Source organism: Epinephelus lanceolatus, chromosome 10, assembly GCF_041903045.1.
Source record: "Epinephelus lanceolatus isolate andai-2023 chromosome 10, ASM4190304v1, whole genome shotgun sequence".
NCBI lineage: Eukaryota > Metazoa > Chordata > Actinopteri > Perciformes > Serranidae > Epinephelus > Epinephelus lanceolatus.
The window spans coordinates 26,638,845-26,927,202 of record NC_135743.1 but is presented as its reverse complement, the minus strand read 5'-3'; the positions used below and the strand labels follow the sequence as shown (position 1 = coordinate 26,927,202).

At 40.4% G+C, this 288,358-nt stretch overlaps 9 protein-coding genes across 14 annotated transcripts in view; 5 read left to right on the top strand and 4 right to left on the bottom strand.

The window, feature by feature from the left end:
• Positions 1-3,322, bottom strand: part of mal2 (mal, T cell differentiation protein 2) — a 9,346-nt gene extending 6,024 nt beyond the window's left edge. Inside the window, exons 1-2 of the mRNA XM_033640085.2 lie at positions 2,939-3,322; positions 595-765 (exon numbers count right to left, since the gene is read on the bottom strand). Coding sequence (XP_033495976.1) covers positions 595-765; positions 2,939-3,055 — 288 coding nt within the window. The 5' untranslated portion in view covers positions 3,056-3,322. The remainder of the gene's footprint in view (positions 1-594; positions 766-2,938) is intronic.
• A 2,472-nt stretch (positions 3,323-5,794) lies between these two features.
• Positions 5,795-10,329, bottom strand: LOC117266282 (CD209 antigen-like protein C). Its single transcript, XM_033641387.2, has 4 exons — positions 10,174-10,329; positions 9,901-9,972; positions 9,516-9,761; positions 5,795-6,559 (listed from the first exon to the last, which is right to left on the bottom strand). Exons 1-4 carry the CDS (start codon positions 10,277-10,279, stop codon positions 6,183-6,185), a joined length of 801 nt encoding a protein of 266 aa, XP_033497278.1. The 5' UTR covers positions 10,280-10,329; the 3' UTR covers positions 5,795-6,182.
• A 5,479-nt stretch (positions 10,330-15,808) lies between these two features.
• Positions 15,809-28,245, bottom strand: colec10 (collectin sub-family member 10 (C-type lectin)). The gene is made up of 7 exons (XM_033640214.2): positions 27,966-28,245; positions 25,813-25,884; positions 20,509-20,580; positions 18,668-18,721; positions 17,706-17,801; positions 16,419-16,630; positions 15,809-16,185 (listed from the first exon to the last, which is right to left on the bottom strand). The coding sequence occupies exons 1-7, from the start codon at positions 28,063-28,065 to the stop codon at positions 15,919-15,921; spliced, it is 873 nt and encodes a 290-aa protein (XP_033496105.1). The 5' UTR covers positions 28,066-28,245; the 3' UTR covers positions 15,809-15,918.
• A 74,584-nt stretch (positions 28,246-102,829) lies between these two features.
• Positions 102,830-128,267, top strand: LOC117265620 (tumor necrosis factor receptor superfamily member 11B-like). Its single transcript, XM_033640207.2, has 6 exons — positions 102,830-103,005; positions 112,875-113,102; positions 113,684-113,828; positions 121,196-121,411; positions 126,580-126,804; positions 126,896-128,267. Exons 1-6 carry the CDS (start codon positions 102,958-102,960, stop codon positions 127,288-127,290), a joined length of 1,257 nt encoding a protein of 418 aa, XP_033496098.2. The 5' UTR covers positions 102,830-102,957; the 3' UTR covers positions 127,291-128,267.
• A 6,545-nt stretch (positions 128,268-134,812) lies between these two features.
• On the top strand, positions 134,813-137,416 carry LOC117266354 (tumor necrosis factor receptor superfamily member 6B-like). Its single transcript, XM_033641503.2, has 5 exons — positions 134,813-134,957; positions 135,613-135,991; positions 136,296-136,475; positions 136,588-136,669; positions 136,765-137,416. The coding sequence occupies exons 1-5, from the start codon at positions 134,940-134,942 to the stop codon at positions 136,982-136,984; spliced, it is 879 nt and encodes a 292-aa protein (XP_033497394.1). The 5' UTR covers positions 134,813-134,939; the 3' UTR covers positions 136,985-137,416.
• Positions 137,417-142,935: 5,519 nt separating this feature from the next.
• Positions 142,936-240,354, top strand: LOC117265848 (F-actin-uncapping protein LRRC16A-like). 6 transcript variants are annotated; one of them, XR_013492220.1, is made up of 41 exons: positions 142,936-143,392; positions 149,407-149,504; positions 182,672-182,722; positions 192,851-192,910; positions 195,173-195,294; positions 196,840-196,937; positions 197,217-197,287; positions 197,625-197,698; positions 197,968-198,043; positions 205,154-205,242; positions 206,999-207,093; positions 207,648-207,734; positions 209,168-209,271; positions 210,694-210,771; positions 211,447-211,523; positions 212,456-212,560; positions 212,895-212,964; positions 214,616-214,697; positions 215,223-215,322; positions 216,185-216,239; positions 221,417-221,589; positions 222,103-222,171; positions 225,520-225,613; positions 225,760-225,858; positions 226,903-227,031; positions 227,159-227,290; positions 227,731-227,906; positions 228,023-228,110; positions 228,400-228,540; positions 228,966-228,980; positions 229,977-230,043; positions 230,575-230,801; positions 230,962-231,071; positions 231,182-231,433; positions 231,540-231,750; positions 234,082-234,118; positions 234,220-234,492; positions 234,601-234,738; positions 235,984-236,162; positions 236,259-236,341; positions 236,540-240,354. XR_013492220.1 is itself a non-coding variant. In XM_078171897.1 (40 exons), the coding sequence occupies exons 1-39, from the start codon at positions 143,353-143,355 to the stop codon at positions 236,160-236,162; spliced, it is 4,242 nt and encodes a 1,413-aa protein (XP_078028023.1). In that variant the 5' UTR covers positions 142,936-143,352; the 3' UTR covers positions 236,259-240,354. The 6 variants fall into 6 exon arrangements, 4 of the variants coding, with proteins under 4 accessions (XP_078028023.1, XP_078028024.1, XP_033496489.1 ...); XR_013492219.1 differs by having other exon boundaries at positions 235,984-236,341; XM_078171897.1 differs by having other exon boundaries at positions 236,259-240,354.
• Positions 240,355-240,543: 189 nt separating this feature from the next.
• Positions 240,544-255,693, top strand: LOC117265387 (secretagogin-like). The gene is made up of 11 exons (XM_033639851.2): positions 240,544-240,727; positions 241,103-241,173; positions 244,094-244,186; positions 247,410-247,499; positions 249,524-249,580; positions 249,874-249,951; positions 250,761-250,816; positions 251,334-251,379; positions 252,436-252,495; positions 253,618-253,686; positions 254,870-255,693. Exons 1-11 carry the CDS (start codon positions 240,658-240,660, stop codon positions 254,999-255,001), a joined length of 822 nt encoding a protein of 273 aa, XP_033495742.1. The 5' UTR covers positions 240,544-240,657; the 3' UTR covers positions 255,002-255,693.
• A 15,272-nt stretch (positions 255,694-270,965) lies between these two features.
• Positions 270,966-274,404, top strand: LOC117265557 (CCN family member 3-like). The gene is made up of 5 exons (XM_033640106.1): positions 270,966-271,158; positions 271,471-271,699; positions 271,843-272,097; positions 272,475-272,704; positions 272,916-274,404. The coding sequence occupies exons 1-5, from the start codon at positions 271,111-271,113 to the stop codon at positions 273,207-273,209; spliced, it is 1,056 nt and encodes a 351-aa protein (XP_033495997.1). The 5' UTR covers positions 270,966-271,110; the 3' UTR covers positions 273,210-274,404.
• A 5,874-nt stretch (positions 274,405-280,278) lies between these two features.
• LOC117265712 (zinc-binding protein A33-like) lies at positions 280,279-282,310 on the bottom strand. The gene is made up of 2 exons (XM_033640355.2): positions 282,244-282,310; positions 280,279-281,892 (listed from the first exon to the last, which is right to left on the bottom strand). The coding sequence occupies exon 2, from the start codon at positions 281,888-281,890 to the stop codon at positions 280,634-280,636; it is 1,257 nt and encodes a 418-aa protein (XP_033496246.2). The 5' UTR covers positions 281,891-281,892; positions 282,244-282,310; the 3' UTR covers positions 280,279-280,633.
• Between the last annotated feature and the right edge of the window lie 6,048 nt (positions 282,311-288,358).

The window sequence follows — 288,358 nt, the reverse complement described above, 5'->3', positions numbered from 1 at the left end:
CTTACATAATATCAGCCATGAAAATTATATGTGAAAACATCATGCAATCTATAAGCAATCACAACGACATGAAAATAACTTTCTTTTCATACATTAAGAATGTACAATAGATCGTTGTATATTAGACTACTGTTTAACATTAATGTGCTTTGGGACAGTTAACTGAGGTCCAATTTTGTAGCACAGTCACCGTTTGATATGCTGACACTTCATAATATGAGTTGAACTAAAATAATGTCACTGCCATAACACTGACTTGCAGTTTTGCCATTAAACTGGATCTCTGACTTTCACGCCCAGAAACAACAGTTGCTGCCATGGCAACATTCTCAAATGCTGACAGACATCTTAAAGGTTCCCCGTGGAGTTTTAGACATTTAGCACTATGGAGCTATTCTGCGTGATGCAATACAGAGTCCTATCAATGGTGTCACACTAATCCACTGATCTACAGGCGGTGTAACAGACAGACAGACAGCTGTGAATGGATAGCTAGATAGACATACAGACAGAAGGATGAATCAACGACTGGGAAGACAGATGGACACAGACAGGTTAGCTGAATAATTGACAGCTCATTGATCTACAGCTCACCAAGGAATTCCAGTCAGTGTTGATGCGGTCAGCCAGGCCGGTGAGGAGGAGCATGAGGTAGGCGGTGGAGAGACAGAAGGTGGTGAGGGAGACAAACATCACCCAGCCCTGCAGCAGAGGCACGGGCACATTGGAGGAAGCCACCAGGATCCATACTAGACCACCAAATAACTGGGGATAGACACAAGCACAGAAGCAGTTAATTTCATTCTGTGAAATTCAGCACTTTGACAGAGAGAGCTTGGACTCAATTAATCATTGATTATGTTTCAGTGGACACATTTGTACAGTTACAGGTTTGTTAACTATTTATGACACACCAGGGAGACACCAGGTATAATACAGATACTACTGGTATGGTGTATTATAGTGTTGTCACAATACTGGAATTTTTAACTTCCACACGATACCTTGAAAAATATTAATATTCGATACAATGGAGAAAAATAGAGGGCATAAAACGTATTCATTTTTATTAAAAGTCAAACAAAGATTTTTCTTTTCTTGGTTAGTAGCAGAGGACAGCAGAATGACTGTAGCAAACATTAACAATAAGACAAAGTGAAAAAGCACAGCTGGTACCGGTGTATCAATACTGAGTTTTGAAACCATTTCAAATATTCAAAATCGATGTAGCAATAAATCATTATTTTTGACAACACTAGTGTAGTGTACTTTGACGATACCTCAACTTACACGGCCTCAATTCCTGATCTGCCATATTTAAATTTTTAAATTATTTAAATACCTTGCTGAGTGGAACTCATTTGATTTATGTTAGGTGACCAGAAACAGCTGAGGTGTACCAGCCCGCTGTGACTAAATGAACACCAAATTTTATGATATGATTTGAAGCTGTATTAAATGTGGATAAGTAACATCTAATTAGTGCATCTATAATTGTGAGGTATATTTATCTTAAAATATTGCTTATAATACACTCTGCTTTTCACATCAATGTTGTCTCATGCTAAAAGCACCATGTGTGGTGCAAGGGAGACTATACATTATGTTCTCCAGTTTGTTTTGGACAATGGGTTAAACATGAAGTTAACAAAATTGATTAAAACACTAAAGAAAATTCACTGCATGTCAGTGTTATGGCAGTCTGGGGTGGCAAACCAAACCAAAAAGCCATAACTGAATTTCAGAAATTTGAAATTAGAATATAGGGTAGTTAAAAACTATGTCGATAAGGAAAGTTAAGGAATTGCATACTGAAATACTTTCTTATTTTACAGTTGATATGGCTAAATATCTGATATGCATAGACTAACACCAGTACAGTTAACATGTTGAGTTCCACAACTATCCTTTATTAATGTGTTATGTATCTGCGCATTAGGCAATTTATTGCTCTTCAAATAGGCTCACTGTCCTTCTCCTAAAAAATTTTTAATTTAAGGCAGTATATTGGTTGTAAGGAACAAAATATTGACTGGTAGCTGGGTGAGCCTTCTCACGTTTGGGGAAGACTTGTGGGTAACCATAGAACCCATTTTTTTTGGATATCTTGAGCATGATTGTGAGTGTTCAAAGGACCCCTTTAAAAATACCCATGTCAGCTGTTCCCAAAATTTCGCTTAAATCTGGAGCATTATTTAGCCCCCTTACTGATAAGCTATACTGAGACAGGTGGTACTGTCTAGTTTCACAAGATACTACTACATAAGCATGCCACAGCCTCTTAAATACAGTAATATTAGCCTCCATTATTTTTGCTAAGGGGGTCCAGTGCAGAGGTGAGCAATTGTATCAAGGGGCCGTGCCCCCCTTAGCCTCCCTTTGGAGGCACCACTGTGGCAAAGGCTTTAGCATTGGGTACAGGCTGATAACAGCCTCAACTCTGCATTTAAATGACTCTGTTTCCACCTGAAGGCCTATCTGTACAGGCCTGCAACTGCAAACAGGCCTACAGATAAGTAGTCAAATCATCATAAGCTCACAGCTTGCATATAAAGAGGCTTTTTCAATATTGTTAGAGGAGGTGATGCACATTGCAAGTTTAATATTTTACAGGCCCACACTGGACTATAAAAACAGCTCGAGGCGGTATTTAACCTTGCTTTGACTGTCAAACATAAGCAACTACAGCCAGCCTCAGGCAATCACAGTGACGATCAGAGTGTTAGCAACACTTAAAGACTGAGTACACCGCACATCACAGAGGATAGACCGTGTTTCAGCCTACTGAAAGTCTAACTGGACTTGAGCAACATAAGGTTATTAATTATTAATAAAGAAATAGTGACTGCATGTTCTCTCCACAACACCACAGAGGTCACTGGTAGATTGAAGAATACAACATACATCATTATTAAACTCTTTATAAAAACACACTTACTATTTCTACACAGACAAGAGCTCCAGAGTAAGTTCTCAGTACTTCCAGTCCCAAAGGTAGAGAAATAGTTGGCGCAGGGAACGAGGTGGCAGCGGGGTTAGTGGCTGGTTCCGACATCTCTATATCTCCCTCTGTCTTCTCTCTATCTCCCCCTCTCCTCTGGCTCTCACCCTCTGTCTCCCACTAAACAGACTCCGCTCAACAAAGGACGGGAGCAGCGGAGGAAATTCCTTCGGAGTCATGTGTCCCCCAAACAGGTCGGACAGGTGCAGGGGCCACTCCCTGGAAACCGACGCTGCATTCAAGGACCTCACGGAAGCTCCTACACCCAGGTGCCCGGTTTGTAAACCTAATACAGTGCGTCTGTGTGAGAAATAAACACAACTGGGACTCCAAATTTGAATTGGTTGTGAACATGACTATAAATGCAGTAGATTAAATTGAACACACACACACACACACACACACACACACACACACACACACACACAAGATTTTATGCAGTGGTGGAATATACATTTACATTACATACTTTCGCGGCACTTCCATCCATCTTATGCAAAATTATAATACTATTCCACATCTCAGAGGCTAATATTGTGCTTTACACTCCACTACATTTATCTGACAGCCTTAGTTACATTTAATATTGGAATTTTTCATAACCTTCCTATACACTACAAACTCTGTACCTCAATGTGATGCTTATAATAGTGGGTTTTTTTTTTGATAATACTAATTGATAATGATTCTCCTTATATGTATTCTCAAAGAACAGTGATGCTACAAACATGATGATCTTAAAGAATCTGATGCATTGCTTCAAATTAAACTACCCAGCAGTAAAATGCAGTACGTAATAGTTAGAATAAATACAACCTAAAAAGCAGAAAAATGCAACATATAGTTAAGACAAGTCAAATTCTGTTATCAAATAACTACCATATATATTCATGTGCATTAAAGGTCCAGTGTGTAGGATTTAGGGACATCTATTGGCAGAAAAAAAAAGTATATAATATTGATAACTATGTTTCAATTATAGTTTATAATCACATGAAATTAAAAATCATTGTGTTTTTGTTACCTCAGAATGAGCCATTTATCTACACACAGAGCCTGTCCTCTCCCATGGAGTCAGCCATGTTGTTTCAACAGTAGCCCAGAAGGGACAAATTAAAACACTGGCTATAGACAGGGCAATTTGTGTTTTTGCGACGGCCACCATTCTCCTGCACGCTTGGCACACGGGAGTAACCTCACTGCTAGATGCCACTAAATCCAACACACAGAAACGTAAATGCAATATTATTGTTTATATTGATACACATGAATGCACCAGAAATAATAATCCAGAAGCATCATATATAATAGCACAGCACAGATGGAGACATTTTTTCAGCAGAGTGAGGTTTGCTGGTACTTACATACTTTTACTAGTAACAGAGTATATGCATAGAGTAGTATTGGTACTTTAACTTAAGAACTGATACACTTCTTACACCACTTCTTATATGTGCAACATGGGCTGGATGAGGCCATTAAAATGTGGACAAGTCATATAACTACGCTTTTAATTTATTAGGTAGAAGTTGCTTATTACAACAGAAAGGGACACTAGAAAATACATTACCCATAATGAATGACAACCAAATGCATTTTCCTCATGTCAGTCAAGACAACCCATGTATTGATGGTTATAACATGCCAATGAATTTGGTTTCAGCAGAGTAAATCTACTGTCTGCATCAAATGTTGGTAGTATAGGTAGTATATCAAGTATGTAATAAAAGGCACCAGGATGTGTTTACAATGACGAAACACCTGAACAATGATCCTCCACCTGTTTGCATGGCTTTTACACTCTCCACACCCTAAATGTCAATTCTTGATAACTGTGCAATCGTTCACATTGTAAAGGTATGTGCTCATCCAGCACTTCTGGTAATTCCAACACCGACTGAAGGCAGCAACTTTACTCTGGCTTTGTCAGTTTGTTGGAGAGCTTGGCTCCTCTCTGTGTGAGCTGCTGCCAACAGACAACACAGCTCAGAAACAATAGTGAGAGGAAAAAAAATCTGAAACTATTGGTGACATTGATTTCTTTAACTCTGTTTGAAAAGAAATGAAGGCTAAGGAACAATAGTGTGTGTGCTGGTTAACCTACCCAGTGCAGGAGCAAAGAAGTTTGTAAAGTAAATATTAGCTTAAAGGTTAGAGTCGCAGCTGAAGAGAGGAAAGAACTGATTTCCAAACAGACTCTGTCACATTTACCATGTTTGCGTTAAAACATGGAGCTGAAATATCAAGTGCTGGAGGGAGGTTTTCTGACAGCACAGTTTTTTCTTTTGATCAAATTGTGAAGCAAAATAGTTTTGTTGTTACTTCACTTGGTGAGAGCAGTTTCTTATGGTAAGCCACAGTTAATGTTTAACCAGGGCTTGGGTGATGTGAACCAATGTTGATATAACCTCTTAAAGGGCAATGAGCTTAGTTCAATTCAGTGTAACTGGCAATTAGAATGACTTCGACCCGTATAAGACCCTGTATCCTATCATGTGATGTAAGACAACTGTTGCACTGCTAGGTCGGAAATATTTTTCAAGGCAGATGTTTTTTTTGCAAGCATAAAGGAAACACATAGGCCTATTTGACCCTGTTATCTGTACATGGAAAGACGTTCAACTCGATGGGTCTCTGGAGTCCTCACTGTCATCTATGGAGCAGCAGGAAGCCAGAGATAAATCTCCTCCTGGACTAAACTGCTGATTCTTCAGCTTTACTCAATGCAGCAACCTCTGATACTGCAAGATTTAAATAAGGAAATTGCGAAATATAAAATGAGTCAATCCATTATTCTATTTTCCATGTTTTTATTGTTTATTTTAGAAGCAGTCGAAGAAAACATCCAGAAGATACAACTTTGTGCTTACACTTGTATTTTTTTTGCTTTTAATTACAAATTATTGATACAAGTAGGAACAAAATATTAATAAGTAAGATAATGAAAACTAAAGGAAGCTCATTCAATGGATATATCACATTTATATTTATTTAGTGCTTTTATTTCATAAAAGAAATTAAAAAAATAATAAAGTAACAGTATATTTGAAGGGCTGTCTATTATTGTATGGAAGAGTAATAACAATCAGATCATGAGGCAGTGGGTTAGCCTACTGTACAATGGCTGATAGGGCTTGAATTACATGAAGTGAAAGACAAATGAATGGCTAGCCACAGGGATTCAAGCCTCACATGCCCATGAAAATTTTCTGCTACAAGGCACATCATTAAATTTCTTTGCCGAACGTGAGACCTCAGCACAATCCTCACCTCCATCACTATTATTGGGCTCCCCGGCTTGCCAGAATTCGCCTACTAGATCAGTCCCATCCACCCACTTCCACATGTTCTCCTGCTCTCTGTCAGTCAAACCGATCCAGGTGACTGCATACATTTTGCTGACAAATATCAGCTCTTCCTGTGTGGTTATAATCACCAGGTCTGCTCCTCTTTCTTTACAGTCTTTCCTGCTGGCGTCCCAGGTTTTAGTCACTCCGCTGGGAGAGAAATAGTAGCACTTGTTCCTGAATGTTTTCCATCCTTGGATGCAAGGTTGACCTAGAGACAGAACAAGTGAATTTTAGTTATAGTGATCCTGAAACCATTGGTAAGATTTGGAGACCATTAGGGAACAAGTTGGGAACTTCTCGAGACTAGTTTCCACCATTAAGTGATGTTGTTTATAGCAAGTTAGAATGACCAATCCTCAAGCACTTGCCCGCTGTAAACATCAAGATCACATGACAGACAAAAGAGAAACTGCGATAATGAACAAGATACAGAGGCAATACTCAGTCACTGTAGTGGAAATGACAACTGTTGCTAGCAGATTTCATCAGCTGTAGCTAGGTAGCTACTTAAGCTAATATTAGCATTGTGACTTGATTAAAAACGCTGTCTCCAGCTGACATTTGATGTGTCCACCTGAGTCATCTTATCTTGTTTTAAAAAGGTGTTAAAGGTCCAGTGTGTAGGATTTAGAAGGCTTTATTGGCAAAAATGGAATATAACATTGGAAGTATGTTTTCTTTAGTATATAATCACCTAAAAATAAGAATTGTTGTGTTTTTGTTACCTTCAGATGAGCTGTTTATATCTAAATAGGAAACAGGTCCTTGTTCATGGAGTTTGGCACCTTCACCACCATGGTTCTACAGTAGCCCAAAGCAGACAAACCAAACAATAGCTCTATAGGCGCCAAACCACCATAGTTAGCAGCACTTATGCAACTAGAATGCCAGAAAAACAGATTCTTTTAAGATGAAACTGCTTTATTTAGTGTTTTTAACAGTTTAAATAACTGGATCTGTTTGTTCTGGAGAAGAAAAGATGGATGCAGATGATCCTAAAAGGTGAGCGGCCTGCCTGCGACATGCCAAACAGCATTGGAAAAACACTGATTTGTAATGTGAAAGTGCTTTATTCAGTGATTCACTGGTTTTAATCATTGGGACAGTTTGTTTTGTGAAAAAAAGAGACCCCTGTGGATAATTCGTCTCCCAGTAAAAAACCTCCTGAACAGTAAACGTTGAAGGAATTCTAACCGGGAGAAGTTTCAGCTGGTTGCAGTCTGCAGTCTTCACCACTAGATGCCACTAAAACCCCTTAATCTTACACACTGCTCCTTTAAATGTGTACTTGATGACTGACGCTAAGGCTTCACACACAAGGCAAAAAGTCAGCATGATGGACACATGGAAATAAAGAAACAGGAGTGTTCTTGTATTGCAAGAGTAAAGCTAGTCATATTATGGTAGGAAAAAATGTAAGCTCAGCCATCACTAAGCTTTTAAATCCATCTCTTACACTGGCCCTGTCCAAATACCCGCACTTGCGCCCTTGTGCCCCTTCATTGCGCGCTCCCGCTAAGGGGCGCAAGTGCGTAGGGTGTCCAAATTGTCTTCTGTTGTTATCAAGGGGTGCAAACCTGCGCCCTTAATGCACCCCTTCCGAAAGTGCGCATCAGACCTCACTTCGCTGAAGGATTTTACCCAGAATCCTCCGTAGTGTCGTGACGCCGTGACACTGCACAGCTGGCCGGTACAACTCACCATCTTCAAACGGTATCTGAGGTATCCGCGAGCCGTTAACTCCGACTGACAACAACCGTTAGAGGAACATAACGTCTAACAACACGCTGTGTGGACTTAATAATACATGACAGGGCATTAATAATGAAATAATATACAGTTTACAGTTGACTGGAGGTTTGTATGACAGTCCACATCACTTTACAGTTTTGATTGTGTCTTTAATTATTATTATTTTATTACCGTATGTCTTTATAGTTTATTTTATATCACAATTTATCCAAGCAAAAAACGTTTTAATAATAACTGTAATCTAGGCTACGTTAACGGTAGAGTAAAAAAAGATGTTACAGCTAATATACACATTATTAACAGGTAAATTCAAGAGTAAAATTTAATTTAATTTACCTGTTGGTTGGGCATCACCATCAATACTTGGATCTGATGTAGATGCCGCCTTCTCCTGCGGCTCCTAATCCTCCTCATCATTCGCTGATTGTATCTATTTATCATTTGCAGCAGCAGTGCTGCGAACAACGTTATTTCCTCTAACGCCATGTTTCGTCTCCTAGGAGACGGACCACCTGGACCCAAACAGAAGTGACGTGTACGCAACTGTCCCAATTCTCCTTTTTAAACAGCACCAATCCCTTGCGCACTTACGCCCCTAACTGCAATTTTGGCAAGTGCACTTCAGGAAAGACCTCAGGGCGCAAGTGCGGGTATTTGGACAGGGCCACTCTTTCCTGTCTTTGTGTTGTTGCTTTTGGAAATTATTTAAAAAAAGACAAGAACATGTTCCATATACATAACAAAATTTAAATTAGAGTTTGGACGTATTGTTCCAGTTTTACAATACTATTCTATGTGTCTGTAGTTTGCTGCGATCTGCACTCTGCTTAGTGCACCTTTCTAGGTCTCTGTACAGTAACAAAAATATCAAGCTTCACTGAGTTGTAAAGACTCATAGCTCCAGTGTCATGCAGTGAGTCTTCAGTCGGTTTAATTATTCCTATAACTATGCAGAATATTGTAGGTAGTTGTTACACAGATTAAACTTTCACTTTTGGTGCAAAACGCCTACTGTTTACACAACTGTGACTCTGAGAGTTGCTATTTTGAATACAAGGATTTTGTGTTTTCTGTTTAAAGTTATACAGAGGTATTCAGCATTTCTGTTTAACATTAAACAGAGAGTACAGGGTTATTGAGACCTGGTGGATTCATCAGTAACCAAACCTTGTACTGATTAGAAAGACTAGCAGATAATTTAACAGGTTGTCTGATATGACGCTGTATTAGTTTTGACACATTATCTTATTATCTTGACCCTCATAGAGTATACTAGTATGCATTTCATGATTCACCCAGGTATCTTGGGGGTTGACAATGTACCTTTATTTTCTCCCTCAATTTGCTTTGTACAACAATGAATCCAAATCAAAGAACACTCCATTCAAGTTTTAATTTCTAGCATTTCTTACCTGTTCTGTTTGAGTCTTTGCTTCTGGTTCTGAGTGTCTCGTTTAACCTTATGACCTCCTCTTGTAGTTTATCTCGACTCGCCGCCATGGTGTTGTATTGGCTCTGAAGTACCTCCATATCTCTCGTCAGGTTGCTGGATTGAATCTTCAGTTGGTCCAGCTCATTTCTCAGATTGTCTCTGTCGACAGTCAGGCTGTAGATCAGGTTTTCACACTTCACGTCCCAGTGACTGATGGCACCGGAATCTGCAACAAGTTTTAGAATCAATGGAAAACCGTGAAAATGATCAACTGACAACTCCTAGTGGTAGTATTGATTGATTTCGAGTGTTCAGTGGGAGTTTTTTGTTGTGTATTTATGCTCATTGTTGAGACTTGTACTTACTGTGGGCCACCACACCTAAGATCAGAATCAGCAGAAGAAGCCCCAGACACACTCCAGCAGCTCCAATCCACACTGCAGAACACATCATCACAATAAGGCAATGAAACCAAAAACAAGCAATGTGTAATTTGTTAAATGGTTTAATTAGCAGCACTTTGTCCTTATCTACATTTCATCATAGACAAAATAGCCTTTTTATAATTACTACTATTTCGGCTACAGTGAATGTTGCGCTGTATACTGACAGGAATGTGGTTACATGTGTATTCTTACCTGACATTTGAGATCGGCATCCATACTTTGATCTGCCATCATAAGCCATCAGGTTCACACTGTCTTCCCCAGCCTCCAGTGACTTGCAGTTCAGTGCCACTGACATCTGTGAAATTTGTGGTCAGTGTCTGCGTCTGTTTTTTTTATGAAGGTTCAATGACTTGCTGACACTGCAAATGGGAACCTGTGGGTAAGACGTGTTTGGTTTAGGAAAGACAACCCCTTGGGTTGAGGTTTTATGTAAAGCAGAACTCTGAGATCTTTTTTTACATTAGTTGTGAGTTGTAGTGGATATATGAAGCACTTAATTACATTTTTATATATAATGTATATACTGTATTTCTTCATCATAGGCATTTGTTAAGATTGCTTTGCAGATTTATTTATATTTACCATCTTAACATTACAGCTGTTTGCTTAGAATTGTGTGTCAGTGTACAGTAGCAGTGTATTTAAGCCTGTGATTAAGTTTTGTTTTTTATTTGCCTCAGGATTGCGGACTGAGCCTTTAAGGGTGGCACAGTTACAGGACAGTCAGCAAAACCCTTTGAATTACTTCCTGTTTCAAATAACAGGATGTCAGCCCGTGTTCATGTGCTCAAGTGTGAGAACTTGTTGTTGTCAGAAATAACATTGCGTAACTGACCTAACTCATAATAACCTCTTCAGGCCTAAATATAAAGGCATAGTTACAGCTGTAGGCTTTAAGTGATAATAGTCTTGATAGCCTTGATAGGTTGCCATGTGACCCTGTAGGTTATAGAAGCCCAAAGAGTGGGGCAGCAATCAGCAAGTCACTGCAAATATTGACGGTCACCATAAAGACAGCAGTTTTTGTTCTCTTAAATCCACTTGCTCATGTTCAACAGTATAACAAACAATGGAAAATGCATGATAAAGGTAAACTCAAATTAATTTGACAGTTTTTTTCCCGAGCATTTAGCCACATCTCCCTCACACAGCTTCGTTCAGCAAATAAGGCTGGCTCAGGCATCATTACGTGACCAAAGGTGGAGATCCTGACAACTGGCTCAGTTCAAGGACGGTCTTAACATTGAATTTGGGTGGCAAGAGTTATAAGGTCTTCCCATTCAATTCAATTCAATTCAATTCAATTCAGTTCAATTCAATTCAATAGTTTATTGTCATTGTTATAGTAAACAACGAGATAGTGTTGGAGCATTCCTGTCACTGCATAGTCATAGTGATACCAATAATAATCCCAAATAGATAGTGAATCCAATCCACAGAATAAATAAAAATAAAGTGCATTATGACAGCATTTTAATAGATACAATGTAATATTCAGTGTGTGAGTGTTCACAATTATTAGCACAGTTATATTCAGTTAAAAACAACCATGTATTAATTGATGCCACACAACCATCAACTATCTCACAGCTGCAAGATCATTCAGTATGTTTGTCAGTAATGCAGCCAGATCACACACACAAAAAAAAACAAGACAAAAAAACATACACATAGTGTGTGTGCTTGTATGTTTAACATGTTATTGATACTGCAGTAGATTGTATGGAGACAAAATTGTTTTACTTAGGGGGCATTTTCTTTTCAATATGTTCCAATGCAAACCATCAGTGTGTCTCCCTCTAGTGGCCTAAAGGTGCACAATACTCAAAAACCTAAAGAACTTTTAAGTTAATGATTAATTCAGAGAGAGATTATGTGAGAAATTAATAAATAAATTCACCTTTTTTTAGCATCTTTCATGCACAGAAAGCAGCACAAAGGCTTAACACACACATACACACAGAGGAAGGGAGAAAACAAGTGTTATTGAGTGCTGTTATCTACAAATTAAAGCAAATATTAAAGATTATAATTAATTCATTTTTACTTTGCTAACTGGAGACCGCTGTGCAACTGAATGTCCCCAAACCCTGAAGTCTGAGCAGGTTACCATACAACCACACCCCTTCCCCTGCAGACTTCCTTGATCCTCGGCATACTGTTTTCAAGTCTAGCTTTACCTCAGGCTGAACCAGGGGCCCAGCGGTCCCTCTCTACTGCTGGGCTTTGAATGGAAGCACAAGTACAGTTAATCACATATGGACACACAATGCAGTTATTGCCCATTTACAGTGAAAACCTCAGACCATAATTAATCTCAAGTATTTCCATTGCATTCCAGTCACTGTATGTGCTGTCCAAATGTCCACAGTATACTTTTGCTTTAAAGCTGTAACTGATTTGTTCGCCACTTGGGGTACAGTGCACACAGTCTGACACACATATGACCTTATAAAGTTGCTGTGGCTGACATGTTAGCCAACAATTGCAGGTTTAAACATCCAGCAGACACAGAGCAACATTAACATTCATGTAGAGCTGTTTTACCTGTGCTTTTGCTGCTATGATAAGTCAAAATGTTTTCCATTAAAAAGTGTATCTATTTTTTATATAGTAAGATAAACTCCCTGAATTCTTTGCATCCTTCAACACCCTGTCTCTAGCTTTAGCTTGATCAGGTAGCCTAGAGTACAGGGTTTATCGGAGTTTCTCCAAACACCACTAACGTAGTTGAACTTCTGAGGGGGGCTGAACAATTACATTTACATGTTATAAAGATTAAAAAATAAAATTATTATAAAATTATAAAATAAAAGTAGGCTACCTTAACTTGAATGAGTCCAGAAAGGATGTGCAAAGGATATGGTTTGTAGTTGTCAGCATCTTTTTGTGGTGTTGTGTTTCTACGTGATAATGTGTTCTTTTGGTTGTCATGTGTTTGTAATTGTTCTGTGTCTCCTTGTGTCTGTTATGGGGTGTATTTGCGTTTTTTTTTTTTTTTTTGGTTGTTTAGTTTCTCTGTGTAGTCATTTTGTGTCTCTTTTTAATGCCTTTGCATCTCTTTGTAGTTGTTTTGTGTCTCCTTCAAGTCATTTTGTGTCACTTTGGGGTATATCTGTGGGATTTTTTTAAGTCGTTTGTTGTCTCTTTGTAGTTCTTTGGTCCATCTTTGAAGTCATTTTGTTTCTCTTTGAGGTGTGTTTGTTTCTTTTTTGGTTGTTTTGTTTCTCTTTGTAGTCATTACATCTCTTTGTAGTTCCTTTGCATGTCTTTGTTGTCATTTTGTGCTCCTTCGAAGGTCAATTTGTGTCTCTCAGTTGAGTCCATTTTACTTGTTTTGTTTCTGTTTGTAGTTCATTTACCTCTCTTTGTAGTTATTTTGAGACTCTTCCTTGTTGATACATGTTGACTTGTATGACATTTTACAGGTGAAGGCCACTTTAGGTCCCTGGGTCTGTGTCCGGTAGGCCCTTTCAGCAATCCTGCCATGTGTTTAAGACAGAAGCTGCTGGCAACCTAAATGTTTATACAGAGTAACTTTGCCACTCTCAATCATTCACCTACCCAAAATGACACCTGAGGACCCCATAGGAGATGTACCTGAAGGTGCCATCATATGGGTCAATGATGTTCATTGTTATAACTTTGTCCAAATACCTTTGCTTGACCACCATAGCAGGCACAGGTAACACAGCGTGATCCCCACAGAATGTTGCCCTTGTCCCAAAATTTTAACATGATGTGACATCAACTTCTCATTTTATATCAAGACTACATAGGTCAGCAAAATGGCAATTCTTTAAAAATGATTATTTATTAAAATTAGATATTGGCTAATTGGCACTGCGCTGGTAATTTAGAGCAATTTCTTGTCCGCTGCTCTTCAAAGGTGATGTCCGGGGTGAAGCAGCAATCATATTTGGAGATGTTCAGTTTAAAACAGTTTAAAATCCAACCATAACAGTCTAAAATTAATATGATAAAAAAAATCACCATTACAGTAAAAAGCAAAAACAGATCACTGACACAAATTCATGATTTCGATTGTCCCAATTTTATCTTTAATTTCACACGTGTAGGTTACAATTTGCCATCATATTTTTTTAGGTATAATTGTCATTATGGGTCATTCTTGTTTGCAGAAAAATTATCACATTTTTTCATTTCCATACATGAAGAAGAAAACTTTTTTGCTGATTTTCATTTGTGTAATACCAAAGTCAGATTACACGCACAAAGATGGCATATCAGCCGGGATTTCTTTTGTCTTCTGCTTCTCATTTGAAAATAACATTTATAAAAGTATACATTCATTTGAAAAAACAAAACAGAAATTCTACTTTATCTGTTTTCCATAACAGTTAAAATGTGTTATTTTACAGACACATGTACCACAGTAAAACTTTTTTCCCATGAGGTCATATTTGCCATTCAGACCCCCATCTTCGTCCCAGACCTCAATCAGGATGTGGCTTTGGGCATTCTCAAAGGTAAACCACTGTTGAAACACTGTGGTCTGTTTGTTGATAATGACTGCAGTTGTCCTCGTCACTTTGCCAATGGTCACCTACATTGAATTTTAAAGTAGATACAAGATGGACACACATATGCATGTGAAACAAACTATTTCACATTCAGTGCTGCACTCATTTCCCCATATTTCAAGGTCATTTCTCAAGTTTTTGTTGCAAGAAACTGATCATTTTGAATTGTCAAATCACTTTTTAGACCTTGTAAAATATTAAATATGATTGCTTTCACTTGGCCATTGTCACCTTTAATTATTACCTGCAATTACAGTACATCTACATACACACTTTCTCACTTATGTAAAGAAATGGTGATGACCTACCTAAATATATGTGTCTGGAGGAGAGAACGTATCCCCACCATGTAGAAAGGAGTGGCTGGGATACACATTCACTGATTTCCCTTTGCATCCACTGAATCTATCGGTGGCTTCAGGGTGAGACAGTACCATCAACAGCAACAAAGGAACAAGAGCTGCGCACTTCATCCTCACTCTTCACTTCACCTGTGTGTGGGAGACAGTGAGCAGTAGAGCTGTGCAGACAGGCAGAAGCTCCTGCATGAGATGTGTTACAGACTCCAAATGTCATCTGCCAAAGAGATGGAGGGTTGGAGTACCGGGTTGGACTCGCTTTTTCATTCAGTACTGCCGTAATTCTTCATGGCATAGATTCAAGAGGTTATTGAAAACATTCTTAAGAGATTTTGGTCCATATTGACATAGTAGTGTCAAAAAGTTGTTGCAGATATGTCGGCTGCACATGGAGGCCATTAGACTACAGTGAACTCAATGTTATGTTCAAGAAACCAGTTTGAGAGGATTTGAGCTTTGTGACATGGTGCGTTATCCTGCTGGAAGCAGCCATCAGAAGATGGGTACACTGTGGTCATAGAAAACTGTTGCCTTTCTATCATCTTGAACCAGTCTGGCCATTAACCTCTGACCTCTGGCATCAACTAGGCATTTTCACCCAGAGAACTGCCGCTCACTGGATATTTTCTCTTTTTCAGACCATCCTCTGTAAAAACTAGAGATGGTTGTGGGTGAAAATCCCAGTAGATCATCAGTTTCTGAAACACTCAGACCATGCCGAGTTCAAAGCCCTTTAATTCACCTTCTTCCCCATTCTGATGCTCAGTTTGAACTTCAGCAGGTCGTCTTGACCATGTCTACATGACTAAATGCATTGAATTGCTGCCATGTGATTGAATGATTAGCTATTTGCGTTAATGAGCAGTTGGTCATTACTTCATCCTTCAATAAAAAGCAGCCTTATCTGATGATGCAGGCACATTTCTTTTTCATGTCAGTTATTTTTATTATATAAATTGCCAATTCTACAAAACAAAATCTCTATGTCTACTAACATCTTTTTGGCATGCAAGTCTGAACATCTGATCGACTCATGATGATGCTGGGGCAGGGGTCCCTCTTGCTCCTGCTCCTCCTCCTCCTCCTCCTCCTCCTCCTCTTCTCCTGCTCTTCGGGAACTCACAGATGAAAAACATGGTGGCTTCACACTCCACATGACTCCATGTCCCAGTGCTGAGCAGCTCCACGCAGCTTGAGTTTGTGGTGGGAGATACACTGGAACTGAGATCATCTTGACTCCAGGCTGCAAACCCCTGCAGAGGGCTGGAGTCTGCATAAACATGACTGCTCGTTCCATCCTGATGACAAAAACATAGAGGAGATAAAATGAGAAAGACAGTAACAACAGGGAGCACTCTCGAAACATAGTTACTCATTATTTAACCAGCAGGAGAACTTAGCCCCAGACACTCATCCTCCAGTTGCCAGTACAGATACTCATCCTCCTTTAGAAAACAGATGCAAACATGGATAAACAGACCAAAAATTGAAACTCCACCTGCTGCAGTGTGTGTGTGTCAGGACCACTTACTGTGTCCTTGCTCTGAACCTGCACTCCGATATAAACTCTTGTCAGTCCTGCCTGACTGACATAGTCTGCCATTAGACGGTTGGTGTTGCTGGTTTTTGGCATGGCCAGTGTGCCTCCTCTCAGCTTGCAGTTCATTGAAGCCTCTCTGAACCTCTTGGGCTCCTTCACCAGCAGGTAGTACCTCTCTTCTGTTTCCTTCAGCCCTAAGATGACTGCACAGGACAGGGTTTAGAGTTAATTTCATTGACTGTGAGCAGGTCTCAGTGACTTTGGGCTGCCTCTAACTCTGCATTCATGTGGTATTGGAACAATTGGAAAAACAATTGACTGGGAAAATTCACATGAATACAACAACTCAGAAATGCAGTAAAAAAGGTCCTAGGAGGTTAGGTTGCTTTCCATGACGCTCTTCATATAACATAACATAAAACATACATATTTTTGCATCATGTTCAACCACATGACGGTTAGGGCACTGACATGGCATTATCAATAAAAAATAAGGCTGTCTTTTATGGCAACCCCACTATGGATATTAGATCAAAGGTCACAGGAAAAGAGACAAAAAAATGGAGAGAGCAAAAGCTTGTGTGTCTTCATCGAAGTTAATCAAATTTCATGCCACGAGTAAGCAAAGCCACGAAGAACCTCAATACTCAAGTCATTTTTATAAATGACCAAAATGCATTTTACATTGAAAATAACATCAACGTCGTAAGGGAGGGTAATATAAAAAACAGGAATTAAGTGACAAAACAAAATAAAGACAAATTTTTAACCAAACCATGGCTTATTAATTCATAAATTCAATATTAACTCCATATATTTTCTCACTCTATATTTTATCTTTAGAGATGCATGCCGTGATTTTCACACTTGTGAGGATGTTCAGCTGGCTTACTGTCACTTCACTTACTGTAGTGTATGCTAAACCAGTGGTTCCCAACTGGTAGGTAGTGGTCCAAAAGTGGGTCATGGGTCCATTCTGAATGGACTGCAAGCGACTTGCAAACATGCCATTTGTAAAAAAAAAAAAAAAAGTGCAGTGGATTTCAAACGCGCAACCTCTATTCTGAAGAGCTGGTTCCTGCTGTAGAGCGAGGGACTAACAGACAGCTACCTAACAGAGACAGCAAACTAGCTCAAAGACTTGGCCAAACTGAAGTATTAAACTGTGTGGACCCTGAACTAAGGACTGAGGAGAACACAGGGAGGACCCTGTGGCTGGACCAGTTGGGAACCAATGTGCTAAACCATAAGTATCATACAGTACTATTCAGCACTCACCATTCTTCACAAACTTGACAGCATTCCTCAGCTTGCCCACATTGATGTCCAGCTGTCCAACCACCTTCCTGTACCTGCCGCAGTCACATGTCGTGCCTGATGGATTAAACAAAGGCAAGCACATGATTTGAGTGTGTACGGGATTTAATAGCACAGAATCACCATCCTGCACTGTGACTGTGACAAACTGTATCACAGTATATGACTGTAAGACCTTACAGTAGAACACCACTGTGCTTTCTTGTTGTGTGATATGAACGCTATTTAAGAGCCTCAGTCACTAGATGAAGACAAATCCTGCTGCATGGCAAACAACTGTTCCACCCTAGCCTTGGGGTATTTAAATTGATATCCAAGAAATTCAATATTTGCAATGCCACTCCAGTGTGCAGGCGTACACACCCAATAAAAACACTGTCCTGATATTATCTGACAGCTGAGTTGTATTTAACGCTGCCCTGCTGTATTCCTGCAGTAGAAACATCTTCAAGAATGTTCAGAGTCATTTTATAGGGACCAGCCACAAATAAATGTTTGTTTTATTTAATGAACTGAGTGACACCAATATAGTTTGCCCAACTCTATGTTTACCAATTCAAACCCACTTACAAAACTGACTGTTGAAATGTCAGTAGATGCGGTTACATGGATATAACTCACCTGTTTATGAGGCTCATCCTGGTTATGATCATATTTGGGATATGGTGTTCACATTAGCACAGAGAAATCATTCATATTCCTAGCACACATCCCGATTTCTTCCCAGCTCGGGTTTCTCATGAACAGAATATGGTGTTTACGTGCTCAAACACATCGACCAGATACTCCAAAAATTTGATCATAAATGGGATATTTATGTCCACGTAACCACACTCACTAGGCTGTTTATTAGTAAATGAAAATAGCTGTAACATCACGTTGGTCTGAGAGGAGCAGAATGATGGGTATCTTCACATACTCACCTGGTTTCCCTTTTAATCCAGAGGGACCATCCAAACCTGTATCACCTTTGTTACCTGCAGAGGGGTAGAAATTTAATGTGAGACATGTCTTACAATTCCGACATCTGTGATCCTGGCTGTTCACTTTTTAATGTTTTCAATAGCTTCAAATATGAATAAATAATACAGTACTATGACTGACTATCTACAGATAATTCAATATGCTGACAGCTTCTTGTGTTATTTCATTGCATTGTGATGTAGTTGCAACATTTCACCACCAGATGGCTGTATCATACATGAAACATTTTGAATATGGCCACACACAGATGCAGATATACAAAGGTCAAATTCTGACCTTTGTAGCCCAGATTTAATTGTTTCTAATATATGTATACATAACATGACAAGACAAACATTTCTGAAATATAGAGATGTGGGTAAATAGTAAGCTTGTGCGCAAATGTAATCCAGAACATATTCACTTGTATGTGAGCTTCACTGAGGTAACTGACAGTTGCACATTTTGGGGAAGTGGGCTGCAGTACAAACAGCACAACAGGCTGTTTTTGTGTGAGGACATATTGTACCCGTACAATCTGATCAGCCTGAGTAAGTCCTGTGATGAAATACAGTTACAGTTTGAGCACCCTGACGAAATGAAAAGTCAGCATTTCCGACTTAAAACTTGTTGTCTTGTTGCCAATATAGAAGCTCTGTGAGTTATGAGGATAAAAATGCGACTAGATGTGCAGTGGGAGCATATAGTTCAATTCACCCCAAACAGTCCGGCTGTTTTATAGTTTTATAGCTTTAGATAGTTGTTCTTTTGCCCGAGCTAAATGTAAGTCCTGTAAACACTCTAATAATAAGCCGACATATGCACTGAATTATAGCAGAAACAAGGAATACGTTCTCATGTATCGTAATCTTATCTTGAATGAACTCCAATTTTGTAAACGTAGATATGCAGCTATTTTCTGTGAGTGAGCCTGTAACAGGATCAAACTTCTGTAAAAGAGTAGCTGAATTTTTGCAGATTCCGCTAAAGCCGACACTGCTCTGAAAATGCGTTTTCTTTCCAGGTGTTTTATGAGCTGCAGGCGGTCAGGATCAAGGAAAATCCAAACCTGTGACCTCACTCCTTTTGCCCCAAGATGGCTGATGCACAGCCACTTTCCTGTAAGTGTATTAAACCTAATGAATACTGAGAAAAAAAGAATGGATGCCTAGAAAGGCACGGGAACATGAATGCTCATAAAAATAAAGATAGAAATTGTTTCAGCCACCCTGGCAAAGCGGCCACATGACATCAGACTGTAGGATTATGTTTTTTTCTATCTTTGGTTGTGATAATTTAAAACATAAAAGAAATAGGAAAAATTTCTCCCTGTGTGTATTAGTCTTGGGACTAATTTAGTTTGCTGATTTGTGTAGAAATGTCCGTTCTACTTATTTTAATGTTTTGAGTCTATGACTATGGAGCTGCAGTCCAAGCCGAGGAGGAGTCCAGGAAACTGTATTTCTTCTTTTAGGCAATTATAAAGTCATTAAAATCATGTAGAAACCTCACAGCTATATTTTTGGCATTTTTGCAGTGTGCTCTGGGCAGGTTCAAAAAGTGGAAGCAAGACAAATTCACACAGAGTTGAGGGTTATAAAGTCCATAATTCTTCCTCTCATTTTTTTGGTGCTCTCTCTTGTTTGATTTATTGTGTACAGCCAGTTTGATTTCCTAATGGTAATGAATCCTCTAGGTATATCTAGTTTGGGGTTAACGATAAAGAAAAAGAGAAAATGATAGAGAAGGAAAAAGAAAAGATAAGGTTTACGTTCGATGAGAAATGACTTATTTGTTGTACCATTATCTCCAATAGGCCCCATCTTCCCTGTGTGTCCCGCCTTTCCCTCAAGCCCCGTCTCTCCTGTCAGTCCTGGGGATGAAAAGAAAGAAAGATGGAGGATGAGAGGAAGGGAGAAAGGAGGAGTTGTTCATGGAGACAATGTAGGGCCTTTGAGACACAGCAAAAGAGCCTCATCATCTCGGCCTGAGATTCTGACTTTCCAGCACAAAATGCACAACACACAGAAAAAGCTAGCATACACAAGCCGCAGCAGAACCCCACATTTGATCTCAAAGTATTACTGCTAACTCGCTTCATCATATTTTTTTCAAAGATCCTTTATTCTGTCGTTCAGGCTTGTCATATTCTTACAATTAAGACTTGGCGTTTCGTGGCTTTCATCATTTTTCTTTTGTTTTTTGATTATTTTGTTGTTCTCGAGCCTAATCAATATAATTGCGTTCTCCCAGAGATTGCCTGCCCTGAGGCTTTTTTCCAACAATCGCTGCATAGCTCGGTTCCTAAATTGATGCTGTTATTGCTATTATTATTTTGCCAGTAAATAAATTAGAGGCGGAAAATGCTGATTTATTTCGGGCACTAACTGGAGGCTGTTTGTGGAGCGAAGTCTGTGAGAAAGTGGCGTGAGGTTGTTTCAGCGGGCCCCGGTGCATGCTATATGATAGACTTGAGCACACGCTATTGTGCACGTATTGTCTTGTCACATGATCAAACAGGGACTTGACACTGGACATTAACACATACAGTACCCAGCAATCATCATTAGATATCTGTATATGACAGAAAATTATGAAATGAATTTGATTTAATATTTTTTATTGTTTATTTATAATTTAAGGAGAAGTAGTTTTGTCGAGGGCATATATGGCAAATCACAACATTTTTAATTTAATGAAAGTTCTTCTTTGAACACAGGCATATTTCCAATCGACCATAAGGGCCCATTCTCCCCCCAACACGTTGTTGGAAGGCCTACTCTCTATATGGGCCCCCCACCAGTACACTGCACTCTCTATATTTACGCCCCTGCAAAGTATGCATTGTCGCCGGTTTAGCTGATTTAGTCAAAATGGAAGTTCACCTTTAAAATGTAATAAACAAATAAAGTAAATAATAAAGTAAATGCATGTACTTACTATTTATTTGTGTAATTGTATTACCTTCAGAGTGTGTAAAGTTCTGTTATACACAAGTTCATTTAAACATTCATAGAGATTATCTGTTGTTACCATTGATCTGATTGTTGTCACCACAATGCCTGTAACAGATACAGTCCTTCTGTAATCTGATTACGTCAACTGTCACTTCACAATCATATTAAGGCTGTTACAGTTCGGTGTCAAAGAGATACTGAGAGGGGTGCATGGTTTTGGATGTTACAGTGAAAGTGTAGAACAGAGAATATCAGAGTGTGTGTGTGTGAGAGAGATCATGTGCATGTGTGTGTGTCCGTGTCTGTCCGTGTGTGTGTGTGTGTGTGTGTGTATGGGAAAACTACAGAGCAGACTGGAGGCTTTCTGCCAGCATTTGAACGAGTATTTCCTCAGGAAACTATTCAGCTGGAAATTGATGGCGTTTGAAATACTAAGTGACACATTAGAGAGGCCTACTGCTTTTAGAGGGATTCGCCACACACACATACATATGCACAAGCGCACACATACACACACACGCACACACACATACAGCCAGCTATTCACTACTATTTCCCATTTCCCACTTCCTCATGTTGATTTTCTACTTGATGATTTGTGAGAAGTGTTGGCGGAGGGTGTGAGGTCTTATGGATTGTGTGAGGTCTGGTAGACATCGAAAAGCTGTGGCTTATGGGAAACTGCAGTATTTCACCATGATCTGTGTGCTATTTTTGCGTAATTTTCACTATGCATGCCTGAGGGAATACTTTAACGATGCTGTCCCGAGAAGCGATTGTGACCCATGATTATAGGTGTTTGTTTTTCGCTATACGAAGATATTTAATCTGCTGGTCTCTTGTTATTCCTTCTGTGTCTATAAAAGCTGATTAATGTTGTTTTCCCAGTGCTTATGCTTGCCAGTTAAACCGTCTATCTAAATTTCCAGATAACAGTCCTCCCTATCACTGCAGTCGCTCTTTATAATGGCCAACCCCTCCAACTGGTTTAACGTCTGGATTCTCCAGCTGCTGGAGGATAAATGAGGTGAAGGCCACATTTTTCATTCTAATCACAGAGCCTGAGACAACTTTAAGCTATTTCAGAAGGGCTTAACGGACTAGACATTTTTGAGGCTTGATATAACAAAAATACAAGAGATTAAAATGCTAAGCAGGCCTCAGATCAGATCGTTCACTGCACACTGTTTGCTCACATATAATGAGCAAATATGAATACTGGTATTTCTGCTTTTCAGAGTTCAGTCGACAGAGAAAAGAGAGCTGCGTCACATGAAACAAAGGCCTTCAGCCAGGTTTTCCATTTGCGGTACATATGGTTCATGCAAGCTGTCCCAACAGGTTCTTCCCAAAAATTAAAAACCTTATGTAACACCTAACTCTGCAGTCTGTACCACTGACATTTCCCACCTAAACTCCACCAGCAGCTTTACAGTAAATGTCGCACAATTAACAAACGCAGAAATCCAGCACAAGGGTTTGTTGACATTAATAAGCTTGGAGCAACAAATTGTTTTTGTTGCCCTCCGGAGCATTCACAGTCATGTATTCCCTTTTAACATTCCAAAATTAAGCAACTGCTTCCTGTAAAACGGCCTAACTTAAGACAGGGAATACATGCGTCATCTGTTGAGCTGCTGACATACTGCAGTCACAGATTCATCATAGGTACCTGCGTTCATTCCTACAGCGAGCGTACGCACAGTAAAAACCATAATGATTGGGTTTGCTATTCTGTTGAAAAATATGTGCAAAGTTGAAAAAGGGTTCACATGTATAGATATATATGTATGCTTTGTTTCTCTTAACAGTTTTGGAAAACACTCGGTCAGTCCTGGCATGTGTCCTTCACACGGTCTGATGAGTGAAGTGTGTCTGGTGTTGTGGAGTGTGTGCATGTATGTGCTTGTGTGTGAGGACGTCTGGGTGAATAAAACAAACATCTGTGGAGAGCAAGAGGGCAGCCAGGAAGCAGTGCTTTTATACTGTTTGTGTGTATATACAATTATGTATTGTGTGTTTGTACATCTACCTCCTTGTGTCTATATGCTTGCATGCCTTGTGTGCATATAGTATATTGTGTCTGAGTGTGTGTGTGTGTGTGTGTGTGTGTGTGTGTGTATGGGGAGACATCTGTATATATCATATGGCTGGTTTGTTGGCCAGCTAGTCTACCAGCCCAGTTGGAACACATGGTGAAGCAGGACGCCGCTGCTTTCCTCAGCAGCAATTAACACGTCTGCTTCCGCCACAGAAACACAGTAGTTTTGGTCTGTCTGTCCATATGTCTGTCTGTCTGTCTGTCACAGAGCAAAGGAAAGCAGGCTGTACAGAGCAGGAAAAAGCAAAACCTGCTGCCAGGGTGAACTCACACAGGCTGTCTGGAAACTCACTGTACAGAAACTAAGACATGATAGTTTGTCCATATCACAGCAGCAATGTAAATGATTTGTGATATAGACGGGTGAAGTCAGACTTTAAGCTTCTGTGCAAACATAAGAGAGACGTGAGGCATTCCCGCCCATTACTTTCGCTGTTTTTATTCCACTTTCAATTGTCTGTACACATGTACATATGTTGCAACCCTGCCAATGAAGACAGAAGAGCAGGATTTTTCAGCAACACCAGGAAAAGCACAGGTGTAAATGATAAAATGCACCACACACTACTACCGCACACTGTCATGGCTTACTGGGACACTGGAATTACACAGAGCCATCGTTAATCTCACGTGCATAGGCTGTATAATGGAATGGACATAATAAAAATGGGCGACATGACAGCTCCCCAAAAGTAAAGCCAAAACATCTTGATCGCCCCCTGGTGAGTGGTGTTAGAGGGGTGGGATTATTCCACCACATTTCAATACTAATGATTTTTTTCAGGATTTTTCATTATAAAAAAAAGAGTTTAATTTTCTAAATAGAAATGTGGCAACCATTGTTCTAGTCTTCCAAACTTTGCAAAGTATAGTTCAATCATCACCAAGCAATACACAGTGACCTACAACTGGCCTATGTCACTGTTAGTCAACCACATGTTTTCAGGTTCCAGGTTTCTTCTGCTCGAGGGATTTTCAAGTTGATTCTACTGTGACTCATGGAGTAATTTAGCCAGTGTGGGTGCCATTTAAACAGACCAGGAGTCACTGTGATTATGGTAATACTTGTCCACTGCATCATCTTCAACCACAGTCTGATAACAAACCAAAATGTTATTTTATTTGGACTGTAATGCTGGCTTTAAAGGGGAATTTTACAGATCAAAGTCTGTGTAGGGGTCTTGGGGAGTATTACTACATAATATAAAAAGCATTTAGTGGCTCTCTCTGGAGTGATGTCAAGTGTAGCTGCTCATCTCTGCTTGAGGCTAGTGGCTCAAGGCTACATTAGCCGCCACTAGCATACACACACAGTCCTCCACCTGAGCTGTCTGCAGTTAAGATGCGTTATGGGTAATGTATGCATCAGGTTTTAACAAGGAGAAAGAATGCATGGAATCAACAGGACTAATTGGGCTGTATTCAAAACCTCTTCTCTACTCACAGCATGTACTGATCTGGCCAAAATGTAGGACGTAGTATGCAAACAAAAGCAAATTCTGCAGTATGGCAAAAACACCTGGATGTTGAGTATGCATTGGACCAATCTACCTTATCTACTGTGTCACATAATGCAAAGCACTGGAATGGTCACAACAGCCGGTCATGGTTAAAATGGCAGTCATTCGCCTTCTGCTATCTTCATTATGTCACATTATGGCCATATAACCATGTGCAGATTATGGGACAATGGCCCCCTGGGCACAGATGTGCAAAAGGCCCCACTGGCTCTTCAACATAGCGACAGTTCACACTGACCTTTTGGTTGTGCCTCTTTTTTGCTGTTGTTTTGCATCTCTTTGTAGATGTTTTGTGTCTCTTTGGGGTCTTTTCGAGTCTCTTCCTGGTTGGTATGTGTTCATTTAAGTGACATTTTGCAAATGAAGTATGTCGTAGGAGGTTCTACTGCATTGATTTTATTCTTGGTGCAGTAATAATTTATCAGGGATGTGCCTTGTATTGTTTTGTTCCCATTTCTTCTTTACAATAGCCAGTTATAACAAAATAAATACGCTCTCCCCCTCAATATACAGCATATGCTCCATACCTGGAAGTCCTGGTGGTCCATTCTTTCCCAGTTTTCCCTGATCTCCCTCCTCTCCAATCTCACCTTGGTCCCCTGGATTATAAAGGAAAGACAGTAAAGAGGAGTTCAAAAGTATAAGGAGAACTTGTTTCCTGTTATGTTTCATGCACAGTTCAGGTCAGAAGGGGCCTCTCAGAGGTAGTTTCCAAGGTAGCTTACTTTCCTGTTGAGGCAGGGATTAAATCTGTATATTCCCACTCACTGCTGGCATGGATGAAATATTGAAGCCATCACAGGATGATGATACATTATCAAAACTCAAGGCTGGCCAAGAACTACTACAGCACAGCGCCCGGGACAGTGAGTGTTTGCGTACGAGATTCTGAGCAGGCCCACTTGTGGGTTCGGGTGCAAGTCCTACTGTAAGGTTAAGTTTGAATCAACTTTGGATGTTTATAAAAGTCTTTTGACTCTTCATATTCCATTTTAATCTACACTCATCTGAGCCAATATCATTTTCAAAAGCACTTACTTGTTTTAAGTATTAGTGACACCACATAGTTTGCAGAGTTGAAAGCACAAACGAGATGTAGGAGAAATATCTCTGGTGGGTCCGCTGTTCAAAGAGCTCTTGGCAAGAAATCTTGAGAGGTTTCATCTGAGTGTCTATTAAAGCTGTAATTCTGCCCCAGTTGTTGATGCCAACAGCTCTTTATATCTTGTTAAGTGCTGGGCTTTTGAAATGAAAGACTGTAACAAACCCCCTCCATTAGACTGGAGGAGTACTTAGGAAAATTGATTATTCAGTTTTGCAGGCTGTGTAGACATTTTCAAGTAACCTAAATCACTGTAATTTATAAATGTTTCTGCCTGCGTGAAATGATTTCCTTTTGTGGACTACTGAACTGAAACCACGTACAATTACATTACTAACACGCCTCACTTGTGTGATTAAGATGTCAAATCAAAGAGAGGTTTTCTGTGTCAAAAATATTCTGGCATTGATTGAAGCAGCGGGATCCCTTTATGTGACATAAGTGAGTAAATTCAAAGTTTGTCAGCAAACTTTTCTCAAAGAAACCAAAGTGTTTTGACATACTTGTGTCTCAATGACAAAATAATATGCCAGTAAATCTACAGCTGAGGTCAAAGTACCCGTAAACGCAATAAAAGCATGTTTGTTGGAAAAAGTTAAAATAAATAAGAACAGTTGTGTGGACATTTTTTCGGGGTATGTAACGTAGAAAAATGCACGTCCGGCACCCACTCAAATACGCAGCTGTGAGAATACACACTCCCAGAGACCGCCTGTGGTCAGCAGTATCTGAGATGAGTCTTATCCAAATAATCAGTTCAGTTTATTGGCAGCTGTATAAATACACGCTGCCACAATGGGACTTTTTTACCAGTACAGAAGATTCAGTGGAAAGCTGACAAAATGTGCACTCACTTCCAAGTGAAAGTGTACGTGATGTTACTGTTCCCTTTTCACTTTCCTGATAAACACCACTTCATAGTTCAGTAACTACTTTTATAAAATATTTGTCCACAAGAATGAAGCTAGTTAACAATTTTCTGTGTTCCAGAACTTAAAGCCAATTTTTTGCAGTAGCCTGAATGGAGCTGAAAAACAGTTGCTTTGCTTAAGTGTGTATTTTATTGGGTCTGTCTGTCTGAATCAGCGGGGGAACAAGCTACTGGATGTCGTAAAATAGAAAGCACACACAGGGAGGCATTCCCTCCAAAAGACTATGGGGTAACAGACTACTGGCTATAAACTGCAGGACATTACATGCTTGCTACCTTCATCACCAGCTCTATAAACCCTGAAGCACATTAGGGGTGTTTCCCTCAGAATTTTCCATTTGACACCTATAGGTACTGACATTTACATTGTAAGGACATTCAACTAACTCTCCTATACATTTATTGTAAGGTCATAAACTTGTATAGTTTCACCTCCAACAGTGTGAAGAGACAATAAGACTGCAAGCACCCAAGAACCCAAACAGTCTATTAGAGATTTGTTAGTGTTGTTGTTGAATTACTGCATCACACAGATTTGTGCATTCAATAAGACATTTGACTAAAATGTTTAGGTACCATATAGTCAGGTTTAAAAACAAACACACCTACACAGGCAAGCTCAAAGCGAATTCTGGGACTTGCATTACCTTTAGCTCCAGGTAGAAGGGTGTTGGTGCAGACTTCTGTCGAGGCAGAGATGTAGTTCAACACGGCTGCAAACACACAGAGCACCAACACTCCCATCATATCCCAGTCATCACTGACCACTGAAGAAGATCCTGATTTTCAGTAAAGTATCTCATGCGCCAGTGTGCACCGAATGATAGTTTTAACCACAAGACCAGAGGATCAGTGCAGCGCTAATGAGCAAACACGCTGCAGAGAGGGTCAGAACAGAGCTGTGCTGTTTAGAGAGCACACAGACACAGACACACACACACATACACACACGCACATATACTTGTTTATAGAGTCTTATCAGTCACTTGTCATAATATCAAACAACACTTAACAGATCACTGCATTCCTGTACATCTTGCCCCTTGGAACTGACCCTTTGCTAAGTCCCGCCCCTGGACGCAGACTGGCCAATCATAACATAGCATCAGGCCGGCTCAGACCAGTGTCTGACATCAACACAGCTGTGCTCCATTGACTCTGATGCAATCGTTTCAGATTTTCTTCATTTTCGGGCTGGTTTTGTGGATTTGGAGCTAAATGTTGTGCCTGGGGCACGTTGTGTATTAATGATACTCGTTACCTGGAGAGGGTGGAAAAAGATTTCTTCCCTGTTCCAAAACCAAAATCAAACCCTGAAAAGTGTAGGGTTAGCTAGCTAGCTACTGAAGATATAGCCTACTGAATGTATACACATGGTGCTTTTGCTCTGTAATGATTATAACAGTGAATAAAGACCAACCCTGCTGTACAGGAACCAGTAAAGGGAAGCAGGGAACCTTTGCTGATATTCAACCAGCTGTGTGTCATCGCAGTGTGCCCAGATGAATGTTGTTTGACTTCTCCCAGAGATCTCTGCCCATCCGGGTGCTGGTGTTCATCTGCACACACTGCAATGCCACACAGCTGGTTCAATATCAGCAAAGTTTCCATTTATATTCATTGTCTTCTGTGGTGATCAGCAGTGATGTGGTGGTTCACTTTTACACTGTGATCTGTAGCCTATAGTTCGGCTTTAGCTTCTAACTATCTTTGTCTTTTTAACCTGTTGTTGCTGCTGAGTCAGTTTGACATCCTGGATATATCCTTCAAACACAGACTGTAGACCCCTCTGTCTGCTTCTCTCTGAAATCACTGTTTCATGTTCCCCCCCAAAAAATGATAATATTTCTTCAGGGAGTGCAGTTAGTTACAGTGTGGACTCCATGCTTACTCTGACAGCTTGTTGGACCACCACAAAGGGGCGGGGCTTAGCGAACGGTCAGTTTGAAATTGTATTATTACAAATGCAGTTTATAACATAATTTAACACTGAGAGATCAATAGATGAACAACAGTAGCATTAGGTATAATACGATGTGGTGCAATTATTTCTATATGTTCACCAACTTTCAAGGTAAACCGTACTTTGACTTAAATGATATTACGAATCACAGAGGCTGGGTCTGAAACCACTTTCTATTTGCTACCTAGAGCACTTTTTACACCTGTCGCCATTTCATTTAAGTGTGTTAAATACATAAACTATATAGTGCCCTTTAATATTCCCGTGAAAGAGAAATTGTCCCCATAGTGTTCACATTGTAAAATTGCACAGTGCAATGTTGCATCTGATGGATGTTAAATTGACAGTTATGTAACAACACACAGATAACCGACTGTTCCATAGATACATTACAGTAGTTTTTAAAATATAAGGCAACAATATAATGTAATTTATCAAAGTGAAAATAAGTAAACAGTGTCAGTTGACAATGAATTAACTGTGACATGCTGGAAATTTTTGATGAATCATCTGAAATATAATGTAAACATTTAGGCTCCATGGAGAGTGCACAGTGTGTAATGTTAAACATGCCTGAGTCAGAAGCGACTGGAATGTTTTCTTATCAACAACAAGGGAGTAGCACCTCTGGGCCTGCACATTTTTTCTTCTCTTCTCTTCTTCTTTTTACTCTTCCTCCCACCCTTCAGACCACAAACCATTTAGTGGGAGAGGTTTTACGCTTACACACGCATGCACACACACACATAGAAACAAACACACAGATGTATATTACGAACGTGCACACATATACACGCCCACGAACACAAAGACAAGACAAAAAAAGTGTCCGTGCACAAAAAAAAAAATTAAAAAAATGCATGCACACACACAGATTATTGCATAATTGCATCCTCTGGTTTGTCACTATGTGAAGAAAACATACAGGGATTAGAGGGTTTGGAGGCCTCAGCGGGGCAAAGGAAGGGAGGGGGGGTGGTTGACATAAACTGAGAAAAGAGACAGAGAAGAAATAATGAGAACAAATGAGACATAATTAGAGAAGAGCACACAGAGAGACAAGAGACAGAGCAAAGAACAAAGTAAAGAAGAGAGTGTGGTCAGAGCCACATGTCTTGGCACAAAGCGCAATTTCCTTATTCCAGAGCTATGCTTCCTGGGATGTCTTAAGCTCTCCATCACTGAGGCAAGTCATCAGGGGCGTTAGTGCGCTCAGTCCTTTGAAGTTCAGGGAGGGGTTGATCTTATCGAGACTATTAATTGGAAGGAGAAGAAAACAAGCAGATTCATCTTAATCAGACACGGGCTGTTGCTCCCTGAGGGACCGAGCTGGCTTGTGATCACTTTGAAAAGCAGCCGAAGAATTGAATGGTTCGCTGCCTGTATCGTTGTTGGCGTCTTATCATGTTATTTGTATTTACATCCTTAGAATACACCCAGTATTGGCTGGGAAATGGCAACACATTTTTCTGCTTACTGTCAAGTTACAACTTATTTCAACTGTTGCTAATGCTGCGCTCTTCAAACAAAATAATATAGACCTGTTACACAATTGGGCAAGTTGCAGTCATTAATCAGATCTTGCTGCTGATTGTAATGTTTGTTTTGGGTTTTCTTTGAAAAACATTTTGAACACACACACACACACACACACACACACACACACACACACACACACACACACACACACAGAGGCTTGAAAATATTTCAGGCCTTACACACTTGATATCAGGGAGTCTGACAAGAGTTTCTTTTGGCTTCTACCACTGTTTGCTCCAAGCTTCAAAGTCTATATCATTTCTGCTGAGGAATTTGTCGATGTTGAGAGCTGTGTATTTTGGTACGAGGGCTCTTTAATGGCTCTGGCATTTGGTGTCGCTGACAAAAACTGGCGAGCTGGTGCGGCTTTTTTAATGACAGTTCAAAAGAAACAACCAATGCCAACAGCACGCATTTGTGTGGCCAACGTCATAAAATAAAAGTCATACGTGGCGGCTAACAGTCACAAACAAAGCCATTAACACTGACATGGGAACAGTTACTGTTTGATTGACCCTTAATGAAATAAAAAGGGTGAGAATGCTGAAGGCATTCCTCTCAGAGCACTGGATTCTAAACCAAAATCAAAATATCAGCCCAGTTGCTGGAAAAAAATGTTGGCATGTATGTTTCTGCAAACCACAAATATGTGGCACTTTCATATGTGACATATCAACGTTTCTAAAGTGATGACATTGTCATCTGAAATTGGAAGGGGTGGTGGATGGCATGGCATCCAGACGAGATACCTGCCAAGCTGCAGATCACTGTTCGAGACCAAAAAAAACCCCAACAACAACGGTGCTTTTTTGGCAGCCCTTTGTAGCATTTCCACTGGTGTATCTTGCACCAAACCTAGTGTCTTTAGTGGCACATTGCAATGTTGCACAGCGTCATTTGTGGCACTGTGTTTACTACTGAACCTGGGTGTATTTTAACGGACACATCACAGCATTTCCCAGCAGTGTTTGAGCCACAATACATGGGTGTTTTACATAGACACAACATAGTTATACAGCTGGCGAGTGTGGTTTGGTAGAAAGAAAATAGTTCCTACGTAAAACTGCAAGTGTATCACTGCGCAGAGACAAACATGCATCCACTCATGGATGAAAGGCTCGTGCTTGTGACAGCATGAGATGAAAACATCAATGACATCCTCCTTGGCTGAACTGTAATTTTAGCAAGCTCAGTGGTGCGCTAGTAGCAGAAGCATGCTTCCTTGCACGCGATGATCAAGTTGGTGGGTGTAGTTTGGCAGAAAGAAAATAGTTCCTACCTGAAGCAGGTCACAACAAGTTATCTTATGTAACCGGGTCACGATTTCTGGAAAAAGACATCCCTGTTGAGTTTTTCAAATGTTATTTTGTGGCGCTTTGAGCACCACAAGCTGAGTGCCATTTAATTCCATTATATTTAAGGGAAGGCAGACTCCCAGCAACTTATATCAAAACAGGGGCGTCGGTGGCTTGGTGGTGGAGCGGGCGCCCCATGTGCGGGGCTGTTGCCGCAGCGGCCCGGGTTCGGGTCCGGCCTGTGGCCCTTTGCTGCGTGTCATCCCCTCTCTCTCCCCCTTTCACACTTGGCTGTCCTGTCCATTGGAGGCAAAAAATGCCCAAAAAATTATCTCTGTAACTTCAACATACTCATTAGTTGTACTCTACCTACTTGTGACTATTTTCACTGAGTCTGTATTGTTTGTTGTCTGATATCTTTTTTTTAACGCGTGTCCATTTTTGTAATTTCATTTAACTAGATAATAAAAAACAGCTTATGTGTAGAGTCGTAGATGGTGCACTGTGTGTGTGTGTGTGTGTGTGTGTGTGTGTGTGTGTGTACCATCAGTTATCAATCATTCTTTCAATCTGTGGGGACTTTCTCTGTTACAGTGTTTCAGGAGAGGTCTGGGAAAGTGCAGCATTCCTACACACACGCACACATACATAGGAACAACCCTACTATCCTGAAGGCTAATTGTTTACATGTGGTTTAGATTGTGTTCTCTAATTAAGAATGTGATTCACACTCCTGGATTGAGGGTTGACTCTGTCGTGGTAACCACACCACAAAACAGCCCTGTTTTCTCTGCTGCTTAAAAACCCATTTACAACACTGGAAGAACCATTCATAGCATAAACTGCTCACATGTGTGTCAGTGACAAATCAGACAACAGCAACTTAAGCATATAAAATGTTTACCTAACCTCGGCTCTGAACCACATTAATTTACTGGTAGAGCGCGAATTTCATTGTTGGCCCAGTTACAGCTGTGGAAGTGACTGCGCTGCCTGTGTTTCCTGGTAATTATGGGGGAATCGGGCACAGACAAAGACTTTTCTCTGTAAAAGCAGCAAGACGTGCGGCACAGTGTGGTGACAGGCAAAGTCACTCACTGAGTGATCTCTCTTTGTTTTTATGATTTCACTTTTCGGAGGAAGTGAGTCAGATGATTTTCACCATCATTGAATACTCCTCACCAGGAATCAATTAAAGTCATGTTTCAGTCATGTTTGCTTCAGCGCTTAATCTTCTGTGTGCCCTGACGAGTTCCCGAGCAGTCAACCATGAACACTGGTGGTCTCTGTAATCAGTAGTGCTGACTCTAAAAAACCTCAAATGAGATGTTTAATTGATCTCAAAACTTTGAAAACACTGACAAGTATATTGACAGCAAAATACTAGGATAATACCAAAAATTAAATTGAGGTTGAAGGGATACTTTGCTGATTTTCAACCAGCTTTGTATCATTACAATGTGGGCAGTATGTGTAAATGAACTGTAGTAAACTTCCCTCCATCTAACCAGCGGCCAGATCTCCCTGCTCATCTCCCAGCTCAAATCTGGCAAATGAAATGTTCTGTCATCCAGCGGATTAGGTTGGCTCTGGGGCTGTTTCTCAAACTACAGATTGTGTTTCTGCATTTTCATATGTCCGCCACCAAGGACTTAGAGAGCACAGAAGTGTATTGAGGAGAGATCTGACCCTGTCTTTCTCTCTCTATCAAACTCAGACCTAACTCTGGTCAAACAGTAGCACTAGGCCCTTGGCCCTCGAAAGGAAGCAGCGAGGGGTAGGGGTTGAAACCTTTCCCTAGGAATTGGGACACCACTCACTATGTCACCGCGATGGTTACATTCACGCATACAGAACTATTTTAAACAGGAAGCCACGAGCCATCTACATTTCCAACCGGCATCTACAACGTAACAGTAACGTTAGCTACTATTATGCTTGCTACTAACGTACCATTAGAGTAATAAGATATGTTCGACAGGAGACTTATGCTAGTTAGCTAGCTAGCTAGCTAGCTAACTAACCAGCTGACATTACGAGGCAGCATAGTTATACTAGCTGGCGTGTTATCGCAATGTGAAAAATCCGACAATTTTGCAGAACAGGACAGATGACAGACGCCAGATAGTGCGAGCTAGCTAGCTAGCAACTTGACAACGGTAATGTTAGCTAGCTGGCTAGCTGTCTGTCAACTCCAATCTAGACATCGTGAATAGCAATAAAAACTTTTTTCCCCATCTCTTGCTCGGTGGTAGCCATGGCGACGTCTACCCCTCGCTGGCGAGTCAGCATCTGAAATCCCTTACTCCGAAGGGCTAGTTTCATACCCACTACCCCTCGTTATGCCCCCTACCCCTACAAGCAAAAAGGAATCGAGACACCCCTACCCCTCGCAGGAACCCGCAAATCTAGGGGTAGGGCCAAGGGGTAGGGCTAAGGGGGGGTATTGGGACAAGCCCTAAGATGATGTTACTGTGTTGCTTATTTCTCACTTAAAATGTTTCCAGAAACATATTTTAGTGCACTGTTTAAGGTATTGCAGCTTGGAGCCTGTACAACACACCCTACAAACTGAGCCCATCATCAGTGCAAGACAAACCCACTAACGCAATGGCCCACTAACGGAATGGTTATTTGAACCCTGCAACAACGCAATGTTCTAGCGAATAAATATGAGGCCAAACAGAAATAAGCCACTTCATTATAATTATTCATAATACATTAAGATATACATGATTCACCTCATAAGTAACGAGATGTAACCTTTACCATTACCATTACCCTAACACTTCATAGCTAGCTAAATGCTGACTTAGCATTTTCTACGGGGCTTTCGTGTCTGGACCAAGGAACGAACAAGCTGATTGTGGACTGACGTGTAGGTATGTGGTGGGTGAGTCATGTAGCTGATGGGTAGGCCACATAGCTGCTGCAGCCACAGCTACACCATTTGCACTGTTTGGCTGTAATGTGAGAGTTTGTGAAAAGGAAGTGGCTGCCAAAGAGATCAAATGGTAAAACTGGGCAGTGCTGATCATATATGAACCAAGATTCTGTTACTGCATTGCTTATTTCTTGCCTAAAATGTTCTCGAAAAACATTTTTAGCCTACAGTTAAACTGTTACCAGCCGACACCATAACACCAATACAGACAAGCTCACATTATGTCACTCACCAGAGTGTTTATTGGTCCAGGGTGACGTAGTCAGTGCTGGGTAAGGGTTACTTTAAAAGTAATCAAAGTACGTTACTGTGTTACTTTTTAAAAGAGTAACCAGTTACTTTACTGCGTTACTCCCTGAGTAAAGTAACTCAATTACTTTAAAAGTACTTCCAATGTTACTCCCTGAGAAAAGTAACTCAAGCACTTTTAAAGTACTTTTGAGTATTCTACATTTCCTACTGGGCAATGGACCACAGGGCGCTAAGCCTACATTTTTTTGTCTCCAAAATTAAAGTTATGGACCACTTGCCCTTCACTGAGATCCAATTCTCCCATCACAGCCGTCACTTTGACCAGTAGAAACACAGAACGATCTGCTGCCGTAGACAACTGCATGACAACAACACCCAGCATTTTTAATATTTCCTCTAGGGATGTTACCACACAGAGTAAAAGGGGGAAATGATGGTGTGAAACAGCAGAGGCACTTTGTCAACCCGCTGAGTTAACGTTACTGTCATTAGCATCAAGCTAGCAAACAATGGTACATCCTCACGGTCGGACATAAAGTAATAACATTAACAAATAGTGGCGGGGCTTTTACTCACCACAACTGCAGAGGCTCCCAGCTTCATTTGAAACAAACTACATTATAGACGGTCCGTTATTTATTAATCCCTCTGTGTGTTTATATATTTACTTTTATCCGCTCCGTTGTCTTTATAAAGTTAACATATCGCACCGTCATTTCAAACTCAACAATTGTTTTAAATTAAAAGTCCCTTATAACCTCAGCTGAGAGAATCCCTCCATTTTCTAAACAGTCTTTTATTCTGAAACATTTGTCAGAACTTCCTGTGGAAGATACAGTAGCTTGACAGTTTACTTATGGCGCTTCAAATGTAGCTCCTGCCATCTGCTGACACTTGTAGGTGACTACAACAACATGTCGGCTGGCACATGAACAGAGAGACAGTTCTGGCAGTGACTCAAATAATAGTGAAAGTAATAAAAATAGGACAAGAATAACCCGATGACACCTCACACGCCGTGAAAGATGACCGAGGATAATTGGTGAGTACCAGCGTGTAGCGTGTACCAGGCATAATGCAAGTCCAGAGTCTGAAATATGTCTGTTAGCGAGTCCTATTCCACCGGGGTAGTCCACCTATTTAGACTCCACTGTAGACAACGGCAGCATTTCTCCGACCACGTAGCGAGCCACAAGCTCCGTGGCTTCTTTCAGACTGATAGGTTTAACGTTATCTCCGTTATTAGAACCAAACGACAGCCGTTGCTGTTTCGGAGCTGAAGGACCAGCTCCGAAACGGAAGTAACAGAAGTAACTGATGTCTTGTTTGAAAATGTACTTAAGTAGCCTATTTGATTACTCAAACAGCAAATTAACGCGTTAGGTTACTCATTACTGCAAAAAGTAATCAAAGTACTCTAATGTGTTATACTCAACTCTGGACGTAGTGGATACTGGAAGTTGTAGGTTTTCTATCTCTTAAGCAAAGGCAAATGCTGCAGCTCCTTGTCTCTGTTTTCTCTGGTCATGTAACTTCTTTAACTACAGTTGGAAGTCAAATGAATGCATTTTTCTTAGGGTTTTCCTTGACTCTGAAAATGGCAATTTGTTTCCTAACGAGCTGAGGGCGTGCAGGATTTAAAAAGGTGTTGCTACCCTATTATGTTTCTCAGCAGTTTGAAGTTCATCCAGAAATCAACAAGGACCCAGTTTAGCTTGAATCTAGAAAAAGGAAAGTAAGCTAATCTTAGGTTTTGACAGTTGTACAACCGCATTTACAAGAACAGAATCTGTTTCAGTGTATTGACTGATGTAATCTAAGAAGCATTTTTCTCCAAATTGGAGTTTTACTGTGACATTCTGCTGTTTTCTGCCAAATTTGAGAGGCTTTTGCTTCTACGCATCTGAAATAATCACATTCAGAAACTCAGATGTATTGATTCAAATTGAACACAATGGTTAAAGTGTTTAAAGATATCTGCATTCCCATATCGAGGCCTTGAGCCAGCCTGATGCACTTCACTCCTCTATTTCACTAACCAATTGTGGAAAGACCCTCTCAGTGTGGTCAGAACAACATATCAGCTTCCCACCTTCCATCTGAAAACTCATCTCTTTGTCTTTTCCCATAAAACACCCCTCCCACCGGATGATTTCCCCTTTTTACTCACTGTGATCACTCTGAAAAACATATTAAAAAAGCCATACTCAAGCATGAAAGTTTGTAATGAAACTCACAGCGTATTTGTTATTGCCGACACTAGCACAATGACATCATGTCTGGCCCGGGTGTAAACCGCATCACTGGATTTGGGTCATTTAGCATGCTTGCTGGGTGGTGCATTAAATCAATGATTAATTAAGGTTTCTTCAGAAGTATAAAAATGCTTACCTTAAGCATAATCCATAATACCATATTTCTTTCATTTTATTGCATTGTTGTACACAACTGCTTATGAGGCCAGTATGGGCCTCCCTAGATCTCGGGTCAGTGCGGCCAAGCTCCTCACAGCCCCTGACTCTCCTCTAGTGGTTAGTGACATAATAGGCAGATGAAGCCTATCCTCGCACACACAGGGCAAGAGGCAGAGTTTACCCTGGAGATTGCTGACTACACAGCCAGAAGAAAAGATAAAGGAGTTCTCTGACGTTCTGGTGACAAAAAGCAGCTGGTTATGCCTCTCAAACTGAAAGCACATGTCTTAAATAACTACTCACGTCAAGCAGAAACATCTAAACGTTCCTCAGAGAGCACCAGTGGGTAACAGTAAGATCAGTCCCACCTTTAAAGTGCAGAAGTCTCAGCTGATTACGTGCACATGGAGCAAAGCAAAGGTGGTCATAAGTATATGCTTGTGGTGGCTCACGTCACATGTTTTGCGCAATCTTAGCCACCAAAAATAAATCTGGGCAGACTGTTGCAGACATGATCTTCGCACACACACACATTCCACACTTTTCCACACTATTTTCTGGAAAAAAAAGAAAAAAAAATCATCATGATCAGGACTGGGATTGGAGTCTCTACAACAACTCATTCGCTGACAACTCCATACCACCCACAATGCAACTGTGTAGAGAAAGAGTGTTCTTGATTACAAGAAAGCAGACTGGAAAAAAACTGTCCATGTAATACATGCTTATAATTGCACTCGGCGAGTTGTCACATGTTTGCCATTTTTGCAACCCAATTGCCAGAATAAATGTTCATATTGTACATTTCTGCAAACCACAGTATGTTACATTTATGTATTTCATATGTTACAATGTAGTGGATATTTTGAAATGTTTTTTTCTTTGTGCTTATATTTTTGATTTTATGTTGACAGTGCTGAGGTTAACGTGTGGTTCAGTTTAAGCACAAAAACCACTTGGTTAGGGTTAGAAAAACATCATATTTTGGCTTAAAATACCCGGTTTTGTAGCAGCAAACACGAACAGAAATATCCTTTGTGCCATTAAAAATACCCACTTTCGTTGGTTGTCGGTTTCGAACAGTGGCCTGCTGCTATCTGCTGCTTGGCAGCCATCTCACCATGGTGTCACACCAGCCACCATCCTCTCCCATCATCCTCTCCTTCCCCAATGAGAAACTCAGCTCATGTACATGTAATCAGAATTGCGACACTTTAGAAATGTTTAGATGATACGTACGTATGAAAGGTACAAACATATGATATTATGGGTGGCATACATGTACAGTGCCAACGTTTTATTCTGGTGACTGTGCTGCATTTTTCCTCTTGTATGAACAACACCCAGTTGGTAGATCTGTTGTTTAGAGCAGATGCAGATGTATCAACAGCCACCCTTCAATCTAGAGACGGTGTTGTAGAGAGAAACGCCTTGGAAACTTAGTCTCTACTGTTAGAGGGTTGTTTATTGTGCAGTTAAGATAACTGCAGATGGACCTGTGTACAAGATTCAACCATAAACTAGAAAACAAGTCAGTATATGACAATAGAAAATCTCTTGAAGTGCTTCATTATCCCCATTTCACCAAGAACAGAAAAACCTGCCACAGAACAGTAGCTCAAAGACAACTCACAGAGCAAAAAGAAGAGGCCCGAGAAGAACTTAGCTCTATAAGGTCAACAATAAAACCAAAGGAACCGCTGACCTACTGTATGACAGTGTTGGTGTATCCAGTGGTGTAGTGGTAGTTGATGAGGTGAATGTACTCTTAGGTAGATGGGTAGGTTACTGAGGAGAAAGTGGGTATACTCTCATATATATTCCAGTGACTTTTATACTATATAGGTGGCTATACTATAGATGGCAGAAAAAAAGAGGTGGTTGTACCCTGTATACCTGCGTAAATGGTTTAGATATTTGCCAACCTCATGTTAAATATTGAGCTACAGTTGAATTGCAGATTGAACTCTCAAAGATTGAGTTCTTAAAAAATATTTTACTGCTTGAAAAATGGTCTTTTCATAAACAGAAAAAAGAAAGATGAAAATACTTAGGAATTGGTGGTATATGACCAGAGTAAACCAACACATTCTCACTCCGACCTCGTCACATTGACGTTTGGTCATGGACTTTCCACATCCACATACGATGTGAAAGGTACCCTGGGTGCGTTGGTTGTTGACGTTCTGGGACGCCATGTCAAATTCTGCCTGTTACATGCAATGTCTTCTTTCAAAATACACTTATGTTTTTACAGGAAATTTACTGTATACATACAGTCTCTTTCAAAATAAATGCACTACGTTGGTACAACACTGCAAATTGATGTTTTTTTTTCTACAACAGCTAACGCACGTGGTTAGGGTTAGGAAAAAAGAACAGGATTTGGCTTTATAATCTTATGGGACGTGAACACTGCTCTCCTGGGTGAAAGTTGGTATTTCCCACCCACCCTACTCAGACTTTCGCCACCTTAACTTTTGATCATGTCCCGCCACATTTCCCCTTGTTAAATTATAAGAGCAACCACAAAGGGCAGCTTTTTTCGTCAGTGTCTGACACTGCAAGTCACTGCCCACGTGCCGGATTTTGACGACTGCGGAGTAAGATTGGGCTGGAGGAAACAGAGAAACGGGCTGTAGCATTCACTCTTGATAAGGAGGTAGAAAACCTACAACTACAAGAATGCACACACTGAATCAGTGAATCACACAAGGTGAGCTTGGCTGTTTTGACACAGGATACAATATGGAGGTCAGTTGGTTACAAATGATCTCGAATTACAGTGCTATGCTACATGCTATGCTAAAATATGTTTCTAAAAACATTTTAGGTGAGAAAGATGCAGTGCAGTAACAGAATCTTGGTTCATATTCAATCAGCACTGCTTAGTTCAACTGTTTGATCGTAGTTTTTTCAGCCTCTATTTTTACAGTTCACTAAACAGTATGGCACCCACTTCCTGTTTACAAATTCTTATATTACAGCCAAACAGTGCACTGAAATATGTAGCTGAAGATATTTTAAGCGAGAAATAGACAATACAGTAACTGAATATTGGTTTATATTAGATCAGCATTGCCTAGCATTACAGTTTGATCTGAGTTTGGTCTGAGTTTCAGAGAAAGTGAGAGGAGCAGGTCTCTCGCATGATCCACTTCTATACTCTTTGTATAAAATATAATACATATGATATAATCTGTAGTTGGAGCAACAGCCCCAAAGCCAACAAAAACCCTGCGAGATAAGCAAGGAGCTCTGGCCTCTGGTAAGATGGAGGTGAGTTGCCAACAGTTCATTCACACATACTGCACACATTGCTATGATACAAGGCTGGATGAAAATCAGCAAAATATCCCTTTAATTGTGGCCTTGTTGAAATAAGTGCATAAAAAAATGCCAGAATAAGCTGCATTCAGTTCTTCTCATTGTTGAGACCAGTTTCACACACAAAAATCCTAGAATTTGATGATTGAGGTTGCGCAGGCAGGCGGCCAAGTTCAACACTTTCAGAGGAAAAAAAGTGATATCAAAAACAAATTAAGGTTTTGATTCCGCTAATATATACAGGTAACAACTTTACCGCAGCTGTCTAAAATTTCACTTTGACACCATATTGACACAGGTTTTTGACCGACAGTATGTTGCTCCAGGCTCTCGAATCACACATGCAGCATTGATACAGATGAGCCTGGTCCTCGGAAATTTGGAGAAATGATATCTTAGAAAGCAAGTATGTGGTACTGTACCTGCATGAAAGCTGAGAGGCACATTTCTCCACCCCATGAAAAGATGATGTTGCTTCAACAAAATCAGCCATTTGTTTGACATGGAAACAGTATGATGGAAAGTAATGGTGTTGTGGTTGGGGTGATGGATGGGTGTTTACATCTGCCTTAAACTCTGCTGACTTGGATTTAATATCCAGCTCTTCCAGGAAGTATCTTACTGAGAGAAGTTTAACTTTTAGGCAAAAGTTGGTCTTTCTGAACCATGACCAATGGCTTTCCCCAACCTAAAATAAGCTGTTTTGTTGCTAAACCTCAACTTGGATGTCATTGCTTTAACCTAATCCTTACCCTTCACCAAAGTTGTTTTAACTGGTTATTTCACCTGCGTGTGACATCATTACATCATGTTCACAGCTCTCCGAGTTCCACTTTGTGCTCGTGCCATGAAATTTAATGGGACTGTGATGAACAGACCAACTTCACTGTATCAAATGTCAGTTTTGTTGTTACAGTAGTAAAATGTTAACCAGCTATTCAAATGACAGCAGAGGAAAAAAAAGCCAGGAGCTTGTTTTCGCTTACAATATAAAGCACTTATGCCTCTATATGAACCGTTAATGTTCTTTTTTTCAACAACTTGTCCAGTCGTTTAAAGCAAAATTTGCCGCAGCCGCAAAACATGCCTTGTTTGCTTAACAAAATGTTTATATTCATCTCGCTGTCTGCATTTCTCTTCAGTATTGCAGCCTGTGGCACTTGATCAAACCAAGTTTCTGGACTCAGTTTTATCCTCTGGACAAAACATTTACCCTCGAGGAAAATTATAAACAGCAGCACTACCATATTTGTGCCTTGTGATGTGCACAGAAATTTTTGTTTGTTTTTGTTTAATCCTATATGAGTCATATGCTTCTTATTCCTTCACCCAACACTATAATGTATATGATTTCCAGATGTACAACTGCAGTAGTTTTGTCACCTTGAATGCTGCCTGGAGATTTTGACCCTTTATATTGTTTGGATGCTTGAAACTGATACTTCTAAGTGCCAGAAACAGTAAAAGTTAAATATACACCTCTCTGTGCGTGCCTGTGTGTGAATGTCTTGTTAAAATCACTGTAGCATGCGGTACTGATGCAAGGCCTGATCTGCTGTCATTTGCATCGTTTGAGCCGCAGCTTCCCGGAGAAAGTCCCCATGGGGAAGTTTGATCAGCTTCCCTGAACCCTATAAATGGACACTAAGTAATTTTGTTTTCAGAGCTAAAAGACACCACCCAATTTTAAAAGGGAGTGGGAACGCACCACTCTGCATGTAGGAGTTTTTTCTTTATCTGTAAAGAGAAGAGGTTATTATAAGACAGATTAACAATGCATTTTTATGGTAGATAGCGTAGAGTGTATAAAATAATGGATGTAGCCACCATGACGTCATCCATTGGTTCGTATATTCGAGTTCTGCATTTTGGCCTTCACTATCTGAGGTTTTTGTAGCCAGAAGTGACCATATTTGGATGGGGGGCAGAGTTGTGGAGGAATGAGGGGTAGATCTGACTCATAGACTGCTGATGCCTTGCAACATGTCATTCAAATCATCCCCATCCTTAATTATGCTTTAATATAATATAAAAGGTTGAGTTATATTAAAATTGACCCCCGTGCCATTGTCATGAAACCAAAACTGTTTTTTGCACCAGGCTGTAAGCATGTTTATTTCTGCTGTAAAGTTTGGCATTTTAACATGGGGGTCTGGTGCTTGGTAGAAAGCAGTGGTGAAAGAAGTGTTCCCCTCAGACTTAAAAATATAATTCAAGGTCCTGCACCATATCCACTTTAGTAAGGCAAGACATGCAGAGATCTACCCAAGTGTTGACAACAGATGTGACCGCTGCAATAACAGCCCTGCAGATCTGGCTCATATGTTCTATCTTTGTCCCAAACTAAAGAGCTTCTGGGCCTACATTTTTGGAACCTTGTCTGAAATTCTGAAAAGGATTTGCAGCCCTGCACTCTCATAGCGCTGTTTGGGGTCCCAGAGGACCTTACTACTTTGACCGCAGCACAAGCCAATATAGTGGTGTCTCTGTTAGCTTGTTACAGAATTTTGCTAGAATGGAAGTCCCCTAACCCCACATCATCCTCTGTCTGGCTTAAAGATCTGGTATTTTGTCTTAAACTTGAGAAGATAAAAATCACTCTCAGGGACCCTGAAGACAGTTTCAATAAGAAATGGCAATGCTTGATAGTTTATTTTAATTGCCTTCAAACACTCCCTCCCAAGCAGGAGAGAACTATTATGTAGGGGTGAGAGGGGATGGGTAAAGGGAAAATATTGTTTCAATTGCAGTTCTGTATGATTTGCAATTATCCTTAAATAAAGATGTCATTAAAACAAGAAGAAGAAGAAGAAGAAGAAGAAGTACTCCAATCTTTTACTCAAAGGGCTCTATGCGAAACTCAGAGTTGTTTGGGCACAGCTCTCAACAGGGAGGTAGCTAAGCCGGCGGCTAGCAGCTAACAGCGCTAACTCCACAGTCAGTGCTAACAATGGCAAATGTGCTGACAGAACGTGTTAACCTGACAGGGGAACCTGAGGGTGGGTGCTATGCTTCTGTGATGATACCTTAGTTGTAGAGGCAGTTGGATTGAACCACCAACCCAATATGTCGGTATTTGACAACCTGGAAATAAGACTCAACAGTCAACTATCTTTTTCCAGAATTACATACAGCACCTTTAAGTAAAAGTGCAAAAGTACTAGTATGAAAATAGTACCAAAAGTTAAAGTATGTACTGTGCAGAAGAGCCAGAATAATGTTATATTATTGTATTATGATCATTGATAGACTAATGTTAACATGTTGGTAAAGGTGGAGCTAATTTCAAATACTTAACACACTGTCAGATAGCTTCATCTATAATAATAATGATAGTTATAGTAATTATAATTATTATAATAGTAATAATATATCATATTTCTTGGTTGAATGACATTTTGTAGTCTGCAAAGTAATCTCTACAAAAAGATTTTGCATATGTATGTATGCAGAATCTGTGAGTGACAAGACAAGAATTTGGTATCAGAAGTGTTCTGGTATATGCTTGTAGTCCATGTAGTATTGACCAATCATGTTTGGATGATCGTAAACAGCGCGTGTGAAGATGTGAAGCGAGCAGGCCAAAATGCAATCTCAGAACCCATCGGCTATTGTCTGATGATGAGTTAAGCCAAAAAGACCAGCGCACAGGACAGAAAGTCTTGGTCTGGATATCTGCTGGCTACACCAGATCAGCCCAAATTATTGGCCCTTGCTGCCAGAGGCTTTATCATTGTCAGACATAGGTTTTCAGACAAAGGCTGGTGTGTTCTAAAATTGCCTGCAAAGTAACTAGTAACTAATATTGTCTGATAAATGTGATGAATAAAAAGGTTTTGTTACTGAATTGTGGTGAAGTATATGTTTATAACATACATACACAAATTACATTCCAGCACTGGTAGATAGACAGACTGGAAAGCAGGCAGACGTTCAGGCAGACAGACGAGTATAAGTCAGAGCACGTGCGGTACTGAGTGACAAACCAAACCACCATCATTATCACCTTTGAGCTATCAGACGTGGCACTGAAATCTTTGTTTTCATTGGCCTTATTACAACTAAGTTAAAACAGTCTTTTGGTGAATATGACTGTGATTTAACATCCTCAGAGTGCTGTGTTTTTGTTGAGAAAAGTCGGCTAGACTGCCTCTAAAACTAGAAATAGCTGTATAATACAAACTATTCCGTAATTGGTTTGAGGAAAATTAATTTTAAAGCCACAGTGAATGAAGACACTGCCAACATAAGACCCTATTCCAGTAACAAATCAAACATATCAGATAATTTTCTCCTCCTTGACAACAAACAGTGTGGCAATGCTGTCTAATAGCACACACAGACACCACTCCATTTATCCTCATAAGAAATGCAGAAATCTTTTAATCAAATTCTGATCTCACTGAGATTACAAACCTCCTCGTAATGTAACCTCTCAGGAATTAAGACACTACTTGGAGTGATCGATTGCGCAAACGCCTTTATCTCACTCTCGATGAAACATTGGATTAGATAGGGAGCTGTAAGCCTCAAATTGTCGTGTGCAAGTAGCTGGCGATATTAAATAATATGAGTCAGATGGGTGTTGAGAAAACCACCTCTAGAGCCCTCACCGTTTCTCACGACTCCACCTTAAGCTTTGGATGTCGCGCTGTTTTCATAGTATAGCTCATCCAGACCTGTGGTTGCACTTAAATATTAAAAATCCTTCCTGTTCTCCATGATTGACTTCAGCTTAAATTCCTCCTGTGTCTGTGTCTGAACTACACCTACAAGTTTGGAAATAACCTCTGCAAAAGAGCAGGTAATAACTGGGGCATCAACTAAAGTTAAACACGCATCCTATTGTGCTAAACTGTTTCCTCTAAGTTATCAACACATAGTGTTCAACAGGGCAAATTAAAGCAATTACATCCAGGATTTTATTTATTCATTACTTATCTCATAATACAAAAGAACTTCCCTGAATTATTTGAGTTTTCTTAGAAGATTAGTGCAAAAATCTTGTCATTTATTGAACAAAAAAATGAATGCAACACTTTTGTTTTTGCTCCCTTTTTTTAATAAATCAAAATAAAAGATCTAATACTTTTTCTATGTTTCTCTGAAGGGATTATGGATTATGGTATTCACTAAGACGACTTTAAACAAACTTATGGACAAAATCTGAGAGAACTAAGCCTTTCGTATGCTTGGAAAAAGTATTAGATATTTTATTCCAACTGAAAAATGGGAGCAAAAACAAAAGTGTTGTGTTTATATTCTCGTTTAGTGCTTATATCAACAACATCTGCTTTGCAACCTGTAGAGTTAATGTTGTTTCTTTAAAAATCATACTTTTTTTTAACTTTTATAATTGAGTTAAAAATGTGGCTCAGTGTGGGAAAGGAAAATCTGAATTGCGAATGTTTTTGTAGACTCGTAAACCTCTGTGTGCACGAATGTGGACATGGTCTCACTTTTAGGATATTGCTAACCACTGATGTTTACTTAACATTTTGTACTTAAGTATGCGCACCAGACAAAGCAGGCTGCCAGAGACACAGACAGATTTGGTGCTAATCGCCTTGTCAGCTGTTGGATAAGGCGATTAAAAGAGCAAACTGTGTCTCTCTTCCTTGTCAGATTGTCTTGTGTGAGCATGTGCTGATTGTCTTTAGGCCCAGTTACTATAGCAACACATTATAAATTTATATCTTATATATTTATAAAAACATATAATGAAAGCAAGATCATTTTGCAATATTTGTTTCCACTCCCTAAATCCAATTATTGTTTAGCACATGGAATATCTAATGGTTCTTTTGGTTACTTGATTCAGCCAATTAGTCACATTGCTAATTTTAACAGTCCATTACGCTCAGCCCACGTACAGTTTGATGGAATAAACAGAAAATAAGATGATGGAAAACCTTGAATGGTACTTTCATGCCACTGTGGACAAGTTAGTCTTTCGGAGAATTCCCCCTCGCTCCCTTGAACGCGTTGTGAAAGTGGTTTGGTTGCAGTTTAAAGCTTCCCGGTCTTCTACATCAGTGTCTTGGCAGCACAACCTGTTTGTCTCACGCTGAGTCTTTGGAGGGTGACTGAATGACTGATTTCAACATCAGTGTCTGACACACACACATTGGAGCAACACATTCACAAACACATATGTGTAACCACTTCTCACGTTCTAACTGCGAGATGACCTCAGCTCACCTTTGAGTTTACCTCTCGAGTCTGTCTCGTCTTGTAAATAGCAGCAGTGAAGGAGGAATTAAGGTCTTTTACTTAAGTAGTGATATCACCCTCTACAGCACTGTAAGTCCTGCCCTCATAGTTTTAATTCAGCAAAAGTACAACAAAATATACTTCTAGCATCAAAAGTTAAAGTTTGATTATTAGAATTCATACATTACTATAAAAGCAACAATCTAATATGCAGGTAATTTAACTCTTTCATATACTTTTAAGTCATCTAATGTGTAACAATTCATCATATTTTATACCTTGAACATCTGTTTTCTAGACTTGTATGTTAAATATGAATCAGAAAGTAACTGGTAACTATAGCTGTCAAATAAATGTTGCAAAGCAAATAAGTACAAAGCAGCAGAAAATGGAAATACTAAAGTAAAGTGGATCAAAATTGTACATAAGTACTCAAGTAAATACTTTCCCCACTGAATTGGAGTGGATGATGTAAGACACATATCTATGTTTCGTAGATATGGCAGTGGATCTTATAGTTATTGTCATTTTACTTTTAATTTTAACTACTAAACAGTATCATAATTTTCAAATTAAAGCCACACAAAATGTAAAATGCACCTGCTGTGTGAGCCTAAATTACAAGTGGTTGCAGCAGAGAAAAAGTGTCCTCTCCCCTGTAATTAATTATAGTAATATCGAAGAACCAAATTGTAAAAAAAAAACATGCCTTTAAATAGTTTTACTACCAAAATACAAGGCTTTAAAATGACACGATTCTACACCTCTGGATGTTCAGTGACTTATGCTGTTCTGCGATTTCTCAGAATAAGAAAATAGAAGTTTTAGAGGAGGCTACTAGACGTCCTTGGACTCAAACAGTGATCTTTATTTTTATGGCTTTTTCTTCACGGCATAAATCACTGACACAGAAAATTTAATTTGTGGTGGATGACTTATGGAATGACAACAGAAGGCTGGAGCGACTTTTGAAGGCTGAGGTTGGAGCCACTAGTGTTGCTTTAGGCACGGCTCGTCCTGTATGCGTGTGTGTTGAAGTGTGTGTGGGTGTGTGTGTCTTTAACATGGATTTGATATCCTGGATTCAAAGTTATGACAGCGGCCATATTCGTTTTTTCATGTATGCAGCACAATTTGGTTCACCTTACAGCAGTGTATTTAACACAAACAGTGTTTTACCCTCACACTGACGGCTTCAGTTTGCTGAAAATGAACTCCAGAATATCTGGGGCAAGCTGCAGACTGTATTACAGCTTGTACAGTACCATGATGTGTGGGCTGAGCTCATGATATGTGGGTTGAATCTGTGATGTGTGGTTTTAAGCGCTGCTTGAATTATGGGTCCACATTGGTGACAGTTTGCGAAAAAGACCTACTCTGCCCTTTGTGCTCACATTCACCCTATAAATTTTACCAAAGGCTGAATTGTTAAACTGTGACAAGAGAAAGGGTGGAGAGGCAAATTCTTGATGGTGTGTAGCTGAAATGCATCGATTCCAACAGAGGATTGTTAAAAAGAGGCACATTAAAACGGTTCATGTTACCAACCTGACTCCTTTAAAAAGAGTAGAGACCAGAGAGGCATTAATTCTTACTGTCATATTGTGACATATTTAGTCACATATGACACAGAAGTGTTCATATGCACCAGGCAGTGCCGGCCTGTGGCATAGGCAGTATAGGCAGATGCTACTATTACTACTATCATTTTGAAATATTACATGCCACGACAACATAACAACATAGCAAAGCCTACGAAATAATAGAGAAGCCTTTTTTTCTGGGCTCCCGCCACCCTAACGTTCTCATGATGTGTTCAATGTCATCTTGTAAAATGTATCTTTTAGGAGAGAAACTTAAGGCTCGCCTAGAGCACCAAATGTGCGAGGGCCACCACTAACACCAGGCTTTCATTTGGCAAATACTGTGGCTCCACAAGATCTATTTCAGCATTACTTAATTCTCACCTGACATCGGTCCTTGTCGGCTTCTCTGTAAAACAAGGTCACCTCAAGTATTCAGTCAATAGAAAAAAAATGGCTTGCAGGGAGTATATTTTAGTGTGTGCCTGCATGCATTTGTTTATGGTCATGATGTAAAGGTTCAGTGTGTAAGATTTAGGAGGATAAATTACCAGATATGGAACATAACATAATAAGTATGTTTCTTTAGTGTACAGTCACAAAAAAATGAAGAATCACTTTGTTTTTGTTGCCTTAGAATGAGCCACTTATGTCTATATAGGTAGCCAGTTCTTGTCCATGGAGTCCGCCATGTTGCATTGCTATGTTTCTACAGTAGCCCAGAATGGACAAACCAAACACTGGCTCTGAATAGGGCCATTCTCATTTTCTGTGGGTTTTGTTTTGGCCACCGTAGTTAGCAGACTCCCCCACAACAAGCCAAATAGCACCTGAAAAACACTGATTTGTAATGTAAAACTGCTTTTTTGTGTGTGATTTTACAAGTATAAATTACCAGGCCTGTTTGTTTTGGAGAGGAGGAGACTTCTGCGGATAATTTGGCTCCCCATAAAAACCTCCTGCATAATGAAAATGAAGGAATCCTAACTGGGAGAAACTTGGCACCAGTAGCGTTAGGTAATTACGATGGGCCCCAGTGCAGGTTATTATGGCAGGCTCTAAGGCTGTAAGGTTACTTGTTATAATCTTATTGTCACATGAGCAAATTGAATAGTTTTTATACCTTATTTATAATTTGTGGAGCTAAGTGGAGTAAGCATGCTTTATTTTAGAACATATTTTGTTATGGATTGCTACTGGCTATTTTACACACAAAAAAAACCAAGACAGAAAGAAAAGAAAACCATGATAGAGATGGGTTTGCCTTTTTGAAGGCATATAAAGCACATGGCACCATTTTGGAAGGCCCACTCTGTATGGGCCCTCTTACCCCATGGGCCCAGCGCAAGTGCCCTGCCTGCATGGTCTATATTTACGCCCCTGCTTTAGTTTTGGCTGGTTGCACTTTGCAATCCTCACAGCTAGATGCCGCTAAATCCTACACACTGCTCCTATAAAAGCTGTTTTAGAGGCTTTTAGCAGAAATATTAGCATTTGTTGTAAACACTGATGTAAATACATACATACATGTAAATGTAGAAATACTTTTAAATATCAATTAAATATGCCGAATGGCGAGATAAGATTGATGAACATCAAGGTGGACATATTATGGAAAAGTGGATGTTTGCTTTACCCAAACTCACTTTAAACTTTGAGTAGTCATAAAGCCTTTTAAAAGAGGGGATTTGTAAAAGTACATTTCTCTACAAGAAAGTGAATTTGTCTTAAACTCACCTGTCAAAAAAGAACCACTTATTGTGTTTTCTTTTGGTTTGCAGGATTTCCTGTGTGTCATGTCTGAGGCTCAGTGAATTTGGTCTGCACTGTGTCCGCTTTTATTCCTGACAACAGAAAGCTGTTACATACACCATCTTTTTTTTAAGATCAGATAACACTAATCTTATTTTACTTATAGCCCCTTTCAGCCGTTGTTCCAAATAATATTTTTTCCTTTGCTTAATACATCTTTAGTTATGTTTTTACTTATTTTCTCTCTCCCTTGTTCCCTCTCTGATTGAGGTGGGAAAACTTTCTCTTGAATGCGGAGAGAAGAAAAGGCATAAATCAGCATTAAGTTGTCCCATGTGTCAGAAAAGAAATCCACCCTCATATGCAGATGCTCATATATGTGAATATGCACACCGAGCTTGTATGTGTGAATGCAAAAAAGCAGGAATCAACTATAGTTGAGTTAAAGGGTACTTGTATTGTTTTATTTTCCCAAATAAATGGGACTATACTGGCAATGTATTCACATTTATGAGATCTACCATCAAAAAACCTTTCCAAAAATGAAACATTTAAACAAGGCTTGCTTTGAAGGAGAGTATGCACTAAAGGAAGTTGACAGAACCAATCAAAGGTAAGACTGTCTACAGACATCATATGATGAGCATCCACTAATTCATCATGTTTTTCCCCCGTCTCTTTCCTCCTCTGTTTCCATGTCTTGATTCCCACTATATGTTTCCTATTACTGGTCTCCTGAAATTTCATTAAATGACTAAAAATTAAGGATTATGTGCAGCCGGCACAACTAACAGCTGTAGTTTGACACTGAAATAGTGCCATGGAAAGTTTAAGTGTGTGCATATAAAGTTGTTTTGAGCTGGGTTCAGTGCTAAACTAATTCTAAGAAGTTCCACTTTACTGTGAATAGATGTTTACTTTTCGTTTCTCATTTAATCATGACCAAAACCTTCCCCAACCTCAAGGAAAATGTTTTAATTTTGTTAACCTTTTCACATGACAAACAGGTAGAAAACAAGCATGTTTCATATTTCTAGGCAGTGACTGTTTTTTATTAAATTTGTTTGCTGAAATGACAACTGTATGGCCTTTTCTTATCAGCTGTTATTAACAAGCCAATTAAGCTAATTAGCCTGCTAATTGTTGTTAGGCTTATTTATCTGTAAATAAAAAAGGTATTGAAGTTTCCCCCCTGCACTGATTGTTTCAATGAGGACTTTATTGCCACTGGTTTCCTGATGACTGACACTCTAAACCATCTACAAGAGAAATCCTGTTTGTTCTGATCTTCAGGTAACTGTTAGTCAGTCTTTTAGTTTTAAGCCAGGTACTGTCACAGAGGTGCACAAAGTCCTAAACTTTTAGACACCTGAAAACCAGAAGGTCCAGATAACCTAAAACAATATTTTTTAAAGTTAGTTGCTCATGCGCTACCATTAACAAATCTTTTAAATCTCAACTTTTGTACACATGCTACAACCACAGCAGCATTAAGGGTAGTGAATGATTTAACTGAATCTTTGGACAACAAGCAACACTGTGCAACTCTTTTTATTGACTTGTCTAAGACTTTTAAAGCTTTCGATCATGCAATAATGAAGCATAGAGTTCTCAGTATTGGACTGTTAGAACAATCTGTCTGTTGGTTTACAAAAATTTTATCAAATAGATCAGAGTGTATCCAGGCTGAAGGCATTGCCTCTTGCTCTCTTAATGTAATAAATGGTGTACCCCAAGGTTTGGTCTTAGAACCACTCTTACATCAACAGTATCTGTGCAAACAAACAAAATGTGTCTAATGCAAAGTTTCACTTTTATGCAGATGACACTGTTATTTACTGCTCTGCTCCTATACACAGTATCAGGTACTTTGTCAATGACAAGAAGCTTTTGATACTGTACAATACACTTTTCAAGAGTTAAAAATGATTTTCAATCCTGACAAAACAAAACTTTACAAACTCAAACAAAAAGCAACCAAACCCTCTGTCTATTATTATGTTCCAGGGCAGTGTGAGTCGAAACAAATGGGGAAAATCCAGAGTTGAAGCTGAGAAGCGGAGCAGACGGTGAGGGTAATGGCAGCTTGAGGCGTGACTGAGGCAGGCAAAGGAGTCAGCAGGCAAGGCAGATCTGAAGCAGATGACCTGGCGATGGTTGGTTGGAGACAGAGGTGGTCAGAGTGAGCAAAGGTAACAAAACAGGTAAGTAGAATCCTACACAGAAACTGGGTCTCAAACAGGGAGCCAAGACCTTTACCACACCGGGTTAAGCAATTAACTGCCGATGGCTGGAGAGAAGAGCCGGTTTAAATACAGCTGGAGGTAAGTGCGGAATAAACTGCAGGTGTGTCAACTTGATTGCAGCTCCCTGCCCCACCTGCTCACACATACACACACACACACACACACACACACACACACACACACTGACAGACAGGGAAGACAAACTGGGGAAAAACAATAGGAAGGCAAAAACAGAAGGCAAAGGACAGGGAATGAGAAGACCACAGGTGAACATCCTTACACTAATCATTAGAAAGATACGATAATTCGATTGATACACTATTTAAAGATACAACCACCACAGCAGGTACAATAACCGTCTCCATCAGACAACCAACAAACAGACAAACAGTTATCACTCACCTATAAGCCTCAGTGTGATCCACTGATTGATAATAATCTGCCAAAAATGCTCCTGATACATTTGCAAAAATAATCCAGACAACCCTAACCCAGTAAGATATTCAATCCCAACATGATATTACATCCATAAATATCCATGGACTGCCACTGCATCATTTCAAATGTTGTAATTTCTCAAATGTTGATGATACCCTGGGATCAAACTCTGACCTTTTAAACTCTGACTTGTGTGTTTTTCAATAAGCTCCTAAATAGACATTTCTGTCATGGTGGATTTGTTTTTCCACTAATTACACATTCACTACATTGTTTTAATCTCAATTTTGGAAACCTCCCTGGACAAAACCTTTGAAAAACATATTGCTATTGTTGTCTAATTTAAATTTTTGACTGATAAGTTTTCATGCTATGGTCCCATTGTGGTTTCACAGCCAATAAATCCCAGTTGTAGTCATCTGCAGGTATCTGTTCTCAAGAAAATATTGAGGCAGAGATAAAAAAAAAAAGAAAACATCTACTTCGCTGGGTTAATCTTCTATTACTCAGTGCCAGTAGCGCTTACAGTGAGTCTGACTGCTGGGGAAAAAAACATCAGAGTGTTACTTTTCAAAAGAGACTATGTATGTGTATGTACTCCAAATCGTTCAAGAATAGCTTTCAATTTACTTTGAATATGCCTCGGATAGGCTTTTAGGCGAATTTTACAGGAATGGTCTGTTTTAAGCCCAACGTTCAGTAACTTGTAAAGAAGTTAAAAAGCTGAGGCTTGGCCTTTAATTCAGGAAAAAGTCTTGTTTTTCTTTTGATGTAAAAAGAAGACTTGTTGCTACTTTTATGCCTGTGATTGAATTTAGTGCCATTTTCTATTTGCATGTATATTCTCAATGCCTTCTCTCCTTAGATACTGTATACCATGGAGCATCGAGGTTCACTCACCATTCCTCCCTGTATGTTAAAGTTGGCTGGTTTGCATCATCCATCTGTAGACTTAATAACTGGCATATTGACGTATTATTTATAGGTCAGTTCTTAACTAGCTTTTTTTTCCTATCTATGTAAACTTATCCATCTGAAAAATGCTGAAAGCTACACTCTGTCACATGTGTCCACAAAGTTGATCTTGAAATGGGAAAAAGAGCTTTAAATGTATGCTGCCTTTTGTGGCTTGTGATCTGCTGCCGACATCTGGGGGAGCTGGTTTCTTCCAAAATAGATTGGAAGAGTTGGAGGAATGTGCATTAAGTAATAGATGCTTTGATTAGCTATTTGCCTCTAAGTGATCCAGGATAAACTGACCTGATTTCTGATTTATTTATTGCATAAATTTGCCTGCAACTTTGTTTAACTGTGCTCCTGCCTGTATGGGCCAGGGTACTCTTGTACAGGAGATTCCTCATTCCAGTGAAGCTTTTTATGCTTAAATAAATTTTATATGGAATTTACACTTTCTGTTTGCAGGACTTTTTGCATCTTGTTGTGCCCAGCAAAACAGAACTGAACTGGTAAAAAAAAAGGCTTGGAGGATCTCTGCACCTACTACATAGAACGATCTGCAGAGTGATCCTGAGCTGGTCACTCTGAATGAGCGTAAATGTATGGTGAAATCTGTTGATTTTAACATTATGAATTTTTATGTGCTTTTGTGTTAATTTTATGTTAAGTGTCGAAACTCTGTGTTGCTGCTATTTTTAGCCAGGTCTCCCTTGTAAGAGAGATCTTTTATTTTAATTGGATTAACTTGATTATATGATGGCTAAAATGAATAAATAAACAAAATAAAAAGCTGAGTTTTTTGAAAACATGGTCTGGGCCTGGTTGTTTATGCTTCCAGCAAACTCATTTGAATGCAAAGCTTGTTGTTGAGTCTTAAATATGCAGTTAACGGCATTAGGCCTATACATGATATTGTGCTAGACTGATAGAAGGGTTGATGCTAAAGCTACATGTCTCAGACAAAACGATGTCCTCAGACAGACAACATTTAAGCTAACAGAATATCAGTAAACAGCATTGTTCTGTTGTTGTAATGCAGTGTACAGCTATTTAGTCCTAGTAATACAAGTACGACAAGGACAAAAGTAAAATCAGACTGTTATTTTGCTCTATCCTGAGAGTGCTCCTTGGGCTTAAAGTAGCCCAACGCTAGGTTATTACTGTAGGTAGTAAGCTAGTTGGCTGGACAGGCTAACAACGCAGTTCATACTCTAACAGACAAACGTATTGTTAAAGCCATTCTTTGCCCTGTGGCTGTTGTGTTTTTAGTTTTAGAAGGGCTAAGAAAATACACCACCCTCAAAACTCTTCAAAGGCAGAGTATTACTCGAGCCACATGCACAGCTTTGGTATGTTGAGAAATCCCAAGCTTGACAGGCTTGCCGTGCCTCTTATGGTTGCTAAGCTATGGCAGTCACAGTTCGGAGGAGGGTTTTGTTTTTTTTCGCAAATGGGCTTATTAATAATTTATGGTCTAACAGTGATTACTACAATGGCTTTCTTGGCTTTCTTTTACATATGGCACTGCAGACTGTCTTTGCTGGCCAAGGTGCCACCACAAGCTCCCTTCATCAGTACTTCAGCTGAGGGTGTCGTCCTTAGTTCCTTTTCCCTGGCTCAGGGTCATAATGGTGAATCAACTTTTCTCCAGAGATTTGATGGGCTTGGTAGGTCATCACAGACAGCTCTGGTAATTATCGTGATGTGCTCATCTCATCTGCACTCTTTGCTGTCTTCTTGCCATCATCCTGCTGGCTCAGATTTCAGATTCCACCTCCTGGACTAACTTGTGCTCATCTTTGCCTTCAGTGTTGTCAAAACGTGTGACCGCAACACTGTGAGGGCCAAGTCTTTCCAGAGCCCACAGCCCCCACCCACCAGCAGCTAATGCCCCCAAAAATAACTTATAGAATGTCTCTTGTCTCTTCTGCATCTTCACCTTTAAATTACCCTCCCTGCAAACACACCTTTCCATCTATCTGTGCATATTTCAGTTTCTGCGCTTTTCTATCCCACCTAAACAGAGGTGACATCTCCCACTATATTTCACTTAATGCTTACTCTTTCTCTCTGCATCTTCTCCGTCCACCCAAATAGTGATGACAGCATGTCGCTTACAGATGAAAGTTTGCGTATATTCTCTTTCCCCAGGGCATATGGTGGAACATATGATACGGCAAATAGCAGGAAGGGAGGGGTAAGGCAGGAAAACGAAAAGCGGATTGGGATGGATGATTGATTTTATGGAACATTGGAGCTGTCATATAAATGTTCATTCATGCTGTCGGCTCTGGGTTTGGGATTATGCTGCTGTCTATTAGGATCCTGGACAATTTTGCTCCCTTGGAATACTAGCTGTTCCCCTTAAAATAATCATTACAAGCAGCATATTCCAGGTCACCAGCTTGCCTTATTTTTCTGGGCACTATTTAAAGTGAAATACAGACTTGGGCGGGAAAATCGGGAACGCTCTTGAAATGTGTTTTATTATGTCTATTGTGAATGAGTGTATCTTAATGACTTAATGAAAACTATAAATACGTCTGCAGAGGATAAAAATCTTAACAGTTTTAGTTTCATATCCTCAAATGGATGTGTCATATTTTACACATAGGCGTGTGCTGTTTGACGCAGAAACATCTTGAGGTACTTTTCACCACAACATGTGGTAATGTGATTTTTGCATATAAATCTTTGTCACATGCTGTGCTGAAAGTTCTCACCACCTGTAGAAAATAGGTCCAGTTTAAAAAGCTGGGCCAAGACTGATTTTGGCTCTGTGACTTTGAAAATGTTCCACATGACTGATTTTTGTTGAGCTTAAATTTACATTATATCTTTTTGACTGCTTCACAGTGGGCTTCTCTTTGTTCATTGGATGTGTTGAAATTTTGACGAATATTAGTCAAATCATCACCAGCTGTTTTTTAGCGATTCAACCAAATCACCTGAAAAACTGTTGGAATCGTAGATTTCTGCAAAACACGGATACGTTACATAAACATGTTTAGTAGTGGATAAGTGAACACACTGAAACTTTAAATGTCAACAATGCTGTGGTTAACATGTGGTTAGGTTTAAGCACAAAAAACACTTATGGTTAGGAAAAGATCATGTTTTGTCTTAAAATACCAGATTTTGGGGGCACAATCTCGGCAGAAAAAGTAGGGATGTCTTGGTAAAAACCAACTGCTTTTTTGTGCCACTATCGCCGCCAAGGGATTGCTACAAAATACTTTTGTTTGGAGCCTTAAAAACTGATGGAAACACACAGACAGGTCACTACAAAACATCTACATTTAAGCCTAAAAAGCCAATGGAAACAAATGGACAGGTCACTACAAAACTCCCACTTAACCTAAAAAAAAACAATGGAAACACACAGACTGGTCACCACAAAACACCCACTATTGAAACCTAAAAAGCCATCTGCTTTTTTCCATCTGCTTTACATATTGACAGGTCACTATGAAACACCCACGTCTGGAGCCTAAAAAGCTGATGGAAACACACTGAGAGGTCACTACAAAACACCCACGTTTGGAGCCTAAAGAGCAGATGGAAACACACTGAAAGGTCACTACAAGACACCCACATTTGGAGCCTAAAAAGCAGATGGAAACACACTGAGAGGTCACTACAAAACACTTAGTTTTGAGCCTTAAAAGCAGATGGAAACACACTGACAGGTCATGACAAAACACCCACGTCTGGAGCCTAAAAAGCAGATGGAAACACACCGAGAGGTCACTACAAAACACCCACGTTTGGAGCCTAAAGAGCAGATGGAAACACACTGACAGGTCACTACATAACACCCATGTTTGGAGCCTAAAAAGCTGATGGAAACACGCCGATGGGTTACTATAAATCACTTAGTTTTGAGCCTTAAAAGCAGATGGAAACACACGGACAGGTCACTACAAAACACCCACATTTGGAGCCTAAAAAGCGGATGGAAACACACTGACAGGTCACTACAAAACACCCACATTTGGAGCCTAAAAAGCGGATGGAAACACACTGACAGGTCACTACAAAACACCCATGTTTAGAGCCTAAAAAACCAATGGAAACACACTGACAATTCACTACAAAACACCCATGTTTGAAACCTAACTAGCAGATGGAAACGCACTGACAGGTCATGACAAAACACCCACGTCTGGAGCCTAAAAAGCTGATGGAAACACACCGAGAGGTCACTACAAAACACCCACGTTTGGAGCCTAAAGAGCAGATGGAAACACACTGACAGGTCACTACATAACACCCACGTTTGGAGCCTAAAAAACTGATGGAAACACACCGATGGGTTACTATAAATCACTTAGTTTTGAGCCTTAAAAGCAGATGGAAACACACGGACAGGTCACTACAAAACACCCACATTTGGAGCCTAAAAAGCGGATGGAAACACACCGACAGTTCACTACAAAACACCCATGTTTAGAGCCTAAAAAACCAATGGAAACACACTGACAATTCACTACAAAACACCCATGTTTGAAACCTAACAAGCAGATGGAAACACACTGAGAGGTCACTACAAAACACCCACGTTTGGAGCCTAAAAAGCAGATGGAAATACACTGACAGGTCACTACAAAACACTTACATTTGGAGCCTGAAAAGACGCTGGAAACACAGCAGTGACTCGCTAAATTACAGCTGGTTTTGTTGTTTGTTGGTCTCCAGCAGTGTTTTGCTGTTTAATTTGACCAGATTTGATTGACAGTTGCTAGCAACAGACAGAAACAACCCACTGACTGTCAACACATTTTGAATCAAATATTGTTAAACTCTAATAAGTTCATGGAAGTATGTGACATACTTTTTTTCCCCACCTGTGTCCATTTCCAACCAGTGAGAAGAGCACAGAGAGAAAAACAACAGCATTCTCTTATGTGAAATAGTCACAACTGTGTTAGCTTTGGCAGAACATTTTGTGTTCATGCCTATCACTAAAAGTGAGAGGCTGATTGGTTTTCTGGGCCTTAATACAACACATTTAACATATTTTCATTTTATACACTACTGCTTTTTTTCTGCTATCCATTTGCCAGTAGGGTTATTTCTCATCTTAATTTGTTTAGACTCTGACTGGGACCCAGTGACATCATCGCCTTAACAACAGACCCACTCACAGCAGTTGTTCAGCCCATTTGCATTGACAAAAGACCATTTAGCTTCTCTGGAAGTAGACAAATTAGAGCCACGCAAACTTTCTTCCATTCATTCATTCTTTCTCTATCGTTTTAACATCTCCTCGCTTTCATCCTGAAGCACTTATTTTCATTTTTCCTGCCAGTCAGTCTCTCCTTCTCCTCTTGTCTGATGGGCTAAATCTGTCACTGTCTTGTTAGAGAAAAAAACAGAGCGCCAAAGTAAAAGCAGGAGGACAGAGAGGGACTGTGTCCTCGTCTCACTGGTTCTGATGAGAGGAGCAGACAGAGCGCTGGCAACACTACAGTGAGGTTCTCTGGGAGAATGGGACCGTTAGGAAGAAAACATTACGTCGTCAAAGCAGACCGGAGAGGTCACTCAAGATGCACCCTGGATGTTTCGGGGACAAACACAACCTTGCTCCAGTGAAAAGAAAAAAAAAAAAAGACAGGAGGATTTGGAAGATGAACACAGGAAGTTATGCATCTGATTGTCCTCACTTTTTGAGAGGGGAAATATAAACTTTATAATACAACATCTTCTGTGCATTTTTGTCTAAGCTCTCAGCTTCCACCATAAGCCTACAAGGTTAATTAACATACATTTTTTCTCCATCTTTTTCAACAAGCCCACATATTATAGTGATGGTTATGTACTGTTTAAAGGGATAGTGCACCCAAAAATGAAAATTCAGCCATTATCTACTCACCCATATGCCAAGGGAGGCTCTGGTGCTCAGCTACAGGCTACAGTGAGGCTAAAAACAGAGTTTGAATGACGTTTTTCCAAACAACTTTTTATGTCGGGGCTTCAGGACACTTGGATCACTACGGATGACCGGTATGGAGATATTTTGTGTTTTCAATTATGTGTTCTTGGATGTTTTAATCTGGGTCGCCATCAGCCATGAGGTGTGCAGTTGTGCTGCAACCCACTCCCCCCTCGGATCTCCGTAAGTGCTGTGAGGACTCTAAGACTTCACCTGAGCCTCCCTCGGTATATGGGTGAGAAGATAATGGCTGAATTTTCATTTTTGGGTGCACTATCCCTTTAAGCCATCTATCCTTTTACAACATTTAACATGTTGGAGAGTCATAGATGTATAATAACATCTAAATACTGGATGTCAAGATCCGTCTATCAGTTCAATGGAACTGGTCTCCTGGCGCATATACTGAAAAAATATCTTCTAGCTTCCAGGTTTACGGCCCACTGAATATGCACAGAAGTGTTTCTCCTGCTGGCTCTGCTCCCAAGTTCTCCTTCAGTTTATAGAATTGACATTGTGATGACATCACAGATTTCTAGACTGCTTTTCATGGCTTGGGGAATGTTGTACTAATAAAACCTCCATGGGTCAAAAATTCATAATACAAAGCCAAAGTACTTGTTTTCGGTTTGAGGTGTCCTGTCAACAGTCTTACAGATGTCACTTTTACAGTGGTGGTCTATGGAGAAAATGCTTTTTGGGTTTTAGGGGATTTTTTGCTGCAATACTGTGATTTGCCACCAAGAAAAATTGGAAGCAGAGTTGCAGAGTTTGAAGGGCTCTGGCAGTGCGCCTCTTTTTCCTCCTCGCACAAAGGAGCAGATAGATACCGGTCCTGCTGCTGGGTTGATGCCCTTCTATGGCCCTGTCCAGCTCTCCTTGTGTAATGGGCAGTCTCATGGTGTCTCCTCCATGCTCTTGAGACTATGCTGGGAGACACAGCAAACATTGTGACCGCACGTATGGATGTGCCATCCTGAATGAGCTGGACTTCCTGTGCAACCTCCTGTGGGCTGCAGGTATTGCCTCATGCTACCAGTAGTGACAAGGACACTAGCAGAACACAAAACTAGAGAAGAAGCAGGAAGGATAAGGGGAGAGCAATTGTCTGTGGCCACCACACGCAAAAAAACATTCCCTTTTAGGGGGTTGTCTTGCTTTCTCATACACATATACAGTATATAGTTTGACTAACCATTTTGTCTTTCTCTCTGCTCCTGTAGCTCTCTCTGATTCTCCTCTGACTGTAATTTAGCTAATTTCAGTTCTGCTTCACTGAATACTCTATGTCCTATTATTATAGGTCTCCCTGTGACCTGTATTCATGATAGTGTTTGTTGAAATGGAACACACATTTAGAGCAATGATTGTATATAAAGGACAGCATGGGAGCTCCCCAAAAGTGAAGCCAAAACATCTTGAGTATAGGTCATAAACCCCGCCCCTCCATGTAATTGTACATGGACAACCTAAAAAAATCAAGTAGACAAGTTTTAATCAGTTATTTGATGCTATAAGAAGGGGGTGTGACGTTATCATTGAAAGCTGTGTGTGACAGTCATTGGTCAGACAGGTGTAAGGGCAGAAACTTAATACTGCGGCTACAGAGAAATGACAAAGATGGCAGTGTCCATATCAGGGATATTTTGGCTCCACTTTTGTACACTGGGAGGAAGTAGAAATCTTGTCCATTGCCATATACACACTATGGTTTAGGGCAATAGGTGAACAAGTTGCAGCTCCGCGACAGAAATAAATCTGTTTCCAGTATTCAGGGCATAAAATGATGTTTCAACAAAAAAACCCTCAAAAGTAAAGGATATGGTTCAGTGACCACTTTCATGTGCTGAACTACTGTAGATTAATGAACTCTGGCCACTCCACTGGAACAAATAAAGTCCTGCAGTGCAACAACTGAACCAGGTTTTGGTCATTAGTGGCAGGATCAAAGCCCACCCTCGCAGATTCATGGTCTTCATTTAGAACAAGGCTCATCGCTTCAGGGCAGAAATCACTGTGGTAATATTTAGCCCCAATACATCATATTTGACTGGGGTTTAAGGGTTTCTGCCAGTCTTAGCCTGTTAATCTGGGTAGCCACAGTAGCTTGGAACCCTGTTGATATTTAGTCATGGTCGCGTGTCTGGAGGTTGAGCAGATTGCCACTTGTCGGTGCGTGTGAGTCACGAAATGGACCAGTGGTTGACGATGTTCTGGGTCAGAAATGATCCATTGCATGACAGGAGCAGGGACGTCTAGCAGGTGAAATAACAAGCTCTGGTGAATCACACACTTCACATGAAATGAGTGTGCATATTGTTGTAGTGCGACATCAAGCTGAGAGCAGGTTGTGTGTGTTGGTTGGATGGTGCAGTGATGAGAGAAAGGATCAGTATTTTGCGGGGGAGAATATTTTGCATTGATGAGAAAGCGGGTGTGCAAATGTTACAGCTGACCACACACACACACACAGGGACATACAGTGACCCATTCATCAGGGTCTGCGGAGTCTGGAAACTCCCCTGTCACAGCCAAACACACGGAGACAGACACACATACACTATATGCTGAAACACTGTGAGAAACACATAAACAGTTGGCCTGCTCAATCCATCTGTCACATTTCATATACTTAAAGAAATTTGTAACTTCAATAAATCTGTTGGATTTTTCTTGTCAGACATGCAAAGCTTCATATAATATTATGAGTCTGTTTTCACGCCATCTAAATCACTGAGGCCTGGGACTGCTTTGGCTAATTGTCATGTTGTATGTTTTTGTATTTTTGGCTGAATTTGATTTATTCATGGGTGTGGTGGGCTTTTGCACTTTGCAAAAACTCTGTAAGGGAAAGTTTAGTTCTATTTGAAAGGGCCTAATTCATAAACCAGAGTAGGAAGGTGTAAATCATCAATCATCAAGGACTAAAAAGGTATTGTTTTTGTTTTTAATCATAAATCACTCCTGAAATCCAGTGCTCAGAGGTTCTTTCTTGACTACGCCTCAGGAGGTATTCATTTGTATCAGTGGATGGCATATTGCTAAAAGCTGGAGTTTAATGTTGGCCTTTAAAAGTGCTTGGGAAGTTGGAAAGAAAACACTAGTGGCAGTGAGAACATCCAGCCTCTGTGCGTATTTCTATTCAGCCCCTAATAAGAAATTGCTTTTTGACCTGCCATCCATCCATTCTGCTGTCCAAAGCTGTAAGAATAACATAAATCAAACACAACATAATGACAGAATAAACACAAATGTGATGGGAATAAATTGTGTTTGTCTTACAGGAAACTGTGCAGAATCATTGTCTCACAAAACCACAGAAATGAGAAGGAAATAAGGACAGACCATTATCATCATCATGCAGTATCATCATCATACAGTATCATCATCATCATGGTGAATCAAGCTCTCAAATATCAGTTTTTCTGTAGTTTTCTTTCTTTAATTACATCCTCAAAGCAATTTACGGCTGTCGGCCAATAACTGGCCAACACATGCACCTTTGTTTGATTTTATAGCGCTGTCCTTACAACTACATTAAGGCCAGTCCAAGTACAGTATGAACTTATATTTCCTCCAAATTTCCCGTAACTGTCCTGAGAAAAACAACTCTGCCTCTCTTCCAATTGACCCAATGAAACTGGACCGGTAGTATGATTAGAGCTTTGACTTCAGACGTCTAATTTGGCGGCTCCTTGATGTGATGGCAGAATAAAGACAGTGAGAGGAGAGGAGAAGAAGAGAGGAAAGGAGAGGAGGACTTAAAGTGAAGAGGAGGAAATTGGAACATTGTGTGACCACAGAAAGGCCATAGACGGTTTTAATATGCCCCACTAAAAAGAAGGGGAAAGCCAGAAAAACAAAAGGGGGTTTCGGCAGCGCCTCTTTCGCAAGCGAGCTGGCCAGCTGCTCAGGCAGGGTGCAGGGTGAGTGGGGTGTGTCACACACATGGAGGCTGCAGGAATGTGATTTCCCGCTCACTTCTGCTTTCCTCCTCTCCATCCACTTTCTCTCTCAAATTCTCTGGATCTGTCTGCCCTGTTAAAATATCCTCAGAGCTTCTTTTCTGGAATCAAAAGAATGACTGCTGTTGCAATAGAAATAGAATGACAGCACTGACACTCCCATTCAAATCGATGTAGCAGGATGGTCTTTTTTTGTGTGTGTACCACTGCCATTGCAACCCTTGTAGCCATGGACTGCATAAAATAGCAACCATGACGTCACCCATTGGCTCGTGGATTCTCATTTTGAGGCCACGAGTTCGGCATGTCGGCCCTTGCCATCTTAGTTTTTTGGAGCCAGAAGTGACCATGTTTGGGTGAGAGGCTGAAGCTATGATGGACGAAGGGGTGGATCTGACTGAAGAGCCGAGGACAATATTGACAGACAGCCTGTCATTCAAAGCGGGCCACACCAGTCTCACTCCAAAGTCATTGAAATCCGGTGCTTGGGCAGTGACTTGTGTTCCAGACACTGACGAAAAAAGCCATCCTTTAACATCAGCATGATACGTAGCCGTTTGCCATTATAGTTTAATGGTGCTCGGCAGCATCAGGGTGAAACACAGCGGGACGAGAATGAAAGTTAAGGCGGTGAAAATCTGAATTGGGCAACGGGAGGGGTCCAACAAACAGTGACTCTCACCCAGGAGGCTGGTGTTCACGTCCCATGAGATTTATAGGTTTTTTCCGAAACCTAACCATGTCAATTGCTGTTGGAGGAAAATTTGCGTTTTTGTACTGACGTAGTGTGTTTATTTTGAAAGAGACTGTATGCAAATGTTAAATTTCCTGTGAAAACAGAAGTATATTCTGAAAGAAGACAATGCATGTAACAGGCAGAACTTGACACGGCTTCCCAGAACGCCAACAACCAACGCACCCTCCGTACATTTGATTTTAGCTATAGAGACCACAACTGTTTTGACTGTAAACATGTTTATTTCTGCTGTAAAGCTGGGCATTCAAACATGGGTGTCTATGGGGACTGACTGTCTTCTGGAACCAGCCTCAAGCAGCAGTTTTTGGCACTTCTGCATTGGCTTCATTTTTCAGCTCTGGAGGTTGCCTCTTGGTTATAGCTGGCCAACTTCGATAAAGTGAGCAGTGGAGATGTACATTTTTTCAGTGTATCCTCATATAGAGGTTTGTATGATATCCTACAATATAGCATCCCACAAAATACAAAAAATTAACATAATGTTACATTCTCAATGTGAAGTTACTGTGGTTAGGTTTAGGAAAAGAAACATGGTAACGACATACCTTACATTTCTATGATTGTTGCATTTTTTAAAACTATATGGTAAGACTTGTCTCGTCACAAAATCACACAAAACACGTAGATCTAATAAACAAAAGTCTACCTAGCCCACATCATCAGCATACAGCAGTAACTTGAGGTTTAAATGCTGTGCCATCTAAAGAGAAATTGCTCTGAAAACTGTAAGCTGTGAGAAGGTGGTAGCAATAATGTGGCGACTGCCTAATGTGCCCAATTTGTCACACAGCTTCTCAGGTCAACTTACTACCAGGACATTTTAAAAAGAACAGACATGACTATGACAAGTTAACTACCATGACGGATCAAAAAGCCACATCAACGTCTTAACTTCCGAGAATACACTCAGAAACCAGGATAAATTAAGAAAATATTTCTGTCTTTCTTTAGCTATTTCAATCATATTACACTGCCTCTGAGGAATAAAGTTAATTACTAAAACAGAAACTTGGAAAAAAATACCCAGTGGCATGAATCAGGGACATCTAAACCACTTTTTTTTTTAAGGAGGGACAGGAATCTACTGCAAAGCAGACACACTGCACAGATACTTACACATACGTACATACTCGCAGGAGCCAGTGCACAGAAACACACATGGAGATCATAATATTTGTAGAAAACCCCAAAGAAATACACATGGCGCTTGCATGACATGAACAAGGGAATTTGTATACACACGTGCATATACAGGCGCTGGCAGTGCATGTTCCAGGATGTGTGTCCTACATTTACCAGAAAAAGTATTAACAATAAGAACTCTAACAAGATGATTATATGATTATTACTGTCTTGGCCCAAGAGAGAGTTTAAAATCTACGAGAGGGCAGTGGCGGTCACAAGGAAAATGACATGAAAGACTCCGGGAGGAGTTCTGGCCGGCCTTGAAGGGCTTCCAAATTTTTCTTTAAATTTCAAGGATTTTCTGATCTTTAAAGACAGGAAAGACTGGCCTGACATGAAACGAGACACATGAACATAACCCCGTATCTCTCAGTACGTATTTACTGGTAATGTCCCCACAGTAAAACCAGAATGAAACCAGGGCTGTTCTTTTTGCTTAAAGGGTAATATCTTAATATTGTGTGTTCTTGGTGACCTTACACCTCACAACTCTCAGCACACACAATAAATGCCTTTATGTTTCTTCCATGTTTTCTGTAGAGACATCCACCATAACAGAAACTGTTAAAATTGATTGTTTGCGTCATAGGTGTGATGTGACGCTCTTGACATAACTCTCCTCAGGGAACAACCTCGCACACTGTTGCTCAAATCTTACACTTCTTTGCCTCATTCCAACTTTTTAGTCTTACAGTAATCTCAGAAATTCACATCAAAGGCAGTTTTGTCATTGTTTCAATTTCACTGAATCCTGCCGCAGAACACAAGGTTTGATAGATGATTTAAGATCATCATTCACCATTTGAACCAACATCCACACGCAGACCCACTTTCCAGATGTTCATTGATAAACTATGGACCCGATTTGGCCAATCCACTCACGCTGGACCACAATACTCAGCCATATGAATGGGAGCATGACGGAGTGGCCTTCTCCCCAAACCTCACCGCTGCTTTGAACCTCTAGAAGGTTTAGAGAGAGACTTAGGAGCTCAGCTCATAATATGGTTACTGGTTAGCCACCAGCAACCACACTCTGCTCTCTGATGTTGCCTTCAGAGGCTCAGTGCAGCTGGCTGATGGTCGAGGCTTGGCTGAGCAAAGCTCTTTGTAGTGTGGCAGGTTGCAAAAAAGCAGGGAATGCCCCTTCACTGGATTCCTACCCCCTGAAGCTTATTTCTTATCAACAAATGGAAACAATTGAAACTGTAGACAAAGGAAATGTGACTCATTGAGTTGCATTGTTGTCTCAGGACAAGATGGCTCTGCATTGTCAGATGCTCATTAAAGATCTCTTCTGTTGTAGGGGTTGATGGCTGACATGATTAACCCAAACATCCATGCTCTCACCGCTATTTGACTCTGACACCACAGTAATGGTGGGGCTGCCAGAGAGTGTCACACATAATAAATCACCACATAAGTCTGTATTTTCCCTATGTTCAAGTCAGGCAGCAACATCTGGGGCTGAAAAATGAAGCCGTGGTAGTTCCAAAAACTGCAGTTCCTCTAATGGCCATTTGAGGCTGGCTCCAAAAGCGAGTCAATCCCCATAGACACCATTTCTAAATGCCCAACTTCACAAGAGACATAAACATGTTTACAGCCTGGTACAAAAGAGGACATGATCTCTATAGCTCATTTCAACATTCAGGACAACTATATGGGGTTTTCAGGTGAGTCAACCACTTATATTTCATTAAGGCTTAACGTTAGGCATAGTTAAAGGCGTGGCTGCTTTGAGTGACAGGCTGTCTACTCAGCGTCACCACAGTCCATGAGTCAGATCCACCCCTCGCTCCTTAACAGCTCCACCCTCTCGTCCAAGTTTGGTCTCCTCTGGTTTCAGAATGCAAGATGGCAGCAGCCAAAATGCCTACCTCGGGGCTTCAAAACAGGAGTCCAAAAACCAATGGGCTATGTCCGTCATTTTTATACAGTCTATGGTTCATGTGGGTTTCTTTCAACTGTCCAGAGGAAGCTGAAGTTCACACTCTAAATTGCCTATGGGTGTTAATGTATTTCTCTGTTAATGTAGTGTTAGACTGGGGACCTGTCCAGGGTGTTCTCTTTTTCTCCAACACATTCTGGGAAGGCTCCAGGCCCTTCTCCGACACTCCACAGTAATATGTGAGTTTTCCAAAATGAAAAGATTAAATTGAACATGCTGAGGTAGTTACGTGATGTAACTATTTCTAGATGAATGACAGTTTATTTATTGGCAGAGGAATTTAGCATCTGCACTGGAATCATCACAGCAACACAAGGGATTCCTGAATGTCACTGCACCAAGCTATTGGTTGCCAAGAAAACTTATGTGTTATAGTTTTCAGTAAAACCACGAGTTTTCAAATATGTACAAATTCACTACCACATGAGATACGTTGCACCCCGCCCCCCCCCCAAACACACACCCCCTTACTTCCTGCCATTGAAATTCTAATGTAAAATATGTACAAATTCACCACCACATGAGATACGTTTCTTCTTTGCAAAACAATAACCATTCACAACATCAAAATTTCATAACACTTTACAAAATCACAATAAACAGTTACAATATAGCCTACGTAACACTCATATTACATTCTCATTTTCCACTTTTATTTAGTAATGGATAGAGAGACAAATTTACATTGCCTGCCTAGAACGTTATATACAGCAGTCTGGCAACAATGTTGATGGCAACCAGCCTTGGCATTCTGCTACGGCAACTTGGACAAACCACACGCAGAACTTCAATACTTGAACAACAGTAATAATAATGGGGACTTGTTATGTTTAGTTATAATTATGATGATCACATTATTTCAGATGGTGGTATGTGGTTGCCTATCTTAGAATAGTAATGAAAAAAACACGTTTTTTTTGTTGTTGTTTTTCAGTTTCAGTTATATATTGGGTGGGGGGGGGGGGGCATTTTGGCATATCTGAACATTGGGGGGGACGTGTCCCCCTCAATGTATATGGTGACTACTGCCCTGGTGTAAATTAATGAGCTGCTGATAGAGGGGTTCCTGAACTTTCCCAACAAGGTGTGGTCAGAGTATGCTAGGCTAAACTAACCATATAGTTCTAGTATATATTGGCAGACAAGGAATATACTATAATAAATATATATAAATATATAAATAAATAATACTAAAGTTTTCTTAGTATATAATGTCCCTGATCGGACAAACCAAACACTGACTTTAAATAGGGCCATTTGCGTTTTGGTGTTGGCCACCATAGTTAGCAGTACCTCCACGATGAGCCAAACACCACTGGTAAAACGCAGATTTTTAATATTAAAATGCTATAGTCAGTGTTTTTACAGGTTCAAATCACTGGGTTCATTTGTTTTGGAGAGGAGAAGACCTATGTGGATAATTTGGCTACTGATAAAAAACTCCTGAATGTCTGGATCTTAAGTTGACCTAGAAAAAAGGTGAGCACACATTAGCAGGTGTTGGGCTACTGGCCCATCTGCAACAAGATGAACAGTGTAGGAAAAACACTGATTTGTTACTTGAAAGTGCTTTATTTAGTGTTTTTACTGGTTTTAATCAACTGGTTCATTTGTTTTGGAGAGGGAAAGACCTCTGTGGGTTGGCTCCCAGTAAGAATCTCCTGAACAATAAACACCTAAGAAATCCTAACCAGTTCATGCTTGGTACACAGGAGAAGTTTCAGCTGATTGCAATGTGCAATTCTTACTGTTAGATGCCACCATATCCTACACACTGCTCCTTTGATGCATAAATGTGACACTATCATAGATCTTCTAATATAGCTTGGAAAGAAAGCAACCCAGCGTATTTCCAAAAATGCCTAATATTTCTTTAAGTGTGAATGCTACACCTTAAATTGGTGCACCTTAAATTCACCAAAGGTTTTTGGTGAAATCAAACTGATGAGAAAAGTAAAAACAACTGAATCATGTAGATCACAGCTCAGTGGAACCTGCTGCCAATCTGATTTTAGAATCTGGGAAATACAACAGGAACAGGGACCGGCTAACATCACAGTGTGAAAATGCTCAGCCACAGAGAAACCCATGACTCACCCAATAAATATGTGGTGTCTCAGACCAGTCATTCACCAAGGATATCCTGCCTGGTTTGGTCCATTGACAGAATAGATCGAGCACTTTCACATCAGTCTGTTGGTGTCAGTGAATCATGCCACTCAGTTAGCCTGTGCTTTCACACCCTGCGAGAACCACACCCTAACACACATATTGTAGTCTGTTGTAAGCTGTATTAGTATGATCATTTTGGTTTCGGTAGGAAGACGCTGACGTTCCACTCCCTCTCACTTCATAACCTTCATTAAATATTTCACTGGTGACTCGTGTGTTTGTCACAGCAGCAGTGGTCTTGTTAAAGCTTGATGAGATATAAATACAGTTATTGGAGAGTTCACATGCTGATGCCTCCTCATGGGCTACAGTGAAGTGAGAGTTGTCCCACCTCAGTGAAAGCAGACTGCTGCAACTCATTCCGTTTCCCTTGGGTATTAATCTGGCTGCAGTTCCTGAGGCGATGTGACTTTCAAACAGTGCTTTTCGTAATTTTCAGACACAGTAGTTTTAATGAGAAGGTTGATATGTACTGAATCAGTGGGTAAGCACTTAAGCAAAATTGGTGAGGTGATCCTATCAATGAATTAGTAATGTCCTATAAAGTTAAACAATGTCAAAGCAGTTTTAACTGTAAGCTAAACATGTGTCTATTTTCTGTATTTAACTCTGATATTTTGGTTTTGGTGTCATCCAACAGCCCTTTAGGTTTTTACCACACAGTGAACAGTTCGTGAAGCACATCATTTTGTCTCACCTTATGAACTGTGCACAGGTTTGCATGTTAAACAAGCACATGATAGCTTTCACACTTACAAAGTGAGTTAAAAAGTAACACATCCTGGCTACTGACAATCAGACCTAAATGGATGCTTTTAATAATAGCCTACACATACAAGTACAAATTGCAGCATCTTCCAGTGACCGATTTCCAGTAGCACCAATTAGCTGAGACCTGATTATGTGTGTATGTTGTTGGCATACGTGGGTGTGTGCCTGGCTGTACATATGTTTGGTGACACACTCCATCTTGATGCTTTTACGATGTGCTGAATCTATGTATATCCTACATATACTGTATATAAAATAAATCCAGCACCTTTGAGGAGGCTCTTTTTTTGCTCTGATGGGAATTTAGTTGCCTGATGACAGATTTTTGGTATTACTTGTGTAGTTGTATGTATCACATCTGACAAAACAGAGCTCTCTCTTCATAGGCAAAGCTGTCTTATACAGGGTCTAATACCTTTTTACTTGAAAAAAGATTGGCTTCCAGTAAATACACTGGGTAATGGTGACACGTCATGTAACATGGATACCTTGGAAATGAGATATGTCATGTTACACACCATGTTACATTAAAATGACTCTTTTGGTTTCACCAGAAATAGTTTACACTTCAGTCATTTCCTGTATCTGTGTCACATAGGTATTGCCATTGCCCCACCCCTTTAGGAGAATAGTGGCAGGTTCTTAGTGTATTCAGTCCAGTGAAAGGGTAGACAAATCAGGAGGAAAGTATTTTTGCTCGAGACCTGAAGCAGCCACACTCTCGCAAGACCTGGCAACAGTTTGTCATAACCTGGCTCTTAGGTCATGACAAATATGGGAGACCCACCATTTTAAAGGATGAAGTAAAGTAATATATTGAGCAACAATCACTGAATTTGTGATCAAAATGAAAGAAATACAAAGAGTAGGATGTGAATGTCAGTAGAATCAGTAATGTAGGGAGAGCATATATGATCAATGTAGTGGGATAGTACTTGTTGTAGAATGCTCAAAATAAGCAAAAAGGGGAGCCAAGGACGAAAAAAAGCTGACACATCACCAAAGAGAGGGCGTCTGTCAGGAAGCGGGAGAGAGACAGAGTGAGTGACAGAGCATATATCTATAATCCAGGAGCATCGGGCTCAGGTGCCACCAGAAAAGCCTGATTACTGGTTGATCCCACACTCAAACCAGTTCAACACATACAGACACTACTGATCAACAGCACAGATTGCAACAGTAATCTTGGGTTGATATCTGATATTAAGCTAGCAGATAAAAACCAGAAAAGTAAGGTGTTATCATTAAATTTGTACTGTATGTAGTATTGTGTTGTTTTAAGATGAGGTAGTATGAGGTAGAGGGATGGGGCGAGAGGCGACCGCACCAATGAGGTAACATTTTATACTATTAATGCAGCTTGTAATGTGTTATCTTTTGCTATATAGAGCATCTTTGGTTTCACATGGCTCATGAAAAGCAGCCTCCTGGGGCGTCGGTGGCTTAGTGGGTAGAGCAGGTGCCCCATGTACAAGGCTGTTGCCACAGCAGCCCGGGTTCAAATCCAGCCTGTGGTCCTCTGCTGCATGTCACCCCCCCCCCCCCTCTCTCTCCCCTTTTCACACTTATCTGTCCTGTGCATTAAAGGCAAAAATGCCCCCTTAAAAGCAGCCTCCTGGGTGAAAGTGCTGTTTATTTGATCCATCTATCCACCTAAGCGGACTTAGTTGCTCTTTATGCTACGTCGCCTGACTTCCTCTTTTGCACACATAATAATTGCTACAACAACTTGAGGTTGCCATCTATCCATTTCATCCCCTTTACCCAGGGCTGAGTCATAGGGGCAGCAGGCCAAGCAAAGCACCCCAGTAGTCCCTCTCCCCAGCAACGCTTTCCAGCTCCTCCTGAGGGACCCCAAGTTGTTCCCAGTCCAGATGAGATATGTAGTCCCTCCAGTGTGTCCTGGGTCTGCCTTGGGGCCTCCTGCCAGTGCCCGGAACACCTCTAACAGGAGGCGCCCAGGAGGCATCCTGATCAGATGCCCGAACCACCTCAACTGACCCCTTTCGATGTGAGCGAACGTCTTGAGGTTGCCACCTAACAAAAAAACGCAAATACGGGTTGTAATTTCTGCTTGTAAAAATGACCTATTTTGTCGTCTTTGCGAGGACAGTCTCCAGAAATTGATAATGCATAGTTCTTACAGCAAAATTATATTGTAGAATCAGATCTGTCCTCAGTAGATTTTTGTTGTAAAGGAAAAACCTTGTTTTCAATCCAAGCTAATCCCTCAGATGAACGGCAGCACTGTAATAATGCTGCATCATTTCTGCCTTAGGATTCAGGCAGCAGCACCATGAGTCAAGCTTCCCTGGGCCGGAGGTGAGCTGTAGAGAGATGATGTGTGACAGCATTCCCCGTCTTCATAAAACTGAGTGAAAACAGCACCCTTGTTTGCTGGAATTAGCATCATAAACACACCTTGCTTGTTAACAAAATTAGGAAAACGCACTTGTTTACAACAAACACCAAGGGAAATGGTTAGTGTTCTTCAACCGTAACAGCATACACAAACTTGGCAGTGATTATGACAAACATGAGAGAAACTGCGTAACAGTGTAAAAAAAAAAAATGTCAGTGACTCAGATTGTGGGTATTAAAGAAGAGATGTGTATTAGGAAAATGGGGCTGGGTAAATGGTTGCTGGCCGGGCTTGACCTGGTAGCTGTCAGAGGATCTGCTGAAGGCGTGTCCACTTGAGAAGTATTGTAGCTCAGCCAGAGCAGGTTATTGCATGCGAGTATGGTGTGATCACAGACTCTTTGAGCACGGAATCATTTAGCAAAGATTTCACAAAAGCCAGATATTACTGCAAGAGGGCAGATATGGCATGCACACTGGGTGTTCTATGGGGCAGCTCTACTTTGTGGGTTTAACTAAAGTACAAATTGCAGTCAAATGACTGTACATATTGGAGCCCGACTTAACCACTACTGTGTTTTGAGGATGATACATAATGATTAATTCTTGGCTAACTGGCACAAAGTATTATATCCCCCAGCATTGTTTGGGGAATATGTATTTCTGTTGCATGACCTCAAAGACATTAAGAAATTGAGCACAGCCTAGCTGAACTCATTGTGTAACATATAGTCAAACTGCATGCAGACATATAAAAACAGTATAGTTTGTAGGCTATCAATCAAGTTGGAAAAGTCACAGAATCCCCTCCAAAAAATATCAAAACATACCCTGGTTTGCAACGTGTCTCTGTTAAGCACAGATTGTATGAGAAAAAAGCAAATCAAAACATTTCCTCATTTGTACTCCTGTCTCTTTCGATCAAATTTAGCAGCTCACTGCCTCTCCAGACACTGCCAATATGAATTAATGCCAGTATTTCATTCAGCTCTCTATGTAACCTTTGCTAGAACTATTTCTCAGTATTCAAATGCTCCACAATTCACATACTACTGTTAGTTACTGCTGGAGGCTTAGGCGTCAAGAGCAGTTTGACACTGATTCTTCAGGGAGGCAAGACCCTAGCTAATTTAGCTTTCCCACCCAGATTTTCTAACTTTGTACTGAGATTAGATCTTTTAGCGTTACAGTCACCACCCTTTTAGTTATGTCAAACACTGCTCTACATCTGTTGCATCTGTCCACCATGACTCTGATCTTGCAACCTCAGTTTAATCGAACTGACAGTGGTCTGGAGAACATGCAGAGACAGCATGAGACTTTTGAAATCGTCAGCAGTCCATGACTTGTCTGTGAGTTTGAAAAATACAGCCATAGGAAACAACACTTCAGCTAGTCTCCTGTTAGGGTACAAACTAATCGTCTGTGGTAAGTTTATTGGTTTGTAGTGCTGTATAACACACACAGCAGCCATTATGTGATCCAGGCCACACAGCTCTGCCAGCTCTTACAGTAGCAAGCCCTTATTTAATCACCTATTACACGAGCTAACTCTGCCACTGCTTTTGTAAGTTACAAGCTATCATGCCAGGTAGTTGCCAACCCTGTGCTTTATGGAGCTAGGCTGGACTGCCTGTTATTGCAGCATTGTTTTATGGCTGCATCGGCACCAGACAGCTACTATATTCCATTGAATAATGAAGTGCTATGTTTGTCTATTTAGAAATGTCTTGCTACATTGTTTTCTGACATGTGTCAAATTGATTTCTGGGAAGTATAGTGCAGCAAGACGATATTCTTTGAGGCCGTCCCACTGACTGTAACCTATAGAAAGATATTTGTATGCAGTGTATGAGCTTTACTTAGACACACCAATGTTTAGCAGCATATTTACTGAGGTCAGCATCTTAGAATGTTAGCATGCTAACATTTGCTAATCACTTCTAAATACAAAGTACAACCAAGACTGATGGAGACCTTATTAGTTTTGCAGGTAGTTGGTCATAAACCAAAGTACTGGCAAAGTGAAATGCTGACCTGCTGATGGTGCCAGATGTAATAACTGTGGGATCACCACAGTTATTACATGAATGTCTGTACTAAATTTTAAGGCAATTTGTCCAATAGTTGAGATGTTTCAGTCTGGACCAAAGACTGACCTCCCTAGAGCCACATAGCTATGGTGGCTAAATACATACCACAGCATAGACAAGATGTCAACAAAATAGAATTCAAAGGTATTTTCAACAAGGATATTGTCTCGTATTTACTGTTAGCTGTTGTCGCCACAAAGATCATGTTTCCAACGGTGGCTGACAAGGGCAAACGCGCAACAATGGCCCAAAACATTCCATTGGGAGAAACATGCTGCAGCTTCAGAAACAATGCCATTTCAAAAACATTTACCAAAATCTAAAACAAATACAACAATGAAAAAGTGCTGCAAATGAAAAAAACATGCCTCAGAAAGCCAAAACAAAAACATCAGCTTCCAAGCTGCAAATGGAAGCATTGTTTAAAATTGTGGAAATAGAGCCCTGAAACAATTAAATTATCGTATTGGCCTGTAACAACATACAGGCTACTCATTTTTACCTGAGACTCTGGACTCCATGGATACGTTTTTCTTCAGTGATCTGATTGGTTAGAGGTCAGTATGTTGACAGCCTGTGATTCGATACCCTGAAGTTAACCTGCTCCAGAGCAGGTTAGCTGTTCAGCATAAGTTACCACGCTGATTTACCCTGATAAAAAGAGTCAGCTTTGTGGTATTGAAAACCAGAGTTAACCAGAAATCACCTTGCTAACTACATTTCCTGATTTTTAGTACAGGCCTCAGGTTGAACACATACCTTAAAGCCTGAGTTCTTACCGCAGCAGCTCAGGTTCAAATCTGGCCAAGGCGCTCTGCTGCATGTCATCCCCTCATTCCCTGCCTTTCTTGTCTTTCTCATGCTATCAAAAATAAAGCAGAAATACATTTAAAAAAAAAATGAAAAAAATCCTACAAATACAACAGAAAAATGCTGTATGTCCAGTTAACACAACATAAGTTCTCCAGCTTTATTCTCAACCTGGGAGAGAGCCATAAAAAGAGTGATGATTGTTTTTTAAATGGTAAGATAAGTGAAGAAGAGGTGACAGTAAAACCTACGTGGTCTTTTTGACATTTGGCCTTAATTTGTTACAATCTTAAAAGAGCAACAGATTTTTGCAGCTAGCACGAGCGCTTTCTCCCTCAGATCAAAAATCAAGCTGTGTCGTGTCACCCAGAGGCCTCACTGACTTTCGTTGTGTTGACTGGATATGCAGCATTTTTCTGTTGCATCTTTTTTCCCCTGCGCCATTTTTTTTTCATGTGCAGCACATTTTTGTATTTGTGTTGGATTTTTGTATGTGTTATTGGATTGGCATCATTTCTGAAATTGTAGCAATGGAAGTGTTTGGGGCTGTTGTAGCACCTTTGCCCTTGTTGGCCACCGTACATAGTATATGGGTAGCTCTGTCTCTATAGGGATGACAGCCTACTGTATAAATGAGATACATTTTTAGATAACTTTTTTATTCTTTTTTGTTGACATCTCGTCTTTGCTGTTTTATGGTTTTAGCCACGTAAGCTGTGTATGGCTTTGGGGATATCATATCCATCTGTCTTTGTTCCAGACTGAAATATCGACTGTTTGATGGATGGCACAATCATTCATGTAATAACTATTTAATAGCATTTCAAAGTTGGACATGTTCCATGCTGACCAAATGAGCACACTGCGTAGCCACCAGAAAAGACTTAATAGCTGCTTGCTGTGGTTATCCCCTTTTAATTCTATCATACGTGTGATGCATCGCAGTTAATAAAGGTGATTCTGACTGCCAGAAACTCTGCCAACCATTACAGCAGCAGACCTCACTGTTTATTCACCCCTGACACATAAGTGCTCTCCACCACTCTACCACCCATTGCTTAGTGTTACCAGCAGAGGCACTGCCTGGCCCACACACCAATTCATGACCAGTCTGTTCTCCTGGCTGGCCCACACTGCCTTCCCAGCACCGAGCCACTGTGTGATTCCACTGGGGAACATTCATTTATGTTTCCCGTTGCCTTTGAATGTGGAAATAAATAGTTTCCGACCAGACGGGGATCGCTAAGCTGTTTTTAGAGGCATCACCAGAGCGTTGCTGATTATGGCCTGTAAGGCTGCATTTACACAGAACAAAAAAAAATCAGATTTTTAACTGTTTACAGCTCAGACAAGTTATGTGACAGGATGCCTCACTGTAATGAATTCTGATGGGAGCCTACGTTCTTGTTTCTTCATCAGTCCTCTTGTGACATCACTTCTGGGGAACAAAGATGAAAACAAAATAGTTTCAGTAGAAGTCCACCCATAAACTCATGCAGTAAATTGATGACAAATGCCAAAATGAATTTCTAAAACTAGCTCATATTACACTTACACATAATTCTATGTATTTTCCCAGCGTCATTTGTATTTTGTGTGCGGTTCAGGGAGATGACAGGATAGATGGTAAAATAATAATATTACACAGATTTACCACAATAGGAATGCATTGAATAACCTCAAATTGTCCCTGGACTCCATTGAATGACATGTCCAACCTACTGTACGTTGAGAAAGGATGTTGTGACCGGAGGGGCAAATTAAGGGAAATACCCCGAATAGCTGTCTGTAAGTCAAGGCCATTGTATTAATCCAAACCTGGAGAGTGAAAAGAACAGCTGTTCGACTGGTGTGGATGTAGTAATCAGAGAAATATTGGAGAAATTATCTTAAACCATACTCCGAAGGTTTATAGGTGATATGCATTTTTACCTGAGAGCTAAATTTCAGACGTGCCAGATGTTTTCCATTGCAAACAGATGTAATATTATTTTTCTTTCTCAATGGAATTTAAATTAAAACACATCAATATCTTCTGAATATGGAGACTTATTTTAACTTTCACAACTAAGGTCACTGAGGGCAGGGAATTTGCTACCAATTTAGACATAATCCAAACATACACACCCTTTGAACACATCTGATGCAACTTAAAATATAAAATCTGGATAAAGTCAAGCGTCTGTGACCACAAGATTTGTGACACTGGAACATTTTGGAACATGTATTTGATTTAGTTTTAGCCTCAGTCTTTTGACACAAAAGAAAGTTTTATTTATTACTTGTAGTCACAGTTTAAACATTTGATTATGTCAGTTTAGTCTAGTGTCAGTCAGCAAAAGCTAAAGACAACTGAATTCTGCTGAAAGCTCTTTATATGTTTGTTGTTGTGTATGCAGGACTGTACTGAGTGTTCTTGACTGTAGCCTTAACTCAATTATGATTAAATGATGAGGCCTTTTCAACAGGAGACATTTTGACTTGTTACAGAGGGGGAAGGACAGGAGTTACTAATAGCACTAATGGTTACCTTATTCGATAGACCACTTCAGACTTGACAGCATAAACATACAAAATGGGTACAAGTGAGCTTCTTTGCATATGATGTCAAACATTGGTGTACTGTCCAGATGGAGGACAGGTAACTGGAGGCAAAGACAACCAACGCTTCTCAAATGCCTATGATTTCGGGTGTTTACGGCTGTCCCAATCAATCACATTGGGAGCAAAAAAATACTGAAAGACAGAAGCAAATATTCAGTGTGGAGGAGTGGAGTGTAGAGTAGCATCATTGCCTCACAGCAAGAGGGTTCCTGGGGGTTCGAATCCCAGGGTGGGGGAGCCCCTCTGTGTGGAGTTTGTATGTTCTCCCTGTGTCAGCATGGGTTTTCTCTGGGTACTCTGGCTTCCTCCCACAGTCCAGACATGCAGGTTAATTGGTGACTCTAAATTGGCTGCAGGTGTGAATGTGAGTGTGAAAGGTTATCCGTGTCTGTGTCAGCCATGCAGTGACAGACTCAGGATGTTTGAAGGGCAGGGGCGAAAAGGAAAAAAGGGCACCTACTGCATGGGGACAAGAGGGCAGCCCAAAGGGGCCATCCTCTCGTTTTCACCACTTGAGGGCAGCCAAAAGGGCACATCCTCTCGTTTGTGTTAATCAAGAGGGCAGCCAAAAGGGCACATCCGCTCATTTTCATCATTCAAGAGGGCAGCTGATAGGGCACATCCTCTCATTTTCGCCACTCAAGAGGACACTTTAGCACAACCGAGGCGGCACCGGGGGGGGGGCCCCCTGACCCCCCCCCCCCCTGCGTCCATCAGTGCAGCCATGTGATAGTCTGGCAACCTGTCCAGGGTGTACCTAGCCTTAGTTCATTGCATGAACGTCTTGGTACATTGCACATTGGTACATTGCACATTGCTAAAGTGGCGCTGTGGTGCAGTAGAAAGCCGGTGCACTCATTCACTGCAGGACGAAGAAGGGGTGAAGAAAATTTCAAGACATCCTGAGATAAAATGCATGTTTATTGAACAATAACGGATATACAAACACACAGCAACCCCCGTACACCTTCCTAACATCTGTGCCTATGAGGTGAGTACATTACATGTTTGATTTGAACGTTTATGGAGACGTGAATTGGTCTAGACCGGGAACCCCCAAACGAAAAACGGGGTTCGTTTTCAAGACGTTCATGCAATGAACGTCTTGAAAATCTTTATAAAACATGTCTGTCAGTATTTCTTTACTTTTTTCATGTTCAGCTAATCTGAACACAAACAGCAGATTGCCAGTAAATGAATACAATAATAGCGACTGTCTTGTTCATGCTGCACACACCTGGATATCTACTGTGACATATCAAAACATCTTCTGTAAAAAGGCCTATATAATGTATCGTGGAAGGTTGAATCATTCATATGAAGGACTGAAAATTGAACACAATTTTAAGCTAAGTGATGCCACTAAACACTCTTTGGTTGCTTGAAATGGAAATTACGTATTTATTGGAATGCAAGATACAGTGCTGTAACATTGCATAGTGGCTTCATTTAGTTCAGACATGTGTATTGCATTATTTTTAGTAATAAGCTATGACAAATCATCGGAAACACGTGTCTTAAATGAATAAATTAAAGTAGCCTGTCTGGACGTCTGGAAATATCATAGTTATTACAGCTGTCTCATAACACACTGTCCCAGTCAAAATACAATTTAGCAGACATGTTGTGTGTGCATCTCCAAAGACTTTTTTTTATGAAACTAATGATTAAAGACTTTGTATGGTAGCAGTATCAGAGGCTGAAGCTCAGTTTCTCTTAAAGACAGTCTCACCACCCATAACCTGTTCCAAGATTTGCCTTTGAGAAATCAAAAGGAATGGGAGGCATCAAATCTAAGTTCATGCAGAGAGAACTGTGAGAGATATGTGTGACGGGTTACTCCTCCATGAACAGGTCCATCCTAGTCCCACAGAAATACATGAAATGACCTTGACCTCTAAACTTTGCATTACATGGTAGTGGCACAGAAACTATGCCAACTGAAATCATCACACAAGATCAGAGTTTTAAACATATGGTCGATGTTGTGAAACAGTTGTTTTGTTAGGTTAGTCACCAAAGCTACTTGGTTATGTTAAGGGGAAAAAATACTTGGTTAGGTTAGAAAAAGATGTGGTTTTGGTTAACGTAAGGGTGCTATGCCATTGTTCCAACGGCCCATTATAACAAAACCCCAGTAGTCCAAAAAAGGTCCCATTGGACCAAAGGAGCGCATCTGTCTGACAACCTGTTAACCCCAAAACAAACGCCCATTGCTCCAAAAATACACACTCTCCCTGTTGTTAGAAAGATTCAAGGCCTGTAATCAGTTGGCCCTACTGCAATTTTTTCCGAAGTCATGACCTGGCCTACTTTGCCTCTGATTACCCAGATATTCTTACTCTAATCCTAACCAGTCTCACTCCTCATATCTAAACCTTACCAACCCAAACAATGGGTCATGCCTTCACTCTGTAGGAAATGTGGGAATGTCTAATGATTTGTGTGGTAGAGTGTCTATTTTGGGGGCAATTGGCCTTTGGAGCAACGGCCATTTGTTTTTGAGACAAGTGGCTGTCAAACAAATGGACTCTTGGTCTAATGGAACATTTTTCACAAGCCATCTGAACAATGGGCAGTCCACAAAATAAGTGAGTTTGTTACAAACAGAACATCGTAGCTTGATGAAAATATGTAACATAACATCATGTAATTATGTCACATTATGTGCAGTAGGTGCCTGGTTAAAAGAAGTCAGCGTTGACTTTCGACCTAATGAACAGTGGTCTCCTGGGTGAAAGTCCAGTGTTTGTTTGACCTGTCCACCACCGCGACCCCCTCCCTACGTGGACTTTCTCAGTCTTTACAGTACCTGCTGAGTGACCTTTTTGAACCAGGCAATTTGTGTGTTCACCACGACAAAGGATCATAACTGACTTTGGTTTCCATGGTGCTGGTACGTAAAGTTAACACATCCCGTGCTACCACCATGCAATGTGGTGTTTAGAGGTTATTGTCATTTGACGTATTTCTTTGAGACCAGGCTGATTGGACACATGGATGGTAGAGGTGTATCGGCTCACAATGCTACAGCTGGCTTTTTTGAAACAAACATTGGGAGTCGCCAAAGTCAGAAATTTTCAAATGCCTCTCATAGGCTCTAAATATTGTTTCATTGATTTATTATGATGATATCTGCAGTTTCATAACAACCATTGTGTTTTTTATGTGTTGTTTTTTGTGTTGCATATACACTTCATAAAGAAATCTTGGGTGGAGTGGTGGACATTGAATCATAGGATATTACAGGGTAGAACAAAGTGGACACAGTGGACGTTCGTTCATGAAGGTTAGTGTGAGTCGTCTCTTTGTTCTTTCTTCCAAGAGAGCCACTTGGAAACAGGTGGAGTTCACATCTGCTGTCAATTAAATCTATTAGCAACGCATTCAAAGTAATTAAAGTAAATAACAGCAATCAGACAAACAACTGACAAAATTACAATCGAGAAACACGATCACCTCTCTTCTCTTCCTCTGGCTCTGTTTCACACGTGCACACACAGTGGTGATACTATTCCTGGCAGGCAGCTGTTCTACTGATGATTCCCATCCCATTCTTTTTTTCTAGTGTAAGAGGTCATTTGTCATGTGTGTGTGCGTGTGTGTGTGTGTAAATGTTTCCTGCCTGCCTGTCCTGCACACATGCTCACAGGTCCTCCTCTTCTTTTAACAGAACAATATGGTATTCCCTCTTCTTATTCATGTGGTCATGATGACGCTTCCAAGAAAGTCTCGCAGCCCAGAGTTTGGCCGCAGCATGACCGTCAGCAGACCACTGCTGTGGTCGGACAAGGGGAGACCTTGCTGAAAAGAAAACCTCCCATGGATGGATGGGGCACAGCCTAACAAAATTCTCCTCCTGACAACCTCTCTTAAAAAAATACGGCACGGTGTGGTGAAGGCCCAAAGGAACACATTCATTGATATTTATTTATTCCCCCGATCTCTTTTTTCCTTATTTGTCATCTTTGACTTGAGATCTATATATCAGATTAGTTTTTCTAGTATTTCTTCTCCTCAAATTCCTTTGCCGTCTCTCTTTTTTTCTCTCTGCCTCTCTTCTTTCTGTGGCATTTTTCCATCAGTGCACCTATCAATTTCTCTCTCCTGAAGGACTCAACGGTTTCCTCTGTGCCGTTTCCAGTCAGTCAGACCCCAGCTCAGACAAATATAGTTTTCAACGCCCTTTTACTGGTAATGAACCCATCAGTGGATTTAGCTCACACTCTTTACTGGCTGGATATTTAACATGTCAAAAAAAATGAATGAAAGCATGCGTCTGTCTATCTATCTGTCCTGCTGTGCATTTCTGGACAGTCTGGTTGTGTACTGCATTCACATTACAATGGGTCACTGTAAAATTAGCTTGAGCATAAGTGTGTCTCATCAGAAAAGTAAACATGTATAACTGGTTGTAAATGAGGGAGAGAGGCTGACTGGAAGTCCTGTGTCAGCCCCTGGGCCTCCTAAATTTATATATATTGGTAAGAATAAGCAAATGAAATCAGGACAGGTCCCGTAATTTAAGGATTTCTTTTTTTACAACCTGGGTCTTGTTTTCCAAACTGTTGTGCTACTGTTTTACTCACCAACTTAATTGCCGAGATGTGGGGAAGGTGACGACATTGCTAGAAGAGAGTCCAACAAGGCAAGCAGCACAAGCACTCAGAGAATCAAAAAACACTGTTAAAAACCCCCCGTTGCTGTTTGTTTTGGAGAGAAAGCAAAGTCGATTTATCACCTCAAATTGTCCGTTGTAAATGGTCATTAGAATTTGCAGAGCAATCTCCTGGTTCAAATTTGACCCACTAGCATAGTCGCCTGACTGGACTCAATTATTGATCGTCCTGGCACAGGAGGTACTGGAGAACCACAATGAGCCCAAGTCATCCCCCACCGTGTTGGCCTCCCTCGGCTGGCTGGTGGGAGCAGGGCCTGATGTCTTCTGGTCTGTTGCCAAACCGTTCACAGAGCTCAGGATTGGTTTCAGTTCATTAAGGTTCACATATAAATGGAGAGAGAACTTAAACCACAATACTTAAATAATTATTTATTGTCCATCACAGTCTCCACAAAAGTACTTCCTCACTGTATGTAAAGATAGACTGGCGTCCTGTCAAGGGTGTACCCTGCCTTTTGCCCAGTGTCAGCTGGGATGGGCTTCAGTCCTCCTGTGACTCTGAAAAGGATAAGCGGTTATAGATAACAGATGGATAGCTGCTATATATATCTCGAGTTTCCTTCCCTCACCTCTTTGGCATCTGCCTCTGACAGACTAATGTTACAAAAGACCCACCTTCTTAATAATAGGCAACCAATGAATAGAACAAATGACAGCCTGTGACTATGACATGATGCCACTGAATCTGAACTACTTTCACAATGTGGGCACTTGATGTGAAAATGACAGCTGTGTTGGTCTGAAAACTAGCAATGACAATTGTGTCATGCTATTGTGTTGGGTGTGAGATAGAGCCCATACTCTGCATTTAAGGTGGTAGGTAAAATGTCATCATATGCATTTAACCTATACACTCACTGGCCACTTATTAGGTACACCTGTTCAACTGGTTGTCAGTGAAAATAGCAAATCAGCCAATCATGTGGCAGCAACTCAATGCATTTAGGCATCTAGACATGGTCAAGATGACCTGCTGAAGTTCAAACCGAGCATCAGAATGGGGGATAAAGATGATTTTAGTGACTTTGAATGTGGCATGGTTGTTTGTGCCAGACAGGCTGGTCTGAGTATTTCAGAAACTGCTGATTTACTGGGATTTTCACACACAACCATCTCTAGGATTTACAGAGGATGGTCTGAAAAAGAGAAAATATCCAGTCAGAGGAGAATGGCCAGACTGGTTCAAGATGATAGAAAGGCAACAGGAACTCAAAAATAACCACTCGTTACAACCAAGGTATGCTGAAGACCATCTCTGAATGATCAACACATCAAACCTTGAAGCAGATGGGCTACAGCAGCAGAAGACTACACTGGGTGCCACTCTACAAGGTGCATGGGGACACCAAAACTAGACAATAGAAGATTGGAAAAACATTGCCTGGTCTGATGAGTCTTGAATTTTGTTGTGACATTCAGATTGTGGAGTCAGACTTTGGCGTAAACAACATGAAAGCATGTATCCATCCTGCCTTGTATCAACGGTTCAGGCTGCTGGTGGTGGTGTAATGGTGTGGGGGATATTTTCTTGGCACACTTTGGGCCCCTTACTGCCAACTGTGCATTGTTTAAACACCACAGCCTGCCTGAGTATTGTTGCTGACTGTGTTCATCCCTTTATGACCACAGTGTACCCATCTTCTGATGGCTACTTCCAGCAGGATAACGCACCATGTCACAAAGCTCAAATCATCTCAAACTGGTTTCTTGAACATGACAATGAGTTCACTGTACTCCAATGGCCTCCACAGTCACCATATCTCAATCCAATAGAGCACCTTTGGGATGTGGTGGAACGGGAGATTCGCATCATGGATGTGCCTTACTATCTCTGAGGAATGTTTCCAGCACCTTGTTGAATCTATGCCGCAAAGAAATAAGGCAGTTCTGGAGAAAAAAGGGGATCCACCCTGGTGCTACCAAGGTGTACCTAATAAAGTGGCCATTGTCTGCTACCCCCCCCTTCCATGTATGAACTCTCTTGTCTTTTTACCACTCCCACATGCTCTGCAGTAACCCGCTACATTTTCCCACCATTCCCTGTCACCTATCCTCCTCCGCCCACCTGCACACCTGGTCCCACTTCCTCATCAGCCCAAGAGCATATACCAGCCCGCCTTCATTCATTTCCAGCCAGATCATCTGTTGTGCTTCTGTCTTTGTGGGTCCAGTCATTTTCTCTGCCTGCCCTTTGCACTAGATTTATCCTCTGTTGACTAATATTTTTGACTTTTGCCTGTTTGTCACCTTTAGTAAAGGGGGGGTTTCCTTTAGTTTGACATCTGTATTTTTGTTTACAGGAAATAAGTACAGTCATTCACTTTGACCAACTTGGGACTTTATTGAGAGTCAGGTGATTCTCATTAGGTCAGCGGGATTACTTGAATGTCATTAAACTTTCCACAGTGTTTTAAGAGGTGTGTGACTCATTTAATGTACTATTATGCTTTTGTTAGAGTCCCTGTTGCAATATCTGACACCTCATTGTTCCATTAAATGTCTCATGTTGTCAGCTCAGAAAAGTCTGACTGCATTGTCAAGGGAACTTTACTAATTTACAACACAATGCCTACCAGTTTGCAATAGCACTGCACTGGAAATTGCCTACATTTATGTTTTTTATACAACCAAAATCAACACTTCTTTTTCAAACATATTGTATTTTGGTTGCTTTTCTTGTTACTTCTGGCAAAATCTATTCAACTAAGTATGGCTACTGTTTATCTACCTCCACCCCACCAACCTGCTTCCTGTAATAATCATAATCGCAGTGATTATAGGAATATTAGGCCTCGGATTGCTTCGGGCATGGCACAATGTCATTATGTTTATTAATGGATTATAATGGGATGTTGAGGAATGCAGAAATATGGGCTGTCTTCAGACCTGCATGTCAGTTTCTTGTTTGGCAAGAGGTGAAGCTGGCGAGACAAGAAAAGTAAGGGGTCAAAAATGTGGGCCAAAAGTTCAGACATAACCATGCATATGTACACATAAAATGTTCCCTGTTCTCACTCCACACACACTATTAAGTCCACTCTGTACAGCACGCGCGCCCACCCACACATTCCCCGACACGCGCTCGCATGCAGACAGGCAGGCAGGCCATTCCCTAGCAGAGCTACAGTAAGTGCCCGGTGCTGGGAAAGCCTAGTGGCCTGCATGCCAGTGGCATCCTGGTGAGAGAGCAGGAAAACATGCTGCTGTTTCAGAGGCTGCTGGCCTGTTTGTCATCTTTTCCAAGGTAACCAGAGACTGCAGGAGATTAACCCAGTGGAAAATACTCACAGAGATAATGATGGAAAAAGACAACAAAGCGAAAATGCACAAGGGAGTGGAAACCCCGTTGTCAAGTCTTGATTATGTCACTTTTGAATAAGCATTCTTCACATTGAATTCAAAATAATGGACTGATAGTAGGTCTGAGATAGCCAGAAAAAGAAAGCACAGCAAAGGTGGCTACAGTTGCTATGAATTACATAATTGAACTGAAAAACGTAACAGCATTAGCAGTGTTTTCAAACTAGTTTTGTTGAATACATCACAGCATGATAGCTCTCCCTTCCTGCTTTAAACAATAGCAATAATGTGACCAATCAAGTTTCCTCAGAGACCTATTGAGGATGCAAAGGAACAAACAAATATTGTAGTAATTTCTAGAAGCTTGTTACATCTGGGTTTTGGCTCAAGGCTTTGGCCCAACTGAGGCTCCAGAGCCTTGGAACAGCTGCTGGAAGATCCCAGGTCAGCTGGCTATATGCTGCTTCAGTGCATTTTTAGTGCTACTATCAGGTCAAAATTTCAGTTTCACCAATTACCTGCAAAACTAATGACATTCCCATCAGCTTCAGCTGTACATCCTGTTGGTTGTTAGTCAGCAAATGTTAGCATGTTAACACGTATAACTAAAATGTTTTATCCATCCATCTATTTTCATCCACTCTTCCTGGGCCGGGTCTCGGGGGCATCAGACAAAGCAAGGTTTTCCAAGTGTCCTTCTCCCCTGCAATATTTTCCAGCTCCTCCTGGAGGATTCTGAGATGTTTCCAGGCCATTTGAGATATATAACCCCCCAGTGTGTTCTGTGGTCTACCCCAGGGCCTCCTACTGGTTGGACATGCCCAGAAAACCTCTAACAAGGGGCACCCAGGAGGCATCCTGAGTGCCCAAACCATCTCATCTGTCCTGATTTGACATGAAGGAGCTGTGTCTCTACTCCAAGCTCCCTCTGGATATCTGAGCTCTTTATCCTAATTCTAAGGCTGAGCCCAGCCACCCTACAGAGGAAACTAATTTCTGCATTTTGTATCTGCAATCTCATTCTTTTGGTCACTACCGAAGGTTCATGACCACAAGTGAGATTCGGAACGTAGATGGACTGGTAAATCAAGAGCTTTGCCTTTGGCTCAACTGCCTCCATACAATGATGGTCCAGTGCAACACCCTCATCACTGCTGACGCTGCATCAAACAGCCTGTCCATCTCACACTCTCACCCTCTTACCCTCACACATAAACAAGACCTCCAGATACTTGAACTTCTTCACCTAGGGCAGGAACTCTCTTACTCAGAGGGGGCAATCCGCCGTTTTCCGGCAGAGAACCATGACCGCAGACTTGGAGGTACAGACTCATCCTGACTGCTTCACACTTGGTTGCATACTGCCCCTGTGCACGCTTGAGGTCATAGACTAAGGAAGCCAACTACGTTAAGATGTTGAACATGGTAAACATTAAACCTACCAAACATCAGCATGTTAGCAAGGTAACTGTGAGCAAGTAGCATGCTGATGTGCTGTATTTTTGTGATTCTGCAAGGAACAGAAAAACCTGGTCTCACTCTGAGGTCAATCGAAATCTGGCACTTGAGCAGTGACTTACGGTGTCAGACACCGAAGCCAACCTTTCAAGTCGGCAAGATACATGGGTCCAACAAAATTTCACCCGGGAGAGCAGTGTTCACGTCCCATAAGAATATAAAGCCAAACCCTGTTCTTTTTTCCTAAACCCAACCACGTGCTTTTGTTGCCTAAACCCAACCACGTGCGTTGGGGAGAAAAAAAACCCAAAAAAATGTGAATTTGCGGGTGATGTACCGACATAGTGCGTTTATTTTGAAAAAAGACTGGGTCTCATTCATGAAACGTGAGCAGAAGGAATTTGTGCGTAAACTGTTCACAGACAGAAATTTACGTGCAGTCCGCATTCATCAATATTTTAGTGTTAGTAGCTCCGATCTTTTCGTAGCTACTAACAAAATCTACTCCTGCTCCTGACCACTCGTAGTGCTTGTGTAAATTTAGTAAGGCACATAAATATTGCTTGTCACTATTGGAAATTACAATTTTAACTCGTATAGCGCTCTGTTATGTACACAATACACAGATGCCTTTGAAACACGTAATCTAAACATGACAAAAAATTAAAAATATAACACATGTAGTTAAATTAGTTGGCAATTAGCAGGTTTAAGATCCAGATTAGGTTCATGGTTGTGAATTATCTATGTAAATCGACTCAACAGATTACACGTTCTTTCTACATGTTGAATGATGATAATAAAAATATCCGTAAGGACAGCTGGATCACAGCCTCTTCAGCCTCGGTGCCTGGGTTCAGCAGGAGCAGCAGGTGGTGGAGCCACGAAGGAGCATGCGCCAGCTGAAAGAGTTATTTGAGACAACACGTTTTTTTTTTTGTTTTTTTTTTTTTGTGGCTTTTTGATCATTTGAATGAATAAATCTGATTTGAAAAATGTTTAATTACGTTGTATAAAACAGAGCTTTAGGCTATTAAGATTCAAATAATTTGAAGACGATGCATACAAACTGCTGTAGGCTATATGTTATCCGTATCACTTGTTAAAATAAATGTTAAATAGCTCTACATTCCGACAGCCATCACTGATTTAGAGTTTATCCATTACGCACAAAATATCTCTGGTTTCCCGTTCCCACTTCATTCAAAACCCCACAAATGAATCTTCTGTTTGTTTGGTGACTGCTGTATGTTTTTTGTGTGTGTGCTTATGCGTTTCTTTGCCTCCAGTTTCATATCAAACCATTTACGCTTCACCTCTGACATGGTTCTTTGTACCTCGGAGACAACATTAACAGCATCTGTTACCTCCCTGCAGGCCTTCTCTTTGTCTGTCCCTGTCACACTACTACTAACTGAAGAAAATAAAATGTTTTTTCTTAAGTCCACTTCACCCAAAATTATTTCGATCTCCGCTTCGGAAACATTCTTTTTTCTTTCTCTGTCTTTCTTTCTTTGTGCCATGACTGACAGGTCGACTGGATGCACTTACACCTTATATGGTGGTCATTGGCTATTCATGGGCGGGGATTTATGCTAATTGCTGATTACCGGGAGCGCGCTGTCACTTTACGATGGATTGGCATTCATGATCATACACACGTGTTTACGATCAAATCTGAGTTTCCCGCGGCGTTCCTGAATCCGGAGTAGATTTTTAGTAGAGTAGGCTTTTATGTGCAAATCTACACACAGATTTACTCACTTTTCATGAATGAGACCCACTGTGTGTAAATGGTAAATCTCCTGTGAAAACAGAAGTGTATTTTGAAAGAAGACAATGCATGTAACAGGCAGAACTTGACACAGCTTCCCAGAGCGTCAACAACCAATGCACCCAGGGTACCTTGAACGTCGTCTCTGGATGTGGAAAGTCCATGATCAAACGTGTGTGACAAGGTGGGAGTGAGAATGCGTTGCACAGAACGCCAAGTTGCAGCCGTAAACTGCATTTTCCTGGGGCGCACTAAGTATATATCCTCGACTGCTTGGTTTGGTATTATGGTTGCTCTCTGTGTGTCCCAGTGAGAAGAAAGGCGTGGCAGAGGGTGTAGCTATGCCAGTCCAAGTAAGTACGTAATAGTATAAGCGCGTCTTGTAAGTTCTGTTGCTCGCCTGCTCAGAACTAATATTCCATAATATTGGCATCTTCATTTGATGAAGGCACACATATATAAACTACCCTGAAATCACAAAAACCCTTTTATTTATGTTTTGCTTGTTTTCCACTTTCATCCTACATTTTTAACATTATAGTGTGGTATAAACCTATATTATATGTTTATATACAGCTTATATTATATAATGTTGATCAGGGGCACTTAACTGTTCAGTAGCTTGTAGCACCATTAAGAAAGGTGCTAAAGTATACCTTCTTGTTACTATTTTACTTATAAGTAGTAAAATTACTTACAGTTTATCATAGCACAGAGGGTTCCAAAAATCCTGTACATGCATAGTTATTTTTTTTTTTTTGCCGTGGGGAATATCTGGTTTGGCTTTGGGGAGTATCAAATACCCCTTAATAAAACAGAATTATTCAAAATTATGTGTCAGATTAGGGGCCAGCAGCCAAAATCTACTTCCTCTTTCTTTATGGTATGTGTTTTATTTTTACTCTGGTTATTTTATGGAGGTGTAAGTGAGGTCGCCAGTGGTGAGGCCTTGTAGTGTACACTGTAAGTACAGTAGTCGCACAGTAAGGCCATCTTTACTTTGGGTCCACGCCACTGTAGATTGTGGCCGGTGAGTAAGAACTTCTTTGCCACGCGCTCGTTTTGGACAGTAAACATTAGGCACAAACACACACATTCAGCGCTGCTCTCATGAAACGAATTAGTCAAACAGGGAAGCGGGCTGCAGCCTCTTGTCTGTTGACTTTCCCTGACCGTCACTTTTCCCCTGCTGGCAGTAAAATAATTCAAGCACTGTCAAATACGTCCTTGTAATTCAACTGTTGGTTTATTTGAGATGCATTTTACAGTATCTGGCAATTTCCCAGTGAAGGATTGTTTCTAAAACACCTTGTTCATTCTTACACATGAATACACTGTAGACCTCCATCTCCTGAAACATCCTACAGTGCACCTGCCTTAATGTACCTCATAAAAATCGTTGCTTTTGACCTGATTCTAAATTCCTACTGGTGCATAGTTCACGGTCTAGTTCACAGCAAAGTTTATAATGGACAGGAGATTCAATATCACATTTCCTGTTCAAAACAATACATGTGTTGTTTCAGCAACATCAACTTCAATCTCCTTTAATTACACAGTCTCTTCCTCTCTGTCTTTTGCCTGATAAGACGTGATTCTGAAACACACTGCTGGCACTCAAATTGTTTAATATATTGCAATGCCATAAAACCCTTATTAGCTTGTCATCCAGTGGCAGTAATGTGAAATATATCTAATTTTGTATAATACAGTTCGGCAGCGCATGCCAGGGAATGTCAAGGTCAACTGGAAACAGGAGGAACACCAAACTGAAGTCCATTCATGTACGGAACGTGCGCAGCATTTAGTGGCAAGCCACTGCTAAAGAGTAGGCGTGTTTTTAACCTGAAAAAAACAGCAAACAGTCGTAAACAGTTGTCTCTATATTTTTGCCTCTATTGTGTGGGAGTTTTCCTGGTAGCACTTATATAAGTGTGCAGCTGTATGATATAAATAGTCACTACGTCACTATGTGTCTGGTCACGAAAATAGATATATTGTTCTCAAGTTGTAATTTGCAAATCAGACGATTTCAATTGGTGAATTTATCATTACATTTAAAGGGATGTTCAAATTATAAGTCTTATATTCTCATGCCATACCTGACTCGGATGTAGTAAATGTGTAAGTCCTGCTCAGCTTTCCAGTCTATTTTTTTTTTAACTCAAAAGGTGACGATGACTACATAAATTCAATTCAGTTTTATTTGTAACAAATCACAGTTTGCCTTAGAGGACTTCACAACAAATGACATCCCTCTGTCCTTGGACCTTCACAGTGGATTAGGAAAAACCCCTTTAACAGTGAAAAAAAAAAATGTCGCTTGTGATAATATTATGCGGCAAAGACAAGGAGTTCACATCCATGCCGCTTTGTGAGACTGTACTACACACGAATTTGCATTTCCTAGGGTAGCGAAGGCATAACACTGCCTCACTCAGCCTCACTCTGCCTTTGATTGGCTTATTCTAACATTCTTACCCTGATCTTAACCAAACCCGCTCCTCTTTCCCAAACCCAACCAACAAAGGCAACAAGTGCCAGCCAATCACAAGGAGAGTAGGGCGGGTCATGCTTTCGCTATCCTAGGAAACACAAATTTGTGTACCACAAACCTTTAAGCTAAATGCTAATGTCAGTGTGCTAACATGCTCTCAATGTTAATGTTAACATACTAAAGCTAAGCAGGTGTAATGTTTACCATGTTCACTGTCATTTACTTTAGCATGTTAGGACACAAACGTCTGCTAATTAGCACTGAACACAAAGTACAGCTGAGGCTGATGGCTGAAGGCTGATTTCCTGTGACCATGCAATTAGTTTTGCAGGTATTTAGTTATAAACCAAATATTAAACAAATAAATATTTTGCCATAAAGACGGTGCAAGGTAAAATGACCAAGGGGACAAATATGCAAACATCGATCCTACATTTGTGAGCTTAGTCTGGACCAAAGTAGTGAACTGTGACTGATATTGCTATAGCTGCTAGCATGACTAAAATGGGCCAATCAGGGTTGCCATCTTCCTGAAACTGAAAAAGAAGGGGGTGGACGTGGGGGCTGTATGATTATATATCTCCTGATGCATGTTGTATAATGTCAGAAATTCCCCCGTGACTAATGGAGAAAACCTGGTGGTAGATGGTGCGGTTGAACACATTGTCACTCACACATCCCAGCCATTGGTTATCATTCTCCCAATCCCTTCTGTATTTCTGTCATCTCTTTTCTTTATTTTCTCTTGTCTTACAACACTTTCACGCATCATGAGTAAGTCATGACCAATCAGCGCATGGTTTTCCTTCTATCTCATACAAATGGCACTGTTTAAATAGCCAAACTGTAATATTTCTCTCCCATAGATTTGGACTGTATTTATTCTCAAAAATATTGAACATAGTACATCCTGTATTGTTAAAGTCAGGAGCACATCTTTTAGTTTCCAATTTTGTTATGAGTCCTTATTTAACAGGATGATTGGCAACCTCAGGTTCAACAGAATGCTAATACACAACCACAAAGACGTTGCGTTCTGCCTGCTAATAAAACAAAATGTAGATAAATATAAGTGAAATATATTACATTATAGAAATGTATTATGGAATTTCTCCTCTCTAAGAATTTAGTCTTACCTTCCTCTACTTTCATCTGCAGGTACATCTTGGTCCTGACCCATATAGTACTTTAAATGACAGGCCCAATATAAAAAAATGCCACATCATTTTCATGGAGTTATGAATGCATGAAGGATTTTTTTTTATTAAACTAAAAGCTAGTCAGTAAATTAACCTGATAAAAACCTACATGATCTTCAAAGTGCTCTGATAATGACACCTCTCCACCAGACGGGCATGCAAACATATCCTGAGTATGAGCCTTGTTGCATGCGTCAGTCTCAACACCACGCAGTTCATAAGCCCAGAAGAGTTTCCCCTAAATCATTTTCAGAAACCTCACCAGAGAAAACAAGGTGACCACATCAGCTGCCGTGGAAGTCCAGGGATCCCTCTGCTGTTATTTCTTCTCTCAAGGTCACATGTGACTCACTGCTTTGACTGGCAAAACTTCCAACGCTGGGCACAAGGTCTGCTGAAACCCTCATCCTTTTTTCATGCCTGTCTCTCTGTTTCTCTCTGCTACTGGCTTTTCTCTCACTCTCTTTTCACTTTCTCAAAAAGTATCTCATGGTCCTTCATGAGATACACCACTACATCATTCTCACATTCCTTACCTCTCCACTTCTGTCTAATCTACCGCCCCCCTCCACGCGTCCACATTTCCTCTATAGGTATCTTTACCACACATTGATAATTTCTATATCCTGTTGGGGCTTTTTCATCAGTTAGTAAAATAAAGACTTGTCCACTGTGATTTCCATCTGAGGGGCCCAGGCAGTGAGAGATATAAAATATCCTGAAACAAGAACTCTGGTGGTGGACCGCAGGAAGGCGGAGAGGAGAATATGAGAAGGTCAAGAACCTTAACAAGGCAACATGCTTCTTCTCTGTCTGTACAACAACACAGATTAAAGTGGTGTGGCCTGGGTTTCCTGAAAAACCATTTGCACTAAGGTCACCTTAGCCCACTGACTTTCAACAGAACAAACTGACCTTAAATTCAAAAAAACGCATGAAGTGCAGTTGGATGACTTCTGTTGCGTGTCTAAACACTAATGTTTCATGGTTGCCATGGAAAACCAGCTTCCACCTTCAGATAGGTAACCACAACTTTGTTAGCTTAGTATAATTGAATAATTATTTTATTGTGCAGTTTGTGTGATTGTGTGTGTGTGCAAAATTACAGATGAAATCGTTGTCGAAAAGTCTTTTTTTACCATTTCTTGGGGCCAAACCAAGCACCAAAATAAATGTTGGCATTGTATATTTCTGCAAATGTTAAACGTTAAATGTGAAGATTTTATGTGTAGTAGATATGTCAAAACTTTACATTTATTTATGTCTCACTTTTCAATTTTATGCTGTGGCAACACTGTGGTTAACATGTGGTTAGGGTTAAGGCACAAAAACACTTGGCTAGGGTTAAAAGAGCTTCGTCACCACAAGCACAGAAATGTCCTGATGTCTTGCTAAAAAGTACCAGGTTTGTCGCCAAAATGCTGCAAATGTCTTGATGTGACATTCAAAAATATCCAGCATGTCACCAAAGACATGGTTGGCAATGTCGCAGCGCCTCGTTAAAAAGTACCCAGTTTTTGTCACCACAAACACAGCTGGAAATGTCCCTATGTGTCATCAAAAAATACTTGATTTTGTGCCACAAAAACAGTTAAAAATGTCCCAACATCTTCTTAAAAAATACTTGGTTTTGTCACCAAAAAGACAGCTGGAAATGTCCTGACATTTTGTTAAAAAGTACCTGGTTTCTGGGGCGTCGGTGGCTTAGTGGTAGAGCATGTACAAGGCTGTTGCCGCAGTGGCCCGGGTTTAAGTCCAGCCTATGGCCCTTTGCTGCATGTCATCCCCCCTCTCTCTCCCCCTCTCACACTTAACTTTCCTATCCATTAAAGGCAAAAAATGCCCAAAAAAATATCTTAAAAGAAAAAAAAAAGTACCTGGTTTCGTCGCCAAAAACACCGCTGCAAATGTCTTGACGTGTCATTCAAAAATATCCAGTTGTTGCCAAAGACGTGGCTGGTAATGTCTCAGCATCTGGTTAAACAATACCTGGTTTTGTCACCACAAACACAGTTGGTAGTGTACCAAAGTGTTGTTAAAAGTAATCAGTTTTGTCACCAAAAATATGGCTGGAAATGTCTCAACATGTTTGATAACGACTGATTTGTCGTCAAAAAATATCCAGTACTGTTGCCAGGAACTTGGCCAGAAATGCCTGGACATGTCATTAAAATATATCCTGATCTAATCCCCACAAACACAGCTGGAAATGTCCCAACACATCGTTTAAAGTTACCTGGTTATGTCACCAAAAACATTGCTAGAAATGTCTTGATGTGTCATTAAAAAAATTCGGTTTTGTTGCCACAAAAACAGCTAGAAATGTCCTGACATCTCCTTGAAAAATACCGTTTTGTCACCACAGACTTGGCTGGGAATGTCACTGGTCTCAAACAATGGTCTGCAGCTTGGCAGCCTACTCGGTAGAACATAAATGTAATTTGAACTACGTCAGAAATGTTGATTTGGTATGTATTGTATTAAACGTACAAATGTAACATATCAGAATAATGCAGACATGCAAACATTTTGTCGTGGCGACTGGGCATTAAAGCATTTGTTAGATAGCACCAGTAGATAGACAACAGGAAATATTCCCATTGGGAAGTAGAAAACTAGGATGACATCTGCACATTTGTGCATCATATTCACATAATTTACTCCAGTTATGACGGTTATAGACTCAGTGTGATGCTACAATCATTCAGTGATCGAGCCATACCACTGTCACAAGGTTTTGGAAGTTGGTTAATGGCTAAAACCATTATGCTAGGGGCAACAGAAAAATTTTACAATTCAAGTCCAATTTAATGATATGACCCAAAATCATACATTTCTGTCAGAGTGCTGTAAAGTACATACAACATCTGACACCCTTAATCCTTAAACTCTTTATATGGATATTGTAGGCTGTCAAATTAATCCTCTCTCTGTTTTTGTGGTAAAGGTTTTTGAGTATGGAGGTTTTACATTAGTTAACTTTAATCAAACAATGCAAATGGTTCATGGTACCTAATTAAGAAATAATGGACTGTAAATTGAAGCCTCCATTAGCTAAAAATATGCCCCCTCATTTTCAACAGTACAGAAATGCGAAATGGAAGGAGAAATCTCGCAGTAACAGTAACCATTAACCCTGCCTGTAAAAGATACTACCACAGGCATGTCAGATATGTACAATTCAGTGAGGACCCTAATAAAAATCATGGCCTCGGTCTGCCACATCAGCTTTTGGAGATACACGGTGGGGTAAAGCGTACCTTTGAGTCTCTACCATAACACAGTCGCCCTAAAGAAGTGCTTTGTACAACTGATGTTATCTCTGCTGTTAATTTCATGTTCGTTGTGGGTCTGTCAGGTGGATGTTTGGTTCCTCTTCTTCTTCTTCTTCTTCTTCTATCTCCCTCTGAAGTTAAACCTACAAAAATGCTTTATTTGCATGCATGGATAAAAGCCTATGTTGTTCTCTTCATCTTTCACATTTCACTCTCGGGTCACCACAACAACAGTTATCAGTTCCCTTTTCCATTCATTCCGTTTATGAGATCTGTTATGGAAATGAGCGGGACTCCAATGGAGACGTGCACACACAATCGTGGCTACCACACAGCCAGATAATACTATGCACACATGTACACAGATGTTACCTTGGGTCTGAACAATAATAGACTGTGAGAGACCTGCTATCTGCCTGTAGTATGCAAACAAGATGGCAAAAGCACTACAAAGAGCTAATCTCAACATCTTTGCAGTTGAATTTTAATTAATTGCAGGAATTATTCATCAGACATGAAAACTCATGTTTGGACTCACTTTACTGGGACTGGTTTTCTGTTTGATAGACAGACGGCCTTTATTGTTCCCATAGGGGTAATTTTATGTGCATTGTTCATGCCTCAGGAACATAAATACGTACATGTATGGTACATACAGTACACACATGCTATGGTTCAGGGGACAAGACTTAGTCTGAAAAACATTTTGACTGGATATTCAAAATAAATCAAAATGTAGTATTTTTGTTGACAGGCCAAAACCAGCCAACAATTTATGGAAATATGGTGAGTCAGCTTTCTTTTTATTTAAATGTGTGTCTATGTAGCATCTGGTTCACCTCACAACACCCACGTTTTCCCTGCTCGTACGCTACAAATCTCACCGCCAATGAACACGTCAGGAGGGCTCGTCGAGTGTGTGTTAATGTGTGTGTAGCTGTTTATGTGTGTGTGTGTTTGAGAGTCCAGCATTGTTGCGGTATCCTGACCTCGGTGCTGAAAGATGTGTGTATTTTTCTGCATTTTTGCATTTGTGCGTGTGTGTGTACGTGTGTTAAGTCATCCTGTGGTGAGCTGTGACCTCACCACTAAGACTGCTCTCACATGCCTCGGAGACTCGTAGGTGGATGAGAGTATGTTTTCTCTGATTACGTTGAAACCTTGTGCTTCTACGTCAGCTGGCGGTGACATTTGGTCATGCCTCTGCATGGAGGGCGGACAATGAGCGGCTACAATGCGACAAATGGATTTGTTTTAGGACCTTTGACATCAGAGGTCCAGTATCACCATCATATGCAGAGATCACAGTGTGGGATGCCCTTTTGGGTTTACTCTGTTAGTTGTCCAGTACACATCATAATCTGACCTCTAAGTGGGAGTTTTTTATTTGGTTGAAACCTTGTATTGTACCACTGTACGGTAACTCCTCTAAATGTTGTTTGGAACTCTTTGTTGAAGATATTAAACAGACGAGTGAAGAGACAGAAAACCAACTCTTGAACAAGTTTCAAACCCAAAATGTCACTGGTAAATGTAACTGGATTGGCCCACTGATACTGTATATATCTATCATTCAATTTCAGAATGTTTAAATCAGTGTGTGTGTGTGTGTGTGTGTATGTTGTCTTTCAGAAAATGGAAAATGTTCATTTGATTGAATTGTTGATATCCAGAGTGCACATACTTTTGTTGCTTTGGAAGACTGATATCTGAGAAATTGACTTGACTGGAAACTACAACAAAAATCTAAGATTATTTCCAGGTCTCTCCGTTAATGAGGCATTACATTAACGACAATAACAACCTCGAGTGTAAAAGTTCATCCATGATCTGGTGGAGACAAATAACAAAAAAGCTTAACATGTATTAGCTTTTTCAGGAGCTTTCCACCATATCCAGTGGTCATCAGCGGATAAGGTTTGCTGAGTTGTCATAAGGTGACTTGAGTCTCCAATCATGTAATAACAGGTGGTTTTATTATACAGTATAAACTGTACATACTTAGGAGAAATTACAAAGCTTTGCTTTGTAAAGACTTTGAGTTATTATTATAATTTTTATTTTATTTGTTTTCAAATTACGAGAATCTTTGTTTTCTTTATAGAGACAGAGCGCAACACTTCATGTTCTGAAAACCATGCCCACTGGAGGGGAAAACATTCAGCGCCACAATATGCAATTGAGGACTAAAACACTAACAAATTGCCTGTAGCTAGCCAAAAATATTTCAGCATGTTAAGGATTATTTCAGAACCCTGTGTCTACCAGAGAGGAAAAGGTATCTTGACAAACTCAGTATTATCCATCTTATCTTAGGATGCTTTCAGACCTAGAGTTGTCTTGCTTTGGTCCAAATCAGGGACTTATTTTGTTACAAAGTTGTATAATTGCCTAGAGTTGGTTCATCTTCTCACGGCAGCATTTATAAGCAGACCAGATCAAATGCCTTGTGTGAAAAAGCTGCTCTTGATTGGTCAGAATTTTCATGTGGGGAAAAATCCAGGAAGTAATCAAAACATTGAACAGTACACTTGCAAGGTAAATGCGACACTTTCTAATGTCACAATGGAGGGACAACTACATAGGTTGATGTTAGCACTGGTCATCGTGGACTATATTGCTTGCATTGTTCACTTTGGGCAAATCATACAGTTTGAAAATGAGGCGCGGCTCCAACTAAGAAACAATGTTTTGATGCATTGGATGTGCCGAATGCACATATTAAGGCAGTACTGGAGGAGGTGCACATTAATAATCCTCCAGGACTGTAACATTCTCATGCTTGTTTAACCCAAACAATGCATAATGCGACTGCAGTGGGTTCGGATCGAGGTTGGAACATGTTCTCACCACAAAATAACCACACCAGAGTTTGGCTGTAACTGGACCAAGACTACGTCTTCAAAAAGGTATTGGTGTACCTGAGTGCGATTGCTGTGTTCAAACCTGCCCTAACAAACTGCACTTAGAGGGCAAACGAACTTGAGTTTGACTGAACCGAACCAAACAGGACAGGTGTGAAAGCATCCTTAGTGTCCATTCTTCTTGCCTTGTCTATCTCTATTACTGTCGGACTATTTCATATAAGCAGGGTAAGGTAGGTCAGAAAGTAATTCAACCTAACAAACATCAGAACCAGGCCTTGCATAGCTCAGTTACCTTCAAGCTCTATAGTTTGACTGAATTAACTTATTTACGTAGTGTCAGCATCCGGCAGTTTTCTCATTCTTCCTACTGATGCCTCACCTCTCTATTCATTTTTGTCTTGTTAAAGGCTCAGTTTTTAGATCAACAGCTTATAAAAACTTGGTTCTGAGTTCTTTACCCTGTTAGTTGTGCATCCCACCACACAGCAGCTTTTAGGCATTGTGGTACCTTTACGCCATAACCTACAAAGCCAATGGACAACGATAAATAGGTTTCCCCTCAAGTGTAGGCAGGACTTGTGCTCTGACTGTATACATTGAAAGCAGTTTAAGCAAATGATGTTCATTAAACAAATGTGTGTCTTTCATACAGTGTATTTAGCCACATAAACATTATATCAAAATTAATAAAATGTAATAAGTGGAATTATACATTCAAATGGCACAATACAGCCTACCACAGTCAATTATGCCATTAGAGTGTGTTTCAAACATATATATTCACAGGAAGATGTTTCAGTATCAGAGCCTCGAATCAAAGTGAATTTTACTACATGAATCTACTGTACAACACTGTCGCAGTGGCCTTAAGGTTAAGGTCAAAAGGTTGCTGGTTTAACCGCCGAGGTCAACAGGATACTTCTGGCTAGGGGGTAAGTTCCAGGTGAAAATGTGTGTAAGTGTCTCTACAGAAAGAAATAGCTCGGCTCTCAGTGAAAGTTCCCTAAATAAATAAGGGGCAAAGAAAAATAGCCAGTAAAATAGCTTGTGGGACATGTAACAATAAAGCATACTGTGGATTTTTTTGTGGAAAACCATCTGGAGTCTATGGATCAAAAACCTGAGTGTAGACTTCATGGAAAAAGGCCTAACATGTTTGCAGCATAGTCTTATGACTAAATAAACTCAGTGTCACAGAACCTTTAATGGTTCACAGTTTTAATAAAGACAGTATTTTGGTCTTCGGTTCTCACATCTTGTGGTTCAAGTTTCTCAAACAATTCGTCTCAGCACATGGACGGTGTTGTCCGGCCTCACTGAGACAACATTTCCAAGCTCCACCAGCGGATGTTCAAATAAGCATAATTCGTTTTACTAAATGATTCTGACTGGTCGAAATAAACAGCTGCCAATCATCGTATTTACATGCTGTCAAACCAAAACTCAAAACATTTATCCTGGAACGGGTTTCTTTATTCACACTGATTAAAGCTACTTTTTTTCTTTCTTACTTTGACACAGTGGGTGTGTTACGGACTGGTTCTCAAAAACATAATAGCCACCTCCTTAGGGAAAAACAGTTGCTTTAGAGTTTCACGTAGCCGGTTTAGTTTAGCACATTTATTCAGGAATCAGGAAAATGTCAAACAGATAAGTTATTGGTTTTATTTCTCTCCAAATAAGGAAGACTACAAAAGAAAGACACTTTCATAATTTGTACTGAAGTCATAGTTGTCATGGGTGTATTTTCAACCTTGTGTCGTATTTTTCTACTGTACAATGTTCCTCTACAGCTTGCCACATTGAAGAATATTTATTTGAGATTTGAAGGCCTAAGGGTGTCAGGTAATAATAACTAAAACTTAATTTGTGTAATTATAATAGGGGAGACCAAAAACAAACGAAGAAGAAGAGCCGCTGGAGACCGGAAGAAGATGTTGCAGCTTGTATACTGCACGAAAATGCCGGCGCTGACAGAAAACTTTACGTTTGCGCAAGCCGTGGAGATGTTGATGGACTCAGACTCTGATAATAATTGTTCTAATAAACATTCTGAATCGGATTTGGATGAAGAAGCAAACAAGTTTGGTGGGACAAAATGGGATCTCCATGACGGTGACAGCGACACACGGACAAGATGATCACAAAGGAGAGGGGAGACAACAGAACACTGAACGATCACTGAACATGGCAATGTGTTCTGCTATACCTAAAAGAGAATATTACTTTCATCATTATAGTATTATTATTATTTTTATCCATATAAGATAAACTGATGTAAGGAAATGAGAAAAAAAATGTAAATGTGAAATTGATTTTATACTTGAAAATGACATTCTTTGACAAAAATATTTTTTTTAAGTGTTGATAAATAAGAAATGGAATAAGACAGAATAAAATGTTTTTTTGTGTGTGTGTTTAAAAACAGAAGGCCTCGTCTTTAGTTTCATGTACATACTGCTTAAATATTCATAGAACAAATAATTCTGTGGGTCTTTAAAGATTAGTGAATATGACCAAAAATGCTGGTGGTGGCTGGCAATACTCTGGCAGAGAAAGTGTTAAGATAGGAATGACTATTAAAAGCTGTTTTGATGATGAGCATTAGGAGTTAAAAGTGTGACAACCAACCCCAGTCTCCCCTACTATTACAAGTGTACAGTCGACTGTTACGCATATTACTGCTGTATTACTGACCCTGTTACATTTGCGCTGCTTGAAAAGTCGACCTTGTCTGATCCTGAATCCACCACTGAATCCACATCATCTGATGCTCACTGGATGCTGCCCCACTTTCATTTGTTGTCGCCTACCGTGCCATTCATTTCTTTGCGTAATCGCAACGCAACTCGTGAGGATGCAAGAATTTATTTTTAGGATTGAGGGAAGAGAGAGGAACACAAAGGCAGACACAGAGAGAGGGCTGTGCACTGGATAACGAGGTGGGTGGGCACATGCGCTCCCACTCTTTCCCTCCCTCCCTCTCTCTCTCTGTAGCCTACTGTATAAGTACAGATGATGGAGACCCCTTCACACCGCAGTTCACTTTTACGCAGTAGAGATGAGCGCTCGGATACCGAAATCCAACCCGGCCATGAAACTGATAGTGGTGAGTACACATGAGTTTATTCAGCTTCTTTTTCTGCTTGGTCCGCTGAGTCGATCTGATCCGCTGGAGCACAGGGGGACATTTCTTACTGAAGGAATGACATTGATCTGTTTTGCGAGACATGGATTATTAGTGCGCTACATACGGTTCACTTTCAGACGCATGGTAATCAGCTGGGTAAGGGCACTCGCCTCAGTCCAGATATATTCTCCCCAAAAAGATAGACATTGGCTCATCACGTGTCGCGCTCCTTCTGTCCAACATGAGTCTGTGCAGGTAGTTTGATGTTAAGCTCATCACGGGGGCCACTAATCAGTCACCTCTGTCCCCTGAAATGCAGTCAGTGTTTTAGATTTGACATTTTAGTGTCAGCTGATTCTATCGAGCTTGTTTGCAGCATCACTGGCACGATCCTTTCTAGGTTTAGACATGACGCATGATGCCCTGTGAGAGTTCATATACTTCATGCTCGGTCCTTACACAGTACCTGTTTTACTTCTATTTAAAATGGCATGTGTGTGTGTGACGCACTTAAATGCACATTAAGGGAAACTTCATCCACTTTGTTAGTTTCAAATATTTGCATGACATTTTCATTTGGGAAAGATATTTCTGTCTAGGCTTTCTGCTGTGGGAAACCAGCAGGGAATGGAGGGAAATACACCCGGTTTATGCAGAATGTAGACAAAGTAGCACCTGACAGTATAATGCAGTCCCATTTAGCAGCTCTGCAGTATAATCTTGCACAGGTGATATAAAGATTTGTTATAAATGTACTGAGATATTCTACTTTTTGGTGACTCCTGAGGCTTTTGTAGTGGATTATATCATATTGTAAGCTGCTAATATAATGTGTCCAGGTGCATACTACACATGTGTGAGGGCTATACAATAATGGGAGCTTTTCAAGATGAATAAAAGGGAATCACTCCAGTTTTGAGAATAGAATTAAACTATGTTTTATAACGGCAGTTGTTTGCTTTTAATGATTAATGGAGCTCATATTTCTTCCACCTTTTTATCCGCTGCCTTGAATACTCACAGCCCACAAAATGGACATACAAACAAGATCTATGATTTCCATCAATGGCTGAGAGTTTACTTTAGTTCACATTTCATTGCTTTTTCTGTGGCACGTTTGAAATGAATGAAACTCAGCACTCTCAAAATAGAGACGTAGCGTGTTGCCAGCAGATGGTGTTTACTGTGGGGTTGACGTTACACTAATTTGTTCTACAACGCTTCTCAAGGGATTTTAAATTTATGCCTTCAGGGCTGGAGCAGTTATTTCCTTTGGTGTGCTTTGCATGCTGTGCTGTGTTGGGGCCTTTGCAGATTTTGCATATGTCCATGCACAGATGTATTTCTGGGCAAAAACAGATCATACACTGTAGCAACAAAACACTGGACCCACTATCTATCCTCGTGGCCTGTGTGTGTTTGTCTCTGTGTGTGCGTGAGAAAGAGGGAGAGATCCTTTGTTGTGAAGAGCATGGTCAATCAGTAATTTTGTTTGTAAGATGTGTTGCTTCTTTGTGTAAAGTAGGTGTATACAAGGCAGTAAAATCCAAATGAATGTGTGTGCGAGTGTGCTTTCTGACACCATTTAATGTGATATTAACCACAGAGTATTTCCTCCACTGCAGCACAGTCTGCACTCTACAATTTACCTAAAATAGGCAGCTATTTTGTTCTCACAATTTATGACGTAGTGTTCTCGTGTTTATCCATCATTCAGTTAGTCAGTCGGTCGTACAAGCATCTGTTTAGCCAACTAATGAGTCAGACGTCCAACCACTCAGTCAGTCTCCACTGTCAGCATCCAGCCAATAAGTCAGTCACCACCACTCTGGATCCCCAGCACCTTTCTGCCTGTTGATTCGCCTGTCTGTCTCGCTCTGTCTGTTTGTAATTCTACCTTAAAGGGACACTCTGCAATTTTGTCTTCAAAACATTGTTTTGGCTCCGAGGTCCGACAGTAAATGCACCTCTTGCACCTGTGCGCTCTTCCTGTCCTCCTGCGTGCTCCTGACTCATGTGGTTGCGTTCTGTCTGCTGCAAACACACACATTTTTGTTTGGGTACTTGCCCAGGGTGATGTCAGTGGAACAGACGTGGAAATTGGACAACATCATGTTACGCTGTCAGTCTTTTTGTGCAGACACAAGTTTCAAAGTATAAACCGTAGTGGAGGAGTGAGGCTCAGGGGCAGTAAAATAATGCAGCTGAGATGAGTCCGTCTGATCAGCAGGTGGTCAACCAGCCGTCCAATCAGACAGCTAGCTATAGCCTGCATGTCAACCATCTATCCATACTAGTAATCCAGCCACTAATCTCCATTATCTCCCACTATTATTATCGCTCATCTGTGCTCTCTTTATCTTTACGCCTCCTCTCCTTCACTCTCTGTTATGGCCGTTGGCATTAGCTGCACCAACTTCCCTAAACCTCGCTGCAGGTTCACACGCAGGCAGGAGAAGCTACAGAGAGGTCACTTGGCCAGACTAACTTGTGTGTTTTTTCTAGACAAACACTAGAGAAAGGGTGAGGAAGTGAGTGTGACAGAGGGGGGAGGGAGATGTACAGAGAGGGTGTGTGAAAGTACAGGATCAACATGTTTTAAACAAACAAGCACAAACGTTTATTCAGAAAGCAACGATTACCTGTGGAAGTTGCTTCCGCACGCTCTACTTCCCCTTTTCCATCAACAGTAGTACTGATAGCAGAAGCATGTATGTAAGTGTGTGGGCGTGTTGTGTGTGGCACAGTTGTGATGAACTCATTGATCCAGTGTGTGTGTGTGTGTGTGTGTGTGTGTGTGTATCACTGAGTGGTTATCACACAAAGAGCTGAAAGACAATAGGCAAAAGAGATAGAGCTGTTAGTGTCACGATCACACTCTGGTCCAAATGGATGAGTCATATTAAAAACAGCAACACTGACCTGATGCAAATATTTGTAGTGAAGGTTTTTCTGACACAAGGTATTACACAACATGAGGAGAGTTTGATTTAGATACTATAGTAGGAATATTTTCACTGCTTTACCTTGTTGCAGACAGCCTTTTCCAACAGGGAAGCCCTTAACAGCTCCAGTTTCCCGTCTATGCTCTCGTCAGACTCACCAGGCTCCATTGAGAAAAACAGTAATTTTAACTCACTGAACACGGGAGCTGCTGGTCTACCCCTGCCTTGATAGTCGGTTAGTTTGTGTTGTGTGACTCTGGTGAATCTGAACTAACCCTTTTAAACACCAAAGTCACACAATAATGCAAACTAACTCTCATATCAGGACCAGCAGCTCCAGTGTTGCAATGTTAAATTGCTGTTTTTTTCAAAGGAGTCTTGCTTAAATGACAGCAATTAACGGCTTCAGTTACCAACCAGAAATCCCTGTCTGATGGCAAGGTATAGCGGTGAAAATATTCTAAATACAGCATACACTTAAACTTGTATTTAAGTTTTGTAGGTGGGCCTTTTTTAGGGGGCTAAAATACGTTTTGTTGCTGACCCTGTCCGCAGCACTACGTTGCTAAGCTTCTGTATCTATGAATAAGTACCTTACACTCTACAAACACACTTCAAAGGATCTTAACGATCCCTTTAAAGGAGCAGTGTGTAGGATTAGGGGCATCTAGTGGTGAGGTTGCAAATTGCAGCCCACTGAAAACCCCTCCGCTCACATCTCCCTTTCCAAGTGTGTAGACAACCTACGGTGGCCTTCAGGTAACATAAAAATATGGCAGGCCTACTCTAGAGCCAGTGTTTGGTTTGTCCTTTCTGGGCTACTGTAGAAACATGGAAGTCTCTGCTCATTCTAAGGTAAGGACAATTATATTATTATAAGCAAATGAAAACATAGTTATGAATATTATATACCATTTTTGCCAGTAGATCTTCCTATCAGCAAAATGTACTTAATAATAAAAGTACTTGTTATACAGCAAAATGAACATATATATATATGAAATTATTAGATTGTCAGTACCTATGCATTAATGTTTTAGTTTTATGATTTGAGCTAGTTGAGTTTAAACTACTGTATTTTATACACAGTAGTATGAAGTTTAGTGCAGTGGCACCCAACCTATACAGGTTAGGCCACCTTCAAGTGGTTACAATAAAATTTGGGAGGTCATGAAATGATTAAAACCTCTTATACTACACATATTTGAAGTCATTTGCTGGACTTTTCTCTAATCTTGTGCTTTTTTTAGTGAAATGTTGCATATAATTTGACATTTTCGGGCCTTAAACAATCCTCTAAATGAAACCATGTGAGATGCTTCAAGGAAAAATCTTAAGTGCACTCCTTGAATAAATGTACTTAGTTACAGTCCACCACTGGCTACACATACTGGATAGTTTTTCTCTATTTGTTTCAAATGAGTCATTATTCTGAAATCCCGGACTTCGGGAAGTCAACTAAAAAATCTTTCTGCTTTCACTGATCAACAATAAGGCTGCAGTTAATAATTATTTTCATTACTGATTAATCTGCATATAATTACCTTGAGTAGTAAATCAATAGTTTGGATTATAAAAGGCCAGAAAATCTATTTTAAGATGCCCTTCACAATTTCTTAAAGCTCAGCAAAACTAGCAAATATAACATTTGAAAAGTTGGAACCAATGGAGTCTTGACATTTTTGCTTTACACAAGTTTAATCAATTAGCAAAAAAGAAGCTGATTTATGCTCTGTTTCTTTATTTATTCACTGACTAATTGTTTCTGCCCTGGTCAACATGACATGGAAGGTTTACAGTACAACAGCAGGCTGACTGGGCTCAATTAATTGACTGTACAGTATTAAATTCTTGGCAGAATTACATATGTCAAACATGTGCTCACACACATACGTAATTCATTTTTATCACAATATTTCCAGCTGCATATTCAAAACTAGAAGCACATTGTGTTTGGGATGATGAGATATGAAGTAAACATAGCGTGCATTATTGAAAATGTCAACATTAAATTTCATCAGAAATGATTATTGTTGATTGTGTGATGACTGACTTCATGTGACGCAGCATGGCAGCATATCTGTCTCTGTCTCTGTCTCTGTATGAGTGGAGAAGACAAATTCAATATTCACAGGACCCTGCAACACACACACATGTGCACACACACACACATGCATACACACACACTTCTAAGAGCTGGAATCCCCCGTCAGACCACCTGCGTTCTACAGTTAACTGAAGCCATGTGCCTGGTGGATAAGCTGGTGTAGTGTGGTTTGGTCCCTTTGTGCCATGGCTCTTCTCCTCATGCCATGAATTTGAAACTGACCTCGGGCTCTACACGAACTCTGATTCTCCTCTTTCTCCGCGTTTCCAGTGTGCTCCACATTTACTGTAACATAAAGCCTGAACCCTGTCCGTTGGAAGATATTTAAATGCTGCAGCTAATTTGTTCTGGAAGCATTTTAATATTTCCACAAACAAGACAAAGGAGGGTCACGTTTACTGTTTCGGAATGTAATTGTGATTGACTGAATTTGGTTAAGTTGCTGTCTGTCTGCATATGCTCATCTTTGCACTGATTCCTTTTTGCATTTTACATGTTATATTTTTAAATATTGTAGGCGATATGTCATGATAAAGCTGCCTGACATGCTCTTTTTGGACAGTATTTACTCAATTCACAATTAATGTTATTCATTTATTCAATCGTTTTTTACCCGCCTATTATCTGTAGATGTTACTCTCTTTACAAGCTCATATGGAAAGCATGTGTGATCATTTAAAGGCTATTTCTGTCAGGTGTCTGAGCTCTGTAGTTATGCTGCTACAGCCCATCTGTCCTGCAGTTTCACCAAAGAACTCTGTCATCATTACAGTTGTCAGTGGATATAATTTTGACAGCAGACAGGTCATAGAAGAACAAAAACCTGGCATCATTTTAGAAATTATGTCATTGAATGTAAGAGATATTACAGGTGTGCCCAGCCAACAAAGTGATATATAAAGACAGTGTGAGCAACCACCAATAACATCAGACTGGATTTTTTACTGTGTCTCGCTTGTGCTGCCTGTTGCAAGAAGTCCATCTCCATTTGTGTATCGCCCCACTTTACAGACTGGAATACACTTGTTTGTTTCATTCAAGAGGATAACATCTGTTAAAAAGCACGTGTTCTCTGTTAAAGACTTGGTAAAGGTCGTCTTTGCTCCGCATAAACACAAGGTTTCTCTCAACTCACTTCAAATGGGATTTACTGGCATGGATTACATAAGCAAACTGTGTCGGATGAAGCCAATTTAACCAGTATAAATATGTAGTGTTTTTTTTTATTTCAACCATTATTTATCCAGCGGAAGGCGACTTGATGCTTTTTCCGACAAGCAGCTTCACACTCCATCAGTTGCAGTAATTTACATAGCAGCTGCCCTGCCTTGCTCAAGGGCGTCCAGCTAAGGGAAGGTAGAACATTATCATTACCTCCGTACCTTCATCCATCCTTTACTCCTCGGCTGGCCGTGCTCCACGTAGGATATGCCTCTCGCTGAGCTTAGCTCTGATGTTGTTAACAGTATAATTATGGCTGTCAGTGGCCCCTAGCTGCTGTGTAATTTGGGTTTCCAGCGGTCGTCCATGATGTCGTCAGATGGCAGCTTCTAAGGCGACAAGGAGGGTTAAAAGTTCAATATCTCTTTTAGCTGCTGATAGACGGATTCACACACACCACAGGACATCTCCCCAATAAGTTAATCCCTAAAAAGTTGACAGTTTTTCTTTTCCTCAGGAGCAGAACGCTACTGAACTGGTTGTTTGGGAGAAAAAGTATGGGTTTGCCTGACACTGATTAATTTAAGACATTGAACATGTTTATCTAAAACTGTTTTTTATCCATAACATTTATATGTCTGAAAGGTTTGGCTTAGTTTAGTGATTGATTTTAGTATGAACAGCTTTTCCTTCTTGGTTTAAATAGGAAATGATAAAAGAGTTGATAACAGGGAGCAAAGGTATTACGCTGGATGTATGATGTACAGTGACTTAGGGTGCAGTATTTTGTGTTTTCACTTATTTCAAAGTGACTTTTAAATCTGATAAAGCAGAAGAGAAATCTCTCAGCTGTCATTTTATTTATCCTACTGAACATTACTGTCTCTTACTTGCAGTTGCTCTGCACTGTGCTGTATATTATAGCTGGAGTCTAGCCAAACTACTGTGCCGTATGAAGGATGTGAAAAACAACAGGAACCTGATCACTTCCACATGTGCTGGGGCTCATCGGCTCTTGTGACTTGAGATAGTCCCGTCCTGCCAGTAAACTCATCCTGACTCCAACTCAAGATTAAAATCGAAGCGACAAGTATAACCGTACCGAGATTGTAGAGAAACCCCAGGTGACCCTCTGTCGGTCCTTCAGTTCGCTCCACCCTCCTTGTTGTTTCTACATTGACTGGATATAGTCTCACAACTTAAAGGAGCAGTGTGTAGGGTTTAGATTTAAATATATTTTTATAAGTGTGTAATCTCTGGAAACTACTTGTTGTGTTTTTGTTACCTTATAATGAGCCCTTTTTATCTAGTGAGCAGGTCCTTTTTCCAAGGAGCCTCTCACATGCTCTGCCATATTTCTACAGTAGCCCTGAACGGACAAACCAAATGCCAGCTCTAGAGAATTTTTACTGTACCTGAAGGCCACTGTCAGCTCTCTACATGCTCGGAAAGGGAGGGGTATTCGGTTGGTTGCAATCTTCGACCTCGCCGCTAGATGCCAGTTAACCCTACACACTGCTTCTTTAATACTGTGTATATACACTTCTTAATTTGAGGAGCAAGGCTATGATTATAGGTTTGATTCCCGCTGGGGCCACCCATGCTACAAACAAACAGATGCAGCCATGGTACTGCTCAGTAAGTCACTGCGGATGAAAGCCTTCCACCAAATGTTGTGCTCAGAGGTCGATAGGTTTTGCCGGGAAAACCGCTGCGCTCGCCATGCTGTTTGAAGCTTAGGTTTCTATTATGGTGTGTAAAACTCATTCATCTATTTTTACTATCTTTTTCAATGACCTCCGTCGCAAAAAGAAACAGAAATAGAAGGTCTTATTCTTTTTCTTTGCAGCATAGTGCATCATTTTTTACAGTATAGTGCAGTGTAATGCAATATTAAAGGGAACACAAATACAGGTACACATTAGCTGTACATGCAGATCAAAGCGGTAACACATGGCAGATGGGGGACACGCAGCTGTACTGCACACACTCATGAACATCAGAACTCTTTTCTGATGAAAAGAGTTCTGCAGCTAAATATTTTGTAACATAATAGTGAATAAAAGACGCACATGTGCGCGCGCACACACACACACACACACACACACACACACACACACTGAAAATAACACTCTTTCTCCCTGGTTTTCATTTTGTCTCACACACCCGTACACACTGTGATTTGTGGTTGCAAGTTTTAAGGTAAATGGCATAAGTACAAATACACACACGCAGGAAGAAGATCAATGGTGTGTAGCGGGTAAACTGTAGAACAGAGTGGGTGAGTGTTTTGTATTCTGATGGTGAATGGGGAAAGCCCAGTAACCTCCAACAGTTCTCTTTATGAACAGCAGCCAGGAGGGGAGACCGCAGAGCACACAGACCAACACTGAGGAAGAGGATAATTGGACACCGACAAACATGCACATACACACACACATGCAGCAGCACACACATTCCTGCATGTGTGCACTCCTGCACGCACATGCACGGGTTGTGTTGTTTGTTGCATGAATTCATTCATTTTTGAAGATGCACAAACAAACATGGTGGAAAGCAGAAAACCACATAGAAGCATACACACACATACACACAATGCAAGGACGGCCTATTGTTAGTTTGTCCAAGCGGTGAGGATGTATCCCTGCCAACGGGAAAGTCCGCAGAGCCAATGGCTGAGGGACTTCAGGGTGGAAGGAGCCAGATGTGTGACATCTGGTCTGCATGTGGCCTCAACCAGCTGCATGGCTGCATGTCAAACATGCTCACCAACTGATATCTTGGATTTTGGGCCAAAGCTTTTCAGTTCCTGCTCAAGCGATGATACATGGGCTTGTTTTTGAGGCAAAAGCTACATTTGTCCGTCCCTGAGGCCTCACTAGCAGCCACCCACTTTACAGTGTGTCCATATGGACGGGTTTTTCTTAGAGGGGGGAGAAGATATATGGGTGTGGTGTGCTCTTGCTGCAGGGCGGTATTAAACCGCTGTAGATCAGCGCTGAATCACGTCAGATGCTTTTCAGCTACAAAGCGGCCTATCTTACAGAGCTGCTGACAGGGGTAGGAGACTGCTGGTGAGGTCAGAGAACACAGGACTCCACAATTATCATCTATAACCCTGTGTCATTCACTTTGTTTTAATTTAATATGTGCGGAACTGAAACATCTGAATTCATTTTAAAGCTCTGGAAAACCATTAAGACTTTGAGAAACAAAGCCAAAAGTGCAATGAAATAAATATGATCCTTTAATCAAACTTATAGTGAGAATAAAATCACGCTCACAGCTTTTAGCATCAGGATTTGAGGCAACACAAAGGGATGATATTACCCCTGTGCAGTAATCCATGAAGCTGCTGCTCAATTTTCTCCTCTAACTCCCCGAACGGCTCTCTATAAAGCAAAGGAAATCACTTTAGGACTGTGTATCCACCAGGAGCTTCAGCTTTACAGCTCTGACCTTTCTTTCAACTCGTTCCTTACTGGAAGCTTTGGGTTGGCAAGTGCTCCGAAATATGAAAAAAAAAATATTTGAACCTTTAGCCAAAGAGGAGCTGTGCACGAGATGGGTTTCATTAGAGACTTTGTCGCAGCTGTTGACTCAGTGTACTAAAACCCACTTTCTTTCTCCTGCAGCTCTTCACAGCTTCTCTCTCCTGGGCCTTCCAGCAGCAGGACATACCGCCAAAGTACCAGTACCGCGACCCTGTGACATCTGACCTCCTGCTGTGCGACCAGTGTCCTCCTGGCACGGCCGTGAAACGACACTGCACTGCTGACACACCCACAGAGTGCCAAGCCTGTCCAGAGAGGCACTTTGCTGAGAACTGGCACTGGGGGGACACATGCCAATACTGCACCTCGGTATGTCTGAGACCAAAAAGTTTCTTTGGTTTTTCTCTTCAGACATGTTTCTTTTCTCCATGCATTAAGGAGTGTGACTGTATTTTTCATGAGAACCGCCAGTTTTTGTAGTGTCTCCTTAAGTGAATCATCCAAAACTGGCTCATATCACAGATGTTGAAATTCAACATCCCTTTAAAGTTTTTATCTGCCCTTCTGTGGTTGTATTTTACTTTCTCATTTGATGCATGACTATACTGTTTGTTTACATCCTGGCAAAGCATCTGTAATTGTTAAAACCAGTGTTTCCAGTTTAGTAATTCTCACTGAAAAAGAAAGTTTTAATGGCCTCATTGTGGTAGTGTGATCTTTCCCGTGGTTAAGATTCACACTCTCGATAAATTATGTAATATGTGTTGTTAATATGTCCCTCTTGAGGTGTGTTACATCCCTTTTCTAGTACGCCAGTTATATCACTTTATGTATTTCTGTATGGTAACGACTGCTTTTGAAGCAGCAGCATAACACACACCATGACATAACTAAATGAGTATGCCCTCTGTTCATATGTGCACATGCTGACTGTGGTTTGTCATGCTTAGGTGTGCAAAGAGAGACAGCTTGTGAAGCAGGAGTGTAACAGCACCCACGACCAACTGTGTGAGTGCGCTCCAGGTTTCCACCTAGTGGTGGAGTTCTGCATCACACACAGTACCTGTCCACCTGGCTATGGAGTGGCAGCTTTAGGTAAGACTGAGATTAATATTACATCATTATTATTATTGTCATGTTATTGTACAGTGCTGGCAGACTGCTTTTGTTTTAGAGAGGATATTTAATAAAGAATATGATTGGTTATTTTGTGGGTTTTCTGTCTATCCGGTCAGCATGTGAATTAAATTTAAAATCAGAGTTGCCGATTAGAAGTAGGTATCCGTACTAAAACCAGAGAGAATTAGGAATGCGGTCAGTACACCACGTAAGAAGAAGAAGAAGAAGCACTGGCTAAGTTCGGTGAATAAAAGTCCTTTTGCGTCAATGTTATCACTTAAATTGAAAAAAAAGTAAGAAAAGCGCGAAGAAACCCATCACTATGAATTTTATATTTCCTTTAACCTTCTAGTCTCATGCTTGACTCTTTCACTTCATGTCAAATAAGGTCAAGTCCAGATATGCTTTACCAGGAAGTGAATCCTCATGCTGTGTAAGCAGAGACACACATCAGTTACAGATCAGCATTTTCACATTAAGATGTCCTCCTTCTTGTATCACTGAAAGCTCTTGTCTTCCTCTGATTCTGTGAATCAGATCAGTTCCAGATGCAGATGCCTCTTTTCGCAGAAGCAGCTTTTGCCCTTTTTTTAAAAAAAAAACAACTGACTGACTCTTTCCAAGAATGCTCACTTTCTCCATCTTTCACACAAACAGTTTGGTTTGATGCTGGACGGGTCTGTAAAAGTGAAAATATAGAAGAAGAGAAATGTGTTATGGCAGCCTAATTTTGGTTCTGAATTGTCTGAGGAGGTGGCACGGTGGTGTGTCGCCTCACAGCAAGAGGGTTGCCGGTTCGATCCCGGGTATGTGAGCCCTTCTGTGTGGAGTTTGCATGTTCTCCCCGTGTCAGCGTGGGTTCTCTTCGGGCACTCCGGCTTCCTCCCACAGTCCAAAGACATGCAGATTGGGGATTAGGTTAATTGATAACTCTAAATTGTCCGTAGGTGTGAATGGTTGTTTATCTCTATGTGTCAGCCCTGCGATAGTCTGGCGACCTGTCCAGGGTGTACCCTGCCTCTTGCCCGATGTCAGCTGGGATAGGCTCCAGCCCCCCCGCGACCCTCAAGAGGATGAAGCGGTTAGAACATGAATGAATGAATGAATGGTCTGAGGTTCCCTCCTTATACCCAACTCTTTCTAGCAGAGAAAGGTCGTATGCATACACGTGCCATATGTGTGTGTGTGGGTGCGTGTGTAAGAGAGAGAGAGAGAGATCATAAAACACACATTTATGCCTTTTTTTGCACTTCCACACCTGGCCTGCTCTGAGTTGGGGCAGTGTTGCCTGCAACTTCTGAGTGTTATGAAGTTACAGTCTTAATGCTGCTGCACAGAAAAATGTCATGTCTACATTCTGTACTTATTGCAAGGTGATTGCTGCTCCACCTGGCTTAACCTTTGCTAAGGAGCTGGAGTCATCAATGAGTCCAAAGTGTCCTAATTCTGTACTTTAAAATTACATTTTAGCAACTCTCTCTAATCACACTTAACAAAACAGTCTCAACACAGGTCTTCTACTTCTTTATCTAATCAGACATTGAACAGTTGTAGCAATGGCTTGTCACTTGAACTAAAAATATCATTAATGAAATAAATTATGATGGTTGGACTGATTGAAAATACCCGACATGATTTACTGATTTACTGCTACTACTACTACTAATAATAATCTTTATTTGTACAGCACTTTTCAAAACTTTTGAACATGGGCTAAAACCATGTGGCAGCTTTACTGTCAGATTTACTGTAAAAAAAGAAAAAAGAAAACAAAAGCCCGTTTTAGAGTGTTTTAAATGAAGACACTGAGTTTGCTAACCTAACCTCACATAAGCAGATCCACAGCTAACTGAAAATGCCCGGTTTCCTTTTGTAGCGAGGGTCCTAACTGAGGAGTGCACGCAGCGGCTAGGCTCATAGGGCATAAAGAAATTTTATTTACTTGGAGAAAGTTGTAGTTCAGATGACTGGGAATATGTTGCATACTCTGGAAGGAAATTGCGTATGGAATTTTTTTTCCCATGAACTCCGTTATTTGCAAATACAGTATTTTGTAATTTTTAAAGAGCATAATTTAATTCCATTAAATACTAACTTCTGTCACTGTCATCACTGTGTGACGAATATCCATCATATTCCATCTTGTCATAGCTTCTCACACCATAAGGGCATCATTCTGCTGACATCATACAATCAGTTTCATCTGCGTTTGGTTTTAAGCTATACTTCCTCATAACCCTGCATGTACAGAGGTTTATCTGTCAATTTCATTTTAATTGAGTCAAGTTGGGTTTTATCTGAGTTAAGGAAGCTGACTAATTCACATCTGTTTTAAAGGCTGCTTTAAGTCATCTTTAATTACATACTGGTCATGTCAGCACCATTCACATTCTTGTGTTCTCTCCTCCTAGAAAAGCTCATGTTTAGTCATTATAATGAGAGACTTTAATGAAATAATGACCCAAAAGGAATGAGGACATTTTTAAAAATATGAGCTTGTATCTCAAATTAATGAGCTGTTGTCTCAAAGTGATGACAAACTTAATCAAAACAGTGACTCACTGAATATCTCAAAATGACTTAATACCTAATGAAAGGCAATTTTAGGTCGGAATTTTTAGATACTAACTCATAATTTTAGCAAAGTTTCTCATTGTGTTGAGATATCAAGTCATTATTGTGAAGTACTAAGTCATTATTTGGAGAAGGTTTCTTATTATATATCTTTTTTTTTTTTTTTCAATTAGTTTTATTCTATTTTATTCTATTTTTATCACACTGGCAGAAATGGGCCCCCTGACTCTTGACCACGATACCTGATCATAGTAAAACATATATTGTGGCTTCTACCTGAAACAATACTAAACTGTATGTTCTGCAGCAGCGTCAACCTTAAACACATTTAAAATCAATCCTAACTGATAAATCTTGTGGGAAAACACGCCTCATTTTTACAAGTCAAGCTCAGTTTCAATAGCTGTTAATATAACAGTTGTTTATGACTTTATCAATTAAGAAATGCCAAAGGGGTGACTAACTGTCTGTCAATATAGCATGACCTGACATGTCTTACAAAGTGCGTCAGCACAGTTTGTTTTGTGTCTATAAAATGGAATAACCTTTCCTCTAGATTCCTGAAGCTGCACTTCTTCTTTGAATTCACTGCAACTCACTGTGGCAGAAACCTAAATATATTGCTCTAATGGATTCACTCTTGCAAGAATAGAAGGGTTCACAACCAAATTACCTTTCAAACACTCACAAAAAATATTGTAATGGTGGATTTCTACTCTAAATGCACCCATAAATCAAATTTTTAAAAAAATCAAATATCTTTGTGATGAAAATGCTTTGTTTTTGTATTCCAGTGGATAAAGAATCTGAATGTGAGAAACCATCTAGTAGTCTAAACAGACCTTTTTTCAACAACAACATTTTTGTGTCATATTTGTCATCACTACTCAGAATATCCTTGATTTCTGAAGTTTCTCCAGAAAACAGTAAGTTCAAAAGCTACTGAGATACATTTGATCTGTATTTAATCAAATTACAAGCTGATTGTATTATAAGAAAATTGAATCAGATGGCAGTAATTGTAGATCTAGACATCCTAGAAAAGTTATGTCCACTGGAATCATCTGAACGGGTTAAGCTCGTAGACGCCTGCACATTAATTAGACTAGTACTCAAATCTCTGCATGTGTGCATGCAATGTGTTTAAGAAACACTTTTCTGGCTTCGAAGAATGAGAACAATTTTACTCAACAGAGTAGAATGCCCCTAATGTCTCCGTAAAACTGACCCAACTATTACATTCCCTTTAGCACAGAGTAGAATCTTTTTTTATTACAATGCAGCACCAGACGCAGTCTTGGCTAATTATTAAGCCAGATGCAACCAAGGATGTCATTATCACGGTGGATATCTGACCTGATAATTCCTGCAGATTCTCTCCTTGATGTGTCAGCAGTGATTGTGGGCAGCTTAAAGAGACGCTGATGCTGAATTTCAACATTCCAGTGAAGAGAATCTGATATTTCTGCTGGAACCGCAGAACAAACTGGCACAACACTTCTCATGATCTCATCTTACACACGAGACCAGATTCCAGCCGCTGCTTAGATAAAACAACATTTTCCGTGGACTCTGGTTATTATCTGACCCCTGCGGCGTTGACCTTGCTCTGTCGATGACAAATCTTTTTCCCAGAAATTCCTCTAACGTGGATCTTTCAGCAGACCTGAAAGTCCATCGACACTCTGCAGACATGAGACAGCATTTCAGGGGATTCCCCTTCCTGAAGGACTTATTATGTAATGCCTTGTGGTTTAGACCTTTCAAACCACAGGATGTCAGAAAACTGACGGTCCCGTCTCCCAACAGTACATGCCTTTTATGACTCCATTCCTTTCGTCTTGATCTCCAGATTTGCCTGTTTCTAGTTGTGATTCATTCTCTCTCTCTGAACGTGAGCTTTGAAATCTTTCTAGCTGGTTTGTCTGTGTTTTTAGTTTTATGTATCACAAAAAAAAAATTCCAAGAAACAACTAATAAATGCACGGATGAAACAAAGTGATGTTTCCTTAACGTAAGGGTTGCAACTGACAATTATTTCCATTATCATTTTGTCTGGTAATTATTTTGTTGACTGATAGATTATTAATATTATTATATCTATGAAATTAAATTACATCAATAAAAGATCGAGAAAATGCACTGAAAAAATTAATCTAAGTGGATGTAAATGCAGCATAATTAACTCTGTTTAAAAAGATGATTTTGTATCTGTACATAAATATGTCTATTTTAAAGTTAATCTGTGTTTGTTCAATGCATAAGACACTGTGCATTTTATTTCTTGATGCTTTGATCAGCTACAATTCATGCAGCAGGTCATTTTGACACACTGAACTGGGAACAGGGAACCACTGAACCACCGATATAGTGAATACTATAACAGTATCAGTAATGGTCCCAAATATACCGAAGATCGTAATATAAACTGTAAGTGTCATCAATTATCTAATTAACCCTGTAAACAACAAGTAATTACACTGTCAGAAAAACAGCTTAAAATCATTGCAAAATACTAGTCTTGCTTGATCTACATAATAGAATTAAGTTGACTTTACTTTGTTAATTTCTTTTTTACATGCAAAAGTTACACAGCTCATACACAGACTAATTCTGCTTGATCTACATAATAAGATTAAGGTTAATTTATTTTTAAATTAATTTCTTAAATACAAAAAGTTATGTAGCTCATACACAGACTAGTCCTGCTTGATCTACATAATAGAATTAAGTTGACTTAACTTTGCAAATTTCTTTTTACAAACAAAAGTTATATAGCTTATACACAGAGCAGTCCTGCTCGATCTACATAATAAAGTTAAGTTGACTTTACTTTGTAAATATCTTTCTTATATACATAAAGTTACATAGCTTATACACAGAGTAGTCCTGCTTGATCTTCCTAAAAAATAAGTTGACTTTACTTTGTAAATTTCATTTTTACAGACAAAAAGGTATGTACTTTATACTCAGACTAGTCTTGCAAAAGTTGTCTTCATTTTTTTTAAGAAGCTCAAGCTAGATGTTTTTATGAGCGGGTCAATAAATAACTTGTTTTGAAGAAATCTAATAATTTAAAGATTTGTTTTAGAATTGAACCTTTAATTAGCCCGTTGATGTCCCATTGAGTTTTGAAACCTTTTTTCAGGAGAGACCTGGCCAAGCCGGCAGCATTAAAATTTGCAAACAAAACAGATGGGAAAAAAAAGACTTACAAAAGATAGTAATGTTAAAATAAAGGTAAAAGTGGGCTAAGACCTCGCGCAGAGTCATTTAGAGTTTAGAACGATCTTGAATCTCTCCAGGGAGTTGTTATTATTAAGTTCACTTTATCATAGGACAAAGAAAAGGAGCAAGTTCTCACAATTTAGTGGCTGAAACTGAAAGGTTTTAATCATTTTTGCATGAAAAATGATAATAAAAATAGCTGCTAATCAGTTTTTTTGTCAATCGATTAATTGACAAAGCCATTCAGCTCTTCATTGTACATATAAGGATGTTTTTTCTACCATACATTTGCAGCCAATCCTGTCAATTAATTAATTCCTTATATGTAGACAGCTGAGCTAGCAACTCTGCGTTAGCTGACATATAAACCTATATTTTATGGTAAAGTGCTAACATGCTGATTCTGTGTTCACAGAGGAAATTCTGAGAAAACGAAGATTAGTGCCAGCATATTACAATTACGCCGACACATTCTCATGTACTGTACGTGCTTTGTCACCAGCAGTGCAGGAAACATTAGCTCTCTGCTGTATGCATATCCGTCAGTGGTTTCATGTTATATTGCTAAAGTGTGAAACTGTGCCACAACAGAGCAAAACTAATCAAAGGTTAAATCAGATAAGACGATGGCTCGTCCTCCTCCCACGCACTTTCACTTCTACGCTTCAGAGATTAAAAAAAAAATAAAATGAGGATGTGATTACAACACTAGTTCCACTGCATAGAAATCGTCATTGTCATGCATGCTGCAGGTCACATACCAGAAGATCTTAAGGTTTACTGTAATGTCATGGTGGTATGATTAGAACTTGTTGAAACATAGTAAACTGTCACTGTAAGTGGAAAAAAAAAGGTTACATTGTGACCTTTAATGACATTATGACATCACAATGGCAACTTTTTAAATGATGAATAATCTCACAAATAAATAAATACTATTGAATTCTTATCTAACAATCTCATATAAGTCACTAATGTTGTTACCTGATCTGTTAAAGTAATTTACATACATTATGAAGTCATTCAAATGTTTTAAAGTGATCTGATTATCTCAGACAAACAAACAAACAAAAGCTGATGTTCTAAACTGATTTTTTTTATTGACAGATTTGTAAACATTTTCACTCATGTGAGTCAACCTGAAAAATCAGCTGACAAATCACTTTTTGCGGTTATGTATTTCCCATTCAAAAATAAGATATAGAAACTAAGGAGGCGTTGTAATGACTAAGCCCGCTATGAGTCATTTCCATAATCACTCAGTCATCTGTCGTCCTGATGCGTTGTCACATGTCACTGTGGTCATAGTTCCTGGAATCACATCATTTTGATGCTTTGATCAGCTATCAGTTCATGCGGCAGGTCATTTTGAGATGCTGAAACTGCTTAGATGTGTAGGATTTATTTTTTATCATAACCAAGAGAACAATCTTGTTGTTTTTTTCATAATATAATAAATTAAACTTGAACTGTATAAATTCTGCCACATTCACATTTTCATTCATAAAATCAATACATCATCCTGTGTGTATCCCCTCTAGGTACACCGGTGAGTGACACCGTGTGTGAACGTTGTCCCACTGGTCATTTCTCCAGCAGCGACTCCTCCACCGAGCCGTGTCAACCCCACAGTAACTGCTCCAATATGGGCTTGAAGACACGGAGCTGGGGGACGTCCACTTCAGACAGCCTCTGTGGCCCTCAGGACAAGACGGCAACACTGGAGTGCTCTCAGCATCACACTTTGTGCCACACTGGTGAGACATACACACTCTGCAGTGGGAGTTAATCACTAATTGGAACCATGTGGGAGGTTTTAGGACTCATGCAGGCTGGAATCAGGGTCAGGGATGCACTGATATGACTTTTTCAGTCCTGATACCAAAACCTGGGCTTTGGTTAATCTTAGAATTAGACTTAGAAAACTTTCATATCCCCAAAGATGCGATTTGTGGTGAAGCAACATAAATAATAAACATAATGTAAGCACAATTAAAACAGAACAGAACAAGACAATGAAAATCCATGATCACAATCTGTCAATGAATAAGACATACGTTGCACATCCCCATATATTCCTCCCAACCCTTACCTTACAGTGCATGTTGCCTCGGCATGGCTTGTTGAGTTGGGTAATTGCCATAGGCATATATGACTTTGTAGCTCAGTTAGCTCTGATCTTAGGATATCTACTGTAAAACTTCAATTAATATCCTGGGCTATCATTTGCTTAAATCACTGAAAAATCACTGAATTTGAGGTAACCAACAACCCGCTTTTATACATCTGAAGAACCTCTAATAAAAAAAAAAAAAAAAGAAAGAATTGGCAACCAGATCAGGGGCCATAGTCACAAAGCTTCCTAGTGCTAAGAGTTGCTCCTAGTGACGAAAACTGACACTTCTGAGGAAGGCGAAAGTTTCCGCCGAAACATGTCAAGTTATGTAACATCCTATAAAATGTCTAAGAAAATTCTTAGAAGTTGTGATGTTTCCTCAGAATAGGTTCTTGTAAAGATAAAAGTTATTCACAAAGCATGCTAGACCTTAAAAGAGCTCCTAAGGTGAAAAACTATGTGAAGTAGAGAGGAGGACTTTGAAGTGGCTTAAGAGCTTTGTAAGCAGAGGAGAAAATGTTGGAAGGAAGGAGAGGAAGGAGAAATATCCTCCAAACACTGGATGACAGTGAGTAAATGAAATGCTGCAGATTAGATCATGCAGGAATAATATTTGTGGTTGATCTCATCAGGGACATGCACACATTTCCCACCCAATGCAATAATGCCATAACGCCAGACATAAAATGATCACAATACTGAGATATTTGGAGAACTGTAAAGATGCAACAGTGCAGCAGTGATGACTCAAGTCTGTCTGACCCTTCCATCAGCAGGGTGATCACATGAGCAATTAACACTTTCATAGTCAGCAGTTCATTTCATTTTTCACTGGGTGTCCACACCTTCGGGCTCACAAAAGGGCATGTCTGTGACAACCAATCACATCTGTTAAAAGACAGCATCACACCTCGCAATGGGCTCACTAAGGTAAAAGTTCCCGTCCCTTCCTTAATTAGAGTTGCTCTGAGAACTTTCCCAAATCACAGCTAAGCTAGGACTCCTTACTAAAAGTTTTTAGGCTAAGTTAGGAGCTCTCTGAGGGTACTCTCAGAATGTTTGTGAATATAGCCTCAGGCGTCTAGTTGAAACAGGCCTTTATTTGTCAAAATGTGTAGCCACACCACGCTAATAAAAGGGACTGGATGTTTAATTGAGGCTAGGCTTTTAAATGAAGTGTTACAGTAGATCTGCAACCAGAAGGGAGAGTCTGTGTGTGTCCAGACAGACCTTGACTTACTTTGCTGTCAGCCTGGTCAGGTTCAGGTGGCACAGATCGGCCCGCTGCACCCCATTATCTTCAAACAGGTCTTAACAATTTTTCCTAGTTTGTTTCTGTGACTAATTTTGGAATATCCACACCAACATACGAAACAGAACCAAAGGATGCTTTGTACAATAGAGAACAAATTTTATGCTCTGTGTGAAGTAGTTCAGTTTTGTAAGAAAATACATGCACTGTTGGCACTTTTTAGAAATAGAATCGACACACTGATCCCAGGAAAGCTTGCGGTCAATAGTAAGTCCAAGGTAGTCGATTTCCTCTTCTCTAATCTTACTTAGAGTGGGTGGTGGGGGATTGCGCCTAAAATCAAAGATCAGCTCTTTGGTCTTGGATGTCTTCAGACTGACATGTGGTGCTGATCCATTGTTCTGAGTCTGGCTCTTCTAAAGCCATGCCGAGGACCAATCTGATAACAGTGTCATGTTATTTAATAAGCTGCATGCCTCGCTGTGTGGAAGTGACTGCGGTTAGTCTTTTATGTGTAAGGCAACACCAGGCTTGATTTAAGCATTGCTTTACTAACTTTGCAAAACAACATGTAATAAATATATATAAAGATATAAATGTACTGTATTGTTGGGCCTGTTCAGTAAATCAGTCAGCAGCAAAATCTTTCAAATTAAGAGGTAGATATATTGCCTAGTTGCTGTACAACTTGTTGGTTTAGCCAACAGGAAATACCTCCAGACAGCTAACATCTTTGTTGTTAGTTCCTCTGGCTATGCGGTCCACCAGGCGCGCTGCTGATGCATGATGCAGTATGTGACATCTAATCAGACGGAAACATACAATGGAATTGAATAGATCACATTGTCACTGTTACCTGATAGCAGCTCTCTGCGTCAGTATTGGCCTGATATCTGAAATGAGTATCAGATCAGTTAATCCATTATCAGGGTAGAGGTTGTTTGTATACCGCAAACACACAGAAAATGCACGCACACACATGCACATGTGATGATGTTTTTGAGCAAACCTCAATTGTCAACAACCTACAGTCAGCCAGAGCTGAATTATTTCAGACATTTGGTCATTTTCATTCCTGAAGGCAGGGGATTTCCTCGGTCAGGTTCGTTGTCCAGATTCCATTATTTTTCCGAATTCTTGCGTGTCTGAAAACCAACACAAGAGAGAAAAGCCAAAGCGAGGGGTTGAATGGGATGTTTATGCCACTACTGTCATAATGACCCCATGATGGATCAATTACTCCATTAACTGTCACATCCTCAAACTACAATAACAGAGGAAACTGAGTCAAGCACATAGAGACACAAGACGAGCTGGTAAGTCTTTGTTACTCACACTTTAAATATGACAGATGCTGACAATTAATTTGAGAGGAGAAGCCTCAAATATGACACTGGATTCCCAAAGCCGGAGAAACCGCAGTCACTGAAGAACACACACATACAGATGTACAGACCCTGGCACACTTGTGTACACTGTACACTGCACTTAGAAGGAAACACAAAGCTGTTGTCCCTCAGGGAGGGTGATGCTCTCCTCAAACATTCATTCACAAATTGTCTTCCTGCGGACTACACAACCACAGATTGTCTGCAGCAGATCCTGGAACAGTTTAGCAGTTTTTGTAATAGAAAAAAAAAAATTGAAAGCAGTTGGGATTCCCAAAGTTGCTACGTGATTTGAAGAAACCACCAGGACGTCAATGTCAATTACAGAGCCAGCCTCACTTAAATTATCCAGACATCAAACAAACAAGCCTAATATCCTTTTCACATTAAACTCAAAATACTACACCGACATCGGTTATACTAAACTTTTGTTTTTTCATTTACTGGTGTTCCTCATGTTCTGCAAGGCAATCAGAAAATATTTTCACACAGACGTGAACACAGAAAGGTTTCATAAACGTATTTAAGTTGTAATTTCACGTCGACAGTTTCACATCGTCTTCAGCTTTGACTGTTTTTTTTGCGTAACGTAAAAACCCAGCTCTTCGCAAAATTACACATTTGCCTCAAAGGGAAGGCCCACAAGCCCTTGGTTAGGTGTTTGCGTGGTGCAGCGTTTCTCAGCAGCAAAGTGCAGCATGTGTCACCTCCGCTTACATAGGTTTAACATGCAGCTCTGGTGCTGCTCTGCTTCGTGCAGAGCAACACAGACGGGCCTGGTTTGTCTGACTGATGTCAGTGTTGGTTGTGTTCTCTCAACTGAAAGAAAGCAAATCCTTGTTTCTACTGTGGCCAAATTACAAGCCAACAGTCTGAACACACACACAAACACACGTAAGCAAATACAGACATATTATAAGCTGATGGGACTCTGCAGAGACCAAAGCATGTGATTAGAATCTATTCTGAACATCACATGTGCACCCCAAATGAAACCTCAATGAAGAAAATATTTAGATTGACTTGGTCATCTGTCTAATTCTATTATGTTTCCACCGCTATGAAGCTTTTTATTGTGTTATGTTTGATAATGTTAAAAACCACCCTTCAATGAAAATCATATTTTTTACCTTTACATGTCCATACAGTGTTTTTTATATACTGCAAGACATATGAGTGAAATAAGCAGCCAACGCTACAGCTGAGCATGTTGGCCTTGGAACATGGACAGTCTCAAAAATACAGATTCAAACAGCCATAATTTGTTACATCACAAACGTACAGAACAAATCCCATCAACTTGTGGGGTGGGGATTTCCATATCATTAGCAGAACGTTATGGGTAACAAGGGGTATCAGAGAAGAAGCTAGGTGTAGCTACGTATCAATATTTTGCAAGCTAAGATTTGATTTCATTTCAATTTTGTCAGACCTAGTGATCTGGAACAAGGTTTATCTAACATCAGCAACACATTGTAGTCCAGCCGAAGGCTCATGCTATTTATTATCATTACGTTTCTTATGTCTTACATTAAGCTGCGGACGAGTGGCTGAGGTGTGAGTGGAGATAAAGGCGGTGACTAACTTTCATATTTATTAAGGGCACAGTAAAACATGAGCAAAATTTATACTGGTGAATAATTAACTTTGGTTTACTCAGCCTGCCAAAATCATCACCACAACCACTAGCAAAGACTCATGTGCAGAGGAGATGCTGATTTTCTAACCAGCTGATATTGTATAATATTCGTCTGATGAGAGATGCTGCCTGGGTGGCAGTAAGTCAGGAGTCAGGCATGAAACATTAGAAAGTGTAAAAATGTACCTTTAACATTTTAATTTAGTATTAGCAGGCTAGCTAAGCTAACATTAGCTAGCAAGTTAGCCTTCCATGTGAATCACTTACAGCACTGCCCACATTCAGCACAAATCTCGCCTCGGCCAGTGAGGATAGCTGCGGTCGCTCATGCGTGACTGTGTTCTAAGCGAGGCAAAGGTTTAGAGTTACCTCTGAGTCATTTTAAGGCACGTAAAAACCTCTAAATATGTAACTATGATGAACGGAGATGTAGGGGTTTGATCGATGCCAGTAGAGGAACTTTAATAAAAATGTTTTAAAGCCCACTCTCCCTGACCGTCTCTCTGTCTGTCTCTTACAATCTCTTCCAGATGTGACCCTGTGTGAGGAGGCTGTCTTCCAGTCTCTCTCCTCCCTGCGACTGTCCTCAGTGCCCCTGGAGCGGCTGTTGGAGAGTCTTCCCGGGCGGAAGGTGGATCGTAAGAGCCTGGAGAGGCTGAAGAAGGCCTGCTCTCCCCAGCAGCAAGTCTTACAGCTGCTGCGGCTGTGGAGGGAGCAGAACAAAGACCAGGACAAGATGTATGGCATCATACAAGGTACAAAAAAAGAGAATCTGCATTTATTTATTTTTAGCCAATCATTCAAGTCCTGCATTTGTGTATTAATGTTCGAACCTCGTCCCTCCAGGTGTGAACCACTGCGAGAGGAAAGTCTCCCGCTGCAACGGCCTAAAAAACCTGACGCTCGACGACCTGCTGAAGGTCACCAACAGCCTGCCGGGGGTCAGAGTTCAGCAGGAGGATGTCCGGGCCGTGGTCTCTACCTGCCTGCCCAGGCAGTACATCCTGCAGCTGCTTCACCTCTGGAAGACAGCAAACTATGACCTGGATCTAGCCAAAGGTCTGTCTCACAGTCTGAGGGTGCTGCGCAGCCAGGGGGCGCCACGCTATCTGCTGAAAGGCCTGAAGAAGATCAGCCGCATCATAGGAACCACCTCTGCGCATAAAATGTACGAGAAGATGTTTGTTAGTATGCTTCACGATGAGTCGTGTTTTAAGGCTCATAAGCCATTAAATGAATAGGGGTTTGGAAGGTACGAACAGGAATACATGCCATCTAAAACAGACACTAATGCATTGTTCAGATAAAGAACACACAAACACAAAACACTTAGTGAGCAGGGGGAGAAATGTATGTGAAAGAGTAACAGACATGGGTAACATGATAACGTCAGGTCTTTAAGATATTGCCAAATGATATCAAGCTATGCATATAGTGCCTAACTGTAACGTAAGATGAGGAGGTAAATTCTTCTTTGTCTTTCTGATTTTCTAGCAAAGCCCGATGCCAAAATAAGGACATTTGGAATAAATGCGTTGCCGAGGAATGCAAATAACTTCACCCTAAGTCTAAAGCATCTGTCTGCCGTGATGAATCTAAAAAGGGGTGACGATAAAGAAACAAAAAACTATCAAGCATCTGTGTACTCCAGGCAGGACAAAAGTAAAAATTTGAAAGAAAGGTTTCCTGGGAACTTTTTGACCGGAGTCTGTGAAAAATAAAAAACTATTTAAGATGTAAATAGCACACTATTTTATGGAAGATAGGCTGGCAGATGTTGTGTTTTTATTATTATTATTGTTGCTTTCTCGCTGATTGAGAGGAAGGATTTGGTTTCATAATGAAATACATGTATTTTCTACAGTTTTCCTTTGTTGGTTTGTTCTGGACTGCTGGCAAGTAAAGCTCATCGGATTTCTTTTTTTTAAAGTGTCAGCTTTATGAATGTACAAAGGAGTGCAATTGTTTTCTATTTAAAAAAATAATAATAATTTTACTTTCTGAATATGTAAAGGCTTGTTTTTATTACTTTATCAGAAATACTGGATTCCAAATGCTGCAAGTTCATGAAGTGATATTTGTGTTATATTTTGTTTTATCACTTTTATATTATTAAATGTATGATCTGTATTGTATATATGCCTGACTGGTCCTCTTTAAGCTTGTGTAACTTGTGAACACTAATGTCAAATGATCTGATTAAAATCAGTTTGTTAAACTTGTTTTGTTTCTTCATACATAAGCAACTGGATGTGACCTATGAAATGAGACGATGAAAGATTTTCCAGCTGCTCTTTATTACTCACATGATGAAAGGGGCGTATCCAGGGAATGGTCTGAGGTGGCTCTTGGAGTGGCCACCCCATTATCCTCAACTATGTTTGGCTATCTGCCTGGTTAGATGCCGGACCTTAGTTTGAACCATCCATTTGACAAGCAAACCTGACTTTTGTTTGTAGGTGCAATTCAGCCTTCAATGAGCCTGCTAAAAACCCAGAATAAAGCCCCTTCCCCACTGCACAGAAACCAACTTACACCCGCTAACATCTGGCTTTTGTATTTAATGGGAAAGGTTACAATCAGCATTCACTCAACAACAACTGTGCAGTAGTCACGGGTATTTATCGGCTCCAGCTCGGTCGGGTTCAATCAGCAGGGATGGAAATACGACACCCGGGTGGACACGCTAATTTTAGCCCCATTCCCGCCACGTGCAATGACAGTACGCCACAAAATACCGTCTGAGCAGCACTCAAACATTGCTCCAAAATTTAGTCAGCACAACACAGTTTGAGAGAGAGGCTAAATAAGTAAGAGATATAACCGCCGAAACATTTTTACTGGCCTCCATGCTGCTTTCTAATGTTGCCTTTCTGTTATTCTAACTGAAAGACATATACTCATCTGCCCTGGAACTGTGTACACAGCTCTGGTCTACTGGAAATGGGAAAGTGCTCTGTCGCCTACTTTTAACGGATTTACCAGCATTTAAAAAACCTGCATACATGGCCTTAATTTTGGTGAAAAAGGGTATAAGAGGACAGTTTTGGAGTGGAGTGGTCGCCCATGTATGTCGAGAAGACTCTGGGGAGTCCTTGCTGCTTGAGTACACCTGATACACATATGGCCACTTGTTTTCTTTTGTATGTAAAATGCTTTTGGAGGTACATTTTTTTTTTGAGTAATAAAAGTTTGGAAGTTTTATATTACATTTGTATGGTGCCACTCTTTTGTGTTGGGATTAGTAGGTGTATTTAAATTGTAAAACACTGGCATGTAACAAACAGCAAGATGCTGTAATGTTAGTAACTAATTATGCAAGAATTATCAGTTATTGTTTGTAAACAGTATCGCCAGCGAAAATGAAGGCCAAGCCCAGGTTTACTCTTTACCCTATTTTTTCTCTTTTCTGTAGTGCTTTTTAGCAGTGGTCCCCACCTTTTTCTAAAGTCCCAACCTCACCAGAGACCTGTACTATGAAGCAGGATTTTAAGTTAGCTTGGTAACTTCAGGGTTAACTCTGGGCTCCAGAGCAGGTTATGTTTAGAGTATCTGATCACAGTCTGTCAACACCCCGACTACTGACCAATCAGATCACTGAAGAAAAAAAGTATGCATGGACAAATGTCTGGAGTGACAGGTAAAAAAGAGTAGCCTATATATCATTTCATTATTCCAGGGATCTATTTCCACTGGTTCTAAAAAGGAGCTTCTAACAAACAGAGAGATTGTTTACAACACTAAACACATGATTTTAGGTGGATTTTAACTTATGAAAAGTTTAGTTTAGTCAGCAGTGATCACTGACAGTGCTGCTATTTTACACTCTGATTCCATCACTGCACCTCAGAATAACATGGGACACCCATGTGATGAGATCTAGGATAAAACAGATATTATTTTGTTAGAAAAATAATCCACACACTGTTAATTGGCTCCAATTATTATAAATACAACATTAACAAGGCTACTTTTTACCCATTACTTCTGTAGCAGAAACAGTCTGGCATTATTTTAAAGTGTTTTATGTGACATATTCATCATCACCCAACCGAAAAGCAAAAACTACCCTATACTTATGTCACACATAGTGCAGTGATACCTACATGTAACTGAAGTCTCAGGCGATGGTGAATTTTTTTGATAGTATTTTCAGTGTTTCTACATTCTCTGTTATGAGAAAACAGTCGATTACATCCCACGCCATTGACATTTTACTGTCCCGCAGTTGCAGACACTTTTGGTATCATTTCAACTCATATGATGTGACGCAGCCTTCATTCATGGCTCTAATGATGTCATGAGTGCGCTTGTGGCTGGATAGGAAAACCCAGAGTTGACTGAGCTACTTGATGATCAACTTTGTAGTATCAGTTATACAGACGACCAATGTTAGGGTTAGTCAGATCAGATAACAAAAAGATATCATGGGTAAAGTGAACAGGCTTCTCAGGTCTCTGCATGTTGTGCCCAGGAACAAGGCACAATAAAAACAAAAACACAGAGGGCAGAGTCTCTGCAGATAAATACACCACCACACAATTCTAGTGGATCATATGTGATGATTGAGAGGGATTACTTTCATGTGAGTCTGTATGTTGTCTTTAGGGAAAATACAGCGTAGTATACCTTCAAAGTAGATGTGATATGATAAATGAATGCTACTGTGGCGCCTTACAGTGGCAAATTTGCCAACATGTAAATGTGTCTTTCATTTACACATAACACACGTGAATCCCAGCAGAATTTAACAGGTCGGACACAAGTGTTTATGTTTAGGTTGAAGCTGTGTTAAGTAAAGGTTTAAGAATGTTCCATCCTCATCAGTCATGTCCAGTATAATTTTCTCTATGGGTGAGGAAAGAAAGAGCTCAAAAGCCAATTTTATGTCATGGATATGGATGGAAGCTCTGGCAAACACTATAGGCCTGATTTACTCTGAATCCTCCTCAGAGGAAACTTCACATCTTGGATCATCAACATCGTCTGCTGGCCATGAAACACTTTCTTCCACATCACATATTTTCCCACGAGAGTGTTAGCCTGGGGTATTCGATGGGAATTTGACCTCAGTTCACCACACATGCTACACTCATCAGTAAATATCTTTACATCTAACTACTTACTAATAAACTGATGAAGCTGAGAAGCTTATTTTCTTCATATTTGACCTTTGGGAACAATATCTTTAGCATAATAATCCAAGATCACAGGTCCACTTTGTAAAACCCATCCTTGCAGTCTTCTATAGCAAGCATCCAACCTGATCGCAGGCAAAAATGTTGGCATTGTACATTTCTGCAAACCACAGATACGATACATTTACATGTTTTTATGTAGCGGATACACTGAAACTTAATGCTACAACAATGCTGCAGTTAACGTGTGGATAGGTTTAGGCACAAAAACCACGGATCGTGTTTTGGCTTAAAATACCCTGTTTATGGGGCACTAGTTTCTCCCTTGAGGAAAACACTGACATATATGAGTAAAAATAAATAAATAAAAACAAATAAAAAATGTGCCAATGAGTTCAGTGGAATAAAGGAATCTATAAATAAATGATAAAAGTTAATAGACTGATTATCAATTAAAAAAAACATTTAAAAAAAAACAAAGAAGAATTGCAGAGGGAATAACAGATTTTGAAAAGTGGTTAGTTTTACAAGCTGGTTAAACTATAGGCTGTTAATTGAAGTTTTACAGTGTTTATGGTTTGCATAAACACACAATGCCAACATTTTCCTTTGGTTACTGGGCTGCAGCATCAGTGAGATGCAGTTCATAGCACTTAAAAGCTTGTAAGTAGACCTTTAAACACTTCACAGTACTTCATTGTATCCCGGTTTTAAACACAAGATCACAAGCATTTTAAGAGAAGGCCAAAAAGTGTGATTTTCAACTCAGCTTGACCCACAACATGTGGGGTGTGTACTCATCCTTATTCATTGTAAGTACACCCTATATAGCCCTATTGCTTTCTCATATTCTGTGGAAAGAGGAGGAAATGAGACATGTAGATACTCGTTTGACTCATTGCATCTTTAAACAGTTCATCTAATTCGTTTAATGTTCACATTGTTACACCGCTCATATCAGTGATCATTCAGTGACTCAGAGATTCAAAAGAAAGAGGTGACTTATTGGCATGTAACACTGGAGCCTGTTTAAACAACCAGCAAGTGGCAAGTCATCCAAAAACCATCGTTCATGTTTAACTTGCACATCACATGAGGTTCCATGGAAATTGAAGAGGGAGATTTTCTTCAGTTGCATTTCCCTAAAACACCAAGCCCTTAGTCAACGGCTCTACAGCAGCAGTGTTGATTTCTTTAACTAAAGAAATGCATGTAGTTAAATTCCTGTACAATTAAACAATTCATTTAAAAGTTGTACAAGTTTTCCATTTGTAAAAGCTTAATTCAGACTTGAGGAAATGACTGCAGACTATGTATTAAGTGATATAACAGAGGTATTTTTATTTATTTATTTAAATTTACTTGACTTCATATAATTCCCAGATCATGGTGCAGTATTTGTGAAAACATCTTCCCTCATTAAACAACCTAAAATTCAACCATTTATTTCCAGTTGAATGGAATGTGAGGATTTGTCTTAGCAGAAGAAAACACATAGTGTGAAATGATTTTCCTTCATTTGACAGTACTTTGTACTTAGCAGAACAGACTACATTGCTCAAAAAAAAATAAGGGAAGTATAAACACCAAGTCAGTTAAAGATCAGGGATATCACTCTGTCCAATGAGGAAGTGCTTTGATGCAAATGAAAGTGACAACAGGTGCAATGGAGAGGCAAAAGCAAGACAACCTCCACAATGGGAGTAGTTTTACATGTGGTGGCCACAGACAGCTGCTCTCTCCTTATCCTTCCTGACTGATTCTCTAGGTTTGTGTTCTGCTAGTGTCCTTGTCACTACTGGTAACATGAGGCGGTGCCTGCAGCCCACACAAGTTGCACAGGAAATCCAGTTCCTCCAGGATGACACATCTACACGTCCGGTCACCAGAAGGTTTGCTGTGTCTCCCAGCACAGTCTAAAGAGCATGGAGGAGACACCAGGAGGCCGGCTGTTACACAAGGAAAGCTGGACAGGGCCGTAGAAGGGCATCAACCCAGCAGCAGGACTGTTATCTGCTCCTTTGTGCAAGGAGGAGCAGGAAGAGCACTGCCAGAGCCCTACAGAATGACATCCAGCAGGCTCCTGGTGTGCATGTTTCTGACCAAACTGTCAGAAACAGACTCCATGAGGATGGCATGATGGCCCGACGTCCTCTAGTGGGACCTGTGCTCACAGCCCAGCACCGTGCAGCTCAACTCGCATCGAGCAGAGAACACCACAACAGGCAGGTCCACCATTGACTCCCTGTTCTCTTCACAGATGAAAGCAGGTTTACACTGATAACATGTGGCAGGCGTGAAAGAGTCTGGGGACACGGTGGTGAACGTTATACTGCCTGTAACATCATCCAGCATGACCGCTTTGGTGGTGGGTCAGTGATGGTCTGGGGAGGCATATCCTTAGAGGGTCACACAGACCTCCATGACCGTATGACACGTCTGATCTGAAAGCAGTTCATTGCAACAGTCCAGAAAACATGAAGGTGCACCATAAGTTTGTTTTTGTTTGTATGGTTGCTGAGCAACGGAGACTTTGCTGGTTCAAACGACTTTAGGCTACAACAGGCTTGCACAGACTTTTTTCCTAACACAAATCAACAGTGGAAATGCATTTGCAAAGTACTTGTATGATTTTTAAAACACAAACGCTTAATTAAACAGCATATACGAGGACAAATTGAGGACAAATAACTTTGTTTACCATTCACAATGTGCGCAGCAATCTTCGTCGTGACGTCAATTCTTCCGACTTGGTCTACCTGGACCTTGCCCGAGTTTGATGACGAAACCTCCGGGTAGAACGGATGTTCTTTTGTACCTTTCCGGACCGGAAACAGTATCAATCCCGGTTCCCGCTACCAATAGAATGCAGCATAAGCAGCTATGGGACGTCATGTACCGGTGCATCCGATGCCACCGCCAAGTACCGCCACAGACTGTCCAGGAGCTCACTGATGCCCTGATCCAGGTCTGGGAGGGATTCCCTAGACACCATCCACAGACTCGTCAGGAGCATGCCCAGACGTTGTCAGGAGTGCATACAGGCACGCAGGGGCCACACACACTACTGGGTCACATTATGAGTTGTTGTGATTAAATTCACACAAGCTGGATCAGCCTATGATTTTATTTTTTTTACTTTGATTTTCGGTGTGATTTTGAATCCAACCCTCAGTGGGTTGATGATTTCGGTTTCCACTGACTGTTGTTACTTCATTTTGTTCTCAACAAATTATACAATGCACATCAGTGAAGATTTTCAACTTGAATAATTCATTCATCAAGATCTGATGTGTGATTTAAGTGTTACTTTAATTTTTTTTGAGCAGGGGGAGGGTGTGTGTTGTAAGTCTGCATATCAGACACCCGGGCCAGCAGGATATTTGGGTGTCAAATATGTGAATAAATTCCAGTAAATGAGAAGCTGTATTGGTGGAGTGGAATCATGAGTTTCATCTCATAGATAAGAGAGAACCTGCTTGCATTAGACCACAAAAAAAAGTCTCATGTTGGTCAGTCACACGAACCTCTCATTTATTAGTTCCTACAGCATATACTGCCTTCATTTTGCTGCCGTATGCTTAGTTCAACGCAAATCTACGCACGTGGAAGTGGTTTGACCTTTTCAACACTGATTGTACTACTCATCCGCAAACCAAATAAAACGCCGACGCAATTACAGTGCAGTTCCCAAAACACTTTAAAAAGGACACTTATCCTGCTGTCAAACCATCACTGACAGAAGTGTCGACATGCACATCATCAGCATGGTGAGTACTCTCTGTGTAAGATGAGGGAGTCAGGATTTTGAGCACTATCTGTTAATTGCCTTATTGATATGATGGATATTGGACTCTAATCAGGGACTTTATAGAGACATAACAAGTCATGACTCTGAGGAATTACGGGTGATCCTTCAGAGACACAAGCAAGTTAAATCTTGTTTGTGTCTGGGGCTTTGAATACACACCGCACTGACTAAAAAAAATATTCTGATAGACTTATTGTATGTTATAAAGAGATGTATGAAAATGTTGCTGCTGCTGCAGGTAGAGTGATAATCAATTACAGTGATCAAAATGTAGGCAATTTCAAAATACTTATTAAATCACAGTTTTCCAATTAAGTTATTCCTTATTTGCATTATAATAATGTGATCTATCCCAAAAAGGTGAAAAATTAACTGAAAAGAGAGTTACAGTATCACTGGACATGATTAATATGCATCAGATAACAACTGATGAGGATGAAAAATGCAACAAAATATCACAACCTCATCTTTTGTCTACTGTATCATTCTAATATCACTGAGATATTCCTGTTTTTGTTATCATTGTGTTAAGTAATACACACAAAAAAAATTATATTAAAAAAAAACAGAGGCTGCACTAACAGTAACTAACAGTATCATGTTCCTCTCCTCAGCTCCTCTTACCGGTGCTGTTCCTGCTCTTTGGTGTCTCGGCGGTTCAATCCGTCCCCACCTTTGAGCACGAAGACCCGGTCACCGGTCGGAGCCTCACCTGTAACCAGTGTCCACCCGGAACTTACATGGCCGCCTACTGCACCGCCACCACACAAACCAAGTGCCTGCCCTGCAAGAGCCACCACTTCACCGAGATGTGGAACTACCTGCCCAAGTGTCTGTACTGCTACAACTTCTGCTCTGAGAACCAGGAGGTGGAGACGGAGTGCTCAGCGACCACCAACAGGGTCTGTCGGTGCAAAGAGGGTTTCTATCTGATCAATGACTTCTGCATGAGACACTCAGAATGCGGGGTCGGACACGGTGTTAAAACGAAAGGTATTTATGGGGGGAAAAGATGGTTTCTTGTTTTACTTAGAGAATTTTGTCATCGATTCGCTTCCATCACATGGTGTAAGATATTATTAAACCTGGCTGGGTCGTTTTTGCAGCGCATGTGCATCATTATGAGGGAGAATCAGTGTTTTTGTCTACAGAAATAAAGAGACGCAATAATGCCATAAAACGATGCATCAATCACTCAGTGTAGCATTCCGTTGACTAAATAAATCCACTAAGTGCATGAATACAATGGTGTTTTAAAACATTATAATGACCCCAAGTGCATTGTTGTCTTCTGTAGGTACGCCACAAACTAACACAGTTTGTGAAAGCTGTTCCGAGGGCTACTTCTCAACTTCATCTTCCGCGCTGGAGCCGTGCGTAAAACACCAGGACTGCGCAAACGGACAGATTGCGCTCCTCCCCGGCACAGTTAACCAGGACAAAATGTGTGGCTCCTGCGAGGATCTTGCAGACGGAGGTGTGTACCTACAGTTGATTTTAACCGCTCTAGAAGTACTTAAATCAATTTTGGGGACGACAAATGAAAGAAAGTTCGATTTAAAACTCACGCTGTATAACTTTTTTCTCAGGTGAGACGCTCAGGTCTTTCGCCTCAGGATTCTTCAGTATGCACAGGATGCGCGTGTCGAAAATGAAAACGTTTGTTTCCAGGTAAGGCTGCACCCTCTGTAAACTATGTTTGTTCCTATTGTCGACTCCTTTCACGTCTTAATTCACGTAATGCAACACAATTCTCTCTCCAACAGGTATATTCATGAGTCAGCAGGGGGAACGGTCGCCAAACAGAGAGGTCCTCTGATGGATCAGATCAAATCATGGCTGGCCCAGGCTCCAGAGTCACAGCTGAAAAGTCTGCCACAGATGCTGAAGGCTTCACAGCTCCGCTCCATGGCAGAAAAACTAGAGAGTATAGTCAATAGCATTAAGGAGCAGAGCCCGAACTGCACCTTATCATTCGTTGTTTAGATGTAGAGTGACAGTGTCCATGGCACATACATTAACATATACCTCTTTCTTATTTGGCAGTTTTGCCCACTTGAAAACAAGTATTTATATTTTTTTTTCATTTGCATTTCAATTGAGAGTACATGCACTGCCTTAAAGACTGACCTAGTGATATTTCATAAATGTTTTTGTTTCTTTAACTCAGCTAAGACTGTTTACATCAGATTGTTATGAGGGAACAAGTGACAAACCGTTAAACTTGGGAGAATTATGCATATATTTAACAACACATTGTGACATTACATGATAGATTGTACATAAATACTTATGTTTAAAAGTGAGCGACAATTAAAATAAATGTTATCATAAAAATGTTTGAAGTCCTGTGAAACTGAGTGATAAACTGAAAACGTAACGTGCAGCAGCAAAATAAAGAATACCGGTATGATCTAATATGAGTCTGGTTGTACTTTGTGCAAATCACCACAAGGTGTAGCTATCTTCTCTTTTTATCACATTTGAAAATACAGCCCATATAAACTACTACAGTGACTCATTGACTTGGTATGGACTATTATGACCAGATCATGGTCCACCAATTGAAATGTTAAAGTGACCAAAAAGGTTATTATATATTTTGTTGATGAAAGCATTTTTTAAAAGGGAAATAATTAAAACGCTGTAAAATATGTGTATATTTTGAATGTCTAGGATCTCTGGTAAAGCATGAATATTTATTTAATATTTTTGTTATATGCAAAATATACACATCCCAGCTGGCATTGTAATGTGTATTCACACAATGGTTGAATCACTGTTGAATTATGTTTTGATTTTTAAAGATGAATCAATGTTAATTCCGCATCGTTGTTTTAATGTCGTTTCATGAACATCAGACATTTCAAAATTGTTTCAACATTGAAACAGATCTTTCTGAAATTTCAATGTTGATTCATGAGAATTTTGTTAACCTTTTCACAACAATCAGAATTACACATTGTTTCAATGTTGTTTCAATGTTGACACAACAACTGACATTACACTTGTACCAGTGCCAGTGGTTAACTAAAAGGGTACAAATGCTTGTGGCGGGGGCGGGGGGAGAGACTTAGAGCAGGTCCATTTTTGTACCTTATAATTTTGTACATTATTTATTTTAATTATCGCTCACTTTCAAACATAAGTTTCTATGTACAAACTATTATGTAATGTCATAATGTGTTGTTAAATAGAAGCATCATTCTCCCAAGTTTAACAGTTTGTCACTTTTTTATTTCTCAGAAATCTGAAGTAAATAGACTTACCTGAGTTTAAGATACACAAATATCTATGAAATATCACTGTCAGTCTTTGAGGCAATGCATGTACTCTCAATTGAAATGCAAATGAAAAACATGTTTAAACACCTGTTTTTATATGGGCAAAACTGCCAAATAAGAAAGAAAATATAAGATAAGATAAACTAAGCCCTGCTCTGCCATGGAGACACCGCAGGGCCAGCAGATGAAGAGAGTGGCATAACCACGAGAACAAGAGGTATATGTTACTGTATGTGCCATGGACACTGTCTCTCTACATCTAAACAACAAATGCACCGCCCACACATGCACCAAGTGGCAACTTCTTTCACTGTTAGACAACCTCAGCTACACTATCCTTATAATCCCATAAGGATGATCCTTCTTGTCACACCTCCTTTCCATCACCACATTTGTTTCATCTCCCCACGACCAAGTTTCGCTTGATGAAGCATGCAAAATGGAACTTAAATTGTGACACCAGTTCATCTGCCCTTGGAATGGCATCGCTTTCTTTTACAACGGCTACATCACCAGGCCAGAAGACATCCAACTCTTCACCGACACATCCCCTTCTGTTGGTTTCACCAGCTACTATGGCAGCAGGTTCCCTTCATTTGAATTAAATCTTCCGCAATACAAGTCTATATCAGCAGTATTAACTTCTTGGTGAAACTGTCCTCTGGGGCACCATGTCCAGCCCTGTCCCACTCACACATCAGCATGTTAATCAAAGGCCTCTGCGGGGCTGAACCACATCCCATGCCTAAACGTTTGTCCCTCACTTCAGACCTTCCCACCCCTTGCATCCAAACCTTCCATTCAAATTATCTGACTCCATCAACAGATTAAGTCTTGGAATCCATGTTCCTACTGGCATGAAAATACAAAAACTAAATGTTATCTAGTATCAAGTAAGTTCTAGGAGTACTGAAATCAATTTTTGGGACAACAAATGAAAGAAAGTTTGATCTAAAACTCACGCTGTACAACTTTGTTTCTCAGGTGAGACGCTCAAGACCTTCGGATTCCTTCAGGATTCTTCAGTATGCACAGGATGCGTGTGTCGAAAATGAAGATATTTGTTTCCAGGTAAGGCTTAACTCTCTGCAAATCATGTTTGTACCTTTTGTCGACTCCAGAGTAACAGCTGAAAAGTCTGCCACAGAAGGCTTCACAGCTCTGCTCCATGGCAGAAAAACGGACAGATTGCGCTCCTCCCCGGCACAGTTAACCAGGACAAAATGTGTGGCTCCTGCGAGGATCTTGCAAATGGAGGTGTGTACCTACAGTTGATTTTATCTGCTCAGCACTGAGTTAAGTTCTAGGAGTACTTTTAGCATTTTTTGGGACGACAAATGAAAGAAACTTTGATTTAAAACTCGTACTGTATGACTTTTTCTCAGGTGAGACGCTCAGGTCTTTCGTCTCAGGATTCTTCAGTATGCACAGGATGCGTGTGTCGAAAATCAAAAAGTTTGTTTCCAGGTAAGGCTGCACCCTCTGTAAATCATGTTTGTATATCTTGTCGACTCCTTTCATTTCTTAATTCAATTAATACAGACACTAATGAATTATTAGGTATCTTCCTCCAACAGGTATATTCACGAGTCACTCGCCAAACAAAGAGGTCCTCTGATGGGTCAGATCAAATCGTGGCTGGCCCAGGCTCCAGAGTCGCAGCTGAAAAGTCACGGATGCTGAAGGCTTCACAGCTCCGCTCCATGGCAGAAAAACTAGAGAGTATAATCAATAGCATTAAGGAGCAGAGCCCAAACTGCACCTTATCATTCGTTGTTTAGATGTAGAGTGACAGTGTCCATGGCACATACAGTAACAAACACCTCTTTCTTATTTGGCAGTTTTGCCCACTTGAAAACAAGTATACATACCCAACCAACATTTTCCCAGTGAAATAACGTTCAGAACTGGTTCAAAAGTGAAAGGTTTTTCACAAAGTGAAAGGTTTTTCACTTTTTATTTGGAGACGTTCATTATGACACATTCAAATTTCAATCATATTTCACTGCGATTTACAATAGTGAGATTTTTCATCCCACAGTGTGCAAATAATAGGCCTACCTTATCATCATTCTGGAGCTTTACTTAGTATATGCTATCTTTTCTATCTTTGAACATATCTGTAATTTCTGTAATTGCACTAGCACGACTAAGTTTAAAACCTATTGTATTACACAATATTATTCACTATATTGTTTGTATGTTGCTGTATGCCAAACGTTTGGGCCCCTTGTTTCTGCATCACTTTGCTCTAACATTATTAACTCCCTCTCCCGTCCAATGTGTTCGCCTCGCTGTATGTAGAGTAATTTGTAGGTGAAATGGCCTCTTACAGGCTACAGTGACAGTCCATAAAGGCAGTCGCATTAATAAGTCAACATTACACACACACACACACACACACACACACACACACACACACACACACACACACACACGATTTGAACTCCACGAAGCTGTAATGGTAAACTACTTGCGCATGCGCAATAAGGCAGTAAGCGGAAGTGAATTGTACAGATACGAAACAGAAAATGTCCTGAAAGCTTCTTGCTGGCAGCACACAGGCTATACAGTTCTATATTCATGACATTTACTAAACATTAAATACATTGAAATAACGTCTTCATGTAGACCACATTTCACCCACCTGTGCAATATGACTTTGGAGAAACACCTTACACACTAATCAGTATTGTCTTTAGTTTGAACTACAACTGTGAATGAAACAAATTTGTAATTTTGACACGCTGATGCTGTAACTGCATTTTAGCTGGTTGAAAAGAAGGTGAAAAGAGGTCTGAGCCGTTCAGACCGAATATCAACCAGTTTTCCCCTAGAACTCAACTTTAAAATCCCAGTTGGTCTTCATTCGGTATTTTCATTTGCATTTCAGTTGAGAGTAGGCCTACATTCATTGCCTCAGAGACTGACCTAGTAACATTTCATAGATGTTTGTGTATCATAAGCTAAGGTAAGACTATTTACTTAGGATTTCTATGAAGGAAGAAGTGACAAACTGTTAAACTTGGGAGAATGATGCATATATTTAACAACACATTGTGACATTACATGATAGATTGTACATAAATACTTATGTTTGAAAGTGAGCGACAATTAAAATAAATGTTATTATAAAAATGTTTGAAGCTCTGTGAAACTGAGTGATAAACTGAAAACGTAACGTGCAGCAGCAAAATAAAGAATACCGGTATGATCTAATCTGAGTCTGGCTGTACTTTGTGCAAATCACCACAAAGTGTCGCTATCTTCTCTTTTTAATGACATTTGAATATGCAGCCTGTAGAAGCTACTACAATTTGTCCAAACCCTATTAGAGAGTAGTAAGGTAAGTTATTAAAATATATTCAATTAATTTGTTTATTTATATTATATTATTCACAATAAAAAAAACGTGTAGTTTTCTTCAGAATATCATATTGCACTGTCCAAAAAACTAACTGCAACCTCTCACTGACTTGGTATGGACTATTATGACCAGATCACAGTCCACCAAGTGTAATGTTAAAGTGACTTAAAAGGCCATTATAGATTTTTTTCAATGAAAGGATTTTGAAAAAGGAGAAAAAAAATAAAATGCTGCCAATATGTGTATATTTTGAATTTCTAAAAATCCCCAGTAAAAACATGGATATTTATTTGTATAGGCTATTTAATAATATTGTATCCATTTTAACAGAATAAAAGTAGGCCTCTCTGCAGGGACAATATTCTCACCTTTTTTAAAATTATTATTTTATTTATTTAGTTATAAGAATGTACAGACAATCAATGATACCAGTCCAAGTGACAAAGAAAAAAGGATTTTAAGTATATCACCAAGCAATATGCATGATAACAACAACAACAACAACAATAATGATAGTAATGATTATCATTATTATATTATAGAGAGGAGAAGAAGAAATGAGGATAATTTATGTGACAGACTTCACCAAACAAACATTTCTGAGTGAATTATAGCTACTGACATAGATTTCTTATTTGTTACTAATTTAATAGACCCAAAATACAACCAAAAACAACTTAAAAAATGGGGTTGAATGAAGACATTTAGCTTTATGAGTATGAAATTACCCCAATAAGGTGAAAAAGTTAACAATAGCAAAATAAATCATAACATTGTTTTCTCCTTCAGAATAATAGCATGTGTTGTTTTGCAAAATATACTCTACTATTCTTAAAGTCCTCCCAAAAAGTAGGCTGATACAATATGTGCAGCCATAACACAGATGGATGATACTTTTTTTGCACAGCCTTGCAAAAGCACATTATCAGAGTAGTATAATTTTTGTGCAGTATTTTAGAGGTTTAAAGTGCATTTCTAGGCTTCTCGTGGTCGTGATGTCAGAGTGATCTTATTATAGGCTAGTTATAATAAGTCCTGTATTAATCTCCTATGTTATGGCCAGCTATAGTGCTGCTCCTATGCTGCAGCACAAGCATAGGATAGGGACCCCATGAGACCTCGCCAAGGACCGCTAGAGGTCCCTGGTTCCCAGCTTGGGAACCACTATTGTAGGCTGCTCATTAATATCTGGCTGACACCACCACCACCGCCCCCTCCTGCCACGCCACACCGCCCCGGCATCGCATCGGCTCCCTGGCTGTCGCATCACCGAGCGGGGAGGGGCCCCGGTTCCCACTATTGGCTGGTAGGGTACTGTATTACCGACAGCTTTACGGTAGGGCCACGGCCAGAACGCGTGAGCGGTGGTCTTTTCATCTCCCTGAAGAAGAGCAGTATCTGCTGGTGTTCAACATGATTTTAAGGCGACTCTAGCAGCTGTTTTTACCACACTCTTTCTTCATCACACAACCTCTGAACCGTGTTTGAATTAAAAAGAGATGCACGCAGATAAACGCGGATACATTGTCCGGACACCGCGAGAGGAGAGGAGCATGTAACCGGGAGAAACACACCGGCGGCGGCGGCGGCGGAGGCACCACCTGACACTTCTCTCTCTCGCGCTCCTTGTTTCCTCATAATTTGAGGCTTCTCGATGTGTTGACTGGACTCTCCTGGTTGTTTGGGATATTATCTTCAGCAAAATGAGCGAAGAAGTGTCAGAGGTCCCCAAAGAGCTCCTGGGTAAGAGCGTATCATTTGTAGCCATGTGTCCAGACTGGAACAATCAGTGATAGTGCCTCTTTCATATTCCTAACTCACAGGGTGCATGTGCTCCTCACTGACTTCTGTAGTGTGTTGAGCAGATAGAATAAAATACAACACATCCATACTTACCGTGGCTCCTATAATGTTGATAGTATCCAACCCATTTTCCTACAGGGCCACTTTTATTGTGAAATTCTCATTGTGGTCATGACTATCCTTTAGAATATACACTGGGATTATTAAAATGTATTTCCTCAGTTGATACAGTCAAAACCAGACATTACTCCAGGCTGTTTATAATCTCCCAACTCCAATGAGGCTGTAAATGCTCTACCTGCAGTAAAGCTTGAAGCTGTGTACACATGGAGCCCTGCTGTTGTTGATGAAGGTGCTTGTGCTGTTGATGTAATGTGGTCTACAGACTATATTTGGAAGAAAAGCAGGATAGTTTAGATGTGAGTGGCCAGCCTGTCAGCCCACATAACTTACTTACAGGGTTATTTTCCCCACAGTAACCTTGGGTCCACTCTCACATCTCTCGCCTGGAGTTTTGACCAATCCTCCCTCGGTCTGTCCAGTTATGTTTTTTATGATTTATTTGTACTGATTGAGTCCTGCAGCCTGTTTGGGTCAAGCCCATGGTCTCTTTGTTTGGCAAAGTAGCTCAGTTTTTGACACCTCAGTGCAATGTTGGACAAGCACAAGCTCTTTCTTTCTGTCTCTCTGCATCTCTTGCGGACACACACACAAGGCTACAATGTTTTTTGGCTGAGTTTAAGAGACTTGCAGTGCAGAATGTAGATGAGGCTTAAAGGAAAATGCTAGGTCATGTAGTCACTTGGTCAGACATGCATTCACTCACTGAGTCACAGAGTGTGTCAGCCACTCAGTCGCTTATATTACTGTTGGTGGAGCTCCTTAAATGAGCTCCTAAAATAGTTGAGAAGGAGCAGACATTAGAAGACAAAACTATGTTCCTTTTTTCAGTTTGATGAGGGGATTTTCACCCCATTAATGTTAAGTGTGTATAGCATAGTATCTTCTTTAACTGGTTAACATCTTGTATAAACCTCAAGTTGCCCCTTAAGTAGCTTTAAGGTTGTTAAAATCATCTTATTCCACTCTGTCTGACAGTATCACATCTGTGTGTTCTCTATCAGCTTAATCTGGCTCTTCATTGACGCAACAATGTTTACACTAAGTGAAACATTCAAACCAAAGACTCAAGATGTTTTATGGCTGCTCCTTTTCTATCAACTCTAAATATTCTAGCATTCTTGTTCATCATTTGCCTCCAGAATCAGCCTAACAGACTGGGTGCCATCATACATTTGGGATCTGATTTGGAATTTTAACATGACTGACCAACCAGTGGGTCAAAGTTCTCAATCTGAGTCTTCTGGAAAGTATTTTGGATGTGCATATCTTTTCTTTTCCAAGCTCTGTACAGACCGCAAAGGTAATCCTGAGGTCTAGGGTGCTCAATACTTTTAGTTTCTATAATACAAATTCAAAAAAGATGACTATAGCATGCCAAGATACTGAAAACAAGTTTAAATGGGGCTCATTTGGTGTTTCCCTGACTGTGGATCGACATTTTTTCCACGACTATTAATGCAGATTTCTTATGGTCCAGCCAAGTGTCAGTAAGTTCTCTATCTTCATCCCCTCACCTCAAGAACTTTCCTGATTCTAGCTGACTGATTATCCCAGCAGTAGGCACTTAACCTAAGGAAATTAGTTTGTCATGATCATGTTTCACATATCATGTGGTGTTGTCTGGATGACTATATAACCAGCCATTGTCTGAAATATTCACTGGTGCCGGTGATTCAGCAGCATACAAGACAACTCTTGGCAAGGAATTTCAGCATGATGCTGCAGATGGAAGCACCATAGACTGAGTTATAGAAATGTTCAGGAACCTAACATGGAGCAGTGAGGTGAACACATTTAGGAACTGTGTTTGTGTGCCAAGAATATGTTTTACTGATTTGTACTTCAACATGTCATAGAAGGTGAAGAGATGTGATAAGGCAAAGAAATGACTCAGGTTACCCATCAAAGTTCAACAGGCAGTAGAAGCTGTATTTTTGAGCAGTTAATTGCTGAGCATTGAAGAGTTCTCTTGCTATACTAGGGATGTTTATGAGCCTTTCACCTGAGACTCTGTGTGTTTGTTACTACCTGTAAACTAGTTCCTGTTTGTTAGAAACCTTTAAAGTTCCTCCTGGCATTGATTAAACCCATAAAAAGTCTTCTCTGTACGCTAAAATTCCATATTTAGATGTTTTTTCCATGCAAAAAAAATCCCTTCATACCTTAAATGGCTTAGATGTGACTCTACACCTTTGCACTATTTAGTATGCATGGATCTATGAATATGCAAATTGGTCCCAACCCCTCAGCCGCTCGCCTGCAGCTTGAGCGTACTGGCTCACCTTCGGCTCTGCTCATCAAAAGGCCCTGACACACCAAGCCAGTGGTTGGCCGTCGGTCAAAGTTCAGCGGTTGGTGAGCATCTGCCGCCCTCGTTGGTGCGACGTGTCCTGCACCATTGCCCCTCGTCAGCGCTAGTTGACTTTTTTCTGCTGATTCAGCATGTTGAATCGGCGTTGGCACAGTGGGGCCTATCAGTGAATGAGATCACTCTGATTGGCATTTCAGCTTAGCACACAAGAAGAGAAAAGGAATTGAGGAATGTAAACAAAGAGCTAAAGTCGAGAGGGAGTGAGGTCGAAAGAAACTTGTTATATGAGAAAGATTCTTTTTCTTTAGCTATTGAGCTCTTTAGCAGAATGTTTTATGATGGCTTATGTTATTGTTCACTGTTCTTTTAACATTGGATTGTGTTGCTAATATGCTAACTGGCTAACTAGCGTCAAGATGGTCTTCACATTTCCCTTTTTGAAGGACGATTACAGATGACCACCGTCTGTTGGAATGGAGGAGTATGTCCTCTCATGTTGGCACAGAACATAGGTGCTTGTTGGCTGTCGCTTTGGTGTATTCATGTGCAACTTTTTGGCCAAGACATGGCAACAAGAGGGGACGCAGCAGGCAGCTGTCGTTGCCGCTAGTTCTCTGGCATTGGTTTGGTACATCTGGGCCTAAACACACCGAACACCACTTCCGACAAATAGAATTGAAAATGAAAGTGAAACTCAACTTGCATACCGATACATAACCTGGTTTCTCTGCTGATACCCTGCAAGTTGACAGGATTGGTTGTTTAGGTTTGTGATGTAACAAACCCTTGCTGGATGAATCTGTGCTTTTGAGACTGTCTTTGGTGCACTGCAGTTCTAAGGTGAAAATGCTCAGCCATGGCGCTGACTGCTTATTTCACTTGTAGCACTTAAAAAACACTATATGTACATGTAAACAAGGTAAAAACTATCAAAATTCTCACTCGATTTCTCTGCAAACACACATATAAGTGTTGATAGTTAAGGCCACATAAAAAAACCTTCCAACTATACCTCTTTTTCATAATTAATAAATCATTTTTTGGGTTTATGTGCACCTCTATTTGTTAACATTTGTTTTCTACAACTATTCATACTATGTGTGACTTTTATGATCTTAAACACCTTCATAATGTTTGCCATGAGCAACTCTCAAGAGTGAAAGCTAAAAACCACAGCTCTAATTAGTGACATCATCAACACACCAGTCTGGATCGGCAGAGGGTCAGTAAATGGGAGACTGATTTTATGGGCTTGTGAATTGTTTGTTCGAGCTTTTTACAAGGCCATAGGTCCCCATTCCCCACCTCCCACACGAGTCCCCACTGAAAGTCATCCCAGTGTGACCGAGTGTACACATGCCTTAACTGCTTTATGTGAACAGGGCAGCTGGCTGGTAAAATGTCCACTCCTGTCACACTTTTAATGAACTGAATAAGTAGCAAAATGATAAATGAGAGTCTGTCAGGAACCTTCTTTGTCTGGGACCAAAAACTGCCCAGGCTCATTAAAACATACTAGGTTTCATTTTGTGTAGAAACCTTCCAGAGACATCTCTGTGACTTATGGGGTGTCTGTGGCTATGGTTTTGGAAATGTTGCAAAAGGAAATGGTGCACAATTTCTGTGAAGTTTGTCCAGAAAGGCTTGCAGATGAACCACTTTGCACTTTGCCTAATTATTAGTCTCTCTTTGATCTGATGATGGTTTGTGGAAGCTTGTAGGCAGGGATGCGCTGCATGCCAGCACAGATGTACACACAGAATCCCTCTCTGTCTCAGACACATGTGCGCCAACTGTATCAGCCGCTGTGTGGTGGGTGAGTGAGGAACGTGGAGAGGCAGCTGACCCAGTTGTACTCTCTAAACCAGTTCTCTGGCAGCGGAGGCTTCCACTGGGCGTGAACTGGGGCTGAACCTTATGGGAAAATAATCTAATTGCATTTTTTTATGCCAACATTGTGGTTCAGTATGCAATTATTTTTAATGTTCCTTTTCTTCTGTATTATTCACAATACATGAGAAATAAATCATTCTATAGTATGACCAACACAACATCACACAGTCAACATGCAGTGTACTCCCATAAAGGCTGGATACCATTAGTTAGGACAGCCATGTAGCCAGCTGTAACTGTCATACATGTGTTAGGTGTAACCATATGCACAACTAACATACCTTTCTAGTTACCAGAAACAAAAGTAAAAACAAGAAGAGGAGGAAAAATGATACCAGGGGGTGTTTGGAGGCCTTAATGAGCTTCTTTGTCCGGGCCCCCACCATAGTCTGGGATCGCCACTGTATACACAGCTCTTTCATTTATGTACATGTTATGATGAAATGAGATGAATTGATGCATGAATTGAAATGTGTAACATATTTTTATTTAGTTACTGAATTGTTAAGACCTTTAGTCACAGTAGAATATTAAAGCTTTGACTTTAAATCTGAGAAAAAGAACAACAAGCAACAGCAAGAGGGAACTTGGTTTAAATCCAGGGTGGGGGGGTTTGAACCCTGGGGTGGGGAAGCCCTTCTGTGCGGAGTTTGCATGTTCTCCCCGTGTCAGCGTGGGTTTTCTCCGGGTACTCCAGCTTCCTCCCACAATCCAAAGACATGCAGGTTAGGTTCATTGGTGACTCTAAATTGGCCGTAGGTTTGAATGGTTGCCTGTCTCTATGTTTCAGCCCTATGATAGTCTGGTGACTTGTCCCGGGTGTTCCCTGCCTCTCGCCCAGTGACAGCTGGGATAGGCTCCAGCCAATTCCTGATTGAGAGTTCAGTCCTAGCCATCTCTCAACCCTACAATTTCAATATCAACCTGATCAAATTGAAGAGGGCGGGTCAGACAGAAGTGAATTATGTCTTACCACACACAGAAGTAAGAGGAAGCCAAATGCTGTCTGACAGCACCATTAGACTTGTTGCTTGATAAATGTCTTGAATGATTAATTTATTTTTTAAATTGTCATTTAATTCATTTTCTGTTGATCTAATTCATCTTTTAAGCATTATTATAGATGAGCATGTGAGGATGTGCACGCAGTTTGTTCAGTTTACCAGTCTGACTGACTGTGTATGTATGTGTGCGTGTGTGCATTTGATGTCAGAATTACTGACACTTTCACATCTCGCTGCACATGTGCTGAAATCTGACACAGATCAGTCCTCAGGAGAGGGATTCATGATGCGCAAGTTAAATGAAAACTAGGAGAAAGATCATTTTTCCTGTGGTGTGTTAAAATTGGACTTGATACATTTTTCATCGATGCTCTCTTCTAATCAGTGGATCTGGAGAATTCATTCCCCCTGCGGCAGAAATGCACTGATCTGTGCTCTGCTGATTCAGATTGGGTCTGTGTTAAGACTTTGTGGGAAAGAGAATATAAAGACACTCTTTGTAATGCACGATAAACCTCTTGGCAGCAGTTTTCTTCTTCTAATTCAATGCACAGATTTTCAAACCCTTCCAAGTGATTCTCTCCTTATTTTATTTTATCTCCTCTCTTATCTTCCCCGTGTAGAGAGTGTGAGGGATGCAGTGGGGAGGAAGGTGAAGCTGTCGCTGAGGAGGAGAGTCAAACTGGAGATCAAAGGAGACAAGACGGAGAACAGAGTCTTGGTGAGTCAACTACTGCTGTTTTCAAGCTACTTCTTCATTAAGGGGAGGGAATCTCACAATTTTCTGCTCTTGAAATGTACAGTTTTCACTGAAGAACATCAAAACCTCCTTGGTTTTCCCCCCTGCACATTTGGCACTTGAAAGACATTCATTATTTTAACCGTCACAGTGAGCATCACTTCGCTGCGCTGCCGCTTTGCCTTTTCAAGTTCAATTAATACTTTGATTTTGGGGTAATTTCATGCAAATCAAAGACAGACAGATTGTGTGAAAAGGCACCAACATAACCCTCAACCTCTCCTGTCTCATTCAGTCTGAGGCCTGGGCATCTAAAATGGATCAAAAAGGGTTGTTATCTTTCAGTCCCGCTGGTCACGTTCACTTTAAGTGAAACCAGCATCATCTTAGATGCAGAGAGGTTTCTTACAGCACTTGAATCATTGCTTGTTTATAAGACGGTTTTGTAAATGATTGCCAGTATGCTTTCCAGTATCTGGGTCATGTGATTTTCTCTGCGGGGTATATGTGTGCCAAAGTTTTAAGAGGTCTTCTCAAATTACAAGAAGTGTTGCACAAGATCTGAAAGACTAATGATCCATCACAGTTTGATGAATCTGAGTTAAATGTGAAAATGGGCTATGGATGTATTAAGTTCCCCTATGGGCTACAGCTTTAGCTCTTTTTTGTGACCATTAAAAGTATGCCGAATTAGCTATGAGCTGTTCTTGATTGCATTGCACCCATTGGTATGAACATATCTAAGTGTAATTTGGACTTTCTTTGCAATGAACATCAGAAATAATGATATCCTTGGAAAGTTTAAAGGTATACTATGCAAGGTTGTTGTAGTTTTACTGTTACTTATTGTGAGCAGTATTGCCAGCGAAAATAAAAGCCAACCTCAGATTCACTCTGCTTGCTGTTCCTCCTCACTATATTTCTGTTTTTGGGTGCCATGTCTGCGATTTTTGTAGCTTCCTCTTGGATGTGTGCTGCTTATGGTCTGGCACCTAGTGGCAACTTTTTTTTTATAAAGTCCTGACCTCACCTGTGCATTGTACCCAGGAGTATCTGCAGAAAAATACATTGCCTCACACTTCTAGTGGCTCATAAGTGATGATTGAGAGGGATATACTTTTGCATGAGTCTATACATAACCAATTTCCTGTTGTTTTTATAACACAAGCGTACAGCATCACTGAGGAGTCATGCTAAAACAATAAAAGCAGCAGCTAAAGTTAAACCCATGGGCCCAATTCTAAAGTTCATCCATGCACACCCCACAACTATGTATCCACACTGGCCCTCAGTGTGTCTATACGGCAGGTGGAAATAGAAGCTCAGACCATTAACTGCTGGCCACGTAGCAGTAAATCCACTGAACACTAAATAATTAATACCTGGTGGATCATTAAAAATGCATATTGACTCTTTCTGGGCTTAAACCAGATCAAAAGCTGAGGATAGTTAAGACGGAAAAGTTCCCTCAGTAAATCAGAGTCAGAGCAGGGTCCATAAAGTTTGATGGTTGAATCAGAAAGAGTTCAGTCGCTGTGAATGGATCTGCAGGTTTGATATATAAGGGTCTGGGTGGAAATGGCAGGAGCCTTTTAGTCATACTGTTCTCAGTGGAATGAGAAGCTTTTAGTTGTACAGCTCTGTGTGGAATACACAAAGAAACTGAGTTGTAGAGAAACTTTTAAGAGCTTTGTGAATGGTTAGGTTGTCTGCTTTAGGATTTGATACTGTGTGACATTCACAGAACTATCAGCCACATCCCTGAGCATGATATCACTTACACTGAATATTCTTCAACCAAATATTCAGACATTTGTAGTTACTGAAGCAAATTAAATATGTCATTGAGGGATGTATAGAGGAGAGAGACAGGAGTGATTCGCTTCACTGTCACATGTCTTGTACTTTGCTTAATGATCAGGGAGCATGCTGAGGTGGGAAGCGACAGGAGACAGCCAGTTCCTACGCAAGAACATTGCACTTGTCAGTTTATGTAAGGTATCCGCTAATTGGAGACGCATCATTACTGCTGGAGTCTGGAGGCATCAGTGTTTAACCAGCAAGGAACATGGAGATCTACAGCCACATTCTTTGAAGTGATGATTTTTTCATGTTGAAATACCAACTTCTATGTATCAGTGTTCTAGTTTACTCCAGCATAATGTAAAATCTTAAATTAAAGGAAAATTCCAGCTTCTTTACTTATTCTAAATGTCAACTCTGTTTTAGAAATTTGGGAAATGTGACTCGAGCAAAACAATCTATATCAGTGGAGGAAGTGTTAGCCTCCTAAAGCTTTCTAAAAAAAAACTTAAATGTTACATAAACCTTTGTCTCTAAATCCAATCTAAAGTAAATGGAAAGTAGCCCCCTGGATAAGCTATTGAACAGTGTAGCTAATAGGGGTGTACCTCTGGGCATCTTGCTGGTATATGCCTTGTTTACAACTGATAGTCACAATGGCCACAACTGTAAGAATAATGCCAGCCTTGCACGACTTCTCAAGCAGTGTCACAGTCGCACACAAATTTCCAAAGTCGGGATTAAAATCGTGACAGTTATACATCAGTGGGTGCAGGCTCTGGTGTTCTCGATTGTTTGGTGTAATGTGGTCATAAGATGTAGTCTTTTTCCTGTCTTGACGTTGCGACAAAATCAAACATGTTTAATATTATCATAAGTCTTTAGTCTTGACGCATGCAAATACTTTAATGATTCAATTCAATGACATGAACATTGTCAACAACCAGGAGCAGTGCAGTAACCAAACAAAAAGCAGTAAACCGGTTAGTCAGTAAACATGAAGTGGCCTCCGGAGAGGTGCAAGAATCAAACAAGTCTCAGGTCTCTTGTATTGTGGAAAAAGAGGAGAAACTGGTGGAGTTGTGGAGTGAACAAGAGTCTGTGTTTACCAGACTAGCACTTACAGTCAGGTCCATAATTATTTCGACAATGATACAGTTGTCGTCATTTTGGCTCTGTACACCACCACAATGGGTTTTAAATGAAACAATGAATACCTGCTTAAAGTGCAGACTCTCAGCTTTCATTTAAGGCTTTTTTCAAAAATGTAGTATGAACCGTGTAGGAATTACAACCATTTCTTCACACAGTCCCCCAACTTTAAGGGCTCATAAGTATTTGGACAAACTAACATAATCATCAATTAAACAGTCAGTTTTAATACTTGGTTGCAAATCCTTTACAGTCAATGACTGCCTGAAGTGTTGGACACATAGACATCATCAGATGCTGGGTTTCTTCCCTGGTGATGCTCTGCCAGCCCTTTACTGCAGCCGTCTGCACTTCCTGCTTGTGTTTTGGGTGTTTTGCCCTCAGTTTTGGCTTCAGCAAGAGAAACGCATGCTCAGTTGGATTCAGGTCAGGTGATATGACTTGGCCATTGCACAACATTCCACTTCTTTGCCTTAAAAATGACTTTGGTTGCTTTTGCAATATGCTTCAGGTCATTGTCCAACTGCACTGTGAAGCATCGTCCAATGAGTTTTGAAGCATTTAATTGAATCTGAGCAGATAATGTAGCCCCAAACACTTCAGCTTTCATCCTGCTGCTCTTGTAAGCAAGACAAGACTTCACTAGAACAAATACAGAGGGTTTATCACAAGATCCAAACCATTGGTTAGCCTTAAAAATGGAAGGCCAGATTAGAGTTTGTCAAAAACCATCTAAAAAGCCTGTACAGTTGTGGAACAGCATACTATGGACAGATAAAACAAAGATCAACTACCAGAATGATGGGAAGACAAGAGGAGGAAGAAGGGAAGGAACTGCTCATGATCCAAAGCACACCACCTCATCAGTGAAGCATGGTGGAGGTACTGTTATGTCATGGCCATGTATGGCTGCCAGTGGAACTGGTTCTCTTGTATTTATTGATGATGTGACTGCTGACAAGAGCAGCAGGATGAAAGCTGAAGTGTTTGGGGCTACATTATCGGCTCAGATTCAACTAAATGCTTCAAAACTCATTGGACGATGCTTCACAGTGCAGTTGGACAATGACCTGAAGCATACTGCAAAAGCAACCAAAGACATTTTTAAGGCAAAGAAGTGGAATGTTGTGCAATGGCCAAGTCATATCATCTGACCTGAATCCAACTGAGCATGCGTTTCTCTTGCTGAAGCCAAAACTGAGGGCAAAACATCCAAAACACAAGCAGGAAGTGCAGACGGCTACAGTAAAGGGCTGGCAGAGCATCACCAGGGAAGAAACCCAGCATCTGATGATGCCTATGTGTCCAACACTTGAGGCAGTCATTGACTGTAAAGGATTTGCAACCAAGTATTAAAACTGACTGTTTAATTGATGATTATGTTAGTTTGTCCAAATACTTATGAGCCCTTAAAGTTGGGGGACTGTGTGAAGAAATGGTTGTCATTCCTACACGGTTCATACTACATTTTTGAAAAAAGCCTTAAATGAAAGCTGAGAGTCTGCACTTTAAGCAGGTATTCATTGTTTCATTTAAAACCCATTGTGGTGGTGTACAGAGCCAAAATGACGACAACTGTATCATTGTCCAAATAATTATGGACCTGACTGTATTTTAGTAAGAAATATTAGATTTTGAAATGGTTTGCTTTTTAATTTCCACGCTCTGCTCCCAATAAAATAGTGCAGCGAACCAACAGAGACCGGTGGCGAGTTGAGGCGACAAAATCCAAAATGTAAAGTTTGTAAGCAAATACAGTTTATCTTTAAAGACCATATTGATGCTGACTTGACAAGAATACTGTCACCATGTGATGCCTTTAATTTTGTGTTTCAAGAGTTATGGGTTTTTGCGGACACGTAAGGAATTATTTTTTCCACCAGGAGCAGGATGGGACATATTCTTAAAAGAAATCTAGTTGTAGTCTTGCAAAGAGTGAGCCTGTAAGATCCCCAGTCTTTACAAAATCCTATACTGTGTGATTAAAAACTCAGATTGTCTGTAAATGTGAGAGACTTTATTCTTTGAAAAGTATTCTCAAAGTCTTCTGGTGTATGGCAGGCATTAGTTAGGGGTTTTTTGTAATGTAGTCCAGCCAAGCACTCGGTTTGTGGATAACTCTCTTGACATGGTTATGACAACAATGTCATCATGTGGGAGCTGGAAACAGAGGCCATAGTAGTGCGCACACAAACACACGCACTAAACAATGTAAAGAAGTGGGAGTCAGTACTGGGAAGTGAGGAATTCCAGCAGAGTGGCTTTGGTATTTCATCCAGACGCAGAGTATGAGAATGACTCGGTGAGTTTGTATCAATGCTCTGCTTGACCGGACTAAACAAATAAACCACTGTTTGTTGGTCTGCAGAAAAACACAGTTTGAGAGAGCAGTTGTACAGGAAGTGGCTCAGAGGGAAAACAAATGTGATGGATTTTTAGCGTGTGAGTGTAATCGTATATAAGTCAGACATGATGAAAGAACAACATATTTACAAAGAATTTTGAGATCAGATGTTGTAATCAAGTGTTGGCTGTAAGTGACACACAGTCTCTGGTGTCTCTGAGAAGCGTACAAGCATGATGCAGCAAAACGTTAACTGACCAATAAACTGATTTTTACACAAGAAGATCACTTCACTTGTCACAGAGATACTACACAAGTCCTTCAATCGTATGGAAGTGCAAGTTTAAATTGCAGGAATGTCCCTTTAAGATTTGAGATTTATATTCTAACATAACCTCAGGTTTAGCGTTTGTATATTTTAGCTTAATTCTTTTTTACACTGATCACATATCTAATAAAATGAGAGACATAAGGGTGAAAGTAACACTAGCCCAGGTACTTATTTATTGGTTTATTTAGTAGTGACGGTGCCCATTAATAAACATTGCCATAAATGTTTCAGAAGCTGCTTTTGTCCCTGAGCGAATGTTCAATAGTCACTCTGAAAGAAAAGTGAAAGTTAAAATCACACATATTTATCGCTTAAAACATAGTTTCTCAAATAGGGGTTCAGGTACCCCTAGGGGTACTTTGGAGTACTGCAGGGGGTACAGAATTAAAAAAAAAAAAACAAAGTTAATTTAAAAGAATATCAGTAATGCATTATCCCTAAAATAACAATACAATAATACGTTTAATTAAATATGTATAGTATCAGTATCAGTATTATACAGTATTGTATCAGTATTTTTATTTCCAGTGTAGTCATTAATTGCTGTAAACTGCTGCCGCAAACCCAATCACAGTTCAGGCTGGGCAATATGAAGGTATTATATTGTTATCGAGATATGAGACTATATATCGTTTTAGATTTTGGATACTGTTGTATCGTGATATGGCATACATGTTGTTGGGGTGTTTTTTTTTTTTTTTTTACCTACTTTTAAAGGCTGCATTATAGCAAAGTGATGTAAATGTATCAACTTACCAGACTTTTCTGTTTGATTTAAGGCTTGCCTTAACCCACTTATTCGTTATATCCACATTACTGATGATTATTGTTCAAAAATCTCATTGTGTTAGAATTTTCTGGAAAAAATAAACAAATAAAAAAAAATGCTATGTTCTATTTTGTCTCCCAGTCCTAGCATTGATGATTTAAAAATATTGAGATATAGCCTAAAAATGCATGGTGATATAATGCTTAGGACATATTGCCCCAGCCCTAATCGCAATTGCATTTACATTTGGACACTGTGTCTCTACCTAGTGTTCTTCAGGGGGCACTTGGCTGAAAAAGTATTTCAAAGGTTGGCACATTACTGAAAATTTTCAAGAAACACAGACTTAAAAGACAGTGTAGTGTAGTCTATGCCTGTGCAAAAACAGTAAGAAGGAACATAAAAACTGTGATTGTGCTGGAAATTAAACTGCAGTTGAGTGTGGTGAAAAGTTAGAATGTTACACCATAAACGTGTGCTTCTACATGTCTGAGAGGAGGAAAAGATAAGGAGGGGAGGGCAATATATGTGCCCAGCTCTATTAACAGATGAAGATGTCCAGCACCTTAAAGCAGTATAAGCAGCTGTGCTGTCTGTTGGAGAGTAATAGAGTCATCTGTGTGACTAACAGGAGACAAATGAGACTTATATAATGGACTGACTAATTCTGCTGCCTGCTTCCTGTGGCTGAGAGTGAAACACACCTGTGGGTGTGACATTTAATGTGTGAAATCCAGACAATATTACTGTGTCAACACAACAGGGGTTTCACATTATGTTGTGCTAATTTTTTTTACACGTCTAGCTGCCTGATACATAAGTTGTTTAGTAAGTTGCCGCCCCCAGCAGTGTGTGGTGTTTCCGTGTATATATCACCTAAAATGTCAAACACACAACCGATCTATTGCTCATTGTGATTTAAAGTCCAGATTTGATGTTGTTCGTTGACATTTATTGAACTTCCCTGTCAGCTTACTGCAGCCACCTACACCGTAGAGTTTGATTTACCTCAGAAAATCCAGGGCATCTATTCACAGTGTAAACTACACCGATAATGAAGGGAGGAATATGGTTATATCCTCTATCAATTTGCTTGTCTGTCAAATACACACAAGGCTTTCCCCTTTTTTTTCCCGCAGAGCTTCACTCAGACTGGGAGTGGAGCACTACAGTGCCCAAGGCGTCTCTTAAGCACACTAAAGCTTGATAGATACAGTCATCTCCCTCCTTTGAAGACGGAGGGATGAAGGAGGTAGAGATAATAACATCAGTCCATCAAACACACCCCGGGGAAGAGGCGAGGGGAGAGGAGGGAGAATGGCAGAAGGGGGGGAGAGGGAAATGGGCAATGAGACATAGTGTACAGGGCAGAGGGGATGGAGGGAGGAAAAGAGGAGAATCATAAAGAAAAACAAAACTGTAAAACTTTTGAAGCGTGACAGATGTAAATCAACATTGACACAGTGTAAAGCTGCAAAGACTGGAGACAGCCCAGCAAATATTTGTTATTTAAAAGATTTGAACAGAACATTGTGTCACAGCGACTATTGCTAATGACGCTGCCCAGTAAAATCATTCAATACAACCTGTATTATAAAAGGAGGACAGCTTGACTCGCATGATTTCGTGTTGTTGTCCTGCCTATACTGTAGCAGTGCTACTCATTCACAGATCCCTTGCTCACATTTAAAACCACAACACTGGAGGGCTGGCGTTGTGTCAAACTTCCTCTTGATCTCCTGGTGTGAATAAAGGAAAGTGTATGAGTGTGTGTGTTTGTCCTAGCCAGAGACTGTCACCAACAGTTAACTGCTTTATTGCTTCTCATTGTTTGCTTTGTATGTGGGAGTGGTGCTAACACAGCACAAAGCTGCTACACATCAACACAGTTAGATCTAGAGTGGCACAGATTTTAATCTAATTTCTGCTTTACTTTCAAGATGATGGAGAGTGTGGAGCCAGTGTCTGACTCCACGGTGTCAGCATTCACACAAACATGTGTGCTGAGATGACAGCAGTTTTCTGTTAGATTGACTTTACATTTGTATTACACGGCAGAGGATAATCTGTCATGCAGTTGTTTTGGGTCGCGCAAAATTTCAGCGCTGGGGATTTTCAGGATCACAGATGCAACATGATAAAACATGAACTAATCCTGTTTAGTCACCTGTTTAAATTAGAAACAGTATGTAGCTTGCTAACTGGAGAAAAGGTGCATCACAGCATCATAGTAACTCTCTGTTTGTGCTTATTTGTCTTGAAGTGTGGTTTCGACTTTTAAAACCACAGGAAACAGTCTTTTCTTCAGTCCTGCCACAAGTTACACAATGTACTTTACTTCTCTCCCTCAGTTTGTCTTGATTTTGACCTTGGTTGTCTTGACCACACATTTGCAAGCATTAGCCCTCATCATTTCACATATTGGCATCTGTGAAAACTAAATCCACATCCACGCTAATATGTTTTCATTTTAGAAAAATGGTGGTGTGATGGTTAGCACTGTCGCCTCATAGCAAGAGGGTTCCTGGTTCGATCCCGGTGGGGGAACCCTTCTGTGTGGAGTTTGCATGTTCTCCCCATGTCAGTGTGGGTTTTCTCCGTGTACTCCGGCTTCCTCCCACAATCCAAAGACATGCAGGTTCATTGGTGACACTAAATTGTCCGTAGGTGTGAATGTGAGTGTGAATGGTTGTCTGTCTCTATGTGTCAGCCCTGCGATAGTCTGGCGACCTGTCCAGGGTGTACCCTGCTTCTCGCCCAATGTCAGCTGGAGGATAAGCGGTTAGAAAATGGATGGATGGATGGAAATCAAAAATGTTTCGGCTCTGTTTCATGATGAATCTCTGTTTATAGGCTAGTATACACGAAGATGGAGTATGAATTTGATACTAACACGCCTGAAAACGAATATCACATGACCGTTCACATACATCAGTCATGTGCCTCCTATGTAAACAGGAAGTAGATTGTCTACTCTGTGGTTTGTTGCTTAATTAAAGAAAAAATTATGGAGATGGCAAAACGTGAAACACGAGATTTCTTTGCTTGGACTGACGATGAGATGAAACTGTTAATGAAAGTAATGCATGAGTATTAGGCGGTCAAGGTGGTGGAAAACAGATTGGGAGACACTACAGAACAAATACAGCACCATATTAGAGTGGTACCAAGAGCATTATCCATCGCTGTATGAAGCAGTGGCGATGGGAAAGGTATACCCACACACGAAGGTTGAAATCTCAAAAGCTATACTGTTTTGGCTTGACACGCTACGAGTGGTAAGACCCAATGACATAATAATAGTATAATAATAATTGTGTTTCATTGCAAATTCATTGCAGAATTTGTTCAAATATTGTGTGTTTGTTAAGAACACTAACCTTACTGTTTCTGGTTACCTCTGTGAGACTGAATGTACTGTAACACAGTCCCAAGCTGGAAAAGAACCTCATGCTTACATGGCAGAACAGAGCAAAGCCTAGGATCTTGTCCAACTTGTCTTTTCCCGCCGCCCCTCTCTCCTTTTCATTAACCCGGAGGTCTGTCATTAGAGGCAGTGAGAAAATGGAAGTGACCCAGTTCTGTACTCCCCGATGATCACCTGTAATGTCCTCTCCTGGGAGCTTGCACCGGTGTCTTATGTTAGTGGTGTTAAAACCTCTTCCTTGAAGGCTGCAGAGCAAGTATCCTCCACATTTTAAATTCCCTTTGATAGCAGACTGTGGCATCCAGTCTTTGCTGCAGGCTACTGAAGTTTATTATAGAGTGACTACTTTCTTTACAGAAAAGTTTAAAGCATAGATGTGACTTTATTGCTGCGTTTACATTTTAAGTTTTGTTAGCTCCGGTTGGTTGGTCATTTTTATTTTCCTGCGATCACAGAATGATGACCTAAGAGTGCAGTGCTGGAAAGAACCATTTAAGAGCAAGAGATAGATTAGTATTTTATTTATATGATAGTTAATGGTGGAAGATATTCCACTACAGTGGTAAAAAGGAACAGCAATTTCCATTAGACCTGTAGTAAATAGTAATGTATGTTATGTACAGGGTTGAGAAATACTGCCAGTTGTCATGCGACATCACATGGCCCTTGTGTTTGCACAGTTATGTCACATAAAGTCTGTCAGCATGTAGCACTTAGGATGTTTGTCTACTCTGCTGCAGCGTATTTGTTTAGTTTTTTAAGACCTAAATCTAAATGTATTGTTGGTTTTTCTTGTATGTTTTTCTTATCTCTATATATTATCACTCTGTCAGTGGAGAGTTAAATACATTAAAGTTCACCAATCTGTGGAGAGCAAACATTTTGTTCCTCTGTTCTGTCTTTAAAGTGTCCGGCAACTTCATGGTTAATCTTTCTTTCCCTCTTTTTTTTTTCTCGGAAGTTATTCAGTGGGTGTTTGTATTTTGGGATTTGTGGTCAGACCAGAGTCTGACAAAACCCAGAGTGACCTCAAAGGGGTCTTCCCTTTTAGTTTTGCTTTCATTTTTGAGGTTGGGAATCGTTTTGTGTGTACAGTATGTATCTGAACCTTTGCTTGGTTGACTGAACACAGAAATGCCGCTCTTTGTCCTTTAATCGAGGTTCAGCTCGAGTTCAAACAGTTATAATGTTGTTTGGCACATAATTATTGTGTCTATTAAATAGTTAATTCTGCTTGGAGGTTCTCTGTGTTCTCTACCATCCAATGCTGTGGTGATTATTAACATAATTGGGGTGACATTCAGAGCTAACCAGGCAGAAAAAATGTGTCAAACAGGTCACCATTTTCCTGCTGAGTATATACTGTGGTGACTGTATGGTCCAGTATAGCGTTGTCTTTAATGATTTGTGCTTTGCCAAATGGACTGGATTAGACTCCTGCGATTACACTTAAAAATGCAATTCTGATGTGATGTTTTACTTTACAATGATGGATAAGTAGAAAATTAATTATTTGTTTTACTCTTATGCTTCAATATTCAGCTTTGCTCAAAAGTATTGTGACATGTTCATATGTCTTGGTTTGTCAGACCAACAGTCCAAAACAGAAATGCTCAATTTACAATGCTATAAAACACGTTTGAGGAGCTGGGATCAGCAAATGTTTTAAAAAAATGACTTCAACAATTCATTAATGATCAAAGTAGTTGCTAAATGAATCAACTCATTGATTTAAAAATGGCTAGTCTCGGTCACCAGACCTTTCTCAAGAAAAGAAAGGTCTGGCTGGGCCGACTCTCACTTTAAGATTGGAGAAAAAAATGCCCCGGCTGCTTGTATTTCTTTCAACCAATCACAATCGTTCTGGGCGGTGCCACAGCAACGGTGCGCTTGCAAAAATATTGCCGGGTGGAAACAGGTTTTGGTGTAACACGCCCACAAAAATATCGCCTACAGGACGCAAACCATGGCAGAAAAATGGCTACATCCCCGCAAGATCAAACACCGCAAAAGTTAGTAAAGGACGTGTTGAAAACGGTTGAAAACTGCTACACAACCGGAGGTGGTAGGGCGGGATTTCAGCGGGTGGCTCGTTCCACCCAATGAGAGGCTGATCTATGCAGCGAACTTCCGCCCACTCAGACTAAAAAATGGCCATCTGTCAAAACAAAAGATCCAATACCAGGGGTTTAGGGATCCTTTGGGTGTGATTTTTGGATGACTCATTTAGTAACCTACTTTTGTTTCCATGGCAGTAACACCTATGAATTTAGATTTTCCAATGTCCCCTACTGCAGGCTATGCATCCTGCGAGGGGAAATGCACAAACGCCAACATCGTAAGGTCCCAGCTGGCCCTGGTGAGAACTGAATCCACCTTGTTGCTGGGAGGCGACAGTGTCAAGTATAGTTTAGTCCAGCGGTGAGACATCAGGTTGACTTGTTTCCTCCCTCACACAGATCAAAATAAGGATATATTTAAACATGTAGTGTTCTCAGTCTGAAATAATCCCATTAGGTGCATGTCTTTAATTCTGTTTAGAGCAATGTGTTATCTGCTGATTGCATGAAATAGGATGAAAGAACCTTAAAAAACACTCAGTGATTCCTCTCGACTTGATTTGCTGTGTCATACTGTGACCAGTTCAACCAGAGCTGTCTTTGAGTGTAGGCTGAGTACAGATGCTAGTTTAGGTTAGTCAAGGAGTCTAATTTTAGCACACCGTGCATCCACACCATGCTATCAGATGGTTATTTTCAGCCTCTTTCTGAGTGGTTTGGTTTCTGTAAAGTGCTGGAACAGACTCAGCTGACTGAGCTGCTTAATTAGGAGGAGTTTTGTGTGGAGTGTGTGGAGTGCGTGTCTTTTGTAGTGGACAAAGCACATAGTTCCCGGGATGGTCTTTAAGCACTTTATTGCCAAGCAGCAGACATGGCAGCAGCTTAACTTTTCTGCAGTTGTAGGGATCACACCATTCACAGGGTCTCATTTGCATTATTGTTCTTTGTGCCTTGCAGGGGAAAGTCAGGAACAAAAAGAGAGCATAATGCACAGTAATGTTACAGAAAGATTTAAAAAAACAATTCACAAAGTAAATGACTAACCAGACTACATTCTTGTGTACAATATTTGTAACCACAGCCATGCAAACAATGCTCCACATCAGTGGACTGGATGCTGGAAGTTTGATAATATACCTTTAAAAAAAGCAGAATTACTGTAGCAAACAGTAACAGTAATTTAAACTTTTTTTTAAATGTAAATGAAAACAGTATTCTTCCTGCAGTGCAGCATATATCAAAAGCCTCTGAGACTGTTACTCATCCAAAATGCAATTAAGTGCAAGTGAAAAAAAAAAACAGCAAAGATACCAAGGAAAATTAATTTTAAAAGTTTCAGATATTAAGAATTGATATCTGCCATTTAGGGTTGCCCCCAACTAAGAATTTTCCCAGCCAACCAATAGTCATCATTTAGAGCCAATAGTCAACTAGTGGCCTGCATGTTTAGAATATTAATTTAGTTATTAAATGATATTTTGGGCGGGGCAACAGAGTTCAAGGTCTGAGAAAGAATAGTATCAGACACATTGTTAACACTGTGCTACATTACAGAGAAATACAAAACCATACTAATGAACCTTCATTAATATAGGCCTATATCTTATCTACAAGTGCACGTCACATGCTGAGCGAGCCGCCTGTTAATGACGCTGTTGGCAAAGCAGTAATGATTGTGCTAAGTGGCTAATGGGCATGTAGCTACTTACATGTTTCAGATGATACGTCATGTTTGTAGGCGACAAGTTTACACATCACCTTGGGTTCGTCGTTCACCTTCTCAAAATGATCCCACACTTTGGATTTCCTGCCCGACATGTTATTAACTAGCCTGTGTAAAAACTGCAGGTACCAGCCCTGTAAATTAATGTGCGTCTTGTCTGACTGCAGAGTGTGGCCACTTCCTGTATCTGTCCTTTCAAATTAAATCCCCACATGGTCCAGTCATATAGGTTTTGATTTATTTTGACGAGGTACAGCTCCTGATAGAGTTTCACATTTGTTTTGTGTTTTTGTTTTGTTTTTCTGTTACTAAGCGACCAATGAAATCTTGCCGACTAATGACCTTTCTGGTTGACTAATGTGTGGTCAGCTAGGGAGCAGCCCTAGTATCATTAAACTGATGTTTTTGACAATGTTACTCCACATTAGCCAACATGGTTGCTGGCTCCTTGCTACACACATGCCTTTACTAACTTCTTTTATAATTAGCAGATTTTTGTATAAAAGGAACTCAACCTTTAGCTCCAACATGTAAAAGGGTCAATATGTTCACCTTACACCTGTTTAAAACATTTCAAACTTGAAAAGTAGACAAAGCAAAGAAGACACATACCTTCCCAGTGAAAGGGAATAACAATATGTTAACAAGACTTGGACCAGAAGCACTCAGAAGGTAATATGAATGATATAACACCAAAACATAACACCTGAAGTGTTAGCATGTTCCTTTCAAAATAGAAGTCCTAGCAAAATCAACATTTGGTTCGTCATTTAGCAAAACATTAGCAGTACATTTGTTCACAACAGAGTGTATTATTATTTCTGTTGTATGTTCATTTTAATGCCCACATGACTTACAGTGGTGTGTATGCATTATGCAAGCCTTTGTCCACAGTGTGTGAGAAAGAGAATTCATTCCCACTGTGGCCTTCAGAATAAGTCTGAACATGCTCATTAAGTCCTATAGTGTGTTCACTCACTGTAACATTTTACAGACTGAGTATCTATCAGTCTCACTCTGTGTTGTAGTCTCCACCAAGCTGAACGGGGATTTTTTTTATAGCAAGGCTTAGCATGTTTCCAGCCCACAATGCCCTACAAAAGCCTCCCTGGAGAGATATTAACCAGCCGCATAGCCTGGCTCAATGCAAGCCCCGCCCATAGTCATTCATCTTCATTATCTCATAGGTCAGGGTCATTGTCACTCGGTCTGAGTAAAACAATTGAACCTGCTTCAGGTCGTTGGCTTGATAGGTTTGGGTTTTAGAATCTCATAGTTCTGATTTCCAATTTCTCTGATTTCTCAAATGAGATTTTCTTTTAATTTCCTGTTTTGATGACAGCAGTTAATGTCTCAGTTTGAGTTTTGTTCTGAATGTGTGCATTTTTGCTCCATGTGAACATGCTGAACTGGTCTGACTGGTCTGATGCCTTTTGAGTCCTGTTTGGTCATACTGTGGAAAAAATGCTGTTTGGTGTTATGATGCAGTGGCCTGGTTGGTTCAGTGTCAGGTCTGCTCTTGTTGGTTGTAATTGAATGGGGTATGTAGGTCACAGCAACGGTCAGCATTGATTGGACGATAATGACATTTGTGAACTATGTCATAGTAAATAGCTGCAAAAACAATCAGGCCTAATCTATGTGATGTTTTCTGTCAAAACACTTGAGTGATAAAAATGAGACAACCTGCATAATTAATCTCCTCCAGAGAGACTTGGCAGCCACGTTGGTTGCCTCTGTGATGAGTCTTTAAACCCATATTTTAATCTTAAGGATTATTCAGACCACGAGTTTTAAACCAGATCAATAAGAGGAGTGTGGAAGCATGCGTATGATACTTGACAGTTTGTGTCTGCTGTCAAGGACTCCATCACAGACATTTGCTGGCACACATGTACTATTCAATGAGCAGAGCAACTGACTTTATACCAGTGCTTCACTTTTGCTGCATGGTTGGTTTTTATGGTGTCCTTGCAGGTAATGTTGCATTGCTGTTTTTATTGATGCCTTCTGCAAACTGCTAACCTCCTACCCCTTTCTTCCATTCTGTTTGATTTCATTTTATTTCTATAATTTAATTTGTTTTATATTATTTTTGTCAGTATTAAATGCAGTATACAGAGATTATAGTGGGTTCAAATCCCATATAAAAGACATTGTGAAGGAAATACCCTCCCTTGTTGCTGTGTTCTGGGTCTTTGTGCGCAATCATGTGTGTCCATGTTTCCGTGCGTGGGTGTGCTCATCATGAGTGCGGATTTTGACACATCAGCAATATGTTGTAGGGCGTATTGATGTTTTATGACCCGACTCTATGAAATATAATTCATTACCTCAACCCTGTTGTGCTGCAATGGATGAAACACCAAAGCAGTGCCCTCCTCTCCTATTTTTGTTTCCCTAAAGTTGCCTTCACGGTGAAGAAAGAGTCCAAAAAATGAGAAAATTCTAGATGGACTGGAGGAAACAGACGCCGTGTTTAGCAAACCTACAAAATAGCTGCTGTTCTACACTTCCCAAATACAAACACATTCTCACTCCGACTTCGTGACATTGACATTTGGTCGTGGACTTTCCACGTCCACATACAACATGCTAGGTACCCTGGGTGTGTTGGTTGTTGACATTCTGGGATGGCGTTGCAAGTTCTGCCTGTCACATGCATTGTCTTCTTCCAAAATACACTTCCGTTTTCACAGGAAATTTACCGTTTACATACAGTCTCGGTCAGAATAAACGCACTAGTTTGGTACAGCACCGGTAATTGATGTTTTTTCCCTACAACAACAGACACACGTGGTTGGGTTCAGGAAAAAAGAACAGGGTTTGGCTTTATAATCTTACGGGACAAGGACACCATTATCCCGGGCAAAGGTCAGTGTTTGTTGGACCTGTCCACCACCAATCTCGCCCACCCCATTCGGACTTTCGCCGCCATAGCTTTCACTCTTGTCCTGCTGTTTTTCCCCCGATACCGCCAAGTGCTGTCTAACTACAACGACAACTGGCCATGTATCATGCCGACGTGAAAGGACGGCTTTGTTCATCAGTGTCTGATGAGTCACTGCCCAAGCACCTGATTTCAATGACTTAGGAGTGAGACCAGGTTGCAATACATGCATTTTTGCTAATACCTTAATATTTAAACACTTCTGGATACAAGTAGCATGCCTGGGCAAGAGTGTGTGTTCTCTAACTCTGTTCATGCAGTCCATTGAGCAAAATTCAAAATCATGCAACACATTTATGTAAAAGTGTATTAAATTGTAAGGTTATAGTAAAAGTGCATGTGTTTGGGAAGTGCTGGACATACGGCTAGATAAATGAGACTTGGATTGTACTGCACAAGCTGTGTGTGAGTTTGTAAAAAGATGTTTTGACATAGTTTTGCTGATGTTAAACATGGCCCCCTATGACTTCAATTCATTAACATTTTTTTCCGTTTTGGGTTCTTTATTCTTCATGGAGACATGCAAGAAAACAAAGTATTTCCTCACAATTTCAACATAACACAGGATGAGCAATTGATATACAAATTATCATTTTGTGGATGAAGTGTTCCTTTAATTTGGGGTAAATGTTGTTTTTCTATCCAAAATGATCTGTTTTTCTGTCAAATGATCCATCATATTAAATGTACTCTCCCCATTCTCAGCTTTTCAGTTTTCTGCTTCCTCTGAAATGCAAAGCGTCCTATTAGAGTCCTTACAGGAAACCCAGTGTTAGTTTAACATCAGCTACATCTGCGTTTGATCATTTTTACTTTGATCATGTAAATCTAATCCTGATAACAGGACATTTGCTTAAGTTAGGGAGAATATCATTCATGATCTAAACCACACTAATTGTGTTTTTATCACTGAAATCAGTGTTCAGCACTGTGTGTGTTTGTGTATGTGTTATTAGTGCCGACTGATGTTATCTACCCACTCCAGAGGGAAACCGTGGGTAATGCCAACACCAGCCCAGAACGAAATCCCCCGCCCTCCTCCCCTCTCCCTGCTCTGCCTTTGTCTCTGTCATTCCTTTCTTCTTCTTCTCTCTCTGTCATACCTGCGTACGTCTCTTTTTGACAAAGCACTGTACTTCAGGTCGAGGAGGTTCTCCACTTTGGTTTTCTTTGTTACATGACTTGTAAAAATAATAAACCTTCCACCTCTGCTCTATGTTTCTTTCTCTTTGGTTTTCTGTGTCTCACTCTTTCATCCCTGTGGTCTACAGCGATATCCTATTTACCCAGAAAACCTTGGCTCACCATCACATAGCTACACACCCACTCTCACCAACACACACACACATGCACACACAAACCTCCTCCCCATTGTGTCTGGCTGGCATGCTGATGAATGAATGAACCCTTGTGATTATTCCTTATCTTTGTAACCTAAACACACACAGGGTTCTTAGAGGACGCCCTGCAGGCTGACACCGTTCTAAGAGGTACCCCCTCCCTATCACTCCCACCAGAGTCCAGTTTCTAAAAACACTGATATCTATCCAGTGTTAGAGGGCGTCTTGCCAACCTGGACTATAATCCTAATCTGAAAGCACAATCATTTAATCCCTCTGCCTGGCCCTTTGAACGCTTGGTCAGCCTCAGTTGTGTTGTGTGAGACACATTTGGGAGGTTGACTGAAGCGTAGTGAGGCACTGATACAAAGGCAGCATGCAGAGATAATGTATACAGGAACATGCATTGACCAAATTCAATTGAAAAGCAAGTCGTTTTCATTCAGGAGACAAATTGTCAGTCGGTAGATTTCACTGCCTCAAAACTGTTTCCATATATTTCAATCACTGAGCATCCATTTTCTCATTTATTACTCAACACACCGTGCATATTCGCTGACACTTTATGTTCTGGCTGAAGACAAAACAAGCAACAGTAGCAATAAAAAAAAATAAATTGGAAGTAAAGCATGAAAAATACATACATAACATAATCAGACAGCACGTTTATTCATGCCTGAGCTCGCTGCAGCTGTAGTCTGATGAGAGCAGCCAATCAAACGAGTTCAGGAAGTACCACTGTCAGCCGCCTTTGTTCCCCGCCACGCTCATCTCCTCAGCAGTAAAACACATAATGATGAGCAGGGCAGTGATAAAAGGAAATTGATGTCTCTCTCTTAATTCTCTCCTTGGGTGCCGTTGTGCAGTGGGGAGGATTTGCACTGCTGAGAATGGTTTGCTCCAAAATGGGATATCCATAATTTCAAAAAAAAAAGTGTCCTGGCAAAATGATTAAGAAGCCTGGTTATCTGGAGACTCTTTCCTAGAAAAATGTCTCATCATTAAATGTTTGTGCAGTGATTTTATTTTTGTAGTGTTCTGTAATGCTCCTACAAATCCCATAAACCAGTCTATTAATATTTAAGACTAAGGAGATGATTTTGGTTGCCATATAAGGATGCTACACCACACTGTCTGCTGGCTGGTGTGTTTGGTAGTGTGATACTGTTATGCAGAAGGGTCCAGACATTCATATCATGATGTTTGTCTTGTCTGAGCGTGCAGAAAGAAGACCATGCTGTACATCACGTTGGCTGCTCTACCACTGAGGGTTGCTGTACTATGAAAGAGTACTACATACTCACATTGTGCTGTGGTTTTGGCGCAGTGCGAGTCTGCAGACATTACAGGACCAGACCTCAGCTGCACTGTCAGCAGCTTGTCTTGGCAGCGGAGAATCAATGTATTGTAAAACAAATGATTTCTCTGCCTGCATTTAGAGTGGTTAGGAGGTTTTTTTTCTAGAGCCAGATTAAGTTCAAGTTGACCTCAGAGCAGATCCGACCATCGTGATGTCTCCCGTGTCTGCCGAATTGAGGGTCTTTCTCAGTTTTCTCACTGCATCACCTTAGATAAGTGGTTATCTTTGGCGTCAGAGCCAATTCCCACTGCAGGCCTATGGCAGGAAAAGAGAGGAGCATGCTTCCTCTGCAGCTGAGGGGATTAACAGTTTTAAATTGTGCTCAGGGTCATTCTCGGGATGTTTTGACAGATTTAATGGCTGTGTTTAAGGTACAGTTCTGAGACTGCTTGAGGTTAGTTGTAGTTATCTTAACATAAATGTACTGATGTTAAAATAACCTGACAGTTCTGATCTCAGGGAAAAAGACTAACCTACATACAGTACAGGCCAAAAGTTTGGACACACCTTCTCATTCAATGCGTTTTCTTTATTTTCATGACTATTTACATTGTAGATTCTTACTGAAGGCATCAAAACTATGAATGAACACATGTGGAGTTATGTACTTAACAAAAAAAGGTGAAATAACTGAAAACATGTTTTATATTCTAGTTTCTTCAAAATAGCCACCCTTTGCTCTGATTACTGCTTTGCACACTCTTGGCATTCTCTTGATGAGCGTCAAGAGGTAGTCACCTGAAATGGTTTCCACTTCACAGGTGTGCCTTATCAGGGTTAATTAGTGGAATTTCTTGCTTTATCAATGGGGTTGGGACCATCAGTTGTGTTGTGCAGAAGTCAGGTTAATACACAGCCGACAGCCCTATTGGACAACTGTTAAAATTCATATTATGGCAAGAACCAATCAGCTAACTAAAGAAAAACGAGTGGCCATCATTACTTTAAGAAATGAAGGTCAGTCAGTCCGGAAAATTGCAAAAACTTTAAATGTGTCCCCAAGTGGAGTCGCAAAAACCATCAAGCGCTACAACGAAACTGGCACACATGAGGACCGACCCAGGAAAGGAAGACCAAGAGTCACCTCTGCTTCTGAGGATAAGTTCATCCGAGTCACCAGCATCAGAAATCGCAAGTTAACAGCAGCTCAGATCAGAGACCAGATGAATGCCACACAGAGTTCTAGCAGCAGACCCATCTCTAGAACAACTGTTAAGAGGAGACTGCACGAATCAGGCCTTCATGGTCAAATAGCTGCTAGGAAACCACTGCTAAGGAGAGGCAACAAGCAGAAGATTGTTGCTTGTTTGGGCCAAGAAACACAAGGAATGGACATTAGACCAGTGGAAATCTGTGCTTTGGTCTGATGAGTCCAAATTTGAGATCTTTGGTTCCAACCGCCGTGTCTTTGTGAGACGCAGAAAAGGTGAACGGATGGATTCCACATGCCTGGTTCCCACTGTGAAGCATGGAGGAGGAGGTGTGATGGTGTGGGGGTGTTTTGCTGGTGACACTGTTGGGGATTTATTCAAAATTGAAGGCACACTGAACCAGCATGGCTACCACAGCATCCTGCAGCGACATGCCATCCCATCCGGTTTGCGTTTAGTTGGACGATCATTTATTTTTCAACAGGACAATGACCCCAAACACACCTCCAGGCTGTGTAAGGGCTATTTGACCAAGAAGGAGAGTGATGGAGTGCTGCGGCAGATGACCTGGCCTCCACAGTCACCGGACCTGAACCCAATCCAGATGGTTTGGGGTGAGCTGGACCGCAGAGTGAAGGCAAAGGGGCCAACAAGTGCTAAACACCTCTGGGAACTCCTTCAAGACTGTTGGAAAACCATTTCAGGTGACTACCTCTTGAAGCTCATGGAGAGAATGCCAAGAGTGTGCAAAGCAGTAATCAGAGCAAAGGGTGGCTATTTTGAAGAAACTAGAATATAAAACATGTTTTCAGTTATTTCACCTTTTTTTGTTAAGTACATAACTCCACATGTGTTCGTTCATAGTTTTGATGCCTTCAGTGAGAATCTACAATGTAAATAGTCATGAAAATAAAGAAAACGCATTGAATGAGAAGGTGTGTCCAAACTTTTGGCCTGTACTGTATACAGTTGGGTACTGTTCACATTTGATCCATTATCTATGACATCTAGAATTCTGCACTAGTAACCAGTGGTACCTTTTCTTTGGTACTTTACTCTCTCTGGACGTGATAGACTAAAATGCTATTCTGCTCCTCTGCTCTTTTCTAATCACACATAAAGCCAATCTCGTGTCTCTGTCTGTCTGTGTGTGTGGGTGTGTGTCTGCTCATCTGGCAGTGATACCAGTCTGTTACTAAAATAATATAGGAAAGAAAATAAACCAGATGCCCAAACTATGGTGGCATATTGGTGCTGCAGTGATCGTTTTAGCTCGCTGGGAACCCCACAGAGCAGCCACAGAAATCCTTGGCCAATTTCTTGGCTTTGGGGCATTCACACCTCCTGAAGTTGAACCTGTCTGCTCAGTGGCTGTTACCAAATAGGGATGCACTGATATGGATTATTTCAACCAATACCGATAACCAATAATTACCTGCTTTTCATGACCAATAACCCATACGATAACCAATAATTTCACATTTTTGTTTTTTAAAAAGAAGTGTTTAACCTGTGCTTTTTACTCGAGGGTAAGAAAGGCGAAGATGTAAAAGAAAATATGGCTAATTTAATATATCGTAGCCCTGACCGAACCAAGTCAAACTGACATCACTATTAGTGACCACAGTTCTGACCCTGACTCCAGACTGGTTTGGCAGGTAACGCTACAGATAATTGCTAACTGTAGCATCACATGGCTAGCGGTTATTGATAAGTTTGACAACAGAGTCGACTACTGCTAATTAGCTTGTGCTAACAGTGCTGTGTCTAACCCGTTCGGCGGTCGGAGATCAGACCCTTGGTGCAATCCTGTTGTCTTCCTCTGGAACTGTGAAAGAGGTCCACACCGGGACATGTTTTGCCCTCTAGACTGCTGCAGTTGTCTTCTTCTTTTTCTGTGTTTATTGGCAGCTCGCAAACCAAGTTTAAAGGTACATGTACCGCCTCACACTCTGTGGGGTGTGTAGATGGCGATGCTGCCCTTGTTGAGTAAATGAAAGCAGTCAGGCTTTGTGTTATTGGTGCTATTTATTGGCTATAATTTAATTATCGAAATAATGCATGATTATAAAAATGTCCCATTATCGACCTGATATATGTGGTGTATCCCTAGTACCAATATTTGGCACTGATGGATTTAACCTGAATCCACCCTAAGGAGTCCTGATGCAGTTAGGTTGGTACCAAGTTTGGTACCTAGTTCTACTTACAAACAGCACTACTGTATACTAATGTTGTCAAAAATATTGATTCATTAATTTATATAAATTCAAAATACTTGAAACGGTTTCAATTCTCATTTACGGCTGAATTGAAACACTGATACAAGCTCCTCTTTTTCGCTGTCTTCTATTGTTAATGTTAACCACAGTCATTCTGCTAACCAAGAAAAGAAAAGCTGTCCTTGTCATGTTGTACCTTATTTATATTTATCTTTTTATAAATATTTAAAAAATTTTGTCCTCAATGTTTTTTTGTTTTTTTTCTGTGGTATCAAAAATGGTTGAATATTGATATTTTTTAAGGTATCATAGGCTATTAAAGTTAGAGATGCCAGCATTGCGACAACACTACTGTATACATAAACATCAGTGGCTTAATACGTTCACAAGAACTGTCTTTAATTTTATCCCTGCCTTGCAGTAGAGGTCTTCATGGCCCCAAAATGTTGGACCCAACTGGAAATGGGCCCAGAGACAGACTTGGAGATGCGAAACCAGACTCGTCAAGTATAAATTATTTTTCAAAAGGGAGAGAGACCTGATCTGAAGGAGACCTGAGGACAATTAGACCCCAAACAAACTGCTGCCAACCTGAACAGAGCACAATGGAGAGAGAACAGCAACACTGGCACCAGCATAATGTGCTATCAGTTAACAGGCAGCCATGGTCAATGAGAGCGGCATCATAATGAATGGACGGTCCCAAAGAAAAGCTCATCGAGGCAGCTGTGTGCTGGGTTTTTTTTTTCTTGTGCCAAACTGAAATCTCTAATAAGCTAAAATCTCACCTCAACTCCATGGACTTGTGAAGACCTCGAACTTATGAATGATTCTGCACAGTATTCCTGCCCTGTGTAATCACTGCTGTAAGTTTGCCTGTTGAACAGCAGCCTCGAGAGTCTTACTCCTGTGTTACACCATCCCTGATTATTCAAAGATAAAAGCGGGCCGTTTGTGTGTGTGTGCATGTGTGTGTGTGTGTGTTTCTTCTGCTCCATTGTCTCATTGAATACATTCACCCACGCACCACACGTACAAGCAGATGCAACACATACATATTCATACTGAACGTACTGTATATACAAGTAAACAGGAAGATGGTGCAGGAGGACACAAGACAAGAAGGAAATGGGAGTAAAACTATTTCTGGTTACAGTTTACAGTCTGTTATCATGTTGTGTGATGACTATGCCTCATGCACAGCATGCATTTCTTCAAGGTGCAGTCCACCAGGCATCCAATTTGAGATAAGGAAGATCGAGAGCAAGAATGCAGGGGGAAAAAAGAAAACACTAAGCATTTTTCTTCTATCACAAAATGGATTATCCTGTGCAGTGATGGTTCAATTATCCAATAGTCATACATCCCACAACATAAAGTCTCACATATAGACATAAAAGAAGAGCACCATGGCCCTTTTTTACCACGTGGAGCCTTTTGTAGTCATAGTGTAAGCATGTTTTTAGGCAATTGTTAAACATACTGCGAGAGAGCACTGAGCTAAAGAAGGATGAGGACATTAGGCGATTAGAGTGGGGAGGGAAAAAAAAGGTGCAGCATAAGAGGAGAGAAATCCATTGCATAGGATCCACAGTGAGCTGATTGATTTCAATGTATTAAAAGCTAAGATGGGGTCATCCTAACAGCATCGGTTTTAAACAGAGATGAAACAGCTTTTAAACACTTCCCTTTCATTAAATATCTTCCACTCTGATTGGATTTAAATCTTGGCTCCTTATCAGCAAAACAGCACTTAGAATCTATTAAGTCATTTCACTTTGCCCTTCAGCCGCCTCTCCTTCCCTCACCGTCTCACGCCCTGTCTCTCTGGTGTCCACTCTGCCTGTCTCAATGGCTGATCTCTGTGCCCCTCTCTCTCTCTCTCTCTCTCTCTCTCTCTCTCTCTCTCTCTCTCTCTCAATTTCAATTTCAATAAGCTTTATTGGCATGACTGTAGATTAACAATATTGCCAAAGACATTAAAAATTTACAAATAAAGTACAATAATAAAAGTAAGTCAGAAAACTATAAAAAAAAAGAGTAAATATATGATATATAATACAAAATACACCAATCTACAATACAATACACCAATATATAATATAGAAAAAAAAATGAATAAAGAAAAATGTAGGTTGTGAGTTACAAGGACTGTAAATATAGACAGGTGTGTCAGGTGTTGTGATGGTTGTCCCTCAGGCTGTGGCATAACCTGACATATTTTGCTGCTGCTAAGCTGCTGACTCTGTTCTCTCCAAGGATGTGTTGTATTTTAGTTTGATCAGGCAGAGAATCAAAGTCAGTGACTTTATGTTTTATTTTTGAGAGGAAGTCGGCTCTGATGTGTTCATACTTGCTGCAGTGCAACAGGAAGTGTGTCTCTGTCTCCACTTGTCTGTGTGGACAGAGCTCACACAACCTGTCCTCTCTGGGCAGCCAGGTCTGCCTGTGTCTGCCCGTCTCTATGGCCAAGCTGTGGTCACTGAGTCTGTACATGGTCAAAGTCTTCCTCAGTTTCTCATCAGTCACGGTGCTCAGATATTCTGCCACCGTGTACTGTCTGTTTAGAGCCAAATAACACTGAAGTTTGCGTTGCGTTTTTGTGGTCGATGTCCAATAGTTAATGTAATGTTCTTTTTGTTTCTCTATAATTTGGTGGGTCCAGATTGTGTGAGGGCTGTCCTGAGGTCTTGTGCTGTTAGAGGAGCTGAGCCTCAGGACCAGCTGGCTGAGGGGGCTCTTCTCCATGTTCTCCTCTTGGCATTGCAGAGCTTTGTAGTGGTAGGAGTTGGGGTCACTTGTTTTAAGGTGTTTATAAAATTTGATGGCTCTTTTTTGAATTCTAATTAAAAGGGGGAATTGGCCTAGCTCAGCTCGGCACCCGTTGTTGGGGGTGTTCCTGTGCACTCTGAGGATGCTCCTGCAAATCTCTGTATGCAGGATTTCGATGGGGTGTTTGTCCCATTTTTCAAAATCTTGATTTGCAAGAGGACCCCACACCTCACTACCATACAGAATAATTGGTTCAATTATAGATTTGAATATTTTGAGCCAGATTCTAATGGGTATATTAATGTTTGAAGATTTCTTTATAGCATAGAAAGCCCTTCTTCCCCTCTCTCTGAGATCATCAACAGCCAGGTTAAAGTTTCCCGTGGACGTGATGTGTAGTCCTAAGTATGTGTAGTCGTGTGTGTGCTCCACCTCATGAGAGCCCAGGAAAAACCTGGTTTGGTCTCCCTGACCCCTGGGTCGTTTCTGGAATCTCTCTCTCTCTCTCTCTCTCTCTCTCTCTCTCTCTCTCTCTCTCTCTCGCTGCGTTTCCCACTCTGTTTTTCTGTATAGCTCTAAAAATACTCTCATCCTATTGTGCTGCGTTGACAGTTTCAGTTTGCAGCCAGCACATCATGACTCATTAATGTTACCCACAGATGCACGTGCACATGCAGGATATGCTGGCATTAGTTATGCAATAAAGAATCTGTGTCAGCAGTGGTGTGGGGATGAATGTAATTATTGCCCTTTTTTTCCCACTGTGCTATTTGTGTAAGTGATGCAACAGATGATTATGTTCCTGCATGATCAATACATCTCTGATTTTTGGTTATATGTCAGATTTTTTGGTGATTAATCAATACATCACCACCAATTTTCATCCTGTTGGTACAAATTCAAGCTACATCTCTGTTGTTCAGATATATTACAGTGTAAAGGAGGACATTTTAGGAACTGTGCGTCTTCACTTTCTTGCCAGGAATTAGATGAGAAGATGGATACCACTCCCATGTCTGTCCTTTAATTATGAAGCTACAGCCAAAAGATGGTATCTTAGTATAAAGACTGAGAGCAGGAGGAAAATACAAGCTGTGTTGTGTTCAAGGGTAGAGTCCAGCACATAACACCCCATAAAATCACAATTTGTCATTTAACAGTTGTGTTTTGGTTCTAATTAATCAAATAATGTGTGCATTAGTGAGTATTAGAGATATTGGTTGACAGATTTTGTTATCTTTGGACAGATCCAGCCTTGCTTTTTCTAATCTTTAAGCTAATGTTCCCTTAATTGTGAGTACACGAGTAGACCAAAGGAGTATACCTGATTTATCTTGCAAGGAACTTGCTTATTAATATTTATCCATCCATCCATCCATTTTCATCCGCTTATCCGGGGCCGGGTCACGGGGGCAGCAGGCCGAGCAAAGCACCCCAGACATCTCTCTCCCTGGCTTCACTTCCCAGCTCCTCCTGGGGGACCCCAAGGCGTTCCCAGGCCAGATGAGATATGTAATCCCTCCAGCGTGTTCTGGGTCTGCCCCGGGGCCTCCTACCAGTGGGACGTGCCCGGGACACCTCCAGCGGGAGGTGCCCAGGAGGCATCCTAGTCAGATGCCTGAACCACCTCAACTGACCCCTTTCGACGCGAAGGAGCAACGGCTCTACTCCGAGCTCCCTCCAGATGTCCGAGCTCCTTACCCTATCTCTAAGGCTGAGCCCAGCCACCCCCACAGAGGAAACTCATTTCCAGCGCTTGTATCCGCAATCTCATTCTTTCGGTCACTACCCAGAGTTCATGACCATAGGTGAGGGTTGGGACGTAGATAGACCAGTAAATCGAAAGCGTTGCTTTCCGGCTCAGCTCCCTCTTCAACATGACGGACCGGCTCAGCGCCCGCATCACTGCATAAGCCGCACCGACCCGCCAATCCATCTCACGCTCCATTCTACCCTCACTTGTGAACAAGACCCCGAGATACTTTAACTCCTTCACTTGAGGCAGTAACTCTCCCCCAACCCGGAGAGGGCAATCCACCGGTTTCCGACAGAGAACCGTGGCCTGCAAAACGCCCGAGTGCATGCTGGAGGTCACGGTGTGATGCAGCTAACAGAACTACATCATCTGCGAAAAGGAGAGATGCAATTCTGAGGTCCCCAAACCAGACTTCTTCCTCCCCCCGGCTAGCGTCGAAATTTAAATATTAATATTTAAATTTACAAAAAGATGGTCTCACATTTGAAGCATTTTTGTTTATGTTTTTTGTTTCATCTTAAGTTTTACTTTCATTAAACACACTTTTCTCCCCCATACGAAACCCAACTACAGTATTAGATGTGAAACTGTGTGAGTGATCGATATGATAAAGCATGAATGCACCCCAAGACATGATGGATAAATAAAAGCATTTTTTGGGTGGGGGTAGATTTCCTGTGGCTGAGTGCTGCCACAGCTGAATGACTGCAGATGAAACACTGCTCTTGTTGCTTCAGTTCCTACAGAGATTCAGCATAACTGTAGGCCAGCGTGAGTGTTGTTTAGGGAGGGTGAAAACTCATTGACATTCTCAAGCAAGACTTGGCACTGCAGCGTGCTTCTTTTTATGTGTGAGTGAGTGTCTATCACTGTGTGTGTGAGTGTGTGCGTATATGCATTCACAAATGTGTGTGTGTCTGCGGTGTGGGCTAGCTGTTGCCATAGTAACGTGATGTGTGTCTGTGTGTGTGTGTGTGTGTGGGTGCACATGTGTTGGGTCAATTGGAGGGGGGGTAGGTGGGGTTGACAGTTTGACAGAAAAAAAGATAATCTGGGATGGTAATACCATGAATGGACTACACAGCCGCATGTGTGTGTGTATGTGTGTGGGTGGGTGTGAGAGAGAGTGTGAAGAAGAAATGAGTGTGTGTGTTGTATTCTGTTAAAGAGTAATTTAAAATGATATTATTTATCAATATAAAAGATGTCTGTGTCACATGTTCATAATTTAATTTTTTGGCTCAGAAATTCTCTAACAGGGCTCTCTGTCTTTCTGTGTGTGTGTGTGCACATGTGTGTGTGTGTGTGTGTGTGTGTGTGTGTGTGTGTGTGTGTGTGTGTGTCTGCGTGCGTGTAAGCGGCGCGCCAAGGAGACAAATGGTGCTTTAGAGCCCGTGGCAGTTATCTTGTATGTGAGCTCCCAGTTTGTTTGGGCGTGTGTGTATGTGTGTGTGTGTGTAATACAGAGAGAGACAGTAATAGCAGATGCTCTCTCTGGTCTTGTAGACATGCTCCAATGCTGCTGCCATCTGGTTGGCTGAGTGGAGCTGAAGGCGGGATGGTGGTCGCTGTGAAATCATTGGCTGGCGGGAAGGCTCAAGGCTTTAAGTCTGCAAGGCAGAGCAGAGAGAGAGGTGGATAGGAAGGAGATAGAGAGAGGGAGAGGTTGGAGGGCAGTTACAGAGAGGAGGGGGTCATAAAACAGGAGGGTGTTATGGCTTTGTCCACTCCAAAGGGCAGATGGAGAGGAGCCGGGCAGAGTGCAGAGGGGCAGTCATGCATTGACAGAAGGAAAATCCAGAGCAGAATCAGAGCATGTTTAAAACTGTTGAACAAGTTATAAAGTGCACTGAATTCATTTTGTCAAGTGGTTAATGAACCACTGCATTAAAGGACACTTTTACGACTTCCTATTGAATGATTTGCTACCTCCTGTAGACCGGACAGACCAGATGAAGCCTCGGTGGTCAGTGGGTACCTCCCCTCCACTCAGAGTCAGCAGGTTCTTGGTCATTACTGGTTGTGACTGCAGCTGTAGCTATTCAGCTCCTGGAAAACCCACTGATGTGTAGCAGACCTTTCAGATACAACCTGGCGCTTTTTACTTTATTGTATTGTAAAGAACTAAAGCCATGACTTTAAGCTGCCAAACACACACACACCCCGGGCTCCCTTGAAGGCAAAATAGAACATAAAAAAGGAAGGTTTCTTGTGTTGCATAGCCTAAGACGCTTTTCTGTAACCCAGCATCAAAGTTCTGCAGCCAAACTCTTATTTCCACAAATTGCATTTTACTTTTTTCATGTCTGAGCTCTGGTGTTATGTGCAATACGTGACTGGCTGATGCGCAATACTGTTATTTTATGTTTTTTTTATGGTGTATGCTTTTTGTTTCTTCTGGACAGTTACTGTAAGGCAGCAATACTTGTCCAGAGTCCAAGACAAATTTCCCTATAGGGACATTAAAGTACAGCGTATTATATTTTATTGCATCACACCATACCATACCATACCGTACTGTACCATATCGCATCGCATCGCATCGTATCGTATCATATCGCATTGTATTGTATCCTGTCAATAACATCGTACTTGCTAAGAGGGCAGGTCATGGCCAGTCAGATGATAATACAGTTTATATTATTAGCAATTATTATTATTATTATTTACCAATTTATTATCTGTTTATTACATAAACAAAGCTGAGTCACAAGAGACAATGTTGGTCAAACTCTGTGCACCAGAGGTCGAGATATCCTGATTTTTAATCCCCAGTATAGGTCCAAAATAAACCTGAGGACTTCTCCAGGTACAATTTTAACGCATGACCAAACCTGTGAAAACAAGACCTTTGTTTTAACTCATCAAATTTTAATTTTTTCTTTTAAAGTGAAGCTAGATGATTCGGCAGCATATCTGCACACACATAGCATGGAAAGGAGAGCTGCTGTACAGAAATGAGACTAAGACAAAGAGAGAGTTGATACGTAGCAGTGGTGACTGGTGCTCTTTAGGAGAGGTTATCTTTGGTCACACAGTCCTGCCTGTCTGTCTCCATCACATCAAACCACACAGACCCTGCCTGTGGAGCTGAGCCACAGAGGGCTAGGACACACTGTCATCCTTTCTACCCTCATCCCTCTGTTTCTTTCATCACATCTTTCAAAAAGCTTGTGACACTTTAAAGACTTTCCTCAATCTTGCTTTTTCTCTTTCTGTCTTTTTGGTCTTTCTTTCGCTCCCTGCCCTTCATGCCAGTCTTTGTTTATCTGGGACTTGTTTGTAACAGCGTGCTCTCCCTCTCCCCCTTCTCTCCTTTGTACGACTTTTATTCCCTTTTCTGCTTTCAAAGCTTCTCTCCAGCTTTCTCTCACCTCCGATCAATCTCTCTGCTCCCTCACGTCTCCCTTCAGTTTCTCGTTTCCTCTCCTGCCCTTACACACATCATTTAGAATGTTTCATTTACTCTAAACCTGTATTTTTTCTTTCTTCATTTTATCCTCATGTCCCTGTTTCATCCACTGGCATTTTCTCTTCCTTTGTGACCGTTTCCCTTCATTTTCATGTTACATGATTGAAAACCAATGGGCATATGTCACTTATCTTTGGAGCTGTGAGGTGGCGTGCTGTCAGTGTAGAATGAAGGGTCATAAGGTTTCAGCTATAATGATGGAGATGGATGGAGGCCATAGAGTGTTTGCCTTTGCTTACCAGCCATGGTGTTTTTTGTCAAGAGGGTAGAATACAACATCCCGTTAACTGCTTTAAAGGTCAGCCTGGGTTGTGTGGCAATATTATTTGAAAGTAAAATATCTAGTGTCATGGCACATAAAGGTAAAGGCAGCTCTCTGTGCAGCTGGTGTCATTACAGCTAAAATAAAAGCCTTGGCTAGCTTGCACATGACTTCTTTTAAACATCAATGTGTATCAGGCGTTGAACTAGTTTTAGTTGAAAAGGTCAAACTTTTCCATTGTGTTGACCTTTGTTCTTCTGTTGGATTATTCCATGAAGCCCAATGATAATCCACCTTCAGGGTCCGTATGGTCATGAAAAGTCATGGAATTTGAAAATAGAAATTTCCAGGCTCGGAGAAGTTTTGGAAAAATAGATGAATGAAGAGAATGATTAGGGCCCAGGATGCACAAAATGTGGACTATGTAGTTATGTAGTTAAGACATCTTGAACTTGAGAGAGGCAGCTAGCCATGATAAAGGACATGAATTTAGGATCAGTGTACTCTTGTACCCACTTTAAACCATGCATGTGGAGAAAATGAAGGAGGTGGGACACATGGACTGTAAAAATAATGGACATACCTACCATGATATCCGCCATTGGTTTGTGGACTCTCGTTTATGAAACCTCGAGTTTGGCATGTTGGCCCTGGCCAGCTTGGGCTTTTTGAAACCAGAAGTGCCCATATTTGGATAAGAGGGTGGAGCTGTGGATGAGTTAGTGCTGGATCTGACTCATAGACTGTAGTGAGGCCTCACAGACAGCCTGACACTCAAGCAGCATAACTTTGGGCTTTGATAAAATGTAAATGGATGAGTTATATAAAAATTCACCCCCTGTACAGTTGTCATGAATGTTAAAATTAGTTATAGAGACCAAATCAGTTTTTTATACCAGGCTGTACACATGTTTATTTCTACTGTAAAGTTGGGCATTTTAATACGTGGGTCTGAGGGGACTGACTCACTTTTGGAGCTTATTTTAGAGATTATTTTTGGGGCTTTTTGCCTCTCTTATAGAGGCTTGAGAATAGTCAAGCAATTAGTCAAAATCATTAAACGTTTTGGAAAAGTCATGGAATTTTGTTGTGTATAATGAAATTGTTACCATAATCTTGATATGTGGATAATGTAATGTCACATAACATAACAGCCATTGTGATTTTCTGTAGTTGTCGGTGTATCGTAGATCTAATATGCATCACTGTGTGACAACATTTTGTTTACCATTGCGTATGTTTCGTCATTTTCAACCTGGATTTCATCTTTCTGTTCCTGTATGTCCGCTAGCTGAAATTATGTTTGAATAGAGTTTGAATCTGATATGTTTTAAAAATGCAGTGCAGGTGGGGCAAGAAAAAAAATCATTATGGGTCACTGAAAAGTCATTGAAAGGTTTTGAATTTTTTTTCCATAAAATGAAACGAAACGTATGCCCTTGCTAAAAGTCATGGGAAAGTTATGGAATTTTATTGGTAAAAAAAGTGTATGATCCCTACACCAGAACTGTTACCACACAATTTTACATTGTCATGCCAATCTCAACCACAAAGACGGTTTGAATTGTTGAGTGTAAGCACCACTCAGATCCCTGTTGAAATGTCTTTGTCTGTGTTAACATACTTTCAATTACATGAATTGTGCAAATGATCTCTGTAACAGTGTTACATTCAGTGGCAGTGATCTGAATAAACCAGTAGAATGACCTTTCAAGGCTGCTCGTCTGGATAAGAATGTCAAGTTTATGCATTCCAGTTTTTGCCTCTTCAAGCCTTGACTTTTCTTTCACAGAGCAGCAACAGAAGCTTCGTCCTCACCATGTGCTCTAATTAACAGCGGCGGTCTGAGCCCAGGTTGCTCAGTAGACAGAAACAACACAAATTAAAAAGACACACTGACCTATAATGACCTCAGTCAGCAGATGGGGGGGTGGACCAATAAAAACGAAGGCGTCTTGGCTACATGTAATAAGCATCTCAGTGGGTTGTGTTGGTAAAGAGCGGACACTTCTGTAAATGTCACTGGCTGTTTATATGTTTTTTTCAAGCAGAGAGGAGTCTTTCTCCTCATTCTCGTGTTTTTTTTCCCCTTGCATTCCGAACTGACTGACATGTTTAAGAGTCACAAGCCTTTTCATCCTTATGAGTCAACAGACGAGCTCTCTGTGCTCTTTGTCATTTCCTTGCTCTTGTTGGTCAGAGTGTATATTTACAGCTACATGCTCATTATTCTCTGTTCTCTCTGTCTCTCTCAGGCCCTTGCGTCTCACCGAGCCTACCTCTTGACTGCACGCATTCCTGCCAAGGTAAGAGCAGCAGTGGATTTCAACATGTTTTCCTGCAGCAACAAAGAAAACCAGTATACCACACCAGGAAAATGAAAGATTAGGTTAGCAAACATTGTAAAATAGGTCTGACTGAATGTAAATTTATCGCAAATAACAATATCAGAAAATACTTAAGAATAGTTTTGGGACCTCTTCCTGCAACCTCAACACAAAAAACAGTTTCATTTTATTCTTCAACCATAATTCTTTAAACTCCCTCAGATTTGCTCATAAAAATATGACAGAGTGTGTAAGTTCCTGATACAGTGTAGGCATCACAAGGTTTCACTCAGTAGCAACAATTTTGTGCCCTCCTCTAGACATATTCCCAACTCAGCACTTTTGCTCTCCCAGTTGGTTTGTGTGTGTGCACAGTAGAGTGGATCAAGGCTGAAGTTGTAGCTCTTCAATGTGTGCCTGGTTATATTGCAGTTTCACAGCTGGTTGACATGCCTGTTTTTGGAAAAGCGGTGCCATAATGCAGCGCAGATGGCAACTATTAGCACCATCACCAGCAATGAAACATCTGTCATCATCTCTACCAGCATCATTGTCACCTCTGCCACATGAAAACCAGCAGTCAGTAATACAATGCAGATGTTCACAAAAACTTAAAGCAGCACCAGAACACAACTAATACCATCTCTACTGCCAGTATTAAATTTCACATCAGGCTTCAGCTTCTGTGTTGTGACCCACCGGCCTGGTCGCTGCCTGCTCCCTGCAGTCCTGAACTTTTTAAGTAGATATTAAAGTGGGGGGAGTTATTTAAGCATGTGCATAAAGCAGTACCTATTTGTATGCATCTCTGGACATGTAGGTGCTCTGTCAGAGTGGTTGGTGTCCAATTATAAATAAAGAGTTTCAACGTTAAAATTTGTGTTTTGAAAAAGCAGTTGACAGAACAGTCTTAACGCCTTGTTTCCATTTATATATGTGTACGGACACGAGTCAACCAGAGGGCCATTCATTCCTATGGGAATCTCTGTGATATCCGGTGTGCCTGTGAAACTCCTCCCCTCTGTAATATTTTGGTCCACAATTCGCCTTGAGTACATTCAAAAAATTTTACTTTTTTTTGCTAGCTTAGCTACCGTAACAGGGTGCTAACTAGCTAATAGGATATTTTCGTCAATTCAGTTGCCTGTTTTGATTGAACACACTGTGAATCTGAGTAATGTTATTCCGCTAAAATATGGTTAGACATTACATTCAGTCAGATTCTGAGTCATTCAGCCATTCATATGTCTTTTCAATGAAACATTTCACAAAACATGTCACGTACCTGACAGGCAAACATCTTAATTGTTGCTATGCAAGAATGGTCCTGTTTTTGTTCTGGTAATATTCCAAGTACATATTACAAACAAAAAAGAGCCTCTTCCCCCATGGCTACAGGGACTTTCTAACAGGTTTCTGTCCATCCGTAAAGAAATGCACTTCCTTGCGTTGGACACTAGAGGTATCGTCAGTATATTTACGGATCTATGGACACGAGTCATACATAAGTTGAAACAAGGCATAAGGCTCTTTTGCGCCTAACATTAGATACGTATACGGACACAGACAGAGCCTTCTTTCTGTACTCTTGAGTTCATTTTGTTCGTATTTATGCACGTTTTCTTAAAGCTTTCGGATACGGATGAAACAGAGAAGAACCACTGGTGTCCTTGTCATGACCATAGGACATGACAAGGACATTTGAAAAATGGCAGAGCAGAATGAATCAGTAATGTAGTGAAAAAAATTCACCATCCTCATGTTGCAAATACTTAATGGCCTCACATCCACAACGCTGCCTCCTCCGTTGAAAAGCATTGACAAGCGCATTATGATGACCTCTTCCGCTGTCATTATTTGTTAGAAACTTTTGACTGCCCTCTAGTGCTATCTAGTGCTAAAAGATTAGTTTCATAGTTCTTTTTTTTAAATAAAATTCAAGTTTTATTGATCTTTATAAAAAAAATATCAAAAACAAAAAAAGACAAAAAAATAAATAAAAATAAAAAACAGGTGGGTTAACCACAAAGATTGACATCAGAAAGGCAGTTATTTGGTTACACTAATGATGTGCATTAGCACATGACAACAGAGATATACAGTAACAAACCATCAGGTTCTTGTCAAGGTTAGGTCGCTCCCTACAGGTACAGTATGCACCCACTAAGGATTTTTCCAGTTCAATCTCACAACTTTTTGCAACAGTTTCCATCAGTTTTCCCCTTCACATTTTCAGTGTAGGAGTTTGAGACTCCATACTTAAAGTTCATTCTTGAGTTTGCAAATGGCAATAGGCAAAACAGTATCACCTCAGGGTGCGTTCAGTAGATGCTCTGGAGCTTTCAGTCATATCACATGATCTCCATCAGCAGATGGAACTTCTAAGCAACAACTTTAAAGCCCACGCTGGCAAGAAGTTCTTAAAATGCTCTGATTAATCTTCAGTGTCTTCAGTAACAGCAGCAGAAACAATAAAAGAAGCCACAAAACCTCCCATTGTCAGACTCCAAAGCACATGTCCACAACACTGCACTGGGCTGTGATTGTATATGGAAACAGACTGCACACTGTTGTTTCTCCTGCACTATCTGTACTGCCGATCCGCCTGGTAGGAAAGAAAGAGTAACACTTCATAGTAGTTTCAAGATAGCATAACATCATCTCTTGTACCAGGTCCAGGAAATACTTAACAATTGCCCTTCAGATTGCTGTATACCTTCCAGTCAATAAGATGCCTCCTGGGGCAGTTTAAGTGATTGATTGGCATCTTAAAAACTGATTCATTGGTTTGCTGGAGGTAGAGGAGGCTGTAAAGAACATCCAGGCTGTCCCTGTTTCACATGACGTCATGTGTTTCCACTGTTCTGAGCTGCAGGTTCAGGATCTGTTTATGTAGATGGCTGTGCATCTGTTTTCTATCTGTGTGCTCTTGTCTGACCTGGAGGGATTACACACCTGCTTTATGAAGAACTAACCCCCCTCAGCAACAGCCCTCCTCACTTCTGCTGTTTGTCTCAGTCTGCCTCAGTCTCGTTATTTCCACTCTGTCTTTTTCTGGATCTCATGACACATGGTGTACTTTCTCTTCCCTACTTTCGATTTTCTCTTGTTTTAAACATGATAAGACATCTTGCTGCGGGGTGCCGGTGGCTTAGTGGTAGAGCAGGCGCCCCATGTACAAGGCTGTTGCCGCAGCAGCCTGGGTTCAACTCCGGCCCGTGGCCCTTTGCTGCATGTCACTCCCTCTCTTTCTCCCCCCTTCACGCTTGTCTGTCCTATACATTAAAGGCTAAAAAGCCCCCAGAAATATCTTAAAAAAATAAAAGACATCTTTCTGCAACTTCTAGAGGAGTTATGGGACTTTCTGATTTGGTGGAAACATAGGCTCTTGTAAGGCATACGTATTTTAGACATGGAGTGATGAGGCATGAAGTAGGTCTGTCTGTGTCTAGCGCTGCACAATTTATCAAAATATTATTGAAATCAGAATATGGCCAAGTGCAATATCTAAATCGTAGGAGCTGCAATTTTTTTTTTTGTCACTACACACGCCATTATAAATGAAGCATTGTGGTGCTGCAGAGATACCCCGGCCCACAAATCATATTCCAGATGTACGAGAACAGGCTAATTAGGTACAGACTCCAGCAAAAAATCACATAATCATTTTTATATATTCATTTTTAGTGAAAATCTAATGCAAAAATTACCATTCCCATTAAAATTGTAACTCGTAATATCTGTCAAAATGATTCACAATATGATTTTTCTGCATGTCCTGCAGCCCTACTGTCTTGGTCTTGTTTTTCCACACTGGAAACAGAATCCCTCCTTTGTTGGCTCTCAGATTTTTCTATTCTTGCAGAAAACCTCTATCCTCTTCTCCTCTGGCTCTGCTTAGCCAGATTACAGCCACAGATCACCTCTGCTCTCCGTCTTTCGTTTAAGCCATTCGTTCAGCTTTCTCACTGTCATCCTCTCCTTTTCCAGCGATCCAGATTACTTACCTCTCTCTTCATCCCGGTCTCTTGCTCTGTGTCTTCCCTTTATCTGCCTGGTTTTCTTCCCCCCACTCAGCAATGTGCCAAAGGTCAGGAGGGATAACCTACAGTGTTTTAAATCAAACTGGATCTAATAGATTTTATCTTAAAAGTGATCGATTTTTGGTTTTCTCTTAAGGAACTCTCTGCAGCTATGGATTATTTTCTTTGTCAGTTAATCTGTTGATTATTTCCTCGATAAATCTATTAGTTGTTTTGTCTAAGATTTAAAAAATTGTGAAAATATACACAGAGAAAAAAAAATTCACATTTAAGGAGCTGGAATCAGAAAATTTTGACGTCTTCTGAAAATGTATTGTTTTTTTAAAAACAACTCCAAAAATTGCTTAAACTGATTCATAGATTATCCAATAGTTGGCAATTAATTTAGTAGTTGACAACTAATGGATTCATCAATTCATCATTGCAGCTCTATTCTCATTATCAATTAATCTGCAGGTATTTTTTTAATGAAAAAATGGCCATCAAAAATTTCCAGATCCAAGAAATCTGATTTAAATAGCTTGTATTGTGCATCCAAAAATCCTTAAAGTCAAAGATGTTCATATTATAATAATATATATATGAAGCAGTAAATCCTCACATATGAGAAGCTGGAATCTGTGAATATTTTATCATTGTATGATTGATGGTTTAAGGGATGAACTGGTCAGTACAATAGTTGTAAATGGATTTTTTGTCAATGGAAAAATTGTTTGATTGACTCTCTCTCACTATTTTTCTTATTCATCCTTAAACATGTCAGATGAGTTCAATTCAAGTTTAATATTATTGTTAATTTATCCAGATTTTTTTTTTAAAAAAAAAAAAAGCTGAATGACATGCTTACTGCTCTCTTGATTGAAACTCTGTTTGACTTTCTTACAATAATACTAGAAGTGTAAGTGCTGTGTGGGTTTTTGCTGCATACTGCCATTTTTGAAAGATGATGCTTGCCAGCATCCATAAAAAAGGCTGACTGTTAAGAGTATTTGTCCTTGTATTGATTTTTCTGATGTGAAATCTATATTACAGTGGAGATGAGCCAACTGCAAATGAAGATTAGCCTCTGCTCACTGTTCCAAAACATTGAGCTATTGACTCTATACGTCCTCTGGAGTTTCAGTTTTCCAGTTTTCTGCTAAAATCTGTTTTTGTTGAGTCAAAACTGAGACAGTGTCTGGTGTTGATTTAGGCTTCTGGGCATTTAAATGTATTGTATAGGCTGTGTTTGTCTGTCATATGTTAGATGTAACTCTGCCTGGAATCCCAGTGATGCATCTGAAACACACAAGAGAACAATCAGTGGGTGGGATTTCATCAGCAATGCTCTTCTGACCCCAAGGCCTTAAAATTAAGTGTATGGCAGTAGCAGTAAACCCTCAGTTAAACTCTTCACTCTGTATCTTTGTTCTCTCAGTAGAAGCCGAAATCCCCCATAGCTCTCTCTCATGCACTTCTCAGTGGGTTTTTCTCTGTCTGTGTCTCTGATTGATGCTATGGTTCTTCTTGAGAAGCTGTAGGGCCTTACAGTCTGTCAGTGTCTCCTCCCAAACATGCACAAAAACACTTTCAGTTATCGCTCCCTCTCTTCTGCCTCCTTTTTTCTGGAGCCTTTTATGATCAAACTGAGCAAACCACGTCATAACTGAAATTCTGAACTGTGTTTAAAATGTTTATAACTTGCTCACTGCAACAGGATCCTCAAGTCCACACTCTCAAAACCAATCTCTACATCAAACCATACTCTGCATTATCACATTAAAAGTTGGGGTTTATGTTAAAATACAACAAAAAGAAAAGTGGAGAAAAGTGGTTAAAGTGACAGACGGACAGTAAACGAATGAGTGAACGATGCAATTATTCTGACATTTGGTTCCTCCCCACACCTCCCAGCATGACGTCTTGCCATTGGCTAGAGCCCTTATTTGTCAGCCTGCTCTCTGATCATTGGCTGGCACTATATTCAGTATGCTATCATGCCACTTTGCTGGCTGTGTGAATATGTGAATGAACTGATTGACCCCTTTCAAGTTAGGGTTAGACACTGTTTACTGCATATTGTAACACAGCCTACAGCAAATTGTTTGCAATACACAAGTCAACACAATACTGCTACTTGTGCTATACTGTACCATAGCATTATAGCCTCTTTGCAGAACAAGTGTTTGCACAGTTAAAAGACACATGAAAGACATGTATTATAGTTCATTGCCTCCTTCCTCTGAAAATGTCTGATTGCACTTTTATACCATTTTCTAATTCTACAGTAAACATTGAACAAACTACATTAATGGCACAGTTGACTCCAAAATATTGCAAAATGTGTGAAAACTTTGCCTAAATTCCTGACGGATTTGACCTGCTCTGTCTATATTTGTCTTTTATATGATAATTTGGTGTTTTTCGCCTTAAGAGTAATATCTTAGTTTGAGTAAAGGCTCTATGTGCTGTTGATCATAAACAAATTTTAGTGAACAGTGGCCACTGTAGCAACATGTGAGATAATAGTGAATGCTAAAAGTCAGAAAATCAGCTAAATGGTTTATTAATGGTAAGGATAGACCGATACATCGGCCGGCCGATATATCGGGCCAATATTTGAGTTTTTTACTTGTATCGGCATCGGCCGATATGCACGTGGGTTCGCGGATTTATTTTTCCCTGGCACTTTTTTTCATTTGAAAGTATGTGGTTAAGTTGAACAAAGCTGTTGAATCCTACTGTGTACAGTAGTTGTTGTTTTATTTATGCTTCAGCTTAAATATTTGTTTATTTTATAGACATTACTGGAAGATTTAAGAGCACTGAACTCTTTTTTTTATTTGAATGTATAGTAATAATAATAATAATATTCTACCTGTTCTACCTCAACTTTCCATCTTGTTTTAGTATTTTTTACTGTTCAATAAATGTTTCTTATTTTAAACTTGAGACCTGTAATATTTGTTATCATTGTGTAATTTTTTTTGATGTAAACTGAGGGAGCAAAAGCAGTATCGGCCCCAAATAATGGCTCAAGAAAATCGGCAGTCCATAATCGGTCATCGGCTAAGGGTGATGGAAAAAAATCGGTATCGGCATCGGCCCTAAAAAATCCATATCGGTCTGTCCCTAATTAATGGCAGATATACAGTACTATCTATCTAAAGTTTGCTGTCATTAGCCACCATACTGTAAACTATGGTCATACCAGATAAAGTTGTAACAGCTAAACTCCTGAGTGTGTTGAAAAAGTAACAGTGTGTTTTATTGCAACACAGAAATACATGAAATAGACAAGTTTGGTGACGCTTAGGGACAAAAAACACATGGTTAGGTTAAGAGAACAAAAAAAAAAAAAGTACTCACTTAAGTTTGGGAAAAGATAGTGGTTTCAGTTACAATAACTACACACAGGACATAGGTGACATTAATTTAAATACTTTGTGTAGTCATGTAAAATCACAGAACTTTGTCGACTTTTGGTTTCATATGGGACACAAACAGCTGTCTCCTGGTTAAAAATCCATGTTTGTTTGACCAATCCACCACCCCTACTGCCACCCTATGTGGACTTTCTCACTCTTTCTACTTAAATCATGCGTCCACCACAACAAAAGATTGTCATTGACTTTGCATTGGCGTTGTTTCCTTGTTGCCTGTACATAATCTTAACACATTGTGTGCCCACCACTGTGTAACGCATTGTTAAGACTCTGCATCCATTTCACAAATTTCTGAGATCGAGCTGTTTATTCTCTTAAAGGAACCATGTGTTTTTTTCTTTTAGCAGTTATGTTGTCTTGCTTAAAAGCAATACAAAATTTTACCTTGTTCTGCCGTTATGTGCCTCTTTGTCTTTGGTAATAGCAAACTGTGTCACTTACCTTTTTATGCCTCCGCGCCAGCGAAGGCATTATGTTATCAGGTTGTCCATCCCATTCTCGTGAGCAGGATGTCTCAAGAATGCCTTGAGGAAATGTATTTAAATCTGGCACAAGTATCCAATTTGACTCAAGGAAGAACTTATTAGATTTTGGGGGTCAAAGGTCAAAAGTCAAGTTTGTTGTGACGTCATCTGTCTCATTCTCATGAAATTGCTATCAAGAATGTATTGAGGGATTTTTCTTCAAATCTTGCACATACTTTCTCTCTGACTTATGAATGAATGGAGTAGATGTTAGTGGTCAGAGGTCAAAATTCAAAGTCATTGTGACCTTGCATCCATGTCATTCTTGCGAACGTGCAAGGGAATGGGGGAATTTTCTTCAAATTTAACGGAAACATCCACCTGGACTCAAGAATGTGCTGATTAGAATTCTGTGGTAGAAGCTCAAGGGTCAAGGTCACTGTGACCTCACAAATCATGATTTTAGCCATAACCCAAGAATTAATTAGCTAATTATGACAACATTTCACACAAATATCTACTAGGACATAGTGATGAAATGAGGACATTTTGTATCCAAGAGGTCAAAGGTCAACTTCACTGCGACATCATAATGTTCTGCATAAAACACTTCTCTGGCCATTATTCAGCTCCATAACTCAGGAACAGAAGGGGAGACATTTGGTCAGATACTGAACTGGTGACTCTAATCTTTGGTGCCCACCTTTAAACTGCGCTGAGTTTGTAGATCTTCTGTGCTGTCTGGAGGGAAGATGTGTGTAAAGCATCCATGTTTTCACAGACATGGATGTAAACTGTAAGTGTAGTGTAACGTGAGCAGTTTGCAGGGGCATACAACCACAAAGCGCTAATTTTAGTTTCATCTGGCTGAGCTTCAGTTTATTCTTAAAATAACTGTCATTTCCTGTTGAATAATCAGTACGCCCAGTAAGATTATTGAATGGAAATTATGGCATACTGTAAGCGAGTGCATGTTTATATGTGATTTTTTTTAGCTGGTAGACTGAACATGAGTGAGTAACCACAGGCAGTGCTGAAGTAAACATACACTGCATACTGTAGTCAGACAGTAGACAGACTGTCAGTAGACAGACAGTCTGCTTATCCTTTCTCTTCTCTCATCTGTGAGCCAAGCCTCAGGAACACTGAGCCCACCTGGAATAGTCTGGCCTCGCTCCCTGGCCTGCCCTCAGGCACTGTGCTGTATGTCTGTGTTTGAGAAAAAGACAGAGAGATGTGGAGAGAGTGCAGGAAAACCGTGTGCTCCGTATACTGTAGTTGGCATTTGTATTCACAGGTTTCTCCCTCTCACATTAAAGGAGATCTTTTCCTGTCCTTTTTAGGCATGGAAAGGCAGGCTGCTGCTTTTCTTTGTTTTTCTTTGTCCTGAAATTCTCTCTTGAAACAGAAATAGAAAATGTGGATGTAAGAATGTCCTGGTTGTCTTTAACCAGACTTGTTTTGAAGAGCCTGTTTTGGATGTATATTAAGAAATGAGGGGGAGGTCTTTTCTGATTGACTTTTTTTCAATTTAAACAATTCAGGGAGCAAATTGTAAATACTAAAAAGGAAAAAAATGCATTTGAGTCCTGTATTGTCTTACTTAGGTGTGACCACAAAGCAATTCAGAACAAATGCACCTTGCAAATGAGCCAGAAATTGAGCTGTGCATCCCAGAGTGGTTGCATTTTAAATGAATTCAGCTGGCAGAGATGAAATTCTGGATAGAAGAGATGATTTAGTACAACAATTAAGTGACTGTATCTCGTCTTCCAATCTTTGTTTTCATTTCTACCCACAAATGTGTCAAATGCAGCCCAGAAAAGCCATGTAAATGTGTGAGTCAGTCTTTACAGGAGCAAAAAAGAAAACTACATCTCCACCTATTAATTATGGAGCAGACATATACACAACATTCCTCAGACAGACAGTCACTATACTATACTGTTGTTATTATTAGGCAGAGTTTCTCACACAGATACAGTCCTGTGTGCTTTCACACAAGCACATGATGGTGGTAACATTGTTTATGTCCTGTAATAAACATTAGCTCAACTAATCCTAAAATATTGTATAAATATATATTATATTCCTCCGTCCCATTAGATGATACTAGGCCATGCCCAATGTAAGTATTTTAATGTTGATTTCTGTGCTCTTTATGTTTTTTCTTAGGTGGAACACTCCTTTAATTATCTGGAGATCCAGGGGATTGCTTGCAACAAGCCTACACAGGTACAGTACCTTGCACCAATATAAACAGTGTCCAGCACACAAATATTAAAGGAATCATTTTACATTTTGGAGAATACATTTGAGTTAGAAAACAAGATCTGTGTCACTCTTATCTCTGAGTTAAAGCAGCTACTGGTAACGTTTATGAAAATAACTTGTGTTATATTGACTGAAACTGTCACTAAATGCTAAACTAAGTACATGAGACAAGATCTGTGGGGGAAAAAAATCCTGAGCAGTCTCTAACGCAGCTGTGTGACCCAGCCACCATATTGAAAACAGCTGACTGAAATACCACCTACCTGCAAGGCCAACTTTCTCCTTTTGCAGCTAAACAGTACACTGAAATATGTTTTTAAAAACATTTGAGGTAAGGAAAAGGCAATGCGGACACAGATCTTGATTCATATTTCATGAGCGCTGCCGAGTTTGACAGATTGACTGAAGTTCACGTTGGGGATTTACATGATTGTCAGCTGTGTTGAACTCCTCAGCTCTGATTGTTTTTTTTTGTTTTTTGTTTTTTTGTTGGTTTTTTTTGCTCATGTGCAGTAAGGCCATTATAAACTCCACGAAACGATAGAGTAAGCAGTATGATTTGAGCATGAGTTTTCTTACACAGATCATATAATTCTTTGTAAAAGTTACCAACTACAGCTTTAAGTATGGTGCGAAAGCCAAGAGGAAACTAGCTTAGCTTAGCATAAGGACTGTTAGCCGGGGGAAACAGCTAGTTTCTAGGTTTCACAGCTGCCCTCAACTAACAAATTATTATCTTTAGATTAATGTTAGTGTTTGGATTAAAGACACAAAATACAATGTGTTGGCTGGCAATTTTTTGAGCTCTGAAAGGCCCAGGTTAGCCGTTTCCTCCTATTTCTAGTCTTCTACCCAACATCTTACACCAGCTCCACTCCATAGTTAGTGTATAGACATTAGAGTATCAATCATCTCACCTAACCCTCAGCAAGAAAGCAAATAAGTGTATTTTTCCAGTGTGTCAGACTATGCCTTTAAATTGTACTTCATGAGCTAACTGTGGTTTGTCTGATGTTGTCTGTCTAAAGCGACTATGCTACTGTTACACACTGTTCACCTTCATCATAAACAAATTGTATTGAAGTTTTGCATTTCACTTTCCTTTAAGATTTTTTTGTCAGTTAAGTGGGGAAGTTTGTAATGAATTTATTTACAATGACAGAACAGCAGGATTAACAAAAAGGAAGCATGTGGCTGTATTGTATTGGGGAAGGATTTTCCCTGATACAGAGGGCGGCGTGCTACATTCACCTGACATCTTCAGATGTGTGTTACACAAGGACCAAAAATACAGCTGCAGGGAAATGTCTTTTATTCATCCCTCCTCTTCAGTGATGTCAAAGATCAGGGTGCTGCTCTGGGTACCTGAACCTAACTTCTGCAGTTTAAGGACAGCACCTCCATTTGTAACAGATACTGGTGGACAGAAAACAAAATATGCTGGTATAATCCCCCAAAAAAATGAGTTATGTATGAGATGCCAAAAAACGATCTGGTCCCAGAAATGTTTCCCATCTGGGAGGAGCTTCCATTTGGCATTTTGACCAGCAGTCAGTCAGCTGGATCTACCTACAAAATATGATAATCTGTCCCTAACCACACTGTCCTGCAGCTGAACCTCTCTCCCATTTATCTCAAGAGATGTCAGTCCTCTTAATATCTTGACTGATGGTCTCCCGTGTTTAATAAGTATCAGAAAGGATTATGTTAATTCTGGCCTATAGGGGAGGCATGTATCGCCTTGCATCAGTATTTGCATAATTGTGGTGAGCGCTGAAGTGGTTAGCCAGTCTTGGTAAATGTCATTAAATCTTTATTTTAACTCAAAACAAAGATGTGGTGTGTAGATGTGGTTGAGTGGATAGGTGGATGTGTTGGTTTCACTCTTGTGGATTATGTTACTCCTGGGTGGATTCAGTGGAGTAGACCAGCAAAATGTGGAGTATCAAATGGAAACCAAGGGAGTCAGCATATACATAAATACATACATATATATATACATACATAGACACATAATGCATTCACGTTGAAGCCTTTTACTTTTCGTATATGGTAGACTTTACTTTTTAAACCCAGAGTGACTCAGTGGATTTAATAGAGTAAAGAATGACACATGACTAACTCTCTTTTTGTCACCTAAATAAGTACAACTGGGGTTGAAGCAGGTTTATGTGAAACCATGCATATCGACATGCATGACTATTTAATGATGTGTCCTTTTAGCTGTTCATAGAGTACGAGCGTGGCTCCTTCTCCCTGAAGCTGCTCTCTACAGAGGAGGTCAATGAGGTGGTTGCTCACATAGGAAACTGTCTGCTGAGGATATGTCCCGGTTTACCACCCAGGTGGGTTTCACCTCTATGTGTGTGTGATTGTGTGTATTATAACATTTTATTTGCTATCTCATGGATTCATCTTAAATGTACCAGTCATGTTTACAGATTTGAATCCATCCTAATACAGACACAATCAGTCTCAAAGTATTTCTATTATCAATCTCTGTTTAAGTTTGTGTGCATACATGCATTTTGGTTTTGCGTTTCATACGGTATGTATTTACTAGGGGTGAGGGAAAAAATCGATACAGCATGGTATCATTCATTGAATATATAGAAACATTACCTTTATCAGCTGTGGACTCACTGTAATCTTTGAACTGTCTCCACTGACAGCAAATAGTAACATCCAAGTACAATGGTTGAGATATCTTGGTGACAAGAGAGTTACAAAATAGGTCATTTTGGGGTTGTTGTTTTTTTCGATCACTGTTTTTGTGAGGTGTGTCTTTATATTGATTTTTTTTTCTTTTTTTAATTTGTTTTTTGGAGGGAATAGGTTGTGATATCAATGCTAAATTGAAAAATGTAAAATATATATATATATTTATTTTATTTTATATTATATTTTTCGTGTGGCAATATCGTATCGTCACACAGGGCCAAGTATCAATTTTTTTATTATATAAATTATTAATGTGACAAATGCAAATTAAACATTTGGTAGCCGACTAGATTAATATATTCAGTTTCTTTTTCAGTCCACAAGATACACTTTGCTACTGCAAAAAAAATGGCTGAAGTGACATGAACAGACTCAAAACTTTATTTTATTAAATAAACAAAGTTGACAAAGTTTTCCTTTGGGGACAAAATTTACATTTGAAAAAAGGTAAAAAAAAATTGCAATATATATCGCAGTATATTGTATCGCAATACTCAGCACATTGCAACATATATAAAATCACAATAACATTGACTTAAGTATCGTGATAATATCGTGATCCTCTGGTGATGATGCCCTAAAAAATAACAGAAAATGTTTCTAACAACCAGAGTTAAACTGCCTCCACCAGACAGGCACACGCTTTTGACTTGATCTCTAGAAGTTGTGGTTGAGTCACAACTTCAGTATACTGTATTTAATATCCAAAAAATATCCATATATGTATTGTAATGTGGATGTGAATCTCGTAAAATATGTTTTGTTGAGAACATGAAGCATGAATATGAATGCAGAAATGATCACAGAGGTAAAACTATAAACTTTTATAACCTCGTCTTGCAAACAGGACAAAGTCTTCTACTTGGCAGAGAGGCTGATGTTTTTGTGTTTGAGCCGCAGTTGATTTAATGCGCCGCTGGTTTTGTGTTTTTTGTTTTACAATAATTGTGTGGTTTAGTTAAATCTATTTACCACTGGAGTACACAGCAGCACTCAGCAACTTCCTGCTTTCAGAATGTCCACTGACAAGTAAGGCAGCGAGCGAGAAGCCTGGAGCTGCTTGTTGTAGAATCTCTACGAGAGATTAAAGGCTTTGGAGCATTTCATCAGCTACATTTGGGAAATGTAGAAACTGGATGACTAAATTCTGTTTAAATCTCTCTTCTCAGTAAAGTGATGAAGAAGCTCAGCATGGAGCCTCCAGACAGGCTGACCTCTGTGCAGACTCTGTGGGAGAACAACAAGCCTGCGGAGCCTGGACCTTGTGGTAAGAATATGTGACTCTCCAGTAATTGCTGTGTGCTTCTTCGTCCCAGTGCTGACATGGTGTATGGTGTGTGTGCACTGGGTTGGTGCAGTCAGTTATACAGTGAATTTGCATCAACGTTATAGCTGTTTTACACAGAGACTTATAGCATATTGTGATGAAATTGATTGTAGTTTCAAATTACATGCGATTTTGCACAATCCATATCCCACAGCTCTTTCGTAAGATGGACTCAAGTTTTCTGTGATTTATATTTTTTATTGTGTTCCCTCTCTCTAGGCGGGTTTTCTCAGATGTACAGATGTGTTTGTGACTGGTTGGGGCTGCCTTACAAAGAAGAGGTGCAGTGGGTCAGTAATATTTGCATTCTTTTGTTGCACAGCACTGACACATCCTGGCTCAACTGTGCGTCAGATCTGTTGGCTGGGTGACATAAAACTGCATAAAGCCCTTTGATAAATAACAAGATAGCCACAACAGTATTTGAATGTAGCACCAGTTTCCCTCATATCTTGATGCTCTTGCTCCTTCTTTTCCAAAACATAATAACTTTGTGTCTACCATATGTTTTTCTTCTGCTCTGTGCAACTGATGAGGCATATAGATATCTTTATTGCTAGCAGATGTGTTTTTCTGATAAGAGACATGTTTGTTAACACTCGCTGTGGTTAATTGTTTCCTCTCCAGGATGTGGACACCATCTATTTAACACAAGACACCAGAGAACTCAACCTGCAGGACTTCAGCCATCTGGAGAACAGGTGAGCGCTGGCACAGACAAGTAACAGAAGTATAATATAACCGTAGCAAACCAGCATAAGGTGAAGAAAAGTGGGGGGAAAAAGGTACAAGATGAGGCTGTGTGGCTGAAAACATTTGTTAGGATAACAGAAACACAAAAATAAGAGATAAGAGATGTACTGTAGGTGTAACATGATTCATTTTTAATGTAGAAATGTGCTCACTGTTGAAGAGCAATATATAATTGCAGCTATGACCTTTTCTTTCCTCCCTGTCTGCTCCTCCTCAGGGATCTGGTGGCCATAATAGCAGTGCTGGAGTTTAACCAGTGGTTCACCAAGCTCTCCACCAAGGACTACAAACTGGTTAGTAACACCTTTTCTCAGAATTCTCCTCTTGTTTGTTCACTAATCATATCTACTCAGTCTGGGGAAATCAAAAACACAGTTATTGTGTTCATATGATAGCTATCCATTAAGGACAATGAGCTAGATGATCCTCAGTTGTGTTTATGTTAATACTCATGGTGTTTCAGTTTTGGAAAGCATGGCAGGGAGTCAGTGCAGGCCATGTGCTCTAAAGTATTTTGTCATGTTTGGAGTCTCTTCTGAGCTCCAGGCTTGGGGCTCGTACTCTTTTCTGGTCATGGTTATTTTGGATTCAGTGTTTTTAGCATGTCGTCCACGCCATTTCCATATCAATAAAGGTTGATTAAATATCAACTCTTAAATTTCCCATCATGATAGTTCCTTTTTGTCTACTTCACTGTATTACTGTACATTATGTTTGACAGACAGCATCACAGTGTTAGTCTGCTGCCACAAAACGGCAAAATAATCCAGATATAATCCCATCTCACAGTTAAGTAGTGAGGAGAATCACTGCTTAAGACAAATGCATAGACGCGTCTCTCCCTGTCTCCCTGCCTGTCAGTTTGTTCTCTATTCCTCTCACGTTTGTAAAGGTCCTGCTTCTCACTTCCTTAGTGCACTACTACTGCGCTGGTGCAGTTGTTTCAGTTTGGTCTGTTATGGTATTTGTTTGTCTTTTTCCCCCCTTGCAATAAAAAGTGGGGTGGAGTGGCTTTGAAGAGGCTGTGTCTTTCTATCCATCCATCTTTCAAATAACATCCCTCAAATGACAGGCGATCACAGACACCAGCTTATTTTAACAAAACACTGAGAATCAATAAGTATGTTTATATGCACAAAATATTCAGTTTTTTGCCCTTATTCCAAAAAAGACAATAGTCCTACTAAACTGTTTACATGGCTGATGAATATGAATATTCCACTTATATTCTCGTTTATATGCGACCGTGCATGTCGGTTATCACTTTGTAATATGGAAAAGCTGCTTGTGCCATTTTGCTTCTTTTCCTATCGGTGGTGGACTTGTTGGACACATCCTCCCTCTTTTATTCTTTCAACCACCTCCCTGAAAAGGTCACTGTTGTGATATTTGCGCATATCCAAAAACCTGTTGTCATCCAAGTCTTTCACAATGTTTTAAAGTAGGCGTGTTTCTCCCTCTACCCAGAAATGTGGGCATTTCTTTTGGGTATGCATCTCTACTTATCCTTACAAACTGTTAGCGAGTTGGCTTGTGTACAACGTATCCATGACAACGCACAGAGCTAGGCTGTGAACAGTCAAATCCCAACTGAGACACATATTCCGTATACATGCCCAAATAATGCTATTAAAACGAGAATTATTTCAGCAAATCCATGTCTTAATCGGAAAATGCCACTTTTTAGATAAAGGCTTAATTTGAAATATCCCAACAGAATGCTGATTACATGACTCATATCAAATTCAGAATATTATCATATGTTATATTCAGAATAGTTTAATATTGGTGTGCATGACAAAGGCTGCTCCAGAAATACAATACAATATAGTGAGTGTGCCATTTTTTGTGCTGTCCGAATGTATCATGAGAATTATCATCCTCTATATAGTGGACTCAAAGTATGTTTTGAGTATGTTTTGTGAAAAGTAGCGTGCAACTGACGGCCACTAACCAAGAACTATATATCATCATGCATTGAGCTGAAGGAAAAATGGCAGACGGATGAGAGGAGAGAGAGTAGTGCAATTGCAACATAGTCATGAGCTGTGGCGCCAAAATAATGTAAATGTGGGCAGGGCAGCACATCACAACACAAATGGCCACAAAGCACTTTGTATGTATTCATTTGGGAAATAAAGCCCAGTATAATATCATGTCATGTATGTCAGTCTATATCATGGATGTTCTTCCAGCTGAAATTGGTGTGGCAATTTTTAATTATGCGCCTGTTATGCATTATCTTTTGTTATAGTGGATCTTTAGTACAGTATATTGCTCAGTGCTCACCATGTTCTTTTTCTTAATTTAGCGTGTTAGCATGCTAAAATTTGATAGTTAGCAATAAACGCAAAGTGGCCTGCAGTCGAGGCTGATGGGAATGTTGTTAGTTTTGGTGGAATTTATTCAAACAATTTACTGGACAAATGGAAATTTTTAGGGGAAGTGGCGATGGGATGGACTGACAGACCAACCAACCAAGGCTGACATTGCCTTTATAGGGCCATGATGCCAGCACGGCTAAAATTTTGAACGTTTGAAGCTTCTGTATACGACATTGAGAGCATTAATACAGCAGCAAACAACTATATCTGTGTAAACATACTGTATAGTGGAGTAATGGTGTCCAGAGCAGAAAATGAAGTCATGCTCCCTCTGTGTGTGTTGTGATCCGAGCTTCTCTGTGGTTTGTTGTGGTAGATGGGCCAGCCACACATGAGTGAGAGTTAGGGCTGGGCGATCATACGATCTCAATTCGGGATCGCGATAAAATTTTGATCAATCTCAATTATCAGCATGGGACGTTTTGAATCGATATCATATGGCAAAAGTAAGCGCAACAACAGCATATCAGAGTTTGCCGGCTACCGTATGCCATGCAGGCAGGATATGCCCACTTCTCATTGTAAGCGTGGCTACAATTGTGACGGGAGGTAAACAGAGAGAGAACTTGGAAAAAGGAGAAAAAATGAGTGACACAAGTCGAGGATGGCAAAAATAATGCAGAACGTGAAAGCGACATCACTATATCATCCGGAACCATAGATATTGTTGAAAAAAATAGATAACGTGACGTCAGTTGTGTGGAAGTGGTTTGGGTAACATTACCTCAAAAGTGACGAGGAGCAGATGAAGCCGGTCTGCAAAATATGCCGGCGGTTGGTACCAACCAGGTCTGCTGTTGGCGTCGCTAGCGGCAGCTTAGCAAAACAACAGTCTATCCAGTCGTGTTTTGCAGCCATTACCCCATATGAGAAGCATTCAAAGTGGTAAGTTTATATACAATGTTTCAATAAGTTAAAGCTTTTATTTGACATTGCTTCTCGTTCTTTGAGTTTACATATGGCTAAAGGGGAAAAAAACAACCGTAAACGGACAGCATGATTAGTGTTGCATTCAAGGTCCCCGTAAAAAAAACGGGAGAAAAAAGGCCGAATATTCGATTTTTTTTTTTCTCAATCGAATCCCGTGCCATCCAACGAAGCTTCGAAGCTTCGAATTTTTTGGGTCAGCCCTAAATCCCACATGCAAGGTTGTTGTTTTTAGCAAGTTGGCCTTGAATAGCTGATGTTGAGCTGTAGAACTGTGTTACTTGTTATGACCTGCCTTTGGTTTAATTTATTCTTTCAAGCTTTATTCCTTCTCATCTTATCTGAGTTCTGTTGTGTATTTGTGCCCCATAGATTTAATTGCAAACTACAGCTTTTTACTAAGTTAAAGATGTGTTGCTGCTAACAACAGCCTGAAGTGGGGATGAGGTCTTAAGGTTTTTTGGAAGGTCTTAAAAAAGTCTTAAAAGGGTATTGAAATTAACCCCAGGATTCCTGCATATACCCTGTAAGAACATTTTGTTCTCAATATTGGAAAAGCATATTATTTAGTGTTTTATGTTATTAAACTTTTATTGTTAAGTTTCAATGAATCTCTTGTTTCTTCAAGCTCCAATCAGGATGCTCCCCGAGCTGGCAGAATCAGCAAAAACTACATATCGTGATAAAAATCGAGATTGATCAGTATGAAAAAATATATCGTGATAACATTTTTTGCCATATTGCCCAGCCCTAGTGAGAGTGTGTGTATTCCACTTGCTAGCCAATTGCTACCACTTATCCCTAATGTCTGAACAGCGTCATGGTAGAAACGCAATGCCCACTGTACGGTTCCCCTTGGTTAACACTGTTGCTGTCATTAACCCCGTTAGCTAGCAGCTGCTTGCCACTTCAAGGGATTATCAACCACTTCCACGTCCAAAGCCATGTGCAGACAACCTATGAATCATTGATCACTCTGAATATCATGCAGAACGTATTTGAATGAGAGGGTAAATGTATGTATGTAAAAGCAGAAGTTTGAACTTTACCCTGTTAAGGCCGTTAAAACTGGCATGAATTAAAGGTCAACATTTCTCAATCTAGTTTTGATGAAACTTGGTTGGATAATGGATCCTGTTACGAGTTTGCTGTTTGCTTATTTTTTATGCTTATTATCCTCATATATGTTATTACTGCCTCCTCCTATATCATATATTTAGAGTCCACTCTATGTCTGTATTTACTACACTCTCACTCTACCTTTGCCTAACTATGTATCTGCCCATACCGAACATTTCCCCCATTGTTTCCTCCACCTTCCCCTCCTGTCTGTTGACTGAGGATCAGTCCAATGTTCTCGTGTGATAAGACTCTTAATCCTAACGAGACAAAGGGGCTCAATGTCTCAGGCTGCTGCCCCCCTGCAGCACTCCATTACTAACTCTCCGTCTCAAGGCTTCGCTCAGTCTCACCAATTACCACACGCAGCTTCCTCGGTCCAAACAATTATCTCACGCCTCCGTCACAGACAATTCCTTTGTATTGAATATTTTAAAATCCTGCCCCTCACTGTGCCATGTGCATATTTAGGCTCAAATACTCACACAGGCACATGTGCACCAACGTGTGTCCTTTCTATCAGAGATTAGTTTGTATTATAATAGACCCTGAGGCTTTTGTGCTGGGAATGTTACAGCGCATGTTTATTCAAATGCATTGTTACTTATTTTGGTGATGTTAGCCACAGATACTGTGTTTCAGACTTTGGTTATGTTGTGTCTATTGTGCAAGGAAGGGACATTTTGTGTAGCCTACCTATTTGGTTACTGTTTAATGCAACAGAAACTCCTTCGGGTGTTTTCAAGGAAGCTTCCTGCAACTTTCCCATTGTTTTATCTGTGCGTGTTTATACAGTGATAATAGTGAATCAAGGAGTGGAAGGATGTGCTCTGGAGCGTGAGTTGTTTTTGATCCTTTGCCAATGGAAACAGTAACAACTTAGAAAGAAGAATAAGAAGGGGACAGAGGGTGAAAGAAAGAAAGTGATGACAGCAAAAAGAGCAGTGAGACCAAGAGAAAGGCCAGTGGGAGGTCAGTGGACAGAGTGAATGGATAAAGATGCCAGATGAATGAGGAAATGAGTCAGACAGTCTCAAGAAAGAGAGATAAGATTTAAAGAGTGAAGCCAGAGCAGAAAAGTAAAGAGGAACTAAATATTTCCAGGTCGGGAAACTTGTTTTTACTCTCTAGCAGTCAATCAGTTGATGCTGCTGCCAAATCTATTGGCATGTAAAAGTTTAACTGAAGGTCAACACTGCCCATCAGTAGTATCAGAGTATCGGAAAGAAATGTCTGTGGCTTATGAAGCAGGAAGAAAAAGAAAAGAAAAGGCCCGCAGGCTTAAATTATAATCTAACAGTCTCAGTCGAACTGATAAGAAATCTCTCAGTGCAGTGGACTGGATAATGGTCACATGTCCTCACAAACACTCTCTCTCACACACACACATGCGCAGCAGGCTATCACAGTGAGGGATTATGCTGCTCATCCTCAGTTCAATCAGGCTGTTTGTCTCGTGGTCTAATCGAGATGCTGAGCCAAAAATGAGAGAGGAGGAGAAGAGGAGAGGGCAGCGGTGATAAAGAGGACTCGCCCTCTGATTACCTCATGATTGCGCAGCATGCAAGCATGTACACGCGTGAAAGTGTGTGATGTATTTCAGCAGGACGTGGGGTCAGAGCAGCGCAGCATGACAAGGCTCTTATTTAATGAGTGGTAAATGGCGCAGCGCTCACACTGACAGTGTCGCTGTGCCGTCCCCAACAGTTTTATTGTGAAAATACAGGCTCCTTTGTGTGCTCCCTCTTTCTCTCTGCTACACCACGACAGTCTCCTCGCTTCTTTTTCTCCATTTCATCCCTCACTACCCTCATATCTCCTTTTCCCTATCCTGTGTCATCCCTCGCTGCCTGCTATCATTCCTATTTTTCTTCTCTAATACTCACAGTTTCACAGAGTAAACATGTGAACAACACTCCCTTTCTTCCATCCCTCCCTTTCGTTGTCTTTCCACTACCCCTCTCTCCTTTCCTCCCCTCTTTCTCTCCCCCACACTGTAGATAACAGTGTGGGACAATGTCGCCAGTGTTTTGGCCACACTGAGGCTGCTGGCTGAGAGAAACGGGCCCTTATAGCATGAATGTCAATTACCAAGAATAACAACCGGACAATGGTCCAGCAAAGTTCTGTTCATATAATGGAAAATGTTTGTGTTATGAATCAGTGCAGATAATTAGTGTTGGAATATGAGGTTGCTGCACGGCAGGATGTGTCTCCATGTTTGAGTATGACGCAGCACACAGTGATCTGGGTCAGTGAACATCTAGGTAGGGCACGGACGTCCAGCTGTTGAATTTTTAATTTAGTCTAAATATGAATGCCTTCACTCCCCCGGCTCTCTCTCCCGTGGTGTCGAGACCACAGAAGCAAGAAAACTTTTCTCCCCCTAAAGTGTCTCAAGTCTGCCGTCCCCGGTCTCTCCTTGTCACGCACAAATGGTCTTTAAGCGAAAGAGACAGACTTCGTGCTGTATGCTTGTTTTTCAGCGCAGCTTTAATTAGCATAAATGAACAACTTTTCAGAGTAGTTTGCACAAGAACACTTGAGGGAATCATGTATGTCCCAAAAGTAAATTTCTGTTATTTTTATGACCTTGAATGTTTCAGTCCAAGCTTTGCTGTTCTCGATAAAAGTGCATATCAAGCCTTGGAGCTAGTTCAGTTAATTAGTGTATTTTTTATGTTTTTGATTAACGGATCAGTGAGCTAAGACCTGCGGTGCTGCTGAGTGTGAGACTCATAATGTGTAACATTATACCTCCCACTTTTAATATCACCCCGACTATCCACTGTTTTATTAAGCATGAACACACCAACTATAGTAAATTTAGAGATTTTGTTCTCTGTCTTGTTTAAATTATGCTCCCTGCAAAACAATGTATGACAAATTTTTTTTCTAACATCTGTGTTGTGTACATGTACGTATGTACGTGTGTGTGTGTGTGTGTGTGTGTGTGTGTGTGTGTGTCTTCAGTCTGCAGATGTGTGTGAGCAGATCCTTCGGGTGGTGTCTCGCTCCAGTCGACTGGAAGAGTTGGTTCTGGACAACGCGGGACTCAAAACGTGAGATTATGCAGATTATGCATTAGGCTCTTCATGAATTTTACATCTAAAGGTCAATAAGCAGCTGGCAGAGCTTTGTCAAGTGTGAGAAAATAACTTGTGTGTAATCACTTGAGTAATCTCAGCTTGAATTTGGAGACTACACAGTTTTGGCAGAAAGCCTGTTTTACACACTCCGGGTGTTGAGAAATGTTGCCCTTTACCAGACAGGTTTTTTGAGCTTGAACATAGACTGTATAAAAGAAGAGCATGTAGCCTGCCAGTCTGATAAGTGAAGCCAATGTGGAGGTGTCATAAACCTGCATTCATTTTAATGGCCAGCAGGGGGCGACTCTGCTGGTTGCAAAAAGAAGCCCAACTGTATAGAAGTCTATTAGAAAGCAACCCTAAGTCTTACTTGATTTATTGCCTCAGGAAACATTATCCTGATGAGTTAATAGTCTCAATGGATAGTTTCAAATCTTGTTTAATACAACATGATGTTCATTTGTAAATTATCGTCCCATGTCCTCCTGAGACCCTGTGTCCTCATATGAGGACATCATCATCATGTTTGGTTTCCTCCACCTTATACTTTATTCTACTTAACTTAGACCTGTTGTCCTATTTTATGGACACTTTTTTTGCCATCAAGTGGCAGTAAAATCACAATACAGCAATCCGTGTACAAACAAGATGGCAGCCATCCCTCATTCAGTCTGCAGGCCATTGCGTCACAAAAGTGGACAAGGTCCAAAACCTGATCACATTTTATGGTTGTTTGTCTATGATTAATAAAGTTTGTACTTTGATATGACAGCAGTTTACCAATTTTAGCAACAGTACCTAGCTAAGATGCTGTTAATTGGGAAGTACTCATTTGAGGACACTGGGACATCATCATCGTCTTGTATGTGGACAATGGGACTTTGATTTATTTATTATTATAAAAATGCATACTAAACAATAAACAATTCGGGTCTCAGGAGGATATAGAGTAAAATACAGAATAAAGCAGGGTATGCTTTTGGGCGTGGCTATCTTGTAATTGACAAGTCACTACAATGGTGGTGTTCCCACCACCATTGTAGTGACTTGTCAATTACAATGGTGGTGTTCCCAGGTTTTGAATCAGATCCACCTCACACTCCTCCATAGCTCCACCCTGTCATCCAAATGGTCACTTGTGGCTCCCAAAAACCAAGGTGGCATCGGCCAAAATGCCAAACTCAAGGCTTCGAAACGGTAGTCCACAGATTAGTGGGTGATGTCATGGTGGCTTTGATGGAACTTTTTTATACAGTCTATGATCTTGACCCATACTGGCAACTAGAAGTCAGGACATCTCACCCAGTTGCATCAATTTTAGCCCTTTTTATGAAGTCAATCACAAGTCTGCTAGTTTAAAATGTAAAACTAATCATGTGTGCCTGTAGCTAAAATAAACTAAAATACATTTTTGAAGCTTGTATACATAGAGAGTTAACATACTAGACTTATCATAGTAGTTGAAACAAAGCACAACACCAGGACACTGAAACTGAAGCAGCTAAATGGAGTTTAGCCATCACTAATTTTATTATTTACTACTGTGCTTTCCCTACCGTGACACGTAAACATGTGCTCTGTGAAAAATATCTGTTCACTGCTCTTCTGCTCTGCTGCTCTGACCTGGCAAGAGGAGGATATTTATGTTGCCAGAGGTTTTTGACAGGTTGCACACGCACAGCACATTGGTCACACACACATAACGGATACACTCTTTCACCCTCTGCAGTGATTTTGCCCAGAAGCTAGCTGCTGCCCTGGCCCATAACCCCAGCTCAGGACTCACCACCATTAATCTTGCCAACAACCCACTGGAGGACAGAGGTATGATATCTAATGTAATGTGGCCTATTGTACTCATCTCTTCTCTGTCCTGCTCTCCACTGCACTCTGTTCTAAACACCTCTGTTCTACATTAGGTGTGAAAGGTACAGCCATTCAGTGTATACTATATACACTACATAGAATGATATAGAGTATTACAATGTTGACAGTTACGGTTCCTTCGTTGCAGTGTGCTGAGTGCAACAAGTTTAATATTTCATCACCTCTATCCTAAGGCCTTTCACTCTATCCAGGACACATGAATTAAAAATACATTCCACCAAATATTCAGGCAGTTGCATGCAAACATACGACAGATTTCTGGGGCTCCATGATCCCCGGCTTATTTGTTCTCATGTAAAATTTACCACTAGGATGTATTGAATGTGTTCTCATGTAAAAAACGATACCATATTTTTGTTGCCTTCTGCCATTTTGCTTTGACAGACATTAAACATTGTTATTCTATCTGTGTTTATAGAATTAATCAATTTTGTCTGTTCATTTGACACTATGAGTAGAGTCAATGGCCATTTCTGTTTCCCGTGCTGCAGGTATCTCCTCCCTGGGTGCTCAATTTGCCAAACTTCGTATGGGGCTCAAGCATTTAAACTTCTCCAAAACCTCACTATCACCCAAAGGTACGTGCTGTCTTTTGTGTACAGTTCCTAAAACAGGTGGATGATAAATGAAGACATTTGCAGTTTTGAATTTGTCTTGTTGGATTAATGAAAATACAAAAAGATAATATAAATATTGAGTTGTTTTCAGCTGGCTTTCCTGTTCGAGTTTCAATTTATGCGCTTTAATATCATCAGATGCAATTCACATTTTCCACTTATCTGATCACATCTACCGCTGGGACGCTAATGATACTTATTTATCGCACTATTAACACAGTGTGTGTGAGAGGCGGAGAAATAAAAGAATATATTTGTAATGTGTGAGTGTGCTGAGACAGTCAGCAAACAGTCAAACAATCATTTCCATAAATGCTGCTTACTAGACCACTTTTCTTCAGTCTCTAGAGCCGTAACCTCTCGGCATGATAAGGAAATCCTTCTGCAGTAATGGCCTTTAATGAAATGCTATGAAGGGGCTGATTGCTTTTCTACTAAAGAAAGCAGGGGATTTGCAGTCGCTCTTGTCATTATTTCTAGATTAAATGTAGCTGCTATCAACAATCACTTGCAGGTAAAATTTCTTCTTGGTTCTCACCCAAAGTAAACGCCTCAGCGCTGTCTTTAGGGACCCACTGTAAACATGCTCTGCTCTCAGGCAATCAATAAAGAGCTATCATATTTCACAGTGTGTAGTAAGAGGGCTGCGCTGCTTAAACTGAGCCCTGCTCCTCTAGCTAAAGGCACAATCCATAATTTGTACCCCAGAAGTTCCCAAAGCTCAGTGCAGAAGTAAAGGATTAAGGACATATACGTCTATAATCAGAAGATCTGTTATCTGATCTTTTGAATTTTGTTTCCAGCATCTGGAATCTGGAATCACAAAGATATAGAGTATTAGAAATGTTGTCTCTCTCTTTCTGTGTACTCTCCATTTCTCCTTTTATCACAGTCTTTCATCTCCTCTCTGCTGTCTAGCTCTGATAAGTCAGTCACTTGACAGTCACGCCTCGACTTACTGCTAGTTCAGTGTGTCAGCCATGTGATAGACGTGACACGGGTCAGTGGTGGTACGCGTAGAATGTCGATATCTTTTGCTCATTGCAAGAGAAATCCATGCATGCAAAGACGTGCATACACACATTTTCTGTCTTAAATACATGCTAGTAATATGAATAATAGCAGCACTTTTCTTGTAGCATTTCAAAAAATGAAAATGACTCATCCTCGACATAGCGTGAAACTGACATAAGTGTAGCATTACATCCATACAACCATGAGAAGGCACGCTCTTTCACTCTCCATGCATTCACTCTACAGTCTGATCCGGTTCTCTCCCCGTCTTCACCCACTGCTCATTTCCTCTGCTATTTCCTTTACTGTGCTGTCAAAACATCAAGTGGAGATTTGAGGGTTGTGATAATGCTGACACTGTGTGTGTGTGTGTGTTTCAGGGGTGAACAGCCTTTGCCAGTCACTGAGTGCCAACCTGTCCATCCCCAGCAGCCTGGTCCATCTGGACCTCTCAGGGAATGTCCTCCGAGGAGACGACATGCAGGTACAAACACACACGGCTTCAATCGATCTCCGAGCTGGTAGCAATAACACTTAATTGATTGAAACAGTTCGCTGCTGCAGATGTGTGGAGGCCCTTTCAGACTGTTGCATATCAGTAAGCATGTCACTCTGTCCACAAGCATCGACTCTGGAAATTGGACATCTGTTCAGAGCACAGATACAGGGATCTCAGAGACACTCTCTACTATGATGTTACAGATCAGAATCTAATCTGACAGACACAATCACACACGTCACAGCAGATGCATGATATGTGGTAAACATGCAATATGCAGTGATAAAGATGCGATAGATAGTTCTCAGCTCTGCCTCTCTGCTGCTTTAAATATACTGCTGAAATATGACAAATTGCTTGTTGAATGAAAGAAAATAATTTCCATCATTCTTTCATTGAACAAATTGAACTGAACACAAAAGGCACCAGTAAAAAAAAACTAAATCCCTGAGTGCATTATCACAGTCATTCAAGATGTGTTTATCACACAAGTTGACATTGCATTGACAAAAAAAAATACATAGTCCTGCATCGCAATGATGAGCTGTTTTTATAGCTGAACAGCAAATCATGATATATACAGACACAGAGGTTAACGTCATCTGTGGCCTATAGTGCAGTGACTCAAATTATGATTGTTTTAAAATAAATAGTTGGACATTTTGGGGAATATGCTTATTCCCTGTCTTGCACAGAGTTAGATGAGAAGACTGACACCACTCCCATACAGCAAAGCATCAGCAGCTGGTTAGCTTAGCTTAGCACAAGGACTAAGCTAGGTAGCTAGGCTCTAAAGGCATCCCCGCTGGTTGCTTGGTGTCACACACTGGCTCAGTGAATGTGACACACAACCTTAGATTAACTAAAATAGCCATTGGAGTGTGTAGATCAGCAAAGTCAGTGATGAAAGCCATGCGTGGATGTGTGTCAGGTGTGATGTGGAGGTGCAAACCAAAAAGCAATGATGCAGGGTGGACGTCTGCTGTAGGAAGGAGAAGAGTGAAAACATAAGGCAGCTTTTATAGCCGGAAAAGCCCAGGTGAGCTTAATCAAGACAGCAACTCTTCCATGTCAGCCAGCTGCCTGATGAAGTTGGCCAGAAGCATCCTCCAAGGAAGTCACTGCACTTGGCCAAGAAATAGTCCAGCACATACAGTAACAAGGTTTGAAATCAGAAATGATGGAAAACTATAAAAGAGAGCAGGTATTGAAATTGTAGGAGAGCAAAAGAGAAAACATTAAAGAAAAGACCTTGATGACGTCAAAGTGACACTGATGTAGAAGAAAATATTAGAAAGCATTTCCCCTCTCAGGTCAACAACACATTAATCTGTCAACATGTCAGTGTTGATAAGACCTCATCCTCTCCTTTGTAACATTGTGTGTCATGTCTTGCTTTACGTTTAGCATTTCTACCACTTCTTGGGTCAACCTAACAGCCTGGCAACCCTTGACCTCTCCAACACTGACTGCTCATTGGACCAGGTGAGTCAGCAGGCACGCTGATACGATATCCTATTAAATCTACTATTAAAAGATAATCAGCTAAAGAGATTTAAAATAATGGACACTGGATATTGTTAAGAAAGCAGGCCCCACAGAATGAGAGAAATACTGTCTGCAAACACATAACATGTGATTAGAGTTGTCCCACGTTATGCTGCATTGTTAAACAAAGTGCCAGAACATTGTTATCTGTGTTGTTGGGAGTGTAATTCGATTGTATAAACCCACTCAATCTGTGTCGCTGTCCGCTGCTTGTGAAGTGGTCTGAATACCGTATGTGATGTATTGATGTGGGTCTGAGAGCCAAATACAGGTTATTGATTAGTCTGAGATGTAGCCAGCTGTCAGCCTGTCACTGAACATATTGACTAGCTCCTAAATCATACTCTTTCTCTAGCATGTACGGCTAGATATAAATACACTTACAGTACACGCTTCTAAACACACAAAACAGGCGCAATGCTTTCTTCCTCTCTTTGTCACAGTCATGCACGAAATAGGAAGATGAGTGAGAGTTGGAAGGTGCAACTTTCAAAGCTCATTCAATGTTAAAGCACTTTTCCTAATTAAATTGTTATAAACTAGCAAATCAAACAGTACTTGAGACAGTTTATGCAGCTTAGATGTGAAGCTCATGTATTCTGTGTTCTCCAGGTTTGCTCAGCTCTGCTGCGAGGCTCAGCCCAACACCTCTCTGTTCTTAACGTGTCAAAGAGTGTCTTCCCTCACAGGTAAGAACCCATGAGCGTTGTACTTGCAGTTACCTGACACAAAGGAATAGGAATTAATTTGTTGTTGTAGCTTATTTCTTACAAGGTTGCTTAATCATGAGTGCATTCCCAAATGCAGTCCCAGACATCCTTAATTATCCACATAATAAACACATATTAAAATCAGAGCTCAAATTTGCTCAAACATGTCTGGAATATCTTCCACATTGTCATTCATAATGAGCTCACTGGAAAATGGGCCGTAGCCGACCCCACTGAGGCTTCTCTTGGATTCCTCTTGCTGCCAACAGCAAAGTGTCTTTTTGTGCTGAAAGGCAGATTTGACCTGAAATGCCAGGCTCCTTACGGTAGCTCCTTCTTGCCCAAAAAATTCTCTGTGTGTTCATGTGTGACACCTGCTGGTGACATAGTGCCACTACAAGCAATATAAAAGGCAGAATGACACAGTGTGTTTGATTAGGTTTGTAAATGTGCACCATACGACTGTGTTTTGAATTTGAGTGCCTGGGTGTGTGTGTGTGGTGCAGAGCTTGTGCGTAACAGATGGGTGGTGGGTGGAGTTGTCTCCCCATTATTATCTCTTTTCCCAGTGTGCCTCGAGGGAGTTGAGGACTTCATCAAGGGGAGCAGAGGATGGGGGGGGGGTTGAGAGGGGAGATGAGCAGAGGTGGGAGAGAGGAGGAGGCATTGGGAGAGGAGAGTGGAGTATATTTAAAGTAGAAAGGGAATGGAGGGGGTAAGAAATCCCCTCTGAAGACTTTGTGGATCTGAAACAGTTTCTTAAAGAGTAGACAAAAACTAAAACAAGCCTTATATGGTGTTGGATCAGTGGAGCTTTAAAAAATTGTCTGAGAAGTTCATGACATGTTGTATTTCAAATAATACATTTATCCACATTATTTTATTTCCTGCTCTCTGTTTGTTTCTCGTAGGAAAGGCAAAGAGGTGCCTCCATCATTTAAGCACTTCTTCAGCAGCGCCATGTCTCTCAGCTCCATCAACGTGTCAGGAACCAAGCTGCCGCCAGAGGCCCTCAAGTGAGAGAACGATTCATTCACATTTAATGTGTCTGAGGAGCTTCTGCCCTACATTCTCTCTGACTGTACTTTGTGTTCTTTATCTTTTTTAATTACCTTTATCCCCATTTAAAGCTGTGTGTTGTTAGACTTTGAGGTACAGTGAGAATAACTTGTTTTGTCAGCCTGTATCACAGCACAGGTGCTGCAGCTTTATCTTGTCTTTTTACATATAATTACACAATGAAAAGTTTTTTCAAAAGTCAACATAGTATCTCGTAATACCTTTGTTTATTTCCTAGTATTTTATTCTTAAACTATTATTTGTAATTGCATATTTTGTTTGCGTTTTTAGAGCTCTCTTGCTCGGCCTGGCCAGTAACCTCAATCTGAAGGACGTGTCTCTGGACCTGAGTTGCTGCGAGGTAAGACCGACAAAGATACACACTCTGCAGGCATTTCCCCCTCATGAATCATTTTATTTAAAGTGGAGATACCTTTTACGATTTGTGCATTCGTACCTGGCTTGTGAGGGATAATTTCCTCATGGCTGCACTGAAATCACATCATTATGTGGCAACTGTGGAGCGGAAGCCCCAAACATTCATTAGAGATGGATAAAGTGTTTAAAATTCATGCAGTGACAGCAGTGATTTCTCTCAGAGCAGGTGCAGAGGAGAGTAGACCTAGATCCCGCAGCTGTGGTTAAATTAAATGCACAGCACAGTGATGCTGATGATAATGTAGGTAACATAGTATAAGAATGTAAAATACAGTGAAAGCCTGAGTAATCAAAGGACAGCAACCAGTGGATTTCAGGAGGATGCTGGTTTTGTTGCCTTGATTGTGTTCCTTTATCCGTCCTGTTTCCAGTATTAGTAGCTTTTGTCTAAGTGCCCTTGTCAGCCAAACTTAGGAGAGTGTGGTTTTTAATAGTTTGAGGTAACGCTCATCCAATGCAATCAGCTTTTTAGGATCCACTCCAAAGCCATTTGACAGGCCAGCGACACTGTTAAGAGGCTGTATAATGGAATACTTGGCAGCCAGCAGGCAGCGGTGGAACAGAGGGGCGGGGGTGGGAGGGGGGCTTAGTTTCCGTCCCTAATTGTTTCATCACAACTCTCACCCACACACACACACACACACACACACACACACACACACACACACACACCAGCTCCTCGCCTTCATCTCCACCCCTGCTCAAACAGAAAAAGACAGCTTGCTGCAGATTGAATGGAACTGCTAAAGATAACACATGAATGCAAATTACACAGGAAATGCAATTCCACATTCCCATAGAAATCTTCCCAAACTGAAGCTGCGGGGGAAATGATGCGTTCTGTCCTTTTTCGAGGTCTTAATGAACCGTTTGCTGGTGGCAACCCTAATCTGTGCTATGAGTGGGCTGACAGCATGCAAAATAAGGACTGTGTGTCTGACTCCTGTTGAGTGTGTTTGTGCATGTGTGTGTGTGAGTTGAAGTATGATCATTAAGCATCTGTGTGTTTTGTTGCTGGTAATTGTTGGCGTGGCTCTGACGTGCTGTTCTCTCCCCCTAATGCTTCTGTAAGCTTGGCCATTGTGTAAGTACAAATGTGCTCACTCTTAATAACTAACATCTCATTCCTCCTCATTTCTTGTTTGCATGTCTGTTTTGGCAGATGCTTTATTTCTCTGCTGATCCCATTCTTCTCTGGGTCCGTATTTACATTCTGGATGATCTGTGTTGTTATATGCATTTATGTGTCACTTACCATCATTATTTTAGTCATTTAATACTTCTTGATAAGTTTATCCTGCATGTTTCCATCATTAGTTCTCTGTTAGAACATGTTTCACCTGAGACTCTGACGCAGATGTTTTCATATTGGACCTCTTTCTTGTAAGATTGTCAAAAAAATTTTGTGACTTTGATACTTTTTTGATACCAAATGTTTAAAACGATATGATCTGGACACAAATTTATATTTTATATACAGTACTTAAGTCTCATACTGTTGCATTACTATAAATTTTTGCACAGTGCATGCCTTTGCGTAACTGTGTGTATAAAATTCTCCCTCCTGTCTCCAGTTGCGGTCAGGAGGTTCACAGATCCTTGAAGGTTGTATTGCCGAGATCCCAAACATCTCCAGCTTAGACATCTCTGACAACGGTGAGATATTTACTGAACTTTTCAACCCTAACCTCGTGCTAAAAAAGTCCTTCATAACCTCCACTGCCTCCCCATCCCCCAACGTATCGACTTCAAACTCCGACTCATCGTCTATAGCCCTCAACAACCTGGCTCCCCCCTACCTGTCTAAACTCCTCCACCGGCACACTCCCTCCTGCACTCTCAGGTCTGCTGATGCAAACCTCCTGCCCCCCTTAAACAAGGCTAACCACTGCACCTGGGGGGACAGAGCTACATCCATTCCTGCTCCTATCCTACTCCCCCTCACTCTCCACCTTCAAAAAATCCCTCAAACACACCTTTTTAAAACTGCCGACACCTTTAAAAAACTGTTCTTCTCCCTCTCTGCTTTGTTTCCCTTCCTGTCGATTATTTCATTATTGTTTTTTCTTTTGTTTTGTTGTTCTTGTTCTCTGTAAAGTGTCTTTGAGTTTCCAGAAAAGCACCATATAAATCCAGCGTATTCTTGCTATTATTATGTCTAATCTATTTCTCTATCACCAGGTCTGGACTCGGACCTGTCCACTCTGCTGGTGTGGTTGGCCAAGAACCGATCCATCAGACACCTGTCTCTGGGCAAGAACTTCAACAACATCAAGTCCAAGTAAGTAAGTCTGAGTAACTCAGTGCTCTTCCTCTCTCTTCCTGTACTGTGCACAGCTGATGTGTACAGTACAGGGTGTTTAGAGACATAAGGCTTTTCCATTGGTGCTTTTGGCCACACCAGGTCAAACCATGACACGTTGATTTGTATTTCCACATCAGTTTAAACACTTCACGTTGTGCCAAGTTAGGCACAAGATGGATCATCTTCAGAGTTGAGTTAAAGCATGCCAAAATGACTCCAAGCTGGTCACGGAGATGTCAGATGGGCGTCATCGTCATTCAGGGACGGTTCAGTGTCAACATTCAGAGAAATTCAGCATCATCCCATCTCTGTTTTTCAAGCAGATAACGGTAGATGCCAAGAAACTTTGTAACAACAGCCTGAAAATCCATAATGATAAGTAGCTGGCTACTAACAACCGTTGCACAGCACCAAAGACGGTGCTGCTTTTAAACATCACACGTCATCAATTAAAGACTCACCTTCAAGTGGGTAGCCCTGCTGTATGGAGATCAAATCCTTGCTGTGTTAAAATGATGCACCGAGTCAAGCCAAGCCAGCCCACGTGTATGGAGAAGGGTTATTAGTGGTTAGGCCTGGGTTGGGTTTGGTTGTGACTAAAAGAGTGCTCAGCCAAAACAAACCCACATCAGATAAACCATAGAGTTGATCTTACAAATGCCACATGGCACTAAAGTCTGACTTGTCAGTGTCGTATTCAAGATGGATTTACACAGAATTATCTAGAAACAATATATTGTCGTTTGTCGGAGGAGAAATATCTGTGCAGTGCAGGTTTCAAAAGATGGCTCCCTAAGTGTAATTATATTCACAATGTCTACTTTTCTTCCTGTCTCAGAAACCTTGCTCCAGTGTTGGACAGCCTGGTCCATATGATTCAGGAAGAGGAGTCGGTGAGTATTTAATTTCCTTCTGTCTGGTTTTTGTGAGAAACGGTAGCTAGATGGTGAAAGAGAAAGTCCTCCAAACAGATGCCTCAGTTTGAAATTCTGTATCAGCCAGCCAGCACACAGCTGAAGCAAATCAGTAAATCTCCACCAGCTTCCCTACAGCTGACCTCTGACCTGTCCATCAGAGGGTAACATGGATATCATCCCCCTACAGTGATCAGTAAAGTATCACATTAAACTGAAACCATGTGGTTTACGAGAGCACTCAAATATTAATGTTATTTTTAATGACTTAAAGGGTCAGGTGCATGAAGCTGGATCACGACCACACTATAAAGAGAAACATGACACATGATGATTGCTGATCTCTATTCAGAATTCTAAACTGACCCAGAGATGATAGCTTAGCCAACACACTTCATCCACTGGATTCTGTCAGTGTGTAAAGGGGGAGTTATTTAGATATTACAACATGCTCGGTAAGCCATCATTTTCTGTCTATGCTCAGAAAAGCTGCGGTGTAATAAAAGGATCTTCTCCAGCTTCTAGCTATCTCCCTTCCTCCCTGTCCCTCAATCCGTCTCACTCATTTTATCTCTCCCTCCATCATGGGAGCTGTAACAAATTTTGCCCCGGTGCCTGCCCTTTTTTGTCTCCCACAGAGGTGGTTGTGCTAGATTGATGGTCCTATTGAGCTGCTCTGTGCTGGATTGGTCTCTCAGTGCTTGTAGTGTGTGTGAGTGTGTGTGTGTGTGTGTGCGTGTGTGTGTGTGTGTGTGTGTCATTATGTGCATGAGAAGATAGTGTAGGTGTATGAGCTGGTTATCTGGCTGTGCAGGTGGGATGCAAACACAGGAGAAAAGGAGGGAGAAACTTAATATACGGGTGCTGAAAAAGTGATATGCAGAGGTTAAAGGTTGTAGGTCAATGGATTTTAATGAGGGGTGGAGAGTAAGAAATAAATAAAATAGTAGGAAGTAGGAAGGCAAGGTGGCAGTGAATGCTGTTTCTGTGGCGTAGGACAGCTTATCTCAGAGAAGGGCTTGCTGTTAAAAGCAGCTGTGGTGAATGGATTTCTTTGGACTTGGGATGTAAAGTGTGCACTTGCATGTTGTGTGTGAGTGGGTTTTAGAGTATGTGCATGCTATGCTGTCTAGCTGCATCTGTGTGTTCGAGAGACAAGGGTGTAAGCAGTCTCCTAGGTGCCTCTCTACCACTGCTGTCGTGCAAACACAGATAAGTGAAGGCCTGTTGAGATAATACATTTCAAACAAGTTTAAAATTTTATTCAGGTGCACATTTTTTCCTCTTTCATGTGTGCAGAGAGGAGAAAAAACACACACACACTGACAGACAGTGTGTTTGACACAGCTCCAGGCAACACAGTTACCCTGTTGTGTTACTGTGTCCTGGCCTGAGTCCAGACAAATAGACCTGGGATACCTCATGGCTGTCAGAGTAAAAACCGATACATAAACTGTTTTTTGTGTTTCAGAGAATATTGATATCACTGTCACATATGTGCAAAAAAACAAACAAAATGAAGCTCCAGCCAGCAGCTGGTTAGCTTAGCTAACCTGAGCTGCATCTGAAATTAGGCATGTAAAACAGTATGTGAGATTTCTAGTATGTATGAAACCAAAGGTACATGAATTTGATACTATTTCTGGTGAAATATTACAATATACAAACACTGGACACTACAGCAGCATAAATATCCCATGGTGAAATGCAATAAATGACAATGTTCATAAGCTACAATAACGAAGACAGCTCTGAAATATCAACAACACTTCAGTTTAAGTGTAAGCGTAAGATTTGACTTTGCTATACATAATATACACACATATATATATATATATATATATATATATGTATACATGTTTAAATTGCCAGCAGAACTGAGGGTTACCATGGTTACACATCAGGAAGTGACATAGTAATTGCAGCTCAGTGCATTCCAAAAGATGCATATCCTACTGGTTTATTCACACGTGTTGGAAGAAAGTACACATGGGTAGGGGTGGGAATCACCAGAGGCTCCATGATACAATATTATTGGGATTTTAAATATGGCGCGATATGCTGAGTATCGCGATAAAATATATTGCGATATATTGTGATTTATTACCTTTTGTCAGCTGTAAATTATGTCCCGAAAGGAAAACTTTTGTCAACATCTGTTTTATCTAATGAGATAAAGTTTTCAGTCTGTTCATCTCACTTGAGGCATTTTTGCAGCAGCAGCAAAATGTACCTAGTAGATTAAAAAAAATCAACTAATTATATATTATACTAGTAGCCTAAAAAAATACTTGGCACTGTGTAAAGATATGATATTGCCACCCAAAAATATCACGATACTATGGTGTATTGATATTTTTTCCCACCCCTACACATGGTTATGTTATGCACACTATGCAGTTTTGGATTTAGTGCTTGATTATTTCCTAGCCGGGGGCAGTAACTTCCTTCTGAGCCGGTTGCTTGGAAATCTTAAGGTGAGGACGTAACTCTCAGAACTTCTCCTGGCCAAGAAATAGTCCCCAGGAGAAAAATAAAATGGGAATGTGCAAAACAAATTAAGAAATCTCCTCTTATTGTACTCCTCTTTTAATGTCATATATATAATTGATAAACAAACATGTATATTAGACTCTGTTTGAATCTGCAAATCAGACCACCTAATGTAATTCTAATACATTTATTCATAGTGTACAAACTGCAGCACTTGCAAAACAACAGCTCCTTGAAAGTAATTATCTGGAAACACTTGTAAATATTACGGTGTGTTATGGCAAGAATCAGTGACAGCTTAAATTTCACTGGCCCTAACTAATCAGTACGAGCACCGTGTTCCACTCTACCAGGCTATTGCACACTGCAGTGGAGAGATAGCATGTGTAATTGCTGCACACACACTGCAAGATAAATGAGTTTCATCCGAATATTAAACACAGTTCATCATCTGATGGACATTCATTAAAGAGATCAATTTGTCTCTGGTATAAGGTCACTTTTATTTGCATGTCCTGGGTTACAATTTCCCATTTTCTTGGTTTTATTAGACAGGACGTGTGTGCATACCCGGGGGTAGTGATTTCATAATTTTAGTGTTTAATAAGGGCTGAGAATCTGAGTTGCTAAAAGTCGTTTGCTTTATTGGGAGGGACAGGACTTGTAATTAGATGTTGTCATATATTTCTCATTCTCCTCCATTTACTACTCTAGCCAGATGTTTTGGTGCGCTAGTTTTCTGTGCTGCACTACGTTTTTATTTTCATTCTGCTTTAGCTGTTAGAAACCCAGAGATAGGGATCTTGTTTTCTACTTCTTATCACCGGAGAGAGAATTAGCTACCATGGCTACTGGTCCATGAACGTGTGCCTATTTAAATTTTGCATGTTTAATGTTTCTCCCGCGCCCCTCAGGAGCACGTGTAGGCAGTAACTAATTCTCTGTGCATCCTCAGACAAGACATAAAAAAGTCATTACCCGCCTTTATAACCAGCCATGTTGACGCTACTCCTCCACACATACATTGCTGCTCAGAATGATCTGCTATAAAATACTCCTTACTTTATCACCCTCCTTCAAAGACGAAGTCTGCATTAGAGAGGAACTCACTCATATCTCAGACCTCTCTGGGAGTGTCTCTTGCAGTACATGCTTTAGCATCTCTATGTAATGTTGGAGTCCAACATTCACAGTGTTAATCCTCATGGAGGCAAGACACTCCTACTCGTAATCCTGTTTATATTTTGCCCTGTTGGCGATGGCTCACATGAAGCCATTATTTTCATACTGGATTACGTAGCATTTTCAAGTAGCTGCAAATTCACCAATATGATATATAATATACCAACAATATCAGTTACTAAAATAAATCATCAAACTAATCCCATCCAGTGGATTGAGTGCAGCAGGTATGGAAAGTTAAATAAATGGTACATTGAAAATGGAACAATTAATAATTTATATTGAAAAATAAATTACTAAAATATTATTTAAAAAAATGTATGTATAAATTAAATTAAATTAAATTAAAAATAATTAATTGAATAAAATTTTGATTCCATTAAAAATTTGATTAAAATAAAAAAATAACAGAAAATGATTTAAAAAAAAAATCTCAGATAAAAAATAAATAAATGAGAAAATAAATTAAAATGCATTTAAATTGAAATTAAGCAAATGACTCAAGACTGAACTGACTGAAAAGTTTTGCTCTGGTGTAATTGGATTTTTTTTTTTTTTTGGTGAGTTGAGATGGTGAGCAGGTCTTAGTGACTTTGTAGTCGTCTGCACCGTCAGTAACTTCTTCATCATAGAGCAGCTCAAATCTGGTGAACAGACGGGCGCTGTTGGACATTTGTAAGCCCTCGTATCACGCTCACATCACAAAGAAATCCACCTGATCCAGTGCTGAATTGTTTATTTTGCCCCGTGGAGTGCCCTGTTTTGAACGATAATACCGCTGACATTTTAGAGAAGTCTCTTGCAAGTCTACTTGATCCTGTGATAAATGTTTAATTGAAGTTTGCCCTTTTGGGTCAACAGCCCCTGCGGGAACAGAGAGCTTTAGAATTACTGTTATATTTGCAGAAGATGAAGCTGGAAGACGTGGCAAGATGTGGCAAAATCTTGCTATTCATTTTAAAAATCTTAAGAGACTTTGTAATGATGTCACAGTTGCTGTGAGCTCTGACAGCCATGCCTGACTGCATGCTCACACATTCTCAGAGAAAACAAGCCACATAGAGGACAAAAGGAAACCAAGCAAACATGGACAGTGAATAAATCCAAGGACACCTAGGCAGGAGAAGGAGCTGGAACTGCATAAAGGACTATTGATGCTCCCCAACATCATGAATTACAATAGCTTTTGTTGAAGTTGGCAGTGATGTACAATGAGGGCCAAGAAAACTCTTTCTATTGAGGCCAAAGCTAAATAAACACAAAGAACTAGAGGGCAGCTCATCAACTCAGACAGCCTGCAGGTGGCAGATAAACTGAAGACTGTCCTGCTTCCCTACAAACACATCAGATATAACAGTCAGTCATAAACAGATTATATTCAGTCCTTTGTTCTCATATTATGTCTCTCAACACCTTTTCTTTTTCTCCTCCTCCTCCCACCCCACACACACTTCCTTCTCCCTCCATTCCTCCCTCCCTAGCCCCTCACCTCTCTGTCTCTAGCAGACTCCAGGCTGAAGAGCGATCTCACCATCGTTCTGAATGCTCTCGGCAGCAACTCCTCGCTCTCCAGGTTAGACATCAGCGGGAACGCAATGGGGGACATGGGAGCCAAGATGTTGGCGAAGGCTCTACAGATCAACTCCAAACTCAGGTGAATACATGTTCAGGGTCTTAAAGCTTTGTCACATGATTGTCAATTATAATTAACAGTAAATAATAAACAATAACGTTACATCGCTCGTATTACTCCCTTCTACTGGCTCCTCTGCAGCCCTGGAAATCAACGTCAGCCCTGAATACTGTTTTCAGACATGTTATATTTTATGATGCCACTACTATTAATGGAACTTAGCCAAAAACAACAGACATACTGTACATTTCAAGGCCATACAGGACTTTGATCCACCCCCCTTTTAATAAAATACAGATTGACAAAAACAAAATTTAACCAGACCAGTTGTGTGGTCACAAAGCTTGTCAGCATGTAGCATAACACAAACACACTTTTGTGACTGTAGCCAATGGAAGTAAGAATTGCTGCACACAACACAGTGTCATATGGCCTTTTAGTTGTCAGTACATAGCAACTAAAATGTTTTGGATCATCTCTTTGAAGTCATTAGTTCCAGCTTTGATCTGTCACATTGTGTGTTTCTGTGTGCAGGACTGTGATCTGGGATAAGAACAACACCAGCCCTCAGGGTCTTCAGGATGTAGCAGCAGCTCTGGAGAAGTAAGTAGCTCTGTCTGTGTCTGTGGAGTCCGTGTATGTGTACGACTGTATGCAGATGACTGTCTGCTTGAATGCTACAGTGCACTTTTACCTTACTTTTTTGTACTTCTACATTTTATTTGTACAGTTTGTGACTTTTACAGAGGTCTGGGCTGTATGGACAAAAATGTTATATGGATAAAAATGTTCCTATCAGTCTATATGTAAGAAACCAGAGGGTTAATTGTGGTTTAAACTGTGCTTTGTTGTTGGGACATGACAAACATTTGCCAAACATCAGAACATTTTACAAATCTGAGGTAAATTCAAAACAGTTATAATCAAAAAAATGTTGAATGTTGTCAAACTGTGTACAAATTTTTTAGAACATTTTGCAAGTGTTGAAGCTGGCAGTGTTAACTAAGTAAGTAGAAAAGGGTTAGGGTTAGCCCTTTCTCGCACCCAAAGAATTTTGGAATGTTGTGGACAAAGTCATATTTTGTCACACAATGTGATTAGTAGTAACATCTCTGTCCACAGAGGCAGCCTTCTGTCAGCAGCAGCAGCTCCTGCAAAACTAAAAAGACAGAGGCAGGCCAAGCTGCCTTCAACAGGCTGACTGACAGCAGACATTAGCTGAGCCAAAAATAATTTTTCATACCAGTGCCATGGGAAGAAATAAATAGTGATTGTATTCATTGATTCAGTTATTTTATTTCCCAGCCCGTCATGGCAAGTGAGGAGCATCTGCTGCTCACAGACAAACTGGGAGCTGATCACTCTATTTAGATCAAGTTAAAGAAATGAAAACACATATACAGTGGGACATTTGTGTGATTTTACAGCTGTCTTTGCAGATTATGCTTTGCTAAACATGACAGAAATAGACTCGTGGTTTAAGAAATTTGTGGTTGCCATGAAGATGACTGAAACTTTTCGCTGAAGCCTGACTTGCAACCGCCCTTTTGTAATTTCTGTCGCATGCGCCATTTTTCAAGTGTCATAAATTAGGCATTAGTTTGGTGACAGTAAGCATTGGTGGCTGGTTTCTGTCTTCTACTTCTTCTTCTTCTTCTGTTTAATGGTTTATGGCAACAAGTGTTTAAGGCGCATGTGTGGTTTAATTTCATTGAACATTTATCAAAAATTTGTTACATTTTTTATCATGTTCTATCATGGTTTTATCACCCAGCCCTTCTTTACACCTTTATTCCAACTGTATACGTACACTGATGTGCAACATGAAAGCTCCTGAAGGCACGGATGTGTGGTTAGCTGTTGCAGCCTAAGTGTCATTTGGATATGTGCTGAGCAGGAGGAAACCTTGAGGTGTTTTTAGACGGGAAGAGAAGAGAAGAGGAGAGGATGAGAGGAAGGAACCAGGGAGGGGAGAAAGTGACAGTCGCAGGGACACAGGGAATACAACAACAAAGAAACAACAGCGGGGGAAAAGATGCTGGGGGAGGGAAAGGACGAGGGAGCAGAACAGATTAAGAGACCAAAAGTACAAGTGGAGACCGAATAAATCAGATTTTTGTCTACTGTCTGAGTGTTCCATTTTCTGCATGTGAAATGACGTGCATCCCACTAAATTTGCTTCTGGGACACATCTGTACATCCACCTCTCTCCCCTCTTTCATCTCCTCTCTCTGTGTTTATCATATTCTCCCAGCAGCACATCTACCCATTTCCCCTCCGAGTCTCTGTATTGCATTATTGAAATAACAATTCTCTTTTTTTTTTTTCTCCTGCTCCTGTGCTCTAGCAGTGCAGTGGTGTGTGTGTATGTACGTGTGTGTGTGTGTTATGCATGTTTGCATCCTTCAGTCAATTTCCTCATGTCTCTTGTGTTCTTTTGTCAGATTTTTTTTCATAATGCTTCACGTTATGTTCTTCAGAGGTGACTCCAGACATTTAGTACCACTAAATAATATGTGCAAGGAGACATTTTCAAGTGAAATGAGAAATTCTAAAGAGTCTCCTATAGTCTATTCAGCATTTAAAGTTATAGTCGGAATCCTTTTCAACCATTACAGACATACTGTGCATTTCAAGGCCATACAGGACCTCATGTAAAGCTTGAGAATAGAAATAAGATCAAATGATAAGTGCAGTGTAGATGTGATGTGGCAGCATCAAACAGATGATTTTGTCCTACATGTATGCAATGGTGTCAATAGGCAACAGAATTTGTATTGTATCTGTATCTGTATTTTTTTTTTTTTTATATAAGATGCCAACTATTTTCAAGTTTAAGCTTCTCTATTGTGATCATTTGCTGCTTTTCTTCATTTTATGTGATAGTAAACTCAATATCTTTCATTTTCAGACTGTTAACTGAAAAAAACAAAACAGGTTATTTTAAATCATAAAGCACACCATAAATCGATGGATTGAGAAGGAAATCAGCAGATTAATCAGTAATAAAATTTACTGTTTGTTGCAGCTGTAACATTCAAGGAGCATTTTTGTTGAATTGAAAGCAATCGTATTTTAGGGTGCTGATGGAGTGAGTAGTTTGTAGGTCATGTTTGCAGCAGATCTGAGAGTTCAAGAGACGAGGGAAGAGAGCAGGCGGGTTCATGCAGAAGTCAAACCTTCATTAGTTGTGGCATGGTGCTGCCTGGCGCGGTGCCCCACTGTGTGCATGTGTTTATCTTGCAGCCAGGCATATCTGAGCACAGATGAATCAGTTCACCTCTGAGGTATTAAACCATCATCTGACTTAGCCTTGTGCCTTCTCTATTCCTCCAAACACCTTCATTTTAATCTCTCTCTGCCTCCTGCTTTCCATTCTGCTGTCTTCATTTCTTTCTCCTGTCATTCCTTCTTTTCCGCCATCATAATATGAATATTAATACTGTGTGGTGACCTCTATTTCAGCATCAGTAGCCTCTCTAATGGTGCCAGTTCATTGCTCTGTAATAGACCAATGTGAGAGCAGCTGAGGGGCCGGGCAACATGTAATTCGGTCTCCACCACACACACACACAATATGCTGATTGTGCCATGGCATATAATTACCATGTACGTCACGGTTCAATAAGCTTAATGACAGGAAGTTATCTTTGTAATAAATGAAATATGCAGATATTGACTTCTTACATCATAATTTCATATATAAAGTAATACATCAAGTGTATGCTTTTTATTATATCTTCACAAAACAATTACAAACCCTGAACTGTGCATCTTATTGCATTAGATGATATTTGTGTGTTCAAGTGCATCACTATCCTCTGTGTTTATTGAAATGCCATGTGTGCCCCTTTGTCTGTACATCTCTACACACGTCCCTGTCTCTTTCCCTTCCTCTTTAATGTGAACTAACCGTGGAATAATAACGTCCTCTGGCTGTTTGTCTTTCAGGAACTTCACCATTCGTTTTATGCCCATCCCCATCATCGATGCCTCCCAGGCTCTGAAGGCCAGCCCCGAGAAAACAGAGGATGCCTTGCTGAAGGTATGTTAAGAATTCTCATAGGTTCCTCCAGCTTTCCTGTATTCATGTTACAGGTTTTGTATAGTGTAGAAAACACGCTATGTGAATAACAAAATAACAGACTGTTTGACATCATCATGACAGTGATTTTGTGTTTGCCCCACCAGATTGAGAACTATCTCTACAGGAACCATGAAACCAGAAAATACCTACAGGAGCAGGCCTATCGGCTGCAGCAGGGCATCGTGACCACAACCACACAACAGGTGTGTAAACAGACTCAAACTTAATCTATAATTGTTTATAGAGTGACTAAGACTGTAGAGTACTAAATACAGTAAATAGGACGGAAAAAATAGATAGTGCTGCATTATGTTAAGGCTCTGTGTAGTTAGTTGTAAAAAAAAAAATCAAGTGCTCTTCAAGGATGGGACAAAGAGTCACTTAAAGATAAAAATGACTGGCCAGCTCACTCAGTGTAAAAGTCCATGGTACAGGCAGGCAGTCCAAAAATGCATCTGACTGTGTTAAAAATCCTTTATTGATACATGAATAACCAATGTGTTTCAACTAGAGAGTCTGCATCAGGGTGTAAAATGCACTGGAAACAGATGTGCAATTTAAGAGCTCATGTGGGGGTCATATGACCCAGGTCACATGATGTATTGGTTTTGTCCTACTAGACAAAAAAACACACTGACAGAAATTGCAAATGAAAATGACATAAATGTATACTATAAATAATTAACACATTGGTTAACAAGAAAAGGGTTGAATGCCAAATGAATAGAAAGGAAATAATTATGAAATAAAATAGTTATTTTGTCATTAGCATTTTGCACCCTGATAAGACTCTTAAGTTGAAACGCATGTGTTATCCATGTATTAGCAAAGGATTTTTAACTACAGTCTGAGTGCCTCAGATGCATTTTTGTACTGCCTTGCCTGCCTTGTTCTATGGACTTTTACACTGAGTGAACTGGCCAGTCGTTTTTTATCTTTACAGTAAACAGGACATTTGATACAAAGTTGCACTAACTTCACTTTACAGTAACTTTCTATGTAAATGTCAATGGTGTATTTGGTCGAGCCCTGAGAGAAGAGGTAGGTGATTTTTTTTTTCTGGCAAAAATAGAATTTAGCAATACATTTTGCGTTTTTGGAGGGGACCAACATTAAGACGTTATTGCACTTGCTTCGTCCTTTTTTATGTCTGAACTATTACATTTAGAATCTGTGACGATGAAGTTATGGTTCAACGACTTTGACATTTCAAACACAGAGTCTTACATCTTGTTTTTGTCTTCCAGATGATTGACAGGATTTGTGTGAAGGTGCAGGACCACCTGAACTCTCTGAGAAACTCCGAGACAGACGCCATCTTGGAGGACGTCAGGTCAGCAGAGAGCCTCATCAAAGATGCCAGGAACTCTAAAACGGTGAGGAGAGACTTATTATATACAGGTCTCACTGGTGCATGTGAGTTAAAAGATTTTATCGACATCCTTTCTTTGATTCCTTTCTTTGATCCCTATATCCATCCTCTGTCCTCTTTGTGTTCCCCAGCTGCTCCCTCACCTCTACCACTTAGGATCAGCTGCCAGAGAGGAGGTGAACAGCTCGTCAGCGGGACCCATCCAGGAGAAACTGGAGTCTATGGCTGGAGAGGTGACTAATGTCATGGACCAGCAGCTACAGGTAGGCTTTGAACTTTTACCTGCCAGTACCTGCCAAACAGTTGTACTCAAAAAATAATTATGTGGTGTTTTCCTTTGGGCCAAGAACTTGAATCTAATTCTAACAAGGGCTCAAAGTATATCGTGCAGTATTTGTGGTTTACACAGCCTGTTTGTAATAAATGGGAAATAGGCACCACCTACAGGCGATAAACGGAAAACATTAAATCAAAGAAAAAGATTTAAACACGCTTTATTTTATCTATTATACAAACAATCTTTATTTATAGGGCATTTTTTAAAATTTAAGTTACAAAGTTCTTTACATAGGGCAGCAAAATAAAATCAACAAAATAAAAAAATGCCAGATTTTATAATAAAACGGGGAAAACCCAATTTCAGAAAAAAGAAATGCTAAATGAAAGTTTAAGTCCATCCACCTCTTATCTTCACTCCCTCCAGACTCTGTTGGAGTCGATGATGGACGTAGCAGAGTCTCTGTGTCCCCATGTAATGAAGAGGAGCAGTCTTCGTCCAGAGCTAATGAAGGCCAGCTCAACCAAGATGGTCGTACCCAAAAGTTTTGTCACCAAAACCCTCCTGGAGCAGTCTGGGGTGGATATTATCAACAAGATCAGGTGTGTGTATTAAATTGAAATATGTATCTGTAAATGTCAGCTATGGATTTCACAGACAAATGACTGAGTTCTGTTTGGGTCTGTTGTCTTGCTTTGCTACCTGACCACCATCACAGTGAGGTGAAGCTGAGTTTGGCATCCTTCCTGTCGGATCGCATCGTTGATGAGATTTTGGAGGCTCTCTCTACTTCCCAGCTCACTCTGGTAAGATTAAAGTCAGCTAAACTCTCAGGTGGCTCAGTGATTTATTCACAGTGGCTGTTAATTAGATCTCTGTAAGTTGCTGCAGTGTGTAAATCTCCTTTTCATCCTTTTTTTCATCCTCACCTTCCTCTGTCAATTCTTCATTTTATCACTTCTTTTCTCTCTGTTCACCTTTTCTTCCCACTTGCCTGTCCTCAATTATTCTTCTGTCTTCTCCTCTTTGCACCAATATCTTCTTCCTACATCACCTCTGCTGCTGCTTGTTTCTTCTCCTCTCTCCACCTCCCAGGCGGACCATCTTGTGAGGCGAGGTCGCCCCTTGATGCAGCAGGAGTCGGTGGATCTTGACGTCCCAGAGGAGAAGATTCCCAAGCGGGCATCAACAGAGATACTGGAGGCTGAGAGGCTGGAGGATCTGGAGACATGCATGGTAGGTTTAGGTGGAAATGTGTGTTTTAACTGTCCGTTATTTAGTTAATTAATTATAGTTCAGGTGTTTTCATGTAATGAATTTACAAAAAATAATATTTTAATGTAACCTCTTACATTTAGTTGTATTACACAAATCGTTGTAATTATGTGTGAGAATTGTGATGTACACTAAACGCAGGCTGCAGTCAACAGGAAGCTGCATGTTCTTCTGTCTCTGGTCTTGTCTGTTTCTCTGTTGCCTTACTCCTCTTTCCATCTTACGCCCCTCTCTGTCCTTTTTGTACCTCTACTGTCTCCTGTTTTACGTGAACAGCTCTCTCTTTCATTTTTGTCGTCACTGGGCTTTACTGTGTGTTGTCTTTCTTCCTCTTCAATCTTCTTTTCCTCTGTTCTTCCTTCTCTTTTCACCTTTGCTCCATGGAGATTTTGTGCTGCAGTGTAAGTACTTACGGACTGCCCCTCCACACTCTCCTTTCATCCACTTCTCATCTCGCTGTTCTTTCCCTTTTCTGTCTCTAGTCACTGTGCCAACCTGCTATACAGCTCTCTGTGCTGTAGCTGTCTCTACAGCACACAGAGCCTCATGTATTTAGACATTTGATCCCTGTGATTGACTTTAAAAAGGTGTCCAAAAACTCACTCACTCTTGCAATTACTTTGCATTGCTGAATACAGATATTTGAAAATGTATATTTTTCTTAATGCATCCAGCCACCTTGCACTGCTCCTCTCCACTCAATGCACTACCTCTGTCATAACCACCTTATAAATGTTGATCACAGTACAATATAATATGAAGCAAGTGTTACTGTGTGTACGATCTACCGATGTGTGAAGACAGTGCAATAAGTTGTTTTTTCACAGCCACAACCGCTGCCCCAACTCTCTCGCTTTGCATTTTACACACATAATATACATGATTAAGAAAAAAATGTATATAATTCACCAGTTTACCTTGTTAATGTTGTTGAAACATAACAAGTCCCTGTCTCTATGTAGATTAGATTTAATTTGTGTTACTCAAGCTTACACTGCCACCATTGCACCAAGGAAAACATAATACATGAAATGGGGATGTGATTAGGAAACCCTATGCAGATAATTTCTTCTATTTGTTATAATATTTGTTCTGCTATTTGTTGTAATATTTATATTAAGAAGTTAATATCTTATTAATTAGAATGTTTTGTTTGGTCATAGTGCAGCCTGACAGACTATGTATTATAGTGTAGTGCAGAGTTTTGCTTGTTGCTGACAAGTTGTCTGATTTTCCAACATATTGCTTGGTCATTTGTTCGCCTGGGATATTTTATTGTCATAGAATATGGCTTATCATACTTAAACCATTACCAGTCTTGAATTATAGAAATTCTAGTTTTGATATTTTGTTAACAACTAGCACACATGTAATCTGATTTATGTGCTCGTTTTCAGATGACTCCTAAATCCAAAAGGAAGAGCATCCACAGCAGAATGCTGCGGCCAGTGTCTCGTGCCTTTGGTGAGCAGTTAATTATATATTTGTTTTTGTTTATATTCTATACGACATTAAGCTGTATTAGAATAACATAACATGGAGGTGAATTCAGAATATTCCTATCAAAGGATTAGTATTTCTCATTGTGGGTCAGGGCATTTTGTAGTGTGACAACAACATTCATTGGATGTGATGATTCAGTATTGGAGCTTGTATTGTGTGTTTTTGTATTGTTTTGTTGTGTTTTTGTTTAGATGTGTGTGTGCGCTTTGTATTGTCGCGTGAAGAATTATGAAGACCCCAGGAAGAATAGCTACTGCTATGCAAAAGCTAATGGGGATCTTAATAAAACAACCAAACAAATAGCACCTATCTTTTTGCTTCATACTATGAAAAGTTGATGGATTAGGGCAGCTGGTTTTAATCATTATGTATTTGGTCTTTTGAATAATTCCTTAATGTTGATGCTAAGTAGACCTGACAACAGGTGAGAGTATGCGTGAATATTCAGTGTGTATCTAATTACAAACCTCCTAATGGCTGTCCAATCTACAGAGATGGAGTTTGACCTGGACAAGGCCCTGGAGGACGTCCCTATCCATGTGGAGGACACTTCAACTTCATCCCAAACTCCACCTACTCCATCTCAGGTCCTGCCAAGACTGGAGCACCGTCCTCCAGGAGCGATAGTGGAGCTGCCATCTGAGGAGGAAAAGAAGCTGCAGCACTTCACCAAACTGCGACCCCGCCGGAACAAGAAAACACATTCCAGCAAAATACCTGTGAGTAAAACCAAGCAGCTCTGATTGGAGTTGTCAATTTCAGTTTGAGACAGTAGTAGCCCTAAAGAGGCTTGACACGAAATGTGTAGACTATAAACCAAATACTACGTTTGTCAGATGGTCCAGACATGATGTCAGATTCTTCAACTTCCTCTTTCAGCAAATCAACAGTACTCCATCTCAGGATGGGGAGCAGAACGGCCTCATGGGAAGGGTGGATGAAGGTGTGGACGAGTTTTTCTCTACAAAAGTCACCAAGATGGATTCCAAGTAAGAGTTATACATTATTTTTCTATTTTGTTTATGAAGGACTGTACATTTGAATCTTATTTCTTAAGTTTCTTAAGTATTTTTTTTTTTCTCATTCGGTTTCATCTCAGACGTTCCAAGGGTTCTGAATCTCAGGATGGAGAGAAGAAGAAGAAAGGTGGATTCCTCAACCTCATCAAACGTTCCTCCAAATCCGACAAATCAGACAAATCTGATAAATCGGACAAATCAGATAAGTCAGAGAAAAACCAGGCGACCCCTCCAGCCTCAGCCTCTGTAGCTTCGACACCAGCTTCCATCCCTGAGGAGCCCTCCTCTCCAAAGGTGGCACTAAAGAGCCCAGCACCTGAGCCAAAGTCCAGGTATAGTTCAACATCTTTATGCCATAGACCAAAAGATCACCCACTAAATCAGTCTCAGTGTACCAGTCTGTCCCTTATCCCATTATTATTCCTGTCTGTACTGCAGAGACGCCTCCACCCGCTCGCAGCCCACAGACTACAGCAGCAGCTCAGACCGCTCAGAGGAGCTGAGGACGCCAGACTCCATAGACGAGCCCTGGGAGTGTTCAGACGGCAGGGGCAGTCCTCAAGGAGGCAGGCGGTACCCGGGGTTGCAGATGATGGGCAGCGGCCTCCTGGCAGAGATGAAGGCCAAGCAGGAGAGGAGAGCACACAAGGTGAGGAGGAGTGATAACTTATCACTGAATTACAAGAAAGAAGGTAAATTATGAGACAGAGCAATATGTGGCCCAACTTTTGTGCCTGAATCAAGCCTAGACAATGTGACTATGGTGACCCCACATTGAATATAGTATATACTGCACCAAGGCAGTTACAAAGTGAGTTTCTACAGGTCATTTTATTACATGTAAACAGAAGTTTGTGAAAAAAACTCAACTCAGGGTCAACTTGTTTGCTTTTTTGGGAACTTTTACCATATCACATCAATTCATCTACAATTCAGCAACTAAGCAACCTCAATCTTCTGATGACAGCCATGTGATTTGAATGAAAGCTCCAGAACAAATGAGTATTAATATTGTTGTAATATTGAATTAATATTGTAAGCGTGTTTTATGCAAAGACTAGCATACATGGCATAAAAGAAGACCAACAAAAAGAAAGTGACAATAGTAAACTACAATAAAATGGGAAAAAAACTACTGTAATGTGAAAAAAATAAGATTTTAACTCCATTTTTTAAGCTTCAGCTGAGCCACTTGTTGCTTTAATATGGACAGCAGATAACTCCAAATACTTCTGTGAGTAGTAGTTCTATCAAACTACGCCCACCAATCATATCACTGTGCAGAAGGAAGAGTGCATCTACTCATGGGCGAGAGGCTTGTGCTGTGACAGCCCAAGATGTAAATATTATTAGCATTCTCCTCGGCTGAGCTGTGACGTTAGCTAGCTCTGTGGTGCTAGGTGAGCTAGCAGTAGATGCACTTTGAGCACCACAAGCCAAGTTCCATCTAGTTCCATTTTATTCAAGAGAGGGCAGACATCTCTATGGCAGATATTTCCAACACTGGGCAACTCACACCAAAGCAATCTAGATTAATAAATAGCACTGCAGGAAAGAGGAGAAATATGTATTTTTGATTTGGGGGTGAACTGTTCCTTTAATCTATTTTTAGTTATTATTTAGTTTCACAATAAGGTCACAGTTGAAGATAAATTACGAAAATGCGGTTTATGGTGGTGCAGCAGTGAGAGATGCTTCTCTAAATAAGGACAACATTAGATTATGTTTTGGGGACAAAGCGCTGTAGGTGTTCAGTCTCCACTTGTCAAGGCTGCTTTGCTAACACTCGCTAACTGTGAAATCCAGCTGGGAGACCTCACAGAATAAGTAGAATCTATGCATAAACATACACACACGCGCACACACACAGATGCTGAGACTTGTGTTTATCTTCAGGCTAGTCATTGCGCCTGTCAACATGTCACAAACAACTGTGATGTTCAGCCAGACAACAAGGTGAAGGAGGAGGAGGGGAGTGCAGAGTGGGAGCGATGGAGGCATGAGCGGCAAATGGACAGAGTGAAGACAAGAGAGGAAGCTTATATGCAAATCTCCTGTCATGACTCACGGCGGGACGTAAATGTCATGGGAATATTTCACCTATTTAAAATTCCCACATTCACCAAAATGCCTTAAACTACAAGTGCCCCCTTTTTTACAGTCACTTATTCATTTCCTCAAAAGCATAAAGGAGTGCTTTTATTTATTTGAAATAGATACTAGTGTGATTCCGAGGGAGCAGAATTAGTGTGATAACACAAATCCTAGTCTAATAGGGACATAATTGTTTTGCACACTATGTATGTATCTGTGTTTTAAATGAGTCGCTGTTAACACCTGTAAGTGTGTTGATTTGATGATAATAGGGCCCTTACAGTGTGTGCGTGTGTCTGTGTGTGTAGTACTGTAAGAGGTTTATGGTGTTTGCGGCATTAGGGGTTTTTCTGACCTTGTATCAGTGACACTAAAGCTTCTCCTGCCATCTGCTTGTTCTGGCCGGCTTCCAGGTGTGTGTGTGTGTGTGTATGTGTGCAAGTGTGTGTGTGTGTGTGCGAGTGTGTATGCATGGGTGCGTGCGTGTACACTTGTCTATGTGTGTCTTTGTGTATGCAGGTAAAATGGAGAGAGCTATTCAGGAAGCAGGTCATTAACACAAAGCCTGGGTGTGTGAGCTGTCTCCTCAGTGTTTTCTAACACAAAGGCGCCCCCTTCTGTTTGAGTGTTACATGTACATTCAGCACTTCTCTAATTACTGACAAAATAAAAGCTTGAAACTAAACATATACTGTATGTAAAATTGACTGCAGTGTGTACAATATGTCAGATTCAAAAAGGTGTTAAGATTGTGTACAATATTTTATACGATAGTAGTTATTTGTACGTGCATGTCATAGATCTGAGTGATCAGATGAAAACTGTTTTTAATAGTCTGAAGCCACACATGTAATAATCCAAAGTTTTGTCCTTGTGTCTCCTCCAGTCTTCCAGCCCTGACAGGCCTGACAGCAATGCAACAGGTTAATGGTTTCATACCCATAAATTTCATAAAAATCACTGTGTGCACGATTAAAACTTTATTTTTCATGTCTTTTTATATTTATTTTTCTTCATGTGTCAGCAGCCAAGCCCCAGCCCATCATCTCAGAGAGCAGGTCTCCCGGTGGCTCGATGAATAAATCAGAGCCTCCAACTGGTTCTCCAGAGAAGACCCCTCCTCGTGGCGACACCAAGCCCGACCCAGCGCCTCGCATCAGGGCTACCTCCTCCTCAAGTCCCCCTGGGGTACCGATAAGTCCTAAACCACCGGTGCCACAGGGAGCAAAGCCAGCTCTGGCTGCCCGGCCCACCATTCCACTGAAGCCGAGGACCAGCAGTACCAGCAGGAGCATAGGTAGAAGTCCGAGCACTAGATCTGATTGCCACACTGTTGCTGCAGCGATTCCATCTTTGTTTTGCTGTAAGAAGTATGATACATGACATAATATTTATTTCCTGACAGATGAGAGCTCAGACTCTCCCAGCAGTGGAGGTCTGTCTCCTAAGGTCACAGTTCTTCCTCCCACACTGAAGAGGACGATGTCAGAGAAAGACAAAGAGGGCCAGACTGGAGGCTCAGCCATCAAAACCACTCAGGATGGTGGGTCGCAAAATCTGACTGTCAAAATCTTTTTAGTATCTCCATGTAGCCAATTTGTGCTATCGTGTTAATGCTAACAGAAACAGAATTTTAACTTCAGAGAACTGAACAGCTGATCCTAAGTCAAACATATTATTTTTATTGATGATAATGTATATTAACATGAACATACAAACCCCAACAAAAATCCCTACCCAAAACCCAAAACAAACACATACACACACACATACACATGGAAGAGGGAGCTTGACACCCTAATTCAACATAGTCAAGAGTTAATACACAAAGCACACAGCAATACATATCGTTCATGTATGACTATCAGACACAGCCAATCACGGATGAGAGTACACAGGCACAAGAAAACCATAAAGGATAATGGGGAAAACATCCAGTTAATATGTACATCCAGATGTGGTCCTCATCCAAATGCACTCATTGAGTCCAGATATTGCAAAAGAGGACCCCAACATTCTTCCCTTTAATATTTGCATTTTGGATGATTAAATCACAGTTTTTCCATGTGAATTACCCGAACAAGTTCACACTGCCAGTTTCTGAAGCATGGTGGATTTGACGTCTTCCAGTCTGTTAAGATGAGTTTTTTGGCTGGTATTATCTATTATGTAACAGGCAGCCAGGTGATCGTTGTCCGGCTGTCTTTGCTCCCTTCCTTCTGTTGTTTTCATATGTTATTTCATCTTCTTTGGTCTTCCTGTCTACTGTCTTCTCTTCATCTTTTCCCTTCTTTTTTTTACTGCATGTGATCAGTGACACCCTCTGGTGCCTGTCAGAAGTACACACATCTGATTCATGTTCATGAGCATGATTCTTGCTCTTAGCCACATGAGAATTTTCTTTTGAAACTGTTGGTTTCTTGGTTTTGTTGATCCTCAGTAGAAGTTTAATAAAAGCCATGTTGTTTTTCATATGTATATTAAATTATTCCCATTGCTCACAGGTATCATTGCAGCCTTTTTCACTGCTGCAGGCTGCAACGGACTTGCTTAATATGGGGCCAAATTGAAAAATGGTTGTTCCCATTAGTCACTTAGACACAAACATGAGAAAATGGGTTCCAAGTTTAAAAAAATACCAAAGTTACCTTTTAATAACAGTTACATGGACCAAAAAAAATCCAACTATATTTAAAAACAACTGATCATTTCCTTAGTTTACTCATTTCTTCCCTTTGCTCTGAGCATTATCAACACTCATTAAATCTTCTCTTTCTCTTGTTTTCAGTGAGGGCGGGGTCTGTGTCAGACTCCGTTCAGCGACCCAGCGCTCTTCGTGCCAACTCTGAGGATCACAGCTCCTTCAAGTCCAAGGACCAATCTCCAAACCCAGACAAAGACAGGGCAGCAGGCAAGAAGTCCTCAGACTCTGGGGAGGAGGCAGACAAAGACTTTATTTTAATTTGAGTAAGACAAATTTACAATTAAAAAAGCCTCAAGTGTTTTCCTTTAGAAAAGCAACTAAGGGAGAATCTAATCGACATGCTTTCATTTATATTCAAGGTTGTACCTGTAGGTCCTGTCTGACCGCAAAGTACAAATCATGTTTGGTTTGCAGGAAGCAGGAAGCCCTGCTGTAGTATCAGGTAATACACACTTTCAAATTAAATTTAGTTTGGTTATCTATGATTAAACCATTGATACTGACACTTTTGGGGGGAATATCCTCAGTAAACTTCTCAGTCACATCATGTCACCTAGTAAACCAAACCGTGCAAAATTCTCCTAAGAGCTTCCTTCTCACAAACAGCCTTTTCTCCTTTTGTCCTGCCCTCTGCTGTCAGGTGAAAATCTCACATCTCTAAAAGAAGAAACTTTTCAGGATTTGAGAAAATGGTTCCCAGGGTGAACGAGCGAATACAGCCAATGAAACCTGAATGAAGTTTGTAAACTACTAAGAAAAAAAAGATGCTTTCAGGAACCTGCAGATTTTGTGTGCAAAGGACAGATAGAGACTGTGAAACTACATCAAAAATCTCTTCCTTTGACTAATAATCTTAACATCTCATTGCTATTTGTTGCAGTAGCTCCTCTCCCAGGGACCAAACACACGTAACAATAATACCAGGATCACTGTACTGTACTTGAACTCAAACAATACGACCCGACCAGGACCCAATGGCATTTTCTTCCTTCGGTATATTTGTATAGATTTTTCTATATGCTATTTTCTGCAAGTTACTGAATTCATTATGCAATTCATCATCTTTTTATTTTTCAGGAATATACAGGTCCAGCTGAGAATCTCAGCCCACCATAAACCGCACACACACATTAGATGTAGCTCTCCTGATAGTAGATACTACAGGTCACACGGAGGAGACAACTGGAGTTTTTACTAATAGCTATAGACTAACATCCCAACTGAGCTCATGTTTGTCTTTGTGTGAGAGAGTTGGAGTGACCATATGAAGTGTTGCTTTGAGAGGACTGTGGTACACTTTAACTTCACTGATAACTAATCAATAAGGCTTCAGCACTGTTAACTAACACTGTTCTCTGTGTTTAGACACTGTGGAAAAAATATCTTATACCTTTAAACTGCGGATGTCTTTGTTCCGCTGTTCATGGAGGAAAGTGTCTGTCATTAAATAGCAATACAGAGCACCATTACAAACCATGACCAAAAAAACAGCTTTATTCCTAGCTGGAACTATTAAGCATTAAATAAAACTGTGTGGTGCGTGAGTGTTCATCACAGTCCTACACACTCCGAATTGCTCTTGAAGACAGATGGATTCTTACCTCCTGATAACACGCCTGCATTTATTTCCCCGGTGTGCTGATGGTCCAATGAAAGCAAAGAACTTACTCAAGAAGAGGAATGTCTTAGATAGTCTGCTGGAAGGTAAAGTGGAAGCCACCGACGTGTGCTTCCCATTTCAGCAGCTGTTTAGTTTCAGATTTTGACACCAACCTCTTTGGTCTGATCTTTGTGTGAAAGCGGGACACTGAGGGAACTCCAGCCTTCTAACACTTCAGACTTGACCTGCAGGGCTTTCAAATTCAATTCACTTTCTCTTCATTCTGAGCAAAGACAATGTTTTGAAATTCAACCTGTAAAGGGGTTTGCCTTTGTTAAAAAAATAATTGAGAATGCAGTGCCTGAAGTGAAAGTGCACTGGGGGTAGCTGTATTTTGACCACGTGGACCTCTAGGGTATTGTGTATGTAGCAATGTCAAGACCTGAATGCTACACAACAACAACAGCAACAACAAAGGTCTCAGGCTGATTACACTTATCTTTGTCTTTAAAGAGCAAGAAGTGCCCTTTTCACACTGCAAACAGACGGCAAACCGATTCTCAGAATGACCTGGGGTCTCTTTATAAAACAACGCATAGGAGCCATACTAAAAATGTGCGTACAGACAAAAGCCTAAAATGATGATAATTTCTACAATCAGGCTTCCACCTCACCGTCTGCATTGCCTATTTGGCCGTCTCCAAAATGCTTGTTAGCATGGGTCAGTTTCTCCCATGAAGTCTGTTTTTATAGATCACCATGCCTCTTTCAGGCCTCGTTTTGTGCGTACGCAATGTTTATAAATGAGACGCCTGGTGTTTAAATGATTGACAAAGTTAAAAATAAAAAAAAGGCAGCTGAGATTTTGGAGTAACTCATATATTTATCTTCAGTTTGTTCCCTTAGCGTTGGATTTTATTTGATTTAAAACTATGCAGTTCTACTAATATCCATATATGCTCCGTGTAGCTTCATGAAACTAGCCTCACATAGCCAGACCTATCTCCACACTTTGATTTAGTGCTGTGCATGAAACAGAAATACACACACTGAAACCATTTCACTAAGTTTCATATTAAAAACCACAAGAAATTAGCAGCACTGTGCACTATCTGTTGGCATGAACATTAAAATGCTTACTGGAGTGTCTCTGTATCTGTAGATGAGGACAGGGGCCAGGAGCATCACTGGATTTGCCTGCTGCAAAACAAAACGCAAAAAAAAATGCATGCTGTGCTTGCATCCAGAAGGTTAGCTAACTTTGGTTGATGCTTGACAATACTGTAAGTTTTTCAAAGCCTGGCAATTAAACACAGTTTTAATGATGATTCAGCTGTTGTGATCGGTTTAGAGAAATACAAACAACCCAGAGTACTTTTTTCCCGTAATTATGATGGGATCAGTCAGACCTTTTTCCAGGGCTGGCACAGAGATAAAACCAAGTGTGGCCTGGCTATGCGAGACTTCAGGAAAATGAACCCACATTTAAAGGATATAGTCCTATACTGTCAATGCAGAATATTTTTAGCTCTTATCCAACCAACTTTACAATCATAAAAAAGACAGAAATGCTCGCAGCATTACAGACATCTGTGTGTGAAATCCAACAACTGTATCATTATATCAACATTGACCACTGTGGAGTTTTATTTAAGTTAGACTATCTGGTTGTCGTGTGCCAAACTGTGCTCCAACATTCATCTGAAATGTGCACACGAGCTCGTTCTTTACTGCGCAGTGTGAAAGGGGCACAACTTGTATTTTGTTGTACTGTACAAGAATAATTCATGTCAGGGCCAAAGGTCTTACTGGTGCACCTTTTCCTACGGTGTCTATCGATGTCTTTTTGTAGGATTCTAATAAGATTTTCCTTCTTTGTCACTAATCATGGCTCGGAAATAACACTGTTCTTGCTGTATATAGTTAATCTAGTCTCTGATGTCAACACCTGCTTTGATTAACAGTCCCAGTCCCAAAAAACAAACACTATTTTTTGTTTAGAAGGTGTTCCATGACACTGAAAAAAAAATACCACTACTTTGCAATACGTTGAAAGCGTTAGCGTGTGCTGTATTCTGTTGACAGTTTCCTGTTGTGAGGAAATCACATGGACACCTTCTTTTGCTTTCTGTTTGGGATTTCAGAAGCAGCTGGCTTTGTTTCTGTTAAGTTGTGTGAAAGACTGATCTGTTCAATCCTGAAAAAACGAGCATCCACTTTTATTTCTGTCGGTGCACGGACGGAGTGGAGCAAGTGAAAATAACCAGTAGCATTGAGTCTACATGTGTGTGACTGCATGATGTGGCTGTGAGTTGTACTGTATGTATATATGTGCTTTCATACATGTAGGAGTGTGTGTGTGTATATTTGTATGTGTAATATACGCACGTGTAATATACACACTGTGATACATTCACACGCCTATGTGAACACAGCAAATCCTATATTGTTTTGGTACTAAGTACACTACTATACTAGGGGTTTGTTTGTAACTTATTTGGAATATAAAAAAAAAAAAAACAGTGGCCGGTGATGTCTTGAACCTTTGTTTCTCCTCTCACATGTACATTGTGTTCATAAATGTAGAAATTAATTCTTTGTATGTATTAATTTGTTATTACATGTAATCAATGTAATGTTACTTTCATCATGATTCAGAAAAAAAAAAGATGCAAAACAATGACCGTTTTCTTTGAGCTGGAAAAAAAATTGCATATGACGTGTGCTCATTATCAGTCCCGATACGTTATTTGTTCCATTTCTTCATGGATCAGTATGTTTCACTGAGTCATTCTGCTGTTGTTGGACATTTCCTCATGCAAATATTAACATTGATTAAAAATAATTTTACAGGCTTTACAATCTCTGCGTTGTCTTTATTTTTAAAACTTTTGTTGAAGATCTGCTTTGCAGTGAAACAATACAGCCAGCAGATGGCAAATACAATGCCTCAGTATGCTCTCTCAGTCTCTCACACACACATACACACACACACACACACTCACTCACACCCAAAGGGGGTGTGGTTTTTAATAAGTCAGAAAGAGCATATGTCAAGAAAGCAGACTGCACAGTGCATCACAGCTCGTCACTTACTGTAAGTCCTGGTTGTCTCTACATGTTAAGTTGGACGTCTTGCTTTGCCTTTCTTCATTAAAATGGACAGTGCTTTTGATAACCTGGATGCAGCTGGTTTCCTGGAGATCTGGCAACACTTCGATGCAGATGGTGAGGACACTTGATGACATGTTTTAATTTTTTTTTCTACAGAAATTGTTGAAGGAAGTAAGTGAAGATCTTATCATGTTAAATATTCTTGTCATTGCAAAATAGGTTAAAAAATGTACAATGTCACGTATATGCTGTATATTCCATGCCTGAGAGGGGCTCGATGCAGAAATAAAAGTACACATCAACAAGAAGCAGAATGACTTTACACAGGTCAGAACTCAAAATCTAAAAAAAAATAATAATAATTTGGCAAAGATTGAGTCATTTGGTGACTTCCTCTGAAGTTCTCACTCTGTATTTGAATTTTGATTAAAACTGAGACTTGCCTCATCACTTTTACAACCCAGGGACTTGTCTTTTTTTATTCAACAGATAATGGCTACATTGAGGACAAAGAGCTGGATGACTTTTTCCGTCACATGATGAAGAGACTGGGTCCACGGGTAGGTTAACTTTGGATGAATTCATCAATAACTTCTGAAAACAGTGGTAACAGCAGTTCAATACAGTGCATGTCAAAAATGGCTCATCAGACACAAAGACACAGACCTGCACTGGGTCAACCTATAGTGCATGCTACACCAATGACAAAAAAAGGAATAGCAGTGTTAATATTACGACTGTTCTCAAAATAAGATGACACTGATTTTACTATGAAATTTGTCATTAAATTCAATTTGGCATACAATGGTAATGTAAGAAGCTGCTGGTCAACGTCAAATCTTGGATCAGCTTCTAGGCTGGGCTGGACAATATATCAGTATTGTGAGATAAGACTATATATCATCATTTATTTTTATCTTTTCCTGGTTTTAAAGGCTTTATTACAATAAAGTTATGTAATATTCTGAATGACTGTTCCAGCTGTTATTATTATTATTTGCCTTTACCCACTTAGTCATTATACCCACACTGCTGATGATTATTTTTCCAAATCTCATTGTGTAAATATTTTGCAAAATCACCAGTGGTCAACCCTATAATATTGGTAATATTGGTAACAATAATATTGGTATTGTGGTATGGTTATATTTGATTAACTCCATATCACCCAGCCCCACTTATGTAATACATTTTGGCTTTGGCCACAACACTTGTGATCTCTGCTGTGTGGGCAGCTGAACCTTGATGCAGTTATCTAGATGGGTGGGGTGACTAACGATGTAAGGCGCAACACAATTAAAGAGCTCTGGTCACTGTCAGAGGGAAAGTTCCTCGCCAGTTGTAATGGAAAGCCAAATGGGCGCACACCTATTAGTATAGCTTTGGTGTGTGTTTGCCCATGTGATTGGACTCCCTCGGATACTAATGGGGTTGTACTAAAACAAACAGACCACCGACCACATGTCACTTTGTCTCTCTGGTGTTTGCTTTCCATCATAAATGCCCCCAGGATGAGTACTGTTGTGTATTTTTCAAGGCACAGTCAATGTCTATTACATTATATGCAGCCACTGGGTGACATTAACCCCATGGTGCCTTTCTGTCTTTTTGTCTATTTCATCTTGTGCAACATATCCAGTAATTATGCAGATTTTTCATGAGTGAATTAACACATTTCCAAAAATGAATTTGCATGTGATACACTGAGTTGTCAGTAAAACCAAGAGAATACATGAGGTTGCTATGCAGTGTGCATAGTGTCAGTAGTGTATATTGAGTCAGATTTTACTGTGTGCTTTTAAAAACTTATGCTTAGGGACTGTTCTGTATTTATCAGGGGAGGGGTGTGGCTGGTGTGTGACTTTATTTATTTTTTTAAATATTGAATCTCCTCGAAGCTACAGAGGAGACTGGGGGAAAATATATGAGTTATCACCGAAACATTCAGCTAGCCTAATTTCTCAAGCAAAATACAAGTGTGTGCGCACATCAGCAGAATATGGGTGCATGACAGCCACCATCCTACCACACAAAACAAAATTTGATGCACCAATTTATCACCTGAACATCGAATTGTTGATTGTCCTCAGCCTATCAGCAAATAAGATGGCATTTGCAGAGGACAGTGGCTGCTGTTTTTTGTTATGTCACATAAATTTTTCGCCGGCTAAAAACCAGGGCTTGAGCACAAACTTAAATCAACGAGCAGTGCAAGAAGTATACGATGATTGTTTGGCAGATGGGCTCCGTTATGTCACTGTTGTATGATGAGATGGTTAGTAGCAGCCCATGTCCCAGTGTCCCGGAATCCCAGTGTCTTAGCAACCAGGCAAGTCCCTCCTGAGTGCCTAAAAAAATATTTAACATGCTCCCCCACTGCACCCCATCCCCCGCCACTACCACCATCACAGGTAACAGACGGTCCCTTAGCAACAGCACACTACAGGCACCAAACATGAGACAGAAAAGCAATGCTGAAGATAAATAGTTGCTTTTCTGTAATGAGCAAGGACCTGGCACCTGCTAGTCTGCAGCCTGTGTGCTCTCTGCACTACATGAAACGATGATTCAGACGTCAGCACCTCGGATCAACAGGTTTCTATAGCTACAGTACAGCGATGGGTGGGTTTGCAAAGAGACACCGGATGATCAGCTGCTAAATATGTTTTAAAATAACTTCAACAGTTGAAAATATTCTTAGGTTCAGTTGTTTCAAGCTCTTGTCTGAGAAGAAGAAGAAACTGGTCTGCACAGGAAAAGGAAATGTGATTTTTAAGTCCGATAAGCACGCCACACACAATATCTTTGCAGCGTTTTAATCTCAATTTATCCTTAGTTATAATCTGCTACAATATGTCCATATGCTGCACTTCATCACGTTTCATGAGTGATAGTGCTTCCTGACTCATTATCTGTAGCAGCGTGGTGTGGACTGATGAAAAGACGTCATGCAAGACTTCACATATTCCACTGAGGTGTTTACAGTAAGCTGTTTGCTGCAACCAAAGTTGGTCAAGGCATGGACTAACACTCATTTGCATTTAATAAAACACACAATAACAACATTGTGTGCAAGAAAAATTTCATCTCGTCTCGGATAAGTGCACTACACCCTCTGTCCGTTGTATTACAAAGACCAATTAGAGCAAGGACATGTAGAGCGAGCTACGTAAACCCTTCACAAGCAGTACACCCTGGGTTGAGAAAGCAAACCTTGAGAGAAAAAAAAATCGAAGATCAAAGGAGTATCCATGGTGACATTGCTTAAAATAACTGTGACTCAGCCAGTTAAGTGTTTGTTCTTCAACATCATGTTAAGATTTTCAAAGATATCATTTGGAAAGAAGTGGTATAAAATACAAGTTAACTGGGTAATTTGCCCCGTCGTATACTGTATCATCATCATATCTGTGTCCACTCTAACAGAGGCTTTAAGTCAAGAAAATCAATGTTGTGTTTTAACCTTTTGTGTCTCTACAGGAGAAAGTGACTGAAGAGAGAGTCCAGAGGCTGAAGCAAAGGTTTATGTCTGCCTATGATGTCACTGCTGATGGAAAACTACAGATTCATGAGGTACTGCACAATTTCTGTGTCTGTGTCTCATTCACTTGCCAATTATGTCCCCTCAGACCAAACACAGGGTACTTTATAGTGATTAAAGTGAATTATCAGTTGATAAAATTCTCCCTAACATCATATCAGTCCAGAGAGTGACTGTCATATGAAATTATGCCCGCCTCTTTCTCACTATCTGCGCCCTGAAAACCTTCTCACGCCAACTTCCTCATTATTCTATACCATCTTCCTCTTCTTCATCCCCTCTCTTTCTCAGACTCATCTATTCCGCCCAACCCCCTGTCTTTCTCTGCAATGCCTCCCTCTTCTTCCTCTGCATACCCTCTACATCTTTTATTTATGTCATGTCTCCATAACAATGACCCAGCTCATACAGAAGAATGGAAACTCATTTCTGGGACTGCTGAGGGTCAAGCCATCCTGTAGTGAAGAGACAGCCAGATGAAAGCAGCACTCAAACCATTTACCTAAATTAAATACCTGACAATCTATTGTATATACACACAGTGTGCGCTATGTATGCAATATAAATCTGATCCTAATGGAAAAGAACCTAATTGTCTTTTTGGTATCCCAGCAGGAGTCTTGTTTGTAATTAATGAAGGTTGATTCTCAAATGACTTTTTGATTGAGTCAGTTTATTGAATTAAATCAAACTTGACTGACAATTTAACAGGCTGCGGCTGTTTCCCAGAAATTTAAAGCCATATTTTGATGACATCGCTCTCTCGGTCTCCACTCCTAGTAATTGTTGCGGCTCTTGGCACAGCGGCGGTGTTTCATCAGAGCAATGAAGTGCATTTTCTGTTATTCTGGAAAAGAATCTTGTACCCATTCATTACACCAATCGCTTAATGCATTGCACCCACAGACCCCAAATGCTTTGGCTCTTACTCATAACGAGGGAAAAAAAAAAAATCAATACATGTCCGCCAATTACACTGATTTGTAGTGGCTGATGCAGGAACGATGTGGTCAAACCTCGTTGTAGCTACACTCCCTGACGACTTAAGAAGCACTTGTTTGGCTTTTTCTTTCTGGATTTGCTACCCATGTTTTCTTTTTTTCCAAATTTTAAAGTCTGTATACCTCACTGTGAGGAGCTCATTGAAACATTAGGTCTTGAGCAAAGCATTAGTTCAGGTAGGAGCTCAGTTCACATCCCAGCTACATCAGCTCATCTCAAGCAGCCAATCAACTGATGAGCAGCTGATTGATGGAAGGGAGTCAGCTAATAGATCACATGATTCCTTTCTCTGCAACCAATTGGCAAATCTCATTCAGGGTGCCCTATTTAAACTGCCTGGCCTGCCTACTGTTGCTGCTTCCTCTGCAAGCCACTTTGCAACCTGCCTCCACCCCAGCTCCTCCTTTTCATGTTGTGTCTGACTTATCAATGTCATTTCTGTTTGTCATTGATGCTGCTCTGTCCTGTTCGCGGGGAGTAGTTGTTGCTGCTTTCCCCTTATGCCTTTCATGTAGGCGCATGGAAGGGCAGAGAGGTGTGCTCTCTCCAGCTTAGGCTCTCCATGTAGGCACGCGGAAGAGGCTTTCTGCATAGGCCTAAGGAAAGGCAGAGAGGCCCCAACAGAAACATACAGCCAAATATAATACTGCAACTGGAAGTAACGTTTTCTTTGACTCAAGTGTTCCTGACTGAATTGTTTTCATGGGACTTACTTGATGTAGCTGAAAGCAGTAACACTGTCATTCTAAGATACTGACAGAAACTACACTGTACAGTACCATATATAGTGTGTTGATTGGTCATCAATACCCAGCCCGCCTAATAAGGTCATACTGCATACTACTCCATGCCAACAGTAAGAATATAGGCTTATGTATGCTACACATGTCTCTGCTGACCAGTTTTTAACTCCAAAGTAAAGAAAAGAACTTTCCTCATACTTCTGCCTCTGCTCTATAAATAGCTCCAGAAAGGAAGTTAACGAGCCTATCACAAAGTGAGAGTATCCTGTGTGATAGCTGCATGGACTGCTGTTACTCCTCTAGTTCAATACAGTGTGACTGAACCATGGGACACAGTGTTCTCTTACTATCACAAAAGATAAATCCGACAATTATATCAATCTAAAAGCGTAACCTACTCACTTTGCATTGCCTCATTAATGCAGGGTGTGCAACTGTACAACACACCGTGCATATATTGTACAACCGAATTGAGATGCTCTTGCAGGGATTGTTTTAATCAAAGATGCTTAGGTGGGTGGACACTTAATGAAATGAGGGTTTCAACCTGTCATCCATCATTAATCTCCATAAAACTGTATACAGTCTGAATACTAACACTCTGCAGGTGTGTGCCATCCTCTCACATTACACCACAGTAGGTGCTGTGTATAGGCTATTTGTATATTGTTTAAAATGTATCATTTATTGCAAACAACTGCCAACTGTTCTATGCATGGCTATAAACTTCAACCTCCAATCAACAGATAATGAGATAATGAATTAGCGCTACTGTATATCACTGACACATGTTGGCTGAAAACACCCAACAATGGCAAGTCTTTTTAAAGTGTGCCGGTCAGCGTTTGTTTCCTGGAGGCCTTGCTCCTCTGGCATCACAGCTGGTGCATTGCACTTGATTTTTCTCAGAGTTCTTCATCTTTGTTACACAAACAGCTGCAGTATCATCTTGTTTTATATAAATACATTGATGGGCCCCAGTTTAATCTGCTAATGGAGGGCTGATACTATTAAAAAGGACACACAAGAGAGGAGCAACATGAACTGGCGAGGAGCCAGGAGGAGCCGGAGTATGGTTGGTCATCCAAATGAGAATAGAACAGAAACTCTTACGTGCCTAGCCATGCAGATTGTTTCAGCTTGCAGAGGTAGTGAGATGTCTGTGGCTGAAACTTCTGCTGCCACCATAATACAAGGGTGAATGCAAAGAACAAGCATCTTTCCATATCATCAGGATACAGACCTCACTGTCAATAGTTTAATTGGATCTGTTTCTTCTGTAGAGAGTACAGTAGTTCTAATAAAAATTGAACCCTGATCTGATTAAAATTGCAAGGCCAGAACAGATTATACTGAACTGCTTTGGAGTTTGTATGTACGACTTCTGTAAACTTGGTGGTAACTGTTACTCTCTCCAAGAATAAAACGGACAAGACTTGAAGAGATGGAAAGCCTCATGCCATTATTACTGCTTTCTGCTCTGACCTTTACTCTCTGTCCTGCTTTCTAGTTGGCCAATATGATCCTTCCCGAGGATGAGAACTTTCTGTTAATTTTCCGCAGAGAAGCTCCTCTGGACAACAGTGTTGACTTCATGAAGGTAAGGTCACAGACCATACCGAATGGATTCTATTTCTTTAACTAGAGATTCACGTGTCCTCCTGAATCTAATGTTGTTTTAAGTCCACATTGATGTGTAGCCATGTCAGCAGTCAGTTTTAATAGTGGAGCAGAGCAAAGTAAAACAAATTGTGATGAAGGGCAATATTAAAAAGACGGGCATTTAGAACACCCTTGATAGCACCATCTGTCTTGTCTACAGTGCTGGCCATTGTTGTTATTACTTCTTGTTGGTTCTAGTGCACTGCTTGATAACAGTGTCGTTAGTCCCACCCATGGCACTGATTGGCTAATTCACTCCCCACACAGCATCATTGGTTGTTGTTTTATTTTAACTGAGAAACCGCTGTCATGTCAATAATAATGTCAGACAGAAATTATTTTACTCAAACTCCGTGGTGTGGGCGGATTCGAAGCTCTAGAACCAGGCAAGTGTAAATCACACATTTCATCATGACACAATATTCAATCGATTCTTTGGACAACTATATTGTGTCATGATGAAATGTGTGTGTAAATCACACATTTCATCATGACACAATATTCAATCGATTCTTTGGACAACTATATGTTGTTTGATATCATAAAGTCAACCACAATGCGATTTTGATTTGATTCAATTTAGGGGCCAGCAATCGATATGAGATGATATCGGTAAATATCCTCATTGTCTTTTTCTTGGCTGCTTACCGTAGTCTGTCTGGCACTATAGGCCGCTAGCACTGTTTGAATGTTTAGGAAGGCAGTGTGCTTGGATGGAAGTGGTGACACAGATGTGCCATGGGAATTTCAAAATAAAGGCCTATCTTAATGCTATGTATCGATGTTTTCACTTTGCTTCAATAATATTGTATCGTTGATCTAGAATTGATCCAGGTCAGTGAATCATTACACCCCTACTACAGAGGTATACTGATAAGCCAAGACAGGAATAAAGTGACTGCAACTGCAAAGTCATCAAAATCAGTCATCAAAATATTGCGCTTGAGCAGTGACTTGCTGCGTCAGACTCAAATGAAAAAAAGCTGTCCTTTAATGTCGGCATGATACGTGGCCGGTCGCCGTTGTAGTTTAAAGGCACCCAACAGTGTCGGGGAAACTCGGCAGGACAAGAAGGAAAGTTAAGGCAGCAACAGTCTAAGTGGGGCAGGGGGGATGGGTGGTGGATGGGTCCAACAAACACCACCTGGTGTTCACTTTAAATAAGATTATAAAGCCAAACCTTGTTCCTTTTTCCTAAACCTTGCCGTGTGTTTTGTTGTCTAAACCCAACCATGTGTGTTAGTTGTTGAAGGAAAAACAATGTCAATTTGCAGTGTTGTACCAACGTAATGCCTTTATTTTGAAAGAGACTGTATGTAAATTGTATATTTCCTGTGAAACCAGAAGTGTATTTTGAAAGAAGACAATGCATGTAACAGGCAGAACTTGACACTGTGTCACAGAACGTCAACAACAAATGCACCCAGGGTACCTTGCACGTCATATCTAGAAATGGAGTCCATGACCAAATGTCCACATGTGACGAATGAGAATGTGTTGGCAGCTGACTATTGTTGCTTGTCCTCACCAGTTTAATTATTTTACAGAACTGCTTATTCCCTGGTGTACATAGACACAGGCCAGATACTGGATGGTTGGGACTCATAAACGTGTCACACGAGTCCACCAGACAGATGAACCAAATTTACATTTTCAAGATAAATAAAGTTTTAATTTGTAGCTGTAATTCAGTAGTTCTTTAATTCTGAGCCTATAACACAAACTAGGAAATAGATCGGCTGATCAATTCTAAGAAAATGATAATGGCAGGTAAGATGCAACACAATGCAAAACAACACAACAAACAACATATTTCAGCATTACAATAAAACCACCAGCTGTGATGTCACTTTGTATACATGCATATTTTGTTAGCTGTATTCCAGCTAGGTCAGATTCACCCATAACCACTGTGCACTGTATATGAGCATTTTACAAGTCGTCCTTTCTTGCCCACTGTAGATATGGAGGAAGTATGATGTCGACTGCAGCGGCTACATCTCAGCCAGGGAGCTCAAGGTAAAGTTGTCACTCAGCACAAACCCACAACAGAACCAATGACACATCTCTTTTCTGTGCGAGGAACAACCTTCAGCAGTGGCATTTGTACAGAATGACTGTAACCCACAGTTACCATTTCCTGTTCTGTCACACTGAGACGTTTCTCCTCCTCATCACCACACAGTGTGCTCAAATGAAGTGCTTCATCCTTTGGTTTGTAGATTGTGTTGGTGTGTTGTGTGTAATTGTGTTTTACCCACTGGCTTGGATTGTTTTGTTGTCTGATTATGAAAGAAACTTTTGTCTCTTAGGCTTTCTTGAAAGACCTGTTCCAACAGCATCACAAGGAAGTGTCATCGGACAAGCTGGACGAGTACACAGACACAATGGTAGTGATACAGTTCATTCACACACAGACGAACACACATTTTAGAGCAAAAGTCCCTACTTTTTCTGGTTTTAAAATAGGTTTTTTAGTCAGGTGTCAATGCACTCTCCCTTGCAAAGTGTTGACAGTTAAGTGTATGCTAAACCTTTTACTTTGTTTACCCAGCATGCAGCTTGATTCTGATTGTGAGCAGGAGGCTCTGTAGCATCTACTGTAAGTAGTAGTTGTGTAAAGCTGGTTCAGACCATCAAATCCTACATTTTCCAGGTAGCTTGCAAGTGCTAGTTAGGTTGCTGTCGCTACGTCCATTATTGTTACACTCTATGGATACTGTACATACATTATAATGGAAAAACAGTATGCAACAGCTGTATTTAAAACATTATTTTTAACTTATTTATTTTCACAAATGAACGTTGTGTAAGACTGAAAAGATTTAAGCAGCTCCAGTTAACTATTCTGCCAAAAAAGGATATTGCTCAGAGGGACTTTTCACTTGTGGTATCTTTTCTGGTGTTCTTATGCATTTTCCTGCAACTATCAAAAGACAGTGACAAAGAAAGCAGCCTGGTTATTTTTTTTATTGATCTGTCTCCCTGACTTACTTCAGTGGAAACCCAGAGTGTCACATTACTATTCTACTATTCACTAGATTTCAGTTTGAAGGAAATTGGTTCACACTCAGTGTCAGGTCACGTAATGGGGTTAGAGTTACACTTGGTGTAAAGAAATAACAACAGTACAGATGAAGAGATTCACAGTCGCTGAAGTTCTTTCCGTGTTTCTCAGTACATCCTCTTTTTCTTGCAGATGAAAATCTTCGACAAAAACAAGGATGGCTGTTTGGATCTGAACGACTTGGCCAGGTACTTTTCAATATGTAAATTATAATGCATTACTCAATACATGACAATTGGATAGCCACAAAAGAAAGATTTGATCAACAACATCTCAAAAATGACTGCGTTGGTTAGCCAGTTTGCATTTTGAGATACACACACACAAAAGAATATGGATAAGACATTTTGATGTTGCTTGATAGATTATTACGCTTGGGTTCCCCCAGACCAGCCAAGTCCCTTCTTTGTGAAGTTTGCATGTTCTCCCCATGTTAGCATGGGTTTTCTCCGTGTCATGCTGAGGTTCAGTTAAGTGTTGACCCTAAATTTCCCGCAGATGTAAATGTAAGTGTGAATGGTTGTCTGTTTCAGTATGCCAGCTCTGATATAATCTGGTGACCTGTCAGTGTTCACTGTTCCAGTCATTTCTGAAGTCATACCGTACCTTAAATTTCTTGCAGAAGAAAGAAGGTGTCAATTCAACCATTTTTTTTCTCTTTGATAACTCGAATGCTTTTAAAGTATGTATTTCCTCCTCAACTAGGATCTTGGCTTTAGAGGAGAATTTCCTGCTCCAGTTCAAGATGGATGTAAGTATGCTCTTTATCTACTTCTTTCAAGTAGAAACAGACAACTTTTCAAACTTTAGAGTTTCCAAGTGGTATTGCAGCTGTTGCGAAGACAACCAAATCGCTTTCATTTTTCCTCAGAGCCACGCCGTGCTGTTTTTCTTTTGCCTCTTAGAGTTCCCACAGTTAGTTCAGTTGTTGGCCATTTCCACCACTGGGGATTACAACTGCAAAAGCATTGCATTTATCCTCTTTGGTTGCTGTTAATAGTTACTTGTAGCCACTGGGGAAAACGTGAGTGCTAGCCTCTTCCTGTTTTGGTTGCATAATGGCTGATGCAATTCAATTGTGCAACGTATTGAGCTGTATATTTCCCAGGAGATTGTACCCTGTGGCAGGCAGAATTGCAAAGTGAAAGTGAGGCTTATAGGGAACCAATGTAAGCACAGATGGTGTCAGTATTCTATAGTTATAGGGGGATTAGTAGATAGAGCGGGCGCCCCATGTACAAGGCTGTTCCCACAGTGGCCCGGGCTCGACTCCAGCCTCTGGCCCCTTGCTGCATGTCACTCCCTCTCTCTTCCCCTTTCACGCTTGACTGTCCTAACAATTAAAGGCTTAAATGCCCCCCAAAAATATTATGCAATCAGCATCTACTTCATAATAAGATAAAGCAAAAACCTATTTCCACTTTGCAACATTTTAATACAACCATGACTAAAAGTTGTCGAAATCCGGGCAATGACTTGCAGCATCAGACAATGACAAAAAAAGCTGTCCTTTAACATTAGCACGATCGCCATTATAGTTCAATGGTGCTCAGCGGCATCGGGGGAAACGCGGTGGGACACAAACAAAAGTTAAGGCGACTTTTGTGTGAAAACAGAAGTGTATTTTGAAAGCAGACAACGCATGTAACAGGCAGAACTTGACACGGCGTCCCAGAATGTCAACAACCACAGGGTACCTTTCACATCATATCAGGACGTGGGAAGTCCATGACCAAGAGAATGTGTTGTTTAAGTTACATTATTTTTATCAAATTTCTCTCCAACAACCCTCTCCTCATGTCCCAAGGCCTGCAGCAAAGAGGAGAGAAAGAGAGACTTTCAGAAGATCTTTGATCACTATGACGTTGTAAGTATAATAACACACTGGGTGGGACACAGATGAATTCTTCTAATTCGTAATTTGGAAACTATGTGGGAATGTAGACAATTCAAGGAGCAACCTCTGAAGTACGATCTGTTGCAGTTCAGGAATATTTAACAGTACTTTTAGTTTTTTTAAGTAATAAGGGTGCTGGCAGCTTTCCAGTCAAGGCAGACATAACCTCCACTAAATGATTTCCATCCCCAATTAATAACACTCTCAAATTTACATAATGTGATAAGGCATCCAGAGGAGGACTTGGTACAGCAACAGTCAGTCCAATTAACTCCCTTACCCCTGTAATGAAACATACTCAAATAAAGCAGCCATTATGTTGTCAAGTCACTCTCTGGGATGATTTAACTCTGTCAGACTCATTCACAGTACAACTCCAGATAGGAGTCAGAAAGTCCCTACAGGAATCACTAATAAGCTTCCTCTACGCTGTAAAATCATGTTTATGACCTTGTCTGTATGTCAAGTAGTGCATGAACTAATGGCTTGTTTGGAAACCTTTTTATGTTGCCTGCACTTAGTTTGATTTTTCAGAGGAGCTTTGTGAAAAGTTTCCTGTGGTCACTGTTGGCCACCAGTCAGTCATTTTTTCACACCAAGGCTACTTTTTTAAGCCCTTAAATTATCGGCACACCAAGCAGCACCTTTGTCATGTTACTGATTGTAGCATTAAAAGCCTTGGTGTCATGGCAAGAAAGTGATATCTCATTTTGACCCCACTTGAAACTGCTTTTAAGGAAGAGTGTTTGTAGAATTACAGTAAGGGAGGGTCATGAGCATCATATTTTCCCTGCTGTGTGCGACACTGTCAAGTGGCGCTGGTGTACTACTGCTTAATCAGACTGTGTAACCTGAAGGTGAACATTTTAAATAAATCTAATTGAGCAGCTATGATTAACAGGCAAACAGTCCAAGGTGCTTACTAAGGATATCACCAATGCATGCTGGAAAGTGTTCCAGCTCCACCAATAAACCAAAAGAAAATGTCCAGAAAAAAAGATTATGAAATAACTGACTGAGTGGGATATAAATTAGATGAAGTAATCCACACTCTTTTTTCTTTCTTATTCTGTCTCTTGCTTTCTTGTTCAGAGTAAGACCGGAGCACTGGAGGGTCCTGAGGTGGACGGCTTTGTCAAAGACATGATGGGGCTGGTCAGGGTAAGTATGTCGCCTTTTCTTTGCAAACATGCTTTCTGACATTCAGATATTATTACCAAAATATAAAGTATATCTACATTTATGCCCCAGTTATTCCTTCTCCATTTCCTGCACACAGAGGGCTCAGTATCAAACCTAAATACTGTTTGAGTCAATGACTGTATATAAAGATGGACGACGTGTCTCCACTTCCACTGGCTGTACAAAAATGAAGCCAAAATATCTCCAATATGGGTACTGTGCAGTAGCGATTGGGAAATGGAGCGTGGAGTTCCAGCCTGTACAAACGTCCTACTAATTGTGTGCTATGCCATTGATTGCGGGCACACACAGCCGTCAATCATGACATCAGACCCCCTTTTTTATAGCATCAAATACCTAACTAAAACCAAACTTATCAGAAAAAAAATGAACACTTGAACAATCAGTGTGATATGAACTACCTAACATGATCTGTGGGGAAAAACTTATTTGACAGGTACTTCGATTTTTTTTTTTTTTTACCCATGTCCCAAGCTAACATTGAGGGGGCGTGGTCTATGACCTGTGCTGCAGCCAACCACCAGGGGGCGATTGCGATGTTTTGGCTTCACTTTTGGGAGCTATCAGGAGTTTATCATGAGTGCATGCCAAAATAATCACAAATAGGAATGACAGTTAATCATTTCACTTATTTTTTAAGCAAAGATGGATACTCTCTGATATCAATCTATCAGATGTGAGGATGCTTTTCTGTAGATTATATTTCATAGACAACTGTATTTTGGATTGATGGTCCAATATAACAATTCTGAAGATGCTGCTCTGGGCTCTAGAGAACCATAATGAGCAATTTTCATTAAGTCTTTGGCATTTTATATACACAAAGGATTAGTTGATTAATCAACAAATTATCAGTGAACTACTCAACAAACACACAAACACATCAAAGTCAACTCCAATATTTGTGACAGTGATTTGTGATTTGAAAATCAAAGTGAATTCATGTTATTTAAAATCTTTACTTGGTTAAAAGTTGAAGAGATGACAGTTTTTGGAGCAGGTGTTACTTGAGTTTGATGGGTGTGGACCCATATAAACACTGGCAGAGTGTCCATTACTATTACTATTACTATAACTATTATACTTACTATACTGTAAGTATAATGCCTTTCCTGTCTCCTCTCTCCTTTGTCCTCTCCAGCCCAATCTCACCAGTTCCGAGCTGGACAAGCTGCGTCTCATTCTGCTGCGTCACTGTGACGTCAACAAGGATGGAAAGATCCAGAGAAATGAGCTGGCTCTGTGTCTGGGAGTCAAACCTAAGCTTGGTTAAGAGAGCTGTATTATCTGATTGTATTATGAAACACTGACTCTGTATTCGTTGTGTAGTCAGCACTGGTAGGATGTTGTGTTTTGATCCGGACCGGTCTAATTACTGGGTTATTTAAGGTCAGTCTTAATAAAGACTTATTTGATCATGAAAATGATAGAAACACAATTTGATATTGTGTGATGGAAATCTTCTATGACTTGAAATGACAGTGTTTCTTGTGCATGTTGTAAGCCAAAAGAAAAGAATGAGTTGTGAAAGATTATTTGGCTGTAATGATTGTGTCTGTGCTGTAAAATTTGTGATATATTAATCAGTTTGATAGTTTGAAAACATGTTTTTGAAAACATAGAATGTTTTTCACTGTAATATAAAGTTTTCTTCTTTTTGTTTGGTGCTGGAGTTTGTTGGCCATGATTGATGTTTGGTCATTTGCATGTTTCTCTGCTAAAGAAGGCTGAAGTACAGTATGTTGTAATTTTACTGGAATGCGCAGCAGAGGAAATAAAGTGAAAATGAGCATGTTGATTATCCTGTTCTCTTTATTGGCTGTAATTTTGAATATAAGAATAAAAGTATCAAACTTGTCAGTCAAAATTTAAATTAACATTAATTTAATTTGTTTTTTATTTATTTACTAACTGCAGGAAGTAACATTTTGATCTGATGATACAATAAAATATACATAAAACAGAGGTTGGTATTAGTGTTATTCCTAAAAATCTTTGATTGCATCTAAGAGTGTTCATTCACCATTTTCATCACACTGCACTGTACATCATGATTGGTCGAATGCAAGGAAGTAATTAACATAGTTCCTTAGATTTCTCATTCTTTGTGCAACAACCAAGCAGCAACCTCCAAGGCTGAAAAAACTGCAGTTCCTCTAATGACCACTTGAAGCTGTCCCTCACCCATGTTAAAACTTAACAGCTGAAATAAACTTATAATGACTTTAGTTGTTCTTTTATCTCAGATATGTGTTAGGATATTACATACCTTGACATGTTTCGGTGGAAACTTCCTATATAATTTATTTTTTATTTTATTTTTTATATAATTTACCCGTTTACATTTTATTAAGGCTTAAAGTTGACAGGTTGTGACAGTGACAGGCATTCTACAGATAGTGTCCTCGGCTTCTCAGTCAGATCAACCCCTTGCTCCTCCCAAATATGGTAACATATGGCTCCAAAAAAAATCCAAGATGGCAACAGACAAAATGCCAAACTTGAGGCTTCAAAATGGGAGTCCACAACCAGTGGGTAATGTCACAGTAGTTATGCCATTATTTTTACTGTCTATGGCTATAACTCATTAAAAAACACATTGGCATGGCAAGGTGGTGCAGTGGACAGCATTGCCTCCTCACAGCAAAAGGGAACCCAGCTGCACCCAACTGAGCTGCGCCCCAAAAAACCCCCAATAAGGCTAAAATACCTGAGGCCAAACCTGCCAAACCTGGGGCTTGAACCCCAGGGTGGGGGAGCCCCCCTGTATGGAGCCTGCATCTTCTACTTACTTTCTCCAGGTACTCCGGCTTCCTCCCACAGTCCAAAGACATACAGGTTAATTGGTGACTCTAATTTGCCTGTAGGTGTGAATGTGAGTGTGAATGGTTGTCTGTCTCTATGTTTTAGCTGTGATAGTCTGGTGACCTGTCCCGCCTCTTGCCCAGTGTCAGCTGTGATAGGCTCCAGTCCTCTCACAACCCCCAACAGGATAAGCGGTTACGGAAAATAAATGAATGATAACACATTCATGCAGAAAAAATTTCAAGACAGTGATGAGTCACCAGCAGTGAGGGAGAGTGTTCTTTGTACAAGGGACCAACAGTATAATATAACAAATAGTAAAATATAAAATATAACAGGACTGACTCAAATGTGTCGAAGTTTTGAAACTGAATCGACGTCCAAATCAGTAATTGACTGCTTCTTTTTTTTAACCAGTTATCTGTTGAAACTGAAAGGAGATGGCGAGTGTCACACATGAATAAGGGCCAGTGTCTTAAGCAGGAAAAGGTGACATGAATTGCGAATGGTTATCTTTAGCTGACAACTGAAGTCAAGCACTTGCTTTGAATCTGGTGACGCAGCCCCTGACCCGCGGCATTTGAGTCAATAATAACCAGAGTCGGGTATTACATGTTACTTTGTAATGTACTTTGATTACTTTTTGCAGTAACGAGTAACCTAATGTGTTAGTTTGCTGTTTGAGTAATCAAATACTTATACTAGTACATTTTCAAACAAGACATCAGTTACTTCCGTTACTTTTAGAACTCTGGTCCTTCAGCTCCGAAACAGCAACGGCTGTCGTTTGGTTCTAATAACGGAGATAACGTTAAACCTATCAGTCTGAAAGAAGCCACGGAGCTTGTGGCTCGCTACGTGGTCGGACAAATGCTGCCGTTGTCTAAATAGGTGGAGTCTAAATAGGTGGAGTAGGACTCACTGACAGACATATTTCAGACTCAGGACTTGCATTATGCCTGGTACACGCTACACGCTGGTACTCACCAATTATCCCCGGTCGTCTTTCACGGCGTGTGTGATGTCATCGGGTTATTCTTGTCCTATTTTTATTACTTTCACTATTATTTGAGTCACTGCCAGAACTGTGTCTGTTCATGTGACAGCATACATGTTGTTGTAGTCACCTAAAAGTGTCAGCAGATGGCAGGAGCTACATTTGAAGCGCCATATGTAAACTATCAAGCTACTGTATCTTCCACAGGAAGTTCTGGCAAATGTTTCAGAATAAAAGCCTATTTAGAAAATGGAGGGATTCTCTCAGCTGAGGTTATAAGGGGCTTTTAATTTGAAACAAGTGTTGAGTTTGAAATGACGGTGCGATATGTTAACTTTATAAAGACAACGGAGCGGATAAAAAGTAAATATATAAGGATTAATAAATAACGGACCGTCTATAATGTAGTTTGTTTCAAATGAAGCTGGGAGCCTCTGCAGTTGTGGTGAGTAAAAGCCCCGCCGCTATTTGTTAATGTTATTACTTTATGTCCGACCGTGAGGATGTACCATTGTTTGCTAGCTTGATGCTAATGACAGTAACGTTAACTCAGCGGGTTGACAAAGTGCCTCTGCTGTTTCACACCATCATTTCCCCCTTTTACTCTGTGTGGTAACATCCCTAGAGGAAATATTAAAAATGCTGGGTGTTGTTGTCATACAGTTGTCTACGGCAGCAGATCGTTCTGTGTTTCTACTGGTCAAAGTGACGGCTGTGATGGGAGAATTGGATCTCAGTGAAGGGCAAGCAAGCATTGCCCAATAGGAAATGTAGAATACTCAAAAGTACTTTTAAAGGGCTTGAGTTACTTTTCTCAGGGAGTAACGTTGGAAGTACTTTTAAAGTAACTGAGTTACTTTACTCAGGGAATAATGCAGTAAAGTAACTGGTTACTTTTTTAAAAAGTAACGCAGTAACGTACTTTGATTACTTTTAAAGTAACCCTTACCCAACACTGAAACTTACAAAAACATTCATGCAATAGTCCACCTTCCATCTCCTCTTCCCTCTTTCAATCATTTTATCTCACAAACACATGCAGCGGCGCTAAGTCCACCAAAGTCAGGTTGAGTGGTTGATTTGCATATATCCTGGTTCTTCAAGAGGGGGTCCGTGACCCCTTTAGGGTCCACAGAGTTACTGCAAGGGGACCAGCAAATTATTGTTACATGTTTTGGGAATATGTGGATAATTATCACCAAAGCTTTGAAGCCACAAAAATAGTGTTTGGAGTACCGCCTTAAATCTAATAGAATATAATATGACTTTGCTGACTGGAAATTACTAAATATGAACCAAAAACCTTCAAAATCTCTTACAGAAAAACAAAACTCCTGGTTATGTAAGCTTGATATTCTGTGGACCAATATAGCTTCAGGGATGATGAGGTGAACTAAGGCTTTAATATCTGAAGAGTAACTCAGGTCATTGTGACCCTTCTCCTGTGAGATGCAACAAGCTGACAGGGCGAGTCTTGTTTGTTAAGTCAAAGCCACAGAATAAAAACCTTAAGTAGATGGAAACACTTTTGGCCACTAAAAGGGAGCTAATGGTGCGGACCTAAAAGCTTTACTCTCAGACTGCCTGATTGCCCTTCCAGTCACCACAAAGCTGTTGTGTGAGGTTTGATCTTGTCTCTGTCTCTGTCCTTGTGTGTGTCTGCATGTGTGTGTGTGTGTGTGTGTGTTTGTGTTCATCAAACAGGGAGGCAACCCTACAAACAAACTACTAACAAAAAGAGACTACACTGTGTGTTTATGTACAATAAATAGATACACTTGTGTAAGTGTTTGCATGTGTGTATTGTGCTTTAGAGTGAAGGGCTTATGATTGTGTGTATTCGTGTGGGCAGAGCAGCTGCTACACAGCTGCTGCAAAGCAAACAGTTTCCCATTTAGGCTGAAAGCTTCGGTCTCCGCTGTATCACAGGCCTCATTAACACTGGATGGTCACTGTGGTGCAGGGGCAGGAAATTTTAGTGATATGATATCTGATAATGAGGGAAAGTTGAAGCACTCTAACGAAGGCAGAATCAATAACATTTTCTTTCAATTGCCAAGCACTTTATTTTTCTGTATATAATCTAAGCGGGAAAAGTGGAAACAAGATGAGCTGTGTTCTCTGATTGTTTTCTGTTCTTGTACATTTCCTGCTGTATTAATGTCCATTTTGGATGAGTAACAGTGCCACAGACTGAATCTGGAAAATGTTATTTGATTTCCTTATCCTTTGTTAGAATTTCCTGATTGTCAGCCTACCAAGAGGATGTCATACACGGACAGTCTTTAGCCCTCCTGAGCCCTGTTGTTAAAGAAAGTCAACCCTTTCCTCCTGAAAAAAGAAGTTTTACCCATCCACATTTTTCCTGTTTAAGTAATTTCCAGTCTAGAAAATTGTTTCCATTCATTCAGTAGCGACACGGCCCTTATTGGACAGCCCTGAACCTGCTCTGAGCTTCTAAACAAGTTATCAGGCACTTAGGTGGGACTAAATCTTTAGGTAATGATTTATTTCTCTGTGTTCCATTGCTGTCACATTAACACGTGCTTCACCTGAGGCTTTACAGCTGTAGCATGTGATCTGTTATAGGTGAAGCCGGGAACACGACACAAATGATGCAAAACCAAGAAAAATTAATGGGGAAGCATCAGTCAAAACAAAAGGACACACTGTGTTTAATCTTTTGTAAAGAATTAAATGTACATTGTGTGCGCATTAACCTTTATTTTGCTCTATGTTTTTGTATTATTTTGTGTGACTCAGATCTTATGTGTATATATTTAAATGTCAAGTATTCAGTTGTGTAAATTGTGTGTATCAGAGAGAGACAGAGAGGGAACCCCTCCCTCCAGGCAGAGTATCATTTAAGCCTCACATTGTTCATTTCTGCCCTCTAGTGGTCAAGATGAAGTGTTGCAGTTCTTAAATACAAAAAGAGCACAGAGGTGTCAATCTCATTTTAGTGTAGGGGCCACACACACCCCAATTTGATCTCAAGAGGGCTGGGCCACTGAAACTACTGCATAATAACCTATAAATATCAGTCCCTTCAAATGTTTCTTTCATCCTGAAAATGTTCATCTGTTGTCACCAAACTGCTGAAGAAGCAGGTTAAGTCATCCCCTCCTTACAATCTGAAGTTTTGTCAGTGCCTCAGCAGCATGGTTCCACTAATATTGTTTTAAGACAGAAGTCTGACATGTTAACAATATTTTGCACAATGTTCAATATCCTTAAATGTGACCATAGAAAGTATGTATTGTTATTTCAGATAACTGTGTTCTGGTCAGAATGGAAAAGCCTCTATGGCAGTATTTTACATGAAGTATCTGCTTACTGTTTAAATTACTCCTGAAACCTCTCAGCCTTCACATTAGGTGTGCAACATCATCTAGAGGACTGGATTGGACCCTTTGGCGGGCCGGCTCTGGCACCCAGGCCATATGTTTGACACCCCTGTAATATAGCAGGACTTGACAGTAATGGTTGCCAGGCTGCCAGTAGCAACCATTTTGAGAAATTAGCAACCAATTCTTGCCCTCTGGTTTACATCAGTGGCAACCATGTTTTAAAATATAAAAAATAAGAACAGCAAACAGTCAAACGTGCACCCCCAGATAAATGAAATTTCAACCTTTGTTGCAGTAGTGATATCAGAATCAGAATTAGCTTTATTCGCCAAGTGCATGTGTACATACAGGGAATTTGACTCCAGTAGACTTGCTCTCAATGTACCAGAATTGACAATAAGAACTCAAATTTAGGCAAGAATATTTAAATAGTGCTGTTAGAGTTAGAAGTGGAACCAGACAAGGCTGTATGTGTGTTGGTGTGTTTATTTGCGCACACACAGGCATCTGTTTTAGAGAGTGGCAAAGCAAATAAATTTGCTTAATGCAGGGTGAAAAGTTCAACTAAGCCATCAACATCACAAATAAATGTGCAAATTGATTCAACTGACAAAGAGCCATATTATCCTGAATCAAAAATAAAAAGTAAATTTGTGATTTGTGGACGACTTAGGAGACACATATGTCACACATCAACATGAACATGAACATCACTTTTCTACTCATCTTAAAAAAGAAAATACTGTATTTATGTTCCCACATCTCATTTGTATTGACCATTAAACTGTTAAATAATAGCTAGCTTGCTGCATGAAGCTGGTATGTGCCTTACTGTGCTAACCTGAGAACAATAAGTAGTTAAATTCATAAAAAGGCTGTGGCACCAGGCTCCTCAGAGGGACGGACCACTGACCCATGGTTCCTTTTTTCACCTCTGTTCTGTCGTCTTCTTCTTTTCTTCTCTGCCTCCACAGCATTCTCACTGAGTAAACAACAAATAAGAAAGGTGCTGTAAATTGTAACCCTCTCTGCCCTTCTTTAAGGCTGCGTTTCTGCCCCTCTCCTAGGTGAAACCTAACATTCCCATTCCCAAAATACAAGCGCTAAATGCAGTTCACGGGATAAGCTGAATTGTAAACATAATTCACAATGTATGGATCTGCCAGGTCACCGTGCCACTGGTTGCCATGGTTTTGGCCGTGCACCTTAATGACCTTTAAAAGAGAAGGTCAGTCGGGGAAATATGTTTTGGCACAAGAACTCACTGAAATTTCAATTTCTGTTGTTGTTGCTGTTAGTGAATAACCAATAAATTAGGAGACATCACAAGTTGGCAGACATATTCTGCATGTTTCAAATGTTTTGTAGCCGCAAGCAATGAATTAGAAAATTACAATCTTACTTTTGTAATTCTTCCATTTCTTTATTCTAGACTTTTTTGCATAAATGAGATGCCAGATCTTGCATACACAATATATTATACACAATATTACACTCTGCTCCATGAAAGGAGTAATAACTACAGAGACAGTGAGGGCTACAGGTGTTTACAGCTCCCTTTAAACAGTTTTTCTGTAACTAACATAAAGTGTGTGTACGTCACACAGCACATAGACACTTACAGCCTCTAAACTGAGTAACAGGGACCTGTATTTGGAATGGTGTTGGGTCAAATATGTGGTCATGGTGTTTTCAGTGTGACGCCCTGAAGTCTCCTAACTTACGTCACTTTCTATACAAACTGGACTTCCTTATGTGGTTGACAAACACTGTAGATTTACAACCATTGCCCTGAACAAACCAGGAGGCAGCAGTGGATCATGTGAGAATGTGACACAGCCTCAGACCATCTGGAGGATGTATTTGAAACAAGCGCTGATCTGAAACGAGCAATAGGCAGCCAATCTTTGATATGACATTTATGGAAAAGTCCGTCTCTAAATGCCTTGTATGAATCAATTAACAGGCTAAGCAGAATTCTGTGATAGTCGTTAATCTCGAAACAAACATTAGACTCCAAAGTTCACACTGTGATTTGACCCTCCCTTCCAGGATGAAATATTTGTGTTTCATCTCTCCAGTCAGACCTCCCTGGGATTGTTCTGTTTTCGGTGCTCTCTGTGCACGGCTAAAAATAATACCTGTAAAAAAAAATGTGGCCATAAATTTGAATATTTTTGTTTGTTTTTGTAAGAGATCTCCCCCAAGTGGCAGCCATGTGTTCAGTTCTTCAACCAAGAAGAAGTTCAAACAAACATCAGTGTGGGACAGATTCAGGCCGTCCTGTGACACAAACTCACAGAGGCTGAGAGGAACTTAAGTGACAATAAAGGGAAGATTGTACATTGTTTGTAAGCCTTTAGCCACTGGTACCCATAACCAATAAATGTGAAGAATACTTCCCTATACTTGTTAGATGTTTCCACAGAGAATACAACACAATGTCCTGACTAAACCTAACATCTCATACACACATGGCCCTACTAGATTTTTCATCTTTTGTCCAAACCTGTCACACTTTGAACAATAAATACTACCTCACTTTATGTCAAACACATTTACACATGATTCTGAAACTTTTTTCTGTCTATAAAGTTTTGGGAACATTTTTCCACATCTGTCAAAAGCCTTTAGAGAGTTGTTTGACCGAGCAGCAGTGAAGAAAATGTGGCGTAAGCTGCTGGACACAATCATCTGCAACATGAGGGAGAGGAAAAGGGCAGAGGAGGACAGAGGTAACATTAGCCTATCTAGAAATGCACAATAGCAATGCTCAAATTTACAGTAGAGTGTAATCTAATCGCTGCACAGTATCATTTCATAACTCTGGTTGCCATGGTACCAAATGCAAGACGCAGGCAGAGAGTGGTGACAGCCAGGAATGTAACTCCAGTGGAGAGAAGTAAGACAGGAAATGTGTTTTTATATTTTGCCTCGAATTTTCACAATGAATAGGTTACTGTGTGTCACAATTTTTTGTCTGATCACAGAATAGAAAAACAGAAATTGGCGTTGTTGCACAGAGACCTTAAAGGTCCAGTGTGTAAGATTTAGGGAGAAATATTATAGGCAGAAATTAATATATCATAGTAAGAACCTTTTTTCATGTATAATCGCCAGAAAATAAGAATCGTAATTTCACTTCCTTACAATTAGCTGTTTACCTTTACCTACATATGGAGTGGATCCCCTTCCACCGTGTTGCACAGCCATGTTTCTACAGTACCCCAGAACAGACAGACCAAACACTGGCTCTTGATAGGGCCATTCTGTGTCGGCCACCGTAGTTCTCCTACACCAGGGGTTGGCAACCCTTACTATTAAAATCCATAGTCCATAGTTAGCCTTGCTAGAGAGACTCCAGGCTAGCCACACTTCTAAAGTTTGGTCAAATTTAGAGGAAAAGGCAGGTCGTAGACATATGACGCACATTTTAGTTGATGAAACATTAAAACATTTTTTAATTTGATGCTTATATATGTATATACACATTTTTACAGTTGTAGAATGCAATAATCACTTTAGGCCCACAAGAATGACAAATAAAAATCTGAATGTTGAAGAGTAACCATCATTCATTTCCATATAATTTTATGTCAAAGCCACAGAGAGCCAGTCAGGAGGGTCTAAAGAGCTGCATGTGGCTCCAGAGCCGCAGGTTGCCTACCCCTGTCCTACACGCTTGGCACACAAGATAGGTTAGGTTGGTTGCAATCTGCAACTTCGCCACTAGGTGCCACGAAATCCTACACACTGTACCTTTAGTTAAGGTAGGATACCACTCTCCAGAGCAACACAGAGCTGACCACCTTTCACAAGGCCGTGCTTGTGATTTTGAAGTAGAGTGCTATTATTCAAAATCATCTTAGTCCAGAGCCAGTCTGACAATAGGTTGCACTGACACAAGCTGGACAAAAAAAGCTGTAACAGCCTGTAATGCACGCACACAGGACAGACTTCTATTTAGACTTCACAATTCTATAAATCTGTTATTCAAACAGTAGAAAATTTTTAGAAATCTTTATCTGTATGTGGATATCAATCATCAAAATGCAGAGTTTAAGACAATCAAATATATTGGAGCTTCACCAACACTGGATTTTGGGATGTAAAGCAGCTTCTAGATTTTGCCAAACTGACGTCCTCTCCACCATGTAACCTAGAAAGGACAGGCCACACAAACACACAAGAAGCAAAACTGAAGCACCTCATTCACACAGCTAGAAGACTGAAACAAACATATGGAGGAAAGGTTGGAGAGAGACAGAGGAGCTGAATCTCCTGGAGAACGGAGATCCAGGTTCAGTGTGTAATATGAGGTCACGGGACGGCTGTTGGTCCAGCACAGAGTGAGGGAATGAGAGGAAGGCACACAGCGGTGCTTCTGGGACACAAACAACAGAGATTTTTGGAGATGAAATGGCTTTGAGAGGGTGGATATTTTTATCGGCAGGACAAACAAGGACTTGAGCTACCAGGCTGAAATTATACTTGAAGGCATGGCATAAACTATAGTGTTCAGTCAACACCTGTCTGACGAAGTCTCATGATTCTCTAATAATTCCCACCCACTGTCTGCTCCTCTGTACACAAGGTTTCCATCAGATCTGTGCGTCCACTCTGACACAACATGAAGCTTTTGACATTCTTATGAAATAATACCTGAGATTGTCTGCATAGTACGCGTTTTATTAGTGTAACTTCCACATTGCATCCATCCTCTGCCACCCACCATAAGACACATCTGCCTCTGTTCCACTGTCTCAGCTCATGTATAGTGGCGTGCAGCACACAAACCCCGAGTGAGAGATTTGCGGTGGCCTCCCAAGCTGTTTAACCCACTTCCTGACTGCCACTTGGCCAGCAAATTGAAAAAATAAGGAGCACTGAATTTCATCCGTGAATCTGTGGGGGGAAGTAATGTAAACTGATGATGTGCATGGGAGTAAGTAAGGTAAAGAAACGGGTTAGACAGGGAGAAACAGAATGAAAAAAGACCAGCCACTTTCTTTCTCAGAGCATTTCAGTTCTTTCTGAACCCAACCAGAGCCTCGTATGAACTTGCAGTCAAACACAAACTGTCTCAAAACAATCCCTGCAGCACCATCTGTGATGCTTTAACTCTGGTTGTATATCCCATTAAGCTGACATTTCCATTTTGTGTCTAACAACAGGGACAGATCAACAGTGATTAAAATTCCTTTCGGAAGATATCATATGTCCTGTAAGCCAGTGATGGTGTGATGTGGACTTATGTGCCTAAAGACAAGAAGCCAATGTTTAATGATCTGAAAAAAATAATATTTGGACTAAAGTAAATGCTATTTTAGCCATGTGGAATGATTCAAGCTATTTGTCTGGGTTTCCTTTGGAAGAGCACAGATCAAATTCGCTCCGATCCCTGGTGCAAAACTCTTTGATTTACTTTAGATGTAATTCTGCTGCGAACAAAGTGCAGAGGATGAGAAGCACTCAAAACACATCACAGAAGCATGTGAAAGAATTTAATACAACAGAGGGACCCTTTATCCAAACTGAACTCTGTATGTTCAGGAAGATATGATGTCATGCAGGACGTCAGCAGCTTTTCTGCCATGCCATGTATGTAATGATCAGACAGTTATTACAAATAACAATCTGTACTTGTAATTAAATCATTCTCTGTCAGGTAATCCAGTCATTCTGCCAATATTGTGCTGTGCTTAATACTGTTTGGCTCCAAATATGACTCGTCCCAGAGGGTTTTCAAGTGCTGAATGCTGTTGATTTGTACAGAAAGTTATACCACAGACATTAAAATGAAATACTTTGAGGATGAAGATTAGGGAAATAAAGCAAAAGACTTTATACTAAACAATGATAACTAAATGACTTACTGAATTACAAAAACATCTCTTACTCTGAACATTACCTGACACAAGAAGACAAGCTTCTCAGCCAGGATTTTATTTCACCCCAAAATATTTCAACCAAAGCCTTTTCAGTTGTATCAGACTGATGTGATGTTAATCGTCCATCTCCCATTACACCTGCTGAAACATAAATATGTGTAGTTCCTGAAAAAAGCAACTTCTAAAAATGTTTTTGTTTGCATTTGTAATAAATTGAGCTTGTTATCCAAGTTTTAGTCAGTAATTGCTGCAAATATGAGACCTCAGACAACACTGCTTGGCTGCTGAGAATAAATGGATAACTAAACAATCAGTAATATGATTTTGTATCTCTTTTGCCTAAATACTTTTGCTTCCTCTGAGTTTATCTGTTCCTGAACTAATACTGTGTCTTTCAAGCATGGATTCATGAATGAATATGCCTCCAGGCACTGGTATCAACAGAAATAGACTCAATAAGCTTTCTCCCAAAATCCTCAAAAGGAATTTTTCTCTTTCATTCAAATGAATGAATATTAATGCTACAGCACTGCCGTCCCAAACTATAAATGAAAGAAGCAGAACACTGATCAGAAACTATAAAAACAAAGGCAACTTCAGTATCTGTTCATAATGAATGTCAACGGAAAAAATAAGACATGCGCTATTTTCATTCATTCATTCATTTTCTGTAACCACTTATCCTGTTAGGGGTCATGGTTGTGCTGCAGCCTATCCCAGCTGACATTGGGCGAGAGGCAGGGTACACCCTGGACAGGTCGCCAGACTATCACAGGGCTGACACATAGAGACAGATGACCATTCACGCTCACATTCACACCTACAGGCAATTTAGAGTCTCCAATTAACCTGCATGTTTTTGGACTGTGGGAGGAAGCTGGAGTACCTGGAGAAAACCCATGCTAACACAGGGAGAACATGCAAACTCCACACAGAAGGGCTCCCCCACCCTTAGTTCGAACAAGGAATCCTCTTGCTGTGAGGCAACACTGCTAACCACCACACCACTATGCGTCATTTTACGTTTAATATTTCTCTCTTTAAGTTCCTCGCTGTGAATAATAGAAGATGTTATGGTGAAAGGCACAAAGACTCCACCTACTGCGCCACACAGACAGTCCACCACATGTTACTGTGGTTACTGTATGATTTGTCCTAAAAACATTAATGCTGTTGGACAGTCAGTGTAAACTAAGTGCAAATCATGGCAAGCTCTCAGTGGTGGTGTCAAGTGTGTGGCCTGACCACTTGGCCCTACAGCAGAGTCCAACTACAGCTACCAAGCTGACACACTTACTGTTAGTGAAAGGCTCTTACTGTATAATATGTCTTTGTTTAGAAAAGAGCGTGTGAAACCTCAATTTAAAGTGGTACTAAAGGTTTCATGCATGAGGGCTATTCAGGGGATAAACAAAAGATGAGTGTGATAAAAACACAAGGTATACGATCACTTGTGCTGCCACAGACCCCCCTCTGGACACACAAACACAGACAAGCAAGGAAAAAAGCAGGCTACAGTGTCGTCTGCATGTCAGTTTGCCATCACCTGTCTCCATTTGGGGCCAGCAGCCTCACTTCCTTTCATTCCTCCATCTCTGTCCCCCTGTCTGTCTGTTTTCCATGTTTCTCTCTGGAGTGGAAATATTTCACAGATACCATAAATGTGCGTATGTGGACTTCCCACCTCTGTCCTGGGAGATATCACACATGTCAATACTGTGCCAAGTGGTCACACATTCAATACACCTATAGTGTTTTGTTTTCCATTGTAGGTCTTTCGCAAATAGTCACGGTTAAATCAACACTGCCTTTCAGTTCTCCAGTCCAACAGGGTTTCTGTGAGAAGTATAGAGGCCAAAAAAACACAAGGTGCAAGTGAGTGACGAGGCCTTACTGAGAGAAAGAGCATCGGATGCCTAACAGTGAAGAAGGCAGAAGAAAGCTGATGAGAGACAGAGGGCAGCATTGTTTTAGGGAATACAATCAAATGATGTACATATTTTAGAATGAAAAACATATGAGGGAAAGACTGCAAAGAACGCAGCTGTGAAAAATGTCTGTGGTGCAGCACCATCTCCTGATTTGTCTCACGTTTCAGCTGGAAACTAGAGGTGGAATTTGCTTGAAAAAGACCCAAGTAGAAGCAGTAAAGCAGCAGAAATCTGCACAGAGTCAGCAAACACAATCATCCTGTGAAATCTGACATTCTGCAACTTCCAGTGGAAAACTGTTTGAATAGCACTGTATCAAAATTTTGGCAGAGTTATCCACGGCTCGCTGGAATCACAAGTCATTTAGAAAGCAGATCTTCACAGTTTTTTCCAACTGGATGATGGGGTCAATAGATGGAAATCCAGAGCAAGAAGTCCTAGAGGTGTTATAGGTGAGATGCTTTATTCTCATGAAGGAAGAAAGATGGGAGGAATATAAGTTGGAACCTGCATACAAATGTTATCCAAAACAGCCGTCTTGATGTGGTAGTCGTTAACAGTTTCTGGGTCACATATCTTAGATATTTGACTCTGCTGAGAACAAGACATTCCTATGGCAACAGACAACAAATAGTGCAATAAATAAAATGGTAGCAGTGGGTGTGACGAAATGGTGCATGTCGAGCATAAAGAATAGAAAGTGCTGAAAAGTGAACTCCTACAACATGTTAGTTAATCCCAAAAAAGGAATTCCTATGTGAGCCTTTTTTAATAATTCGATCAACTCAAATTTGAAAATTCTCAGGATTTCTAACACCTACCCAACCAACATTTGCAGCTGGGGTCCATGTGGGTAGTAAATGGGCATATAATGGGCCGTAAATGACTGTCTATGGGTTTCATATTGGCCCCAAGCCAATCGCCCACAAGTGGGCTACAGAGGAGATGCCCATTTTGAGCCCATACCAACATGGTACTCAGGTAGCCCTAGCGTAACCCGTGTGGGGCCCACCTGTGTAGATCCACCCATATGGGGAATTTGCATAGGGCCAATATGGAGCCCATGGACAATCCCATATGGGGCCCATTTTTCAGCCCATTTACTGCCCACATGGGCCCCACATACAAATGTTGGCTGGGCTAATACTGAAAAGTTTTTTTAAAACACCGATATCCTTGCTAAACCCACTTAGATGTCCTTATTTACTTTGGCTAATTGGACCTCTTCTTAGAACTGTGTGGATACATCACCTAAATTCAACCTGAGCAGCCTGAATAACTGTGCAGGGAACTCAACAAGGCTTAAGGCAACTTTATCTCTTGGAAAAATTGCCCCACATTAAAATAAGTAAATTAAATAATGTTATAACACACACTATTGAGTTTTATTGTCTGCTTTTTTAACTTCATGTTCAATTGCTTTGTTACATTTCATGGTATTTTGCTGACAAGTTTTCCTTTAGTAAATGAAAGAGGCAATCCCATAATACCTTTGTATAAAATGTAATGTAACAAAATATGATAGGTTGATGTCCAGAGAACATGAAACACACTCATTCATACACACCCCAACCCTCTACAAATGACACACATACACATTTAGTCTCTGCCCCCCTTCTGTTCAGAGATTCAGTCAGCTTCACCCCCAGATCCATCCATGTACCTCTGCTTGGACGAAACCATAACACATCTCTGAGCAGATGTGCTGACAACAGTGTCCGACCCCCACTGATCCAAGCTACTGATGAACCAAAGTTTCCACTGTGTAGCTATTTTAGGAAGCAGTAACAATACTACGGGGAATAAGAGGGTTTTTCACTGTGACCTCCCAGGTGGGGTTCAGCTACAGAGGTCACAGGGTCACCACCCACTGTCAGTAAGGGAACCCTCAGGCGCTATTTAATAACATGAACATCCTGGACTGCAAAAGGAAATTCCCAAATCGGATATTTCAATAGGAAGAATTAAAGTGTGCATAGTAAATAATGTATGAATATATAATTTACAATAGTTATAAATGAAATACCGTGTCTGCATTGGAAAACAAGTGTATTTTGCAGAATGTTAAATTGTGAAACCTTTCTGTATGGTTGTGGTTTCCTCTCTGACAGGATCTCACAATAAAATGTGACTCTCTCATCTTCATCCAGCACTCTGGGCGATCTCCCCGACATTCCTTCCTGTTTGTAGTCATGGTGCCAGCAGGACAGCTCCTCTATATAAGGCCCTCCTCTCCAAAGCCCTGAGCCAGAACGACAAAGAGATCACAACCTTCTGCTACACCGCAGCCAGAGAGGAGGGGAAGATTCAACCCTGAACCAAAGGACTCAAATAATCAGCTCTGATAAAGACAACTTAACACTTTTTAGACTGCAGATATTTTTCATTCTGCTCTACTTGACAAGAAGATGACCAATCTGTCGGAGCGAGCTCTTTTTATCTTCTTTACAGCACAGGTAGGCATGACAACAGTAACCGAGTGTTTCCTTTAAATAGTGTTTCAGCTCAAAAATCTGAAGTCACTGTTTGCTTCTCTGCGAATGCCACCTTTTTCACAAGATATGTGAAATTAAACTACCCTATAAATTGTTTACCCACTTTTGCATCCTGTAAAATTTAAGATATTGATGATTTATTTCCACTAAAAACTTATTTTCTATATGATATTTAATCCCAGTTAACAAAAGGTAGTCATGTTGTTTGGTACCGAGAGAAAGAGACTATAAACAAGATGTAAAATATCGATTTTTTTTTTTTCTCTCACCCAGGTGTTTACACTAGTCTGGTCCCAGGTGTGTCCTCGGAGATGCCAGTGCCCCAAGGAGCCCCCCATGTGTCTCCCTGGGGTGCCTTTGATTCTGGATGACTGCCTCTGCTGCCTGGTGTGTGCCCGTCAGAAAGGGCAGATCTGCTCTGAAATGAACCCCTGTGACACACGGAAAGGGCTGCAGTGTGAATACAGCGCCGATGTCCACAAGAGGACTGGAATCTGCACCGGTAAGTGGGTGATGACTGATGACCTTCACAAACATTGTATGCAGAATGTTTAGTTAATGTGAAAATGTGGATCCTGTTGCCAGTTTTACTTCTCATGAATGGAAGATTTTTCTCTGACACCTTCCCCTGTCTCTGTCCTCCAGCTCATGGGGGAAATGTGTGTGTTTTGGATGGTTCTGTCTACCAGAACGGCCAGACCTTCTTCCCCAGCTGTAAGTACCAGTGTATGTGCCGCGATGGGCAGATCGGCTGTGTGCCCCGCTGCAACGTGGACGTGATGCTGCCCGGGCCGGACTGCCCCGTGCCACGCAGGGTCCAGGTGCCCGGAGAGTGCTGCGAGAAGTGGGTGTGTGATCCCCAGACTGAGGCCAGTGCACTGGGTGGCTTTGCTATGGCAGGTGAGTACAGTGGGAGTAGGGTGAGATGGGATGAGGAGGACCATATATACAGACCATACAGATAGACACATGCAATACCATTCATTTTTGACGTTAGTGTCACTGCAGTGTGAGACACAAAGTTTAAAGGTTATGTACATTTCTCTGACCTGATCAGGGTAAGGAAGGAGAAGGAGGAAGCGTGGAGGAAAGAGACAGTGTTGTCACTTCAGTCTGAAATGTGAAACAGCAATGTGATACATCACTCTGCAGTCAGTTGAATCCAATCAAGCATCACGTTGCTTATAGGTTTTCTACATTCTCTTATTTGTCGTTGGCTTTCACACTTACGTCTACTTTCTTTCTCTAACCCATTGTCCACCTGTGTGTCCCTTCAGCCTATCGTCAGGAGGAGACAGTGAGCTTTGACGGTTGGGACTCCAGCCTGAACTGCATTGAGCAGACCACGGAGTGGGGCGCCTGCTCTCAAACCTGCGGCATGGGGGTGTCCACCAGGGTCACCAATAAGAACCGTCGCTGTGAGATGGTGAAGCAGAGCCGACTGTGTATGATCAGACCCTGTGATGACCAGTTAGACCGGACACAGCTGACTCAGCTTGCACCAAAGGTACTTTTTAGAACAACCTGGGTGCCATATTCTTTACGTATGAGTATCTGCGTGTTAAATTAGATGCCAGTTCCATGAGGATACATAAGCTACTGAACTTTTTGTTTTGAACTAGCTGGATTTTTCCTCACAAAAATCACATAGACTCTTTTTTAGAGAGATATAGAGTAATACACATTCATTCAGTGAGTGTCTCCTTGTCTCCTTGCAGAGAGGCAGTAAATGCCAGAGGATGGTGAGGAGCGACACAGCCATCCACCTCTCCTACAAGAACTGCACCAGCATCCAGGCCTACAAGCCTCGCTACTGTGGCTCCTGCACAGACGACCGCTGCTGCACCCCACACAGAACCAAGACCGTCGTGGTTGACTTCCAGTGTGCCAACGGTAAAACCACCAGGAAGCCCGTCATGGCGATCCTGACCTGTGCCTGCCACAGCCACTGCCCCAGAGACAACGCCGTGTGGCAGCCATCAGAGCTGGGTTACAGTGGTTATCGTTCATAAAGTCACACTTGAGGGACTGTGGCGTTCTCCTCACTTTAAACAAGAGTTGTGTTGACTCTGACTTTCAGTTTGAAACAAGACTATCCACAGACACAGTAATGTTATTTTTGCTTTTTATGGTCAGAATCATACTTGTATTCAGAACATGAGAATCGTCTTTTGTGGTTGAGATCATAGAGACCTAAATAGCTCTATATCTCTCTTTTGGAGAGAAGTTTAGTTGTGTAACATCCTGTGGACAAATATGTGTCATCTTCACTACTTTAAAGTAGAATCAAAGCACTTAAATCTTGCAATATATTGATTCTCTGCAGATCCAGACTTTGGTTGGACAGTTTTTGGTAGGTGCTCTTACAGCTTGGAAGAGATTATTGAGGTAAAACACCCTCTATTAATTAGTATGAAGGTGTGCAGTTGGAGGGTAGTGCAGACATACCAGAATGTTGTGGTTGTCATGGACTGTTTGACTGACAGTTGAATTGGCCAATCGGTAAAAAAAATTATAGTTTTTTTTTTTTTTAATAAAGAGCATGAAACCATAGTGTTCACCCCTAATCATGAGGAGGAAAGCTTCAGCAATAGAATGAAATATCTTTAAGTGTGTCCTCTTCCAGAATAAATTAAAACATCTACAGGAATATGACACTCTGACGCATTTCAGGCAAATAAAGAAGAGCAGCAAGAAGGCAGAAGGAATAAAGGGCTGTAGCGTGAGCTGTTACTTTTCGGTAGCACTGCTGTGGAATCTTTTCAACTGTGGGACACATTTTTTAAATAACTGGACTGTGTCCTTTGACCTGGTCCAAACCAAGGGCTCAACATATGAAAGACAGGTCACTGTAGTGACTCAGTGTCATTTTTAACATTTCCCTGAAACCATACCCCTGTTGTAAAATGTCTTAAGTCTACGCTTCCATCAACAAATGCAAATGTAGGATTTAGAAGGTGTTTTGTTATAAGTAGTGCACATAAAAGGCTATTTTTACGATGACAAAAGTTTTGCAAATACTTGCTGCATAGCTTGTTTGACTGAGTGTGTATCAAATACACAGCTTGAATCAGTGACAATGTAAACATAGATTGTACATATTGGTACATGGTATTGTTTTGCTTACTACTTGAATTATACTTCACACTGCTTGGTGCTGTATCTGTCTCATCATTTGAAAATAAATTTGTATTTTTTTGTATCAAAGTTTTAATCTCTTTCTTATGTTCAAAACTTAAATCTGTCTTTTCTCAGTGCAATAAATTGAATTTATAAAGGAAATGATTTGACATGAGAAATAGCTTTAGGCTGACTTGGTTGGATGAAGTGAATCTTACCTCTAAGATTTTAAAGTGAGGATAATAGAGGGAAGTGGGAAAATATAAATCATAAATGGATAGGAATAACTGAAGAAGTAGCGCTCATGGCCATATGATAAATACACCTGATTTCTCCTACAGCTGTCACCCTATGTTGTTTGATCTGTGGCAGATAATGCTTCCTCAACATCACACTGCCAAGTTATAAATAGTAACATGGACGTGTTATGTAGGTTTTGGGTCAGTCAAGTGTATGTCAAGTGTTACCTAATACTAACAATATGTCTGCTCTACATTACTGGAGACATAACACTATAAAAGTAAAATAATATTAAAGATCAAATACCAAGTTTCCCTCTCATAGCATATATACCATACTCCCTTTCCCTACAAATGAGCGCACATCTTGAGTTTTCACACATCTGCATCTGGGGTAAACCTTCCACCAGATTTCCAGGATGTTAATTTTATCACATGTGGCCCTAAAGTTACCAAACCCCCCTGAAGCCCATGACAGTGGGTGGCGACCCCTTGACCTCTCTCCCCAAACCCCACCTGCAGGGTCGCAGTGGAAAGCCCTGTTATCTCCTGTGGGTTTGCTACTGCTTCCTAAAATAGCCCCACATTGGAAACTTTAGCTCATCAGTAGCTCGAGACAGACGGGGGCTGATGCTGTGGTCGACACATCTGGTGGAGGCTATGTTATGGTTGCAGAGGTGTGTGGTCATGTTATGTGTTAGTCATGTTTGTGGATGTAGGACTTTGAGCTTATACTCTGCATTCTCTTTATGTACAGTATGTTAGGAATGCAAGCAGATGAAAACATAAAGAGACAGACCAAACAGAGGCATTTGCTGTCATTCTGTTTTCATTAGCCATGCTAGTGCCATGGATCTTGGGATGACGATGTCTGTCTGTTTGTTGGTCCACCAGTTTGGTCCAGACTAAAATATCCCAACAGCTATTAGATATAATTGCCATAAAATTCTGGATAAACATTAATGGCCCTTGGAGGATAAATCTTAATGACTCTGGAGATCCCTTGACTTTTCCTCTGGCACCAACATGAGGCCCACATTTGTGGTTCGAGTGAAATGTTTTAACTATTAAACAGATGGTCATTAGATCAGGCACAGGCCATAGATTGTACATAAACATTAGTTTCTCCCTGTGAGAATGAATAACTTTCATCACTACCAAGTCGTCGAAATCCAGCGCTTGGGCAGTGACTGTCACCAACGAAAATAGCCTTCCGTTAATGTCGGCATGACACGCATCCAGATGCTGTTAACAAACACCAACTTTTACACGGGAGAGTGGCGTTCGTGTCCCCTAAGATTTAAAGCCAAACCCTGGTGTTTTTTCAGAATCTGAACCATTTGTTTTGTCACTGAAGGAAAAAAACATCAATTCGTGGTGTTGTACCAACATACTGCATTTATTTTGAAAGAGACTGTGTGTAAACGGTAATTTCCAGTGAAAATGCAAGTGTATTTTGAAAGAAGACAATGCATGTAACAGGCAGAACTTGACACGGTGTTCCAGAACATCAACAACCAACACACCCAGTGTACCTTGCATATCATATCTGGACGTGGAAAGTCCATGACCAAATGTTGATATGTGACATGGTCGAGTGAGACTGTGTTGAATATTTCAGTTTATGATCAGCTACCTATTCCCAGGACATTTGTGCCAATATGCAAATACTAGCAAAAACTAAGAAGGTTACTTTGAAAAACAGTAAATCTGCTACACATAAGCATGTTTGTATGCAATAAATCAACATATTCATAGATTTTATTTTAATATGAAATGAAACAATACTTGCACATTGCCAGTCAAACTGGAATGTTCCTGCAAGTTAAACTTCACATATAGACATCCAAATGTTCATTCATTCATTCATCTTCTAACCGCTTCATCCTCTTGAGGGTCGCGGGGGGGCTGGAGCCTATCCCAGCTGACATCGGGCGAGAGACAGGGTACACCCTGGACAGGTTGCCAGACTATCACAGGGCTGACACATAGAGACAGACAACCATTCACACTCACATTCACACCTACGGACAATTTAGAGTTATCAATTAACCTAGTCCCCAATCTGCATGTCTTTGGACTGTGGGAGGAAGCCGGAGTGCCCCACGCTGACACGGGGAGAACATGCAAACTCCGCACAGAAGGGCTCCCACACCCGGGATTGAACCGGCAACCCTCTTGCTGTGAGGCGACAGCGCTAACCACCACAACACCGTGCCGCCCCATCCAAATGTTGTTGTTTTTATTTATTTATTTTTTCAAAAAATGTAATAATTATTTCTTCAGTTTTAAGGGATGTCCATAAAGCTGTTTTTCAACCATCCACCATTTGTTCTAATATATTGCAGCTTTGAATAGCTGCTCCTCCACTTCGCTTGTGCATTGCATTGTGGTAAAGTGGGGTCCATCAACAGCACATTTGAAAACCAGTGTTTTTTTTAGTGTGAACACACACAAAACCTGCTTACACTTGGTGTGCAGTATGGCTTTTGGACACAGTTTAAGTCGCTTGTTAAATTACCATACTATTATTGTTACACTCTGTATTTCACTGTAGATAAGAGCATTTTAATAAATCCCTAAAATGCAAATGCACCTATAGGTATCAAAGTGAACCTCAAATTGAAGTGGGATATCTTGGCTTGTCTAATCCTTTGTTCCTTTTTCTATAACTGTTAGATCCCTTACTGATTTTAAGAGGCACAGTATCATAGATGCTCAATCAAAACAGGCCATATGGTTGTACTAACACTGTGTGAGTGTGCATGTTTTGAGCCGTTTGATACCATTCAACTGGTTCAGTGAGCGGCTGAAAAGTAGATTCTCCGACTGAATGACAGACTGACTGCTGGACTTAGGGCCGTGGTGAATGGTTGACTGACTGAAGGACTGACTGACTGATTGACTGACTGACTGGCCACCTGGCTGGAAAAAGTGAAAATACCAGTCAAGCAGAGCAGCTGCCAAGCTGCAGCTCAAACTTCCTGACTGAAGTGTTTTTAGGCCATGTTTTCTTTGACGCCTCCCTGTCTGAGTTACAGAATGCTGCACATGTACTGTGCAGACCAGACGTGGCAGGTTTCCTGACACATCTCATAACTCACGATCATCATCTATTGGATTATTGCATTGTGATCCAATAGATGTTAAACCTGTTTTTTTTTTTTTTGTAGGTAGGAGTGGGATTGTGAGATGACTGACAGAGACAACACATGGAGGTTTACCGCTGAGTGGTGGACCTGCCATACCAAAGCCTTGATTCAGTGCTGCTCAAACAGTTTGGTTGTCAAAGAATGAGTCCACAGACTGTCTGTGATTGCCGACTGGATTTTTATTTTTGCTGCTGCTCTGTGAAGCGAGACGGCTTTTTAGAAATCTGATGCTTAAAAATGTTCAACTGACAAACCATTTTTGTTGAAGGGTGGAAATTCTCAACTTGAGGGAAAAAACTGCACTCTACAGGAAAAGACACTGAATTCTTATTTTCCAACATATGTAAAATAAAATTTAAAAAAAATCCCAGAAGACCAGTCCCTAGGTCCCTAAGCACTGGTGTCTACAACTTAGCTCAAGCAACCTCCTTTCTCATCAGCCATACTAACAACTTCCCCACCTTATCCCCTTGTTCATAATAACACTCTTTCAACCTAGCCGTTGTGTTCTCCACCTCCTGTGTAGTAATGTTATATTCAGCCTTTTTCACAGTCAGCTGAACTGAAATTGCCTGTGATCGTGTCAGAAAGTGTTGCTTTTCAGGAGCTTTAATGTCCGTCTCTAAGGAGATTAAATTGGAGTGATACTGTTTCCAAGAAGAGTAACTAATAATGGCACCTCTTGTTTAAGCTTTTAGAGCCTCCCAAATCATAGAAGGTGAGGCAGAGTTTTTGTTTGTTGCTAGAAACCAGTTTGGGGTTTGTATGAGAATCCTTTATCGCTGCTAAATATTCACAGGATGAGACTAAATGGTACATGAATAAAGAAGGAGTCAGTTCTAGAATAGCTATTGTGTACATGTGAGTAGAAACTATATTCATGTTGAGACTTATGTCCGTCCCACCATATATCAAGTCAATTTAAATCTGTATTGTTAAAACATACTCTGGTGTCCAGTATTTGCAGCTCAGTAATCCCTTAATTTCCTCCATGTGAGCAATAGCCTAATAAATACACAAAGCTTTTTTTAGATTCATAAAGTTGTTATATGGTCAGTTTACTTTTGTGTCAGACAATTTAGAGCCCCTATAGGTGTGTACCATTTGATCATTTCTTACTTTAGTGACTCCTAGTGGTAGTTTTTGGAAAGACTCTGGAGCCAATAATAAAAACTAAATGTATGACGCTAACCTGCTCGAGGACATGATGCTGTCATGAATGGGCTGAAAAGAGCACACAGCATCAGTATTCACCACTGTTGTCTGATTTCTCTACGTCCAAAAACATATGCCATAAGCATAATTTGAAAGATGCTGCTTTAAAGATGCTGACATGCAAACACTTTACACTACTTCTGCAGACACTGTGTATTATGTCCAAAGTGGAAAAACAAAATCTGATAAGGGCTCTACATAGGAAGTAATCATACGTGACATGTGACCAATTTTGGCATTTTTGTGTACGAGATGTACACAAAATAGTTGTATAATACAAGACAAAGAGTCTACAGCCACACCAGCACAATGCCAGAGAGATGCTTGACATATATAATATTTACGGGAGCGCATCTATGCTCCCATGGTCCTATGTTTCCCAGCTCAGCTCAGTTTCCCACCTCCTAATATGACATATTAAGGATGCATTTCAAAGGGTTTTATATTCTCAGTAATGTTTTTGGCCTCTGTCAAATGTTCAGTAAACGTTTACCTGGGTTAGTATGTCGAAATCACCGACCTACAGCTAATAGCCAACTGATGTCATACTCTCTAAATCTACAATCTACAAATCAAACCTATCTAACCTCTAAAGTTGTGGGCAAGACATTTTACTAGACTTTCGCCATTGATATGTGGCCAGAAAGTTTTTGTTTTTTTACCATTCAAACTGCATTTGAAATGTCCATTTTTTGTTTGTTGTTTTTTGTTTGCTTGATTTGCTATTTGAACTGTGAATATACCATTTAACAATCTCTTACAATGTTGGTTTATATCAAGAGTCACACATACTCAAAACTCAATACAAGGGCTAGACCAGGCCCTTGGGATAAAAGGATGACCCCAGTGTTCATCAAATTACAGCTGAGGCTGATGGGAACATCTGGGTTTGCAGGTATTTAGTCAGACACACACACACACACACACACACACACACACACAAATGCTATGGCGCCAGATGAAAACTCAGGAGACCACCACACTTATTACTGTAACAAAGCTATATACATTAGGCATATAGACAGACCATTCATCAAGCATTGAGACATGCACACAACAGCTCCTAAGAAAAAGCAAAAACTGACAAAGACTTCAAATGTGGCGGCTCGTATAAACTATTTCCTTTGTTTAGACTGACATATATTTATCTCTAGTTGCACAGGGAGTGTGGGCCTAAGTTTATACTAAGGGTAAGTAAATTGCTCCCTCTAGTGGTGTATTTGAATAAAGCCCCTGTCACCATTTTCACGATAGTGATCATAAATGAATACCACTCTATTCACACTTACAGTGGAGTAAACATGCTGATATGTTTACAGTAGTTAATTTGTTTAAGAAATGACTCAGCCATCTTGTTTCAAACAGATGCAAACTTTATGTAAAATAATTTTGTATATCAAATACTGATAATTCAGCACCAAATAAAACAAGCATACAAAGTCATAGTTATAACTGCATTACTGTATATGAACCTTTATCAGTTTGTTACACATGATTAAGTGACAGGAAGAAGATGCTGGATTTAACTTAACTTTAAGAACATGTTTTTATTATGAAGATTTTAAAAAGCTTTTGCCAAATGTATGATTACAAAAATACATATATGGTAAAATACGGTTAAAAAAATAAACATGCAACTTCATCGCTAGGAAGTATCACAACTGTGTGTAAAGATGTATGCAATACATCCAGGCAGTGGGCATATCATGATCAGATTTTACCAGATTCAGACTCCATCACCATCTGCCACATGGAAATCAAAGCAATCACAATAAAGGCAAAGAAAAATGCATTGTCTGAAAGTTGTGACCATACTTTCATCCTCCTAACCCTCTTTTGCAGCCTCTGTGCCCAGCTGTCATCCTCTGCAGGCCTGTAGAATAGGTAAACCATCTCATTGAATTTGCAGTGGGTAAAAGTGAAGGCTGGGAGTGCAGTATCTGCATCGTAGAAGCACACCAATCCTTCGTCATAGTCTACAAACACTCTGAATCTCTCACGTCTCATTATCAAGAAGTAGTGGACAAGGATGTTTTCAGTGTTGCAGCTGGGTCCCAACCTTATGACCCAGTTTCCATTGCTGGGGTTAGGTATGAATGTCCTCGTCCCATGCATCGGCTTTCTGACTGCTCCTAAATCCCATCTCCCTTCAGCCTGTACCTCAACATAGAATCTCCCCTCAGAAAAGTCCCTGTTTGCATTAACACAGCAATTAGTGTTGAATCGATCTGGAATCCACCAAACAGAAGGAGGTTGCATTTGTTTGGACACCCCACTGTTTGCCATCGCTTTACCTCTGCCTTTTCTCTTCTGCTGTGCTACTTTTGTTTTCTGAGCCTTCTTACCACTCTTATGCTTTATCACCTGTAATTCTGCCTTTTTCCTCCCCATGTGAACCCTCTTGTCTACAAACGCTTGCTCCAAAGGGACGGTATCATGAGCGCTATGCTCTGTACACAGCACACAAACACACGTCTGGTCAGTCCTGCAGAAGAGCTCCAACATCCTGTTGTGTTTCTCGCATATTTGGTGCTCCAGGTTATGCACAGGATCTGTCAGCTTGTGTCTCTTCAAGGCTGCGACTCTCAGGTGAGGCTCAAGGTGTGTCTCACAATAAGAGGTCAAGCACACCAAACAGGTTTTTGAGGCTTGGGACTTGTTGTCATGGCAGCAGTCACATGGCACCTGTCCTGGTTTGACTGGGGAATTATTGGCAGCTTTCGCATGATGTTCCTTGAAATTCTCCACAACCTCCCTGAATCCGGTGTTGACACAAAGTTTGAGGCCTTTGTTGAACTTCTCGTTGCACAGTGGGCACTGACACTGCTCTTTGCCCTCCCAGTGCCTGGTGATACAGGCCTTACAGAAGTTGTGTCCGCATGGAATCGAAACAGGCTCGGTGAAAACATCCAGGCAGATGGAGCAGAGGAACAGATCTTCAGACAGCAAACTGGAGGCAGTGGCCATGTCTGTAAGAGATGAGAGGTTTGAAAACTAAGAACCATCAATAATAATGTTGGTTTTTATCCTAAGTGCTTATAGTATGAGCCATTTTACAAAACAAACACAGCTGGTTAGATACTTTCTGGTGGCAAAACAATTATAAAGTGACCAGTGTGACCCTCGTAATACTGCAAACTGTTTGCTGCAAAACAGTCCATAAAAATGCCTGAAAAATAGTTACAGTTATTCACCAAATAAACATAATTAACAGCAACATCCGGATTTATGAACAACAGGTGCAAATTTCATTACATGCAGTACATAGCTATGATTATGCTACAATATCAGAATATAATATAATCAAATTTGAACTTCACCTGCTTGAAGCTGTGCTGTCTGTCTGTGTTTGCAAATGCAGGAAGGGAACTGTATTGTACTGTAAGTTTCATTTCACCATAAATGATGCAATGGTGCTCCTCCTCCCCTGAGCCATGCTCCACCCATGTGCTCTTAGTACTGAAATTAACTCTTTATGACATGAAATGAAATAATAATAAACATAAATAAAGAACCCTTTATTACTAATTCATGGTGTCGCTGGTGTCAGTGTTTTGTGTATGTTTTGTGTGTGTGTGTCACAGTGTAGTCACAAATCCACTCCAATCCACCAAAACAACTCCGACTCAAACCACAATGTGCATCTGTGGCCAACTCAAATACTAAATGGAAATCTGTCTCTGAATTAAGTCAGCTATTGTGAAATTATTTGCAAAGTCTCCATTCTTAAAGGATTAACACGCCTCTGAAATGAAATAAATCACTCCACAAATATTCAGGGAAACTGCAATATACTTTCGGTTTCACTCCGATGGTTTTACCTTTCAAACTGAGTGGAAAGAAGCATGAATGTGCCTGCAAGTTTAACACCAAATTTCACTCGATGATTCAGTAATCCAGTTACTTTTGGCCATGTGTTGTTTTATATTCTCACTTTAGTGCTAACAGCATGTCCATGATTTGAGATGATGGTGATGTTTGTGCTTTCAATTTTAATGTCAAATGCCAATCAATGCCAAATCTAAAGCAACTTTAAAATGTCTTGTTTGATGATTGCTTGTGTATTTTTTCTACTAATTGTTAATATGGATCCCATGTCACTCCTGTGATCAGATGAATGTGCAGTAGAGCTGTAAAATATTATCAAAATAAAGAGTGTCTACTCTTGCATTTTATTTGTTTTACTTTGACAAGAAAATGTCACGTCAGTATTTTAGTAATAAGGTTATATCACATTATATTGTAAAGCACAGGGGTGTAAATATAGACAGTGCAGGCAGTGCGATTGCAATGGGGCCCCTGAGGTGAAGGGGCCTGTAAAGTGAGCAGGCCCTTGCAAGTGATTCAGATTCATATAAAAAAGAATATTATTAATTTAAAAATGGTGCCATTTGCTATATATGTCCTTAAAAATGGAAACCCATCTGCATTATGGTTTTCTTTTTCAGTCAGTAGCTATCTAAAACAAAGTTTTATTTTTTAAATGAGCTATAAAATTGTCAGATATGCAATGATGATTGCTGGGTAGTATGTATGTTGATGTTGTCCAATGTCAAGTCTCTGTTTGTGTCAAGACAATACATGCACGATAGTGGGCACCAGGGCCCATCGTAACTTCCTTATACCACTGGTTAAGCGTGAGGCCTGCAAAGGATTTTAAACTAATAGAGTATCCACCCATCCATCCATCCATCCAAGCAAAGTATTCCAGACATCCCTCTCCCCAGCAACACTTTCCAGCTCCACCTAAGGGATCCCAAGGTGTTCCCAGGCCAGAGGAGATATGTAGTCCCTCCAGAGTGTTCTGGGTCTACCCCATGGCCTCCTACCAGTCGGATGTGCCCAGGACACCCTTAACGGGAGGCACCCAGGAGGCATCCTGATCAGATGCCCAAACCACCTCAACTGACCCCTTTTGACGCAAAGGAGCAGCGGCTCTGCTCCGACTTCCCTCCAGATGTCCGAACTCTTTACCCTGTCTCTAAAGCTGAGGCCAGCCACCCCACAGAGAAAACTCATTTCCACCCACAATCTCATTCATTCGGTCACTACCCAGAGCTCATGACCATAGCTGAGGGTTGGGACGTAAATGGACCAGTAAATAGAGTATGCAAAATGACAATAAAAAAAGAATCTTCTCTCCTGCCCTCAGCCATGAAGCTTCTGTCTAAAGAACTATACCAGTGACTGATCTGCCCTAATGTTTGCACCAGTCTTTACTCAACGTGGTTACACCATCTGTATGTGTAACCCGCTGTTGGGACAGCAGTAACCAGAGCCTTTCTCCGTTCATAGCTTGATCTTAGAAATGGAGTTAACTTCAGGAAGTCTAATGATGCCAGTAACAGCAACAGCAGTCAAAACAAAGAAGCTACCAAACCAGTGGAGTCCTGAAGTCCTGGTATGTGGCCCCTATCTGTGAGACTCACCAAGAGTCAAAAATCTAACGTGTAGGTACGTCTTCCAGCCTCAAGGAGCAATTACAGCAGAGCTGACATTATATATTCTCCTGAGTTGTAGATAAACACAAAGGGTCAAAGTTGAAAGAAGAGGTAAGAAATTAGCAAAGGGAAAGATGGGAAGATGAGGGGGTAGAGGAAAGGACAGGCGATTGATAAGGAGGAAAGAAAAGGGGATATAAAAGTAAGAAGAGCTGTTCAAGGAGTCTCAGCCAAAGTTTGACTGAAATAGGTTTTAATTGGAAAGTGATTTAAGTTTTTTTTTCTTCCTCGACAGCTAGTTAATAGACTGATGCTCCGTCATTCAGACTACACACCACTTTGTGCTCTGAGAAAAGATCTAAAGTCTAGTTTGGCCTTTGAGGAAACCTTTTGATGTTATACTCAGAATTCTCAACAACATGTTTCTCTCTCAAGACCCCATCATGGAAGGCATCATAAAGCACTACCTGTACATTCACCGGAAGACATCCTTCACATCCAGCACCGTTTAGTCTACCCCCTCCAACATTCCCTCAGCTGATAGACTGCAAGTGCTTCACAAACGATTTCTACCACCACAGATGGAAGCATGTGGTGGTTTTGCTTTCGCTTTACAAAGACCTCTTTGAGTGTAAGTGTTTGTTCCACTGATCGACAGGTGGTGGCGGTAAGATACTAAGAAGTGTTGCAATAAAGGCAAGAAAGTGGAAGTAAACATGGATGAAAACAATGCAGAAATAATCAGCTTTGCAAAATATCCTTATGAGGAAGGAAATGTATGCAATATGTTTATTAGTCCAGTGTATTTGGTGAGAAATACTAAATGTAAACAGAGCTTTTTTGGTTTGTTTACTTACTCTATAGGGTACCTTTAAATCCTGAAAGAATTAATGATATAGTGGAGAAGAATATTTTTCTAGCTTTATCTCTGAAAACTGACATCTCCTAAATTGGCTGCAGTGCTCTTCAGCAAAGCACTTCACTTTCTTAATGACTGCCGGTTCATGGACTGACAATACAAAGCCATGTGTGACTGTGTGTGAGAAACTGTCTGCAACTGCTCCCCGTTGCATTGACAAACAAAGTGTGCAGTCACCATGCTATAGGCTGATTAAGGATTTTAAAAAAAGGATTCATTAAGAACCTTTAAATACCATCACCTTTATGAAGATTACATTCCCTGTTTGTTTGTTTGTTTGTTTGTTTTGAAGGTCATTACCACAACAAAGAATGTTCATTTCCTCTGATGGCTCATTTCCATATAAAAGTAAAAATCAATTGTAGCTTCTACACCTCATTAAGCCAAAGTATTCTTAGTATTTCTGTTTCAGTCTCTTTCTTAAAATAAATCTCCTCTCTGGTGCAGCTTAGTAGTAATGATCCATTATCGTTTAGAGTGCGCGGAAATGAGGAAGCTTGGCTCCTATTGTACAGCATTGTTATTTCTGTAATAAGACGATTTGATTTATTATGACACCCACACACTGAAATATATAATATTACATCAGAATATACGATGAATGCCCTTATTTCTCATAACATTATTTAACACAAGTTTTCAACTGTTGTTTGACCTACTTAACCCATGTATATGTATATAATAGTAAGTACCAAATATATATTTTACAAAAAGCCTATCTTAGTATATAAAATAAATCACCAATTATCCATAACTTACAAGAATAAACCAGTCCAAATGTATGATGTATATGTTACCACTGTCTTTGCCTTACAAACATAATTGATAAATAAATATAGATATCAATATTACATATATATCTTCATCAACTTGTCCTGGTGTCTTTTTATATTTAAATGAGTGAACATATGAATTACACAAAGTATGGATATACATTATTCTACCAACATATACTTGTGTGTACATCCACATACCCATAAATGAATTAATACGTATTTACATATTAACATATTGTTAATTACAGAAAAATAATACATATACATATACATACATGGGCGGCAAGTGGTGTTAGCACTGTCGCCTCACAGCAAGAGGGTCTCTGGTTCGATCCCACAAGAGAGCCTTTCTGTATGGAGTTTGCATGTTCTGTTTTTCCTGGGTACTCCAGCTTCCTCCCACAGTCCAAAGACATGCAGGTTGGGGATAGGTTAATTGGTAATGATGGGGACAGGCTCCAGCCCCCCCGTGACCCTCAAGAGCGTGTTGCTTCCAATTTGGGAGGATCAAATGTCTTGCCAGGAGAGCAGTGAAAGCTATGACCATGTAGACTTTGTTTGATGGCATTGCTCTGGCCTCTAGCACCTCGGAGTAACATTTGATCAAGATTTGTCTTTTAATTCTCATTTAAAACAAACCTCACGGACTGCATTTTTTCATCTGCGTAATATTGCGAAAATTAGGCCTATCCTGACCCGAAAAGATGCAGAAAAATTGGTCCACGCTTTTGTTACCTCTAGGCTGGATTACTGTAACTCTCTATTATCAGGTAGCTCTAGTAAGTCCTTAAAAACTCTCCAGCTAATTCAGAATGCAGCAGCACGTGTACTAACAGGAACTAAGAAACGAAATCATATTTCTCCTGTTTTAGCTTCTCTGCACTGGCTCCCTGTAAAATCCAGAATTGAATTCAAAATCCTACTGTCCTACTACTTATAAAGCTCTAAATGGTCAAGCTCCGTCATATCTTAGAGAGCTCATAGTGCCATATTATCCCACCAGAACACTGCGCTCTGAGAACACAGGGTTCTGTTACCGTCCGGGAGGCAGACACCGTCTCCACATTTAAGACTAGACTTAAGACTTTCCTCTTTGATAAACTTATAGTTAGGGCTGGCTCAGGCTTGCCCTGTACCAGCCCCTAGTTAGGCTAACTTAGGCCTAGTCTGCCGGAGGACCCCCCTATAATACACCGCGCACCTTCTCTCCCTCTCTCTCTCTCGTATTCTATTACTGCATCTTGCTAACTCGGCCATTCTGGATGTCACTAACTCGGCTTCTTCTCCGGAGCCTTTGTGCTCCACTGTCTCTCAGGTTAACTCATATCGCAGCGGTGCCTGGACAGCGTGACGTGTGTGGTTGTGCTGCTGCCGTGGTCCTGCCAGATGCCTCCTGCTGCTGCTGCCATCATTAGTCATTAGTCATACTTCTACTGTTATTATACACATATGATTATTATCACACATGTATACTGCCAGATATTAATATATACTTTCAACATATTGTACCACAGTAGCCAGAACTATAACTATAATATTATTACTTTCATTAATGTTGTTGTAAGCTACTGTCATTACCTGCATCTCTCTCTCTCTCTCTCTCTCTCTCTCTCTGTCTCTCTCTCTCTCTGTCTCTCTTTCTGTCTCATTGTGTCATACGGTTTACTGTTAATTTATTATGCTGATCTGTTCTGTACGACATCTATTGCACGTCCGTCCGTCCTGGAAGAGGGATCCCTCCTCAGTTTCTACCGTTTTTTTCTCCCGTTAAAGGGGTTTTTTTTGGGGAGTTTTTCCTTATCCGCTGTGAGGGTCCTAAAGACAGAGGGATGTTGTATGCTGTAAAACCCTGTGAGGCAAATTGTGATTTGTGATATTGGGCTTTATAAATAAAATTGATTGATTGACTGATTGTTTGATAAGATAGCACCGTATTCCTTCGAAGTTAAACCAAAGAGTGCCAGACTGGGTAAGGGTCCAACTGGTTCCAAACGTCACTAAAAGCTTTAAAAATACTTATCCAGAAGGTGGAGACATTTAGACATGACCAGAACATATGCATCAAGTCTGCTGGCTGGCCTCTACATCAAGGGCACAATGGTGCAACATTTGGGTAGATCTTTGCCAGTACATTAATAAGATGAGCTCTATGTACCACTTTCTGTTGTATTAACTTATGTGTAGCAGATGTGAATGACGCATGTATCAAGTCTAAGATGGAGTCCCATTGGTTGGTCATATCTTAGAGCTATTCCAAGATCAGAGTGTCAGGCCATTTTCATATTTTCAAGGAAGAGTG

What these genes read in the sequence shown, in the direction of transcription:
- LOC117266282 (XM_033641387.2), bottom strand. Translation starts at nt 10,279, where the DNA reads ATGTCAGTGGCACTGAACTGCAAGTCACTGGAGGCTGGGGAAGACAGT. An exon ending in ATGCCGATCTCAAATGTCAG is followed by an intron (nt 9,973 to 10,173) that starts GTAAGAATACAC and finishes TGTGTTCTGCAG; the next exon opens with TGTGGATTGGAGCTGCTGGA. An exon ending in CTTAGGTGTGGTGGCCCACA is followed by an intron (nt 9,762 to 9,900) that starts GTAAGTACAAGT and finishes AACTTGTTGCAG; the next exon opens with ATTCCGGTGCCATCAGTCAC.
- colec10 (XM_033640214.2), bottom strand. Translation starts at nt 28,065, where the DNA reads ATGATGGGAGTGTTGGTGCTCTGTGTGTTTGCAGCCGTGTTGAACTAC. An exon ending in CCTTCTACCTGGAGCTAAAG is followed by an intron (nt 25,885 to 27,965) that starts GTAATGCAAGTC and finishes TTTATAATCCAG; the next exon opens with GGGACCAAGGTGAGATTGGA. An exon ending in TGGATTAAAAGGGAAACCAG is followed by an intron (nt 17,802 to 18,667) that starts GTGAGTATGTGA and finishes TTAATCCATCAG; the next exon opens with GCACGACATGTGACTGCGGC.
- LOC117265620 (XM_033640207.2), top strand. Translation starts at nt 102,958, where the DNA reads ATGAGCGCTCGGATACCGAAATCCAACCCGGCCATGAAACTGATAGTG. An exon ending in CATGCCAATACTGCACCTCG is followed by an intron (nt 113,103 to 113,683) that starts GTATGTCTGAGA and finishes TGTCATGCTTAG; the next exon opens with GTGTGCAAAGAGAGACAGCT. An exon ending in CTATGGAGTGGCAGCTTTAG is followed by an intron (nt 113,829 to 121,195) that starts GTAAGACTGAGA and finishes TATCCCCTCTAG; the next exon opens with GTACACCGGTGAGTGACACC.
- LOC117266354 (XM_033641503.2), top strand. An exon ending in ACACGGTGTTAAAACGAAAG is followed by an intron (nt 135,992 to 136,295) that starts GTATTTATGGGG and finishes TGTCTTCTGTAG; the next exon opens with GTACGCCACAAACTAACACA. An exon ending in CGAGGATCTTGCAGACGGAG is followed by an intron (nt 136,476 to 136,587) that starts GTGTGTACCTAC and finishes CTTTTTTCTCAG; the next exon opens with GTGAGACGCTCAGGTCTTTC.
- LOC117265848 (XM_078171897.1), top strand. Translation starts at nt 143,353, where the DNA reads ATGAGCGAAGAAGTGTCAGAGGTCCCCAAAGAGCTCCTGG. An exon ending in CTGCACGCATTCCTGCCAAG is followed by an intron (nt 182,723 to 192,850) that starts GTAAGAGCAGCA and finishes GTTTTTTCTTAG; the next exon opens with GTGGAACACTCCTTTAATTA. An exon ending in TCCGAGGAGACGACATGCAG is followed by an intron (nt 209,272 to 210,693) that starts GTACAAACACAC and finishes CTTTACGTTTAG; the next exon opens with CATTTCTACCACTTCTTGGG.
- LOC117265387 (XM_033639851.2), top strand. Translation starts at nt 240,658, where the DNA reads ATGGACAGTGCTTTTGATAACCTGGATGCAGCTGGTTTCCTGGAGATC. An exon ending in GAAAACTACAGATTCATGAG is followed by an intron (nt 244,187 to 247,409) that starts GTACTGCACAAT and finishes CCTGCTTTCTAG; the next exon opens with TTGGCCAATATGATCCTTCC. An exon ending in ACATGATGGGGCTGGTCAGG is followed by an intron (nt 253,687 to 254,869) that starts GTAAGTATGTCG and finishes TGTCCTCTCCAG; the next exon opens with CCCAATCTCACCAGTTCCGA.
- LOC117265557 (XM_033640106.1), top strand. Translation starts at nt 271,111, where the DNA reads ATGACCAATCTGTCGGAGCGAGCTCTTTTTATCTTCTTTACAGCACAG. An exon ending in TTATCTTCTTTACAGCACAG is followed by an intron (nt 271,159 to 271,470) that starts GTAGGCATGACA and finishes TCTCTCACCCAG; the next exon opens with GTGTTTACACTAGTCTGGTC. An exon ending in GGGTGGCTTTGCTATGGCAG is followed by an intron (nt 272,098 to 272,474) that starts GTGAGTACAGTG and finishes GTGTCCCTTCAG; the next exon opens with CCTATCGTCAGGAGGAGACA.
- LOC117265712 (XM_033640355.2), bottom strand. Translation starts at nt 281,890, where the DNA reads ATGGCCACTGCCTCCAGTTTGCTGTCTGAAGATCTGTTCCTCTGCTCC.